The 256,225-nt window shown below is 32.2% G+C and overlaps 15 protein-coding genes and 3 long non-coding RNA genes across 19 annotated transcripts; 9 read left to right on the top strand and 9 right to left on the bottom strand.

Moving 5' to 3' along the window:
* Window positions 1–94,049: 94,049 nt before the first annotated feature.
* LOC122523430 lies at window positions 94,050–97,980 on the top strand. The gene is made up of 3 exons (XR_006305295.1): window positions 94,050–94,094; window positions 94,830–94,908; window positions 97,895–97,980. It is a non-coding gene; the product is annotated as an uncharacterized LOC122523430 (long non-coding RNA).
* Window positions 97,981–98,043: 63 nt separating this feature from the next.
* Window positions 98,044–100,932, top strand: LOC122523323 (coiled-coil domain-containing protein 186-like). Its single transcript, XM_043644997.1, has 10 exons — window positions 98,044–98,120; window positions 98,284–98,328; window positions 98,499–98,603; window positions 98,708–98,906; window positions 98,978–99,327; window positions 99,521–99,689; window positions 99,765–99,839; window positions 100,019–100,168; window positions 100,265–100,429; window positions 100,511–100,932. The coding sequence occupies exons 1-10, from the start codon at window positions 98,044–98,046 to the stop codon at window positions 100,622–100,624; spliced, it is 1,449 nt and encodes a 482-aa protein (XP_043500932.1). The 3' UTR covers window positions 100,625–100,932.
* A 254-nt stretch (window positions 100,933–101,186) lies between these two features.
* On the bottom strand, window positions 101,187–105,153 carry LOC122523216. The gene is made up of 2 exons (XM_043644872.1): window positions 105,069–105,153; window positions 101,187–102,799 (listed from the first exon to the last, which is right to left on the bottom strand). Exon 2 carries the CDS (start codon window positions 102,787–102,789, stop codon window positions 101,215–101,217), a length of 1,575 nt encoding a protein of 524 aa, XP_043500807.1. The 5' UTR covers window positions 102,790–102,799; window positions 105,069–105,153; the 3' UTR covers window positions 101,187–101,214.
* Window positions 105,154–106,324: 1,171 nt separating this feature from the next.
* On the top strand, window positions 106,325–109,379 carry LOC122522868 (transcription initiation factor TFIID subunit 5). Its single transcript, XM_043644205.1, has 11 exons — window positions 106,325–106,477; window positions 106,585–106,770; window positions 106,891–107,093; window positions 107,171–107,367; window positions 107,449–107,653; window positions 107,731–107,850; window positions 107,931–108,076; window positions 108,159–108,296; window positions 108,380–108,573; window positions 108,661–108,952; window positions 109,045–109,379. Exons 1-11 carry the CDS (start codon window positions 106,415–106,417, stop codon window positions 109,257–109,259), a joined length of 1,959 nt encoding a protein of 652 aa, XP_043500140.1. The 5' UTR covers window positions 106,325–106,414; the 3' UTR covers window positions 109,260–109,379.
* A 121-nt stretch (window positions 109,380–109,500) lies between these two features.
* LOC122522869 (NCK-interacting protein with SH3 domain) lies at window positions 109,501–113,639 on the top strand. The gene is made up of 9 exons (XM_043644207.1): window positions 109,501–109,749; window positions 109,864–110,048; window positions 110,111–110,968; window positions 111,061–111,263; window positions 111,334–111,437; window positions 111,531–111,749; window positions 111,827–111,999; window positions 112,074–112,171; window positions 112,240–113,639. Exons 1-9 carry the CDS (start codon window positions 109,725–109,727, stop codon window positions 112,328–112,330), a joined length of 1,956 nt encoding a protein of 651 aa, XP_043500142.1. The 5' UTR covers window positions 109,501–109,724; the 3' UTR covers window positions 112,331–113,639.
* Window positions 113,640–113,648: 9 nt separating this feature from the next.
* Window positions 113,649–120,490, bottom strand: LOC122522870 (troponin C, isoallergen Bla g 6.0301). 2 transcript variants are annotated; one of them, XM_043644208.1, is made up of 6 exons: window positions 119,783–120,490; window positions 118,296–118,326; window positions 115,501–115,644; window positions 114,942–115,061; window positions 114,239–114,370; window positions 113,649–113,941 (listed from the first exon to the last, which is right to left on the bottom strand). In XM_043644208.1, exons 1-6 carry the CDS (start codon window positions 119,804–119,806, stop codon window positions 113,913–113,915), a joined length of 480 nt encoding a protein of 159 aa, XP_043500143.1. In that variant the 5' UTR covers window positions 119,807–120,490; the 3' UTR covers window positions 113,649–113,912. The 2 variants fall into 2 exon arrangements, with proteins under 2 accessions (XP_043500143.1, XP_043500144.1); XM_043644209.1 differs by having other exon boundaries at window positions 119,804–120,487.
* A 2,792-nt stretch (window positions 120,491–123,282) lies between these two features.
* LOC122522867 (translocon-associated protein subunit gamma) lies at window positions 123,283–125,087 on the bottom strand. The gene is made up of 4 exons (XM_043644204.1): window positions 124,319–125,087; window positions 123,979–124,106; window positions 123,809–123,900; window positions 123,283–123,714 (listed from the first exon to the last, which is right to left on the bottom strand). The coding sequence occupies exons 1-4, from the start codon at window positions 124,446–124,448 to the stop codon at window positions 123,516–123,518; spliced, it is 549 nt and encodes a 182-aa protein (XP_043500139.1). The 5' UTR covers window positions 124,449–125,087; the 3' UTR covers window positions 123,283–123,515.
* A 1,368-nt stretch (window positions 125,088–126,455) lies between these two features.
* Window positions 126,456–211,245, bottom strand: LOC122522866. The gene is given in 11 exon segments (XM_043644203.1): window positions 126,456–127,285; window positions 127,389–127,865; window positions 128,373–129,723; window positions 129,913–130,136; window positions 134,300–134,630; window positions 140,208–140,288; window positions 142,853–143,746; window positions 149,231–149,464; window positions 155,415–155,638; window positions 204,779–205,142; window positions 211,013–211,245. Coding segments are annotated over 10 exon segments (4,695 nt in total). The 5' UTR covers window positions 204,932–205,142; window positions 211,013–211,245; the 3' UTR covers window positions 126,456–126,559.
* A 1,186-nt stretch (window positions 211,246–212,431) lies between these two features.
* Window positions 212,432–215,611, top strand: LOC122522858 (ring canal kelch homolog). The gene is made up of 9 exons (XM_043644196.1): window positions 212,432–212,942; window positions 213,010–213,156; window positions 213,240–213,644; window positions 213,745–213,998; window positions 214,073–214,300; window positions 214,376–214,548; window positions 214,624–214,764; window positions 214,848–215,103; window positions 215,173–215,611. Exons 1-9 carry the CDS (start codon window positions 212,869–212,871, stop codon window positions 215,361–215,363), a joined length of 1,869 nt encoding a protein of 622 aa, XP_043500131.1. The 5' UTR covers window positions 212,432–212,868; the 3' UTR covers window positions 215,364–215,611.
* Window positions 215,562–217,548, top strand: LOC122522859. Its single transcript, XM_043644197.1, has one exon. The coding sequence runs from the start codon at window positions 215,568–215,570 to the stop codon at window positions 216,939–216,941; it is 1,374 nt and encodes a 457-aa protein (XP_043500132.1). The 5' UTR covers window positions 215,562–215,567; the 3' UTR covers window positions 216,942–217,548.
* Window positions 217,549–218,202: 654 nt separating this feature from the next.
* LOC122522862 (chymotrypsin inhibitor-like) lies at window positions 218,203–218,929 on the bottom strand. The gene is made up of 3 exons (XM_043644201.1): window positions 218,842–218,929; window positions 218,625–218,734; window positions 218,203–218,528 (listed from the first exon to the last, which is right to left on the bottom strand). The coding sequence occupies exons 1-3, from the start codon at window positions 218,888–218,890 to the stop codon at window positions 218,445–218,447; spliced, it is 243 nt and encodes an 80-aa protein (XP_043500136.1). The 5' UTR covers window positions 218,891–218,929; the 3' UTR covers window positions 218,203–218,444.
* A 1,183-nt stretch (window positions 218,930–220,112) lies between these two features.
* On the top strand, window positions 220,113–221,093 carry LOC122523322. The gene has a single exon (XM_043644996.1). The coding sequence runs from the start codon at window positions 220,113–220,115 to the stop codon at window positions 221,091–221,093; it is 981 nt and encodes a 326-aa protein (XP_043500931.1).
* On the top strand, window positions 220,632–222,053 carry LOC122522861. The gene is made up of 2 exons (XM_043644200.1): window positions 220,632–221,583; window positions 221,665–222,053. The coding sequence occupies exons 1-2, from the start codon at window positions 221,213–221,215 to the stop codon at window positions 221,738–221,740; spliced, it is 447 nt and encodes a 148-aa protein (XP_043500135.1). The 5' UTR covers window positions 220,632–221,212; the 3' UTR covers window positions 221,741–222,053.
* Window positions 222,054–224,290: 2,237 nt separating this feature from the next.
* LOC122522864 lies at window positions 224,291–224,813 on the bottom strand. Its single transcript, XR_006305190.1, has 2 exons — window positions 224,695–224,813; window positions 224,291–224,580 (listed from the first exon to the last, which is right to left on the bottom strand). It is a non-coding gene; the product is annotated as an uncharacterized LOC122522864 (long non-coding RNA).
* Window positions 224,814–226,647: 1,834 nt separating this feature from the next.
* On the bottom strand, window positions 226,648–227,361 carry LOC122522863 (chymotrypsin inhibitor-like). Its single transcript, XM_043644202.1, has 3 exons — window positions 227,301–227,361; window positions 227,071–227,180; window positions 226,648–226,974 (listed from the first exon to the last, which is right to left on the bottom strand). The coding sequence occupies exons 1-3, from the start codon at window positions 227,347–227,349 to the stop codon at window positions 226,891–226,893; spliced, it is 243 nt and encodes an 80-aa protein (XP_043500137.1). The 5' UTR covers window positions 227,350–227,361; the 3' UTR covers window positions 226,648–226,890.
* Window positions 227,362–227,919: 558 nt separating this feature from the next.
* On the top strand, window positions 227,920–228,811 carry LOC122522860 (H/ACA ribonucleoprotein complex subunit 2-like protein). The gene is made up of 3 exons (XM_043644198.1): window positions 227,920–228,319; window positions 228,397–228,469; window positions 228,540–228,811. Exons 1-3 carry the CDS (start codon window positions 228,166–228,168, stop codon window positions 228,769–228,771), a joined length of 459 nt encoding a protein of 152 aa, XP_043500133.1. The 5' UTR covers window positions 227,920–228,165; the 3' UTR covers window positions 228,772–228,811.
* A 7,226-nt stretch (window positions 228,812–236,037) lies between these two features.
* Window positions 236,038–243,497, bottom strand: LOC122523688 (rho-related BTB domain-containing protein 1). Its single transcript, XM_043645603.1, is given in 15 exon segments — window positions 236,038–236,862; window positions 237,254–237,402; window positions 237,512–237,575; window positions 237,577–237,752; window positions 237,872–238,002; window positions 238,353–238,506; window positions 239,900–240,034; window positions 240,152–240,278; window positions 240,425–240,510; window positions 240,792–241,034; window positions 241,136–241,202; window positions 241,346–241,486; window positions 242,580–242,777; window positions 243,045–243,148; window positions 243,291–243,497. Coding segments are annotated over 15 exon segments (2,217 nt in total). The 5' UTR covers window positions 243,471–243,497; the 3' UTR covers window positions 236,038–236,600.
* A 901-nt stretch (window positions 243,498–244,398) lies between these two features.
* LOC122523689 lies at window positions 244,399–253,308 on the bottom strand. The gene is made up of 2 exons (XR_006305354.1): window positions 252,784–253,308; window positions 244,399–244,442 (listed from the first exon to the last, which is right to left on the bottom strand). It is a non-coding gene; the product is annotated as an uncharacterized LOC122523689 (long non-coding RNA).
* Window positions 253,309–256,225: the final 2,917 nt, after the last annotated feature.

Here is a 256,225-nt window from a genome sequence, read left to right as displayed (position 1 = left end):
ATATAGTCGACGAAGGGCAGAAAGAGGAGTAAAAGAAAATTGAAGGAGGGGGGAAGAAGAAGAAGAAGAAGAAGAAGGAGAAGAAGAAGGAAGAAGAGGACGTGTCTGTATCGGTGGAATTCTCGAAACGTTATGCAACTACTTGGAAGGGAGCAATGAGACTTCGGAGAAGGTGCAACGAGTTGGTTTGCTCGTTGCACTGCTGCAACAACGCGGTGTGGCCCCTTGAGCAAGAGCCACGATAAATTTTCATTCCTCCTTGACCACTCCTTCCACACGGAAACTCACAGAACCGAGTATTAATTTTCTAATACGGTTCCAGGTTTCGCGCACCTTCCTATCGGCACGATACTCTCTTTCTCTCTCTCTCTCTCTTTCTATCTTTCTAATCTTTTTACGTCTATTTGTCTATCCTTTCCTCTCATTTTCTATCTCCTTTCAATTCACTTCTTATATTAATTGCACGCACAAGGTTAGATCTTCCACGTATATATTATTAAACTATCAACATATATATATTCACACATACACACGCGCACACACACACACACACGAGTAGATTCCGTCGATTCTCGCTACTTTGTGTCATAGTAGACAGCCCAACGGTTGTCGTTAGCCTAACGACTTCGATAAATATCGAAAAGGGGAACTCGTTAGCGTACGCGCGTCATAGCGAAGAACGCGATTACACCTGCGTAAGTGCGATACGATTATCGCTCTTTAAATGTTCCATCTAGGTATCGTTCTTTCTTCTTCTTCTTCGTCTGCTTCTTATTTTTTTTATTATTATTATTATTATTCTTATAATATCATTTTCTTCTCGAGGCTAAAGTTCTTCTCTCTCTCTCTCTCTCTCTCTCTCTCTTCTCTCTCTCTCTCTCTCTCTCTCTCTCTCTCTCTCTCTACTTGCTTATTGCGATCTCCAGCAAGGAGTAGGTGCAAATACGAGTTTGAACAAATAAGAATATGGCTTATTAGATCCGAACCCGGGTTACATAGATATACTTTTATATTAGTCGTAATTATCTGAAAACCACACACGTATTATACATACACGCGGTTTGTCTTACGATGATGATAATAATAATAATAATAATCCTCTTTTTCTTATTGTAAAGCAACCTCCTCGGATACTTTGAATTTCTCTTTCGATCCTATTATCGTAAACGCTTTTAGTTAGTAATTATCGTATAACTAAGCGATTTTACTCATATACCTTTTAATTCTTAATACAACGGGTGAGATATTTAAAACATGCCACCCGAATGACTCTAATTGCTAATTGTTATTTTGTTCAAAGAAAAATACTATGTGTCAGACGGAAAAAATTAAAATATACAATCTCAATAGCAATTGAATTATCCAGGTGACCTGTTTTCAATGTTTCACCAGGTATAGATACGTATGCTATGACTACGAGTTACAAGTTGGTTTTCTTCAAAAAGATTTTTAACATTGTAATAGGACTGTACCGAGTATATCGCAATAGTTTATACAAAACGGGGTGTAGTCTTACGTAGACTGATAAATGCGACGAACGTCAAGATGAAGAAATCCTGCGTGGGTTATCTATCCTAGGGTAGGATAAATACGAACGTTAGAAATAGAAAGAGAGAAAAAGAAGAAAGATTGAAGCAACGGGAATCGAATGTAGCGGCATATACAAAGTAGAACGATATATGTCTATCTCTATCTTTTTCCCTTCATACCCCTTTACTGCCGTTCCTTTCATGGGAGTAGCCACGTAACAAATGAGCTCGCTTTCAGCCACATATTATACATTGGTCGCGCTGAATTACCTTACGGAAATACCGAGTTACGGTGTCACCAACCAGCAACCGATAGCAGCCGGCAGCAGCAACAGCAGCAGCAGCTCTTTCGATTGAGAAAGACGAAAGAGAGAAAGAGAGATAAAATGAAAGATAGAAAGAGAGAGAGAGAGAGAGAGAAACAGATAGAATGTTCTTGTAGTAGAAGCAACCAAAGATCGTTTCCTCTGCACGTTCGTCGTTCTTTTCTCTCTCATCTTGGGAGGTGAGAGCGTTGCCAATCGTTTGATAAGCACGCTCCTAACCTAGCCCTTATCTCAACTAAACTAAACGTCTACGAGCTGTTATAGGAACATCTAGCTTTACCGGTTACCTTATTTCTTTTTACAATCATCCCTTTTTCTTTTCTAATATAACTATCTTCTTAATCTTAAACGTACGAGAGAAGAGAACATCTTCTTATTCCAACGATTGCCCCCCCTCTCCCCGAACACCATGCTATTTCAAATATACAAAATCTTCCCACCTTTTTTTCATTACAATCCATTATTTATTCTTTACCTTTTCTTTCGTCGATATCAATTTCAATCCTTTCGAGATAGTCGTCTCAAATGGAATAACAAATGAAATGTTTGTTAAGTCCGTTGGGTACGATGATCTTTGTCTTTTTCTAAAGTTATGATCATTGGCGGTTGGTTTCTCTAAAATACGCTTTCCCATGTAGGATTTAACTTGGTTAGCATAGATAAAGTGTTAAATTTAAAGTCGGCTTATTATTGCTTTACGTCTCGGGTGCAAACTCAAGGAATAAAGGTTACGATCGAAAGTAAAGTGACAAGACAAGTGGATCGGATTAACGACGTGACCTGAACTAACTTTGTTTCTGTCTCTCTCTCTCTCTCTCTCTCTCTCTCTCTCTCTGTCTCTCTCTTTCCCTGTACGTTTCTTTATAACCCTTTTCTTATTTTCTTCTCTTTCTCTTTCTCTTTCTCTTTCTCTTCAACGTGTCACAGCACCCACGACGGGTAGAGCGTGAAAACGGCGGATTAACCTTTGTAATTGTAGAATTATGTGGCGATTAATAACTCGACAAGGCGTGCGTGGGACTGCCGTGCTTTGTGGTTCAAACGCGGAGCGCGGAGATAATCATCGGTCGTGCCTGAAGCCAGGACGATACCTACATATTATACCTACGTATACTACACTATACATATATATGTCTCTCTTTCCAAACGTATATACATATACATATACATATATATATATAAATAAATTTGTAAACGTATTCACAGGATAAATGACTGTTAATCACAATATCTAAATTTAAATATGTAAACTGAAAATAAGAAAAAAAAATATAAAAGAAATTATATATAAATTATTCGTAATATATATATTTATATATATATATATATATATATATATATATATATATATGCATGTGCGTATTGAATTAAGCACTGATATAATAAGATTGAAGCTTATATATAAGTGGATATATACACGCATATGTGTAAGTACTCGTAAATAGCTGTTCAGGTACATTCCTTCTCTCCCTCCCCAACCCACTTCCCTTCTCTCTCTCTCTCTCTCTCTCTCTTTCTCTTTCTGTCTCTCCTTTCTCTCAGAGAGCAGAACGGTGGAGACATGGAAGACGAGGATGAATCAATGTCTCGGTAAGAGAGCGGTGTGCAAGCGTGTCCCAGCCGTTCGAAACAAAACCATTACGATGGCACGTAACAGGTCGCGGTGCATCGAGAGCCAATCTGCGTGCTGCTGCTGCTGCTGCTGCACACACTGCAACAGCAAGGAGAGTGAAGAACAGAATCAGGAGACAAGGATGAGAATAGAAGAAGAAGAAAAAGCAAAAGAGGTGGTGGTGGTGGTGGAGGAGGACGTTGTGGACGCGTCGCGTCTCTTCGTTCGAAGAGAAATTGCAAAGAAAAGAAAAGAAACTGTGATTTCTTGAACAGGCGACACGAAGAGGAGCACACGATGCCGACGATTCCTGTTACCTGCTTCCGCGTTGATATCCACTCTCGGCCACGTGCAGAATACGCTCTCTTTTCTTACCTTACATTTTTGTTTCTCTTTATCTTGTTTGTCTTCTTCTTCTTCTTCTTTTTCTTCTTTTTATACTACTTTTTCTTATTTGTATTACTTTTATTTCGTGTCTCTTTCTTTTTTTTTTTTGGTTACATTACTCTTATACTATTTTTTATTATTTTTTAATGTTACACATTTTCATCGTTTTTTTCTTTTTGTAGGAGAATTTTTTCCTCATATTCTTCATTCGATTCAGTGTGTCTATCTTACTCTATTTCCTTTATCTTCATTTATAATTCTTATCATTCACTTTTAAAATAATGTGACATACAATTTATATTAACAAGTCAATATAATATCAGAATGACTATTAAATCTATGTGGAAAGAAATTTATCTTCTCATCTTTGATACTTTTTTTCTTCCTTCTTTTTTCCTTATTCACATTGATGACCGTCATAGAATAATACCGTTAGTAGTGTAATTACATTGATAAGTATGATAAATATTGATAGCCGTCATAGGATTATACCGTTATTGTAATTACGTTTATAAGTATGATAAATACTGGACTGTTCTGAACCAATGACCACACGTAAATGCTCCCATTAAATAGAAATTGTCTCGCTTCTAAATCAAATAGAATACGAGAGAGAGAGAGAGAGAGAGAAGTAAGTATGTGTACCAAGAAATTATTTTCTAGATAAAGACAGATAAATACCTACGTGCTAAGAAATAAACCAGGATACAACACACGTAAAGAGGGAGGAAGAAAAGGAGGAGGAGGAGGTGGAGGAGGAGGAGGAAGAGGTGAGGAGGTTTGTGTACGGTGGATTTAATGGCACGAAGAACAATCGTCATCGACTCGAGTTTCTTCCTATGGCGTAACGACACTCACTTACTCGAACTTAAAATATCACCGCATTAATCTCCGCCTCTCACACTGCGAAAGATATTTTCGATAAAATGGGTCGCGGTCATTTTTCTTTCTAGTGGCCATTTCAACCAGCTAATAAACGTCCAACGAATAATAATGGAATTATCGTTCAACGTAAAATATACATAAGATAATATAAACAAACGAAAAAATTGAGAAATCCATAGATCGTTGAATAAGTTAATTAAAATAATTGATCAGTATCCTGCAGGATACCTATTATCCTTATATATAAAAACAAAGTAAAACAAACGTACCAAAAATGAAGATTTGCAATCGTTGAGTAATCAAAATATAATAAAAGAATCCAACGAAATATTTAAAAAATTGTCATCGTCGAACGTGAAATTGCAAAATAAACAAAAATATTATTTAAAAATAATAAAATTCGTAAGAAAAACTTAGGTGGAAGATCTGACAGAGGTAAGAGAAAGAGAAAAAGAAAACAAGAAAAGAAAATAAAATAAACAGATAAAAGAAGGGGAAACAAAGTAATAGAAGGAAAAGTTAAGAAATAATCCATGAAACAAAGTTTTAACCCCGGACGGTTGTAATTAAAGTCTCGTGAGAGGATATCTTGAATCGGTTAGGGTAGTAAGAATAAGGCCGTAAGATACTCGTAAGAGAGTTTTAAATTCGCTCGTTTTACGAAAGGACGGTATCGGGACGCATCGTCGAAATAGATCGTACGTGGTAAAGGATCCGGTAGGATGCTATTACTCTCTCTCCCCCTCTCTCTCTCTCTCTCTCATTCTCTTTATATCTTTGAAGACAAAGGTGACTCTTATGGCCGAAGTTGGTAAGCCGCTTCTTCTTCGTGGCTCCACGAGACATCGGCGATCTCTAAAAGCGATCGGTATCGGATCGCGTTATTTCTCTAGCCTATCGTCGCTCGGTACTTTCCTCTATATCGTCCTTACTATACTATTAATCGTCGGCGGGTTCTCCTAGTAGACGTTCACCCACGCCGGTTGCTGCTGCTCATTAGAGAAAGAGAGTCAGTGACTAAGAGCTTGACTAAGAGAAACGCGTGGCTCTCTTATTTTCTAACCCACCACCTGAAATCTTAAATTCACTTACACCAGTACCACCAAAAACAATCCTTGCACCATGCTCATCTATGAATGCATCTATGCACTTTAAATGTGCACGTGTATTGTATGGGATGATCATGGTATAGAAAAGTCTGACTGAATTCAACGATAGTTAAAGGCGTTCCGATATTGAGTTACTTGAGTTACTCACTGGCGGTGCTATCAAACGTATACCAGAGTGAATTTATGCTAGCCAAGTTTTACGTAGATTTCTTCTTCTTCTTCTTCTTCTTCTTCTTCTCCTTCTTCTTTATTTCTTTCTCTCGTTTTTTTTTCTTTTTTCTTTAGAACTCTCTTTCGCACGAAATCGGTAACCCAGAAGGAGTCTGACAGAACAGTGGGCAGCAACGATAGGATTCCGATACTCTTTCCTTACTTCTCTTCAATGTATATTGCACAGTGCTGTTTAGTATAAGGACGAAGAGATCGGATCGATTGGGAACCCGCAAATGGTAGTAGCACCCAACACGCTGCGCGACTATTTTTTAGCAAATCCTTTTAAATTATCGATCCGTGGTATCCTGTGTGTATTCGCTTAAAATGAATGAATCGATCGAACACACACACACACACACACACAAATATATATTTATCATTTTTCTATCGTATAATCGAGAGTCTTATTCGAGCTCATTTCGAAATTATTTCAATCAATAAATTAATCACATGCATCATCGTTTTTGTCTTTTTTTTTGTTTTTTTTTTTTTTTCATTATCTACCATAACGATATACAAAAAAGAGAAAGGACGCGTTTCGAAAGTAATTTTATTTCCTTTTATTTTCCACCCGTCATCGACTTCATTATGCTACTCAATGGTTAGTCAAGAGTAACGGCTACGTACAAAACCATTTTTCAAGATCGCGGGAAACAAACCGAGCACATACATCAGAAACAGCATTGTCCAAGAGAGGGGACATGTGGGAAGGGGGGGGAAGGAGGGGGAAGATCCTGACCGTTCGCTGGATGATCGTTCTCTTTGTCGTTTCTTCTTCTTCTTCTTCTTCTTCTTGCAATTGCACCAATCGCTTTTAACGACAATACGACGCAAGACTTGCCATTTCTACCTGTATGTGTGTGTATGTGCGTGCATGTGTGTCTATGTATTTGTAAGTAAGATGCATCGATGGGAAATTAGAACGACGTTGTTACGCGACAACAACGACGACGACGACGACGACAACGAAGACGAAGAGACACGAAGATCTTTCTTTACTCTTGCATTTGAGCAACCAACCAACCAACCAACCAACCAACCAACCAACCAACTAAGCAAGCAAGTGAGCTAGCAAACAGGCAAGCAAGCAAGCAAGCAAGCAAGCAAGTCAGCGAACGAACGAGCGAATTCTTCTGGCGACTACATTTATGGGAGAGCATTACGTAACTACGCGATTGCGTTCTCACACGGAGACGCTTTGTGGGTGTTATGAAATAGATATCGTGTTCCACGTACATTTATTCCGCTTTAAAATTCCGCCGGGTAAGAAAGCGCACTACTCTACGCGCGCGACCCCGTCTTGCGCAACTGTTACCGAAGTAACGCGCGCATATGACTTATTTTTTTATATAAATTTAATAAATAATATCTATCGTTCCGCAATTTTATTCAATTCATTTAATCATCATTCGAACGAACTTGAATTATTTATCGGATTGTTAACAAATCGTTTATATAATATCCCACGTGGCATACTTCCTGCATATTATGTAAATTGAAATAAATTTTTGTTTATATACCACAAATTGAATCAACTATTAATTTTGTTTTCCCTTAGATTTAATAAATAATCCTTTTTCAATACCCATCTAACTGTACAAAGTTTCTTCATGAATATTTCCTGTATACGTTCTTTCTGTATATATATATCCTGTTATATGAAATGAATAAAAAAAAAGAAAAAAAAAGAATCTATGGGAATTGATAAAAAGAAAATTTTCTTCTCGCTTGGACTTATGCAAATACATACGTCCGGTCGTAAGGATTACCTTTCTCACGGGGTGTCCAAAGAAAGAAACAAAGTGAAAGAGAACTTTACGTAGAACCTAGTCGCGATTTCTTCTTCTTCTTTTTCTTCTTCTTCTTCTTTTGCTTCTTCTTCGGTCGGTCACCATTTACATCGTACGCGTCGTGTTATCTTCTCGTTTTACCATAGTAAGAGCACAAACCAAGAGACATTCCGTCGGAATAGATTTTCTCTGGAAATGTCATGAGCACGTTTTACCTGATGATCGTCTTCACTACGATACTAATTTAACGTATTTCAAGATAACATTGTGATACCTCTAATATCAATTATTCGAATTATGTTTCGTTTATTTCATCTTATGTCAAATTTGTATATAAAAATATCGAGCTTCGATTATGGATCGATTAATCCTTAAATTGAAAACAAGAAAATTCAACACTGTAAAAACCCCATAATTTAATGATCAATATTTTGCATAATATTATTAAAATATTTCCATATACCTAAGAGAAATATATTCATTACTTTTTTAAATGAAAAATCTTTCCTTAATTTCAGATAAAATTCTAATCATTGGGGATTCATTAAATAGAAAAGTTTTGTCAATAAAAGAAATGCAAATGACAATTGGCAAAAGATTTGTCAATACTTCGTTTTCTCGTTGTACAAAACCCGGAACTGAGGAATGAAATAAAACGGAAAATTATACTCACGTCCATTACGATAAACGTTTCAGCCAGATAATACTTTCCTCTTTATTCCTTTGACGTACATACATAAATACATTTGCATATATACACACACACACAGACAAATGCGTAAGGATACGTAGGCAACAACGATTTGCTTTGATATCGAGCTCATCGAGTTCGATTCTCGTTATTCTATTGGCGAGTTAGCAAACGTTTTACAACATATGACTCATAAGAAAAAGTGAACACGTACAAATGCATTTATGTAGTCTTACACCTGCATCTTTGTATGCATATCCAACATGTAACTATCGATCCTCGCTCGAGATGCAATTAGAGACTCGTAATATGTATCAATTTATATTAATCGATAGAAGCATTAGTCAGTCACAACAAATCTAAAGAAAATTTCACGCTTGCGCCAACTGGTGTGCCAACTTTTATAAAGTTGCGGTCAACACTGTGCAACGTTAAACATAGAAATCTTTCGTAATAATTATATCGATCAATCCTTCGTACATATTTTTCTTTCACTTTATTTTATTAAAATTAATTTCATTTTCTTCTTTATTCTTTTTTATATCATTCTCATTTCTAAGTTCCGGTCGTTATTTTTTTTCTTTATTTTTTTTTGGGGAGGGGGGAGAAGGTAATTTCATTAATTAGACGCGGTCGGTTAAATTTTTCGCAATCGTTCAGTTTTAATCGTACGATAAAGTTTCCCCTTATAATCTCAACAAATTTCTATCAAACTGTCCGATATTCTCAGAATTTGTAATGCACAAGTAACGTTCTACCTAAACCTGATTCATTCAAATGAGAATTAAATCGTCGAATAAATAAACGCTAATTACGAAAACGTTTGTTATTAATTTTCCCGATAGATCCTACAAATTCATATTATAAACAGCCGATATAATAACGATAATGTGCATCACCTTTCGTGAAACTAATTAAAATATTCGTAGGTGGTTGCCGGGCGTTACGCCGTTAACAGATAATTCATTTTCCTGGGACCGAATGAAATTTATTATCGATGATACGTTACAAATTAACAATTAATAAAGCAAGCGTATAATCATGCGAGCTAAAACACACACGAAATAATATATATATCCGATATCTTTGACTTGTAGTTTCTCGTTACTTTTAATTAACCAATAGAATTCTCTCTCTTTCTCTCTCTTTCTCTCTCTCTCTCTCTCATTCGTATTTTCCTTCCCTCATTTGGTTATAGTATTTGAATGAAAAAAAGGACCAAATAATAATAAGAAGGAGGTTAGATTATAAGAGCAAAGAGTATCGAGCGTGTCGATCATCGTCATCTAGGTTTTCAAGCCAACCGATGGTGGTGAAAGTTTTGACCCCACGGTTTGACCCGCGGAAGCAGAAGGAAAAGGCGCGACGCGTGCGGAACGAATTCGTGGAGGAAGTAAATATGTATGTAAGTAAGTAAGTAAGTAAGTAAGCGGCCTTTATAAATCGTTTCGGTCTTCGTATCTTCGAGCTAAGCTACCTTGCCGAGTACGTTAGACCTCGATACGATCGATCGATGAAATTTCCTCACGGAGGAGAATCGTGCAATCGTGTGCGTGACCGAGTCACGTTAATAACGAAAATAACTTTCTACCTATCTTCTTTCTCTTTCCATCTCTTATACTAATTCTTATTCTATTTCTCTCTTTTACGAAAAGAAACAAAAAATAGAAGATAACACCTTGCGAGGTGTGGTCGATTACAAAGAATTTTTCTTTTCCACATTATATTTGTACTGGATTGAGCAAATCGATCGATTTCATAGAAATTTTGATAAATTATTTCACGATATTATCGATTCGATATAGATTTGATATATAATTTTGTGTGATTATTATTAAACAAATTTTACATCGATTATATTCTTCTTTCTCTTTCTCTTATGATTCGCTCGCAAAAGTATTTTGTTTTCCTTAATTTTTGCTTGTTATACTTTTAAATATTACTCGATTCGAATCAAATCGTACCATTCGATATTGAAATTGATATCTCAAATATTGCATAGAAGTAAGAAATATTTGGCGTGCCTGTGATAAACGAAGCACTCCTTGTACGCGTTTATATCCTTAAATATGTTCCACGTAGTCATACATAAGGTTTATCATAACGGCCGAGTCGTGTTTTCGCGGAATGGCACGGTAGAAATTAGCTTAAATAACGTTACCGAGAGCACGTCTCGAGATAAAAGGCGTACGGTAATAATTAAACTCTCGGTAGGACGTTTGCGGGAAAATCGAAAGATACCGAGTGAAATATGATCAAATTTAACGAGAAACAACAAAAATTGTCTTATAAAAAGAAAAGTGAAAATCATTTATTGAATTATCGTAAGTGTCCCATAATTTTGTCATTCGGTGTGTGTTTCATATTTCTATAATACTTTATATCATTTCGTATATTGGAAGAAAATAAATTCACTAAAATAAAATAAAACAATCTGTATATCCACACACACACACACACTCAGAGAGACAAACAGATATAGATACATGTAAGTGAATTCATATCGATCTCGCGAGCGCATAAAAGAGGGTGCACCGTGTTGCAGCAAGCGGGACTTTATATGCGTTCGCGAGTGCGTGACCGTACGCGACCGAGACGGTAAAGTCCTATCAGCCATCTTTCCCCTTTGGTCTCGTATGCTCGTTTCTCCTTTTGGCACGAGAATTCTACCGAAAAATGTGTTAACAAGAGTCAAGTACGTGCACTACGTGAATTTTCAATTCTAACGGACAAGGCATAACAATATTTCGCTTAAACGCATACACGTGGCTCGAACATGATCTACATTAAATATACACGTACACATCAGTAAAGTATTTTAGAGAATGCAAATTTAATCTAAAAATAAAAGTTTCTAATATCCCAGAACGTTTCAAAGAAATTTCTCGGATATATCCACCTACACGTATTATAATACAACTAAAGATTCTTAAATATGTAAATAGAAAATAAAACACGTAGAAGAAGAAGTTGGACGTTCGAAGGTGTCCAACTCGAATGTTAGAAAAGGGCGTGTAAAGTAAAGCAAATGGCATGAGTTGGACGCGGAAGGAACTAGGAGTGACGTGTCGGTCGATATATATCGAGACTAGCGTCAAGTTTAAAAAGAATGTAAATAAGGTGAAGGATAGAGTAGAAGGAAAGGAGGTAGAGATCGGGGGTATGTGCGGAGGATTGAAAGGATGCAACGCGTGGAGAAAGAGGAGGAAGAAGAAGAAGAAGAAGAAAGTTTGCTATGCCGCGAGGTGTGGTGGCAGGCAGGTGAGCGCAGGCGTGCGCCTTTCGTGTTGGCATTTGCTAATGGTGATCTTCGTTGAACAGAGAAACCGATACTTTACAAAGAGAAAGAGAAAGAGAAAAGGATGCTGAGAAAGGAAGACTCAGATATAAAGGAAAAGAGTTGGTATCGCGTTATACCGGCATCAGCCTTTCTTTCTCTTAGCGCCAGGGGCCTGAGCAAAGGCTTTACCAAAGGCCTGACCAAAGACTTCGTTGGGCCCCATACAGAAGAGCTCGCTCAACCATAAGGGAAGAATACGCATAAGAGAGAGAGAGAGAGAGAAAGAAAGATGAGCACACCCACCTACGATGGGCTGAGCAACGATATATTACTCGCACGCCTCGTGACACCTCACCTGCCGAGTATCTTCTCTCTCTTTCTCTCTCCTTCTTTGTGTAACTATCTCTATCTCCTTCCTTATTTCTTTCTTCCGCTGGTCGTCGCTTCCTCGTGGGTGGATCAGGCCCCGCGGCCCTCATCGTCCAACTATTTCCATTCGCGAAACAACTCGCGAATTCACTCCAACTTAAAGTTCATTGAACTTCTTCTGTCTGCTGCATGCGCGCGCGCGCGCGTCTATGTGTGTGTATGTAATATTTTCGTAATCGTGGATTATGTTACAAATTATTATATTTCATCTAATCGACAATTTCATTAAGTCTCGTTTAACATACGATTTTATACGTTCCAATATTATTTTATTCTACTTTGTTTATTATTTTGATCAGAATGTGTGTTCCTAACGTTTATGAATTAATTTACTCGAACTTATAATGCAATGAACTATTTATGCGTTAGTAATATTTACGTAAGTCGTTTTATCTTAATGCGTTAAGCTTATTTCTAATCGAGCGACAGTAACGAGTTACATGATTTTCTATATCCAAACTATCGAATGTTATATCAAAAAAAACAAATTTGTAGTATATCTGTACGTGTATTTGTGTGTATATATCTATTTCAATTCGTTAAAATCCGTATCGAATGATATTCAATCTATTTCGATAACGGGTATTCTGATATTCATCGACGTTGAATTCTTTTAAATATCAAAGTTATTAGTGAATATGCGTTGAATTCGTTTCAATATCTCTCGTAACCGAAAACTCTGTATGTTAGAACAAACGACATGAATTAGAAATATATTTTGACGGAATTTCACACTAAAAATAAGAATAATATCATTGATAAAACAATTTTTTTTAATCACGTTCGTATTCGAAAAAGAATTATGTTTCAAACAAATAAACGATACTGTCTTAGAATTACTGTACAGTATAAAAGACGATTTAATGTGTACAAAAATAATTTAAAACGAAAAACAAACATTTTTACGTTTGAGGTTTCTCACCTTTAAAAATATTGTGCATGAAAATGTTTAATTAAAATATATTATATACCTTCTGTGCGTCTCCATGCTTGATGATTTGGTAATCGTCATTTATTATACTAAACTACTACCGTTGCGTTATCTTCACAGTTCGACAGTTGGAAGCAAACTGAACTGAGGTAAAATAAGTCACACGTCTTAAGACCAAACGTAAACATTTCGAAAAATCAACAGAAGAAAAGTGTTTTTTTGTTTTTAAATAATTAGAGAAATAGTTCAACGAACCTGTAATTCTAAGTATTTTGATACACGAAGCCTCGAACGAAAAAATGTTACTTTTTAAAACTTATTTAAAAAAGTAAACAAAATAACCAAAAATTATGAGCATTCTCTCGAATCACTTATTATTCAAAAATCTATCGAAAAATGAATATCATTAGAAAATATAAATATGCAAAAAATGAAAGAATCATTTAAAAGTTAGTAATATTTCAACTATTTCTCTAAGCTTGTGTCTCGTTAAAAAATATTGATTATATTAAAAAAAGAAATTTAATCAATTACCTCGTCACTTTAATTTTTAATTAATAGTACGATCAGCATATACATACACATATATATATATATTCTGAATAAAGAAACAAATCGATGATCTCGCAGTTAGATCGTTCGACATTCATCACGTTCATTCTACTTCTCGCCATAGGATTGGAAAAAATGTAAGAAACCGAATGAAATCTCGGAAAGATGCTTTCTCTATCTCCTTCTTCTTCTTCTAAGAGAACTAGAAGAAGACGAAGAAGAAGAAGAAGAAGGAAAGAAAGTGTATTCTCAAAGGAGGAAACGATTTCGAAGTTACGCGAGATCGAATACGCCATCGATCTTATAACGGGTTGATGTCGTAGGTCACGATGAGAGGGTTCCTTTAACAAGGACATTGAAATCTTTCCACGACGACGTGCGTAATGATCAGTGACGGATAGCCGACGTAGTTGTACGTACGATCGCGATCCACGAACGCGAGTGCTACGATCTTGAGAAAAAAAAAAAAAAAAGAAAAAGAAAGAGAGAGAGATAGAGAAAGAAGAGACAGAAAATAAGGGGAAAAGGAGAGAAAGAAAGGAAAAAAAAAAAAGTAAGAAAAATAAAAAGAAAAAGAACAACAAAAAAAAAATACACAACGGATGTGTGCAAGTGCCCCTGGTGCAGATAGTTAGCTGTGAGTCGGATCGATGGATCGAGTTAAAAGATGGAGAGGTAGCGATCTACCTTCGACAGGATTGTGAACGTACGATCGAGATCGCTAGAAGATCGATCCATCGACGCGTACATATGCGTATCATAACTCATCGTTCACGTGAGTGAAAATCTTCAAACGAGTTGAGAAACTAGATCTCCTATCTTTTACTTTCATATACATTTCTCTCTTTTTCATATTATTATTTATATTTTTCATTCCATTGGAATAATCTACAAAATTTGATTGGCATCTATTGTTCTATCGGAAACAAACATTTCCAATTTTCTTCCCCCCCCCTTCTCCTTCTCCTATCCGTTCGATCGTATTTAGAAAATAATGAAAATCTTCGAAACGATTTATGAAACCAAATCTATTATCTTATTCCTTTTCACATTTCTCTTTTATATTATTATTATTATTATTATTATTATTATTTGTATTTTATTCCATTGAAATATTTAAAGAAAAAAATAAGAGTGATTTGGATCTATTATTCTATTGAAAAAACATACATTTCCAATTCTTTTCCCACTCCCCACCCAACCCCCCACCCGTTCGATCGTATTCGTAAAATAATGTTGTTTTTTATATTATTTCTACAATTTATTGAATATATTTATAATTACAATCTATCGATAAGAGAGTTTCCTTATCAAACTTGTAAAGAAAATATTCGTGAAATGTAAAACGACAATTGTGATCTTCGAAGATTCGAAAAACGAACGACAAATTTTTGTCTCTTTTTTCTGTTTTTTTTTTGTTTCGTTTAATATCCACCCCGGGTTGTAAAAGAGCACGCGTATCGGTATTATTAAAAGGGTACTTTCGTAAGAGACGCCTGGAACTCAGATTGTCCGTTCGAGTATGGTAGAAATCAAGATCCAGTGGTTCGGTATCTTCGTCGTCATCTTCCTCGCATTCCGTATAAAGTCGAAATCGCGTATGATACGAGAAAGAGAGAGAGAGAGAGAGAGAGAGGGAGAAAGGGGCAAAGAAAAAAGAAAGGGATAAAGAGAGAATGAGAGAAAGAAAGAAAAAAATAGGCGGGGTATGGGAAGCCGGCGACATTTAACTCGGCAATCGGTAGGACACCTGTGACATTTCATTAAGTGCCGCGAGCTTGGCTGCACAACTGCGAGAAATGCAAGGCGGAAAAGGGACGAGTATAACATCAGATATAAACAGAAAGAGAAAAAGAAATAAAGAGAGAGAGAGAGAGAGAGAGAAATAGCGAGAGAAACGACGCGGAACGAGGAAAGAAACAAAATTAACCGGAAAAAAGAAAAGAAAAATCAAAGAAAGCGAACGGAAAGAGATGCAGGTAGATGGGAGTCGGGCAGGTAAGAGATATGTATAGATGTATAAAAAGAATAAAATACTACGAGAAAGAAGAGAAAAAAAAAAGAAAAATAAAAATAAAAAGAAAGAAGAATGATAAAAAAGAAATGCCGCTCTCCGCGCAAAGTGGATTCATTATGCACCACCGCGTCCCGCGGAATCCCGCATTTGCATCTTCGCGGTAGCAGTCGCAACTATATACGAGGTGGACGCGAGCATTAGTTTGCGTCCTGGGATGCCGTGGGACGCATTTAACATTGGTAACGGTGCGCAAATCGTTGACTGCCTCTCTCAGAGCATAGGGAAAAGGGATTGCTACGGCACCCAATCTATTTCTATAAGACTTTCATACTAAAAGCAAAAATTAATCCTTATCTGTTTCTATCTCTATCTCTCTCTCTGTCTCTCTCTTTCTTTCATTCTTCTTTAAGTGTAGGAACAAGTATGCTACTATCGTAAAACCAACTTACGAAACGTACGTTCAGAAATATTCTATCTTACTCCTGGCGATGACTTTAATTAATTTTGAAATACGCCGCCGTCCTTTTGGGTCACCTGACGTAAAAGCATTTAAATCATATCATTTTATTTAGATTTGAAAACTTGTTTTTTATCATTCTGTTCATGATTTATTATAAGATTTTATAGTTATAAATGTATTTATTATTTTCTAATTAATTTATGAATATATATATAAGAACATTGTGACAATTTCTATTTGAAAGAAACTTTTGTACACGATTGAGAACCATTACTTAATTTAAGTTTTTTTTCTTTTTTTTCGTTTTAAATACTCGTCGAAATGAAAATAAACGAAAAGGTATTGAAAAATGATTTAAGTCTTGGACAGGGAACATTGTAAAATTGAAAATCGAGAAAAAAGGAAAGGGCGGGCTGGAGGGGTGGGGAGGGGGTCTGGAGGAATTAGATGGTAAAACGAACGCGATTTTCTCCTATTAAAGATGCGCGCTCGCGCACAGTCTTGTAAGGAAGCGAAACCTGCTTAGCACAGGGTAAGAGTAACTTCCACGGGAGTAGCCAGTAAATCGTACTATCTAGGAGCATAAATTCCTGCCGGTGGCTATCTAAAAATCGTATTAAGCGTACTTTAGCGATCCATGAGGTGGTTCAGGCGCGGACACGGACGGCATTGCCAAGATTACAGGAAAACGAGAGAAATAGTAAAGAAGATAAAAAGGGTGGGGGGGAGGGGGTGGCATTAGAGTTATACGACATTTCGGTTCACAGTCAAAACAAAGAAGAAATATTTAATATTGATAAGGTGAAAAAGCTATGACGAAATAATGGAAATTGGGAATAGAATGAGTGAGCAAATTTTAAGAATGATATTAATATATTGTAACAGTTATTTGGTATCGAATCGATCGATAAATATTACGAGAATTGTCAATAATTGTAATATAAACAAATAACGACACTGCAGTATTGTATTTTTATTATCTCTCTTAATAATATTTTGTTAACTCCAAAAATATTCGTTATATTTAATATCCTAAAAAACAAGCGCAACACTTCAGAGTGTTATTTGTTTGAAAAGATTGAAATATTTGTATCTTCGAATAAAAAAGCACTAGTATTTTTGTAATATTAAAAATCCCTCGAAATAATTATCGAACAATTCGCGATAATAAAATGAAACAACAATGAATAATAATAAAAATAAGAAAGTAGGGATGTCACGAGTATGTTCGATCGACTAAATTGTCCAATTAACTGTTGTCGAGTCGAAACTGGCCCGAATTATAATCGTCGTAGTTAAGTTTGCGAACTACGCCTTTTATCGATAAGATAAAGAAGGATGGTGAATGGTAGAGAACGAGAGAGTGGCTGTCATTGGTCGAGACGAGTCGGCGAAGAAGCCCCTTCTTGGTCGAGGTGCCGGTAATTAAAGATATTATCAACGGTGCGTGTCGCCCCGTTGCACGTGAGAGGCGACCGCGAGGCAGGTACTACCTACAACCTACAACCTACAACGTACTTACTTTACCTACCTACCTGTGCAAGTTACATATATACATATATATATACATATATACGTACGTACTTAAATATGTACATACGTACGTAAACCTTTCCGAGAGTTTGTACAACTACATGCGTATATCTGCATATACATATACATATACATGTATATATATGTATTATATGTATACCTACAACCATAGTACGTAAGTACGTACCACGAGATCGCTTGGTACGTGCTACCTGACCGTAGAAAACTATAACGAGTACATCGCCGTCTCTGCGTTTCGTTACGAAATCGGTGGTAAGGTGATCATACGTTGAAGAAAGAAAGAGAGAGATAGAGAGAGAGAGATAGATAGATAAAAGTTAGAAATTTTAAATAGAGACTGGAAAAAGAAATCAGAGATTTTCACGAAAGATTTGTTGAACTAATGAATCTCTATTAAAAACGATCGTGTTAGTCAAATTTCTATATAAAAAAAAATATCAATGATAAGGTTATCACGAAAGAAGAAAAAAAGAAAAGAAAAGAAAAGGGAAGATAGTAAGATAAATTATTCTATAATAATAACTTAACAAATATCCTATGAAAACAAAAAAAGTTAATTAAATATCTGCTTCTTCGAAATCCTACAAAACTCGATCGAAATAATTGTAAACCTGAGAAAAAGAAAAAGAAACAACGATATTTCCATCGTAACGAGGACGATGATAACGATCAATGATCATCGTTGGGGGACTCTTTTGACTTAACATGGTGGAATAAAAAACAAAAAAACAAAAAAAGGATGCAAGAAAGAGAAAGTGAGATAAAAGATAAGAAAAAGAAGAAAAAAAATGATAGAAGCTCGATATTAACAGCAGCGAATACTATTTTTCGTCGTAAGATTCGACGTTCGCGCGTCAATCAGTTTGAAAATCGCAGCACGAGCCGCGTATAGTACACATGTAGGTACACGGGAGAGAAGTGCCAAGGGTATTGAGCCATCAGCGCAGATCCGGGAATTGTGCAGGGCGGTCCATAAAACGTGGCCCCGTACCGCGTTAGGCCTCCGTCAGGGTAATTTACAACGCTGGACATCGCTGCCGTTTTATTACCAGGTTGTTTATTTTACGGTTGGTACGCCTTTGCTTCTCTCTCTTTCTCTTTCTTTCTCTTATTCTCTTTCCTCTCTTTCTATACTTTTATCCCACTTGCTCTTTCGCATTGCTTCTGCATCTTCTATCCCTTTTCAAAGGATGCTGCGCACGTTTTCTTCTCTCTCTCTCTTTCTCTCTTTTCTATCTTTCTTACACTGACTCACGTCTACTAGATGCACCTACCGGAACAGTGCAAGAAGAAGACGATGGTTCCCTTAGCTTCGTTCGCAATGACCCGTAGCAGCCTTAGCAGTCTCCTCCCCACCGTTCGAATATCCCTTAGATCGAATATTGGATGTTCTCTCATCCGTGCCACGTATCCTTCTTATGCTTCCTTACTTACTTAATCTCTCTCTCTCTCTCTCTTTTATTCTCTCTCTTTTTGTTTATTTTTCATCGAATTTTTTTCTTACCGCTTTAAGACGACTCACGCAAATGACACTTGCAAATGACTCGAGTACACGCTTGTTGCGTGGGGTGAGAGATTAATCATACCATTCTCGTTTCTGGAATAACTTAAAAGAAAATAAATCGATGGTATATCAAACGATATTATGTCAACGTCCGTTTATTTTATAAGAAAAATTTCGATTAAAGAATTTCATCAGTTTACGAGCAACTCCGTAAACGCACGACGTAAATATCAGGATAATCTCTAATTAAAAGTTACACGCTCGTATTCTTGAAAGTTATTTCCGAGCGTGTCTATCCGAGGAGATAAGAACGAGAGGGTTAAAAAAAAAAAGGAATAAAATCTACTGAATGTTTAAGTATTAGAAAAACACGAATATACATATACGTATAGAAAATAATCCTGTAAACTCTAATATCGTGCACAAATGAGACATCTAAAAATATCAAATTCATTCGATTGTGATATTACATTTTTTTTCTATCGATGATATTACAAATCAAATGAATTCATTGTTAATTAATTAAAAACGAAACAAACAAAAAGTGTATTTTTGTGTCTTACATTTACATGTGTTAATGAGAGAGAGAGAGAGAGAGAGAGAGAAAAATATAGCAATCTGAACAATCCTGTTACCGGTTGAAAGATTAGAAATACTTACAACGAAAGAGAATTAATGAAAGTTCTTCTCTCATTGAGAATCGATACCCCCGATCGTTAAAATAAAATAAATGATGCCTGTTGCCTACCGTAGAATCGTTAAATAACTCGTGGAAGTCTCGAGCAAGGAGTAATTAATATCGAAAGTTTACACTCTATCATCCGAGAGATTCACAATGAGCGATGAGCTATGAACGGCCTTTGTACGACGTAGCTCATGCCGCGATCCTCCTTTAGCTTAGATCCTTTCGTTTGTTGTCCTGTAAAATTCATCGTTATTTGCTTTCACCGAGACTTGAGTAGCTTGCTGTTCGTTTCTTTGAAGTAAAAAGAGAAATAAAGAAAGTAAAAGAGAGAGAGAGAGAACGAGAAAGCAAACACTTCGCGTTTTATTTGTGCATACTTGATTCGTGACACACGTAACATAATTGCAATAGATTCTACCTCTCTCGAATGAATTTTAACAATAAACGCGTTGAATGTAATAACAAGAATAATCATTGTCCAATAACACAGATAACTAACAATACGTTTAATACTTGACGTTGACTAATAAAGACAGCACAATGATCGAATTGATAGAAAATTCGTTAAAACGGGATTAGATTCTATTACGATTATAGTTAAATCATTTCAATGAAAGGGGAGGGGGGTTTATCATTCGATTGTTTTCACATTATCGATTAATATAATATTATTACAAAATAATATACCGACTATTAATTATTTCGAATAATAATCTTTACGTCTCTACCTGACGTTGGTGATATTAAAAGAAAAGAGAAAAAAGAAGATCTCAAAAAAAAAAATAAGAGAAATGACCTTTAATAAAATAATCGAAAAGAATAATTAATTGTTCTTCCCGATGCGATAAATAAGAAAATTGATTAAATTCCAAGGTATGATAAAACACAATATACGATTCTCTTCCGTGTTAGTTATTTCTAGTTGAGGTGCACTTGCTAAGTGCACATTGAGGGGTCACTTAGATAGCCTAGCTACTAGCTTTCCGACTCGGTCACGAGTACAGAAGCTGTACGAGACAACGACGAATATCTAACGAAGAAGAGAAGGACGAAGGAGTCAAACAGGAATCGTGGATTGTATGTAGTAAGCAATACCAACAGTAATACCAACAGTAATACTAACAGCAATACTCAACAGCAATACTCAACAGCAATAGCAACAGTATAACAGTAATAGCAAAACAGCAAAAGACACAGAACTCTCTCTTTCTCTTAAATCCAACAGAGAAAGAGACACACAGAAGAAAGAACACACGTTAAGGTCCGAGTTTACTATCACCATAGAATATAAGACACAACATAGGCGCGGTGGGTGTCGGTGGCACCGGGGCGTGTGAACGCTGTGACATATGCGCCGTGTCGCTTTCTTTAATCGCCTTTAGCAACGCACGCGCTTATATATATACATATATAATACATTCGCTTAATGCGAGATCAAACCGAGAGAGAGAGAGAAAGATTTTCCTATCCTCCTCCTTCTCCTCCTCTTCCTCCTTTGGCGTATCCTTTGCGTACGATTTATGCGAATCGATTGATTTCAAATTAGACGGAACGGGAGCGAGATAAACTTCATAAAGCAATTCATGATTTGATATTTTACACACGGATGGCTGAGGGAGGGGAGGTGGGGGAATTATTTTTCACCTTAAACGTTCTTACAAATAGTTACATTTAATATTACTATTATCTTTATTTCATTCTCAAATGTCATGCGAATTTCATTTAACTTCATTTCCATTTCCATTTCCATTTCCATTTCATTACGTATTTTAAATATCTTTACGATCCTTACGTATTTACCGAAAGGTTAAAACATACTTAATTACGTTATGAGAATAATTGAATAACACTATCTATCTAAACGCGTGTCGAATCATAAGTAATATTAGACGTAACATTTTTAATATCAATTATATAATATTTCTTCAATACGCGGTTCGATTTAAATAAAGATAAGTCATTTTATAATTGTTTTAGATAGTGCTTATGAAAATGTATCAATATTACCAGTCAAGGAATAATAAAACAATGTCCCATCGATTCACGGTGTGCTCTCGCTTGTCAAGTAAAAAGGCTCAATTCTCAAGCAGGAGTAATAGCCAAGGCATTATGTCAACCATTCTTGGACAACCGTTTATTACGGACTTGCAGGCCGATAAAAAACGCATTTTGCATAATGCAAGATAATCAAGCGAGACGGGTTTGGGACAGGTGTGCAGTCCCGAGCACTCCTCGGAACCATGGTAAAGGGCTTTGAGAAGGGCTAAGGGGAAGGGTGGAGGAAACTTCTCTCTCCGAGGGCGCTACCATCATCCTTCCTTACAAAGTCGACGTGTAAATTAATAATCTATTAGGATGTTCTTCCATCTCTCTCTCTCTCTCTCACTCACACTCTTTCTCCCCCCGTCTCTCTCTTTCTTTCTTTCTTTCTTTCTTTCTCATTATTTTTCTCTCTCTCCTTACTCTTTCACTTTCTTTTTCTTTTTGCTTTATCCTTCTGATACTCTTCTCTCTCTTCCACGGGCCGACGAACGAAAGATGCCTCTGGCGACGTTTTAAACCGGCACGAATGCGCGAAGTTATTAGTACGCTCCAAGTACTCGTCATTTATGAAGCAAAATGAAACAAAAATATATATATATATAGATATAGGAATTTTTTTCTTTTTTTTTAGAAACGGAATTATACTCTTCTTTTTCTTTTCCCATTACTACGTGACAAAATAAATTTCTATAATATTATTCAATTTGTTTTAACGTAAAAGTAATGTTCGTTAAAACATCTCAACTGTAGTATAGTAGGTACATATATGTAGATACGTAGTTAAGTATTCAGAAATTTGTATAACATATTGGAACAGATCTAAATCAGATAAGATAAACCATGTATCATTTGTACGATAACAGATAGATACACTTTATCTTATCTGCAATCTACAGTATGTAAATTCTTCGACTATAAATTCATGATAAAGGATATCTTGCCATCAGTTAACTAAAATTCTATTCGCAACCGTGGTTCCCAACGTTAGAAGAGGAGACACAATTTTGATTTTAAACGGAACCTATTTGAAAACGAGTAATAGGAAAAAATATGTTTTTTCTTCGAACTTTCGTTTTATTATTTTTCTATTTCGTAAATCCCATGGATACTTTGAAAACTTGTTCAGACCCAGTTCATAACATTGTAAACTTTCTACGTGAGAAACAAAATTTACTTTTCGAATAATAAAAATTATTTCCCTTACAATGAGTTGTGGTATCAAAAATTGTACAGACGCTTAATTGAAGAACTGTTAGATACAAACAAAATATTGGGAACCACTGATATGCAATATAATATTAACGTAAATAATTGATATGAAAAATCATGCGCGTCATGGTTCTCATTATAATCGTAGGAAAACTAGGCGGTTATTTTATCGATTATCTATCCCGACTGTTGTTAGATCGATAAGGGTATGGGATATATTTCGATCAGACAGAAAGAAAGACACGGGGCGAATTACTTGCGACGTTGTCGATCGTTTCTCCCCTTCCCCCTCCCCTCCCCGCCTCACCCCCTTCTTGATTTACCTCTTCCACCTTGACGTAGGATTAAGCTATCGTTTCCTTAAGGCTAACGTCGAACCAATGGGGGATAAGCGAGAATAGTTTCTCTCGCGAGGATCGTTTTACTCGCGAGGAAGTCTAAACACCACTTCTCTATACAATTTATATGTATATATTTATACATATATATATAGAGACATATGGAAGTTGTTACTATAGACGATTAACGCCGACGGTTAAATGGAGATTTCGATATACTGATCTAAAAGATCTAGGGACATTGGAAGATCATGGTTACGTAATTCGTACAGGTAATTCATGTCTCTGAATCTTCACTGATTCGTGATTTACATATATACTTCTGTTTACGTATATTGGCAAATGTTTATCTATACAGTGTATACGATTTATCTCGACGTAATATCTTTTTTTTCGTTACTATTTTGTTTTTGGAGAAAATATTTTTGTCCTTATTTTATTACTCAAAGTTTGATACGATATTTTTGCTGATAAGTAATTTTGTCTTTTTTTTACAAATTTAACCGAAACTTTTGATCTATGTTAATTATGAAATATGTATTACAAACGTTAATAATCTCAATAAAATCTTATCGATAATATCTATTTACGAATTTATTTATGGGTGACATTGATATAGAGCAAATTTTTTGTTCACGCGACTAATTGTACTTAATCTCCTTTAATTACCGAATATTACAATCACCGATTGGCAACACGAACAATTGGATATTTTACTAACGCCCTCTAATTCATGCAAGCGGTGATAAAAATTTACACTTGTAAATACAAAAAAAAACATAATGTACACCATATTAGCGTAAAAAAAAAAAAATAGTAATATAATAATGTAATATAATAAAAAATAAAAAATAGTAATATAATAATGTAATATAATAAAAAATAAAAAATAGTAATATAATAATGTAATATAATAAAAAATAAAAAATAGTAATATAATAATGTAATATAATAAAAAATAAAAAATAGTAATATAATAATGTAATATAATAAAAAATAAAAAATAGTAATATAATAATGTATACCCGATGATTTCAATCTATCAGGAAATATTTGTAATTTGTTAAGACAAACTAAACACCCTATATATATATATATATCTATATATGTATGAGAATCGATAATCGAGCGGTAACGATCGACTTTCGGAATTTATCGCAAAGTCAATCGTGAGCCTATCGCGGCACGGTTTAAACGATTTGCTTCGAGGGCAACACGGAACGATCCGATCGATTGGATCCGTTCTTCTAATCGACGAGTCGAACGTTAGTTCGACTCTTAATGAGCGTCCAATAAAATGTCGCCAATGCCGGTGAAAGCAGGTACTGAAATTCTTATTACGACATTTCGTATACACTTTGTATATATAGATATATACATATGTGTGTATGTGTGTGTGTGTGTAAAAATCTATGTTTCATACACGTAATACTTCGTTCAACCCCTGGACACACAGAAGTAAAAAAAATATTAATATTTGATTTTATACTCTTTGATCATCCACGTAATAAATCGATTCTATCTATTAAAATGTATTTTAATTAAAACCAGTACTAACTCGTCTCTTGTCGATTTATACGATAATACCAAGATTATCGTGTACAATAACTCTAATTCTCGCGCGAACGAACGAACGAACGATTGTTGTCTCTTTCCCGTTCGATTATATCTAAAGGTTCATAGAAAATAAAACAAAATAAAGTTTTGAAAAAATAAGGTATAAGATATACATATATCACATCTAAGGAAAAGCTATACGAATGGAAGACGTAAATACATAAATATACACACACATTTATATACATACATATGTACATATACATAAATATACGCAATATACGTGCACGAGGTTTAAATCGAAGTATGCGAATGAATCGAAGCGAGCAAATCGTAATCACGATTTTAATGTCGCGTATACAAACACATGGATAGAAAAGTAAAAAAAAATAAAAACAAGAAAATAGAAAAGAAATGAAAAGGTAGGGGTAAAGATTTTTTGAAATTGCAATACTCCAGAGGAACAGGTCCTGTGCAAGAATCTTATCTGCGATTTCTCTAATACCATGTAAATATAAAGCTTAATAGCAGACAGTGGTAAAGGCCTCGACTATTGGCTGTTACCTTAATTACCACGGTATACTAATCCCGAAGGACTCAATTAATAAAGTACGAGAAATATCTTTGTCGGCTTCGATAAACGTTTCTAGAAACGATCGATTCGTAGATTAGTACGATAACGTTTGACCGGTGGGTGTCAACTTCTTTTCCTGATCGTTTTCTCGCTACCACGTTGCCTTTTTTTTTTTTTTTTCATTTTCTTAATATATATTTCCACTTGATCGAACCAGACGCGTAAATCTAACGATTCGATCGATAAAATCGATTAGATGATCGGGAAAATGTTTCGATTAATACTACTCGATTATTATTTCATTATTATTACGAGGATGTTACCATAATTACAACCATTTTAATTACTTTTTATCTACATTTTAATTATTTTACTAATTTGAGTATTTTTATTTAACTTGAATAACTAACATATATATACATATCATATTATATTCATCCATTGATACGTATTTTATTTTGAATAATATGGCGTTGATACATTTTATGCATGGAAAATATTTTTGAAAAAACTCGTTAGCTTCTTAACATTGAAAAATGTACGAGGAACAGATGAAAAATTGTGATTTATCGATCTTTTTTAATCGAACAGAAAACGGTTACGAAACGATTACGTGTACTTTTAACATGATTATCATCACCGTATATTCTCGAGAAAATTTTCAAAGCAAACAAAATCGTCGTTATACCTCGATCCACAGAAATATAACGATCTAATAACGATAATAATAAAATCTAATAATAATGTTAGTCATCGAAAAACGGTAAAACCTATAATATCTAAAGTATTCTTCGGTTCTTGAATCGTTTGCTTGGAAACAACATAAATTTCTCTCCTGTATCTCGGCAACTTTCAATACGCCATTGTCTTCAACTAAACTTAATAATTCCATTGAAAAATATCGATTCGCAGGGACTCGTTGTTGATCGTGGATGGAGGCTATTAAAGATTCGAACTAAAATGAGTGAGATTCGATCTTTGACCAACTCCCACGTAAGTTCACGAGAGATCAAGTCGGATGAAAAATATCTTCAACGAAAAAACATACAAAAAGAAAGAATTAAGGAGTGAGAGAAAGAGAGAAAGAGAAAGATAGATAAATAGATAGAGAAAGAGAGAGAGAGAGAGAGAGAGAGAGTATTGTCTTTCTCACTTGAAATCGAACGGCTTTCATTACGATATAAAACGGTGCTTTCTCACGCCGAATCGTTCGGTGTTGTCCACCTGTCTATCGGTTAGCGTATCTTGCGATAATAGAGAGAAGTAGAAAGGAGGAGGAGTAGGAGGTGGAGAAGGAAAGGTAAAATCGACTTACGCAAGAAGTTTGCATGCGACGTCGTGCCCGAGAACCTTTCCAGGCCGTTATACCTCGCGAGGACGAAGGAATCGGTGAGGTTCGCCGGAATAACCGCGACAAGTGCTCGTACCACTCACCGAGTTGCGAGTGAGTCACTTTACTACGCGGACGAATAAGCCGGGGGGCATTCTCTTTCTCTCTCTGAAGAATTAAAGAGTAAGAGAGAGAGAGAGAGTACGAATGAGAGAAACTCGAAGAGAAGGTAAGATATAGAAAGAGAGGAACGACGAATGCTGCGTACGGTCACACCGGTTGAGATGGGTGATACATTGGCAGGTGAGAGAGAAAGAGAGAGAGATAGAGAGAGTGAGAGAGGGGTGAGAGGCTAAGGGAAAGGAGGAGGAGGAAGAGGAAGGTGAGAGGAGAGGTCCGAGGTACGATGCAATGCAGCGGCAGCAACAACGCGGCAAAGTGCATTCGGTGCATTGCCGTGGCAAAAGATAGTGGTGGCAGCAGCCAGTCAAGGCGGTAGAGAGAGCATAGCACAGCACAGCACAGCATAGCATAGCATAGCATAGCACAACACAGCATGGCATTGCACATAGCCATGGCATGGCATGGGCATAGCGAAGGTGCAGTCCACGCGTACGCGAGAAGGAAAAGGAGGAGGAGGAGGAGGAGGAGGAAGGAAGGAAGAGGAGGAGGAAGAGAGGGGTGTCTGCCTTCTAGTCGAGAGAACAACCAAGGCAGCCAAGCAAGCAGCCAGCCAAGCAGCCAGCGAGGCAGCCAGCCGAAGCAGGCGTGCCCGATGGTTACGGCAATCACCGCACATGCTTCCAAGCTCCTGACCAACGAACACAAACAAACCTCTTGCGCGCGTTCGACTTCTATCCATTTATCCTACCCTCTACAAGAGATAAAGAGAAAGAGAGAGAGAGAGAGAGATAAGATCGGACTCGATGAGCGATCGTTAATTGTCTCCTTCGACGAGCACCACCATCGACCTCTTCCCATTTTCCGGTTTACCGGTATCGCTCTCTGCAAATCGGAATTACACATGTTGGTGTACGCTTGGTAAGATCCTATGTAGATTATGTATGTATATCGTCCTGATCAAAATTGTTCGAGGATATGTGTTCTATCGTACGTCTTCTAACGCAGATATAGATGTATAGGTACACTCATATGATCAACTCGTTATTATCCAACTCCCATTTAATTTCGTTCGAACGAGGAAATAAAAAATGTTAAGGCAACTTTTCACCCCTGTTACCGTCTAATACTCTATTATAATCTTTCTCTTTTTGTATTAACTATCATAGAGAAAAGAGATCCTTACCAACCACGCCGGTCATCCTACGTAAGATCTACGTAATAGCTCGATAAAAAGGATGATTTTAAAAAAAGGAGGAAGAAGAAGAAGAAGAAGAAGGAAAGAAACGAAAAAAAAGGAATCATTCGGCGATTACACGATCGCCATCGGCGGCATGGTATAAGGTATATAAGCTGGTACCATGCTAGATGCATACACCTATAGCTCTCGTATGGCGCGCGACGTTATCACCCTAGGGCATACATCCACCTGCCCAGCCGTTTACATACACGCCCACGCAACGTAGTTACACGATATTCCCTCGCTCACGTTGAATCCAGCCAGTACACACAATGGCAATACGACTTTACGACCAGAGGAAGCGCAACAGTGCACAACATTCTAACGAGAGAGAGTGAGACGGAGAGAAAGAGAGAGAAAGAGAGAGAGAGAGCTAGCCCTGCGGTCCAAACTCCGTTACAATGGGAAGCTGCTCGTGGCATTCCGCGAAACACGCTGAACACGTCATCATCAGAGAGAAGAGAGACCGAACGAACAACGACGACGAGCCAAAAGCAACCGACCGGCATCAGACTAGCTAGCTAGCCACACACCATCATCAAAATGATCCAGACGATTCCCTGTCGGTTTCCTCCTACCTTTCTCTTCCTGCTTGCTCCTGATGTTACTCTACCATCGTCAATAATACACAACCACCACCACCACCACTACCGATTTTACCAAACATGAACGAGAACTACCTATGTAAAAGCGTTAAACCGGTGCGAAACGCGAAACCTAAATTCGTTCGGAGGAATAGAATCGTTGCATTTCGATTAAGAATATCCGATTCCGCGAGTTTAGAAAGGCTTACTACGCAGATACGTAGATACGTATGTACGATGAGTACATTGCGTTTCGGCGATCCTAGCAATCCGTAATATCGGCCGAGTTCGGACATTCGTAATGTGTAAGCCAAGGTTAACACAGAACCTCCCTGCCGCGTTGGAATTCGCACGATTGACTTCTCTCTCTCTCTCTCTCTCTCTCTCTCTCTCTTCCATTCACTCACTCGCTCACGCGTTCGTTGCTATTTAGCTTTCATTTCCTCCTTCTCTCTTTATCTTTCTCTTTTCATGTTTGAAATATCTGATTAATCGATTCTATCTCGATTCAAAGAAAGGTATCGATCAAACGCGTTGGCGTATTTATTATCAATCGCGAATTTAACCGACGATCATCTTCGTTCAAATTTGTACGAATGAAGAAGGATGTTTCGTATGAAACAAAAATTGCTTGAAAAAAGTTTTTAATCTGAATTATCTTTCATCCTATCGCACGTAACAAAAAAAAACTATATCTGTAATACTCTCTCTCTCTCTCTCTTTCTTTCTTTCTTTCACTTCCAAACACACATTTCTGAATGTGAAAAAAAGTGCGAGAGAGATAGATAGAATAACGTATAAATCTTTCGTTCTCCCCTAGCGATTTTCTACGTTACGGTTTCCACCGAACCGAACCAATAACGAATATTTTTCCTGCCAGTTCGCAGTTTCACCGTGGCACGAAAAAATATATCGGTTCTGCAAAGAGCATTCGTCGACAGCACGCGAGAGACGCTAATCCGCTTTTGAAACGCATCGGCATTCTGTTATCGCGTTTTCGAACTTCCCAAAGGGATTTTGGTCCGTCATGCCGCGGGCAACTCGACGTATTCAACGACCACACGAGAGAGAGAGAGAGAGAACACACGATATTCGAGTCACAGCCTGACGAAACCAACTGTGATTTCATGCTAACTCCGATGCATCTTACAACGCTCATATACACACACGTCGAATCCTATTTCACGTTTATAACGCGTGATATTTATAACATCTATTACATTTGGACTATTTCAATTTTGGAGATATGGTAATATGGGGATAATTAATTTTAAATGTTTCGCTTGGAATTTATTTCAAAGAGAGAGAGAATTCAAATTGTTTAAATTTCTGTCAGTAATTAATTTAGAAAAGGGATTGAAATTTTTTGATGTAAATAATATATGAATTTAAAAAAAAAAAAAAAAAAGAAAGAATTGAAATTAACTGATATGTTACTAATTTTAATGATATTTCTATAAATACATCGACGTAATTACAATCCTATTCATTTTTGTGTTACTGCATTGTTAAATAATCTTTATTTATAATATGTAAATTGCAGATGTAAGATTTAAAATTGTTGTTTAAATCGAATAACTTTGCATGTACCTAAAAGAAAAAAAGTATGTTAATTAAACGTTTACTCTCACTCATCGATAAAATATTCCGAAAAAAATATATATGACGAATTTTGATCTCGTGAAAATAATGTTTACATCTATCAAGAAAATATGTCGTTATTAAATATCAATCCTTAATAATTTGAAATTGAGATTATATCAAGAGTTCCTAGATATATTACGTACACTACTTATATCGTTTGATATCAACAGGCGATCAACATTGGATCCTTTTTTATTTCTTTTCGTTCTCTCGTTTCGTCCCACAAATCTCAATAATCGTATCTCATTCTACATGAGCTGGATTTACGCGTCGCCCTGGGGCCCTTACGCGATACCTAAGTACTTACACGTACGTGCACCTTGCGTGCGGAAATCTCGAGGGTGGTCGAACACGCGCAGCCGCCGGAGATTCCCTGATTACAAACTCGAATGCCGACGAATCTTCCCTTATTCCTTATTAATCTCGCTTACACGATACAAAAGTACCAATACTCACTCCCCCGCCCCCGACAAATAAACCAAATTTTAAGCATTTTTTTCTTGATATCGGATAAACCGATTGTACGTATTCCTATCATTTTATATCTGCTAAATATGATCGTATAATTGTCAATTGAATTTTTATTTATTATGTAACTAAACGAATTTTGTATTCTAAAAAAAGGTCGTATGTTATTAGGAGTATAGTGAAATAAATAATTACACGGCTTTGGTAAATGATAAAAACAGTTGCTGTAACATACGCCGATATTTTATTATACGTCACAAATACACAAAATATAATTAATATTAATAAAATGAATTATTAAACGCGACAAGAGTTAAGTATTTAATTAATACTCGATTTTATTAAATAATCTGCGCAAAAATAAATCTAAGAAAGATGTGTTATCATTTAATAGCATCTAACTTAAAAAACAAAAATTAGTCAAATCAATTCAGGTAATACATGCAGTTTGATATAAAATAAGGAAGAAAAAAAAAATTCGAAAAATATCTGAAATAATCGTTTTAACCTCTAAACCGTTCTACGCAACTACACAAAAAGACATACACATGCAAGATGTAAAATCTTTTCAGTAACCTTCTAACCTTAATCTTATCAAATCCTCTTAATAACAATTTAGAAAATCTTTCAAATTGATTAAAACTTTCTTTTTACCGATATCCCAGCTAATTATCGAAAAACTTGTAACGAGTTATATGACTCAGCTTGCATACACATCATCATCAGCCAACGTACATGAAATACACTCGTACGGTTGTAAGTTAGTAAGTTGATATATAAACGTAAAGAAAATGTAGACTCACACTTATACACTCAGACACACACACACACACACACGTTGGAAGTTCGATGAATGATCACCGATACGTTTCGTTCGTCGGGTCAATCTGTGCTAGCGATCGGTACCGTTGTACAGCTACTTTATTACCACCGTTCGTAGATCGTTTATCGTCTCAAGAGACGTTCCATACGAACGAGTACGATACTAACCTTCCCCTCTCTCTCTCTCTTTTTCTCTTACAAACACACAAACACGAGCACAAACATACGCGTATACGAACTAAAAAGCAAAAGCAAAAATAAACAAAAAATTACATATACTCGCTCATAGAAAAATACAAAATCCTGCACGTACGCATAAGGACGTTCCTTACCTATGCGATTTCTGTAATGCTTATCTGTGCGTTAATTCGTCCCCGATAAATCATAATCACGATTATGCGCTTTTTTTTTACCTGACACGCTCCATACGCACGTAAGATACGTCCACGCATATATAGCGTATATACGAACCGAACGATACTAAATCTTGTCTAACGTGTCTTTCGAATCTTCTTCATTGGAGCGCTTGCATACACGTAAACTAATAGACAAATAAACGAACAAACAAAAAATAACTTTGTTAATGAATATACGTTTGAAAGACCACTCCCAAGTACGACGTACCTACCTTCTTATTTGAAAATTCAATCTAAACATATCTCCCCATTTTTTTTCTAATTGTTAAATTCATTATATTCATATTATGAGCACTTATAGACTTATTTGAATGGAAAATAATTTATGATATAACGGGAGTGTTATTAAAAAAAAAAAAAAGAAATAAAAAAACAGAAAAACAAAAAACCAAAAATTCAAAATGATATCGCGAACTAATAAGTCATATATAATTATACGTACACGTGTATTCCTATTTACACACATACGTACGTTTGTGTAACGTCCGATGGCCTTTGGTCTTTACCTTCGTGTAGATTGTAAAATTATATCGACTTTATACGGGACGATACGCTACTCTCCTCGTACCTATACTAAGCACGGCGTATCGCTCGTGCTCGTACGCTTTACATCGCTATCTTAATAAACCGCTGATATACGATAATCCATGAAGTTATGTGCCAGAACGAACCGAAGGAAACGTTAACCCCAACGGGTAGGTCCGGGAAAGTATGTTTCGTGAAACTCCGCCCCGGTTTATTGAATCTGACGTGAAATAAAATTATATAGGCGAGTGTAAGCATGCCCTATAGACACACACGCACTCACACACACACACACACACGCACACACACAGACATAAGCTTATAAAATTTTTGCACGAAATAAATACGCTTTACATATATAAACGAAGATACTCGAGACTATCCTCTCAAAGCTTTTATAAGTATACAAAAAGAAGAAAGAAAGAAAAAAAAAATAGAATATTAAAGCTATTATGATTTACCCCGGTTACGAGCTTCTAGAAAATTTATTTGAGTTTAATTAACAAGCATCTTTTTCTACGATCTCGTTAGCCCGAATGATCAAACGACCGTGTAAACATCGAACGTTACCTATGTAAAATCTTATTATAAAACGAGATGAATTCGATGAGATAAAATAATCTTTAAGAGATAAAACAATCGTTATTATTATCTATTTCAAATGTATCGTTTTCTTTATCAATCCGTTATCGTATTTACGTCGAATTTCAAAGATCGTCAAATTATAATATAAATCATGAATAAAATCTCATTTTTTTTTTTCTATTCGCTAGAATAATCTTTATATAGATGAGAAAATAGAAAAATGAAAAAGAATGAAAAATAGTTAAAATAATATAACACGTGAAAAGTAATAAAAATCGAAGAATCGAAATGACGACTATGATGATGATGATTTTGCAGTGTAACTATGCGAAGAGAGAACACGCATTCGGGTTACTATTTTATTATTTCGATAAAGCATTGCAAAGAGAGCCCCATCGACGTCCTATGACAGACCATAATTACAGCTGGCATTATACTGTGCGCGAAGCAAGGCCGGTTATATTTATAGTCCATGCCACTACACATTTTCGCCCATAATTGACGCGTGGCAACAATATCGCTCTTATTATGACAATTACAAGGCAGCATTGATTTCGAAAGCACGCTGACCATAATTGGCACGAGCGTTTCTTTCCATCCTGCCGATCGTAACATCATTGACGTCGTTTCATACACGGATCTATCTTTCTTTCTTTCTCTATATTTCTATCCTTTTCTCTACGACCTTTTGGACGATCTCTCACACTCTAACCACATAGAACCAAAAAAAAAAATAAGGAACCTCCTTCCTAGCTGATTAGCCACTTATTTCTAAAGTAATTGCCCAAAAAGTAATATTAGATGCTATAAAGATTGACTTTTTTATACCATGGTACTTATATTTTACACGTGTTATCTTTATTATTCATATACTTTTTTTTTCTTCCAATTTAATTATTTATTATTTATATCTTGTTTTATTTCTTTTTAATTTTTATTATTATCATTTCATTAGTATTTAAGAATCTTATGAACTCAGCTAGGTTTCTGCTATAAATATCCTTATTCAATTTTAATTACAATTAACTTATTATTCATTTAAAAAGGATAAAACTTATAATCATTTGATTAACTAATATTGAGAAATAATAGTACAAAGACGTTTAATGAAGTTTTTATATAAGAAGGAGAAACGCTTGACACGTATGTTAATTATCGGTAAACTCGTAATAAGGTAGAAAGCATGAGTGCAGCAGGGTGCACCGACCTGTCCGTATGCTTCTGTCAGACTAATTTATTGGTACGCCTACGTAAGTCAAGATTCCATTAGTAGCTTATTAATAGCGTCTTCGACGAACTAACACGGATACGCACATACACACACGCATACATACATACGAGTACTACTATGTAACCGACGGCTTTGTGCCATATCGTTTAGAACCAATCGAGTGACGTATTTACATGCTACTCCAAAATGTCTATCTTTCTTGAATACAACACGTCGTCGCGTATGATGTTTAGTATTCTTTTGTTCAATCCATTAAGATTTAAGATAGTAATCGGTAGACGTATCCAATCTCTGTGAAATAATCATAGTCAATTCATTACGTTCGTCAGGAATCACGAATTACTTTAGAAAATTTTGAACAATCAAATTTTGATCGACAATATTGTTTCAAGTATAACAAAGGTTTAATCAGGAAATAAATTATGCAACGATCTATTGACTCTCAAAATGATCAAAAAAAAAGAAAAAAGAAATTATTTAAATATTATATACGGATCTTATTATTTTACGACTTTTACTTTTCTTTTTTTTTTTTGTATTTAAATATCAACAGCACGAGAGATAAATAAAAAAAAATTATACGAAATTAATTATTCAAATTCAAGAGGAATAAAAAAAAAAAATACGTGCACGTTATATACAACCGATTAAATACTAATTAATTAAGCAAACACCAATCCTCATCTTCAAATCCATTCAGTATAAAAGAAAAATGATCTAATTAAAATATTTCTCCAACACTCCAGAAGGATTGGATATACTAGTGAGAAATTGATATACGTATCTCAAATATTTATTTGAAAATAAAAATAATAAATAGGAAAGAGAGGATATATAGCATGTCTCGTTGCTCGTCGTAGTTGTCGTTGTCGTCGTCGTTGTGCGAACCCAACGATGTCGTGAAAACGTAAAAGGAGCTTACAAAACCGCTATAATTTACTCGGTGTCCGTAAGGCGCCAATTAACTTCCTACCATACGGACACACTGCAAGCTTCCTTACTTAAGTTTCTTTTTATTTGCAATTTTTTTTCCTTTTTTTTTTTTAGAAGACCGAACCACCACCTTAAATGTGTGCCTACAACACCTTCTGGATTTGCACGCACTTTCTCACTCTCTCTCTTTTTCTCACACACACACAGACACACACATACAAGTTCCTCTCCTCCTTCGAGGAGCGGCCTTTTCTTTGATGTTTACGCCTAGAGAAAGAAAGAAAGGAAAAAAAAAAGAAAGGGATAGGAAGAGAGAAAGAAAGGAAAGAACGAAAATTTCCTTCGCTACCTAATCGCTAACCAAGCGAATCGTGATCACGGTTACACGAATTATCCTGTCTTCCGATGTACGTGACGATTATATCGAAACGTGGTTAACTACTTCGAGAAACTCATGGGTGCTACTACTACTAACCGTGTCTAGTAGATTATTCGATAGAAAATTTTCTAAGTTAACGTTCGTGCACACGCGCGCGCTAGCTAAAACGCATACTGGTGGTGTGTGTACGTACGCATGTGTGTATGCGTGTGTGTACGCGTTTCGTTCTAAAATAGCCAATAATTTGATTTTTTCTTTTTTTCTTCTATCTCTATCTATCCTATTAAGTTTCATGAAAAGAAGAAGAAGAAGAAGAAGAATGAGAAGAAATAAATATTAGCTTAAACAATAGACATATGCATTTAGGTACGTGCATATTACACGTGTGTATGATTTCAAACAATGGACAAACATAATTCGTCGATTTAAAACGATTAGGGTCTGAAGGATATCGAGAAAAACGTGTTTTGTAAAGAGAATCATGGTTCTTACAAAACGTTTTGCTATGAAATGGCATAAGTTATCAGAATATATCGTGGACAGGGAATATGTCAAGTGGCCATTTCTCTAAACGATTGCTAAACTAACCAAGACTGTCTCGGCCGATCGACGATAGCGCAATAAATTGCTACAGATAATCATTGTTCCTCTAAGAGAACTTTTGCGCGTGTTGAAATTGCATTCCAACGGTGCGAAAGTTAGCATAGTCCTATTTTCGTCGTCTTCGAAAGGAAAAGAAAAGAAAAAAAAAGAAAAAGACAGAAAAACACGGAGGAAATTTTTATTCAAAGTTCAATATTTATCTGCATTGACTGACACAAAAGGAGAGAATGGGAAATAGGAGAGAACACAAATTATGATTTACGAACCGTTCCGTGTCCCGAAAAAAAAACGAGAAGCTAAAAATAAAATGCTATGAAGCTAAAAAAAAAATAAAATTCAACGAAATTCTTACGAGTAATCGTTTCATTGCCTAAAAATATTTGTACCGAGTAAAAAAAAAAAGAAAATAATTAAAGGCAACACACTTTTATATGTTTTGACAAATATTGCTAATCCGGTACGATAATTTTTAGGGAACAATCTAATATACATAAATGAAAATAAAAGACAAATAAAAGTATGTTGATATAACCGAATGCAAATGGTTAAAATATTGCCAAATGATTCGCGTAACTCATATAAGATTTACACCCGATGACAAGTAACGTGAGTGTGTCTACCTGAAGAGGCAATTTCATATATAACTAACCCATACATAGATACGTACATTGAAGTCGTGAAGCAGCAGCAATGAACTGGGTCACCAGCCGATGTCCTCTGGATCTCCTCCGAGAGAGAAAGTGTTCCTTTTCATCGCGAAACCAACGACGAACGGGTCGTTTCATGGCTAGCCAATCGTTCATAAGCTCCCACACTCGTATTTTCCTACTTTCCTCGTGAAAACGAGCTCGCCTACTCGAATGGCATCGCGGGTGGTCAGGTTTTCCTAACTTTTAACTTTCTTTTACATTTTTTTATCGTCAATTATCCTTCATGATACTTATGAGCTAATATAAGAAACACGTACCATGTATATACATACACAAACACCATGCATTTAAACCTATACATCGTACATATCACACCATACAAATCACATACATACCACATACACACACATGTACGCAATATGCGTATGACATCACCCTATTTATACCACATAGATACCGTATACACATGACACACACACACACCCAATATTCATACATATTCATAGATTATACATAGACATATAGTATAAACGTATGTAAATGCATAAAAAGATCGAATCGTTGACCCTTGAGAAAGGCGAACGGCAAATTGCGATTTACAATCGTAGATATAATTAAATGATAGGGAGATAGGACGATTAGACTATCGATCTAGCCTGCTGAAAGGAGCTAAGGCTCTGTAAGTTCGAACCTTCCTTTCCTTCTCGTCGATCATTGATTTCACGGCGACGACGCGACTTAGAGAGCCGAGAGAATTTAAAGTGGTTGAAAGAGACCCCGGACAGCCGTGAAAACGAGTGCTCGCACGATCGAGTGAACGTCATCGATAATAGCACCTTGCTGCTTATGCTATCTCCTAAGATCGCGAGATTCTCGGATAGTTTTCATTCGTTGGTTAGTAAAAATATTTTATAACGAGCCTTCTGTTCGAGAAATATTTCCTTTACGAGTATTACAAAAAAAATAATAGAAAAATAATGATCTAATAATAAAAACAACACGTACAATTGAAAATTGATACAAAATTAATCGCGATTATTTTTCTAATATTCATTTCAATGATTAATTGTGTGCTCGTAATTATGAAAATGATCTCAGTCATATATCTCTTGTTTCGAGATATTTAAAAAGGATTAAAATTGAATACTAAATGAATTCTATATAATATTGAAACGTCAAACATTATCTAATGATTCATTTTGGACAATATCGTAAAAATTGCATTGAACTCATTTTTTTTTTTCTTTAATTTTTACTTAAACCTCTTTCATAATAATTGACACAATTACAAAAGAAATATAATTAAATTGATAGGAAAAAGAAAAATATCAATATCAGATTTAACCAAATTGTGATCGTGCAATCTTATTACAATGCAAAAATAACATTTAAAAGAAAATAAAAATTCAAAATAATAATAATAATAATAATAAGAAGAAGAAGAAGAAGAAAAATTGAAATTTGTTATAGCGCACCAATGTGATACGAAGAAATATCCTCGAACGAATAAAGAAAGAAAGAAAATAAAAAAATAAGAGAGAGAGAGAGAGAGAGGAGTAGAGATATCGAGGTACCATGATGGATGATTTCTATCCTCTTTAAAAGACAGCCCGAGCTCGCATATAATCGAGTCGCTCGTTACAAATTCCCATTTCCTTTTCTCCTAGAGCTAGTCAGCTAGCTAGGTAAGTAAGGAACGATTTCTTCCGTCAAACGCTTCGCGAGATTACAACGAGAGTGAGAGAGTGAGAGAGAGAGAGAGACAGGGAAGAACAAAAAAATAAAAGCAAGGAAAAGTAGAAAAAGAAAAAGAAGCAAAAAGGATGACTTCAGATAGACGAAGAAAGAAAATTAAAGAAAGAAAGGATAAAATGAAAAACAACTAACAACTTGAAAAAAAAAAAAAGAAATAAAATGAAGAAAAATAAATAAAGTGAAAGAGAGAGAGAGAAGGTAACACACGGCACACCATAGACCAACCGACGTGGAAACGATCGCGACGTAAGATCTCCTCGGAGGCAATTAACCTTCTACGAGAAGCACAGGACTCCCTTTTCTTCTTCCTGACAGTCTCCGCTGAGTCTGGTACTGCTCGGTGCATAGCTCGTGTGCATTCATCGAAACGACGACGTACGTTCTCTTTCTCCGTTGCACGGTGCCCGAGACGACATCCGATGGTCGGTGGCGTGTGCGAGCCTAGTTAAAACTCAACCCGATCATCCACGCCCCTTTTTTTCTTCTTTTTTTTTTCTTTCTTTTTCTACGATAACCGTTCCACTTGCTAAACCCATTCGATTCCGTATGAATCTCTCTCTCTCTCTCTCTCTCTCTCGACATTGGCGTCGAAATTAAATGAACGTATCATTTTGAAAATTGTCAATGTAATTACTTCAAGAAAATGTTTATACGTGTCGGTAAATTAGTGTGACAACGAATTTTTTTAAATTAATATATTACAGAGATTAATTAAATTTGATGATTTATTTTTGATATATTGCACACAAATATGTTTATTATTTATTTATTGTATTTTTTATTATTAATAATTATTTATATTATTTAGATCATGAAATAAATCGATTTTTCTTTTTATTTAATTAACTTTCATAATTACCGACACGTAGATAATAGGTAAACAAAATCTTGATTATCTGTTATTTCAAAAAAAAAACGTATGTATAAATATAGATGAAAATTAAGTGTAAAAAAACTGGAAAACAAGTTAACGTGATTTTCATTGCACAAAGAGAGTTCGAATATTACTCGATAACAAGTCGAGTTCGTGAGCCTCGGGCAAGCAATCTACTTGTTAACTTGATAGTCGTGAAGGTGTTTGAATCGATAGCGATCGATGATTAGTATGTGAGAATGTCCTTTAGTTGATCTGAAACTAATCTAAGAGAAATAGATTATTCCCACTTGACGACTTGTACCATAAGAAATGATCCTTTCTGATCGTTTCATTGATACGTTGTGCATGAATTTATTTGAAATCAATCGGTATAATAATCTTGATTTTAAAACACTATTATCAATATTTCCAATCGTCAATGTAACACTTAATAATAATTAATGATATTACATTGTAATAATTTATTTAAAATATTAACAATTTTTGTATTAAACAATTAAACATTTGCCGATCGATTATATCCCATTCTAATATTTAGTTAAAAATATGAATCATTTAATTAAAATATTGATCTAATATTTAATCCAATAATTCTGATTAACGATAAATAATATTAAAAATACAAGTGAAAGTAATAGAAACAAAATGATTATTTAAACAATTGGATAATGAACGGTATATACCTTCTTTAATTTAAAAACGAATAAAATGCACAATTTTATGCTATCTCACCGAATTTTTTATAAATTACAGGACGCGATCATTTGGTCGGTCATGATACGTTTACTGTTAAATGATCTAATATATTACATTACGATTATTTTATTATATCAAAAATACAAATGACTTATTTAACGAACTGATCAAAATTCTAAAATAAAACGTACACTTAAAACACTCTTAAACATAGCAAAAGCATAACATAATCAACGAAAAGTCGACGCCAATGAGAAGATTGCTTCAACGTGGCCTCTAAGCGGGCGGTCAGTAGACGATTAATTTGTCATGCCCGGTCGTGTTACATGCGTGTTGTTCGTTCCCGTAGTGCTCTCTCTCTCTCTCTCTCTCTCTCTCTCTCTCTCTCTCTCTCTCTCTTCTCTCTCTTCATAGAAGCAAGTGATATTATACGCGCGCCAACGATTCCTCATATTACGCGGTCAAACCATCCTCTATTAATATCAAGACGCTTCTCTCAGAAAAATAAGAAAGAGAAGGATAAAGATAAAGAGAAAGAAAGAAAGAGAGAGAGAGGGAGAGAGATCGAAGGGGGGTCCAGGACCCCACGTTGGGAAGCGCCATGATTAAATGACCATTTTTTCGGCGATGATAAAGGATGCCTGGCTCGATTACCACGGAGCCGCATTAAAACCGATACATCGAGTTTGCTCACAGCGGTGCACAGGCCTCGTAAGAAGGAAAGAAAAAATAAAGAGAGAGAGAGAGAGAGAAAGAAAGAAATAGGATTCTTACATCGCATCAACTTCCTTTCTCTCTTTATTGTCCTTATTCCTTTTCTCATTCCCTTGAGAACAAACTTTTAAACTTGATCGGCTGATCTACGACCTATACGATCTTCGTTAGTCAATTAAACACACGTTCGGTATGCCCGAGAGAACCTAATCTCTGCTCTCTCTCTCTCTCTTTCTCTCTTACTCACTTTGTAGGTTTTGATAGTGAGTTGGCTTATTCTAATAGGACTTAGGTATACACGAAACGATGTTACGCTGGGACGTTAATGGTTCAACGTATTTCATGATAGCGAATTGCGTTCAGTTGCTTACAGGTGTCTATGCGTTAGCAAATGAGCCTTTAACGTGCTACTCTATAGAAATCATTGAATTTTCATCAATTCTTATCGGATCAATATATTTCTTCTTCTTCTTATTCTTCTTTTCTAACTTTATTCGTTCGACTAAGAAGATCATCAGGAACGTAGGTATCTTGCAACACGATGAATTATCACTGGTTTTGTACCAGCAGCATCGTTTGTTCCGCTCATTTTCAACGTACTCCACTGAGATTTTCTACTTCCGCATTCGATAGGAAGAAACAAAAGGATGTTTAAAGAAACTAATAATATAATGGAATAGATCGCGGTTAAACGAGGAGAATAAATAGGGACAACAAAGTCAAATCCTGCGGATAATCTGCATAGAAGAATAAAAAGGTGTTTAAAATCGTATGTGTGTGTGTGTATGTTCACGCGTGTACGTATTTATTCGTATATATATCTTGTGTTACGTTTCACTCGGCGTTTTTCCGTACGCGTAAAATGCCAAGCGTTCTTACACGCACCAAACGGAATGCTAGTAAACGGGATTCCTATGGTAGACAATTTCCTACGTACAGGGAAAGAACATTCGTAGTGTATGGTGTCGATGTATTTGTGTACCTGTGTGTACGTACAACCGTCGACAAGATCTATACGATCGAAGCCAATGTCCGCTGCTCTCATAACGCTTTACACTAGGATGATTTTTTTACGAAACGTTTCCTATTCCATCAAACTCTCACCTAGAATAATATCTCTTGACTACGACAATCAATATCAATATATGAAAGCTCGTATATCTCAATTTTGTGAAACTCCTTGATCGACACGTTGACTGTCTTGATCAATGATGCATAAAAACGATACTTCGGATGGATTTTGCTGTGATCGAAAATTGTACGCACACGTGTTCACACATATATACACACACATACACACTTTTCTCTCTCTCTCTCTTTCTTTCTTTCTACTTCTATTTCTTTCTTTTTCTATAAATATACATTATATCTATTCTATTGATAGTAGGATCTAAAGATAATTTGAAGTAGTGTGAGAATACCATGCTATTCCAAGATTATCATCCTCGCGCCGGTGGTCCAGAACACGGAAACGTTCAGCTGCCAAGATGATTGCTGCTATGACAAGGATTTCTTAAATAAGAAAATGAGATTCCTATCCTTAGGAATATAAGGTACGGAAAATAAAAGGATTCGTAATAAAGAGAAATAGCGTAAAGTGTCGAAGAGATGTCTCATTACAAGTCGTGAATAGCAAAGAATAAAATGCTACAACCGAAGGACCAAATTACCAACGATAGTAATTCCTAAGGACTATGTTGCTATGTTAGATACGATATGAAACGAGTGTGAGAGAGAGAGAGAGAGAGAGAGATGGAATTGAAGATTCTACCATTAGCATAGCTGAGTTGCGACGCAAAATTATTCAAATTATTCAAATGTAAAGCGATTACGGTCTTGATCATCGCGAGAAAACACGGATTTGGAAAATGTCGACCGTGTGACGTGTTAAGTCGGATGATAACTTCCCGAGTAGGCTGTAATTTCGAATCTTCAGAGGACGAGTTTATGCGTGGGTACTTAGGATACACTACGTAATGGGAGAGCTTCGTTTCTTCTTACCGACAAGTTTGCGCTTTATACCGTCATGTATAAGAGTAACGTACTAAACAGGATATCCTGTTTTTATTTTTATTTTTTATTTTTCTTTTTTTTAAGATTACAACATTTCTCTCGCTATACTTCCTTCTAATTTCTTTTTTTCTATCGCTTCATTTTCTGTCACAATATCTATAAATAATATTATTTATAATTTTATTGCATTCAATATGAATGCAATGAAATATTTAGAAAAATTTCGTATATCAAACGACAATGAATTTTATTTTTTACCAAACTATTATTTCTCATTTTTAATTGATAAATCGTTTAAAAAAAAAACGTTTGTTACTAACCATTTATAAACCAATTTTATATATCGTGTAATTGTATTACATTAAATTACAAATTATTTTACAAAAATGTCCTATAACAAATAACAATGAATACCTTTATTCGCATGTTGTTAGAAGTAATCAAATATTTCTCATAATGTAAAATAAATTACCGTATCGATCGGCCTTTCAACAACATTTAATAAATCCTTTCGGAAAGTAGCAAGGAAAAGAAAAAAAAAACCGATTTCACCCATCATTATTATCATTTCTTACATTCTTCGTAACCGCAGCAAAGGTGATCTTCTTTCCTGTTCGTTTTATTCCCCCATCACTGGTCCCACTACTATGTTAGACACTTGGAAAGGAATTTTTCGATGTAACGACCAATGCTCGTACCCGCCCCTTCAATCAACCCACCTTATACTCTTCCCATTTCTCCTCCTTCGAATGCATTCTCTTGAGATTTATATTCCATTACGTTTCTCTCTCTCTCTCTCTCTCTCTCTCTCTCTTTCTCTCATTCTCTCATTCTCTTTCTTCGTATTTCATTTTATTTTTCATATATCGTTCGAATAGATCGTCAGTTGGTACGTATCGACCGTAAGACTTCATTTATCCCGTCCGCACAGTTGTAACTCCGTACCTGGTCGTAGCTCATTACCGGTTAATTACCGGAGTAAGTCTCCTCTCCAGAGGCTGACAGAAGCGAGGACGGGTGCGTGACTCCCGGCACTACGTTTTACTACGCAGCGTTAACTATAACTGTATAAACCCCCTTTGGCACATTCAAAGATCCACACGCTCTCCTTGCTTTACCAAAGCTATTGAAACACAGTCAGGTGAGTGAGTAAGAGAAAGAAAGAAAAAAAGAAAGAAAGAAAGAAAGAAAGAGAGAGAAAGAGAGAGGAACATTGCGTTAATGCAAGCCTTGGTAGAAGGTGTATGTATGTGTGCATGTGTAGGTATATACGTGTTAAAGGAAGATAGAAGAAGAAGAAGAAGAAGAGAAAAAGAAAAAAAAGGAAAAAGGAAGGCGATGATCGTGCCGGTAAATGCGTTCGCCAGTGGAACCACTTAACCGGTGTAAGATTACACTCTCGCATAGATGCCTGTAAAATCGTCTCTACGTTCGCCACATAGTACTGTCGTGAAAAGAGAGAGGTGAGATGAAAAGAGAGAGAGAGAGAGAGATAGATTTATATTAGTCGGATGCTTGGCTTCTTCCTAAGTCTCTACGAATCTCTAACAGATATTTTTAAAAGAGAGAATACATTTTTCACGAATTTATTGACATTTTCTTTTTTTTAATCTCTTTTTGTTTTAATCTGAATTCTATTAAAAATTTAATATTATATAACAGTAATCGCGTTTCCTAGGTCTATCGAATGAAAAATTTAATTTAGACTCGGGTACTTTATTGGTCGTATATAATTATATCTAATTTCTTAATTAAAATGTGCTCAGATACGAATTTTAAGTGAAGTAATTTGCACCGGTTAAGAGTTCGATATTCACTACCTGATTTCCCGATTAAAATCAAATACACTGATAAATTTTGGAATGATCAAATGTTAACGTATTGTATTATGTTTTAAGGGATTTCAGGGATTCTTTTCCTGTAATATAAGTAGAGTACATTAGATTATTAAAATAATTGTTAATTAATTGAAGGAAATGTCTATTGTGTTGTCTAAAAGCTCGAAATATATGATCTATGTACCGTTCTCTTCGAAATCCACCGTTGAACTGAGTCATTGTCCTCTATGAAAGATTAAAACGTTCTGATTTTTGCATTCCTATCATTTTTATTATACCTCAAACAATAAATATCGTTTATTGAATTCGCATAAAAAAAGGGGAGGACATACAAAAACAAAACATGTAAAATTAATAAAAAATATAAAATATAATACTACTCATACATTTTTGACACATAAATCTATCTCGATTACTTTAAATGTATTAATTTCTCTTTTTTTTTTGTCTAGAATTACATAAAGATTAAATGATAATAATAAATAAAAAAATCAGCTTTCATTTGGAAACCAATTCATATCGGATTAATACGATTATACGAATTCTTTTTTTGTTTAACTATTTCCAAAATTATACTCGCGTATTTTGAAACACCTTTTATGCAAATGTATCTTTAATAATAATTATCTAATATAAAAGATATAAGAAACACGTAAATGAATTTTAACGTAATGAATTTAAATTGCAGAAAGACAGTCAAACAGACAGAAAGTTAGAACATTTCAATCAAGGGACTTACATGTACAACTAACTAAGAGACCCTTAACCAAGAATGAATTGACTTGAAATATAATGGTCCGGGTAATGAATCGCAACATTCAATTACGCATTAATAACAAGGCGGCGGAGACGGTTACTGATTAACTCGCGGCGAACAATGTGCGAAAGCTAGCGGCTTGTTTTATAACAAACAAACTTGACGGTTATGGCCGGCACCATGGACAGGAACCATAAATACTACGAGCACGCGCTTCGGGCGTCTTATTTCCAATACGCAGAGTCCAACCATCCTCGTCATCTTTTTCTTTCTTTTTTGTTATTTTTTCTTTTTTTAACCCCCCCCCCCTATCTCCCCCGATCAAAGTATAGTAAATGATCAACGTGTTCATTCAATTTTTATAATACGCGTTATTGTATTTCTGTGAAGAAGAAATTACATTTGTTAATAAATATTTGTATGGTGAGGAATTTTGAAAGGGGGAATCAGAATGGGAAAGAAATTATTTTATTTTATACAATATCCATAATATTGTTGCATGAAAAATCAAATGTGACGTTAGAGAGTTAAATTATTTTTCTAGATGACACATGCGTGTAATTAAATGATTTTATTCGTTAATTCAAGATTAATAAATTGTATCCATTCGATTCAATTCAAAACTGTTACGTGAAATGAACAAAAAACACACGAAAGAAATCTTGATTTCAATGCACAATCGGTGAGCTCAGAGAAACAAAAATATAAATAAAGTAAGAAAGAAAAGGAAGCACACGAAGTAATCCTATTATCCTTTGGTATAGTACAAAAGCAAAAGCACCTATTACAAGCGTCGTGATCCTCGTATTGCCCTTTACGGTATTTCCACCACGTGGACTTATCGGAACCTCCTTCTCGCGACATCGAATCGTAAAATCCTCGATATTCTTGCGCACGTGGCGCCGATGTATTCTTTTAATTACACGTTGCATTGTATAGTGCATTAGGCGACACATTATGTTCGAGCTGAGGTAAGCATGACCTTTCCAACTTTACGACAACGATCTTTGTCGGTGTTTCATTCGACAAGAAAAATATATAATAGAAGAAGAAAGAAAAAGAGAAAGAAAAAGAAAGAGAGAGAGAGGAAAAGAGAGAAATAGAAATAAAAAAATAGAGTGAGTGTGTGAGTGAGAGAAAGAGAGAGATAGAGAGAGAAAGATAAATAGAGTGAGTGAGTGAGTGAGTGAGTGAGGGAATAAGAGAAAGAGAGACAGAAAAAAATGGAGTGAGTGTGTGAGTGAGAGAATGAAAGAGAAAGATGGAAAGAGTGAGAGAGTGAGAGAGAGAGAGAGAAGGATATAAGAGAGGACAAAGCATCGGCGTCGCCGATGTCGTCGTTATCTTACAAGCTTCGATCGTTTCTCACTGTAATCGCGGTGCAGCTACGTTTACTGGCACGGAACGTCGTTTAAAATCTACGAACACAGGGTCCTATCGTACGTCGCGTCACCGGACCGTAAGAAGAAGACAAGGTATTACTTCGAACGAGTACCCCGTCGTCGTTCCCTGTTACAAAACACTGATCTGTGATACTATATTATATATATATGTATATGTATATATGTATATAGGTATGCGTATATATCTGTTACGTATGTCAAAGAAACGCAACACACTAGAAGATGCATTTACAATTGGTAAGAAATCTTGAACGATTTAACATCTAGACTATTTACCCGTTCGACAATAAAGAATATTAAATTATATATATGCATATAAAAAATAATCGAAAATATTATTAGAGTGTACGATATACCTTATATGATCGATAATCAATCGAAGGAAATGCTTATTGTAGTCTAAAAGCACTGAATATATGTACGGAGTACTATCCTCTTCGAAATCCGACGGTTAACTGAGTCATTGTCCTCTGTTAAAGTGTTTTTATTGAATATTGTTTACGCGACTTTCGGTTAAACGAAATTCTGTTCATTGCGCATGTTGTTATCGTTATACGTGTCTGCCATATAAGGAAAGTCGTATAAACATTGTTTAATGAAAGAACTTTCACAGAGGGCAAAGTAGTTAGTTTATTGTTTGATTTCGAAGAGAACGGTACGTTGAACTCGTACCACGTGCTCAAGACAATAATATACACTTCCTTCGATTAATTAACAATCATTTAAGGTATATTTAATATTCTCATGTATTTTATTAATATTTTAGATTGTTTAAACTAAAATGCATTTTTTTTTATCGATCCTAAACAGTGATTACTTTTTGTTACAAATTTTTATTCGATAAAATATTATTTTAATACTCGAAGTATATTAATAGGTATCTCATTTTTAAACAAATGTATTATGTATAATTCTTACTTTAATGGGTATTTAACTGATTCTGGTACTAAACAAAAACATTTAAATAACAGTAAAAACAAAAGTTGATCAATTGTTACAGGTGAACAAAAATCCGATAGTCCTCTTTAATTTATGAACATATATGATTTTAAAATACAGACATTTTTCGTATATTATTTTATATGCATGTATATATATATTTAATTCACTTGTTATAAAAAATATAGGTTTCAAATTAAACTAATTAAATATGTAATTAAGAAATATCAACGTATTAATTCTAAATTTTCTTCATTCTAAACAGAGAATGTCAATAATTTTCAAAGAAAAAAATCCAGTAAACGTAACGGTGTTACGATTTTAAAGAAAACATATTGTATATATGAATCAATTGATTATTTTTCCATCATAATATAATACAAATTGCAATTCTATTGCACGTGATAACCACGCACACGATCTTGTTTTTTTTCTTTTTCTTATATTCCAAGACACGATTACGTAGAAGAAAATATATCCGCCTATCTAACTAACGAGAGGAAATTGATTTAAATTAACATCATCCATTGATTATATGCATACAATAGAGTACGATGCTTTTCCATGACACTAGTAACTCTCATTGTCAGACATTATACATGGTGACTAGTACTAGTTTACCCATAAAAGAACGTGCGAACTATGAAGTAAATAAGTAAAATGGATGATAGGCCTACTGTGTGCGACGATAACTGAATGAGTTCGCGTAAGCTTACGAGAAATAAGACACCATATAATACCACTCTAACCATGAGAGTCCCACCAACGCACGCTTGCTTCTTATTTTTTTTCTTCTTCTTCCTCTTCTTCTTCTTCTTCTTTTTTTTCTTATTCTTATACACCTGTGTTCTTTTTTCTTTTTCATGAATATGCATTGCCTTTTTCCGGCCACCATGTGCGAGAGCGTGCGTTGCTCCCAATTTGTCACACACCGTGGCATTATCCCATTTTGTTAATAAAGTAATATTACGCTTTCATGAGAGAAAGCGAAAGAAAATGTGTCTATGTGTGTGTGTGTGTGTGTATGTATATGTGTGTTCAATCGAGATGGGTGATTTACTTTTTCACTCCGTTGCCACGGTGCAATTATGCAACTTGGTAATTGCACGGCGCCTTGCCCGCCAGGTAGTTAAGAATCCTCCCCCCCTCTCCTCCTTCTCTTCTTCTCCTTCTTCTCTCTTCTTCTCCTTTTCGTCTCTTCTTCTTCTTCTTCTTTCTTTCTCTCTTATATCATCGTTCTCAGCATATAACGAGACGCGACTTTATTACAAAGTTCCTTTTCATCCCGACGTTACAAGGTGTGTGACGAAGAAAAGAAAATAAACGAAAAGAAAGAGATATACATATGTATATATATCGTTTTATCAAATGAATTAAATATAAACGAGAGAATAGAATTAAAAATAAATTTCTCTTTAAGTTATCATTTGATTCAATGAACCTTGCCACGAACGATATTAATCTAATTTCGTTTTATTAATATGTGTTACAGAAGTACGTACGAGATGATTTCACGTGACGACAACGAAGCGAAAACCTTGCCACGAACGATATTAATCTAATTTCGTTTATTAATATGTGTTAACATAAGTACGTACGAGATGATTTCACGTGACGCCAACGAAGCGAATAACAAAGTCGATTCGATCGAATCAATTCGAGACACGAAGGTAAGAAACCTTGAGAACGTTAATCATTAAAAGTTAAATATATCGAATGATCCGTGCGCAAGAAGCGAATAACAAAGTCGATTCGATCGAATCAATTCGAGACACGAAGGTAAGAAATCATTAGAAACGTTAAACTCATTTAAAAGAAAATTATATCGAATGGATACACGTGCGGCGGAAATGAGAATATTGATTTCTCTACGAGGACATAAAAGTCTTGATTTATAAAGAAAAAAAAGAAAGAAAGAAAGAAAAAATAAACAAAAAAGATATAATTATATTTCAAATAAATTGTCTAGCAAAGTGTTCATATATATCCGTATATAAATTATAGTAAGGACCTAACTATCTATACATTTATATGTATATATATATGTAATTTACATGCATACCTTGAAACACACACCACATACACATAGATTTATTCATACGTTCTCTCATTTTCACGCATGCATTTGATTCAAGCTGATCGAAAAATAAATAACTTGTAACATATTCGCACTCATCGTTACGGTAGCTGTTAATGGATAGGGAATGAGCGTAAATTATCGAAACGACTCGACGACATCGAGAAACCTCGAGAAGAATAATTTCGTGGTACGAAAAGAGAAAGAGAGAGAGAGAGAGAGAGAGGAGAACTCTCGTCAGAGAGAAAGATCCGTACGGTCGATGTCGATCGGCAATACGAAAGCGCGAAAGAGTCTTGTCCCGTAACCGGTATCCCGGGCCCGAAAAAAGTCCCAACAACGTCGAGTGCGTGTCGCGCGATTTCCGAGGACACCGATTTCACTAGAGATACATTAATGCCGAGTCCGAGTCTTGTACGTTATAACGTCGTCGAATAAATTCTCACTCGTAGAGGAACGCATCTCCCCGCATGCGTAAGTTATTCGATAATTCAACCAATCTTTTTTTCTCAAAATTACTCAAATTTAATAATAATAATAATATAAGAAAAATGACAAATATTTAAATATATTTAAATATATATTTAAAAGAAAATGTTACATGTTATATCGGTATTTCATAAATTTTATTATCAATATTTTTTTTTTCTCAATTAAATAAGAAATATTCGATTCTTTCTTTCTCAATTAAAGAAGAAAGATACGAATCAAATATACCATGTATAATATTAAAAATGAATGCTATTATAAAAAGAATACGTATATTAATATTGATTTTATTTATTTCAATTTTTTAATTTGCTTAATATTTTTTGATAAAGATTTAAACAAAAATATATATATAATAGTAACTCGTATCAAATCAACCCATCCATTAAATATGCCAGTAACTAATACTTGTAATAAAATATATAATCTATCCCAAATGATTAATATAATATAAAGTAATATACAAATAATCAGTATCGAGATAATAAAATATCAATACGCGATACAGACTTGCCGATGAATTAAAGCAAATTTACTTTTACAAATAAATATAATTGATTAAAAATGTAAATACTATTACACATACTATATCATATAATGAATTTCTTATTTTCTTTTATCTTTGTTCTTACTCTTTACTCGATACTAACGATGCGATAATTTAACGCGAGCTACGCACACGGCCTTTCACTAAGCCGATGCGATCGCGAACGGTACCTTTCAAAAGAGTTTTTAATGCGTACGAAAGAGAAGAAAATAAAAATAAAGAAAGAGAGAGAGAGAGAGAGAGAGAGAGAGAGTACACCGGACTCATGCTGGATCGCAGATGAGCAATTTTATCATGAATATATCGATTGCTTTTCGTGAGAGTATTTTAACATACAACTTTCTCTCTCTCTCTCTTATTTTCTTTTTATTTTTTGTTCATTTTTCCTTTGAGGCCACATAAACAGAGAATCAAAGAGAGATAGAGGGAGGAGGGGAGGGGTGGTGAGTATTGTTAACGAGCATAAGTATCGTATAAACGTTACTCCCCTGTCGATCGTTTCTCCAACATCCTATTATAGACTATCTTCGAATAGAATACGCTAATGTAAAGGTGTACCTATGTTTGTGCATGTATATGTATGTCTAAGTATCGATATAAATCCATGCACATCTCGTGCCTGTATACTCTAATCCACGTTTGAACGTCGAACGTTTTTCTTAAACGATCTGCGTAAACGAACGTTTTCATGCGAAAACGATCCTTATATGACCTGGCTAATACGTAATTTGTTTCAATGGTGAAACAACATTGCGTTCAATTTCAAATCAAATGTTAAAGAGTCCAATATCGATAACGTTTCAATGTTTTATGTCTATTCGTAAATGAATTAAAAATTATTACTTATTATCGTTTCGACGTACGATTTGAAATACCTGAGGAATAATGATTATTATGTGAACAATTTATTATAGATAATAATCATTAATTTGTTTTAGAATTATTTTATAATACCGAATATGGTTAGTGTTGAAGAAATAATATAAAACTTGACAATATTACTTTTTCTTCTTATTAATAACAATATTTGGATAAATAAGATAACAATATTATTTTGTACTTAAATTATAATAATCTTAAAACGTTGGTTAATAACATTTAGTACGAGCAGATTTTTAATAGACCGGTTAAAATCATCGAAGACTATTCGCGAGCAATCATGCAAATAAAAACTAGCAATGTAAAACCTTTTAATGGGTTATTTGTAAGTAATGTGTTAATATCTGAACAGATGTTCCTATAATGGAAAGATAATGCAACAGGAAAATAATGATTTCACAAATTATCACCATTGTCTTATATATCATATTAATTAATCTAGACATTTTATTGTTCAAATTTATCCAAAATAAATTTTTCTAATTATACAATAAAATAATACTAATAATAATAATAATAACGAAGATAATTAGATTAAAACAATTATTAAGAAATTTTTTTAAAATGGCACGATTATGGTACAGCGATAACCCCAGTGTGCACAAAATTTTAAAATTTTTCTTGGTTTGATAAAAAGACGTCCTTAAGGTACTCCAGTGGGGACGTACTTAATCTAATCTCGAATTAGCTTTCGTCGTTGGGTTGATGCTTTTCTCAAAGCTTTCTTATCGAGTACCACCACATAGTCGAGTATCGGCCACGACCCATTCACTTCCGCTTTACCCACCCTCCTCCTCCTCCTCCTCCTCCTCCTACTTTCTATCGATTCGTTTCTACGTTTTGCCGTGGTACACAGACCGAGAGTAGATAGAAAGAGGAAGAGAAAAAAAAAAGGAAGAAAAGGATAGAATTTAAAGAATAAACAGAAGGAAAGAGAACGTGCGCATGCTCTTAGAGCACAGTAATGATATTCTTAACAATACGATTACTCGCATTTCCGGTCTGCACGACGAACGAAGAACTCTCGCTTATGCAAAAGCCTATAAGAAGAAAGAATTCTTTAAAAGGGATTTCAAATGGTAGGAGAAAATCTACCTCTACGCTACACTTATTTACCTCGTACCTCGAATGCGGAACAACTGAACCTGATTACAAAATTCGAAAATATCTTACGATCATTACTCGACCATAATTTTTCAACGTAAAACCATCCTCAGATTCGTCGTTTATATTACTTAGAATGCAATACGTGTAACGTGCTTAAATAGTTGCAATTAATTTTATACATACACGTAGAATGACGTGTTATAAACATTGATCATGATTTGTAATAAATGCAAAAGCAAAAATTGTGTCAGGATATTTTTATGTTAATTAAATTCTAATATTTTATTAGAAATATTAATCCAATTTCTATAATTTTCTTAATGAAAGTTTTGATTATTAAAAATTAAATTCAAATTATGTGTCGAAAATTATGCAACGATCTAAAATATATATCCACGTATTAACTATATGTAGAAAAATAAACACGCATCTACAATTTAATGTTTACTTAAGAATACAAAAATGCATCCTCGAGAACGAACTTTGAGAGAAACGGATAGTAAAAGAGAAGAAGGAACATCGATCTTTTCGTCGCCACCATTTGTACTCTCTTTCTCTTTCTCATCTTCTTCTTTCCGTAAGAGGTGTACTTGAACGCTCGCTCGTTAAAACCTTTTTCATCGATTTTATCAGAAAGGTCAGCCTCTCCTAGAAGGTTGCCGTTCGCGTTCAACGAGTTGCGATAGCGAGTAAAGGGGGAAACCCTTCTTCGAGTATCACCTATTAACAGAAACGATATAAGGCAGCTCTTATCCCTTACCTTCAAAGACACCCAACCCTTTGTATTTATTTTTTCTTTTCACTTCTTCACCAAACAATCCCCTCCCCTATCTCTCTCTCTCTCTCTCTCTCTCTCTCTCATCGATTCTCTCCATTTCTATCTTTTTCTCTCAATTTAGTTTTAAGTTTCACACACGTTCCTCTTCTTACTTCTGATTTCCCTGATCGGGAATAAGAGTTTCGTGCATTGGCAGATTCGATACGCTCTCTCAGTTTCTCGCACCTTCTTACCTTGCTCGATGCATTACGTAGGGTGATTGCGTCACCGTGATATCGTCATTGGGCAGGGCGAACACGACTTTAGTCTCTTGGTTGCTTGGACAGCACCCAACCTCGGAAGAGTCCAACGTAGTGCGTTTCCCGACACGGCTTGCCCATTAGGTGGACCCGTGCGCGGATCAGATTAGATTCTGTTTCGTTCGAGCAACTTCTTTCTTTCTTACTTATTTCCTTTTTTTTTTTGCTTGCTTGCTTGCTTGCTTACTTGCTTGCTTGCTCTCTTTCCCTTTCCCTTTTCCCCTTGACTTCTTTCTTTCTTTATCTTTCTCTAACCAACGCAACAATGCCGCGTAAAACGCGATGCATCGCCCCCGAACGAACGCGACCCTTTCCCTCCAACTTAAAACACGCTTCCTGGATTCGTGAATCTTACCCGTGAATCCCACCTGGTTTCCATACAGATCTTCTATATATATACGTGTGTATGTGTATGTAGTAGATTACATACCAACCTACGTGCCTAAGAAAATAACTAGATTATATTATATTAAATAAAGTAGTTCCTGAATTGAATGATATTCCAAGGAACAATATTCTAGTTATTGATTTTAATAATAAATTAATAATAAATAATAAAATATAATTGTTCTCTTTTTAAAAGGCTTCTTAAGAAATTAGAAATGTTTTCAATTTGAATTTAACATTTAAACATGTTTATACCGTGTTAGATAAATGAGACAAGAACAATCGTCTTAACTGTTAAAACTAACTTGTAAGATTTAATATGAATCACGTTTAAGATCACGTTTGATCTGATAAACTCTCGAGTTCTTCCGCGTCGTCAGAGAAAAGTCACTTGCGTCTTCTTAGCCTTTAACCATCATCGGAAACAACGTTCCTCCTCGTTCACTTGGCTTTCCACGTCTCGTAACGGAATTCTCTCCTTGTAGCGAGAAGCTAAGTAAGTAAGTAAGTAAGTACCTACCTATCTACCTACATATATGTATATATATATACTCACTTACATACGAGATCCATGACCATTTGTCCCAACCATACGTGGAACAAACAGAGAAACACATCTGTTCGCTTGCTTGCTCGTTCCCTCGTTAGAAACGCGGATTCAATTGGAAACCCAGTGAAATTTTTTTTTCTACCAACTCGTTGGTATCTAACGACTACCACGATACGTCTTGGCGACACCGGGAACTCAGTTACTTACTTATTTAACTTCCTAATGGTACGTCATAGAACAGAAAAGCCGACTTAACTCCTACCATGGACAATCGTTTGTCCCATACCGCAAGAAAAATAATTTTGCTCAACGATGGTTAACACGCTAAAAGTTGTTATATTATAATAATCGATATAATACGTGTTTGTATCTAAAGTTTAAACGTGATCAAAATATTTCATAATTATGTAAACAATTTTTGGGTATATGTGTACGATTTAATCGAATATTTCAAAATTACTTAAACCATTATGGAAAATATATTGACTTGACTGGAAAAAATTCGTGACAATTTATTAACAATTATATGTTAACGTTATAGATAATCTCAATAATTTGTTTTTTCTTTTTCATAGTAATTTGGACATAAGTACAATACTTTTTCATATTATCAATTTTTTTTTAAACTAAAATAACACATAAAAATATATTAAAAATAAAATTTCTACGCAATATTGAATAGTAAAAAGAAAGAAAAACAAAGGAAAATAATAATAATAATAAATATCAACTAAAATATGAAATATCTTTAAATGAACGTAGGTTACGATGCGTGTAGAAATGTTTGGCTCGATCGAAAAGGAATCACGACAGTTCCGGACGTTATCCGAAAACTCGGCATAATCCATTCGAAAGGATAATCTTTTAGTACTCATCTAGATGGTCTTTTAAAGGGCACCACAAAGAACGAGTGAAAGAGAGAAAGAGAAAAGACGATGTTGCACGCGAGGGCTCCTGGTGGCCGCTTGTCAGCGCTATCTTCCCTTTCGACTCACACGTTTTCTCAAGTCCTTTACTATCCTTTACTCTTGGTGCGAACGTACTCCTCTCTTCTCTTCGCGAGAAACTTAAGAAAAAGAAAAAGAGAAAGAAAAAAGATAGAAACTCGCGCATCCGTGTCTTTAGGGTGATGTATATCGAACGCTTTGGCGACAATCATCAGGAAGGGGGATGTGCTGTGCTGTTCTGATCCTCACGAAGCCAATTACAAGGATACGTAGGACCATGAGAGACCGCCGGCTGTTCAGAGATATCATTGCGATTTATTTCGACCCTTTACCAACTTTCTTTATCTCTTTCTTTCTTTCTTTCTTTCTTTCTTACTATTTTTCATCTTTGTCTTCTTATTCTTATTCTTATTCTTCTCCTTCTTCTTCTTCTTCGTATATAATCGTACGCGTGAGTTAAACGTCGTTTCATTCGGATTCCAAAACGAGATAAAAAGCAAAAGGGAAGAGTTAAACGTAATCAATAATTAGATCATTTATTTTTCATCGATCATATCGTTTGATACGATAATCATTTTAAATTGTTTATGATATGTAATTTATAATTAGGCTATTATTTATTTGTTTTATATGATTTTTATCTTATACGTTTTTAATATATTTTTATTTGATATTTTTTTGTACATATCTAATTTTAATTATTATTTATATATTTATTTGATAATGTAATAATATGCGTAAAACGAAAATATTCATACGTATTGATTATTTATTTCGTAAATTATTGACAAACAATTTTTGAAAAATATCAACCGAATAGATAGAATTATACTAAACCAAGATATGGAATTATCTATCAGTTAAAGAATTACCTTCACACCTTTATTGATCATCCCTATCGACCAGAACAAGCAAACTCCATTCCTTAATTAATTAAGCATCCTTTTTATGTACGTACTTCAAATTAAAAAGAAAAATAATAAAAAAACAGTAAACTTTGTGGTATTCGAGAAAAAATTCGAAAAATAAAATAAAATAAAATTACAGAACGCTAATAGTATATGCACGTGTTATTGACGACTGATCATTATTTACAAGAGAGATGCGCTAATGCAAGTTTACGTATAAACACCTATGTAAATACATATATGCTCACAGTCTTGTCTCCAACCTGTCGCAAGAAAGAATGCTTGTTTTAAGCATTTAATGGTAGCCCATCTCCAGTGGCAACGAAACGAGAACAGGATTCTCGTACTATGTCGTTTGGCGGATGCGAATTCTTTCTTTTACCCCCTTTACATCCCTCACATTTCCTCTTCTTCTCACACACACGAACACATACACATACATAAAAAGGAAGCAACAGGGGAAGAGAAACCATCATAACCGAATATATGTATGCACATATAAATGTTCGCGTATGTCGAATGTTCAACATGTATAGATTCACACTTACGCATATAAAAACATATACACATATATCAAATGTGCACATGTACACATATATGCATTTATACTTATACATATTAAAACATATACATACATACATACATACACATACGTACACACATTGTATATGCAACATGGATACATTCAAACTTATACATATAAAAATATACACACGGACGCACACATAGAAAAATATAGAAATAAATATCTGTGTATAATGTGCAAGCACGTCGTCCGGTGTCCCCAGGAATACCACAGACTATCTTTTTCCTCTTATCCTACCAAGAGAAACGTAAACTACGCGATAAGATTTGAAATTACAAGATTGAACTCGGGTCTCGGGAATACGGGAAATGGAAGCGAAAATGTGTGCACTATCTTTGAAACGTTAAGTGGACCGTTTCGTGTTTCGGATCATTTCGAATATAATACGTAAATAAATAAATATACCATACATATATATAAATATGAGAAGAGAACAAGTGTTATATCAAATCGACGTTAATTTACAATCTTCAATCGTAATTTAACCGTTTATTCATTTATAATCACGAAAACATTCAACAACTTCCTTAAATACTTCCGAATCCTAATCGTTGAAAATAACTACACGAACAAAAATCAAGAAGAAGTCCTACTTCGATTGCTTTGTAGTAACTGTTTAATACATATATCCAAGTGTATGTGTGTATCTGTTATATATACGTCTACATAGGGGGTCAATGAAGAATCGTCGGGGAGGTGAAACGAATCCCACCAACCCCACCTCCACCCCAAACCTTTTCCTCTACTTTTGGCAAAAGCACTCGGATACATTCGTGTGTATCCGTACGAGAGAAAGATACAAAGATAGAGATAGAAGAAGAGAGACTCGAAAATTCAACGTGGAAGAGAAGAAGAGAAAGAGGGAGGGAGAAAGACAGAGAGAGGGAGAAAGGAGAGAGAGAGAGAGACACACAGGGAGATAGAGTACGAATCGAGAGATCCACGTTGTTAGATCCTATCGCGAGGGTTGTCTCTACTGCTACCGCCTGTGCTTACTGTGCGCTCAGCCACTCCGTCTAGCTCCGAGGTATTTGATATTGACTTCCCCAGGCTCGACTTTGAACTCTCAGAGTTGGAAGAGAAAGAGAGAGAGAGAGAGATAGAATGAGAGAGAGACAGAGAAGCAACACTCTATCTCTCTCATTCTATCTCTCTCTATCTCTCTCTCTCTATCTATCTCTCTCATTCTCTCTCTCTCTCTCTCTCTATCTCTCTCATTCTATCTCTCAGTTTCTCTCTCTCTGTCTCTCTGTCTCTGTCTCTCTTTCTTTCTTTCTGACGAAGCACCCACCCTCGTCACGTTTAATTAAAAAGCTTCCTATACGGTGTGTGTGTGTGTATGCCCTTATAAATTGGCGATATGCAAGTATATGCCATTTACTACATTTTGATACTAACAATTAAAAACATTCACTTACGCGTCCAAATGTCTCGTGATTCGGTTTGTGTTTTTTATTGGAAAAATTGTAGATTCAATCTTGCACGAATTTGTATTCGATAGAGGTCGAGTAATTTGTGTATTGTAATAATTTCAAGGATTGGTTTATAAGTTTTGTGTATATTAAATTGGAAATAAGGGAATTAATGATGAATTAATTTTTATTTGATCAAATTTATTAATCTCCTTTTCGTATTCGTTTTTTTTTTGTTCTTTTTTTTTAAGTGCATAAAGAATACATAGATCAATAAAAAACTTTTTTTAAATAATCCGAAATAATTAGAGATTTAAAAGAATCAAATTCAAATGTTTGTCATAGATGAATAACGTAATTTTTTTCGTAAATGAAATTATATTAATTATCCGAATTGTGATTTTTGTTAGATGAATCATACTTTAATGTATCAGAATAATATTACAGTATTATTATAGTGTTAATTAATAATCGTTTATCATCAGACCTTCCGTGTGTGTGTGTGTTAAATCTCATGTCTAAAACCTTTGCAATTATATGACGAACGTTCCTTTGTAAATTGTTCGTTTAAACGTGGAAGTCTCTTTCTACTCTTTGTTAAACATACGTTTCCATTTTAAACGCGAGTAATTTGTTTGATTTAAAAAATGTACATTTTACGTGAAGGGTACGTGCCTTCCTGTAAACGATCTTTACGTCGTATCTCGCTTAAATTGAACAGTCAGTCGGAAGAAAATAGGGTGGGATCAAAGAGCGAGAAAATAAATTATTAAGGATAAATTTATTGAATTATTAAACTAAATCACTGACATACTTTTGCAAATTTTTTATGAAAGAAAAACCTAGATCGAAACTTGCGCGATACAAACTTCAACAAATTTTCAGAACACAAGACTCAAATGTTTATTATTCTCTCACCTTTTCTCATATTTCACGTATTTTCGAAACGTGTTCGAGTTTAAGACTAGTTATAAATTAATTTCAATTATCAAGAGGAGGAGGAGGAGGAGGTGGTGGTTGGTAGTAGTGGTAATGGTAGTAGTAGTTAGTTGCCACAGCCCAGTATATTATAATATATTAAATTTATTTTATAATAATTTCTTTATATACATATATATATATTTACGTAAGTACTTTTTTTTTTTAAAAGTAAGAAAGAGAGGTCCTCCGGGGACCTGTAGGTTTTATTAAAGTAACCACACTCACTTAGTTGCCAGCCCAATAATAATTCTGTATACGCGTGCAAACCTTACGTTGGAGAACACATAAAAAAAAAAAAACAACCGGGAAAAGAATAGGAAGGAAGAAAAGCAAGTTTGAAAACAAAACTATAATTAAAAAAAAAAAGAAAAGAAAAAAAAAAGAAAAAAGTAAAAAAAGAGAAAAATAACAAAGGAAAAAGAAAGCGAGGAAAGCAAAGGAAGAGAGAGAAGAGAAAAGTAAAAAAGTAAAAAAAAAAAGGAAAAAAAAGGAAAAAATGGAACGCACTATACGAAACGTTAGCCATCATCGTTGGAGAGCAGGCAACGAGAACCCCGTACATACGTACGTACGTACGTACCCCGGGATAGGTAGAGGAATAAATGGTCTTACTAGTTTATTTGTCCGCGGCTACACACATTGGTTTATCGTGAAAAAAATGCAAGGCTCGCAACGTTTTTCCAACGATAACAATTATCCACGAGAGACTTCATTACCCATTCGCCGCGAGCGAGTCTACTATTCTTTATTTATGGACAAGCTCATTATTTCTGTGCAAGTAAGCATATGAAAAATTCTCTCCCCTTCGCCACCATTCTCTTTTTACCCCCTACCTCAACACCACTACCACCACCATCACCACTACTACCAGTACCACCAGCATCAGCATCAACCATCACCAGTAGTAGTACCAGCACCACCACCACCACCATCTTTAACAGCATCACCACAACTACCCCCACACCCACCCCTCTTTCTGTACTTCCTCACTTCACAGCAGACTTTCCTCAGTCGTCGACCTGTGGCAACGAACAAGTCACGGTTTTATTAAATTAGCTACTCTACGTAACTTACACAGCTAGCTCTAGCTCTAGCTCTTCTCTCTCTCTCTCTTTTCTCTCTATTTTACTCGTAGACTTTAGCCAGCGTGCAATTTTCTTCACCTGTAATCGATCCGAGTCGAACTATAGGTATCGCGTGTCGCATTTTCCCCATCCAAATCGACAACTACGATATAGAACAAACGACGAGTAATATGATAGATCGGTAACAACTTTACATATTAGAACTATTATAACTTTTCATTCAAACTATAATATTTGCAAGCTTCATTTGACTCCTTTGAATAGATAATAACGCGTTCAAACGTTAGAGAAACTATTTGATCTTTGAAAAAGTTTTAAATGAATATCTTACTTTCTATTATATCAAATTAACGAAAGATCTTTGACGTTTTTGTTCCATGTACTACGATAAATTGATTCAAGAAATCGATCTAACGTTTCGTTTCATCCGATCCAACGTTTAATTGAAAATATTTCTTAATATACCGCACAATTCTAATTTATCAAGTTATCAATTCAATATTAAACAACACATATCTAAATATTCTTAATGATTTAACGATAGAAACCAAATAAGTAACGAGCTCGTAGAAAATTGATAAACCTTTCAAACGGAACTTACGAATAATAAGTAATAGAAATAATATCAGAAGAAAATGTAAGTTAAAATGTAATAAAAAAAGTTAATTGTAATATACTTTAAGTTAAATATAAAAAAGGACATAAAACGAAGATTGGAGTTTGTCGAGAGGTATATTTGAAATGCGATATCGTCTCGAACGAAGGACATAGTAATAATGAAAAAAGAAAATCTAAGAAATATCATCAGCTCTGATGATTTTCTATAAGAGATCTTATAATACTTTATTAAATACACGTTAAGTCAAGAACTTCCTGGTTGTTGCATCTTACACGTTAAAGTATACCGAAATGATGATCGGTCAGTATATGTATGTGTGTATATGTGTGTGTGTGAATATCATAGTCGTCGATATCATTCCGAGCATCGTTCAACGATAAAGTTAGAGTGGCAAGAGAGCTTATAAACGAGCGGTAAATATTCATGTCGAGGCTACGTCTACCACGGTGTGTTATGCAGATGAGTCGTGCGTGCATGCATGCGTGCGTGCGTGCGTGCGTGCGTGAATGCGTACGTGAACGAATACACACACACACACACACGTCCATATTATACCTGCCAGCACGTTGTCCTCGGTTCCACGGAAGGTAGTCATCTTTCTATCTAGCATCGAACATCGCGACACACGCGTTCGTCCCTGCCCCGGATAGCGTGAAGAGGCGCCGAGAGGTAGAATTTGCTATCTCCCTCAACCAGAAAGGGGAAGGGAAGGGAAGGGAAAGAGAAAGGAAAGGAAGGTATAGAAAGAGAGAAATATATATATCTATATACAGGGTGTATCTTTTTTAATATTCGATCATACTTTTTAAGATATACATTTGTATATTTTCAATCGTTTTTTTAATTTATATCTATATTGTTTTATAAGAATTTTGTAAAATAATAATCAAAGATATTTGGTAGAATCGAAGTGAAGGTTATAATAATTTGTTTTTAATTAATATCTTATAATGTTGAAATAATATTGAAGGGTTATTGGTAATTATTGTGAAAAGAAAAATAGCTGGGGTGTGAGAATATCGTAATAAGGGTTGTAATTTTTGTTTCAGGATTTGGGCACGATATTAATAGATAATTTTTGATAATATTTTTAATAATAGACGAGAATCTATTATAATTATTTGATATAATATTATCTCTCTATATCTCATAGTTTTGTTTGTTTATAATCGTATTATATTTTTTATCGTATCTTTATTTTCACTTCTCTAACTTCCCGCACTTTCTCGCACCTATCCTCAACGTTAATTATCATATTTCATTCATGTACAATTATTTTATATTTTTATTTTTTCCTTGAATAATATCGAACGCGTTGAAATTGTGAATAATTTCCCTTAAATGATTTATAAATTAAAAAAAAAAAAAATGTATTTGAACGATTTTGAAGGACACCCTGTAGATAAAACGCGTTCTCCTTTCATCTGTTCTCACAAAAAAGACCGCCCACGGTAGCGCAGCACTCTCGACCGCTAGACGATTAGATTAAATCCTGGATATGTCATCCAGGATGCTGCTACCGAGAGCAAGCAAGCAAGAAAGCGAGCTTGGAACCCGAGACCCGAAGCTTGACCCACATTTCTCAGAAAAACTCGTACCTACATCTCTCGACTTTCGGGATACTTTTGCGGAGATCGTAAAAGGATGAGGAGAAGTTAAGATCGGACCAAGATCTTTTCTGTTTTGCCAACTGTAATATGTTAATGTTACGAAAAACGGCCCAATAAAGTTAGACAAAAATATACTTGACTTTTTCGACGTGAGATAAGATCTGACGAAAAACAAAAAAAAGAAATAGAAAAATCAACAACAATTGTCTCCGCACATTTAAAAAAAAAAAAGAAAAAAAAAAGAAAATACCGACCATTTGTTTTACAAAATATTGACCATATAAATAATATAATTTAAAAAACATGAGAAAACTAATCTGAATATTCATATAAATACTGACCATTTATGTTACTAATTGTAAACCCAATAGTATATTTAAAAATATTAATCTCAACCTATATTTATACGGATACGATCTTATCCCCAATTCAACGACAATATTGATCATTTAACTCTTCCAAAAATATCGATCAAGTAAATACAAGCACAAACTAAATTGAAAAATAATAATCAAACCGATACTAGAACTCCAACTTCACTGACCGATTCTCTTCCGACGGTTTTCATTCTTTTTTCTTTCCTCAACGTGAGATTGCATAGTTGGATAACGCGTATCTCGAGACGCATTGAATAAAAAGAGAAAAAGTAAGGAAGGAAGGAAGGAAGGTAGCAAGAAAAAAAAGTAAAAGAAAAGGAAAGGGTATCGAGTGATCGATAACCTCGCGCAAGATCACCGCGAGAGTACGAACGAAACGAGACGAGACGAGACGAGACGAGAATTCGCCAACGAGCCGTGAACAGAAGAGTAGAGAAGGCAACGGTTAGAAGATACTTGGTGCAGGTGTACGAAGGTATTCATTGATCGAGGATCGCTTAATTTTGCAGAAGGTGGAATCTGGTTCTGATGCTACGCGAGCAAAAGGCTTCTTCTCTCCTCAGTTTCCTCAAACCTATCTTTCTCCGTGACTTTGCCAGCTTTACTCTACCTATCTTTCTCTGATATTCTGTCTCTATCTTTATCTATCTAACTGTAGCCTTGTTTCAACCTCCCCCTCAGAACGGCTTCATAATCCGTAAAGAGAGAGAGAGTGAGCTGAACAAGCCCTCCGGCCGGGAAAGTAGTTCGAGACGACAGCTTCAAACAAGATTATCAAACGATTAAAAGAATTTCCACGATATTTCTCTCTCTCTCTTTCTCTTTCTCTTTCTCTCTATCTCAATCTTTTTATCTTTCTATCCATCTTCATCTTCATCTTTATCTTTATCTCGATCTCCTATCTCTTTCTAACCCCACCTCGTGGGCAATTTCGTATTTCGAAAGAAAAGGAGAAGCGAGAAAGATAGGAATGAACGACGAACGCAGATAGAAAACTGGAGATTAGCCCCGGGAGGCTAGCTCCTTTGTATAGCAATGAAAACAGCTTGTCTCAAAGAACCGCGACGGATACATTTTTAATTACCTCAAATATCACTCCGCGTGCTCGCCCAAGTTTCTTAATTAAATGTCATACCTTGTCCTTAGGCTATATACGTTTCTCTCTCTCTTTTTCTTCTTCTTCTTCTTCTTCTTCTTCTTCTTGAGCCGAGGGAAGAAATCACAAAGTGAAGAATCTTCCAAATAAGATGATCTTTTTGAGCTGATATACACCTAGAAACAATGTTGAAATGAAATCTTATTTTCTTCAATTTGAAATATAACATTCGTTGATTCCTGTTAACACCACAGCCCTTTTCTTTCCCATTCCCCCTCTTTTTATATCGCGTTAAAGATTCTGCTCATGCTTATCTCGATTGGGTTATCAAATAATCATATCTCGAAACGATTTAACGGATTCACGTTAGGAAAATAAGAAAACGCGTAGGAAGGGTTTAACCGATTTAATGGAGAATTCTGTTAAACGTTTTCCGGTTCTACTTATGCTGGTCGTGGAATCCTTCGGTAATAGAATTGCAATATGGAGGTTGGTTTGAACGGGAATATTGGAATATTCGCTAACGCACAATCATGGACTAGCTAAGCGACCGAATTTGAATATAACAACACAACGTATACCCGTAGTCATACACACCGAGGATCCGACATAAAGCACAGACGGATACATATCTAGCTGTACCATTCGTTGGGAATATTCCGCGTGACTATGGTTACATACAATTTACAAAACGCGTTCTTGGTTGCTGGGTACTGGGACAAAACGTCGGCAATTCGTGCCGATCTATGCTCCAGAAATTCTTTTCCTTCGCGCTCACCCTTTTACCTTACGAAACTATCAAATTTACGTTTTATCCTAAATCCAGATTTTCTAGGAAGTAACGCTGATATTATTCAACAAAATCGTTACCAATGTAATGCCTATAATCTTACATTGCGTAAATTATTTTTTAATGCTGAATAATCCTAAAAAACAAATATTACGATTTTAAGGTGTTCACATTATTAGCATTATTCTCTCTTTTTATTTTTAATACTAAATGAGAGTAAGGTGTGTTTTAATCATTTTCTTTTACAGATCGTAATTTTAATGGATTTTCTTTAATGAAATATAATATTTTCATTATCTTCTCCGTATAATCATAGTACCTATCTCCATCGTTTTAATTCTTTCACCGAAAGAAACGAAAGTACTTCTTCATATCTTTCTGAACATAACATCAAGGACAATAGATCGGAATGATCGTGGAGAAACATTTCTAGGAAGCTCTTTACATTACCGGAACATCCCATTTTCCTCAAATCCGAGTATAAACGCGTGCGATAAATCCTGGCCTCAAACAAGCCAAGGCAAGGCTTGGCGATGGCCAAGGTGGGAGGGAGAGGAGGTGGTGGACGAGGTGGTGGATGAGGTGGAGGAGGAACACCACCACCACCATCACCACCATAACCACCATCACCAGCAGTAGCAGCAGCAGCAGCATGTTTGCAGGTCGCCGCATACCTAGCGTGCAGGCTGCTGCTTGAAAACGCTAGAACGAGGCGGTGCATGTAAGCCAGTGCAAACGTTGCAGCTAGAACGCCTGGTAACATCAAATATGAAAGCTCGCAATTATATAAAGCTAAGAGTGGCTCCATTTGCCAGAGAAATGCAGTGCGAACTGCAAATAGCACGCGAAGCACGTTTTCCTCTTGCTTTCCGTGCAGCTGCAACTGCTGCTGTTGCTACCGCTACTGCTACTGCTTCTCTTGCACCATCACAGTTTGTTGGATACCACCGAATGAATCCATCGATTTCTAAATATCACGAAATCCTATCTCCTTCCGCGTTCGAACATCATGCGACTAATTCGATCATCGAAATCTCTCATCGAGATAACTAATCGGGTTTGTATTCGTTTTCGTTGTTCCAATTTGATTCCATGTTCTAATACTGAGAAAGTATATATTTTTTTTTTTTAAGAACATATAATCCCGTGAATTCAGATTTAATATCTTATTAAATGCAAATATATAAAACGCTAGTGTCCCATTTAAAAATGAACTTAAACGAATCCTAGTTTTGTGTTCCCGATCATAAAAAATAAACCATTTAAATAAGTATCCTACGAGAATATTATACACTATACTATTTTATATTGTAACTTAACAATAAGAAAAGAGAAAAGCAGCCTCGTAGAATCGTGAGACGACACACACGTGGCGTTCTTATACATAGATACACCATACGGAATGAAACCCGATCGTTCTTTGTCAGTACGACATGTCGCAGTCACACCAGTGAACGTTTGATCGATGCGATCTCTCGAGTCTGCCTTCGGCAAAGGAGACCGTAAGGGAAAGATAATGAAAATAATCTGTTATAAAGGTGTAACCAGTGCCACTAGGTGACAGAAGACATACTACCCTATCTCTTCGTCAGTTGATTTTTAAATTTCTAACCTAAGGCTATTCTCTTGGAATTTTATCTATGTGATTTTTTAATAAAAAATTATTAATAATAATTTTCTTTTTATATGAATTAAATATAAATTAATTACGATAAATATATATAATTATATCGTATAAATCTATTCATAAATTTTATATACATTGTGCTGATAATAATTATAACTGGACTAAATTGTGAGACGAAAAAAGAAAATTGACAAAATTTATTTTACAAGATTTCATCATTCTTTCACGAATTATCAATAATGTGTTATAAATTATTAATATTATAAAATATAATAATGATTTATATTACCGATACAATTAAAAATATATCATATATTAATTTGTAATAATTTTTTATAGAGACATTGATAATTCGATTATAATAAAAAAAAGAAAAAAACAAATTAACCAGATGAAAATTAATATAGTAACATAAGATAAAGTTATTTGACTTATTTCTAAAGAGAATGATATAAATGATAGATACTATTTCCATATGAGGATAATGACGCAAGTGGAAAAGAGCGTCGCCAGGACGTCGTGAGAACTCTTAAGCATACCCACGATAAATACGCACCATCAACAAACGGTGCCTACTTAATCTCTTTCTCTTTCTCTCTCTCTTTACTCCTCTTAACGCAATAACGAATGAATAATCGGACTTTCCACACATTTTCATCGCAATTCGTGCCACGGCGTTTGTATTCGTGAAAAACCTTGTTTAAACCATAGACCACGGTGAAACTCGTTCTTTTTTTTTTTTTCTTTTGCGTAACAACCAAGTATAATATCCGTATTGTTTTCTTGGTGACGATGAGACGAAACTTGCCCTATGTCACAACCGAAAAAAGAAAAAAAAAAAAAAGATAGAAAGAAAGAAACCTAAAACGAACGAAACGAAACGAAACGAAAGAAAATTGTACGCGCGAGAAATTACGTTATACACGCTAAAGAAAATAGAATAGAATAGAATAGAATAGAATAGAATAGAATAGAAGAGTATAGAAGAGAAGAGAAGAGAAAAAGCGTGCGAGAAGTTGCGAAAATTGTTTTCAAGAGTAAAAACAAGAGCGGAACGGCGTTGGGAAAACCTTTGGAAACCGCACGACAAACTTTAATCAAAGTTACAATAAGAGAGAGAGAGAGAGAAATAGAAATTCCTTCGCGTAGAAAACCATCTTTCCCTCCTATAATTTCGTAAGTCCTCGGCACTCTTCCTTCGTATATTATTCGTTTAACAGCCGGGTCCTTAATTTTTCCTTCCGTCCATTGCCGCGAGATATTTGACATATTTGAATTGCGGCCGGTAAGAATGCTCCCTTCACAAATATTTCGGTTTTCGTGGTCGCTTTGAAGCCGGTGTTGTGCCGTATTGGGACGTACTATGCCAAACAGAGTAATAGTGGTAGTAGTAGTAGTAGTAAGCTTCTATCTCTAACAGTATCTCTCTCTTTCTCTCTCTCTTTCTGCGTTTCACGCGCCTGGAATTTTGTCTGACGCAATTTCGACCATTTCGAAAATGCTGTCGATTGCCTCTACGCCAAACGGAAGAAGTTCTGTCTCTGTCTTCCATCTCTTTCTATCTCTCTTTATCATGTTTGTTTCTCTTGTGATTCGCTTGTAGAAAGAGAGAGAGAGAGAGAAGCTTTCTCGTATCTGTGCTATTTTGTATTTTCCGTTGCGTGTATGGCCAACTCATTCTCTGCAAATCGACCATACGAAATTTTAATGCGATGCCTATTCCTACAGCTATTTCGTTTGTCTCGTTCGCATTCTACAAACTCCCTTAACCCCCCCCACACCACCCCACCCCACCCAACCATTCATTTCCCTTTCTATCTACCTCTTTCATCCCTTCTCATCGATCCCTCATTTTCATTTCCCTCTTTGCTCGACAATTTATATTGTGAAACACCACAATTCGTTTTCCCATATACGAGGACGGATTTGTCGTTTTTGTAATTTATACGATGAAACGGAGAATGCGTTTGTAAAAGCTCCGCGAGTACATTCTTTTCACGTACTATAGTATACTTTTGTAAAATTTGTTTCTTTTTTTTTTTAACATCAAATGAATATAATTGATACTTGACTATTTGCGAAAATGTTATCGTAACGAGATGAACGGAATTATTTGAAATAAAACATTTTACGTAAATTTATATACGGTAATACTATGAAACATAATAACTTAATCACTAAAATAAATTAAATAACAATGAGAAGAATGAACGAACAGTGGCGCGCGCGCGTTGAATGAAACGTTTTTACTAAAATATATTTCATTTATTTTATTGAAAGGAAAGAACTATAATTACACGTTGCAACGAAATGATTTGCAATTTTCATTTGATACGATAATTTCGTTAAACATATAAATCTATTATTTAGAAATTAATTAAGCAAAACGATATAATGATCAAACATGCACGCGTTAAATAATACGATTTTCTTTTTGTACAAATTTTCTAAACAACAAAATAACACAATTACTCTACTGCGTTTGGCAGGTTCACCCTTGCGTAAAGAAATAACTAAAATGACACACACACACACATATTTCAAGTATTGTATCAGAAATTATTTAATCAATGCTTTAACCGAATTACGGTAAGCGGAAAGAAAATATTTGCATCGTTACGAAGATGGAAAAAGAGAGAAAGAGAGAGAGATAGGGGTGAAAAGGATAAGAGATATAGAATAAAGAAGGAGATAGGAAAGAGAAATAAAAAAAAAGAGGGAGAAGAAAAAAAAGAAAGAAAGAAAGAAAGAAAGAAAGAAATAGAGAGAAAGAGAGAAAGAGAGAGAGGGAGAAAGAAAAGGGGGTGGCTCGAGGCAGTAATAAGAACGACGGCATAGTTTTAACTTCTCTTTTATGTCGGCATTTTCCACGGTGCTCTCGTGAGAAAGAAAGAAAAAGAGAAAAGTTAAAGAGAGAGAAAGAGAGAGGTGGAAGAGCGAGCAGCTTTGTGCGAATGAAGGCACAAATTGCTAAGGTGCGCCTTCGGGGAGACATTGAGACACGGCCTAGTCTCTTATACACCCCCTCACCCTCCCCTTTACCCCCTACCTTACCCTCAACCTCTTCTACAACCACGCTTTCGAGCTTTATACTCCTCTCTCTCTCTATATATATCTCTCCCTCTCTTTCTGCCTTTATCTGACGACTTCCAACATCTTTCAGCCGCGTTCTTTCTTGCATTAGACTCCGATATCTTCTCGGAAGAATTTTCGTTCACTTCTTCTTTTTTTTTTTCGAATGAAATGATTAAAATGAAATAATAAAAAAGTTTGTTGGAGAAGGTAACATTATACGAAACGATTATTATTCTATCATAAATTTTCTCAACATTCAAAACGAATTGTATTAACGGTTGACATGAATTATTTCTTTTTCCTAGATAGAGACAAAATTATTCATCAAATGAAACAATCAAATTTCGCGATACTACGAATCGTTTCTAAATTTGGTAAATTTATTTAGTTGATTCGTATCTCATATTGATCTTGCTGACGATTAAACATAATTTATGAACGAAGAACGAACGTATAAATCGGTTTAGCTGAAATGGTAGGGGAACTATTTTACGAACGTATTCTTTGATACGTCAGAATTAAAAATCAAATATTTAAAAAGACAATATTTAAATGACAATAAAAAATGTATATAATTGGACGAAATATGCAGTCATTTTCTTAGTAGTACTATCGTTATATGATTTAAAATTTACATTTTAAAAAAATTGCAAGTAATACCGATCCAGATCTTTCACTATACGTGAAGCTTTTATAGAAATAAACGTATTTACATGTTTATATTGTGTGTAAAAAGAGTAGTATAATAAAAAATTCTATGGGTTTTAGTACTCACCTCTGGCTAGTTAAATATAAGGAATTATAATCAAAAAAATAAAACATTTAATCGACATAGAAATGAAGAATAACTATCTTGCAATAATGCTTCGTCTTACAAACACTATATAATAGAAATCGCGTGTTCAATAATCGATTGATATATTGGAATATAGCATACGTTAGAAAATAATAACGTAATTACCTTTAATTAAGCAGAAATGAGTAAGACACCATTGCAAATCACGTCAATCCAATATGGCGTAAGGTCAAGACTGCAAGTGATAGAGGAAACAAGTGGCGCCACCAGTACTTTCCCACGAAAATATATAAATTTCAAAAAAAAAAAGGATTTAAACATACATAAACCTCTCGAAATGGAATAATTCAATGATCCTAACAATAACAAATAAATTAATAATAAATCGTGTCGCAAATAAAATGTAAAAGAAAAATATAAAAGTATCTAGAACACATTGAAATAGAATAAAAAATAAAATTATTACACACGACTATGCTAATTACAGAAAATCCAATTTCCAATGTATTAATCAAAAACTTATCATTCTTAGGATAGATTATTATAAAAACACGGCTCAATTTTTGTACTTAAGCGTTGATCGTTGTTCGTCGCGATCGTGTGGCATTGAATCCGATGTAAAATTTATTTCGCAAGGTAAAAAGACAGGGATAGAGAATAGAAATAAAAAAAAAAGAAAAAAAAGAAACTATAAGAATAAGAAAAAGCGAGGGAATGTCACGAGTGGAACGGAACAGACTCGTAGCAGCGAGTTCTCTTCGCGTAAAAGTATGCGTACGAAAGTACGTACGTACGTAGTTACGTAGTACGTTATGGTTCCAAGATACCTTATCGAATGTTTTATTCATAAGCATAGAACAAAGACTGGCTGTTTTATCCTGAGGACATCTCTCGGTGGTCGCACCGTGTGTACGCAATGCCACCGACGCTTCTTCTTCTTCTTCTTCCCAGCGTTCTGCGAGTTGCACTTACGCATCACCTAAGTACTCACTCCTCTCTGTTTGTGGTGGTATATTCTTTCTCTCTTTTTTTATTTCTTTTTTCTCATCGATGCCATTCCTTGGGATCAAGGTGCTTTTGCTTTCCGATTCAACTTGTTTCTAGTTGGAGATAAAAAATATTACAAAAAAGAAAAAAAAAGGAAAAAGAAAAGAAACATTTAAAAGAGACAGAGAGAAAGAGAGATACGACCTATCGAGGATTAGATTGGCTATAGAAGATAAACCTGGCTTATAGGTGAATACATACCATTCTAGAAACATTGTTTGCGAATATTTCCATCTTTCGAACACCTTCGCGGCGATCGTATATCCTAAATCTTGATAAAATCCACGTTCGAGTTATGATCTACGAATTTTTTTTGACGAAAAACATTTAATATTATTCAACCAAGATATCTTTGAAAGATACCGATCAAAAAAATCATGAAAATGATTCTTATAACATAGAACAAACCAAAATGTTTTCGAAAATACGATCGTTCGTTGAAATTTCCCCGTATAATTGTAATAAAAAATTATTTAACGTTACCCGCGTTTATCTTTTTCTTTTTTCTTTTTTCTTCTTTTTCGCGTGGGTGTAGGTAAACCAACGAGGTGAATAAAAATAAAGGGAGCCCAGGTTCTATCTCTTCTCGACGATGGCATTTGATGATAATCGCAAATGCGGTAGTTCCAACTCACGGGGGTATCTTTGTCATTTCTATCTCAGTTGATGCACCCACCCTTCACTTAATGACGTGGTACCGACTACTCTCCGACCATTTTTTTTTTTATTAATATCATTTAAACGAAATAATGATAATAAGACAACGGGAAGGAAGAAAAAAAAAGAGAAAAATAACTTCATTAGAAAAAATTATATTCAAGTATCTAACGTAAGTACTTAAGAACAATTGCTTTTTTCTTTCTCTCTCTCTCTCTCACTCTCTCTCTCTCTCACTTTCTGAGTTTCTCTTGATAATAACACATAGAATATACGATTAATCAACCGATTCGATCTATTACGCTTTAAATCAGAGCAAAACCGTGATCAGAGAGAAACATTCGATCAACGTTATCGAGCCCGAAGCGGACACGTGTACTTTAAATCAAAGTGTGCAACCTTTCGAGTTCGTTAAAGGTTGTCGACTACGGATCGTAAGAAAAAGCAATATTACCTGATCTTTGAACCGTGGATTATGGTTGCAAGAGCACAAATCATCGCCGGAATTATCCATTGCCGTTTGATCGTTTGTATTATTTACAATAGAGAGAAATAGATATAATAAGAGAAACACGTTGGAAACTTTTTAGAAAAAAAAAAGGAAAATAAAATTCAACGAAACGAAAAAATGTTCTAATACTTAACGCATTGACGAGTGCCACATAACATTTACCTGTCGACATTTATGAGACCACCAGACACGTCCGATAACAAGATACAAATCTAACGTCTACAACTTTAATAACAATTACTTACCTATTTAACATTTGACAAGGAACAAAAAAGTCACATCATTCGATAAAAATGTCCACGATATAAATCATTGTGAACAATTCAATCCTATATATTCCATAAGAATCTTCCAAAAATCAAACGATAACGTGATCAACAAAATTCTATCCATAATCTATACGTTACATTGCAAACACCCACGTACAAATTTATACACATTTAAAATACATTCTTCAGAAAGAAAGAGAAATCAAAAGGTCGATGACTCGAATTCAAGAAGAGGACCGTATTATCTGTCCCGTACGATCACCATGGGATCCTATCTCTTTCTCTCTCTCTCCCTCTCTCTCTTTTGGTATCACGTTTGGCGCATCGAAAAAGCACAGGGACTGGACTGGACTTTTCGTCGCGACGTAGTAAAAAGTCCGTAAGCAAACTCGGTTCCCCCTTTGACCTCGTTAATTGTCATATCGCATCTCTCCTTGGGAAGCTTGGGAGCGGGCGGTACGGTACGGTACGGTACGGGCGTGGGTGGATCGCAATGATTTACGAGGACTGGCGTTCCGGGGCTCAAGCCGGACTCTAGAGACGCTTTTGCTGATAGCGTCAGAGCCACATAAGTCATCGAGACTATACCTAGGGGTTTCTCTCTCTCTCTCTCTCTCTTTTTTTCTCTATCTATATCTATCTCTCTCTTTCTCTTTCTCTTCATTCTGTTCACCCGTCTCATCTCTCACCGTCGTCCCATTCTTAATCTTCTTTTGGACCCCCACATTATCGAGACCTTCGCTCCAATTATAACGCCAAAGATGCACGCGGAATTATAATTGCTTTTCTCTTATGTCTTATGACTTTGCCGATAGATAATAGGAAGTGGAACATCGCGTGTTTCCTCGCGAAACAAAAATAAATATATATTTCTTCATTTTTCTTTTCTTTTCTTTTTCTTTTTCATTTTTTTTTCTTCGATCGTGTCTATACGTAATTGACAATTATTAATGTAACCTTTTACTCTCGATAAGAAATCATCAAATTGTCTGTCATATTTTCTTTTTAATAAAGTAAACGAAAGATATCTTTTTATCTTTTTTTTTTTTGAGAGATAAAAAAAATTTAAATAAAATCAAATAATTAATACCACGTTGAACGCAATACGAATGTTGCTATTATCGATTTGAAGAGAAAAAAAAGTAACTCGAAACATTAAAAATAATTAAAAATTGATAGGACTATTAAATTAAACAATATACTGAAATTTAAACTATACTTAACAAGATATAATATCATTAACGTTATCGAACTTTAGGATCAAAAAAGAAACGGGAATATTTCTTGATAATAGGATGAAACTGTTTCGTGTAAACGCATTGATCCGTTAAAGTAACATGCGATCATGTTATGAAAAGATCATTCTCTCTCATTCTCTCCCTTTCTCTTTTGTGAGTTTATAGAAAAGCACCCCCCGTTGCGTACGACTGTCATATTATCTTAACAACGAACGTAAATGCACTGTAAGTGAATGACATCGTATTAACAATTCCTGGTGTACGAGTACTCGTACGATAGAAACAACTGGACGTTGTAGAACGTGCCCTAGAGCAAAATTCTAATACGAAATTATGAAACTACTTAGAATCCCGGGGTGAACGGGGTTGACTGGCGTGAAAGTACGCGTTCTATATCCATCTATCTATTTTCCCTTTTCGCACACGTACATCCTACGAATATGTTAGAAACAAACACCGTGGTAAATTGCACGATGCTCTACGGTAAACATAGAAAATGAAAGGAAAAGAGAAAAATATCGTTGAAAAAATGATTGGATTCTTACCGGGTTGGATGTTTAGAAGATTATAATCGTCATATGCGATTTTAAAACGTCATAGGCGAAAGCGATTATCGTCATTAAACTTTTATATACACGCGGGTTGTGCGATAGCGTGTGCATGTGTGTTTATGTGTGTGCACGATTATGTAAAAATTAATTACCCCACGCGTGCCACGGAAGTGTAATTTGCTAGTAAATATTCCGCCACCTAGCATATTCCAACTGTTACTACTACTACTACTATTACTAACCGCCTTCCCTACTTCCCCTCCTCCTCCCCTTCACCCCCAATGCCTCCCTCTCACCAAGTCGCGACTCTCTCGCGTCCGTTTAATTTCATCAAAGTAAAATTACGTTGCCGCGCATCAGATGCATAATTCGATCTCCCGTAGAAAGAAAAAAAGAAGAAGAAGAAAAAAAAATAGGAAAAAAAAAGAAAAAGAAAAAAAACGTTGTAACGATTTGCGCTCGAAAGGCGTAATTAGAAAGATACATCTACTTTCCCATATGTTTCCGCAATGGCTCTTGGGTAATCGTCTTTGATGTATCATTTTGTTAATTATCTCACAAGGTAGGATGTGTATTGTATCGTTATTCGGGATCAAGTGTGTATTTACATATCTGTCTCTGTGCGTGTGTATGTGCAATAATAGTAATAGTTGCGTAGTAGTGGTGGTAATTGATGTAGACGAGACGTCGAACTGATTTGTCTTTCCTTAAATCGAAATGGAAAGAGATTTAAATAAAAAACAAAAAAAGGTTGAAAAATGTTAGAATGCAAAAATGAATAATATTATTTGCGTTATCTTTGATATCCATCATAGATTATACATTTCGTCTACAATCGGAATAATAATAATAATAATAATAATAATGATAATGATAATAATCATGATAAGAACAGATCGAGCGAGTCCCAGTTAATAATTTAGAATCGGAGCATCGTCATTTCCAGTGTGTCCCAATTAAAGCTGATTTTCTCCTTTTCCTTTCCGGTATTAGTGTCACGGTGAGCGCGCAATCTCAGAATCTAGAGTATTGTGTGTACCGTCCGTCCGTTCGTACGTACGTTCGTACGTCGTCCACTTACAATCCACGGCATGAATATTACATGCCTTCTTACCCACCGGAAAGATAATTGTCAAGAGCTCTAAATACGGCCTGAAACGGGTGGACAGTAAATGCATAATACATTATGCGACGAGAACGAAAATTTACGACGCGCATAAGCACCGTCTGTCCACCTTCTCGTACTATACACATTTGCAATTTCTGCTAAAATGATATTAAGATTGTTTGAATATCAAATTGAACAAAAAAATCTATGCACGTCACTGCCAGACGAAATTATTTGAACAATTATTTTTCAAAATTTGATTTAAACAAACAGCGTACTCAATTTGTTTTCCATGTATACTTGATTAAATAATTCCGACAGGTAGTGTCAATTTTTTCGTTGAGAAAAATAAAAAACATCTTTTTGTTCTTTTTCGAATTTCCAACCCTTATTTACTAGCACAATACTTTTTAATAAAGATTAACCATTTTGAAGAGAAAAAACAACAACAGTCGGTCTAAGGTTTAGCCCAAAGGCAAAAGCCATTTTCCGAGCATAAATCAAAACCGGCAGGCTTGTCTGTTGTCTTAGAGATTATTTTTCGAAGGTGGCCATTATTGGCGAGACCATCGTCTGTAATTAAGGACAAAATACTACGAAAGGTCTACATAGCATTTTGATGCGAATACAAAATTCAATTCGGTTTTGATCGATCCTAGTCTAAAATCCCGTTCTAGTTTGTATCTTTTTATTTTTCTTTTTCGTGTTTTTCGATAACGAGCATTTAAATGTAGCCTAGAGGAACATCTTCTTACATATCCAATAAAATAACAAACAAACGAAAAAATGCACACCATCAATTCGATTCGTAAATTTTGATACATCGAAATTCGATTATGGGTAAAGTGGTGAATAAAATAAATCGAAATCTCGTACACTCTCTCGTGTGTTTTATTCTTTTCAAAAATAAAATCGCCAAAGGTAGAGAGTAGTTTTAGCTAACCCTGGACGAAACCACGTGCCCATGTAAATTCGGTTGGATAAATTTTTCAATCCTTAGAGCTTCCCCGTTCTAAAGACTGACGAATTGCGAACGCCCTCGCTGTGACAGATGGATCTCAAGAGTTACCTGGCCCTTGTGTTCCGCCCTGTGTTCCATCGGCAAACCGCTAATTTTCTCGGACAACCACAAAACCGCAGGAATAATAACACCCCCGTTCAACTGGCGCATTTAAATGCAATAATAACAATCCTTAAGAGTCTGAACCTACGATTACTTACAGATAAATCTCTAAGCGGTAGCTCAAATATCTCTCTCTCTCTCTCTCTCTCTCTCTCTCTCTCTACGAACCTAAATTTTAAAGTGGATATAGTTTAATCCTAGGAAACTAACCATTCGTAAAAAATCAGCCGACGTTTCAATGTTTCAATTAACAGATTAAATACCAAATATATATATAATTATAATTGGTATTTAATAAATATATAAATAACTTAGGTATATAATAATATATATAAATAATTGGTATATAATAAAAATATATAAAATAATTATATTTTATATAAATTATATAAATAAATTGGTATTAAATATATATAAATAATTATTTTATAATATATATAATAAATTGGTATAATAATATATACAAAACTTATTAATGTGTGTGTGATAATTTATATAATATAATTATATTTGATTTTCTATGATTAGTAGTAATTTTATTTTTTGTTGTTTACAGATAAACAGTTTCTATAAGGTTAAATATGATTTTATAGAGAGAAAAAATAGATTAAGAAATGGCTAAATTTTGGGATTGGAAAATCAATGTTTCGCGATATTAAAATTTGACGTCCTTTTTAATCCTCACACTACCCCTAAAGTGCAATGCGTTTTTCTCCCCCTTCTTGTTCGGTCGTTGGTCGCGTTCGTTTTATATCCTTGGTCGTAAGACAAGCGAGCTAACTCAACGAGGGTTGGCACAGACGTTAACTGCTTTTAAAATTTAAACTTTCTCGCTAAGTTCTCTCTTTCTGATATACCTACAGATAAAACAAAGAAAAAGAAGAAAATAAAAGGATAGGAAAAATCTTACACGAAAAATTTACTTTTTTTTCTTCTTTTTTTTTTTTTTTTACCTCTCCATTCTCTCGAAGACGCTAACAAATTATTGCCGCGAAATGTGTTTCTTTCCCTTTTTCCCTTTATCCCAACCCAAGTTTGTTCCCTCTTTTTAAAATCTTACGCATATTTTTGACGTTTAAATCTCGTCGCCGTTGTTGCTTCGAGCCATTGTAGAGAAAATACGACTTGTTGATCCGACTTGTAATATCCAATTAGATGTTATTAAACTACACAAAAAAAAAATCTAATAAAGTTGAACTCGTTGAAAGATTTTATTCAATATTATTGCGTCGAAATAAATTCTTAATTCGTATCGTAAATTGATTAACTTGAAATATCAAACTACTATCAAACTGAAAATCAAATCAAATAAAAGTTAACTTCTCCGTTTTATTATTATTATTATTATTATTATTACTGAGTTAAACAAAAAATTCGCAATTGAAAATAAGATAAGTAGTAATATTAGTAAAATTAATTAATAATTAATGCACCAAATCAAATTCCACCAATTCGGATCACGCATTGTTATTTGTTCGTAAAATAAATAAAAATAAATAAATATACTGGACGTTGATTATCGTTCATTGGAAAATGAAAGCAAGATGGGTTGTTACATTTGAAAGTCATCAAGTCCGAAGATCGTAAGCCCATCCATCGATCTAAGAAAGAGGAAGTTCAATAACGTCCTGAATTCTAAGCTCGTCCACGTTAGAAGCACAGTGATTCTGACCCTTTCGCGTCTAATAAGATGCATTAGGCATCTTTTTTGTAGAAACTTTAAATTATAGCTCGTTGGACGTTCCTACGTAGAGCTACGTAGTTGGTATCCTTCCGCACGAGCCCAGCTGGACGTCTGTATCTCACGTTTCAATATATCTCAATTATATCGTAAATAAAATATGACTGGCTAGTTGCGTGCGGCCGGTAAATTGGCAGCTGAGGTGTCCGTTAGCGAACCTGTTCTCTTCTCTTTCTTCTTCTTCTTCTTCTTCCTCCTCCTCCTCCTCCTCCTCTTCTTTTCTTGCCCCTTTTTCGTCTTTTTTCTTTCTTTTTTACTTTCTTTCTCTCCCCCTCGTCCTCTTTCTCTTCTTCTTCTCTTTCTTCTTTTTTTTTATATCACAGTAGGTAGTACAGTTTTAAAAAAAAAAAAAGCAAACAATATTCGCAGGAAAATAAAAAATAAAATAAAAGACATACACTTTACGTATATATACCTACTATATAAAAATCATATATATATTTTGTTGAATTATTAAATTTATTATATACGCATAATTTTGGTTATATATCTCTGTCATCGAACCTTTGACCGATAAATTAAACGTAAATAAAACAAATCGTAGCAGATAACTGTTCTTAAAATTGACAAAAAAAGAAAAACTATTAAACCAATGCATAAGTTAGAAAAATTCTATTCCGTATAGGACCGGTGCGACGAGTCAGTCACTCGAGAAAGAGAATGATGATTAGCCGACGAGTTTTTAAGTAGGCTGAATAAGCAAGGAACGGCCGTTAGTACGGGGATCGCGTCTATTACTAGAAGTTTATGCAGCTATTACCGATACCGATGGCAGGTGTTCGTGCGTTCGAGTTGGTCCATACAATTCCTTCCTTGACCCCTCACGTAGATTTTCTTCCACGACTGATTCTTTTTTCTCTTCTTTTTATTTTTCTTCTTCTTCTTCTTCTTTTTCTTTTTATTTTCCTTCGTTTATTATTACTCTATCGGAATATACACTCTCTGCTCACGCATACTACGCGGAACTAAACACCCGATTGCGTTCCGCATCATCGCTAAAGTTATTCTAATGTCCGTGAGTCAATATCGATTCCGCATGGTGATAAAAACCGACAGAAGTGTTCTTTCAACGCTATCAAATTGATTTTCTTTCTCCCTCCCCTCCCCCCTCCACTCCACTCCTCTCCTATCACCCCTCCTTTAGAAAACCTCAGATTTAATTAAACGTTAATAAACTACGACGAAGTTTACTCTTTGTCATTTTGGATAAGAAATTATTATCATTTATTAGAATGACCGGTTTTAATTCAGAGATAATTAAGTAAAGTATAATAAACCTACTTACATGTAGATCTTTTATAATAGGCCTATGTGAGGTCGTGTAAATAACATTTTCTTTAACGTACAACGATCCTAAATTTGTGTTTCGATATGTTTTAAGTTAATTTTTTAATAATAATCATTGTTAGTATATTGACAAAGTTAAGTTCAAGACCGACTATAGTCTCGGTTAGTATCGAAAGGGTTAAAACATACGTGAATAAATATATTTAACATTTCCTGATATTCTATCAATTGTATAAACCATTTGTATGTTTTTCGAATAGAAAAAGTGTTTATAGTTAGAAAAGGGACGTGCCAATCGCAATGAACTGTTTTCGAGAGACGTCCGAAGGTTCGTAAAATTATGAACTCTCTCTCACTCTCTCTCTCTCTCTCGTGGGAACATTAAGCTAGGAAATATCCATCTCTCTTTCTCTAAAGACTCTTTTCGTGACTCGTCAGACGAGAACAAAACATTTTCCAGCATAGAGAATAGGGTTGAATAGTAAGAGAGATGGTGGGGTGGTGGTGTTGGTTGTCTTAGTAGTGGTAGTGGTGGTGATGGTGGTGGTGGTGGTGGGGGGTTTAGGGGGTGAGTTGCTTGGTTTACGGTTATAAATAGTCCGCCTTCAGAAGGCGCAGTAAAGAAACGGCGCGCTCGGAAGAAATTACGAGAGCGTGGGGGGGGAGGAGGAGAGAGTTTGTCAGCAAGAGGCAAATGAAATTGTATTAAAGTTTCACCTCGCGAAACTGTGGGGTGGGTCGTCGGTTGTTCCTCTTCTCTTGGCTTCTTTGCTCCGGGGGTTGAAAGTAACGTCGTCAAAGACCAAAACGACGAGCAGACGGTATTAAAGCTTGTCGCTTTAGGACAAAATGAAGCGGAAGTTCGGTTATAAGAGAAAGAAAGATAGATATATAGAAAGAAATAAAGGAAAGAAGGAAGATAATGAGAGAGAGAGAGAGGTAGCACGAATCTTCATCTTTTTTCACTCGCCAAAACTCTTCGCGATATTATAACGCATCTTGAAGGATTTTTTCTTGAAACTAATTAAAATATATCTCTCGATTTAATCTCTTTATCGGGGTGCCTCAATTGGACAAAATTTATGTTGAAACTTATGAATTTTTTCTATCGTAATTAATTAATTGATTAAATTTAATTTGAAGATTTTAATAATGAAAGTAATTTTTTTGTATTTGCATATATATATATATATTCTAATTCTTCTCGTTGTTTTATATCAATTTGTTTCTTGTTTTGTTTTAACGAACAGCTTGAAATTCGTAAATTACAACGATTTTGTTCTCATTATCAAAATGACAAATAACATTTCGAAGAAGGTAAATAATAATAATATTTGAACGATAAATGAAATAACGTATCTTTAAACATACAATTTAGTAATTAATCACCGACGATAGTATGGGAGAATGTAAGGGAGGTTTATTTTTTTTTTTTTTTAACAGACAGGTAATAAGAAAAAGGTCATTTTTTAGAAGACGACTTTTCAGTTAGTTGAATAATACACTAGGAACTCGAACGTTGCAGTTACGTAGCGACATTACTCGCGCCCGTTTCCCGAAGGAAATTAGAAAAGGCGAAACAAACATGGCTGCATATATACCTCTCAACCTCCTGCTAACTTCCTCTACCTTCTTCTACATTTTCCTCCCCCTTCCCCTTTTCTTCTTCTCCCTTATCGCGTGGCTCTGTTGTATACCTTACCAAGAGCCAAGTCACAAATGTAATATTCAGGGAATAATACAACCCGCCAACGCCCGAACATTCCAAGACTCTCTTTGCCCATTTCTTTTCCTTTTTTTTTTTTCTTTTATTTCATTTTTTTTTCTCTCTCGTCTCTTTTCTCTTTTCATTTCGTTTCCTTTCGTTTCGTTTTGTTTTCGTATCGTTTGGACGTTCAGACGTTTCCCGTTTTAATAGAATTCACCGTCGACCACGTGTTGAAATAAGCTTAAAATTGCACGATGACGGATCGAGCAAGGGGAAAAAAAAGAAACCTTGAAATAATTCTAACAATTGCGATGAAAAAATCATAATCCGGAGAAACGAAGAAAAAAGAAATTGTTCCGTTAATTCGTTCATACGATACCATCATTTTTTGATTCGCGATCTTTTGATTATAGTCAGGGCATATTTTGTTATTACAACAAAATTTTCATCTGCCATCTGACACACGTTGTACATCAAATATTTAATATTAAATTATTCCAAAATGCTTTTCATTGATTTTCTTTCTCTTTTTTTTACATCAAATTGAACTCATTTAATTGAATACACAAATAGAAGTATACATTTTTACTATTGAAATGATTCGAAAACAACGAATCGTTGAAATATTTCTATTTATCGAGATGAAAAGAAAAAAGGGGATAAAATCACGTCATTAGTATGAAAAAAGAAATTCGTAAGTTAATATCATCTCGAAGTAAAGGGCTGGCTGATGTAAGCGAGCCAAGCGATTTGTCGCTTCTCTCGTACGCGATTCAAATCTATAGGCGTGTAGCATCCCATACACCCACTCGAGCGTGCGTGCGTGCACACACGTGGGTCGTTAATGTGAATGAGGGTCTGATTACGCGCGCAAACCTCGACTCCGAGGCCTTTATCTCCCTAGATCGCATGGTATAAAACCTGATACCGCAACGGCAGTTATGTATATCCGTCCAGAAGTTCACAAAGACGCAAACCGACGTCTCAATTTTTTTTCAACGCCAGATAAGATTGTGCACGCGGGGGAAAAGATTTTATTTTTCGGGCTTAGCCAGTGTCGATTTTCTCTTACCTCGAATCAGATAGATAGATAGATAGATAGATAGATACATACCTGGGCTACGTAAGCATACACGCGGAAAGAAACAAATCAAAATGATAAATGTTTTGCAAAAAAAAAAACAAAAAACAAAAATGATACGCTTTCATCGATATTATTTTTTTTTAGTAAATATATTTTCAACATATTATATAGATGAATTTAAAATACAGAAATATATATAATTAATGTGGCTCTTGATTGAAGGAAAAAGGAAAAATTAGAAAATTTATAAGAGTCAGGGGATCGTTCGACGAAGAATCATAAAAAGGAAGGATGGAAGGAAGTAAATAAAAAAAAAAACAAAGGAAAAGGTTAAAAGTGATCGACGAGAGAAAGTCCCACGTTCTTCCGCATATACCTATCGAGCTTCCAGTTTATTAAAGCATGAAAGTCTGTTATATCGAGATCACGTGAAACAATGTAGTACGCGTTTCCGTCATCAGGGGATTCTCGAGCAATTTATTTTTTGCTCGCAAATCATTTTGCCCATTAGCTCGCATAGAACGATATCGAGAATGCGAGAGAGAGAGAGAGAGAGAGAGGGAAAGAAAAGAAAAGAAAAGAAAAGAAAAGAAAATGAGGAAGAAGGCAAAAGGAGAAGATAAATGCATAGTGGTGATAGTGATGGTAGTAGTAATAGTAATAGTAGTAGTAGTAGTAGTAGTAGTAGTAGTAGGAAGGGTAATCCTTTTGCTGATGTGTGTTACGAGGTCCACCCGCCCGCGCACTCATCATCACCGAGATAATGGAGTGGGCGGTTCACGAAGGAGAGATGCTGGATGCTTCGGGACCCAGTCCACAGAGATTCACAACAAAAACCACCACTCAACGACCCTGCCCCGACTTGCACGACCATAAAATCATCCTAGTTCGCTGCCACCCCACCACCATCCGCCTTCTTCTTCTGCTTATTCTTATTCTTCTTTCAAGTCTTCTTCTTCCTCTTTCTTATTCTTCCTATTTTCTTCTCCTTATTCCTCCTCCTCCTCCTCCTCTTCCTCTAGCACCAACGAAACAGACAACTTCAGCGAATTGCTTGCGACCTCGCAATAACAACAACAACAACAGTACACGACGATCGCGTGCAAACTGCATAGGGGTCTGTTGATTGCAGGACAACATCCCAATGATGACAATCGATTTCAACGCGTAGAAATAACATCTACGATCATCTTCCTTATTCCTTTTTATTTTATTTCTTCTTCTTCCTTCCTTCCTTTATTTCCTTTATATTTCCCCGTTCTTTTATTCCCCTTAATGTCTCTCCTTGTTTGCTTCTAACTCTTCTTAACTCTGTAGTTAGACGACAGGAAGAAACAAGCGTGAAATCTCTACTCCGTACCCTCTCATATACCATCTCGATCGTGACGGACAGTTGCTTGATAGAATAACTAATTCGAAAATTGTCAGTTGTTCTTTGATGATCAACGGAAGAACGATGATTTGTCATAGAAAATATGACTCGCGCGTGACAACCTATCAAATTGTCCATGCGCGCATGATAATAATTTATTTTCTTAAAAGAAACAAAAATGAATAATCAAATTAATATGAATTATATTATGTTCTAGGTACTGACCATTTGTCGCGAATTTCCATCCCTCTACCCCACCCCCACCTCAACCTTTCCGTGCATTGTCCCCTGAATCTCGAATCCGGATAGTTGATTGGCTCAGAAAATTTTAATAAGCCGTTCAACGATAGGTCGAGCCAGTACGCATGTCCTTTAGCTGAGTGTCACCAAAGGCAGGCGCGACACACACCCTTGGTGACATAACTTTCCCTCTCTTTCTCCCTCTCGTATCCTCCCAACGTCCCTCGATTAACTCTATCTCTCTTTCGTTTAAAGCCTAGGTCTACCGAGTCCGACCAATGCGTTTTCGGCGCATGCGCCTTCAACCTAAGGAAGGTTAAACGTGCACTCCTCCTCTCTGGCCTCTTTGCCCTTTGAAAAGGGAGGTTGTACCCCTCCTCCTCCTCCTCCTCCTCCTCCTCCTCCTTCTACTACTCCCCTCACCCACACCCTCACCCTCACCCTCACCTTCACCACCCATTCTCGTTCTCTCGTACTTACGTATATATAACAACGACCACGAGAAACTCTGTTCTCCGTTGAGAACAGATCGAGACTATCGCGATATTGAATCTCTTCTTCTTCTTCTTCTTTGAACACGCTCGTTATTCGGCCGACCAATCTGAAACTCTCGGTTCGGATCGTTAAGGACACACTGTCTTACTGATTTCAAAGAGAATTTTCAAGTCTCGTTAAATTTATCAACCTTCAAACATCTTTTCAGATATAATACGTAAATCATTTCTTATAATCATACACGTAGATTCGTATGTATTTTTATTATTTTCACGACGTGCTGATAAAAACATCGGAGAATAATCTCGTAAATGAGTGATTGAAAAGAAAAAGAAAAAGGGGGGGGTACGAGTAACATTTTGTTTTAATTTCAGATAAGTGCATAATTGTATCTTAAATTGTTTTAATAAAGTATCAATTGAATCTTATTTCTTTTTCAGTTGTTCGAACGAGATTAAGTATTCTTAAAATAATTAAATAAACGATCTTTCAGTCCCATTAACATACTTTGCGATACCGAACGACAAAATTACCTGATCAAAAATCTTCATTAAATAGAAGATAAGGTAAAAAGCAGGGAGACAAGAGGAAAATAAATCTTATTTAATAGAATAACGTCATAAACGTATGGTTCGTTAGGTTCCTAGATAAGCTGGAGGATGAAGATTCGCAGAGGATGGATGAGGTGACCCGGGAGAGGAAGCACTCTACGGAATCCAACGTAGAGTCTCTTGGATCGATACGAACGGCGCGCGCTGTGTCCCCGTCTGCCATTGGTCATAGCAAAACCTAGACGTGCCTGCTTTTCCCCTTTCCTCTCCTCCTCGTTCACTCCACCTCCCCACTCCCCTCTTTGTCTCTGGACCCCCCAACTCACCCCGTTGGTACACTCCGTACTGTCTACGTTCACCTCTAGCTGCCAGCTACCAAAAAAGCTCGACCGCACCCCTTCCCTCTTCCCTCCTCTCTCCTCCTCCTTCTCTTGTTCACCCACACACCTCTCCTCTTTTCCGTCCTCTCAGCTACTTTCTCTCTCTCTCTCTTTTTCTTTTCTTTCTCTTCCTCCTTTTTCCTCCACTTTTTACTCCCTTTTTGCGCAACACGTCTCCAGTCGAGACTGCACTATTACTATTCCACGCATCGACTTCCAACCCCATCCGATCATAGATTCAACGTGAAGAGAAGAACCAGCTAGCTAGCTAGCTTGCTAGTTTCTCCTCGAAACTACTTCTACTCTTTATCATTTCATCCGGTATACCTAACTAAGTTCAGAAACGAATAGTACTCTTTATTTCTTAATTCTCAGCAAAATCTATCTTCTGTGTCTTTTATGTGTTTTTTTTTCTCTTCTTTTTTAATTTAATCTTATCCCAAATGAGTAAATAACATAAGCGTACACGTGTACAACGAAGTAATCAAGGAGTCGTAAAAAAGCTTAACTACTGAAATGCATGAAAATTTAATGAATTATTAAAAAGAAAAAAAAAAAAGAAAAAAAAGAAAAAACCATAGCGGATTCTCTCGATAAAGTAAAAAGTCGTAGAAAATATAATTCTTCGGTCGCCGTGAGAAATAAAAATCTAAGGAGATGATTAACACGTCCTCGATCTCTCCCTCTCTCTCTCCCTCTCTCTCTCTCTCATTCTATCTTTGTTTCTAATAGAAGTGAACGGGAATAATCCCACGATGACTGTCAACGTTCAGAAATACATTACCAAAGAAGGTAAACGAAGCTGACTGCTCCCATTAACGTTTATTCGCGTTGGTATTGGTGGTTGGTTGGTAGTTGTAATCGTCGTTCATCGTTTTCGTCGTCATCCTCGTCCTCGTCATCGAGCCAAGGAGTCTCTCATATAACCCCACGCTCGGAAATGGCTGTTGAATATGGATGAGTCGAGCGGAGAACGGACACACTCTCATGCTCAACGCACGGAGACATAATTGCCTTAATTAACGCTAATATGTTAAATCGCTACGGTTTCCCTTTGTCCGTCACCGGTTCTAGGCTAACCCAAGAGACCCAACCAAGACTTTGTCGTGAACGGTCTCGCAAGCGCGCACCAACCAGCGAACACAAACACCTGTGCGACTTGCATACGTTATTAGAAGAAGAAGAAAGAAGAGTTAAAGGAAAGTAGATAACGTTATTTCCTGCCCGCCGATGCATTTCCATCTTTAAGGAAATATCACGCCGAGAATGCTAATCTATTAATACCAACGAACATTCTTATAACTTTTATTACGTTATTTGCAAATCATATTTTATAAATACGGCTAGAAATTTTTTCACGAGTAATTCATTATTATCGTTGTAACGTGTTTAATTTACAATATTTTTTAAACATTGCAAAAAAGATTTCATACAAAACATTATTAATTTGACATATCAATCAATCGAACGATTCAATTATCCATTATACCAATCGATAAAGAAATAAATAATTGCAATATAACGAGTAAATGTTAATGAATTCTATAAAATACTTCATGTAGCATTAAGAACAGGCTGTATTAACACGATGTTAAATCACATTTAAACGAGTCAACTTTAACAGAACAACGTCTATAATATAAAACCGACTACCCATCAACGATTCTATCTCATTAATTAATTCGACAAACCCCAAGTAAACACCATTATTTTAAAGACACCGAAGATCATAAGGCCACGAAGAGTGAGAAGAAAAAAAAGAAGAAAAAACTTCGATGATAAAATAGAAAAAAGAAGGGAGTGGTGGGTGTATGGCGGTGGGACGGTGGCGGGGCTAGGGGGTGGGGGGAGGGGGGAGGTGGGTAAATACAAACCGCCGTCTAGCTCGTCCGGTCCCCATAAGTTCAGGACATCCTTCGAAGGTAGCGAGGCGTGCTAAAGGGTAAGGAACCGCCGACAGAAAAGGACTCCTACTTCTTCCCCTCCCCCAAGTAATTTTTTTCTTCTCCTTTTCCGCCCCGATCACCCTTCCTAACTCTTCTTCTTCTTCTTCTTCTTCTTGCACGTCTTAGTCTTCAACTACTCGAACTTCTTCTTGTTCTTCTACTTCTTCTACTACTTCTACTACTTCTTCGGGGTGCTTCGAACTGCGTTGGAGAATGCAGATACATAAATTCATGAGCGAAGTAACAACCAGTGACGCCACGCTAGCTTCCGTGCCGCGTTGAGCCGCTTGGCAATCGTATTCATGAACCGACACGGTAATTAGGGACACTAGCTCGCCTCGCTAGCGGAAGTCGCCTCGAGAATCCTCCCTCCCGCCCTCCGCGCAGCCTCGGAATATCGCCGGAAATACTTATGCATTCCGTTCGTTCGTTCGTTCGTTCCTTCGTTCGTTCGTTCCTTCGTTCGTTTCGTAAGAAAACGCGAGAATTCCAAATAACCCCACGACTATCCTGTCCGTTTTCTGATGTCTAGTGTCTTCAGGGTTCGATAAACTCTTCAAGCTAAACAATCTATTTGATTTTAGCGAGCAAACGTGTACCTAGTTCAAGTATACCGATACAATAATGCTCTAATTTCATTAAACACGTGATTAAATCGTTCGTTCCTACTGATAATAATTTCATCACGTTTGCGATAGATCGTTAAATTCTGATCGTTGGAATGGTGTATTTAAAAACTTATCGAGAAAAAGAATTCGAATGTTCTGGAATTCATGGTTACGTTTTTATTTTCCTTTTTTTTTTTCTTTTTGAAAATTTTCTTACAAACACATACTGAAAACGTATATTTAACCAATACCTATCGGGAAATAACGTGGATAAAATTAATAACGAATAATAGGATTATACTTTAACACTGTTAGAAGAAAAAGAAGACCTGCGAAAAGAATAAGAAAGAGAGAAAGAGAGAAACAGAGAGAGTGAGAGAAAGAGAAGGAAAGAGATCGTGGGACGTTAGAACTAAGCGTGAAGATGTACAGAGCGTATTATATGGGTGGAAGCCAATTATTCGTACGGCTGACCCTGAAGGCAATGATAACTTCGGGCGGCACATAATTTTGAGCTGCAAGAAGTAAGAGAGAAAAAGGGAGTAAAAAAAAAATATAGAAAGAGAGAAAGAGTGAGAGAGACAGAGAGAAAGAGAGATAGAGAGAGAGAGATAGCAGTACGTAAAGTTTGCCGAGCTTATAATGAAGATATAACCGAGCCGGACTGCCGAGACATCTTTACGTCCGAGACGTTGCTTGGCTTGTTACTCGCTTATGGGTACACATGAGACTACGATACTCTTTCTTTCTCTCTCACTGTCTTTCTTACTCTTATACATACTCTTTGAAAGTCTCCCTTTGCCAGCTGATCCTCTCTTCGTCTTCACTTTCTTCCTTTATTTTTATCTTCTTATTATTCTTCTTCTTCTTCTTGCTCGCTTGCTCGCTTGCTTGCTTGCTTGCTTGCTTGCTTGCTTGCTTGCTTGCTTTCGGTTTCTCTTTCCTCTCGAACGTTCCGCACGAGCGTTGTTGTTAATCAAAGACCACGAGCAATAACGACCGGTACCACCACCGCGGGACCATTTAAATGCTCGGTCCCACACCAACGAGAGAAACTCTGTCTGTCCTCCTAAGGCCCCCTTAAGGTCCCCCGAGATCGACGATACCCGTTAAAGGTGCCTACCTTGCTCTTGCTCTTGCTCTTGCTCTCGCACTCGCCTCTTTAAAACGCGAGAACGCGACGCTCAGACGATTTACGCGAATACTCTCGTACGTATGTATGTATGTCTGTACGTTCGAGTTTAATCGATAAATGGAAAGAGAAAGAATAAGGGTGGGAGAGAGAGAGAGAGATAGGGCTGATCGAGAAAAGGGTTCTTTGATAATGAGCACGCTCGTTCGTGTCTCATCATCTATATCAAACATAATAACTACCCTATATAGTTTTCCAATTTGATTTTTAGTTTTATTATTTGATCTTTTAAACAATGAGAGAGAGAGTCCAGATGTTTTTCTATGTTTTGTTCTATTTTATTTAAATTTTTTTGTTAATTTTGATTATCTGATAATTGGAGAGAGAAGAAAGTATAACAAAATTAGTTTGATTAAAATTGTATTATTACTTTTGTTATTGAATTTGAAATGATGTCTCCGTATACGAATGGGAAAAATGTTTTTAATCTAATCGTAGGGAAAGATTATTTTTCTCCGTTCAAAATTATTATTTTTAAATTTAATAACGTAAATGAAAGATTTTTGTTTGTATTGAAATACGAAACTTTTCAACCAACCCTCAGTATTATGTGTCAGAAATTTGGAAAATATATACTAATATTATTAAAACGATAATATAATAAATAAAAATGAACAATCTCGTATATTTTTATAACGTTGTTCTATCGTTAAATAAAAAAAAAGAAAAAAACTTTATATTACAGTTAAAAACCGTGCTAGAATTTTGAAATGAAATCATTCGAACGAAATGAAAGAAATATGTTAAATATGTTTGAATAATAGTTGTTTAATCTTCGATTAGATTTTTATTAATTACGTACGACAAGATAATTGCATTAGATTAAAAATAATATTGGATAAAGTGATCTAAACGCGAATCAAAGGAATCTAATTGTCGCGATGGAAAGGATTTAACATGAGCGAACAAATATTATGAAACATTGACTGACAGAAATCCATTTATCCGTATCGCGAAACGTAAGCGCAGGGGGGCGTGTGGGGAGGGGGGTGGAGGGGGTCGGATTGAAAATCGGTTCGATATATCGGCTCGGTTTGCAACGAGCAACGTGGCACCAAACTCCGCGAATCATTCTCTCGCGTTGTTCATATCAATGCAATCCTAATTGAACACGATTCGATATTCAACGAGTTAAATAATTGTCTTTCGGGTATAAAGCCGAATTCGCGCGAACGTTAATCACCGTTTTCACTCTTTCTCTCTTAATGGAATATGAAAAAGTACGCAAACGTAAATTTAATATACACGTATAATGGCAATAACATTCGTACGTTATAACATAATATTATATATACAACTTGGAAAATAGAATTTTATCATTCGTTGTGTAGTTATATCATTGATAGATATGAAAAATATATTTGACAGAATGGTATGCGAGAATTCGAAATATATTCGACGATAGAAATGAAATATTTTGGTAGCTCACCCTGCCCCCCTCTTTCGGCCCATCGGTGCTTTTATCGATGAACGTCGTTTCGCAGTTATATTTTTTTCTTTTTTTTTAAATATTTTCACTTCTCAAAATTGTATAGAATAATAGAAAAAAAAAAAAAAATAAAGAAGAAAATTCTGTCCGTTGAAATTTTCGCAAAAACGCAACGGAAGAATTTCATAACCGGCGATCATCAGCAACAGATCTGTCTAGAACGAACCAAATCGTATTCTACTATAAATGGTAGGTAAGATTACTTTGAGGACGTTAAAGGGTTAAACGAACGAACGACCGACCAATTGTGAACGTAAAGAGCTCGATCAAGGAACTCGTGCATGTACACACTCATCAGAAACTTTAGTTGTATATGTTATATGCATAAAACAGTTGGTGCATCTAACCAACACAGAAGAAAACAGAAGAAGAAGGAAGACACAACCAGGAAAGATATACCACGCCTGGCTTGTTCAACCAACGCGAACCAGACGAGATTCGCATTATAATCCTATTACAGATTTACTTTCTTTTGTGGTACATTTAAATCCACCCTCCGACCTCCCCGCCCATCTTCATTCGACGTCGACGTTATATTTTTTTGGTTTTTGGTTTTTCGTTTAATTCTTTTTATTTCTCTTTTTTTTTTTTTCTTTCCTTCGACTCCTTCCTTGGTTCATCTTCGTCTTATATTCTTCATCATCCACTCTTCCTTTCTTTCTTTCTTTCTTTCTTTCTTTCTTTCTTCTTCCATTTCGTTGTTCTTGTTTTACACCGGCACACTACGGCCAACAACCTGCTCTGACGGCCGCGCGTAAAATTGGCCGGAACGCATTTTTCCATTAGGCCGGTACCCAAGCCACGTTACAAATTATAGGTGTACTCTTATTGGAGAGCTCCGATGAAACGAGGGAACCGATATGCGCTCTCGGACGTTTTCCCTTAACCTTAACTTGAGTCGAAACGACGTAAGACGAAGAAGAAGAAGAAGGAGAAGAAGATCAAGAAGAAGAAGAAGAAGAATAAGAAGAATAAAAAGGAGACGACGACTTAAGACGGAGTGATGACGTCTTCGTCGTTCGAACGAGCAAAAACCACCAAGCCGATTCCGTAAACACGCTTGCCCTTTTTGAAACAGGTGCTCTCCTCCATTACCGTCCAACTATTTCTTCTTTCTTCTCTCTCTCCCTCTCTCTCTCATATTTCTTTTCCTTTTTCTTCTCGTATTCTTCATTGAAAAGATTAAAAAGGAAAAACGTTTGGAGTCATCGAGATTACTATACGCGCATACGCGAGGATAATAAAGCGCAGTAAAGTTGTAGTAAGAGAAAATTTGATAAAAATTTCATCAAGGAGTGTCTCCGTACGATTCATTATAACACATCTGTATAGTTATATATACATATATATAGATTCACTATACTTTTGAACTACTGTAATACATCGTGCAAGCATACCATGCGGAAATCAGTATCTCTACGATCCCGTTTCACGAGTAGCCGAACTAATCGATGATCGCAACTTCCATAGGCAACGGAAAAGCGGCAAATGCGATTTTAATGTCGACATTGGCGTAGTAGTGTAGGTATCATCTTAAGGCATATCGAACGAATGAAATCCATTCCCCGTCCGTTCTCGTATCGCTAACGACATCATTCCACCGAAGAGAGAAAATCAAACGTATAGCATCCAGTTAAAAGTTTCAAATCTTTATCTAAATTCCATGAAACTGTAAAATACATTTTTTTTTCAATAAAACTATTTCGTACATTGATCTCTGGTTCGTACTAGAAATTTTAAAAGGAAAAAAATAATTGTCAACACTTCGTAGTGCGAAGAATTAATTGAATATTTTTCCATGTGTTGTTTTTTTTTTTTTTCTAGAGTTCACCAAAGATATTCAAATAGAAAAATATATAGATAGAACGTTCCAAAATTAATCAGTGTATTAGATTTTTTTTTATCAATACAGTACACGATTCTCAAGTTAGCACTCGAATTTGAAGTTTAATTGTAGTGGTAGAAAATAAAACAGGTATTAAAGGAATCATTAAGAAAGAGAGAGTTGGTTATGTCGTTAATGCTATACTACACTTTGCTACTGGAACCACTAACGACCAGTACGCGACCCTACCACCCAACCACCCCTTTATACCCTGCCCTTTTTCCTTCACATCTAAGAAAAGACCCTTTTCTTTTCCGCTTATTATATCGCGCGACGAAGATTTCCCTTTCTCTCGGTCCCTTTCCTTACCCCTACCCACCCCCCTCGTTCTCCTATTCTTCCGAACAACTCATCCCCTTATTCGAAGCTAAAAGGATTTGGCAATAAACAACGGTGAGTCTCAAAATTAGCCGTAGAGGGGTGCTGGCTCTTGCAATCTACGCGAAAACACACACCCCTTACTCTCTAAGTCATCAGTTCGACCTTCCTTTCCTTTCCTTCACCCATCCACCCTTCCTTCTTCAACCCCCATACCCACCCACCTATCCCCCCCTATCCGCTTGGTTAAGCTGCTCGATGGATTAGCGATGTACCGGAAAAAGAAAAGAAAAAAGAAAAAAACAGGATGAGAAAGAAAGAGAGACAATCTTACCCTTGGTAATGGTTGCTCTAAACTTTTTAAAGCACTATCATCTTGCACTTTTAATTTTAATAACGACCAACCGTAAATATCTTCACGAGGACGTTTATTCGTTATTCGAATATGCCTAAGAAACTGAACTCTCGTGTTAATAACATTGTTAAATGTAATTTATCACAGAAGATCTAATGCACCACTCGTTCAAAATTTTGTCAAGAAATGTTTGAGAGATTCGCGCTTTAATATTAAATTAATTTAGAATTAATAAGAATGATTAGATAATGATACGAATTACATTAATACTTGATATGACATTGTCTTGTCGATCAATAAAATATTTATTCATTTTAAATGGTATTCTCAAGAGTATTGACAAATTTAATTACGTTTAATTACTTGTAATTAATTATTCGATGTGTATTTTTTTCTTACATTTTTTTTCTTTTTTTTTTTTCGAATAATAATCGAAGAATCTTTTCACATTTCAGGTTTCCAAGAACGCGGCAGTATTGAATAACAAAAATGAGACTAGAAATGATACCTTAGGAGTGAGGATCACAACTGACAGTAAGTGTATCTAATTACCCGTGGCATTTACGTCAACGTTTACGATGATTTACAGCGTGATTGTGGTTGCGACCTTCGCCGGAATAGCAAGAGAGAGAGAGAGAGATAGAAAAAAAAAGAAATAGATAGAAAGAAGGGGAAAAAAAAGGAAGAGTCACGAATCGTAGAGAAGGAAGGAAGGAACGATTGGAAAAGAGATGAGTGGTGGTCGCGGTGGGGGGAGGAAAGGGGAGGGAAGATGAGATGAACTAAACGGTTCACGGCTAAAAACTTGTAAAGGATTCGGTCATTTATCATGATGTTGCCAAGCCGCGGGGCACTGCGGGAACGAAAAGGGGAGGAATATAATCCACTGGACAGGCTAATCGCGGACTAACTATCCACATATTATCCACAATAATTCCACGTTAGCGGGGTGGGCACTCGTGGTCGAGGGTTCACCGGCTGATCGCTCTTGCGTATCGAAACCGGGATGGAACACACCGGTATAACCTCAAACATCATATCGAACCTAACACTCGGTTCTTAGAAAAAATAATGTACTTTTCTAAATGTCAGCAGTTATTTCATGCTTGTTTCGTTTTTTTTTTATTTTTTGATAATTTTGATCAGGATAAAAAATATACGAAATATACGTTGCTTTTCGTTGAAATTTTTTTCTTATGAATTATATATTTTTGTAGACAAAAGTTATATTTGTAGCAAGACAAATTCATTTTGGTCATAGGGAAAAGAAAACAGAATCGTTAGTATCGACTGTACTTTGATTTTAGTTTTAAATTAAAATGAAGAATTAAATGAAAATTGATTGAAGCAAACTAATCGGATGATTTTCTTTCGAATTTAGATCTGGCAGATCTTTTTGTTTTATTATTCGAACGATGATCGTAACGACGCGTTTGTAAAACAACAATAAATAAAAACGTAGTAACACGCGTATCATCTTTGTGGTAGGATAATCGTATGTAATAACGTGAAGCATAGGATATCGTGATAGTTTAAAGCGGTAGAGTTAGATTTTCGGGAGCCCAGAATGCAAATATAACGTGGGGCGTAACGTTAGAGTATTTTTCTACGGCGCAGTCTGCATTAAACGTGGGCCCCCGTAAATATACCCGACATGTGGGTGCAATTTTGAAGCTTGTCACGCGTAAATAAAGTGAGCTCGACCGTGGAAATTAATTAGTGTACCAAAGGGCAAAACGTAGAGAAAATTGGCAGCATCGGATTGCAAGTATAATTGGCGAACAAATTTAATTAGTTACTCTGTTCAACACGTAGCATTCGCAAAATATTACGTGAGTCCGTGCTAACAAGTATTAATTAATGCAAAATAATGGAACGCGGGCGCTGAGTTATTCGATAACTCCGATTGTAGTCACGATTGATTTCGAAGAATAGGATATAATATATACGTATATATGTGCGCGCGGGTGTGTGTGCGTGTGTGTGCGTGTGTATACATTTAAAACGAAAAAAATACATAAAAAAAGGTGATATTAAGTTTCCACGAGTAAAATACACGGTTACATTTAACGAAACATCCTTGCAATTTTAGCTTCGTTATATATTATTCATTGATTTATTATTTCATTTTACTGAATCTAATAAGAAACAAAATAAATGACATTAAAAAAGAAAAAAAGAAGAAAAAAAAGAAAAGAAGAGGAAATGTTTGATTTTACTTTTACATACCAAAATTTGTTATAATTGTTTACAATACTTCACCGTTGATTCCATTTTTCTCCTGTCTATAACAACAGCTTATAATTAAAATAGAATAGATACAAAGTTTCTTAATAAACGTAATGCACATATATATATATATATAAATATATCAGAAATCTGAGTTATAAAAGTTACCTTCTCCTAGTTTACAAAAAAGAAAAATAAATAAGAATAAATAATAAAATACAACGAAAGAGAGAGAGAGACATATGGAGGGGATGGTTGTTTCGAACAACGTGTTAGAGGTACACATATAACGCCTTCAAATTACAGACTAGTCAAAGTCCATCCATCATAACTGGGTCCTCGGAACTTAGGGTCCCCTTGCAACGCCCAAACGTTTAAGTCGTTAGCAATTTCCTGCACGGGGGATCATTTTAAGGCCCAAATTCCATATGGCCCGATAATATCCAATAATATCATCGACCTCCTCCTCCACAAAAGTTTCACCTTACCCTCCGATCGAATTCACGAATTTATCGTTTCGCGATAAATTATCGGACCTCTTTACGTCGACACGACCAAAGTTAATTAACGGTCGAATTCTTTCCTTCCTTAACGATCCCTTTTAGTAATCGTTTTATAATTTTTTCCCTTCTCTCTTACTCTCTCACTCACTCATGCACACACCACACATACACAAATATACACGCATACACATACACTATTTCTCTCTGCGTTTCTTATCTTATCTATCATTAATTATATCTACCTCCTTTTAATATTTTTTTTTCAACGATCTTTGATTCATGAATATAAAATGAAAATAAAAACAACATTTGTTGTGTCTTTTCTTTATAGAAATTATTTTTTTTTTTTTAAATACTTAACTTTTTTATCGACTTTATTTTAGTTCAAGTTAGTACTTAATTGGTACTGTAGATGGAGACAGCTGACAGTAACATTCGCGTATAACTTAGTAGGTAACGTCGTAAACTGTAATCGCGCGAATTATGAAATCTATCTAAATATATAAAAATGAATCTCTGTTTCTCTCTCTCGCCCTTGGTCACGCCATAATTTGCTAGAATATAGATTCCAGTTCGAATTGAATATTCACAGCTAAGACAGGACAACGTTTGTCGGGTCACTTAGTATTAAAATATAAATTTGATATTGTATATTTTAATTGTTTTTTTTTATTATTTGTTATTTTTAATGTGTAACTATATTGAATTGATATATTTTAATTAAATAATTTTGTTCCTTTTTCTCTTACTCTTATTAATAAAATTATTTATTAAAATTGTTTTGTCAGTTCAGAAAAGCAATGTTGAAACAAAGAATAACTTCACGCAAACTAATGCAATTTGTAACGAGGATAAAGACAAAAGTGTGTACACGGATGAAAATAATTGTCTGAGTCGTTCTACTCCGTCGTTATTTCATAGTGGATACAAAAAATGTATGAATATCGTTGAAGAACCTGCACCTCAATGGTTGATCGAAGAAGCCCTTAATAGAGGGGATGAGGTACGCAAAGAGTATGTATAAAATATATTCCTAACCAATTTTTCATCAAATTTCTCTTAACTACGATTACATTTCAAAAAAAATTTCAAAAATAAATTCTCATTTATTATTTTATTTTATATATATATATTTTATTTTACATTATTATTACAATTAAACTTCTTAATCAATTAGAAAGGAATGGCAAAAAAGCGTGGAACCTATCAACAAAGAAATTGAGTAAGTTTTAATACGAATGTTCAAATATTTTCCATACTTTTCGATAATACAAAAAAATAAGATTAGAAAATTATCTTTCAAATGGAAAAAAAAAGAAAAAAAAAAAAAGGAATTATTTGGCGCTATAAATGAGTATATTTTACGAATAAAAATGAATATTATTCTATCAGATATGAAAATATTATTACCGAGTTGGAGAACAAACTTTCCGAAACTAAAGTAGAACTCGAAGAAGCGATAAGAAAAAAAAGTTTTATTAAAGAGAAGTATAAAAGGTTTATCTCGTTTTTTTCTTTTCTTTTGTGTTTTTTTTTTTTTTTATATTAATATTTAGTCGAAAGTTAAATATTAATTAATGAATAAATATTTGTTATCATAGGATCGTAGAAAATGTGCAAGTGGAAGCCTCTAAAGAGAATGAAGCGTTGCAACAAAAAATCGTACAAATATGTACCTCAGTATTAGACAAATTTGGATCGTACGCGTTGTCGAATAACAAAACAAATGTATCTCGACGAAATAATAATTATAAATCTTCGAGATATTTTGGAAAATTATCTAAACGATTATACAAAAAAGTAAACCTCATTCGAAACGAAATATTAATCGTCAATAATTGATTGTAAATAAACATATTGAATTGTTTTAGTTACGTGATGCTATTACTAAATCGAAAAAATTAAAAAATGAATTAGCAAAAACGCGTAAGGAATTAAAAGATAAATCAAACGAATATGAATCGGTAAACAATTGTTTTACGCGTTTAAAACAAGAAATGGAAACAACCGAAACGAATTTGAACGATCTCATTGCTGAAAACACGTCTCTTCGTAAAAAGTTCGAGGATATGAAAGAATGGATGGAAATGAAGATTGGTAAAGAACAAAATGAAAGGATCAGTGCTACGCAAATTCGTGAATTACCGAAATACAGAGAATTGGCTAAATTGAAGAAAAAATCTGAAGAAGATTGTGCAACTATCAAACAACTTCATAACAAGTTTGCTTTTATGTTATATTTTTTCCTACAAAATAATATTAAATTAAATTTTTATATATAATATAATAATTATAATAGTAATCAAGCGCAACAAATGAAAACAAATTTTGGTAAATTAATTAATTAAAATTAATATTGTATTTATACACATATATTATTATTATATTATTTAATAAAATAATAATTTATATAGATTATTAAGATCTGAATCAGCGAATGCCAATAAAGGATTTTTACTGAACAGTTACAAAGGTCAACTATCGGATCTTACCAAGGAAAAAGATCTATTTACGTTGAAGATCAAAGAATTAGAAAACGAATTGACTGCACTTAGGACCACCAACGCGCAACTCAAAGCCAAAGTATATAAATAATTTCTATCCGTGTACGCGCTCATAAATAACCTTTATAACTTAAATAAATGATTTCTTGCCCAGATTTCTCTAATAAACGAGGAGAAGGAAAACCTTACTTGCAAAGTTGAAAAATCTCAGACCGATTTAAAACAACAGGTAAAAAAATAATCAAGCCACTCCGATTGCAAATATTTTCTTTAATATTGTTTATAAAAATGTACAACTACATACACATATATATATATATATATATATACATAATATATATGTATATTTATATATACTTAAATAACATATAAATTAATGAAAATAATCGTTTATTATCTATACGACAGATCGAATCCGAAATAAATCGAAAGTACGAGGAATCGATGCAGAATGAAATTAATTCTGTTAAAATCAAATGCGAAGACGCTATCAAAGTTTTGAAAGACAAATTAATTACATTTGAGAGTAAAAATTACGAATATTCGAAAGCCATCAAAGTAAACGTTTTTTCTTTATTTTTTAATTAAACTAAATGCTTTCTAATTTACACATATTTTAATTTTGAACGATCGATCGAGTATTTCCATCTATAGGAATTTTTACAAAAAATTCACGATCATTGGGACGAACAAGAAGGTGAAAAAATAAATTTATATGGGAGTGAAGCATGCGAGAGAGAAGCATGTGAAACTGCTTGCAATATTTTGAACATGACACCCGAAGAATTGGCCAAATTTATGAATGGCAAATCCAACACGGTAATCAAACTTAAAAAGAAATATATTTTATGTAGTTATTGATTAAAAAATAATTCATTTTCTCTAAACACACGCCCACAGATCAATACTTGGTTAACAGATTTGAACAAGATCACATCGAAGAACAGTTTCTCGGACGGTTTGGCTAAATTTTTATTCAAAACAACCCTCGACAAAATTCATACGTCGGCATGAACAATTGTCGTAAATAAATAGGAAAAAAAAAAGAAGAAAAAGTAATGAAATATTTTTAAACGTACGAACGAAAAGGAAGCCTCGTACTTTCGTTGATAAAACTAAGAGAAATACTATTCTTTTTCCATAAGATAAAAATGATCTTTCTCGCGAAAATTTAGCGAGTTATTAGACCATTCCCAATCACCATTACCGAGAACCCATTAACCAATAAACCTTTCCATACCCAATTAACAATAGAAAATAAACTATTTTTCCCCGTTTCTCAATGTGAATACAATAAAACCTCCATTATCCAAATAAACTAATAAAACAAACAAATTTAATTGATTATAAAATTCAAAGAAAAAGATTTCAAACTAAACACAAATTACTATTAAACATTTATAAATAATTCAAATGAAAATGTAAATGAGACAAATATTCGAATAATGAAGATTCCATTGTACTCGCTCATTACACAAATCTTTTAACTAAATTAGAATAATATATATTTATATATTTATATAAAATAAAATAAAAAAAAGGGAAGTGATCATTTCACAATTCACGTGAGCTAAAAAATTAATAAAAAAGAAAACTAATAAGTCTTAATTAATATTCTTTTCGGTAGTTTCGTTGTTCGAAGTACGTTCGGGTGAATTCTGTAATCTTTCGAAACCTATTGTATCGCCAAAAATTTTTCTCCCGTGAATCCTGTCGTCGTCCTTGACACTAACTTCGGTACCAATTTGTACAGGCCACGGTAATTTATTCCCATCGTCTCTATTTTGAATTTGATTGACCACGTTCCTGTCGTTACTGGCTTCGAATCCGGAATCATGGTCGTTTAAGTTCTCCTTGATTGATCCTTTTCTACGATCCTCGTCATCCCTGTATCCAACGTAAGGACGATCGTAAAAGCTCGATCTTTTAGAATAAGAATCATAGCCATCGTAGAGATGTCGATAACGATACCTGCTAGGATCAACGTTACCGGGTACACGTTCAAAGGTTCCACCACGTGTCACGGTTGTCCTGGTTAAACCACCATCGTGGTATGGTGTTCTAGGATAATTTCTTAGATCAACAGGCTTCCTTACGATTTCCGGTAATGTAGCATAATAAATAATTCTTTTAGGTTTAGGGGTTGGTCTGCTTCTACCGTAAAGATCAAGATCCTCGTCCCTGTAACGATCGTAATAATAAGAATGCTCGTTGTTTGGTACACGCATGTAATAATCCCTTTCCATTCTATAATTTCTTTCAGGATAATTCCGATAATATTCGGAATAACTGCGACGCGGTATAGGTGATATATCGTAATCCCTCTCTCTGATCATATTCCTGTACCATGGTAGATCAATGTCATCGAAAGTTTTAGATACAAATGTATCGCGAGACTCCCGATTGTCCGGATAACCACGACGATGATAATGACTCGTTACGAAATCGGCACGTGGGCCTTGATAATTTCTTATACCGATCGACGTATCATCCTCGTCATTGTTTGGATCTCGAAGTGGTTGCTCGAAGTTCGAACGATGACGAAATTCAACGGACAACGGTTGTTTCGACCATATTTCCGGTGAAGCTAATCTTGCCTCGCGAAGGGTCAACATTGTACCTATTTTCTCCATGTTAGTATCGTTCTCCGTTTCACGGCGTACACGATGATTATCCATTTCTTTAACTTTGTCTAATTTTTCATCGGTTTTTAATGATTTATCCCAATTGTCGATCGGGAATACCCTCATAGAAACTTTTGTACGAAATATTTTTTGCGGATAGTTAACAGTGTCCTCCACCATCTTCTGATCTAACGACAAATCCTTTCTAACATTTCTACTTTTCTTTGTTAAAACGTCTTGGAACTGTGACATTTCTCTCGAATCGCGTTCGATATTTTCTTGCTCGATCAATGAATTCGGCTCTACGTTGTCGACTTTTTCTATTATTTGATTATTATGAAAGCTTCGTAAATCATTGAAAGGTACAAAACGACCTACACCACTGACAGTGCGTACTTCGAACGCTGATGAATCCAATCGAGGCCAAGATGGATGTTCCAATGAATAATCGGTCTTTGAGTATGGCGATACTCGCCATGCTTGGCCAACACCGATTGCCTCGATCGATGCGAGATGAAAGATTAAAAGGCTTATACACGATCCTAGGATACTCATCTTGATTTACCTAAAAATAAAGAAGACAAAAAATGGGATCAATCACAGTGTAATATTAATTTATTATTAATATCAATATAATTTATAATAAATTAGATTGTAATTTTTAATAATATATATAATTATAGTTGTCTCGTGTAGATAAATTCTTTTCATTCGTCGGAATTCGTCAAAAAAAAAAAGAAATATTTTGTAATTAATTTTATATAACCATGAAAAAAAAGATCAATGCGCCGTTTGTTTCATTCTTTTGTTCAACCCGGAACGAATGTCACGGTTTTCCTTTGATCATTTACATGCCAGTCAAAATGTAATATCCGTGCTCGAACTAATTACAATTCTTTACTAATTATTATATTTAGTATGAGCATGCTACCGTTCAGAAGTAACGCGACGTCTCGGTCTGTGTTTAATTTATTTTATTATCCATATATAATTATTTTTTTTTCTTTTTTATATATAATACCTTATTATATTTATAATTAATAATTAAAAAATTAAAATTATTATTTATAAAATAGGTGAAAATAAATTTATCTGGTGTACAAAATTTGGAAGAAAAGTGTCAATGATTCTAAATGTGTATGTGTGTTTGTGTGTGTGTGAATAATTAGAAAAATAATATAATATGGGAAAAATGGATGATACGAATAAAAAAGTCTTTGAAAAAATGGCGTACCAGGACAAATTGAAATCAACAGACGAGGACACATAGACATTTAAACGAAAGTTCCGTCCGGTCTTTCCAACGCGCTCGGATGAGATCGTTCTCAGGGTCCGTAGAACCGCTGCTCGACACAACTCGCTTCGAATTCCCGATTCTCCATAACAAATATAATTTCCCACTCGTTTCCGCGGCATTATACGCCGAGTTCCGGCCGGATCTACTGCGATTCGCTCGATTGTTCGATTATGTTCGCTCTCCCCGTACGTTTATTTACGGAAGACCACCATTGAACACTTATGCTACGGTTTCTCAACTCAAATTCTCCCAAAATACAGACGTTAGATATCATTCGAGAAAATTAATACAATTCAACTTTATAATTTCATTGTCTTAAAACGTTAAATCAAATTTCTCATTTTTTCGGCATTTTTTTTTTTTTTTTAGACAAAACAAGATATTAAGGAAGAAAGAAAGAAATGTTTTAGTGTTTTACTTAAATTAGATTTGTTGAAAATATTTTTAAACGATTGATCAAATTTTTAATAAAAATTACGAGTAACGAGAAAAAAAAAAATTAAACATTTTGTATTCAAATAACTGTAAACTAATAGTTAATCATTTAAAGTTTTCAAATGGTGGTGCGATTTATCTAAAAATTCTTCGCTGAATTTTACTAAATAATAAATTACAACAAAGCATAAATTCTGTTCTACAACTGTGGCTATAAAAAAAAAGTAAAAGAAAAAAAAAGTAAAAAGGAAGCGAATTGCACGCGTTTAAATAAAACGCAAATGACACGACCGGGGCAAAAGATATGGACACATAGCGGAACAAATCTTTGTCGAGTTTGTAACAGTGTAACCACCGGCAACAAGGTTACGCCTGCAAATTTACAGTTATGTCGGCCCATAAGAACGTTTCATTCCGCGTTTACTCTTTTACTGTTCTTAATTATCATGACGACAACGAGGAACATCTCATGAAGAACGCGAGTCACTTGTCATCAATTCATGAAATTATAAAAAGTATTTAACAATTTTGCATATCACCAGACTTAACGAGATATTCAATTCATTTCTATCTATTTAAATGCATTCAAATCAAATCAAACAAAACAAACAAAATCTATTAAAATTAAATACATTGTTAAGTGTTATATAAAAAGATCTATCCATAAAAATATTTATAAAATATGCAATGATTTAACCTAATGTAACATTATTAATTACGTTATTAAAATTTTTTTGGTCATTAAATATAAATTATATATTTAGATACAAATAAAATTTGAATGCATTGACGAATTTAATAATTTTGTTTAAAAGTGTCTAAGGTAAAAATATATTTTCTATATGTTACTTTAAATTAAATTTATTAAAAATATTTAATGAAAGAACATAATAATAATAATATTTTTATTAAGCTCTATTGCCAAGAATAAAAAATAATTTACAATCTCGTAATAACAATTTTAAATTATCCTATTAATTCATTCTTTTCATTTATTCGTGATTAATAAAAACTCTTAGAAATGTCTTTAAAAAAGAATGTAATGTGAATAAACATAAATAATTTTTTAAATTCAAGTACTTTATACAGTAAAATCACTTACCTTGAACTGTTCTCCGTTACGTTGGTCGTATCAGAATGTCGTTGACTGTTCGGAGTGACTACGATCACTACAGTCTCTGTACGGTACGGCTTCCCGATTTACCCCCAACTTGGTATCTGCATACCGTTCGGTTGTCACGGCTGGAACAGTGCTTTAAACCCTTCTTCCCTCCCCACCCTTTTTCAACAAAGCTTTAAACTTATGGCGTAAAAAAGAAAAAGAAACAAATAAATCTCAATAGAGTTCGTAATTTTTTCGTAAACTCGCAATTGTATCTTTTAAAAAAAAAAAAAGAAAAACTATATATATATTCTAATTATATTTTTAAATTATTGTCAACAAATGAAACTTGTTTTTTTTTTACAACCCTTCGAAATCGATTTATTTCTAACGTTGTTACTTGTCCACTGACAAAATAATAATCGGTTTGATCGAATAAAGTAATTGTTTTTTATATTAAGCTCAAGATTTTCCAACCCACTTACGTATATTGTTATTTTTATTATATATGCATATTTATTAATAATATTATTATTGTTATTATTATTAGTAGTAATAGTATTATTATAAAGTGGATTATTTTTACAAGTGGAACTATTTAAAAAAAATTACGCAAAGATTTCTACCCCATAAATACATGGAAGTGCACTCACACGTGTGCACACACGTACACACATTAGTGCATATTCTATTTTTATTAAAATAATATATAGAATGATAGATTTATTTATTTACAGCTTGTTAGTCCAGTAAATGGACTTAAGTTTACAAAATAGACTAAATATAAACTTTATATAAAGTATTTAACAATTTTTGATTATTTTTGACTAAATTAAAATGTGTTAGTTCAGCCTACTAAACTAATACTTTAGTTCATAGTAATGTAAGTAAACCAGTGATTCTCCATCACTGTGCCGCGAAATGTTTCTAACAATATTATTAATATTACGTATATATTATCAAATTTACGATATTTTTAATTTATTATTTTATATTTGTTTTATAATAATTTAAAAATTTTTAATTATTCAGTGAGAAAATAAAGATTGGAAACACTGTTCTAACAACATGCTTAAGCACCAACTAATCATAAGCACGAATGAAGATAGTTCTTACTTAGCTCACAACTTTTAGTTCATATTTTGTCCATAGTTGGCGCTGAAGTTGCATACTCTTCGCGTAAATGTAGTGTATAACCTTAATATAGTTCACGTTTAAAATCGATCATTTGTCGACTTTCTTGTATCTACACGATCATTGCTATATTTGAATTGAAATAAGTTTTTAGTTGTCTGTGATAATTGTTTATTTTATTAGTAAAGACATATTAAATAATTCAAACAAATATGGAAAACGAAAAGAATACTATGCTTGCTATCCTGCAGTTTCTTAAGAAATATAACTTGAAGGTAAATTAATGATTTATTTGAATAAGTAAATATATAACCTCAATGTCTGTGTAAACATTCATGATAAAATTGATGTCTGGATATATTTCTTTGATTTTCTTATTTAGGGAACCGAAGAATTATTTAGGAAAGAAGCAAATCTAACAGATGTAACTGCAGATGAAACTGAACAAACAGATTCAGAAGTAAGCAGTGTTCTGTCAGCTTACAAAAGCGAAGGTGATCCTGCACTATATGAAAAAGCATACAGTGAATTAAAGAAATTTGTGGAAAGTTCTTTAGATATATACAAGGTAAGATAATAAGTCAAAAAAACTTATAAATGTTAATACTTTCTTTCAAAAATATTCATATTTTCATTGATGATTGAATTTCATGATTTCATTGATTCATATTTTGTCATTGATGTTTAGCACGAGTTGGGTACGATATTGTATCCAGTATTGGTACATATGTATCTAGAACTAGTATATAATAATCATTCGGAAGAAGCTAAACAATTAATAGCAAAGTTTGGAGCAAATTTAGAAGAATATTGTCAAGCTGATTTAAAAAAGCTTTCGAATGTTACTAAACGGGAACAAATGGCAGGCAATGAATTGACTGATACATTCAAGTACGTAGTTTAGTTTGCGATATACATGTCCACATTTTTAAAAATAATTGTTTCATACAATTAATGCATTTTTATAGATCTAATCAATTTATTATAAGAATGTCGAGGGATACTTTATCGATATTAAAACGACATTTGCAAGAAAAAAAGCACAGCGTGTTGTTGAATATTATACAAGAGCATTTGTATTTTGATATGTACGAAGGAGTTGCTCGTAATAAACAACAAATTGAAGCTACTTCAGGTGCTGTTGTGGGTGAAGCGACAAGGCAAGGTATTGTATCTCTTTATGAAAATTAATTAGTATTAATGAGTTTTGTAATGCAGTCATATTTATGAGTTATATTCTTTACAGATAATAAAACGAAAGTTTATTATGGCCTTTTAAAGGAACCAGATATTCAATGTGTTCCACCAGCCGAAGAAGAAGAGGATGATGTAGTTGGTGCAGATGGAGACAAACCAAAAAAGAAAAAAGCTAAAAAAGATCCCCTATTTTCAAAAAAGACCAAATCAGATCCTAATGCACCATCTGTGGGTAGAATGCCATTACCTAATTTGTAAGTTGGATATATTTATATGTTAAGATAAATTTGATTTTTAAAATCATATTACTAATTCTATTATTTTCATTTAGAAAAGATGTAGATAAAATGGAAAAAGTTAAAGCAATGAGAGAAGCATCTAAAAGAGTTGTTCTTGGTCCTGACACATTGCCTTCTATTTGCTTTTACACGTTACTTAATACTGTACATACGTAAGTATAAAACTATATACATTAATAAAACAAATTTGTATGATTTTATAATTAATAAATGTATGTTAAATTTTATATAGCGTAACAGCAGCTGAAATATCAGAAGATTCAAGTTTATTAGCTGTTGGGTTCAGTGATTCTACTATTAAAGTATGGAGTTTAGTTCCACAAAAATTAAGACTTATGAAATCTGGTGAACAATTACAAGATATTGATAGAGAAGCAGGTATTTTAATGAAATATTTTTTTGAAATTTATATCTTTCATTTAGATACATATATACATGATTTTTTGCATTCGCGTTATAGATGATGTATTAGTCAGAATGATGGATGACAGAACAGCAGAAATAACGAGATCGTTGTATGGACATAGCGGACCAATATACAATCTCTCCTTTAGTCCAGATAGAAGTCTTTTACTTTCATGTTCAGAAGATGCTACAGGTAAAAAATATGATTAACTCTTCTATACTTTTTTCTTACAATTAGTATATTATTCTATAAAGATTGTATTTATTAAATTTCAGTGAGATTATGGTCACTCCATACATGGACATGCGTAGTTTGTTACAAAGGCCATTTATTTCCTGTATGGTGTACAAAATTTTCACCTCATGGTTATTATTTTGCAACAGCCTCTCATGATAAAACAGCTAGACTTTGGGCAACCGATTGTCATCAGCCTCTTAGAATATTTGCTGGCCATCACTCCGACGTTGATGTAAGTTACATTAATTTAAAGAAAAAAATTCAAAAGAAATTTTAGCATTTTTTCTTTTTCTTTAAATAGATAATAATGATTTTATAGATCGTGCAATTTCATCCTAATTCAAATTACATTGCAACCGGCTCCAGCGATATGACCGTGAGATTATGGGATTGTGTAAACGGTAGTCAAGTAAGATTAATGACCGGTCATAAAGCTCCAATATATTCTCTTGCTTTTTCGGCCGAAGGTCGATTCTTAGCATCGGCTGGTGCGGATAATCGTGTGCTGGTATGGGATTTAGCACATGGTCATCTTGTGGCTGCTTTATCTAACCACACAGGTTCCATACATTGTTTATCTTTCAGTAGAGATGGAAATATATTAGTTTCGGGTAAGTTGGTATAATTTTCTTTAACGAAACAACTTCTATAGTATTCTTCTTCTTTGAATTAATTAAATTAATATCTTTTTACTTGATAATAGGTTCCTTGGATTGTACTATAATATTATGGGATTTTACAAAGTTAGCAGAAGAAATGAGCTTGGAAGATGTTAACGTCTCACATAATCCTGATGTAAAAACCAATGCTGAAGCTTATTTATTGCGAACATTTCCGACAAAAAATTCTCCAGTTTTAGCTTTACATTTTTCTAGAAGAAATTTACTATTAGGAGTTGGAATGTTCGATTCTACGTGACCCCTTTTTTCATCATCTACTCCTACCCTAGTTCATTCAATGTATTAAATCATCATGCACAACAAATGCCTCATTATTGTAATAGAACAATCATTGTTAATAAAAATTTTGTACTTTTTATGATCTCATGTTTTCGTATTAATAAACACGATGCATCTCGATCGATACTCGAGATATATCTGTATCTATTTATCCTTTGCACCAATTTTATGCTCAAACTGCAGTTTGGTGCAGTTAAAAATTGCGATATAAGTTATTGGTTATAGAGGGGGCTCTATTCTCGAAATCTTTTCGAAAGCATTTACTCTTGTGTGTGTATCCACGAAAAGGAGCAAGAAAACTATTATGTCGAGCAGAATTGAAAGTGAAATGTTCGTAGCCTGCGCCGAGTAGTTTCCTGTCTGTCTAGTTTTTATTTGGGTGTGTCCCTGGCGAAAGTGTGCTGTGCATTTAACAATCTAAACGATGGGGGAGAATAATGCGAGGTTAGGTGAGTTTACGGATCCATTTATTTTCCCTGTATTAAATTATTTTACTCATTTATTTATTTAATTTGTCATGATTTAATTTTAATATTATTAATTTTAATTATATTTATATATAGAAAATTATGAAATGCTTAAGGCGTTGTACGACTTCGAGGCTACTTTCGCCAAAACTCTTAGCTTTCGTGAAGGGGATCATTTTATATTACATCAAACAAATACTAAGCAAAGAAATTGGTGGCAAGTAGTGAATAGTAAAGCTCAGGTTGGATATATTCCATCCAATTATGTCACTACCAAAAAGGTATGTCAAGTCATGCTCGAATGTACTTTCAAATTCTTCTTTAATCACGCGCTGATCATCAGGTACAGCCACAATTTTTAATCGACTTCTTGGACGGATCTATATTGACTCTACAATCAGAAATTAATAAAAGCGGTGATACGCATAAGCAGGATTTGTTATGTAATTTGTTGGCGAGAAGAAAACAAATAGTTTTAAATAAGAAACAACTTGGACCGAGTCACAAGAGACAAGCACCATTGGCTCCTGACTTTGGAAATACTACACCGACCAAAGAAACTATTCCTCCTGCTGTCTGTCCTAATTCAGATGGAGATGTCAGACTTATACAGAGTAATACTTCTTATGTAACTGCGCAAACTACTCTCCATGGTAATTCTGATCAAGGAGAAGTATATAATACCCAGTGTAGACGTCAATCTGCAACTGAACAACGTAGACAATCTTTCCCTCGTCAGTCTAGTTCAGAGACGGTTCAAAAAGCTTATCCTACTACGCCAGAAGTACATAAGAGTCCTTCGCAGACTAGTGCAAGAACGTCTCCTAATGGTTCGCCTGTTAAAAGTAATTCATTGTGTAATATAAATTCCAAAACGGCTTATCAATTACTCGACAAAGTTCGTCGAAATACTCAATTAAGTTATGAAATGTCTAAAGTGGCGGTCATTGTTGTTGTGAACGAGTTACAGCATCTGCTACCTGATAGTGTTAATCATTATTTTGAAGCATTATTGCATCAATTAGAGACACCATTAACGGTATCAAAAATGAATATCGAAGAAACATATGATGCAAGTAGACTAAAAATTATTTTTACCGAACTCACTACTCGCAAAGAAGATTCTCAGCAAAGAAATTGGATGCTTTATGAGGATGAATCTGTTATAGTAGAAAACATCACTGAGCTTACATCCATATTGGTATTATCTTTGTAGATAAAATTTCTTGAAATATTTTCAATTAATATAATTAAATATTTATATATATATATGTAATAATTTTCTTATCATAGACAAATGCAGATGCAAATGTTTCGAGATACATCTTAAAACAAGATCAATACGACGGTGTTAATGTATTAATTCAGTATTATCAAATGGAGCCAAGATGGACTATAAGACAATTATTGTTGCAATCGTTTGGTGTAATGTGTAGTTTAGATTCTATTATTTTAACTATTATGTTAAACAGCATATTACCAATGGAATTAGCAAGGTAACATAGTTTTGCATAGTTTAATGTCACATATGCAAAACCAGAAAGTTTTTTTTCTAAATTTGTTTAGAGATATGAGGAGTAATCCAAGAAATGTACAGAAATTAAATTATTCTTCATTGCTGCTTAGTATGATTTTTTCAATGGGTGAACCAATGCCAGTTACACATTGGGGTGAGTAAAGTAGGTAGTACATTACATTTGCTGAAATACAACATTAATATGTACATTAATTTCATGATTATCACATTATGAAAATGATTGTAGAACAACTAGGATCTGATTTCGTCTCGTTCCTTTTGGATTTAATAGAAAATCCACCGGATTCTGATTTAGAAGATCAGATTCCTGATTTATTCGTCAATTTAATATTATCATATAATCTGCAATTTACGAATTCGGAAAATTCAGTAATAAGTGCATTAAAAGAGAGAACGGTAGCAAAAATTTTTACTGAAAAAATCCTGTTCCTTTTCAACAGAGAAGGTAATTTATTTTTATAAATTTTTATAGATGAAAAAAATATGAAAGTTATTTTTTAATATTATTGCAATATATTACAGAGGATCCAGTAAGAATATTTGATCACGAACCGCAGCCTCCTCATTCTGTATTGAAATTATTTATCGATTTGTTTAATAACGACTATACGGCAGGTCTTTTCTATACTAATGATGTAAAAGTCTTGATTGAAATTATTTTGAGGCAACTTTTTGATATGTATCCTGGCGATAAGGTAAAGATTATTTTAAAGTACATAGTACAATATTTATATTGAAATTTACTAAATTAAAAATTAATGTTATATAGCGAAGACAATATTTAGAATTGTGTCGCAGAGTATTACGTACTTCAAGTTATAATGAACATCGGCATCAATCGGAAGATCTTTTAAAATGTTTTACAAGGTAAATAAGAGGTATATAATATATACCACAAATGGTCTATATTATTTTTGTTACTTTTAAAAACATAGGATATTTTGCGAGGAAACACCTGAGAGTCAAGAGGACCAACAATTGGTACGTGAAATCAGCAACGAGTTTCCACATTTATTTAAAATGTGACCCTTACTTTCATCCTCCGATAATAAAGACTTGGAGGAAGATGATTTACAAACTTTGGTATGAAGCACAAAACTAGAAAGTAGAATTAAGCAGATATATGCTCAACTTTCTGGTGAGAAATCTTCCTTATTTTTTATAACTCGCCTTCTAATATACATATATTATATATTTTTTTTGCTCTTAAAAAAAAAAAGAAACAAAAAAAGAAGAAATCACTATATCTATAACGAGATGCACACTACATGAAATAATCTTGATAAGATATTCTATTTGCCGAGTTAATATCTTTTCTTAGCTCTATATTCTCGATAGGAAAAGTGTTACCTGCTAATAGCGACAGATATGTGATTACATGTTACCAAAATGAAGAAAATTATCATACGCGTGTATCTAACTATACTACGTATATATCATACGTTTAGTGTTATTCGAGAGAAATATCTCATTCCAAATACGAGGACCATGACTATATATTATCGTCCTATTTACCCATTCAGATTTAATATGATTTTAAATCGTTTAAAATAATTAGATATAATAATAATCCTATCGCAAAGGTTTATTTACGAATTTGTTGCATTTTTGGAACTTTTAATGATATTATTATGAAGAAAAGCAAAAAAAGACGAACAATTTAGTCTTTAATATAGTTATATATCTTCGTGTTAAGCATAATCTAGTCGAAGACTATATATATTATATATATATATTATATATATATATTATATATTTATTGGAATAGAACTTTTATCATCACGTTTCTTACCTTTACGTGCTATATTCTTTGGTGAGATCTATTTCGATAGAATTGAACATTTAAAATGCAAGTTTACGTGGATACTTCTCTGTGCCACTTATAGTTATCGAATCTCCTAGTCTATCGCTAGTAACTATATTTTTTTAACAGTATAGTATTATATTATGTTTACACGACTATTAGACAAATTTAAATTAAGCAAAACTATTTGCAACTAAAGAGATGCAGTTAAAATGATATTATAATTAACATGAAAATGTTGAACGAATAAAAAGATTTAGGTGATGTATATTTATCATCTATTATAAAATCCTATCCATTTGTTCTTTTCTATTTTTTTTTTTTTTATTTTAGGAGTAAAAGATTAAGAAAAGAAAAATATTAGACAAATTTTTTCTCAATGTGTTTTTATTAACAACAATAAATACTGTTTATGGAAAATATAGCAGGCATGACGTCAGTAATGTATAATCAAACGCACAAAAATGTATGTAAATCTGTTGCAAATAAACATGCACGCGCGAGTAACGCATGGTGCACGAATAATAGCAATAGAATTCTCCTCCCAACTTTCGTCTCTAAAATATTATTATGATGTAACACGGCTATGTGTTTCACGTATACTCCATCCTAACGTTTAGTTTATACGCGAGTAATCGTTTATAGCTTTTTTTTTTATTTGTGTGATAAACGCGTGACGTTATTTCTTTTTTTTTTTTTAATTTATTTTCATTTAATTATATTTTTTTATTTTTTTTTTTTGTAAAGAAAAAGAAAACAAAAAAATTCACGGCAGTTAACGCTACCGGACACTTTGAGTCGTGATTATTCTCCTGTCATCATTTCCATAAATTCTGAAACAAAAGTAACATTTGTTAAGGATAATAATGTTTATTTAAACAAAAGTATATATATATGTTATATTGTGAAAACTTTCTAGCAAGATAATAAATAACTTTATGCAGCTGTTACTGCGTATCAGAAAATATAAAAAAAAAGAACATGAATGCCAAGTCTTTGATACTGAAATTGAAATAGTTATATATGTGTACCGATTTTTCTTATAATCGATACATGCCAAATGTATATTATAGTAAACTAAACTTCTCGTTAATTAAGCAATATATATAATATATCATGATCATACGTACCATCGAAATCTACGGTTCCGGAACCATCAGAATCAATTTCTTCGATCATGATATCCAATTCCTCGTCCGTTAATTGATCATCAAGTTCTCTTAAGATTTCACGCAAGCAGGTTGTTGGGATGTATCCGTTACCTGTTACCAAAAATTAAAAAATCACTCATTCATTCAATAAATATATATTATATTAAAAATTATTTTAAATTATAATTTTAATGAATATTTTCATCCCCGAATTCGATCGGTGATATTTTCTTTAAAAAGCTGACTATAAAACGATCTCAACGGCGTTATTGTAGATTTTCTAATATTGCAGTTAGCTATTCCTGTAACGTGTTCCATTTCGTTTCTAGTTAAATTCCCGCGAATTTCTTCTTTCCTATCTCTCTAACGTCTCTCTATCTATTTATCTAACTCTACGTTCTTCTTCTTCTATCACCCCTCAGCCATCCTCCCCCCAGCCACCCCCTCGACCCCTTAAACCTCCTCTTATCTCATTTTACTTCTTATGACTTGGCCGATCTCCAAGGAAAAACGAAAACCATCGGGATCATCCGAGGTATTACGACGTCATAGATCTTTTTACGATATGGAACGTAAATCATTCTGATATGATCGTCTCGTCATCGCTAATTCATGATGAACAAATATTGGTAATAAAAAAAATGGATAAAAAGAAAAAACGAGATTCGTTTTTGGTTCCTACCTTCTTTGTCGTAAAGCCTAAAAGCTTCTCGAAGTTCTTTCTCGAGTGCTTCGGCATCTTCCTCAACGATGAATTTCGCGGCCAAGGTGACGAACTCTTCGAATTCCAAACGTCCCGATTCTAAATACAAAATAGAAAAAAAGAAAAAGAAAAAATCAATAGATCGGATTACTTATTTTCTATTACTTTATTTTATCTTTTATTTTTTTCTCAATTATATAAAAAACAATCCCTTAGGAAGGATCATTGTTAAAATTTGAATTAAATTATTCCCTCTTATGCGCGTGTGTGCATTTTGGTGTTGCATTAATAAGTATAATAGGATATATAGAATAAAAAAGAAAATTGTTTAATACAAAATACACAATTATTTTTAGATAAAAAAAAAATACTAGTATTATTAATATAAATATAAATTAATCCAAATTTCGATATCATATACTTATTGGCCAACGCGTAAGATGTACATCGAAATAATAATAAAATAAAATTCAATTAAAAAAAAAATGTATATATATATATAAATATATAAATTAATTATCTTCAATATATTACTCACTGTCAGCATCAACTTCATCTATAAGTTCATCGAGAGTTTTCTTGTTGAAAGGTTGTCCCATAAGTCGAAGTATATCAGCCACCATGTCGGTGGGAATGCTGCCACTTTTTTCTCTATCGAAGCTGTCGAAAGCTTTGCGAAGGACTATTTTAAAAACAAATAATGAAACACGATTTAGATTTAAAGAAATTTTCGTTGAAAAATTGGATTTGTTAGAAATGTATTTTATTTCCACCATCCCCCCCTCCCTCCCTCCATCTCTCTTTCTCTCTCGTTTTCGTTTTTCGTTTTTCGTTTCTCGTCTTCGGGTTAAAAGCTCGCAGCATCTAAATGTTGACGCAGTGCGCCATCGTTTCTTGCGATTCAAATTTAGATCCGATGTTAATGCCCTTCCTTACCCTCGCGATTTTGGCTCGGAGCTTATTTGGCTTTCTATATCATCGCTCATAGTCGTTTACATCGTTTATTTACTACTGTCTCGAGTAAGAGAGAGAAGATTGAGAGAGAGAGAGAGAGAGAGAGAGAGAGAGAAAAGAAGAACTTTAGCCCTTTTACTTTCTTTCTTTTTCTTTTTTATTTTTTCTTTCTTTTTCTTTACCAACTTAAATCAACGATTTCTTATTTTATTTTTAGATTTGCAAAACCAAAATTACGCGGCGGTCCCATTTTACGAATCGATAAAATAATAATCGATATTAAAAACGAGAACATAAATCTGTATCTATATTTACGAAGAACATAAATCATATTTTACATAGAAAATTTCGAATTCAAACGACGAACGCAATTCTATAGCAACGGGCAGTGACTACGTAACGCGTTATTTAATTTATATCGTTCGTAAACAAACGAATGTGTAACTACTGTCCTTATTTCTAAAAACAAACTGATTACAGAATTGCGAAGCTTTCATAAGTACCGTTTTTAACTTGGTTTTACAGTTGTTGTTTACGATTTTGGCGACGACAAGTGTAGAAAATTTCGAATTCAAACGACGAACGCAATTCTATAGCAACGGGCAGTGACTACGTAACGCGTTATTTAATTTATATCGTTCGTAAACAAGCGAATGTGTAACTACTGTCCTTATTTCTAAAAACAAACTGATTACATATTGGCGAAGCTTTCATAAGTACCGTTTGTCTCTATCATCCAAATTTTCTTTCTACAAGATATCATCAAAAGAAGAAAAAAAGAGAAAAACAAAAATCGAAGTGGGGTTTTAACACAGAAAAAGAAACAATTTGAATTAGAATATAGTGCAGAGAACAATCTTCAGCGAGAGATGAATCGTTTGCTTCAGGATCCAAAGTTATGAGATTCTGCGTATTCTTTTTTTGTTTTTTTCTTTTGGTTTTCAAAAAAAAATTTTCTTTCTTTTTTACTTTTATTTCACACGAGAGGAGGTTGGAAAAAAGAATATTGTTGTGCGGAGTTTATTTTTATCAATACGATAGGATTCGAACGCGAGCAAGGACGACGGGGGACTCTGATCGATCGTCATGCGATATCGTTCAAACGAATGAGAGAGAAAAAGAGAAAGAGAGATATAGAGAGAGAGAGAGAATAGCACCATGCAAGCTAAACTTAGGGACACCCAGCAGCTGCTCCCAATCGAATCGAAGCTCAAATAAACTCCGAGTACCTTTGTCGAGGCACGTTTTAGCAGCGTTAACAGGATGAACTTCGAACGATGGGAAGGAAGGAAGGAAGGAAGGAAGAAGGGATTTTACAAGTACGATTTAGAAATCCTCTAGTTTCTTAAACGTTACTGCCCGGCTTTACCAACTTCTTAAGAGTCACGTGCGTTCATTTTTAGCCTTTGAAATGATGCTGCTAAAGTAAGACGAACGAAATCGGGGTGGGGTGGGACCGAACGTTCAACCCAAAAACGTTTTTAACTGTACGAGACAAAGATATGAAATGTATTACGTTACTCAAGATTTTATCTTACGAAAGTTTATCCCTCTTGTGTCGTGATTATTTTTAATACTTATTTTTTTTACTTTTTTAATCTTTTTTCTTTTCATATTCGAATATAAGAACGCGACAATTAAAATATAAAACGATGACGGAGCTCTGGAATGTTTTTGATATTGTTAATACTGTATTAACAAATGCATAGTTAATTTTTTTCTTTTTTATTTTTTTCCTCAATAAAATTAATATAAATGATTTACGGTATAACTAGGGATCTGGATTTCGTCTCGTTTCCTTTTTTTTTCTTTTTTTTTTGAATTAGAGAAGAAAATCTTCCATCGGATTAAGAGATTTGTTACTGAAAGTTATTTATTTATTTTTAACGTTTCAACTATTCACGATAATTCGAAGTGGGGGAATGTTTTTTCTTCCCCCTCAAATATCCAATTCATTTGTTTCGCATTACGATTGATATGTAAAATGCAAAAATAAAAATTCAATTACGGATATCAATATTTTACATCAATTACATCGCGGCAAACGAAACACAATGAAAAAGTATTTACAGTTAGTTAGAGAGAGTTAGGCTGAACACTAGCGTGAGGGAGAAAAGGGTGACTACGAGACACGAAAGGGGGAGAGGTAAGAGAAGCAACTCTAAATTTAGTCAGGCCACACTGAAAATAAGATGATACATTTTCCGGAACTTTGTCATCCGAGACTCGATCCGTAAAACGTATCTCATGCTTTTATTCAACGAACTAACGAAAGATCTTTTCTCATCTTTTATCAATGTAAAAGATATTTATTAGAAATGAAAAATTGATGTATATATATATATATATGAAACAAGATAATTAATTTGATTAACTTACCAGCAATTTGTTCCGCTGGCAACTCGTCGGCCTGTAAAATAAGAAGAAAAAAAACCATATCGAACGATCAGAAATGTAATCGATTTATTGATCATCGTCGTCGTCTCGCCACGATATGCAACAAAAATTATGCGAGCTGCCAACAACGATGTTTTCTAATTAAATTACGACGACGATATTGAATTTACTTTTAATTCTTTTTTATTTTTTCTATTATTATTATTATTATTATTATTATTATTAATACTATTATTAATATTAATATTAATATTGTGTGCAATCAATCACAATTTTTATTACGTTCAATACAATAATTTGTTATGTTCGTTACGTGCATTGTTACAAAATACGGTATAATTTTTCTGTTTCTTGTTTTTTTCTCCTTTTTGTTTGGTTTATTTTTCTTTTTTGCCAAAAATTCGTGCAAAATTTTTATAACGACACTCGTAAACTTCTTTTTTAAATTTATCAAAATGTTTTTCCGAGTTGTTTTTTCTTTTTTTTGTTTTTCTATTCAAAAATCACGATAACGGATCAAATTTAATTAATAACACTTTGGATAGAGTCGAATAATGAAGAATTTGTTGCGTCGTGGGATTATTCGGACGATTAATCGATTTAAAATTGACGAAAATAATCGATTATTCGATGTCGTTTCCCCGTTCGTACGATTTATTACATTTATTTTTTTTTATCTATTTTTTTTATATATATATTTATTTATGTAGGGCAAATATATTTATAGAAAATCCTAAATTTGTTATTCGGCACAATCGTGATCGGAGAAACGTCTTCGAAAAAAATTCGCCTAAGAAACAATCACGTTTCCAAGACCTCGCACCTCCCGAACATGCTTCATCATATTTTTTCTTTTTTCTTATTTTTTTTTACTCCCGAACAAATTCCCGCGTTTTTTTTCTATTCTTTAACGAAATACGTCTTCTTCGTTTTTCTTTTTCGCGACGCACATTTTCCACTATATTTCTCTCGCGGTAGATAATAAAAATTATTATTTTTTATTTTTTATTTTTCATTTTGTTACAAAATTTCGTGCACTAGAAAGAAAGATAGATAGATAGAAATAGAAAGAAAATATTAAAAAGTAAATAACACTTACACGAAACCAATAGAATAGATAAAACACGTAATTACAAATTGTTCGAACAAACATGCCAATAGTATAATGAAAAGAAGAAATTAGAAATAATGTGTTATACGAAAAAGTGTTTTTATTTTTCTTTTTTTTTCTTGCATGTGATACGTAAAAAAAAGAAAAAAAAAAAATAGAACAAAATTACATACGAATAACGAAGAGAGTAAAAATACAAAAAGTAAAAGAGAAATAAAGAGTTAAAGAAAGTGAGAGAGAGAAAGAATGTGAGAGAGAGAGAGAGAGAGAGGTAGTACAATTAAAAAATATAATAAATAAAAGATAGAATATAGATAGACAATAGGAAAACGTGTATGTTACCAGGGCGACGACTTACGATATCATCGATTGAACATACCATGATGGCGACGCGGATTTTTTCGTTCTTTTTATTTTTTATATATATATATCTTTTATATATATATATGCAGTGTTATATATTATATATACGTTTGTACGTATATATCAGGCTCGATATTATTATAATAATGATCGACACAATCAGTGATATTGATCGAACGCTTGGATTTACGGTCACTCGATTATAATATATGGAACGTTTGAAGAATAATTATTATTATTATTATTGTTAATATACGATTTAAAAAAAAATCGATATTAAAATAATCAGTGAGAAAGTGATTCTTATATTTGTTATCTTTTTCTGTTTCTTTTTTGTTTCGTGTTACGAACAACGAGAGAAAATCTCGTTAACGAGAGTAAACGGTCGGATAGATTAGAAGACGAAGTCAAATAGTTTACGATGGAACCACAATGGATGTAATGATAATTAATTAGAAAAAAAAAATAAAATAAAAGAGAGAGATAAAATGAAAATACAAAAAAAAAAAGAAAAAGAAGAAAACTGTGTAATCCCAAAAAGTCGATGTACGATTGTTATTTATCTACTTTTTATTATTATTATTTTTCGTTTGATAAGTTATTATTTTATTTTTATATATATATATATTTTTATTTTTTCGACTCGAGCCTAACGGACGAGCTTAAAGCTTAACGAACACTGTCAAGAGAAGCGAGAACTGCCGCGGTAATATTCGAATGATCCGATATAGCGGTTGCGTACCGGTTCCGGACCGCGCCCCGCAACTTCCAACCAATCAAAAGCTTTTATCTTTTGTAGGGGGGCCTTAGGAGCTTTCGGAAGGGCGCTTGCGCTATTTCGGGGATCTGATACGACCACTTGGCATTTTCCTCCTCGTTTCCAGGACTCTCTCCCCCACCCACTCCCCTCTCATACTCTCTCTCTCTCTCTCTCTTTTTTTCTTTTTCTTTCTTATTTTTATTATATATATATTTTTTTTTCGTTCTTATTTCTTTCTTTTTTAATCCTCGTTCGAGGAAAAATTGTTGTTTCTTCTTCTTCTTGCGTGTGTGTGTTCTTTTTTTTTTTTAGTTGCTTTCGTCAACTCGGTTTTATCGTTCTTTTTGTCTTTTCTTTTTATATTTCGAAAGTCGAATTGCATTTGAATCCTTTTTTTTAAAAAGAATCAATGAACGGTAGTACGAATAAATGAATGGAACGGTTATGATCGGAATTTTTGATTTCTCCGTTAGTTATTTTATGTTTTACGCGTGACCGTGATCTTTCGAGGAAGTAAATTGGTTTTTTTTTTTTTTTTATCGGAAATCAAATGAATATTCTTCGTTACGAAAATAGATAATCAGAATTTCTCTAATTCAGAGTGTAAGCGACAGTAAAATGTAGAAATTGTGTATGGTGCCCGATGATGCACTCAAGTTCGAGAGTTTGTTGCTTGGAGAGAAGACAAACATTTTTCTTTTACGACGATACGCTATTATCTTTATTGGAATGATTCTTTTTTTTCCGTTTTATTTATTTTTTTATAACTTAATGTCGCAATTCGAAGACGTGATCTTATTGTTGCATCGGTTTAATTCGAGTAAGAAATATTTGTAAAAATAGATAAGACGACCGTTGTTTTTCGACATTGCTCAAGTACGCATTATGCCTGAACGTAGAACAAACCACACAACATCAGGCGCCGTGATGTTTTCAAATATAGCTATTATTTTCCTATTTAACTTGTTTTGCCAGGATTTTCTTTAGGATTCCTTGCCAGGTAGTCGTCAGTCTTTTTCTGAATCATTTTCACAATGTCGACGTTGTAATGATGCGAAGAAGTAAATTGATTATAATGTTTACTAGTGTTAGAATAAGATATTGCATTGGATTTTATCTATGGCATCGTGGATGTTTAAATCGTTAATAGTACACGAACTCTATTTTTAAATAATTTTAATCTAATTCAGTTGAATTTCTATTTTCTCATTGACTAAATCGAACAGCATGTAAGTTTTGACCGTTACTTAAATGTATCCGAAACGTGGGCAAGTAAATTCTTGAGATGTTTACGTACACCGTTGTTGATTTGAAATGGTCCATTGATTTATGAATGTGTGATAAACAACAAAGCAAACAAGTTGCTCACTCGTAAATCCTGCATTTAACTAAGTTGAATCAATGTATTTGGACAATATCCAAGGTATATACTTCTTAATGATATTACGAGTAGTCTTACGGGTATCCTAAAAAAATGATTCATCAGTATGGTGAAAAGATTCGTTTAATGTTATAATAATGAAATGAAATCGACTACAATGGGAGTATGAAAATTTTATATTGAAAAATATCCTTGATACGTCACGTGCCAACTTTGAAACTGATACCTGGCCAAGTGTTTCAAGTTACCATTTTATCGTCCATCCATCTTATAATAAGCTATAGTCTTTGGAAAGTTTATGCAAATGGATTTCCCAAGATTGCGTGAGAAGACTTGACATGGCAATATAGTCAAACCAACTAACTGAGATTTATTCCTGTCAGATTCGTAAGCAATGCGAATACTTTACTCGAAAGACGGGGAATTTCTTGATTTATAATCTTTAATTTACACTAATGATGGACACTTCGTACTCTTAAATTACTCATTTAAATTAATATAATTATTATATTCTTTCCTTTCTTTTTTAGGTATAATTGAAATTAATTTTTAAATGAGAGTAAAAAAAAGTGTTTCAGACGCATATTGTCGCGCGTTTAAAATAAATTTGTAATATTTTTATTAGAAAAAAAAAATACTAATTTAAATTAAATATCATATTTTCTCATTTTTCAAGACATAATTGTAGCCAATTGTTATAAATAAATGTTTAATAGTATTGTACTTTTACAGTTTAGGCGTTATAAAAATTATCACGTACGAGAGATACTAATTTAAATGAAACATTATTATTTTTTCTTTTTATTTTTATTTCTTTTTTTTTTTTTTAAAAACAATCTAGGCCAATTATTAAACCGACGAACACGTTGCTACAGAGAAATTTTTATTTTGTTTTTTCTTTTTCTTTTTGTTTTCTCGTAGAAGAAGTAGAGTACTGTTGCGCGTCAAACATTTTTAGTATTTTTATCACAAACGGGTAAACATTGGGCTTACGATTTAAACGAAAGCATACGTGTCCAGACTTTAGTTCGTTGGTGGATAACTTATTGGCCATTTGCCCATTTTAAACGGGAGACGTATAAAACTTCAGACAGGTCTACGTTGGTCCATGTGTATGTATACATATAAACCGGGTACGATATCTTCTCGTTTTTCTACGACTCGTAAAATACATTACGTTTTGTGCTAAGCACAGCACGAAGAAGGCTTGCTTGCTGCTTCGTCATTTTGAATTATTTCAACGATTATGGATAATCGTTCCGTACGAATACGTAAGTTGTTAAAGTTCTAATAATTCTCAGGCAAGATGAAATCTCTTACATATATGTATATATACGAGAGAATTTTATCACGATTATGAAATATTTCCATATATTATTTAAATCTAATTCGTCAATGTATCCCATTTTAATCCTAATTTTAATTCATTCATTTCTATGATTTAATTATAGATAATAACACGTTTATTACCTATGTACAATAGTTTTTTTATATAACAAAGATTTTATAAAATGGGTGACATATTTTTACAAAACAAATGAACGTGGTGGAATTATTAAATTATTATTATTATTATTATTATTATTATTATTGAGAACCTGTAGATAACAATGCTAACAATGCACTAGTTGCACCAACGGAAAGTATATAATTTACTGCTGGAGAAAATGCTCTTAAGATGTAAAATGAAGACACTATGACAAAGGCGAGGAATAAAGCGTTATTGTAGAAAATAGAAAAGGTTGTTGCTTCGTAATCAGCGACTTCATTTTTCTTCCACAAAATTCTAAAAAGAAAAAAAAACAATATAAATAATAATGTGTATTCATTTTATTAGAAATAATAATATTTAGTATTAGAATTATAAACCAATTTAATACCTTTCATCTTTTTCCTTTTTACTCATTTTCTTATCTTCTGCAAGCTTGCGATTCATTTCCTTGGTAACTGCATCTTCTCTTTTTACTGCAATCTTTATCGTAAAATATGATTTTAGTACACAAGGGAATTTAAAATTAATTAAAAAATATAATATGTAATTTTAACATACTTTATGTTTGAGAATGAATTTGGTATTCTTATAAGCAAGTGCAAGAGTATAAGTGCTTATTAAAGTAACAAATACGAAAGAAACCAAATTGGCATATAGATCAATCATATGAATCCTCCAGAATAGCCCTGTAATAAATAAATAATCGATTAGATCAAATGATTAACAAACAAAATAAAATTGGAGGTTAATTTCCAAAACGTTTCAACCATAATAAATACCTTTGATAAAACGTAAAACCATGAAATAAGATCAACTTAAAATAAAAAGTAAAGTTTCAATCCGTTGAAACATAACACTTAAAAATAATAAATATTGTAGAAAATGATTGTGTACTTACAAATTGGTATCGCAGATACTATAAGTGCATTACCATAAAATAATGCCGAAGATTTGGTAGAAACATTTCGAGAAAAATCCTGAAGTAATAGTTCTTCCTCTTTGGTAAATGCTTTTGATTTTCCTGACATTTTGAATGATTTTTTAATAGAAAACAACTGAATTGACACACGAAAGCTGTTCGTAAGAAAACGAAGTAACCTTCTGTTAAAAGTCTAATTCGGCGCATGCGCAGTAACGTTATAAGTGTGGCGCGTGTGACGACGTGTCAAACGAAACGTCACTTCAGTTGGATATGCAAGCGGTGCACTCTGGCGGAGTTTGTTAAAACTTAGCCGTCACGTGAGCATCAATGGAGGCAAGATTCAATTTTTTTTCTTACGACTAAACAAGCAACTAAAAAACTTTTTCTTTTTTGATTTATGCACATATCTACAAACATATTGTCTAATTATTAATTTTATCGTATAGTTATTATAAAGTTTTATTTATTACTTTTTAATTATCAATTAAATATAATTATTTTTGTAGGTAATGTAAAAATTGGCAAGACTTTGAAAACGTTGTTTGCTTTATTGTATATTCCTTTTGTCCTCGTAGTAGGTACATTTTAGCATCTAAAATGCTCATTCACAATCCACTAAATTTCTCGCACAGAGTTGCTCTTATCCTTTGTATTTTTCTCCCTTCTATTTCTGTGAATTTTTTTCTTTTTATATTCTTATTATTCGTGTTTTATTTTTTTATTTTCTTTTTTATTTATTTATTTATTTATTCTATCCTACTCGTACATTCGCTCTTCTTCTCTCATTCATAGATAAATAAATTATAGGCTAATATTTACAATATCTTAATAATTTCTTTCTCTTACTTAATAGTCCTTTGTCACTTAATAGAGATGTATCTTGTAAAGAATCTAGAAATATTGAGCTTGGTCTGGTTGATATACTTAATGTATTTGTCATTTTGCTTGTGAATCGCGTACAATGTGTAGATATTATGTATTACACATAAACGTGTACTTTTTTTTGTTTATTCTTTTTGTTTCTTTTAAATTATTTCAAACTTTTACGTCGTAATTATCGAATACGTCTATTCATTTTTGGTGCAGCTTTTAAAATGTTTCATCGTGAACTAGAACGAAAAATCTGAACAAATCATTTTGGCATCATATAAACGTAAAAATTGATGAAAGTATTCACAACGCTATTTAATTTTTTATTATTTTTTCTTTTGTTGTTTTTTTTTGTTTAATACGAGATTCGAGCGATTAATAATTATTAATTATTTATTTTTTCTTTACCATAAATCGATGAATAAAATCGCGACTATAGTACGATTAAAATAAAGATACTAGAAAAATATTTGAACGCATTATAATTGTAAATTTCCGATAGAATATTTCATAGAATATTTCGTTCCATAAATATATATATATATATATATATAAAACTTTATCGAGTATTTTTTTGTTTTTCTTTTTTCTTTCAAATAAAATTAACAACAACGTGAATTATTATTTTTATGATGAATTATTAATTAATATGAGACCGACGAGTATCTTAAAGACTTATCGTAATGACTAACAACCACTTGAAGTAAATCCTTGGCCGAGAATAATATAATTATTATTGATATTCGACAATCGTTACGTGTAATTTCTTCGAAAGTGACAATTTGAATTTGCAAGAGAAGGATTTTCAAATGAATTTCCAATGAAATTAGAAAGAAGAAGAAGAAGAAGAAGAGACGTGTAATGATCACTTGTAAAAAAAAAAAAAGAAAAGAAAAGGGAAAAAAAACCTAAAAGAAGAAAAACCACGCGTACAAGTAAAAAGATTGAAATTCATAATTCAAGGATAGAAAATAAAGAGGCATTGTGTGTTCACGAAAGTTGTACGTACTTTTGGATTCGCATTTGAAATTAGAATCCTTTCTGTAGAAAACGAGCGACTATCCTGCAATTCTCCCCCCCCCCTCTCTCTCTCCTCTCTCTCTCTCTCTCCGTTTCTTTTTTCTTCCTCTCCTCACAGATACACGTTAATTCTTAACCTTGAACTCGAATCAAGGAGAACTACATCATAGTCTCGCTACGACTAGTCAAACTATCAAAGTCTAACTGCAAGTAAGGGCAATCGTTTTCACAAAAAGCTGCACTACCGGCCGCTGCTGCACTTCTCCAATTGTGGGTGCGCATCGTATTCGTTAAATAACAGAATACTTCTAGGAGCTCGTTAATGCGCTAGGAACCAGGGCTAGCATTTTCGCTACTTCTCTGTCTTGCCTCGAGCTCTTTGGCAAGCATCGTAGCTTCCCAATCGTTGGCACATTCACTTTTGGTATCATCATCGTCGGTATCGCTAGCAGCTCGAGCAACACCATTACCACCATCACCACCACGTGCACCACCATCACCATCACCACCTTCGTCATTTTCTGATTTGCTACTTTCGCTATTGGATTCCAAATCTATTACTACTTCGTCTCTCCACAAACTTTGCGGAACTATCGATCTCGGTAATTCCTGTAATTCTAAAGTTTCTTCCTCGGAATGTTCTTCCCAAGATTTTCTATTGTGCATGGATTCCCCGGTCGGCGAAGGTCGTCCATAAGCTCGAGAACGAGTCGTTAAAACTGTATCCACCGAACCATCTCTCATAAATGGATGATCCTCCCCGTCATCGTCGTCATCATCGTCGTTTTCGTCGTCGTCGTCTTCATCGTCATCGTCATCGTTGTTGTCATCGTCATCGTCGTCATCCTTATTCTCATTATCGTCATCCAAATCTTCCTCGAACGAGGTATCGTGAGCCGTACTGTCATCCCCAATACCCATACCCATTGCCTCGTCATTTTTTCTTCTTTCATTTTCTTCCAATTCTTGTATCCTAGATTGAAGTTGGGATATTATTTCGTCCCGCTTGTGAATCTCTAATTCCAGGGAGACGAATTTACTTTGTATGTCTTCCTAAAAATATTAAACACAATTTTTTTGTTTTTTTTTTTAAATTTAATTTAATTCGTTACAATTTATTTCGAGAGAAAAAAAAACGTATATACGATATACTTACCAAACGTGTTTGTATAACTTCTCTAATACCGGACACGAATTCTCCAAGATATTCGTCCTCCCGTTTTCTAGTTGCCATTTGCAGAAGATCCCTACTGCCAAGAGGACGGAAAGTTATTTTATTGGGCGGTGACAGCGAGGCCTGTTCCCGAGTTTCGGACAACTGATCCCCGAGAGGATAACTTCCTGGGGGGCTTTGCTCGGACGGCGGACTTTGTAAAGTATATTTATTAAAGGTTACACTTTTAGATAATTTCGTATGTCTAGCGGCATAACCCTCGATCGTTTGTGCTCTCATTAATCGTCTTAATTCAGCAGTAGCAGCTTCGCGATCTGGTATACTCGTTGCCGAAGTATCCGAACTACCCGTTCTACTACTCGCTGAGAGTTTCTTTAAGATGCTCTTTAAATCTCGCCTCTCTAGTGTCTCGTTTTCTGGGGACAATTGTTCCGCCGGCGTTGATGGACTCTTTTGACCCTGTTTTCATTTTTAAAATATCTCACTTCGTTTATGTAACTTTAGACAAGAATATTGTCTTCTTATTCAACACTAGAACTTTTAAAGTAGTTCAAATAACGAATTATTCATTTTTTCATTTGTGAACTATTGAAATTTTTAACAGTTACTTTTTTTTTATTTTAAATTAACCCTTCGACTGATAACGACGCATATACCTACGCGTTTGTCGATATAAATATAAAATAATAGTAATGTTGTTTTGCGTATTGATTATTCAAATTATATATAAGAAATAAAAACTTTAATTATTAAATATAATTTATTATTAGAATCTGATTAATGATATCAATCAACTGAAACTGTCGTATTAACAATAAAATATTCCATCCCTAGAAAAACATTTCAATTAAAAGTATTGAACACTCAAAGGGTTAAGAAAAATTTCATCGATAGTTCTAGCGTTAAATATTTTTCCGACAAAAAATATTTGATCCATATAATAAAATTCATTCAAATATTACGTACCCTTACTTGATTGAGTTTGGCCAGTTTTCTCACGTATTCGATAGCACAGGCTTCGGAATGGCTACGAGTTAGATTTCCATCGAAAGTAGTGTAATCGGAATTTTCGCCGCAATCCAAGCTAGAACTTCTCACTGCCTTTTCGAGTTCGGCAAGTTTTTGCCTTTCGTTTAATATTTTGAGCTTTTTAACGAACGGTAGGCCACAATATTCAGGGGACAGATCGTCGACGGAAGCGTACATCTTAGTTTGTTGTCTTAGATGTGCAAGACTATGTTGTTGTTTGGTTCGCGGTCTTTTAATCGGTGAACTTCTTTGAGGGGAGTTATCCTTTAACGTAGAAGATGACATCAAAGAAGTTGCGGTGGTTGCAGTAGTAGCAGTCAAGGAAGCATCTTTTAGCATTGCCCAAGGTTTTTTAACGTTGGTAGTACCATTTGACATAACAATGTTATTAGTTGTTGATAAATTGTCTATCGATGTAACGGCTGTTGGAATTTTGGGCATCGCCATAACGTTATTAGAAGATTGGGTTGGTTGTCGTTTATCCAACAAGGATGATACTTTTGGTTATGACATTTTTCTGACGATCTTTTGCTGCTGTTGTTGTTGTTGCTGTTGCGTTTCTTTCGTAACGTCATCCGAAAGATTTTCCGTAACAATCGAATTCTTCGATATTAATAAAGGTTGCTCCTTAATCGTGGATTCCTTTTCCGCTTGAGCTTGTGCCTCTTGTTCGTTTCTAGCTTTTAACAGGAGTACCCTTTGCGTAAACGACAAATTAGGATTGGTCGGGACAAGTGCTTCAGTCGGCGGCGGTTGTTGTTCAGACGCGTGCACTTGTGTCTCCATTAGATTACGTCTCTCCTCTCGTTCTTCTTTCTCTTTGAGTAATTTCAGTCTTGATAGAAGAGGTAATCCAGCACCCAATGGTGATACAGGTGGTTCTTGCATAGTATTTGTTATCATTGGTTCTTGCACGTCTTCCGTCGTCTTATGTCGTTGTCTCTTCATTGAACAATACGGTGTTTTAGATGTCAATGGTTGCAATTCTAGACTCTCTTCCGGTCTAGTATTACGTCTACTTTTTCTTAAAACGTTTTTCCAAACTTTGACGTCGCTCTTCAACTTGTCGACAATTCTTTTACCGGTACTATTGTCAGACGAATCGTGCCCAGGTGACGTTGGTTGTCTAGATGCTCGAGCAACCCTTTGTGCTTCCATCAAACGTTTCCTACCGAGATTTTGTAAAATTTCTTGTGCTTCTGGATAATCTTTCATCGCCGCTAATACGTCCTCGCGCGACAAACTGAATAATTCCGAATAACCAACCGAACGGACGTCAGCTGTTCGCCTGTAATTAAAATATCCCCGTATTTATTTTACATTTAAAAGAGAAAAAAAACGTAACAGTGTAAAATTCTATAATCATTTCGGATAAAAAGAAAAAGAAATCAATATCTTTCATTTTGTTTTGATATTCCAATCGTAGATAATTGTTATTTGAGAAAAAATTAACGTATATTTATTATTTATAACTCACTTATTTAATCCGTCGAGATTGAGTATGCCTATTTCACCAAAAAAGTCACCAGCTTTCATCGTAGTAAGAACTCTTCCAGTTTCGCTGATTACCTCGAGTATACCGTCCGCTATTATGAACATTTCTCTTGCTACTTCACCCTTACGGCATATAGAATCACCGGGTGTGAAGATGTAGGCTTTCATTTTTAACACGAGGTCGTGCAAAAATTCTGGTTGACATTCCTGAAACAGTAGCGTGTGTTTTTTTCTCTTTTTTTCTTTCTTTTCTTCTCTATCTCTTTCTCTTTCTCTTTTTCTTTTGTTTTTTCTTTTCGTCGAACGATAAAATACATCAACAACCAAATATCACGATATAAGAGAGAATAATGATAATTTTATTTCAATCATAATATAATAAAAAAAGTAAATTTAAAACGTTGCATTTATTTGAACATAAGTCAAGTTTTTTACATTTCATACGTTCGTGTAAATATTTTAGCAGGAGTTGTTAATTAAAGGTCATTACGAAATGTGAGAAGACCTCATTGAAATATTCATAGTCGTAATTAAAAGTGACACGCAAATCTGCCAATTACGGTTTAATAATTTCTTTTGCCATTTTTTTGTTCGTTTTCATTTTTTTTTTTTTTTTTTAATATGTAATATTTTTCTCTTTGAACGGTACGAATGAACGCATATATGTGTCAGGCGAATATTATTATTCGAAGATAAATGTATTCGGTAAAAATAATTATCAACGTAATAATCATCAACTGACTCAACTGTACGCATTAGACGAACTTTTTACTTTTAACCTTAAACTATAATGCAAGAGAGAAATTGTATTTATACGCGTATAACAAATAGATCTACATATTACTTACGTGAATTTAATTGAAAACAATTCAAATCGAATTTTATCGAAACGCGTAAATAATATTCTTTTTTCTTTCCAACGAATTGACTTTTATTTGCAAAGAAAATTCGACGTTTCTTTTTTGTTCCCCTGCAGAAATAAACAATTTTTCATGCCAACCCTCGTGTTTTACGTGGGATTATTAATGGTACTCGTAATATGGAAAAAGTATAGCGTACTTCATTCGCGGAGCGTTTCTTTTTTAAATCTAAATTCTTTTTATCATAGCTCTCTCTCTCTCAAAAGAATAAATGAAACGTTCAAATATCATTTTTAAATAAGATAGATTAATAAGATAATTAAAAAGCAAAATATAAACGGAGTGAGAAATAGAAAGAAAAGCATCGAATACGGTGAAATCTATATGTCCATTATAAACTCACGTGGGATAAGAGTAGAAAGAAAAAAAAAAAAGTCAGTTAAGTTACGTTCTTTGAAACGATAGTTTACGAGCCATCTCACGTAGCTTTTTACAATTTCTGGTAGCGTGGTAGCTTTATGAAATTTGCCATAGAACGGAGTTAGAATTTTTAACTCGTATATCCTAGTTGTCAGACATTTCGTCCAGTGCTATCGGAAAAATCGGCAATAAAAGAATTTGCATACCTTTTAAGAGTAAAACGTACGGTGATATTTATAAAGAAAAAGTTGACATTTTGCGGATAATTTTTTTTCTTCATCAAATATATTATCACTCTCTTTCGTAATTTACCTTTAGATCGATACTTTATTATTTTCAGATCGTAAATAAATCATTTTGAAAAGCTTCTAACCGATCCTGTACAATACTCGTTTAAATGTGTAATATATATTTTATTCAATTATATTTATTTTGTAACAAGTATTTCTCAATTGAATGAATGAATGACAAAAAAAAGAAAAATTAAGGAAAAATGAATGAAAACGAAAAAATTCCAACTTTAAATAAAACCACTATGATTTTATACAGACTGCTGGTGGGTTAAAAATGTCTACATGATTTTTTTCAAATCTTTCAACATTATATTCGTTCCTTTTATTTTTTTTCTAAATCATCAAACAAATTTATTAGGAATTCTTAGCTTGTCTTGTTCCTTGCATTATTTTAATTACCATTTTGCTCTTCGATTTTATTTGTGTTACGTAGTAGGGTATTAAAAAATGCACGACGCGTTTGAATGAAAAATGGAAAAGAAAAATAATTAAAAAAAAAAAAAAAAAGAAAAAGAAAAAGAAAGAAAGAAAGAAATAATAAAATAAAACGAGGTTAAACTTTTAAAAGGAAAAAAGGTGATAGGGGATCGTATCGGTGACTCCTTCTTTTTCTTCTTCTTCTTCTTCTTCTTCTTCTTCTCAGTCGATAAAAACGATTTAATTTTTTATTCTTCCCTTCTTTTCTTTTCCTTTTTATTTTTCTTTTTTTCTTTTATCCTTTTCTTTTTCTATTTCGTTGTAGGTTGTCTATATGAGAGAAAGAGGCGTCGTTGGAAGTGGGTGGCACTCTCGGTGTAATGGAAATTCTTCGGATATTATTTTCACGATGACGGCCGCGTTGCCAATAGTCCTCTCGATCTAACGTTTTCCTTTTTCCTTCCTTCCTTCCTTCCTTCTTTTCTTCCTTCTTTTCTCCTCTTTTTTTTTACAATTTTTTTTTTTCTTTTCTCTTATATTCTCCGCCTTTTTCTTCCACCCCTCACCTCCCTTCTTTCAAATCTTTTCTTCCTACCAAGTGTCAACGAAGTTTTTGTGACGAATCGATCTACATACTTTCTTTGCAAAGAAAAGTATAACAATTCATTTCTATTCTACTTTTTTAAACTTTTTTTCTTCTTATTTTATATATTGCTATATATTTTTTATATATTCTTATATTATATATATATAAATACTTTTCCACGCTATACCATTTCAAAGTATTTTAATTTTTCTCATTCGTTTTTAATATTAATAAAATATATTCATATTTTATATCAAGTGTAATTTAAAAGATATTGAAATAATTTTTTGTTACTTTTATCAAATATTAAATATATATTTTAAAGAATCTTTTTTTTCTTTCTCCTCTTCGATAAATTTAATAACAAACAGAATCGTAAGATCTTTCTGGGAGGTTGTTGGGTTTAGGGCGGGGGAGGGGGATGGTAGGAGGGCAAAACTATTTTGAGAAAACTTTTCTGAAAGAAGATTTCTTTCGTTCTCCCTTCGACGATTGTTTGTTTTACTTTTTCCTTGCGTGTATCTAAAACGTTTGTGGGGGAGAAAAAAAGAAAAGGAAAAGAAAGAACCTCATCCTTATCTTTCCTTCTTCGAAATTTTTTACAAAGCGGATAAAGTTGGAAGTTTACGTACGTTGTACAATAAAAAATACGATCGTTCGCAGATCGATTGTTCTTTTCTACAATACGACGAACGATGCTTCGAAAATCCTCGAAAATATATATAGGAACCATAGCTTTTTCTCTCTTTCTCTCTCTTTCTTTCTTGTTTTATTTTTCCCCTTCTCGTATTTCGTACGAATATAAAAACTCCTCTATCGACGTTTGAAACGTCGATATTCCCTCCTCTTCCCGTTTCTTCCCCGCAACGATAAAAATAACAAGCAAAAATTGCAAAAGATCGTAGAAAATTTCGAATTGCTCGTTGAATGGGCTGGTGGTGTTGCTGGTGGTGGTGGAGGAGGAGGAAAAGGAGGGAGTCAGCTTTCTTGGGTTAGAACGAATTCTAAAGGAGAATCTTCTTTTGAGTTATTCTAACATAAATGTGTGTTCTCTCTCTGGCCTTTTACAAAAACTGTATCGATCGTAGAGGTTGCCGAGTGGTGGACCATTAAGTAAATTTCACCTCGTTCCGGGTCACGTGGAATAAAACGAGAACAACGACCAAAATATTCTATCATTAATTGACTACGCGTGAACGTGGTAATTATTATTATTTTTTCTTTAAAAAAACTCAAAGATAAATGATCGCAATGATTGCAAGAACGATTAAGTATTGATAACTCTTTCTTTAATCAATTTACACAACAATAACAACAACAACAACAACGTGATATTTCTGTTTGTTTTTCTCAAAATATCTTTATCATTATTTCACACATTTTATTCTCGCAAATGTCTTACTTTTTCAAACACTAATATAATTTATTCGTGAAAGGATCCAGAAAGTATTGTACTTGAGTATGCCAGAAGCAAAGCATTACTGTAACAAGCTAGGTCAATCGTATATGTAAGAACGGAAGCATGGAACTGGAATCAAAAAAGGGGGAAATCGAAATAATGAGTCCAGATATATAAAGATCTACAAAATGTACGATAAGAAATGTATGAAAAAAATTAAAGGGAATGTACTAAAAGAAAAGAAAAAAAAAGAAAAAAATATAACATACACACAGATGATATAAAAAGAAAGTATATACTCGGCAACTTCTTCTTCTTCTTGATAATTACATAAAAAAAAAAAAAAAAAAAAAAGAAGAAAAAGAAGAAGAAGAAGAGATCGAATATGATCTCACCTGAAAAATGGTAACCTTCTTGAGTACGGCAAGATTGACGTGTAAAGCGAGTTCTGTCTTGAGTTTATCAGGAAGTAGACCCAAAGCGGTGTTGATATCACCGCCACCTTGTATTCTACCACGTGACCAGCTGTAGTCGTACCACCTTAGAACCCTCCTTTTCATTCCCCCAGGTACTTTGTGATGTCTCATATAGGTTTTCGCGCCGTCTAGCAGTCTCTCGAACTCCAAACGATTAGCGTTCCTGTTGGTGATCACGTTTCCGACCTGTCCGACGATCGTTGCGAATATGAAGACTCCGATCAGGTAGCTGACTATCGTGAAGACATACCTGCGAATCATGAACCGAGAAAAAGAGCCAATCAGTCCAAGAGGGATGTGATCAGTGTCCTCGATGATTTTTGACGAGCGGCCCCCGCCGGAGCCTTTCTCATTTTCTTTATTCATCATAATCCATCCCTTTCTTCCTTCCTTCCTTCCTTCCTTCCTTTTTTTATTTCTTTTTTATTTTTCTTTTTTTTATTATTATTATTATATAGATTCCTGCAATCTTCATTCTTCCCTCTCTCATTCTGTTTCACTCACTCGCTCGCTCACTCACTCACTGACTCGCTCGCTCGCACTTTTTTACACGTATACATAATAGTCATACACACGTGCACGTACAAATATACGCTTATACACGCACACACCAACACACTTTCCTGATTTCTTTCAAACGCATTGATGCACCAGCAGCTTCTCGTTTTACTTTTTATCTCGGTCATATACATACACACGTTTCCTTTTTCTATGTACTTGTTCTTCCTCTTCTTCTTCATCTTCTTACTCTTTTATACATACACACATACACGTACCACATATGTAAACTTCTCTCTCTCTCCCTCTCTCTCTCTTTCTCTCTCTTTCTCACTGTTTTGTTCCACGTTCCTTCCATACCAAAAATTCTCTTCCGTCTCGTTTCCTTTCCACCCTTCCGGCACGAAATTCTTCCTCCTTTGATGACCTCGGACTCTCTTTTACCATTCTCTTTCTCTTTTCTTTCTCAGTCACGTCCTCTCTCTCTCTCTCTCTCTTTTATACACTGACACACACTCACACGCATACGAAAACACATTCTCGCATCTACATTCACCTTTCCCCCCCTCCCTCTTTTTCTTTCGAACCCGTTTATTTTCCTTTTCTCTCATTCTCCTTGGCTTACTCGTTGCTTTCTCGAGAATTTTCTTACGTTTTCAACCCTCTACGCGGTATTATTTCAGTCAATACGCCTATTTCCTCTTTCTCAGCCTCTCTCTTTCTCTCTTATTATTATTAATTTTTTTTTTCTTCTTCTGCTTTTTTTAACCCAAAGGAATATCGTAGATCGTCCTATCTTGTTCTCTCACCGTTTGCCCTTTACCCTATTCATCCAACTAATTCGATCATCGTATTTTCCGACTTAATGAAACTTTCCGATGCGATGCGATAAGATACGATACGATACGATATTGTCGAACGTTTGCGTCATTCACATACGTAGGGAAAAACCATCGTTAGAAGAAAATTCGTTCGTCCAAGCGAATATATATTTATAATATTCTCTTTCCCTTGATCGATGACGTGCCTTTTACGTCATAACCCAAGATCGATGATGATGCTTCTTTGACCCTTTGACGCGGTATTACGGTGCACCTTTTATTTTTTTTCTCTCCATAAGGAAATAATTAAAATTTTAATTCTCTATGGATTTTATAATATTTCATTCTTTTTTTTTTTATAATTTTGTCCTCATATCGAACAGAGAGGATCGTTTTTCTCTTTCGTAAAGGGGTAAAAAATTAAAATAAAAAATTCAGGTAAATCTTGTATCTGATTTGTTTGAAAAATTAATTCGAATTTAATGTAAAACGTGAAAGAGTAGTAGTGGTGCATAATGGGTTCGAATAAATTATCAGATTAAAAGGAAAGAACGTTTTGATTTGATATTACAGAGAAGTATAATTTTTCTTTTTTTTCTTTTTCCTTTATAAAATGTATCTACGTTTTCTCGGATTTAATAACTTAACAAATGGAAAATATATTAACGAATAATAATTATTATATAAGAAAAATATTTTCTATATTATTATTTTAATAATCGAAAAAAGAAAGATCATTTTATACGCTTGTTATATTATATTTCGACTAGGAGATAGTTATTGACCCTACCGATCGTATAAACGTATCGAGTTTATCGAAGAAATTGAGAAGGAATCAGAAGCCCGAGGCTAAAGGTCCATGGAACTGAGAAATTAGGTTTACGATTTGACCTCAGGTGAAGTTATGCTAGTGTGGATATCGCGAGGATTTGCACTGACGTGAGATAGTTTTCAATGTGTTAGAATGAAATGATCTTGGATCCGGTTTCACGTCTAGCGAAGCCTTCTTATCTTTGATATATCGATTTTAATTAGAAAATAATCAATTATCCCAATTGAAATTAATTAACCTAAGAGTAAACGTCGGTATTCGCTTTCGATTTATCGATCAATCGAATTAATTACTGATCCAAACCCGTCCGGTAAGATTTATTTCTTATTTATCAAACGTTCAATAAATTTCAACGTCATACAGTTGAGAGTGTTCATTTGAATTTCACGAAGAAGGGAATAGTTTTCTCTCTTATATTTCTCGTCAAATACGTTTACCTGATACGATACGTTAAACACATTTTTAAATTGATCGATATAGCAAATTTCATTAGAACTGATTTAGAAATACGTTCTATATGATAACCGAATATCTATAAAATGCATAAATCGTTAAAGAGAGAGAGAGAGAAAGAGAGAATAGAAAGATTAGCATGAGATGATCGCGTATACATTTATGTAGAATGTATCTGAAATATTCGTATTAGGAATATTGCTGTGATCTCGGAAATTCTAAGGAATCGTTCGATAGTATCCATTCGTATAAAATATTTCTAAAGATCCTTTGAGAAATATTGAGAATATTGCATTTAAATCTATCGTAAAATGTTGTCAATCGTCGAACTAATAAATATTTTTATTATTTTTCCTTTCTTTAAATAATAAAATTATTCTCGATTATATAAAGTTATCGAAAAATAGATTTGAATGTATCTATATATATAAATTTGGAATTTTTTATTATGATTGCAATGAACAATTTCTTTTTCTAACGTGGAGTAAGAAAAAAGAATCTTGATAGAAATTTTCTTTCATTTCACGAAGGAACGAACACAAATAGTTTAATCGAAGTAATTCCCTCTCTTACGGCGGAAATCATTTACCTTAGTGTAATCTGTCTCTCATATTTTTTTTTTTCCTTTTTCTCTCTCTTAAGTAAGAAATTCATCGGGTTGGTGGTCATTACATCTTTCGATATCCTACTCTCTGGTCCGAAGGAATCAGGATTTTAATTCCAAGAGGATTAGCGTTCTCTCTACTTCCCGACGAAATCTACTTGTCACTGGTTTTTCCGAAGTTACTTTTTTTCTTTCTTTTTTTTTTCAAATTGCACGAATCCTAGATCCTTCAAAACGAGCAGCTCTTCTCGACAATATTCGTTCGATGTTACGAAATTTAATCTATTCGAATAAAAAATGAGAGAAGAAAAGAAAAGAAAGAAAAAATCTGATCGAATTATAATAATTCATATAATTGAAATGGATTTATAACAAATATATATATACACTTTCTTGACTGTAGAAACAAGTATGAAGACTAAGCAAACGTTCGTAATTAAATTAGTTTATCACATCCCTATGCGAATGTGCCATCGAATCTGCATTTAGTATTGGCAAACTAGCATTCGTCCTGTTGAACATGAAATTGACGACTAATTACTTGGACAACGTGAATATCACTTGGATTATTCGTACAGGATAATGGACGTGATTGAAGCACGGTTTATTCGATGAAACGTCGAACAGGACAACTCGTTTATAAGTGGAATAATAATGATCTCTATCGTATCGTATAACCACGGATGAAAACTAACATACACACACGCATACAGATACACATATATACGAAAAAAAAACACTTAGGTACGTATAATGTGTGTATATTAAGAAAAAAAAGAAAGAAATGAATGAACGATTTTACAATCGTAGCTTTTCGATGTTCTATCAGATTTTTTGTTTAACGTAATAATTTGTTTTGTTTATTTTTGTCACAGCTATCGAATTCGAAATTAAAAAAACAACAAAATAATTATTATCATTGATATTATAGTTGAAACGCTATATAATTTTATCCATTACGTTAAATCGTTTTTATCTTATTCGGACGGTGGGTGGATTATCGATTGGTTGTTACAAAACGAAATCTGCTTCTAGAGTGTCTGCACTTTATCCTTTCGATTAATCGATCGGCGATGAAAAGGGGTTTGCGGGAATGCGGGATTCGCGAAAGAGCCCATGGCTTAGCGTAGTTATATAGCTTTCCATAGAGAGTACATCGACTAAATGACGATTTCTCTCTAGGGTGGGATTATACTTGTTACTAGAAAATCGAGAAATTCGTTCGTTGAAAAATTATACTTACTAAAGTCGAATTTACGCGAAAAGAGATTCCGTTCTAACTTTTATTAATATGAGATCAATATATGAATTTATTATCGAATTAACGATCAAAAATAATATCATTGAAGTATTATTATTATTATTTTTTTTTAGTTTCATTTACTCGAGAATGATTTGTTTATTTTTAATAGAAAAATTTCCGTGCGCGAAGTTGAACGATAACAACAACAACAAAAAGAGGAAATAAGAATAAACCAAGCTCGTGATTTATTCGTTATAAATATGTATAATACTTTTTAATTAAAACGAAAAAATATAGTCGTGAATAAAATCGAATTGAAATGAAGCCCTTTAAATTTAAGGATATAATGGCAAACACTTGGAACGATCGTTTAACGCCCCACGTATTTCCTTGTGGGTAATTAAGGAATACATCGGAATAGAATTGTCTAATCGCGTGTTTACTAGTAATAGCCAAACATAGATTAATTAACTAGACCCTTGTCTTCTCCTACCGCAACGACCACGAACCATTGTCTAATCGTATTGCTCGATTTGTCGTTATGTACATCCTATTAAATACAAGAACAACTTCCTATCTTCTCATTCGTCGTTATTCACATGATTATTCTAACTAATCTTTATTAATTCAATTTTAAACTTGTAATATATTGTATAGAAATTAATGCGATTCTTACCTGTCATTTTTCTTTTTTCTATCTTTCTTTCTTTCTTTACACATTCTCAATCAATTTTTCATTCACCTATTTGTTCATTCGTTCTCTCTTATCATTCTTACTCCATTATCACAACATCATCATTGATTCATTATTAAAATACTAAGCGTTACATCATAAATGCGAAAGAAAGAAATAATTTTATATTTTTGTCTATTCAAAACGAAATGAATATCTACGATAATTGTATTGCAAGTTAAAAATTTATCTCATCTCGATTTTTAATATAAACCGAGAATACGCGTGCACAAATATATGATCATTTTCCTATCATATCGTTATCTTATTAACAATTATTAATTATTCAATTATATTTATAATAAATAAATCAATTATTTAATAAATTTTAATATATACATACGTATACACATACACACGAGTTTATAATATATATATATATGATATTAATTTGAATAATAATAAGAAAAATTCAATCATAAATATCTTTAGCATTTATGATTAACGATTTGGTATAAATTTCTTTCACACCCTTGACAATCTTTCACACCCCTTTCTTACGTTCGTTCGATTATATCTTTCTCTTTCTTTCCCTCTAACAACCCGTTCCCACCCGACCCGGTTTCTTTCGTTCGATTTTTCTTTTTTGTTTTTTTTTCTTTCTTGTTTCTATTTTTTTTTGTTCAAGGAACGATACAAATACCCTCCGTTATGCTTGAACTGCAGTAGCCGGGACAGTCGGCCGCGACGAGCGAGGCTCCGGGGATTGCTGCCCGCAATGGCTCTGCCAACACAACAACAACAAAGCCGCTTTCACGAGTCTAATTTCTAAGATACTAATTCGCTAAACAAAAAAAAAAAAGAAGAAAAGAAAATAAACTACTTAAAAAAAAAATTATCACACACGCGCGCACACTTCAAAGTGACAATTGGTGAGGGTGGGGTGGTGGTTGGGAAAAATAATAAACTACTTTGAAAAAACAACCACACACGCGCGCACACTTCAAAGAGACAATTGGTGAGGGGGTAAGTGTGGGGGGTTTGGAACCCTCGATGTTGTTTGTCCCTTTGTTTCATTTTGTTTCTCTTCAAAAATTTGAGATTTTAACGTTAGACCCTTTTTTAGCATCAAATTATTTGATCACGAACCTCGTGTCTTCCTTTTTTAAATTAGGACTAGGAAAGTGGGAGGAGGAGGAGGAAGGGGAAGAGAAAAAGGTTTGTTTTTATACATTTGAAAAAATTTACTATCAATCTCACGATCTCATGAAAATCATTTACGATCAAGTAATTTTCGTGCGATTTTATCATTCGATTTGATCGAAACTTAGTCGAAATTATTTGATTATCATGATTAACGAAAGTATAGTTAACTGTTAGCGTGTTTTATTCGTGAGTAAATTATTATATTTTTCTCGATAATTTCAAAATTGATTTATATTTATATTTTGATTAAACTTACAATTAGATTGCAATATAATCCAACTCACATTTTATTAACGATAACTTATCCCTCTAAATAGTAAATTTTATTCTTTTTCTTTTTCTTTTTCTTATTCTTATCCTTCTCCTCAAAATACTTTCTCTCTCTCTTCCATCGTCGTACTAATAAATCAAACGAGAAATATTCTTTCCTATTGTTCGATATCATAAAACACAATATATATATATATATATATATCGAAAGAAAATATTTACGTTCGGTTTATCTTTTGGAAAATGCAGGGAAAACTTTTCTCGTACGTTATTATAGATCTTATTCGTCACGTTCTCCGTAATAATATCGAGCACTGAGAAGAAGAAGAAGAAGAAGAAGAAGAAGAAGAAGAAGAAGAAGAAGAAGAAAAAACTCGTTGAATGTTATCGCGTAAAAAGCAAATATATTCTCTGCGTGTAACATTTTTCACATGTCACTACGATGTCCTAACGTTACCATAGTGAAATATTATCACCTACCGCTTCTTATCGCCACGGAGCATAGAATATTTTGCAGAAATAACTATGACGATGCTCTTATAGTCGTACATATTTTATTACTAGAGAGAGAGAGAGAGAGAGAGAGAGAGAAGCGAGGAGGATTTTGCTCGAGAAAGCTTTGTACCATATTAAAGCTTTTTATCTTATCTAGATTTTAATCTTTTATATATATATATATGATAAATATTGTTTTCTATAAGTATACGTGCAATACAGGATGAGCCTAAAAGAAAAAAATGTCTATTACTTTAAATGATTTTGTAAAGTATCATTTAAGAAAATTCTTTCCAAATTTCGTTCAACCTATCATCGTATTTTATTTTTTTAAATTTGTACAATTACTAACCAATGAACTTTCGATGCACCCTGTATACTAATTTTCGTAAATTTATTTTGTTTTTTACTTTAATCTCGTATTTTTTTTTTCTATTTTTTTTACATATTAGTTTTTTCTGGGTATTTTTGTCAATTTTCGAGATAATCGTAAAAAATATATGAAAGTAACGTAACGGGAACGTGAATTTGGGACAAACGAAAAGGAAAAGGAAAAGAAAGAATGAAAGAAAGAAAAAGAAAAGAAGAAAATTATTTTTGTATTTAGATAAATCCGTGTCACGTCAATAAATCACCCAAGGTATGGATGGTGTACATTTAATAAAATGCATTTCGTGCTCCAAAACTAAAAACAGTTCGTACCGTTGCCAACGCTTTTCGAGATTACGTTCGTTATTTCGTATTTTTAATTATATTTTTTAAGGCTCAAAAAAAAAACACGCGGATACCGTGATATATCTGTCAGGGAATTAAAAAAAAAAAAAAAAAAACAATATAACGCGAATCGATAATTATATTTCTGTTTTTTTTTTCTGATCGTAAGTTCGAATTTTAAAAAATAGCTAAAACTTCATTTTCGTGTGAAAAAAATGATTTTAAAACAGAGAGAGAAATATTTTTGCAAATCTTCTAATCGAAATCATCGATTACGAATTTTTCACTGGCACGATTTATCCCAAATTTATTATCTCTCTCTAAAAAAAGAAAAAAAAAAAATAAATTCACCTAGATTCTAAGTAATCAGAATTGAACGAGGTGGATTAAAATAAAGATGAAAAAGAGAAAAGGTACTGCATTTGCAAGGGATCTCAAGGAATGACCCCATAAAAAGGTACTTTAAAGAAAATGAACCCCTCGCTTTCACGCTATCTTTCTGTTTTACTTCAACCCTCTCCCTTCCTCCCTCCACCCAGTCTCTCTTTGTCCATTTTTCGCTTCATTTCTTTGGAGAAGGAGAAAGAAGACACGAGAGAGTTAAGAAAAATAGGTTTGGAGATAATAAAAAGGAATCGTCGAAGTAGATGATATGTCACTCACTCGGCGTTGGTTTCCGGGGTGGGTAGGTCGCCGATCGTCGTCAGAGTTAGGGTAGACCAGTAGAGTGATCCAAGATATTTCCTGGTCAAGGTCGCATATTCACCGGGCCTGTACGGATAGACCCAATCACCTTGGAATCCTTCGGCTTCGCTTAGGAGATAGTAGAAACAGCCGAACCAATGTGCGAGTATTAATAATATATGGATGAGATTGAGTACACGCCATAAATTAGGATAAACCGTACGGGATTCTACCATGTAATAATAATTATAAACACGATAGATCTTGAGGAACCTTGGAAACCTTAGCATTGGATTACTACCAAGATTGAATTGTAACAAATCGAGGGGTAACAGTGCTAACAAATCTAATATGAAACATTTCGATTTCAAATAATGTCCGGCCAATTTTTTACTGTTGTAAACCATCAGCCCTTGCTCGAGATAACCCGTACGAAATTGTACGGCTACGTCTAAGAAAAATACCAAATCCGTGAATCCGTCGCAGGCAAGCCAGGCGGCAGGTGCCAACGCTTGCAATTCCGGTAAACTTTGTCTGACTATCAGTGTCCAAAGATTGTATAGGACACAGGAGGACAGTAACATTAGCAATTAGCAATAAAAATTTTCGTCAGGATTGACAACAGTTCTTGGTGCTTTTTGCGTCCTTCTGGCTCGTCTTCTTCGTCTTCCGCTTGAATCCTTTTCGTCGTTCGCGTCACCCTCACCTTCACCCGTGTCAACGGTTTCTTGACTCTCCGGTATTTGACGGGTTGAAAATCTTTTTAAAAACGAATCTTCACGTTTCAACGGTGGCTTCTTTTGTATCGTCGAAATGGCCGATGACAATTGTACGGTCGTACGTAATTTCATCCAACGTTGATTGCTTTTAGTTCTGCGAACAGAAAAAATAAATAACGGATCGCCGATGAAGAACTTTTTTATACGCAGCGACGATCTTTCTAATATTCGTATCAGTTATTTCAAACAAAATACAAATAACTAAACTTTTCTTCAACAAACGACGGAAATAATACGTTTTTTCTTTGTTTCTTTCTAGAAAAATAACAATCTCGATCTACGACAGTGTTTTTTCAAAAAGAAAAATCGTTGTTCGTTTTAATATTTTTGTTAAAATATATACTGTCCGAAAAGCACTGTAGTTTTTTAAAGATCGGGCCGGTACTACAGAATATTAATAAAATAAAACAATAAAATAAAACAATAAAATCAAACGTAATTTTTGTTCGGATAGATTAGAACGTAATTATCGCTTCTCTATTACTTTCATTTTCAAAAACACGAAATTTAATGACACGGTATCTAAATTGTGTCCGTACCGTGACGCCATAAACGCGATTTAAACGTTTTCAAATCTTTGATCAAAGTTACGGGAAAAAGAAAACTAAAAGAAAGAGAACTGGTTAGCAAAAAATATTTGATGGACCGTAAAAGATACGTACGACACGTATCGTAAAAAGGCGGAAGCTAAGTTCACGAGTGAGTGTTCTCAGACTGAAGCAATTTCATGTTCTATTGTCTTGGAAAAGAGTCGTAAAAGTAACAACAAACTAAAATATATCCCGTTTATTTCTTTAAAAGACATAGTGTCGTTGATATCATATAATAAAATACATAATAACTTGTTTACATATATATAAATCAAATCATAAATTTATTATATTTAAATCAAACGTGTAATTGTTATTTTTTCTTTTTTTTTTCCAAAAAATTTGATCGTACGATTTGCATAATTACTTGTATTTGATTTCCTTGTATTTTTTATTTTTCGTTTTTGTTTCGTATTTCGATAACGACTCCATAAATGATAATATTCAAAACAAATAAATAAATAAATAACAATAAAATTGCTGAAAAAATTTGTTTTAAATAAATTTGATCAAGCATCATCTTCGGCCCATACTATTTGTAAGAAAAGAAAAGCTCGTTAAAGGTATACGTTAGATCGTAAGGAACGCATGCATTATTTGTTCAATATAAATTAAGATGCGATAGAACGTGGACGTTCCAACAATCAAAAAATAAACAAAAGAAAACAAATGCATCATCGCAATCCTTGTGCCTAATATTTCTGTTTTTTTTTTTTCTTTTTAAAATTATACATACACAATATATTATTAATTCATTAACTTGTGTTTACCTTAAAAAACATTCTTATTTTTCTTTTTTTTTTTTTTAAAAATAACGAAACCATAAAAAAAAGAAGAACACGTTCGTCGCATACACACACGCACAACCTAACACACGATTAATGTAAATGTATATAATCATTAAATATTGTTGCATACAACAAAAGACAATTTTACCTACGGTCTATCACCGTTTTAAATGATCAATACCTAATGATAGATATAATAATAATAATAATAACGTACGTTCATGTGGAAAATAAACACAACATTTGCTTTTTCCAGACAAAATTCAGACAAATCATCCGGCGAATAAATTTCTAATTCTAATAGTGATGCAGAGAGTCAAGTCAATATAGAGTATAGTATTTCATATTTTTTTTTTTTTTTTATTTAAATGGATAGATATAAAGTAAGAAGAGAGTGAGCGAGAATCAGGTAGATCGTTTAGCCAGAGCATCAGATGAATAAGAGGCAGACAGACAGACAGACAGACAGACAGACTGGCAGAGAGCGAACAGACAGTCATACAGACAAACGGACAGACAGACAGACAGACAGACAGACAGACAGATAGTTAGGCAACACAAACAGAGATGGAAACATCAAGAATTCAAGTAAATTAGACAAAGATATAGAATGTAACTAAAGATTGTATTTTTTTTTTTTTTCAATCGAATATGCTACTACTTTTTTTTTTGCATTCTTCAATGCACGAACACGCACGCACACGCATGTAAAGTGTTTATTCTTGTTCGTGTTTGTTGGATGCTTGTTAATTGTTGTTTGCTGTTGTTGAAATTAAATTTTTCACGACGAATATTGTAAGAGATTAAAAAGAATTTTTTTTTTTAGTATTAAAAAGAAAGAAAAAAATTGAAATAAAAAATTTGAAGTAATGCAATGCGAGAAAAAAGAGATCGTTTTTTTTTTAATGCATAAGAAAGTATATTTTTGTTATTAGAAAAAATGGTAGAAAAATTGATCGTTTAATTTAAAAAGAATAGAAAATTTTTGTTCGTTTGAATTAAAAATATTGTTAATAATAAAATATATTAATCGTGTTTCTAGTGTACACGTGTATATGTACGTCTTACAGGGTTGTAGCTTTGATATTAATTTGTTATACTTACTTTGATAATTAATAATAATAATTCCAAAATTCTTGCAATTATACTATTTAATCATAACCGTTAGTATGCATCGACTGTCGAGAAAATAAATGTATCTGTCGATTAAAAATTATCAATAAAAAAAATGTCAATTAAATAAATTGTATTAACGTTGTAAAAAGAATTTGTTTTTTTCGAGACAATCGATGCAACGTGTTCATCTAATAATTTGGATGCATCAAAACACAGGTAAGCATTATTAAATGCAAACTAGCAACAATCTCGTGAGTTTTTCGTTTGTAACAATAATAATAATAATAATAATAATAGTAATAATAATAATATATTTTTGAATGTAACGCAAGTTAATTAACTAATTAATTAATGAATTTCGAGATAGAAAGAAAACATTTGTGTTGCGTGCAAAGTAGATACGAAAAACAGACAAAATAAAAAGGAAAAGAATAAAAGATTATTAAAACACAAAATAAATACTACAAATAAATAAATTCAATGTAATATGAATAACCCACGATGCACTTTTATGACGCAAGATGAAAGAGAGAGAGAGAGAAATTCATGAACATTCGAGAAAATAGAAAAAGTAGGGTGAAGTAGTAGAGGAAGGGGGTGAAATCATGCTCTTTCTTATTTAAAGATGATAAAATTATTTTATGTTAATCATTCTAACGAATCTGTACGAACGGATGCAAAACACCAAAAGACTATTTATTTCATTCACAATTGTTATTTCGACGTAATTATAATATAAAACCTATATACGCATAGTTTTTCTCCTAATATTCCTTTTAACAAAAACAACAACGAACGTTCTTATTCCATCGTCCATTTTCGATCTGCTCGCTAGGAGAGAAAATCGTGCGAAAGCTACGACCCTGTACGATGAAAGGTGTTGAGATTATTTTATGTTCTCTCAATGTGTAAGTATATATATATGTATGTATATATATATTTACTCGGATCATACGATACTACTATAATAAACTCCCATGCATTTGGTATCATATAAAAGCATATTCCGAAAGAAACTTACTCGCACGAAGCGAGTACTATGCAATAACCATGAATGAGATTGCTACATATATATATGTATATATATGTGTGTTTATATATTTTCTTTTCTCTTTCTTGTTTCATTTATTTGATCATTACATTGCATTTCTTCTCTTTTTTTTCTTTTTTTTTTTTCTTTCCTATAATTACGAAGATTTATTTCTATAGTTTCGTATTGTTTAATTAACGTAAGTATTATTATAATGCAGATTTAATTGTAAAACAACTTGTCGTTTAACGCGCGATCGTGTAAAATTAAAACGAAATTTTCTAACTCGTTAGGAAAAACAAAGGGGGGAGAATAAATGAAGACAATAATTATACGGGGGTGTCGCGAATGTTTCATATAAAATCTTTCGTAAAAATGTTTATGTTAGCGTCGATATTTTTTGATCCCATAAAATTGACATAAACTACACTTTTTTTTTACATTTTATATCGTAAGAATTGATTAATTCGAGCTCGTAAATCTGAAGAAAATATATATTAAAAAAAGGAAGTATCGAAAAAAGAAAGAAAAAAAAATATAAAATAATAAAACCAAGGGGAAAACATTAAATAACCATTACGTTGTTAAAAGCATTATTATTCCTTATCGGACTCGGTATCGAACTTTTTTTTTCTTTTTTCTTTTTTCTAAACATCACTTCTCATAAAATAAAAGATAAAAGTTAGAGAGGAAGCTTTTTAATCCTGCCAAAGCAAAAGTGATTGATTTTTACGAATTGAACCACGTTGGATACACCGTTGTCTATCACTATACTCCAGATATCAAATAGATTACAGGGCTTGTCTATTTTCCGCTAGTGCTTTCTTGAGAATAATGAGTCTACGTCATGATCAAACATAGTTACCAAGATATATATATATATATTTATATACCACCCTTTCCTTCCTTCCTATCTTCGATTCTGTACGATTCGAATTTATGCTTTTTCAATATTCCAAGAAGTATTGAATGCAACTGTTCAATTTGATATTATGATATTTTTCTTAAAGAAATATTACATACAGGTGTGTTTAATATCAAAGAAAATTTTATAAACATCTAACGAACGAAATTTACGAACTCGTATATTTTCTTTTCTATCGTAAAAAAAATAATTTTCTTACGACATAATGGTTAATTAAAACTTTTATCTGGATTTTTATTAATATTAATAAAGTTGGGTGAAGAAAATACGATAAAATAAAAAGTAAAAGAATAAAACATAAAAAAAAATAAAATAAACGAATCGCGATACGTATTACGTTCGAGTTCAAATATCCATTTAGATTAACATTATTTTTTTCCTTCTTTTTCTTATTATCATTATGATATACCCGACTAACATTGTTTTTTTAATTAACAAGTTTAATATGATTTTGTGCAGGAATATCTAGTAGAAAAAACGAATTAGATAAGACCGATTATTTTTAATATCAGAAATCCTCTAACAAATTTCCTAATTAACGAATTTAATTTGATTTTATAAAGAGAAGTTACAGTACACAAACTATATTATTACACACAAAATTATACGATTACGCGTAGAAAATTCTAAAAAGTAGAATAGTAATCAATTCGTAATAAATATTTTTAAAGAAAGAGTATAGTTAGTAACAAATTCTAAGAAGTAAAACAGTGATAAATTTATGAAAAGGCACAATTATTTCTCAATTCAAATAAACAATAATTAAAAGAATATGAAGTGTAGTAAATTGTAAAAAGTAGAATAGTTGTCAATTCGTAATAAATATTTTTATCAACAATGTGTAACGATTGTTTTTCAATTCCAATAAAAGATAATTAAAAGAGTATAACAGTTCATAGTAAATTCCAAGAAGTAGAATAGTGATTAGCTTGCAATGAATATTTTTACCAAAAAGAGGAACAATTATTTTCGATTTCAACAGAAGATAATTGAAAGATTATCGAACGTGTTATTGTCGAACGAATGAATGAAAGTCATACTAAATACATATATATATATATAATAAGAAGATAGAGTGTGCCGATAGTAGAGGTTACCGTCCATATCTATCAATGGCGGCGGGAAATACCTCTTGATTTTGCGGAGGGAAGAATATAGCGCCATGACGGCGCGTACGTTACTCCACTTTTGTGAACCCCTCGTACTACGGGGTCTTCTCGCAGCAGCTGGTATTTCCGTATCGAGGCCAGTGCTGTCCAAAGATTCCGAGGTCGTTGATGTACCACGTAGGCTCGTTATCTCTTTCTCAAAGGATCCAACACGTTCATTGGCTGACGAATCTCGTTCGAAGAATCCCAATGATCTGCGAAAGAAGACAAAACCCGGACGGGTTGCCCCTCTCTCTCACACGCACGCACATTTTCTCACACATTCACACATTCGTACGTTTCTCTCTCTTTGTCTTTCTTTCTTTGTCTCTTCTCACTCTCTCTCTTTCTCTCTCTCTCTCTCTTTCTTTCTTTCTTTCTCTCTCTCTCTCTAGCTTTTGTTTTCTATCAAAAATTTGGGACACAAATAAATGTCAATGTTGTCCGTATGTATGCCTTTAATTAATTATTTTAATAAAAAAACAAAACAAAAAATGGCAACGTTTCAATCGTTTCTAACACATCTAACATAATCCCTAAAATATTTCATTTCAATTCATTCTAACTCGCTCGCTCTCGATACTACTTTCTATCTCTAAACCCTTCACGAATTTATTACTATTTATTCTTCTTATTTTTCATGTCATCGTTCAACGTTGCATTTGATTTTTTTTTTGTATCATTTTTTATTGGTTTTTTTTTGGGATATATTACCGTTAAAACGTGAAATCTTTTAATTCGTGCGATTACGTGAATTTACGAAAGACACGAATTTGTTAAAGTACGAAAAATTGAATTTTGAATTCGTAAATTAGTTTTGATAAAACGTCACGATTAACAGAACATTAGTTTTCCATTATTATAGAAAGAGATAAGAAAGGATAATTATGATCATTGTGGTCGAATGAAAAGTATACTTTAAAATACGAGAATCAAATTTCAATTCACTTTAAATTAAACTCGCCTCTTGCTAATTCGTATTTTACTTAATTACTTTTTTAAAACAACACAGTTTAAAGTGTACAATTAAATTCGTTTTATATGTTAATTATTTCGTGTAAAATATAAATTTATCATTAATCGAATGAATTATTACACACTTTAACGGTAACATACACATATGCATGTACGTATTATTGCCAAGAGGAAAGAAAACTATGTAATAGTTGATAGAAAGTTACTCGGTATCCTGTATATCCAATAACAGAAGGGTGAATTCACTAGAAGCCCCTATAATCCGGTAAAACAATTGACCATAACCCTGCTAAAAGCACACATAGAAAAGCTTTATTTCTTTTCTTCTATATAAAGATACCACCATCGAAGAAATCTCGTTTGATACCTTTCAATACTTTTTCAAGATAACTACCGATTCAAGAAACTATCATAATCGATCGTACGAACGACTATCTATAATTTCTTTTTTTTATCTATCGAAATATCATCGTTCGTGTTCAACCAAGAGTGACTACTAACGTTTACGCTAATCTGATTGCGAATTATTACAAGTCAAACAAATTTTTAATGGAAAAATAAAATAGAAAAAGTATGCTACTATTTATACTTATTGTTTATAAAATAATTGCTAGTAAATTTAAAAATGTAATTTTCTTGGGGGGTGGGTGAGAGAAAAAGTAAAATGTGATTAGTCGTCACTTTTGGTTTAAACATTTGATGTAAATTGATATTTTTTTGGTTATATTAATTGTAACGACGACATAATCACACATCTCGATAAATGTTATATATTTAATTTCCTATTTTTTTCATTTATATTGAAACTCATTGTATCTCGATCTCACGTTGTCCTTGACCACATTTTTTCTAGTATACCATTTTTACGTTATTGCTTCTTAATCGGTCCAATTAGCTTTTACGTTTCTTATCCTACTTTAGTTGAAAACACGCGATAACGTCATTCTCCAACATCTTAGCTTTTCTACCAAAAGATTTCCTCTTTCCCCAAGGACGAATTTGAAGTTTTTTTTTTTTTTTAAAAGAATCCTCTTAAGTAGAAAGTACCATGTTGTTCGTTCGTTTAAACACGACAAATACTATCATTGCTAGAACTATACGTTTTATACTTTTTAAACGCATTTTGCATTCTGTTTATGTGAGAGTGCAGTGCGTTAACGCGAAATAATATTTAGAATGAATGAAATTTTTAACGTTCCAATAATTATTTAAACGACTGTTATGAAATATCTTTAATCAATTAATTTTGTATTACTTTTTATCTTCAGAAAATGGAAACAATTTTATGCTGGATAAAAAGAAAATCGAATTTTCGCTCAAGTATTGTATTTTTCCTCCTTGTATACGATATTTCGCACGAAGTTTTATTCCCAAAATATCGGATACTCATTGTTCTTTTTTTCTTTTTCGATCAAATTTTATCCATAGATAAACGAAAAGGATTCTCGGTCGATGCTAAAAACGGATAAAAAAAAAAATTGCAGAAATTAAAGGAGAATTTCGCGTATGGATGAATTCATTCGACAGCTCTCATCGTGAATTAAACAAAATCCGAGTGCAACAAATTTTTGAAAATAAATAGTGAAATATATTTAATATCCGTGTAGATTAATAAAATACCATCGCGATCAAAATTCATTCCGATGCTCGTGTCTTGTCAATATCATTTGTTCATTATCGTTGAATCCGACTAAATGTTTACACAATTAGATGGCATAGGTTTGTAATAAAAAGAATTCAAAAATAATCAAATAAAATATCAAAGAGAAATAAAATAACACGAACGTACCTGCGGGAGATGAGGGGATATTACCTTTTGTTCTTTTTCTTTTTTTTTTCAAACAGATATTTTACATCATAGTTAGACGAGGAAAGAAAAAAAAGAAAACAAGTTGGATATAAAAGAAATAAGGTCTGACTATGATTCCAAAGATAACAACTAAAGTGAGTAGGCGTTCGTTCGTTCGTTCGTTCGTTCGATCGATACACGGAAATATTGGAATACTAGTAAGAGACAATTGAAAAGGCTAAAGCGTAGGTGTTATTAAGCTTTTGTAATTTAAATAGCTTCACCTGTAACTTACTTAACTTACTTCACGTGGAGCAAAGGGTGTAGAAGATGGGCGTGGGTGGGGAGGAGGGGAGGGGCGTATTGATAGAATGAATATTTCTATGACAAATTGGCATGCTCGTGAAGACAATTGTTTTTAGTTTGACGTTTTAATGAAATGAAACAATTTCAAATCTATTTCAAATTTTTCGATAAAAATAATTAAGAAGAAGAAAATATATACTTTTAAAGTACATTCAAATTTTAGAAGTTGATATTTTTAAACGTTGCAACACTTAACGTAAGATTATTCAATAAAATGTAACCACAATTAATAAATTATATTTTTTCTATAAAAAAAAAAAAAAAAAAGAAAGGAAAAAGAGTTCAAGATCGTTCTAATAGAAGTTATAACGCTCAAAGAGAAGGTCGTGTATCTAATCTTGTTTTACGCTTCAAATCGATAAGATCACGGTTGTTTAACAAAAAAGAAGCTTTTCCTCTCTGTGTGCTTTTATTATTAATTTATCAATATTGGCAACGAAACGGAGGGATGTTTAGTTGAACGATTTTTTCCTCCTTTTATATATATATATATATATTTACAAACCGGTACCGATCAAATCAATCGTGACGTTTCTTTTTTCATTCTTTTAATAAAATCACAATGACGGGTTTTAAACAATTCAGAAAGATGTTCAAGAATAAATGGCTTTCTATCGTAAAAAGTATTAAAGCTTAACAGACACACCAGACTTTGCACTCTGTTTTTCTTCTAATTTGGTCAGTCCATGTATTACATAACTACTTCTTTCGGTTATATACTTTAAAATACATATATATATACATATATGTAATACTGCTAGAAGAAGGTAAATGTTCAAGGATTACATGAGAAAACAGTTCTATTAAGGGACTACTTTAAAAAAGCAAGAAAAAAACAAAAAAAACTGTCTTAATGAGTATCTTCGTTGCTCGTACTAAAAAATAACGTTACGGCAATAAGTACTCTCTATTTTTCTTTTTCTCTCTCTTTCTCTCTCTCTCTCTATCTCTCTTTCTCGCACTTCATTTCATTCATTTCAAAATACGAGATCGTATTGGACGATAAATTACTATGTTGCAATTAAAGCGAAAATTCGATTAGATTTTCATCAACGTCATAGTCTTCAATTATGGAATATGAAAAAGAAAAAGATGAACGAACAACGAATAACTATATTTATAAATATATATATATATATAAATTATTTATTATATTAAAATTAATTAATTTCTCATTTATTATATTCTTCTTCTTCTTTTTATTAGGACTTCGTCCTGTTATAATAGCTTTTTTATTGCTATTTCCTGGAGAGCTTTATTGTTTTTAACCGAGAGTAGGTTGCTAGCCTCACCCTCGATTTATTATATAATTATTATTATTATTATTATATGAAGTTGTATAACTGTGATCAATTAAACTAACGAATATTAAATATCATTGTTATCTTTAAAACTTAAGATCATAATAAATTCCAACGAAAAGTAATGTTCTAATATTTTTTGTTTGTCTTATAAAAATAGGATGAAAAATTGCGATCGAGAGAAAACAAAAAAATTAAGAAAATATATATTCGTGGGAAGAGGAATTTTCTTTTACGATCGATTTAATTCGAATAGCACGCTTTTAATCGTATTATCAACCTGTGCAATCGCGCGAATGGTAAATATAATCACCTACGTAACGAATTCGTTAATCTTATCGCGATGCTGGTAGTAGGGGTGGGGGTGGGAAAGTGGGAGGGGCTTAGGGAAAAGCTCAAAAGAGTTTCCGATTCAAAATCAAACGAAGCGAAAGAGATCTTCGATGTTATGTACGAGATAAGGGTCTTCTTCTTCTTCACTATCTTCTACTTCTGTGTGTCTCATTTTCTCTTTTCTTTTTCTACTTGGAAGATATCGTTAAGGGTCTAGAAATAAAGTTTATTCTATGGTATACTCGGGTTACTTCGATTTCCCAACGATTTAAAAGTACCCGCAAATCGAACCAGAGTTGAAACGTGTATCCCCCTCGGTTGAAAAACTCGTTATGGCCTTTTGAGAAAAAGTTATCGTAAAATGTAACCCCCGGATAAAAAGGAAATACTTTCGACGTAAAGATCAACGACGTCATACGTCGTTCGATAAACGGATCTCGGACCCTTTCTTTTTATTTTTTTTCCCTCACCTTTTACAATCTTTTATCAAAAAATCTTCGTGCGAATTATCGTCTCTCTCTTTCTCTCTCTCTCTCTCTCTATATACATTTTTATTATTATGGATTATCATTATTATATTTATTCAAAATTGCATTTTCTTTTTGTTTTTAAAAAAAGAATTAAAACATCTATCCTTTAATTTCTGAACAAGATAATAATAAAGTCTTGCAGCAAATGATGAATAATAACATTCATCCCTTAGATACTTCTTTATCTGCCGAATATCGTTAGATTATTTTAATTAAAGCGACAATTATACTCAAAAGATCTATTCGATAAACTGATCGCATAAATTTAACCATTAAATGGGAAATAGAATTTTTCGGAGAATATCGTCAGTATCACTTTCTGCCTGTGATATTTTTTTTACGAAGAAAAGAAATAAAACCGAGGATGGAAGATTAACTACCGTTTAGTCCTTGTCACTTGGAATGATTAATGAAACGGTCTCATCTTCTCTTTTTTATTGTCAGGTTAAACGATTTGGAAGAGGAGTAAAGAACTTTTCTTTCTTTTTTTTTTTTTACTGCTAGAATAGAAAAGGAACAAAAAGTCACACACACACAACCACGTTGTGGACGTTCAACGAGATCGACAATAAATAACATTCTCGATGAATAATGATAAAGTTTGACAATAATTTATGATAATTATTGTCAATTGGAAAAAAAGGAGTAGTGGGGAGGCGGGGGGCGGGGAAAAAGAATAAACCACACCCCCGACCGCCTCCCTTGTCCAATACGCGACGCAGCCGTAAATTTTTCGTGCAAATATTACTATAGACGAGTGGTAGGGGAGAAAGGGAGGTCGGACAAAGAAATAAAAAGAAAGAAAACTGAAAGGGAGGAGGAAGAGTTGCGATGATTATGATAAACGATCTTATAATAATAATAAACTCACCGCGATCCAACGTGACTATTATTTGTTCGGCTACCACTACTCTCCTTATCCTCGTCGTCTTCCTCGTCACGTGACGTAGCCAGAGATTGGGGAACCGAAGAAGGAGCACTGCTACCGGAATCGGGCCCTGGGCCCATCCTCGAACCGGAAGCACCGCTGCAACCAGCCGAAGATGCTGCCGGATCTCCCACTCCCTGGCCCTCCTTCTTCTCCGCACGATCCACCTATTATTTAAACAATACGTAACGAATTTATTAGAAAAGTATTTATTTTTTTCTTGATCTAACAACAATTAATATTCTTATCGTATCAGTGCATTCGCCTTTTGTTTTGTTGCCTTTACTTTTCTTTTTTTTCTTTTCTTTCCGATCCTCTCGAATTTTGTTATTGTATTCGTATTGCAAGACGTCTTTATCAATTTTGCAATTTTTGTTGTTTTCTTTTTTTAATGGAAAATACGTTCAGAAGTATTTATTAAGGAAGTATAACGAAGGAATAAAAATAAAATTATAAAGAAAAAGAAATAACAAAGATAAACGACGAAGACGACGACAACGATATAAAAATCAAAATCAAATTCAAAATCAAAATAAATATTCTATTAGTGGTTCGATTTTAAAAAAAGAAAAAAGGTAGGATTAGTGAAAAAACAAATTGTAAAATGTAAAAGACCAGGCGTATTGACAGGTTTGTAAAGAACGCGAATCGGAAGTTGTCGCTCGATTTGTGAAGAAAAGTATTGTTGAAAAAAATATCGGGTCCTTTATCTCGTTATTCGTCCGCCCTATTCTATACTTTTTATTACGATATACCCTCCTAGGATTTATTCCCTGTGGCAAGTATTATCAAACGAATCCATTTATTCGAACAAAACAACATTCAATAACTTCCGGTCATGAAATTCTGATCCGATTTACTGTATCTTATCGATTTCTCGCAAATGTTTCACACATCTCTCTCTCTCTCTCTCTCTCTCTCTCTCCCTTTACTTTCTTACTTAATATATTAACGCATAATTAATCCCATAAATATATTTCTTCTTTCTTTATTAATTTAATATCAATAATTTTTCTTCTTTCACACTCATTTCGTTTTTTATACAATATAGTTTTATCTCTCTCTCTCTCTCTCTAGTAAAGTTATTTGACGATATTCGATTTTACGAACGATAATAAAACTACAAGATAAAATTGATAAAACAAGTCGTAATATAAATAACTAAAATATATTGCTTTTAAAACTTACTCGAAATTATTCGTATATACTTTGCGTGTAACACTTTATATACGTGCATTTGAATAAACCCCTCCCCCTTCCTTTTCCGACCCCTACTCCCTTATAAAAAAGTAAGCAAGTACATTATTTCGACATTAATGCGTTTCGACATTTTATTTGCATTTTGTGTTAATATTAATGAATCGGAATATATTTAAAATCTCAATGAGAAAATGCAGAAATTCGTTAACGCGTTTCGATGAGATAAAACGGGACTCGATATGAACGGTATTTCAAATCAAATTGCTTGTGGTTATTTTTTTAACCCTACTTTTCCCCTCCTCCTCCCCGTAATTTCTATCAGTCGTTGTTGAAACGTTAATAATTAATAATTTTACAAACAAAATAAGAAGTAAAAATGGAGGAGAAAAGAAGAAAATCTTTTTAATGTAACAAAATTGAAATAATAATATTAATAATAATGATAATAATTGAAAAAAAAAATGTAAATTGCACCGATTACAGAAAATTACGCTTTTCGTTTCTCAAAAGAGCGGAAACTTGGCGAGAGAATTTTAAAAAGGATAAAACGACGTGTGCGTTAATTCGTATTTTATTCAAACGAACGTCGAATGAGAGGGATGGACAAAGAGAAGGGGGCGGGGCTGGGGGCGGGGTATGCTTAATGCATTGAAAAAAGGAAAGCACGCATTTCGGATGAATTGTTTCGACGTGTTATAACAAACGTTGACCGTTAGAAAATGAATCAACGTTTAAATGGTCATTGTTTTTTACGCGTTATTTAAATATATAATTATATATAAATAATATATGACAGATAAATTTGTCCTGAGAATAAATTTGTTATTATACAAGAAGAATACGATAATAATTGTACATTTTAAATCGACCTAATTACAAAATATATCATATTCGTTGTGTAATATAGAAAATGTTTGCTGTATATTTTTGTCGTATTTCTTACTTATGTAAGAACATTTATTTGCGAAGCTATCGTATTGGTCACTTGTAGATCTTAAATACATATATATATAGAATTTCTATTTACTTTAACGCCATTTTTCGCTCGAAGAAAGTTGTTCTACGTGACTCGAAATTCGACGACTCGTTTGGTGATTTATTCGATAATCTCTCGAAGTATCTGTAGAAACCAAGATAGATAGAAATAGTACAAGAGAGAGAGAGAGAGAGAGAGAGAACTAGACAAACCACAAGAGGAATACCACTAGTATAAGTTCCATGAATTCGTTTTCAAGGAAATCGTTTAACGTTAGGGTTCAGATCGTTTGCGTTAAAATTTTACGGTCTGTCGGAGCCGAGTTATAATTAAACTATTAAATTACGAGCTGGAACTTTGCCACTCGAACACTCGATAGTCGTTCGAGGGAATATAGTCGAGTTGCACGAGTTCCCTATATGCAATCCAAAATAACAAGAGAGAGAGAGAGAGAGAAAGAGAGAACAAGATATTTCAAACTATAAGCTGATGTGTGTTTTTATCAAAAATCGATTCGATACTTTATAGAAATATCTTTATCGAAATAATTTGTGGACAAGAAAAAATGATTATCAAAAGATAGATATTATTCAAATACATATTCATAGAATACTCATAAAATACTCTAAACTATGCAAACGCTTCTAATATTATTTTGATTATTATATTATGCATATCTCTATCGATTCTCGATAAGACTTGGTTCAAACTTGATATTAAAAAAAAAAAAAAAGAAAGAAAATAGGACACGTTGATATATATTTTGTCATACGTATTGCGAGGTTTTTGAAAAGAAGACTGATGTCTCCTTTTTTCTTCCTTTTTTTTCCCTCCCCCAAAAATAGAAGAGTAACCATAATGAGTTTTGAAATTCGAGATACATTGTGTCAGGGTATCAACTCACTCAGTTAACAACTTGCACCTAACACCAAATTGAGAGAAGATATATACTGAAAGTGCTTAGTCGGCCAATGAGAAGATGTTAAAGCCCTTAGTCCTGCTCCTATTGTTCTTGTTACCCCTTTCAATGCAATATAGGAAGGGCTTGCTAGACCTCTGATAATAACTGCATTATATCTATTCGAGTAGTTTTCAGTTTATTAAATGAATTCGACGAAAAAGATTTTGTCATATTTAATGTTAACATATAATATTAACAAATTAACAATATTCTTCGGACTTTATTCATACTATTTTATTATTTTTTCTTGCGAATTAAAGTTACTGAAAAATAAAAAAGAAAAATATGAAAAGTTTAAAAGTATATTTTTATATTGTTAATCACTACGAAATTAATTAACAAAGTGTCCACCTAGTGATATTTTTTTCTTTTCTATTTTCTTACGTGTCGATCATTCACAACCATTTACGGGGAACGACTTTTTATAAACAATAAAAAAAACATACGGACCTTTTTCTCTTTCAATTTTTTGATCACCATTACATAGGGATTTTTGATTATTATTGATAAAGAAACAAAAAGATATATTATTATAAAAAAAAAGATAACACAATTAGTTAATTGCTTTTCCTCAAAAAAAAAAAAGAAAAAAATAATTCATTCGATATTAATAAAATGTTCTTTGCCATTTTACATCCCATCGTGATTTTTTAATTATTTCGATAGAATTAATTTCAGTTAGTTTTTTTGTTGTAAATTGAACGAACGTAATCGAACGACGATACGCGAGCACTGATTGTTAATCGTTCGAAAACAAATGAAATAAAACAAACGTTCGGCAAATATCATGGAACATGTCAATCTATTTCGAATACGAAACGAGCCTGTCAATATTTTCTCTTATGGGTTTTTGCGTAAACGAAACAAGCAAAAAGATAAAACGAAGAAAATCCGAGAGAAAAATAGGAGACAAACGGAAAGAAGGCTTCAATAAAATTGTTGAAATTTTGCTTTTGAAGGAAAATTTTTCAATCTTTATGTCTCACCGTTCTATCCTCGTACGAACAAAATTAAAAAATTTCTATGCGAGATGTAATAACGAACAGAGAAAAAAAAAAGGAAAAAGTTGAGGAAAAAATTCATTTTTTTGAAAAGAATATTCGTAAAATTAATGTCAAATATCTCAATACTAAAAAACTATTATTTGAAATATAATAATAATAATAATAATAAAAAGAAGAAGAAAAAACACACATAGATACACATAAGGAAAGGAAAGGAAAGGAAACAAAAAATGAAACTTAAAGTGACCATCTTAAAACGTCAAGATAATGATAGCGACTTTGATCTTTTCTAAAGTTAGTAGAAAAGAAGCTACGAGATAGGAAAGAGATAAATCGTAGTATGGGGAAACAATAGCCTTAAGGGAAAATCGTTTTTCACCATAGCTATTGGCAATGTCGTATAGATGTTAACATCGTATCCAAGGACGAGCTTTAAAGTCCAACGATTTTTCATCCCTCGTAAATGGCAATAAGCTGGATTCGCATCGAGGGATAGATACTATTCTCTTGATACCACTATTTTCCAATTGCTATACTAAAAAGATACGTTTCTTTTTCAAAAATTTCATCTTAAGTTGTCCGATTTAGTTTATTTTTTGTTTTTTTTTTTTTTTAATCAAAATTCACGCTTCATAAATTTTTTCGCGAACGTGCTAGGATATCTCGAATGAAATTTATTTGATAAAATATAATTTCTAAAATAATTGAATTTATTAAATAATATTTAATAATAATAATAATAATAAAATAATAATTATTTGACGAGTCTCATTGCAAGTGTATATTTTAAAGAGTTAACATTTCATCGATAAAATAGATTAGTTTATAATAAAGTTACGTAGTAAGGGGCTGGTTAATTTCACGACCGTAAAGGATTTTAAATAAAATTTTATAAAATGAAGTAGCTAACTCAATAATATACCTATTATTATTATTATTATTATTATTATTATTATAGTATCATTAAAGGAGTTATGATTTTATCGAAGAAATGGATTTATGGAGAGATAAAAAAAAAGAGTATAAGTGAGATGATGACTCGAGTGTGAGATTTTAGACAGATCGAGGTCGACCTTATATCTTGGCTACCGTGTACTCAAGAAATGTTACAAGAAAAGGAGAAATTGAGAGAGAGAGAGAGAGAGAACTTTCAAGTTACGTTCGTAAACTCGTTAGATAGTTTCGACGTAAAACGAAACGAAACGAAACGAAAGGATGAAATCAACGTCGTTAGAAAGTCGGAAGGAGGAATATGCTTAAAATCATTTGACTAGAACGAAGTAATTTAGTATAAGAGTTATTTGGTAACGTTCAATGGAAATGAGTATTTTTTTTGTATTTTTCGCATATATTAGTAATGTTACATATATTATCATGTAAAAGTTTGAAAATTCATAAAAATTAAATATAACGAATGAATCATATTGTTATATCAAATGTTAGAACAAATTTGATCATATTTTAAATGATTTTAAGTGAATATTTTTGTATAGTTTATGTATATCTAGTTTTTACTCTTGTATTAATTTATTACAAATTTCATATTTCATAAATATGATGATTTTAAGCTTTTATCAAATAGGAAAGAAGGTATACACGTAGTATAAAATTATAACGTAAGCATATGCGTAACCTACATATACTATATTCTCGAGTGATAATTTCTAATTCTCGGAATACATACTATACGTTCTATATTTCCAAGAAATCCTTCATTTCGAAAATCCTATTTTCCACTTGAAAACAATTCAGAGGCGTTTCCTGTTTGTCGTTCTTCACTTCCAGTTGGTTCCAACACTTGAGTCCAAGGTAACTCGTGTGCAACGAATCACGTGCCATGAGTACCAACTAAATCCTTTTCCTATGATCTCACTAGGATCTTAACTGAACCACAATAATCATGCCGGAAATTCAAACCTACAATATTATACCTAACGATACTGCCAACATTAGTGATGCTAATATTACGTGAACGTAATTTATACGTTAAATGTTATTATTAGGTGAGAATTGCACGAATTTGTTGTTATACGTAAAATGAATTTTATCATTTTATTTGAAATTCGAAAATGAGAATGATTGATTGTACGAAAATTTATAAAATTATGATTGAAATATCGAATTATATACACTCGTTTTAAAATATTAACGTATAATAATTCTATGATAAATTTTTCACATTTGACTTATATATTATTTATTAATTCTTATTATTAGTACACCTATCGATGATTAATTAATTTTCAACCCTTGAACCGAATTGAAAGAAAAATTGAGAAAATATAAAACCCGTTAATATACAAATTTATTATATTATAATATTTTGATCGTAAATATCCTAATATTTATCATTGTCTAACGTTCTAATTAATATTTATTAATATAATCGATTTAATCGTTCAATTATTAGCTGATCATTTTCCATTAATAATTAATATATAATCGTACGACAATCCAATGGAATCGATCATAATTCGTATAAATGATTAATTGGTATTTAAAGTGTACATTAATATTTAAATGAATGTTTGTAACATTATAGTGAACACGTCTACTATCACACATGTGACCATTGTACATATTGATACAAAGATCTTCTCACGATACGTGAGTAACATGTTAAGAAACTATTATCGGAATAACTATTATAGCACGAACCCTTCAGAGATATATCGATCCACGCATGGTTCATATATAGTAGTAGTATAATAGTATAATATAGTAGTAGTAGTATAATTAAAGGCATATCACTATGATCCATCCCATGTAGAATGTAATTTGATCGGCAGATGAGATTGAACTTTGATTATTTTTATTCAAATATAATAATAATAATAATATTTATAAATAATTCTACAAAATGACGTTGTGAAAAAATTGAACTAAATTGTTTTAAATATTAAAAAAAAAAAAAACGAAGGTCACTAATAATTGTCAATTTCGTAACAACGTAATGATACAATAATTGTAACATTTTTAATGCTAGAAAAATAATTGCAACAAAAAAAATATATATTGGTCGTTAGATTGACATATTATAATATTCAAAATATTTTTTTATAAAATAATTACGCGTTTGTGCAAAAAATAATTTAATATAATTTAATATAATAATAATAATAATAATAACACTTATGTAGAAAATAATTATTAGATTGAAATAATATTCTAAATATTTTCCCATGGTTATACGTAAAAATATTTTAATATTTCTGTTTTTTCGAAATATATGAGTGACATTAGAAAAGCTCTCTCTCTCTCTCTCTCTCTCTCTCTCTCTCTCTCTCTGCAGATTCATATTAATGAGATATATTGAAGATGACAGTGAAATATAACAGGTTCATGATATTCAATGTCTCGTGATGTGAATATTTGGAGGACAATATGCTTCACGATTATTTCGCTTGCCGCGTTTAATAATTCGTTTCTTGTACTGACACATTTGCATATATTCTCTCTAGGTGAGATCAATGCAAATTTCTTATATTAAATTGTTCAAAAATTTATTTAGTTTTATTCAATATAAATTATAACAAAATTTAAATAATCGTGAATCGTCGAATTTTTGATAAATTCAACTATCCAACTATACCTCGTATTATTATGCAACGATTAGTACCAATTAGTGCATTCATTATACTCTAATATCGTTTAACTGGACAATTTAAATATTGTACATATTTCAAATCAAAATTAATATAACGAAATTTCAAAAAGTAATTATTTTAACACTGGCGTTTAATTTGAGATATCTTCTTCGTAAAATGTCAGGTAATTTTGTTCTCGCTTACACTGCATTATTACCTTTAGAATAATAATAAAGCAAAATATGACGAAAATGCTGACTTTGAAATTATGAATTTTTGATACGATGCCAAAAATACATTTACTTTGTAGATTGAAATATGAGAAGGTTTCTAAATCGAGTACGAAGTGTTTGTTGTTAGAATGTAAAATAATATTGCAGTTTTAAAAGTCAAGAAAATTGCTTTACGAACAAACAGATATATATATCTTTATGAAACATAATTTATCAAATAATACTTCAATTGAAATTATAATGTAATAACAAAAAATTTGATTCAAGTACATCGAATTTAAAATAAAAAAGAAAAAGAATTAAAAAAAGTAAAATTGGATTATATACGTAAACGAAATTTTGATTTAAACGTCTGTATTGGTAGCAACGAAGAAAGTGCAAGTAAAATCTATGATGCACCCTGGTGTTTATTACATGAGAGAGGGAAAGGACAAAAAAAAAAAAAGAAAAAACCAGAGCTATTTGTCTAACCACCGATATACCTAACCATCGTTGGTATACTTTATACCTCAATAACCAGCTTTCTCGTAAATTTCTACTCCTCGTAAAGTATAGTCCCCGAATTCTGTCCCAGAGAGAGGAAAAAAAAAGAAAAGAATTTCGTCTCCGCCTATAAAAATTCTTCGTGTTACTTAGACGAACGTTTCCTTTTTCTTTTTTTTCTTTTTTTTTCTTGGTTTAAATAAATTTCGTCCCCTGGTCAAAATCATCTACTCGATTTATACGTGAGCTATTCGTGAAAAAGAAAAAAAAAAAGAAGAAGTAAAAAATAATCAACACTTAAGAAAATAAAACGTAATGAGAAGTACATTTAATTATAGTCCACTTCATTCGTAGCAGAAATTTTGTCGCGAAATACGAATATCAACTTTCAACGCGTTTCTTTTTCTTTTTATTTCTCTAGAAAAAAAAAAAAGAAAAAAAGAAAGAAAGAAATTAATTCTCACGAGACAAATTAGGTATATTAAATGTTAACGAATTTTTTCTTTCTTTTTTCTTCTCTTTTTTTTTTTTTCGTTATCCATCGTCTTGCGTAAAAATCGGTACTCGAATGGAAATTCGTTAACGAAATGCAAACACGCGTCTAACTTTCATTTTGCGCGAACTTTTTTCCTCCTACTCCACGCCCACGCCACTCACCCCCCCAATCCCCAATTAAATATTCGAATATATAATTAAGTTCGAAAAGAAATTTTTATTCTTTGGGAGAAACATAACGAGGGTAAATCTTCAATAAATATCTTTTAGAAAGATTTTGTCTCGTTTACATAATACGTAAGGTCGAATGGCATACTTTTGAATTTGAAAAGTTTTCTATATATACAAGTTTGTTATAATAAGTAATAGTAATAGTAATAGTATTAGTAGTAGTAGTAGATGAGAACAATAAGAAGAAGAAAATTGAGAAAGCATGGAGAAAGATAAAATATTAAAAGGAGAGAAAAGGTCTTTTATAATTTCGTGCAATTGAAGAACACGATGAGTACAATAATAATAATAATAACAATAATAATAATAATAATGATAATAATAATAGTAGTCACGTTTTTCAGCAAGCATTAAAGAGAAATAATCGTGCTGGCGTCAAATTCTACGAGATGGGTTTACTCCAAATTCATTTTCTTTTTCTCCCTTGATACTCTTTTTCCCTCCTCCCTCCACCCCCACCCCGCTGCCACCTGCTTTATTTACTATAAAAACCAACGAACGGGGTTGATAAAAAAAAAGATATCTTTCCAGAAGATTATTTTCTTTCTTTTTTGTTTTTGTTTTATTAAATACGACTTTAAACGTTGCTTCAAACGAATCCTTCTAAAAAAAAAAAGAAAATAAATGTTTCCATTTTTTTTAAATACAAAAATAGCTTTGCTATTTCTTTTTTTTTATTGGACGATAATAAATATCGTCCGATGACAAATAATTCGTATTCGAAATATTTCGGGACAAGTGGGTTCTTCCAAATTATTTTTGTTATTTCCCTTTTTTTTTAATTTTTTGTTTCTTTTCCATATCATTTTCATACGAATCGATGGATAAAGATAAACGACGAGAAATGAAGTTTTCCATTGGAAATTACTGCAATCGGGATGAACACAAAAGTTTTTGAATTTATTCGACAAATCAAGTATTATTCGAGGTAGGAACAATGCATGCAATTAGACATTGTCGTGAACGTTTGTTTAAAAACCACCATTCGCTTAACTAACGATCTATATATATATACGTTCTCTAATACGTTTATACGATATTACACAGGATAAATTGAACATTCTGGCGACGAATTTGTTCGAGATAAACCGATCGATTGACTATCATGTTTTTATTCATTTTTATCGTAAGATAAAATATATATTCTCTATATTTTTTCCTTTTTCTTTTTTCTTTTTTTTTTTTTTCATTTTACGAGTAGTATACCTGAATTATACGAGACCTGTCAAAGTTATTAAATGTATATATATATATATATAGAAAAAGAGAGACTGCAATTGGTAGATTAAAGATCCACGGTTAATTTGCTGCGAATATTGAAGGGAATTTAAAAAGAAAAGAAAAATGAGATGAGTAGTTTGAATAATGAATAAGCTCTTGCCGTTCGACATTTTCCTTTTTTTTTTTCTCTTCCAATTATCGAATCTTTGATACACCTATACGATTAAAATTAACATAACTGATTGATATAACGATTATGATAATTAAACCGATATAAGATCAAAGTACAGAATAGGAAAAGATGATACTGTAATATAATAATTGAAATTCTATAAAATAGAAAGAGATATATATATATTTTCATACATATAATTTTTTTTTACTTTGTTTGTATATGTAATAAGACTTCGATTAAAATCGAGATTTTATTGTTAGTTATCTATTGTCTCGTTTATTTTATTAAACAAATTTCGAGTCAATTGTCTTTTTTTTTCTACTTTCCTTTTTTTACTTTATTTCATTTTCAATATGCAATATAACTTTTCATCGAATAAACGAAATATCGTAACTTTGTTTTATAAATTATTTGCACGATATATCAATTTTCAAACTCTCACCCGAATATATATTCTCAAATTCAATTAATTATTATCAAAGTTATATCTATATATACGATCCACAAAAAAAGTTTATCTGAAAGAAAATTTGTTAATTATTTCAAATCATATTTATCAAAATTAATTTTTATTAATAATATATTAGATCATTTTGATAATTATATTTAATTATTATATGAAAAAAATTTATCAAAATTAAGATTGATCGTAGATGAAGATAGATATATAAATATCTTAAATTATTTTTTATAAAAAAATATTGAAGTATGGCAAAACATGTAAGATGGTTCTTGATTTTTGTTAAATATTCCAACATAAGCCAATAAAATTCTTATTTGACCTTTGTTCAACCTCGTTGGCTCGAACACGCACATCACTAAAGCTCGTAATCGCAATATGGAAATTCAATTATTCGTTACGTTAATCATATAATCCTATAAAGTATTTCTCTCTCTCTCTCTCTTTCTCTTTCTTTTTCTTTCTCTTTCTCTTTCTTTCTCTTTCTCTCTCTTTTTCCTATTTTTTTCTTTCACTCCCTCCCCTTTCGATATTAATTCACCCCTCACTCTTCGATATATATTTTTTTGAAAATCCACTGATTCATAGGCACCCTGTTTAACTGGACAACACAGTTAAATGATAACCTTTTTTTATTTACAAACTCAAATAAAAGTTATACCTAATCGTATTTATGATGTTTTTCTATCGTTCCTAAAAAAGAAATAAATTCAAATTATACTAACAAGAATAATCTAACATATTTACGATCTAAACGTATTTCAACAATTTATTCGTTCATTTATAACATATATTACATTATTATGTTGATGAATTATTATGGATAATCAATCTCAGTGATCATATAAATAATAAATTAATTTTATAATTTACCGTTGATATACAGATATCAGTGTGAAATTTGTTCGTGTTAATTTAATTAATATTTATTTTTATTCAATATGTTAGATCAATTATTATTAATCCAACATATATATATATACATATGTGTACATATTTAGATAGAGAAAAATATACATTTTTTATTGTTTATCGAAACGCGTATTCAGACTGTGACAATATTCTAGAAAATTATAATCAAGAATACTGTGTTTGCATAAATATTTCGTATGCAAAGAGAAAATGAATGAGAGAGAGAGAGAGAGAGAGAGAGAGAGAGATAGAAATAGAAATGGAGAGAAATAGAACAGTATTTGCTATGCAACGAGAGTCAACAATTTGTTGTACGAACAGCTACACTTAATATGAAATGTTACGTTTGCTCATCGATTCGGCTTATCAGCGTGAGCTTTGTTCCTACTTATTTTTTTTTTTTATTTTTTTTTTAAAACAACGTCCGTCCTACTTCTTGACAAAAATAAAATTTAATAAAAAATTTTTCTATAAGAATTGAGATACGCACATTCGTTTTTCTTCAATATTTTGTTCTTTGCTCAACAAAATAAAAAAATATATCTAAATTAAAATTAATTGTCACGGAGTATTTATTTATTCGTTTTTTCTCATTATTCAATTCGAAGTGGTTGAAATGTTTGGTTTAAATTTTTTCTTTCTTTTTATTTTTTTTTTTTTTTTTTTTTTTTTATAGAAAAACATATCACCGATCTCTCTCTCTCTTTCTCTCTCTCTCTCTCTCTATCTTTTCTAGTGTTTCTTTTATATTACACTTGTCTTGTTTTCGACGAAATGGAAGTTCAGCGAGTGGGAAGGTACCAAGTAAAAAAGAAATGGGATTGCCTTTGATGTAGGAAAAGAATGAAACGACCTGATAACGAGGGTGTAAGAGTACGTATCATTGTACGGACTTAAACTTTACTAGTTCTTCCTTTTTCGTACTATTTTTATTTCCTTTTTTTCTTTTTCTTCTTCTTCTTACCCTTTCACCTTACTTTTTCTTTAATTATTTTCTATTCGTATTATAAATGACAACTTAAATAATCCGTCCATTCTTATTTTAGAAAATTTTTCTCTTCATTGTCGTAATATATAAACATTACTTGTATAATTATATTATAAAAGTAATTTCATTTTTAATTTTTTTTTTAACCCTTTGAGTACTATGGACGCATATATGCGTTTGGTAAAAGTTCCCTCATATACGTGTTTCTTGATATAAATGCAAATAATGTAATGTTGTTTTTTACATTGATCGTTAATTAACGTCCCGAAGTGTCTGTTGTTACAAGAATGTTAAATAATTTCGAGTTTTGTAATAAATTTAAGTATAGATAAACGTAATTAAACGAAAAGATAAAAATTACTTTCAGTACGATCTAATATAATAAATGTAAGAAACATATATTATACTATAATGTATGCGAGCATAACTTATGAAAACTATTAATTAAGCTTTTAATGATGTAACTTTCAAGTATTATTATATATATACATATCATTACAGAATATTTACTTACAACTCTCAATAATGCTATAGAACTTTGCATTTACTCAACCACGAAGTCAATTATTAGTTTACATATAAGTTATATTTAAATATAGTATAATATAAACTTATAAATAGAATATATATTATAAATTTGATATTACACCTACGTATAAAACAGGTTTTTGTCGTAATGAAAGATAATTTTTTTTCGTAAAAAAAGAAAAAGCAATATTCGATCCTTAATTTTACAAATTATCATTTTAATTAATTATTGACGATCCTAAAAGGACTAATCTTATCTTCTTTTTTTTTAATCCTGCGTATAAAAGTTCTAACACTTGTGCATTGTAACTTTTTTAATTAATAGTCTTCAGATAGAATTAAATTCTGTTTCCTTTCTCTCTTTTTGTCAGTAGGAGGTCTTGACAAATAGTTACGAATCTTTAGGATAAAAAAACAAAAACTGAAACAAGAATTCACAAGTTGCTGAGTTCGAGAAGGAACAATAGTTTAATTCGAAGAATTTAACAAAGAGAAACTTAATAAAAATGGAAAACAATAGCACGATTTTATACAAATGGCATTAATACAATTTTATATAAAACTAATGAAAGTGCAAATGTGTGTTAACTTTAATCTTGATAATGATTTGTCGTAAAAGAAAAGAAAAAAACACTAACTACTACTACTATTACTGCTATTTCTAATACTACAGGGTGATCCAAAAGTTGTTAGGTCATTTTACAAATTTAGATCACTCATTTAGCAAAAACTTTTTTGTTAAATCTAACTTTAGTCTAGAACGTAAAACAATCTTGATTGCATAAATGCAAGCCTAATTACCTGTTACGAAAGTTTAAAAAAGCCTTTTTTTTTTTTTTACCAAATAACAAATTTTTCGATTAATCCGATAGTAAGTTTTACGTAAACTACGGATAAACAAATGAAAAAATAGAAACGTTTCCATACGATCTTGTTAAGAATGTTGACCAATCCAAGCTTAAACCATTTAGTACTTTGTACGAAAATCGAATTACGATTCGTTTTTCCGTAGTAGTCAGCTTTTAATCCATTATCACTACACTCTTCGAATTTTTCTTTTTATTGTCAGAAAAAGCTAATTATCGGAAAGAACCATTCCGTATCCGGTGTATCCGCATTTCGACGAAATTGTATTTCTTCCTTCGTTCATCAGAAACAATGTTTTTAGTTAGTTAAAAAAAGAAAAAAATTAACAACAAAAGAAAACACGAAAAGTTACCGGCCTCATTCAATTCTCCTGACAATGACAAACTTTTTACTTTGAATGTTGTCTGATAAAATAAAATAAAATAAAACAAAATAAAATATAAAAGGGAAAACAGAATGGTAGAGAAAGAAAGGAAGATAAGAAAAGTTCTTTCTCCTTGTCTTTTTAGATCTGAAAAACTATACAATTGTAAATGTCATTGTTATAAAGCTTGCGGTCTAATTCAAGGCATGTCTCTTTCTCTTTTTTAAAGTGAACAAGAAAGAACGGCTCTACCCTTTGATCGTGCAATATGTTACTCAAGGGGATATTAAAGTATCAACCTACTCGAGCCGAGTATCTTGCTTTTGTATTTGTATGACGTACTTAAAAATTAAATTGGAAAATGGAATTGAACATGTAGACGAGAATCTTTTTCAAAGAAGAGGACTAAAAGAAAAAGAAAGAAAGGAAGAAGATATTAATTGCAAGTTTATATGATTTTTGTTGTTGTTTGATTCAATTTGGTGTTACACGTTTCGTGTTATATTTCTATTGTAACTCGATAATTTTTGATATTCATATATGTGTTAATAATCGAATCATTCATTTTAATTAATTTAAATGAAATTAAAAAGAAAATTAATCTTATGATTTATCATATAATATAAATAATTAGAAATAAAATAGATAGGTAAAGTGTTTTCCACCTCTCCCACGGATAAAATGACTATGCAAGATTGAAACTTTGTGAAGAAAATTGCAAACTCATTTGAATTCATTTTCAAGTTTTACAAGATTTTACGAAAGTACAAAATACAATTGCCCATTCTCGCGAAATAAGAAGGAAAAGATTTGAAGGGGGTAGATAAGTAAAAAGTTCAAAAGAAAAGTCGCATTTGTGTAGACTACATTTACGTTTTTTATCGAAGTTTTATTTACGTATATACAGTGGATGTTTTTTTTTGTTACGCAAAAAAATTCACGAATAAATATTAATCACTATCATTATATCATACGAATTATTATTTATCTTGTTTTCAATATTGATATTCGATAGAAATTAGAAAATTACTCAAATTTCGTGACAAAAAAAGAAAAAAAAAAAGAAAGAAATGCAGTCGTAAAAAAATGTTTTATCTTTTCAATTATTTCTTTTCCTTTTTTTGTCTAACTCAAAAACATTGGATTGGTATTATTAACTTGATTTTACTTGATCAAAAGAAGAAAGAAGAAAAAGGTAAAATAGAAAAGTAACAAAGACCATCCACGTGTTAGAATATTCGTTACTTTTACCGAGCTTAATTACCATAGTAATTAACCGAACTAGACGGTAAGATTGCAAGGTAGCCGATTTATTAAGAGACCTGTAAAGCACGTAATTAAGTATCACCCGTTTAAGGTAGTCATTATTTTTCAAGAAGATTTCTACCAAAACTATTGCACCGAGGTATTCCTGCAATAGTAACTACCGTATCTGTTGATAAATTGTTACTTAATTATTTCTCATTGTTTAACACATATGATAGTACTCCTATAAACCCAAGACAATATATATATATATAAGTTTCGATTGACCCTTTACCCTTTGGGAAGAACCCTTATCGGAAAGTTCGAACCCGAGTGAAAAGTGTTTTGTCGATAAAGCAAGTGCCGATTGTTTTCAATACTATCAATCAAGATTCTTCTTTTCTTTTCTCTTTTTTTTTTTTTTTAACATTTTATCTTCTCCCCATCTTTCGTTGTTTTTTTTTTTTCTTTTTTCTATTATTTTATTACATTTATTTACAAGCTCATACCCAAGCTTATACTTATCTCACGAAACCTGTTTTATTTATATGTTATTTTAGTTCATTCAAAGTAAATAAGAAATAAATAAAGAAAGAAAGAAACATATAATGTATCTCGTTAAAAATGATTTTCTTTTCTTCTTACAATTACAAGGAATAAAGAGAAGACGTTTGGAAAAGTGAGGAAAAATCGATGGTGAACAAATAGGATAGATTTCAATGGTGGGTAGGGGGTGAGGGGGAGTAAAAAGATTTATATATTACATTTTCCAAGTCAGTAGTATGGTGTTGGGGATTGGTAAACGATTGAACGAAGAAGATTTTCCAGAAGTATTGGAATATATGCTACGTGAGACAAAATGTAACTGCGACCACAATTGCACGCTAATTCTATTTCCACGGGTTGATTAATCCATTACCAGTCTGCTGTGTCTTTGCAGTTAGTGAGTTTGGAATTAATGTCGAATGACATTCGCATTTACGTTCGCTGCAAGAAAATAACAGTATTATAAGCTTACACGTTTCTTATTCACATTTTAATTTCCAAATTTCTGTCACATTGAGAAAAAAAGATAACCCATTTTGTGTTTTACTTAATAATATTCAAAATGTTAATCACACGCGCGAATATTTCATTTCTTAATCCACTACTACGACACTTTTCTACATTTTTGCACACTACCGATTCGTTTCAATTTATTTAGTTCATTTTTTAATAATTATAATATTTAAATAAACAATAAATGTGAATTCTCTCTCTCTCTCTCTCTCATTAAAAGAATATTTATTTAATTCAAATATTATCTTGCGTAATTATATGATAATTATTTTAAATCATTGTAATTACGAACGTGCGCACAATAAATATCAATTAAATATTGAAATATTATTTCGTATTTTATGACGAATAAATAAAAAAAAAGGAAAAGAAAAATAAATTAGAATAATAATATAATAACAGTAACACGCTATATATTTCAAATAATTTTATGCAAATTATTCGATATAAAATTACGATAATTAAAATAATAATAATTTAAAAAACAAAGAATAGTATAATATTATTCGAAAATTATAAAAAAGAAAAAAAAGGAAAAAAAATAGGTGAAAGATAATTAAGAATGCTTCTAGCAAAATCGTTAATTAAGATCCAAAGACAAAGATTCTACGTTAGCAACTTTGCAAGCACGTTCTTTATCAGCAGAACGTCATTTTACTTCGAAATACGGATAAAAAGAGAAAGAAAAAGAGAGAGAGAGAGAGAGAGAGCTTTTTAAGGATTTTTGGATGGCACGGATCTCGCTCAGCGTAGTTTGCATTTGGATGAAATCCAAAAATTAGTTTGCACGAATGACCGCGAATGAATTCTTCTTAGGTCGTTTATTTACCGAATGCCTGTTGGCTCGTGAAATAACGTCTAGGAAATATTGCATAATCGTTGGGGAAAAGAAGAAAAAAAAAAAGAAAGAAAAAAAATAATTCCACTTCACAGTGGATATCGTTCGCAAGGAAACAAAAAAAAAACAAAGCTCACTTAAGTAAAAGTATACCTAACGATCTTTTTAATTTTGTTTTGTGTTTTTTTTGTCAAAAGTAATGATCAATTTATATACACGCCAGGTAATTACGACAGATGAACCAACCTAGGAAAAGAAAATTCCAGCATATTATATAAAATAAATCTTTGTATTAAAATTTATATATCATTGATAAAAATGAATGAAATGTTTAATAATAAAAAAAAGAAAAAACTCAACGAATTTGATTTTAAAATCGTTCGTAAAGTTAATCACGCATCCAGATATCTTCGAAGATAATCAAAATTCTGTGGTATAACTACGTGTATATATATAGTAATAGCCAATCTGTTAGGGTATAGAGAAAATCGATATTCCAAGCTATCTTTGAAAACATACGAGAGTTCACAAGGTTATCAAACGTTCCATAACGTTCACATGTCTCTCTCTCTCTCTCTCTCTCTCTCTCACACTCTGTGATTTCGAAGTGTCTACCTGTTGAATTTGTTGAAGAAATAATGTTTAAAAAGACATTTATTTTACTTTATATATATATATTGACGATAATACCTTGGAAAGTTTCAAATTGTGCTATTAAAAAAGAAAGAAAAAAAAAGAGGGTTAATAGACGAAGATGAAAGATGAGAGAACAATCTGAAGATTGAATGAAATAAAGAAAAGTAATTTGAACTTGTAATTAAAGATGATAGTATCTAAAATCGTGATAATTAACGAAGATGAAAGATGAGAGAACAATCTGAAGATTGAATAAATAAAGAAAAAGTAATTTGAACTTGTAATTAAAGATGATAGTATCTAAAATCGTGATAATTATCTTTATGTGTCATACATAGTTCTCTCGTAAGATTTAATTGTAACAGTGTATATTTTAATGTATTTATGTGGAAAGTTAAAACTAAAAAGTTTTGATTCTCTCATTAAGAAGATATCCATTCTTATCTATCAGTGAAATGTTGAATACAACCCAACGTCCAATGTTTTACTCGTTATCATCCAACCTTCATCTTTTATATCTCGTAAAGGTACACCAATTAAAAAGAAACTTCGACTATTAGCAACGTTACTTTCTCGCACGACCCAAGTTTTTCACCGTAAAATGTTTCAACACTTCTTACGTATCTTACTTAGAACTATTATCTGTTGCACCCCGCGAAAGAAGTTCTTTTATAAAAAAGAACGAAAGTTAAAATACTACAACTCATTTACCCCCTTCCCCATTCCCCAGTCTTTTCCGTAGGGATGAAAAACTTACAAGGAAAATAAAATATATATATATATATATATATAATATAATAAATTTAATCCTATAACATTTGACAATAATTTTCATGTATAAAAGAAATTTATTATTTATTATTAATATATAATAATAATATAATAATAATATCATAATATATAATATAATAATAATATAATAAATATAATAATATAATAATATAATTATTAAGTTGTATAGTAATAAATGTTTGTTTTTATGATAAAAAATAAAACGAATCGAGATATCTCTTCGAGGAAGGAATGAAAAAATAATAAAAACAAAAAAAAAATTCAACGAAAAATTGTAATAATTCAATTAAATAAATTCAATCATATAAAAATAAAACTCTCCGATATCGTTTGTTAAGGAAGAAACTTTTCATCTTGCTAGGTTAGAACTTTGGTTGATCGTGTAACATTTGTTAGATTCGAGCTTTGGCCTCGTTACCGAGTATGCACTTTGAAGTCGAGTGTATCAAAGTTCGAGTTAAAGAGAAGCCTAAAGCCTTTGAACGAGGTGTTTCATTTGGACATAAAAGATCATGCTCTCTCTCTCTCTCTCTCTCATACCTATCCGTACCTGTTTTCTTTTTATTTCTGCAAGAATAATCAAATAGATTTTATCGTTTACTTTATTTCAAAAACAAACTCATCCCTTTCTTTTATTATTTTACCAACTAAAAGAAAAACGTTCTTCTTCTTCTTCTTCTCGTAAATAAATAAAAAAAAAAAGAACAAAAAATACGATCGAGTAAATTCATTAAATAATTTTAATTTTGCAACAAAATTATTATATATATATTATATCGAAACGAAAATGTGTTTCGATTGATAATTATCAAATACGTCGGTTATTCGAAACGATGGAAGAGTCGTTGCGGTGGGTGGGGGGGGTGGAGGGTTGGGACGAAAAAAAGTCGAGCGAAATTTGAGGGAATCGGTTCATGATTGAACACGATACACTATAACGGAACCAGTAGATTTAAAGAAAATAATAAGAATAAGAAAAAGGGATGAAGCAATGACGAGAGAAACAGGCGCCGAGAACGGCAATTTTCGAGAAGACTGACGCCGTACCGAAGGCCAGATTGCACCACCCTGTTCGAATCGATACGTCGATTGTCTCTCTCTCTCTCTCTCTCCTTCTCTTCCCTCTCTTCCTCCCCCCTCTCTCTGTGTCTCTGTATCACTCTCCCCACTTCCTGAGAATTCAATTTTATAGTCAAAAAAAAAGTACATTTTCTCAGTACCCCGCGATGTAATGTTGCACGATTAATTTGATTTTTGTATTATGGATTACAAATTTATATCTTTTGGGTAATCGTTCGTTCGTTCTTATTCACGTTTACTTAAACGTTAATATCAACGATTAGATCATAGATGATTCTTTTTTGATTTGATTTTATTTCTATTATATATGTTATTTTGATATATCATTTTAAAATAATTTAATTTTTCGAATTATTTTGATAGAAGTAAAATCGTAGGAACATATATGTTAGTTAGTAAATAATTGTTATATTATTTAATATTTTATATTTATATTAGATTTATATAAATGTTAATTCATTGTAAAAGTATATTGTATATATTATGGTATACGTTAAGTGTATCAAACGAATTACAAAAATTCTTCAATGTATGTTACCTATCATTTTTCCTATTTAACAAAACAATATTACGAGCTAATCAGCACTAAGAAACACAACGACGTCGTTCAAAGTAACACCAGTTTCATCGTGAAAATTCGTAGATCAAAAAGGGATCGTTGGATAATGATTGAGATGAAAAGTAACCCCCGAAGAAAATAAGAAAAAGAAAAAAGAAAAAAATGTTGGTTGTCTTGTGAACTAAAAAGAACTAAAAGTTAATGCTCGTATACCACGGTATTAAGCTGCTCATGCTCTTTCGTAAGCTAAAACTAACTCTTCGTATTAAGCTGTGACTTGATCGGATTATATATAGCTGATATTCAGAAAGGGAGATCAGAGAACCAAAGATTGTGTGAGGGAGAGAGTGTCAGAGAAGGAGAGAAAGAGAGAGAGAGAGAAGGAAGATAAGATGAAGAGAGTCATGTCCTATGGGAATCTTACGATTACTACGCATTAAGCTTTGGCTCTTGCGGTCTGTCGGCAACTGATTCCTCAGCAGTATAGCACTTAGAATTTGTCGGATATTTGCCACAAACGAAACATACTATCGATCGATCCAACCTCCTCCTTCTACCTCTCGTCCCTCAATTTCCCTTTTACTTAATGATCATTAACTTTTTTGTTGCTTCGTCTACTTTACTCCTGGTATAATATTAATTGTTACGTTAATTATTATTTTTATTATTAGATTTAATTTTGTTGTTGGATTATATATTTATTAGTATTAAAAGTGTCGTGCCAAACACACATATATGTAACTGTATGTAATACAGTATATACGCAACACGTATGTAAAAAGACATACATATAATATGTTACTTTCGGTATAGTCGTATAAAAAAAATAACAATCGATAGAATACATTTAAATGATTTTCATAGATGACAATGAATCAGTTTATTATTAGATTTTGTAGAGAACGGTGCACGTCAATAGCTTTCCACTAGCGACATAATAGCGTTTGCGAATGCTAAATGTAAGTAGAGTACATTAGAGTATTCAAATAATTGTTAATTAATCGAAAAAAAATGTGTATTGTAATTTAGAAGCACTGAGTATATGTCCGGAGCACCGTCTTCCTCGAAATTCACCTTCAAACTGGTACATTATCTTCTATCAAAGTACTTTTATTAAATGTTGTTTGTATGATCTTTCGAACGTTGCGCATGTATATAAAGGGAATAATGCACCTAATTAATAAAATTTAAAATTATAACGTTCTGATTTTAATATTTCAATCTATTTTATGTAATTATTTTAATGCTCCTGCGCAGTGATGACTCCGAGGGTAAAATTTTCATCTAATAAAATATATAATTAAAATTATTTAATATTCAAAATGTACGTTAATAGGTATGTAATATTTAAACCAATGTATATATGTTTAAACAAATACACAAGTATTAGTAGTGAAGGATACTATATTCGATATATCTTAAATAATTGTTAATTAATCGAAAAAAATGTGTATTGTTTAGAAGCACTGAGTATGTCCGGAGCACCGTCTTCCTTGAAATTCACCTTCAAACTGGTACGTTGTCTTCTATCAAGTACTTTTATTAAATGTTGTTTATATGATCTTTCGAACGTTGCGCATGTATAAAGGGTATAATGCACCTAATTAACAAAATTTAAAATTATAACGTTCTGATTTTAATATTTCAATTTATTTTATGTAATTATTTTAATGCTCCTGCGCAGTGATGACTCCGAGGGTAAAATTTTCATCTAATAAAATATATAATTAAAATTATTTAATATTCTAAATGTAAGTTAATAGGTATGTAATATTTAAACCAATGTATATATGTTTAAACAATTACGAGTATTAGTAGTGAAGGATACTGTATTCGATATATCTTAAATAATTGTTAATTAATCGGAAAAAATGTGTATTGTAATTTAGAAACACTGAGTATATGTCCGGAGCACCGTCTTCCTCGAAATTCACCTTCAAACTGGTACATTGTCTTCTATCAAAGTACTTTTATTAAATGTTGTTTATATGATCTTTCGAACGTTGCGCATGTATATAAAGGGTATAATGCACCTAATTAACAAAATTTAAAATTTTAACGTTCTGATTTTAATATTTCAATCTATTTTATGTAATTATTTTAATGCTCCTGCGCAGTGATGACTCCGAGGGTAAAATTTTCATCTAATAAAATATATAATCAAAATTATTTAATATTCAAAATGTACGTTAATAGGTATGTAATATTTAAACCAATGTATATATGTTTAAACAATTACGAGTATTAGTAGTGAAGGATACTGTACTCGATATATCTTAAATAATTGTTAATTAATCGAAAAAAATGTATATTATATTCTAAAAGCATTGAATATATGTTCAGAGTACTATCCTTTTCGAAATCCGAAGGTTAACTGAGTCATTGTCCTCAGTGAAAGTGTTTTTATTGAATATTGTTTACACGACTTTCCGTAACAGAAAATTCTGTTCATTGCGCATGTTATTATCGTTATACGTGCCTACCATATAAGGAAAGTCATATAAACATTGTTTAATAAAAGAACTTTCACAGAGAACTAACGAGTCAGTTTATTGTTTGATTTCGAAGAGGACAGTACGTTGAACTTATTCTCAGTGCTTCTGGACTACAAACATACATTTTCTTCGATTAATTATTAATCAAAGGTATGCCGAATACTGTAATATACTCTATTAATATTTTAGATTATGTGTATGTGTGTGTGTGTGTGTGTGTGTGCTGCGTGAACCATTAATAAAAGAATCTTTCATAAACTCGTTCAACTGTCGATTGATTATGGATTTTATGAGTTTTATCATTTTTTCTTTTTTCATGTCGTTTAATAAAACTTTATTATTATCGTGGCATAATATTAAGGTGAATCAAAAATCCGTGCTTTTTTTTTAATTAATATTTCCGAAGTAAATTTTACAAGAACAATCTATTATGCAATTTATAACACAATGTATAACACAATAAACGAACGAACATTGGTTAACTCTAATAAATATCATTTCAAAAATTATAAGTAAAGAAAAGAAAAAACAGAAAATAACAATATTCGTGTTTCAAAGATTAATTTAATAGATTACTATCAAGAATGGATGTGATAAATCACTATCAACTTTAATCTCGTCTACCTACCTACCTATTACTAATAAACGAGAAAAGGGAATAAATAAGAGGGAAACATAAGTTTAGGAAGGATTTCGTGTCAAAGTAGTAGAATGAAGTATAGGAAACACGTGTGGGTGTAACGAAACACTTATTACCTTTAGTTTCTAAGTAAAATGCTATAATTCATCGGATATCACGCGGCCCGTTAATTCTCTGATGAATTAGGGTTCTCATCCGTTGCACGTATTTATGTCATCGATGCTTTACGTTTCGACGTTTTCGATGATGTCCGAGATGACATACTTGACAATAAAGGGTTGTAATCGGAATTCCTCGTTTACAATCAACCCCTCATTCCGTTTCCATCTTCTACATTAAGTGTCTCATCAATTATACTACGCATAAGAGCCTTTAACAACATTAGGATGTTGAATACACGTTATACGACAGTATATATGTATATATACATCTTTACACGATTATTTCGAATTAGCTTTGACCATAAAAGATCATCGAGATTTTTGGATAACGAAGAAATTCAACTTTGATTTTAATAATGAAACGCGTAATTTAATTTTTAAATCGATAAATTTGTTAACGAGTAATTATGTGGATAATGATAACAAATTTTAATGTATAATATTTTTTTAAAATTTGTTTTGTATACATATTTCAATATTCTGTGTAAGACAAATTAAATTTAATTATTCTAGATATATGTATCAAGAGGCTTTTTTTAAAATATATTTAATAAGATATAATATATATATAATATAAAATATATATATTATATAATTTAAAATTATTTTGTGTATTTTAATATTCTCTGTAAGACAAATTAAATTTAATTATCCTACATGTATCAAGATCTTTTTTAAAAAAAGATAAAGATATTAAATTGATATCAGTATATAATAAATAACATATTTATACAATAGTATTTTAATTAAATTATCTCAAATTACATTTTTGACTTTATTATATTTAATAGAGATAATCAGATATTATATTTACACATTAATACGATTTTCATTATTCTGAATAAAATTGAAATTAATCTACTAGAGCGCATTATGTCGAGAAAAATGATGTTGATCCAAGCATTAGAAAGGAAATACATCAGATTATCTCGAATTACGTTAGACTCATTATTATCAATAAGATACCAATTACGACCGTATTATATTGAAATTTATTATATTGAATTTTTCTCAGACAAATGTAAGATAACGCGCGTATCCTTTTTTCCTATTTTTTTAAATAAAATCATGATACTATACGATACGAATAAGAAAGAGAATAATAATAATAATAATAATAATAATAATAACATCGTAAAATTTCATGGTAATTTAAGATTTTATTGCATGTATCATTCCTTTTACTTCATCTTTAGATTTTCCGTTTGTTCATCGAATAATACGAGAAACAGCTAAGATAACGTCGAATTTCGTGTTCCTCGTAACAAAATTATTTCACCTAAATGGAAATCATATTACACACAATTTTCAAAAGATTGCAAATATTATGATTCTATTCCTATCATTTAATCAAGATTAACTAATACATACATAGATATACATATACATGTATATACATGTATATACATGCAATACAAAATATATTCTTAAATGCATCGATGCATAAGACGAAAGACGCGCGTTTTAATTTCAATTACGTTAATTTGTTATACGTACACGTTAAATCGATCGATTACTATTTTTGTAACAACGTTTATAATTTTATTGAAAAAACAAAAAAAAAATAATCAATATCTCATTTGTATTATATTTAAAGATCTATTCAAATTAAACAAAACAGCATAATCACATTAATCATTCACTTGTTTTAATACTTTATACGACACTTTTTTTTAGTCGCGGGTTGTGTGGGGGTGGGGGGAGGGTCACGTTCGTATTGACGTTTCCGAGGGGGTGACGAGAAAGTACTTTTCTCCCTTTCAAATTCGTTCCATTCAAAAGAAATGCATTGTCCGCCTTTTTTTTTCTTTTTTTCTGTTCACAAGCCTGACTATCCTAAAGCATTTCAACGGAGTACAGTTAGCACGAAACTGAAGAAAGAATTCTTTCATTTAGAAATGTAAGTAGACTGCTCGAATTTCGTGTTTCGTGAATAGAAAAATAAAAAAGATTACACTAGCCCGAATGGTTTTCTATTTTTTTTTCTTTTTGAAAAACAAAGAATTTTTCTATCGTACGTCAAATAAATCGAACTTTTCTTTGCAAAATTTTTTTATCGATATAGAAATTCATCGTTGAAAATTGTTGTAAACTTTATAAATTCTTCTTCTTCTTCTTCTTCTTTACTTTATAAACTTTATAAATTGTTTAATAAAATTCATAAAGAGAAAAAAAAATAATAAAATTCACTTCTATGTAATTACCAATAAGAAGTTTGATTCCAACGAATTACGCTTTCGAAAGGTTCGAAAGAATCATTATAGAAAATTTGCTCGAGAATTAATAAAGCGATCATTTTTTTGATTTTCGAATAAAATTGAAGATGAAGAAAAAGTTTTGTGATTAACTATGGTCAAATAATAATGGGGAAGGAAATTGACAAAACCCCCGACGAGGAAAAAGAGAAAAACAGTTTTATATCTCGTCGAACGATCGTTGATCTTTTTTTTCTATTTTTTGTTTGTTTCCTTTTTTCCTTTCTTACTTCCTATTATAATATGTTAGTTATAAATAACATTGAGACAAATTTTGTCATTTTTTTTTCCTTCTCGGTGGATGAACTAACGGTAGACTCTCGTGGAAGCATGAAAACCGCTTCAATTTCGTCGTAGTTGTTCGTGATAGGCATATTAAGTGCCGTTTCCATAGTACCGACAATTTTATTACGAACGTTCGTCGTCTAGTCGATCGTTCTATGAGATATACTTACATATATATATATATATCACATGCCTCTATTTATGGACGAATGCTTACTATCGTCTAAGCAACGATAATGCCTCTTCTAAACTTTATTTATAATATTTTGTTTACTAGATAGCTCTTTTATTTATACGCCTAGAGATATTTATAATTATCTATTATTTTTATAGAATCATTTTCTTTTCTTATTTTTATTTTAAATCCTAAACTATATAAATGTATCTTACTTTAATTCATTTAATCTATTTTATCGAAAATATATGCATCTAGAATATGCAAATAGAATAGTCATAATTATATATATTTTTTAATAACTAAATAATATCGTTATATATTATATTAACATTTATTTTCTCGAAGTATAAATAAAATGTTAAAAATGTAACTACGCGTTTTCTCGAGAGATGTTCGATAATAATTCAATATATTCGGCTTTTCCATTAACTAACATTCCTAGCGTTAAGAAATTTCTCACACACACACACATACATACATACATACATAGTGAGTTAAGAATCAATTTCAAGTTTCGAATTGCATATCCATATTTAATAATAATCGTGATAGAATAGTTGAACTATATAGAAAGAAATAGTCGGCTTTTCCCAAACTGTAATACCGTTTACAACTGTTCGTAGCTAATACACGGTAAAAGCTGACTCATCTTTTACGTGAGTCAGCTAGAATGCAGCTCCGAATGCAGTTCGTAGTAGTCTAGGTGCGTCACGTGCCAGCCTTGTGTAATATTTCGACAAAGCAAGGCTTTAAATGAAAATATCCAGTTGTCCTTAGTGTTAATCTCGACGATATGAGAAATCATTTCTTCATCATTTCTCGTGATGTGTTAATTTCAAATATTGAAAATTTCATTCTTAAATATATCGACACAACGTAGATGTCACAACATAGATGATAGTATTAGTATAAATAAAATTGTTATATATAATATATTATAATAATATAAATATAATAATATAATATATATCTGGTAACAAAATAAACGATAAAAGATGAAAATCAGTATGGAATATTATATCAAGAAGTCAAATTACTATTAACAGAACCAAAAGAAAATCTTATGTTTGTTTTCTAGAACATGTAGAAGTTGTATTATCCGATAGAACGTCAACGTTTTATCTATACCTATATTTCTCTTTTGTTAATATGATAACGACGTTAAGTTTCATCTTAGCATTCTAATTAAATGGATGTCAGCTTAGGATACACCTTGACGGAGAACGATAAGCTAAACTGTGCGCATCCCTCTTAGCGACGAAATTAATTAATGTTTATTCTCTTCTCTAAACTTTGGTAGTTGTTTCTTCTTACGTATATCACAATGTGACACACGTTAGAAAATATTCGACGAAACTTTTCTTAATATACCAGATAATAAATTTCGCAAATTTTGTTTTTTTTTTTTTTCGATTATTACGAATATCATTTATACGTGCTCTTTATTTGTGTGAAACGTGTGTGCGTATTTTTTTTTTCTTTCTTTTTTTCAAAAAGTGATCAACAATCGTGTAAAGCAAATTTTGTGATTTGTTTCGTAAGCTATGGAAAACATAAAACATTAATTTTTTTTTTCATTTTTTTAAAAGCCACTCGTCAACGTTCGACATATATATATATATATATGTATGTAATTACATATGTATGTAATTACATATGTTGAACATTTTTAAAATTAGTTAGTGGGTGTGCAAAATTTATAGCATTCTGTGACTTGTCGTGCTTATTATACGTATGTGTATATAATATAATCATACGATTTATTTTTTCAACACTATGATACTTACACGTGCGAAACATTTGAAGAACAGCATGTCGAAGGACGTTCCTGAAATTTGTTTTACATTTAAATCAAATCTTCGCTTTTAACCTATTTATTATTCAAATTTGTTTAAATTTTCATACTCGTGGATAGGATAAATTAGTTTTTCTTATCATATAGAACAATTTTATAGATCATGGATTTTTTTTTTCATTAATTATTTCATTATGTGGCCGATATAGTTCGTATATATATATTAAAAAATTTTTTAATAATATAAAACTGATATAAAAATGTTCGTTTCACTTTGCCGATAATTATTAGATTCTCGGCACAAAGAAAAAGAAAAAAAGAAAATACATTAATATAATATTCCTCAATTTTAATTAAATTTAAAATAGAAATTGTATATAAAAATATTCTTCAAATATATATTATGTATGTATAATATAATACATATAAATTTAGATACGAGAGAGAGAGAAAGAGAGAGAGAGAAACGTTAGTTCATCGATTGATACTTTAACCTTTCGTAATGAAAATTAATTTTTAACGAAGTCGCACGAAACGTCATAGAAAAGAAAAATCAAAGTGTTAGTTGATGGGAAAATGATTACTAACAAGCCCGTAAGAACGTTGAATGAAATAACTTTTCGTGTAATTGTATAACAAATTTTCTCCCTCTCCCTCTCTCTCTTTCTTTCTCGAAAAAAAAGAAGAATAATAATTTTCCATTTGCAGTTATTCCGTAGAAAAAAAAAATAATACCCTAGCGAGCAAGAATGAAAAAAAAAAAAACCCCAAGAAGAACCCGCAAAAAAGCAAAAGAAAGAAAGAAAGAAAGAGAACAAAAATTGTACGTTTATTCTTTCTACCTCTCTTCAAATACATTCCTTCTTCTTCTACGCATCAGTAGTAGAACATTTAATCAAGCAAATGTTTTCCTTACTGTATGAGAAAGTTTTCTTCTCATAAATTACTGTCAAGGTCCGTCTAATAATCCGGCCGACAAGATATATGTATATCGGTACCATCCAATGGGCAACGTCCTAATTTGCGGTAGCACATTTACACTCGACCATCGTCTCATTGTATCTACCTATACGTGTATCTATATATATATGTATATGTTTAACTGTGTATATATATATATATATATATGTAGCTGCATAACTCTTACTTCTCGAGAACGCTTGACGATGACATTAAGGATCTTCCTAATCCCCCTTACACGAACCATGAACGTTTCAAATGACGCTCGTAACGTAACTGTAAACATTGGCTTTTATAACAAGAAACACTTCCTACTAAGAAATGGACGTATTCATAATGAAATTGTTAGTGAATAAACGTTTCTATGTATCCTTTATGTATGTAAATTACCATCTGCGTATAAATTGTTTTTTCGTTATAAATTATAAAAATTATATTGAATTATATTATATGAATTATATACCTACGTAATTTCAAAATTTGCAGTTTAATGTTGTTAACGTAATCCCATATACGGTAAATTTTGATTGTTCATTTGATTCGTTTGATCGTTAAATATTTGTTTATATTTTAGTATAAAATTTCTTCGTTTAAAATAATACACGTTTTATATTATAAAAATTCATATATACGTTGTATCCAATTAAACGTCTCGCGAAAACCCTGTACTACAACAACGTATTTTCTCGTTCAAAATTACGAAATGCAATATGAGCTTAGTTTTTAAACATTTAAATTTCATTTTCTTATTCGTTGTTTCAGTTTTCTCTTCTCTAGGAGGAAACTAATCTTCGAGTACGAAAATAACGATAACGATAAAATAATAATAAAATAAAATACCAAAGGTTGATTATATTGGTTATAATTAATTCTAACGTTTTATTTCGTAATAATAACGGTATTAAGTTGTTGTTATAAAATCTAACCTAAGGGGTAACTTTCTGAGCATCTATGAAAATAGATACACATTCTAATACTTTACGGTCAGAGTAAGCATAATCCGTACAAGTATTCCACACAGTAATGAGATAGAAACCACTTAACCCCATGTACACGCGTGCCCAAGGACCTGCTTGGCTTCGTACCAATGTGTAACTACTACAGTTTAGATGTTAAACTTTGCCCTCTTCTCTTCTTCTTCTTCTTTTTCTTCATCCCTTCATCGATGAGTTTCGATGAAGAAACATATCTTATATCGTGTGTTAAAAAATAAACTATGCGCGTTGTATCAGTTTTATCGAATGTCTTCGAACAAAGGGAAACAAAAAAAAATATAATCAAAATGATTGCTTCTTTATAATTGGATGGTCGGAAGTAAAAAAGTGATACAAGTAATGATCGTCTTTTTTTTTTTTAAATTTGAGATATCAAAAATTATAACGTTTGATTCGTAATTATCACAAAGTTAAAACAAAATAATGTTACTCATACCTTATTTTTGTTTTGTTCGTTTAATCAACTAACAAATTTACATTTATTTATTATTTTATATTAATTAATGATTTATTTCAATTCATTTAATCGTATTTATATATATTCGTATAATGTTAATTCGATTGTCGTAACAAAATGTTTACGTATTGTAATCATCGTATATAATCAAAAGTGAATACACTTAAATACGTATTCGATAAGAAAAATTGTTGGAATAAACGAGGTCGCGCATTATTCAAAGAACTTATTTCCCTTAGGATAGGGAAAGGGGTTTACTTTAATCGCCATAAATACATAAATTACATCATCCTAGAAATTCGAGATGTCATCCAAACTTGACGTACAATTTTAATGACATGCGCATTTACTTATTTCAAGACGACCAAGATTCGAAAGTGCAATTATCGAATGGAAACTTTCTTTTTTATGTATACCTTATGAAAATATTAATATTTCTATTTCTATTGTAATTCTTTTTTTTGAGCTTTTTTTCATCTTATTACTTATTCACATAAAGTAATACGATTTCTTTATTCTCCGTATTCGCGTAGAGTCTTACGTTAGTGACATAAGTTAAATTTTTCTTTTCTATTCTTTTATTTTCTTTTCTTTTCTTTACCAACCAAACTCCCCGTAACACGATGGAAAATAATTTATCTTTCAACGTAACTCGAATTTCCTGTTTAGTAATCTGTATATTATAGTTGGCAAAAGTTTAATGAAATTATGATTGTATCTACCTAAAAATAAAAAATAACAAAAAGAAAAAAACAAAAATACCAAAGAAAAAAGAAACAAACGTCGAGCACGTAAAATCGATTTTAAAGAGACTATCTTTTTATCAAACCTATTTAATTAAAAGTTAACGTCAGTTACAGTAAATAATTCTAATATTCGAACGTCGCATGGAATTTAAAATAAATATTATTACCATATACACTTATTTGAAACTGATTTTGAGTTAAGAAATTTAGATTGGTTAACTAAAGGTATAAACTTATTCGAATTGGTCAGGGTAATTTCACGAACAGTCTCCTATTCTCGTTTTCTCGAATCGAAAACTACAATAGCTGAGAAGTTAACAATAGTTTCTAGCATGTTTCTAGATATCGATTAGGTTAGATAAATAACAATTTGATCATAGTAAACGTTCAATGGTTAACCATATCGTTTCACATTATGTTATAAAATATTTAAAATTCGTATCGATTTTCTCAGGATTAATATTCTATATCCTCGTGGATTATCTTTAATACGATAAATTAAATCTGCGTTTAAACGATCAAATTTCTAACGATAAACATTTATTTCAATCGAAAAGAAACTTATCTAATTCGTTCCGAGAAAAATATTATTAAATTTTAACGTATCCAATGAATTAATTTGTAATAATAACAAACCCACGTTTTATTTACAATCACGATTTATTTGATATAGTTAATTAATTGTAAGCGGTTTAATCGTTTGTTATTGAATTTTACGATGGGTTTATAGTCATTTGTGATTCAGATCACGATTAGTACCTGCCATTAATTAATTAACGCATAGTTCAAAACAATTATCAAATACGCATTACAATTCATTAAGTCTAATAATTCACACCCATTCTGAAGATACTTTTAATACGATTAAAAGCATCAGGTGCAACGGTATAGTATTTTGCTTGCATAACTCTCTCTCTCTTTTTCATGACAAAGAGAGAAATAATGTATTTTCGAGAAATATGACTAACGTATAGGTATAAGTTTATTCCTCTTTGTTATTTGTTACAATTTTTTATTATTATTTTTTTGTAAACAATTTAGAAATTAATTTCTAATTATTGTCTAATTATTATATTATATATTATCTAATTATTTTAATTAATTAACATATGGGAATATTAATATAAAAATATTATTATTCCATAGAATATATGTTTAATCTATATATTTTAAGAAAATATATTTAATGGATATTAAAAATATTTATATATTTATATATTTAATATCCATAGAATTTATATTTATTCCATAGAATATATATTTATATATTAAATATATATTTTCATATTTTCCATTAGAAATAAAATAAATTTCTTTTTTTATCCCTCAAAGGAACGCACCCACCCACACTAGAAAATATGGATTTCGTTCGCTTTCGGCATCATTAATTGCTGACGTCAATACCGTCTATAATTGTAACGCGTTACGAGAAATAGAATATATGTTTTCTCCGCATGGATACATCGTACCAAGCAAAAGTGGTTTTCCTTGACACCGTGTAATGGGTAGCAATAATGAGAACGAATAATAATCGTTGCTACCTGGAATAAAATTTTTATTTTCATATGTCTATTGACAATCTTGAAAAATAATGACAACGTTTTATTAAAAATAAACATATAAATAAATAAAAGATCAACGGTTCTACTTTATTTTTTATCATTTTTAAACTGTCGATCAAATCGATCCAGTAATAATTTTATCAACACGTTCAATTTATTTCTTTTCAATTAAATATCTTCAAATAAGGTTTCAAAGAAATATAATTAATTTGTAAAATCGTTTAAAAACTTTTTGATCCTTCTTTTTTTCCCCAGTCAAAATCGTAAAAAAGATTAGAATTATTTAAAAGAACAACAACAACAACAACAACAAAAGAAAAATAATATTAAGATATAAAGTATCACTTACTTAACGTATTACGATATACAACGTGAATCGCATTCAATAAATTTGACGCTTAATTATTCGATCCTATTATTTAGATAACATTAACACGATCGTGATTATAGTTTGATATAATTCCCGAATAAATTAATTCATACGAGTATATGAGAGAATAAATGCATCTACGTCATAATATCATAAACCACGCGCATTCATTTCAACGAATTTCACGGTACCAATATTTGCCAAAATTTCATTTTCCTATCCGTCATCATATATTTCCGAGTACCATCAAGAGTAACTATATACTTATTTATATACGAATTACTATATCCTTTCTATCGGTACCGATATCAACAGAGAAAGTATCTCGAAGTAGTTCGAGATAGCATTAAAGTGCAGCTGGTAAAATATTCGATATGATAAATGACAAGAAAAAAAAAAAAAGACTTTTCCATTCAAAGATTTTTTTCTAAATATAAATATTTACCGTGAAATATTATTCTTTCCTGAGTACGTATTCAATCAAATATTAATCATTATAATATAATGTATCGTTTATAAGATTTACTTTTTCTTTATTACTCATGTTTATTCAAAAACAAAAAAAAACAAAAACAATTGCAGCTTTTTTCTTCCGTCGAAGCTCCAAACCTTTTCAACTCCTCTTTTCGTATATTATTATTATTATTATTATTATTATTATTATCATCATATTGATAATGATTTATCTCATTATAATTGCATTATACTTTCATTTCTTTTTTCTCTTTTCATTTATTTTTTTTTCCTCTCCTGTTTATTTTTTTGTTCATTTCCGCTTTTTGAAATTTAAAACTGAAAGCATCTTCGAGTAAAAGATCAACGTTGTAATACAAGTATACGTAAAGTATTATTGGTAGATGAAAACATCAAACACCGTCTTTTGTACGTGACCTTTTTTTTTTCTTCTTTTTCTTCTTCTTATTTTTCTCTCTCTTTCTTTTCTTACATTTTTCCGACGGCATCTTTTCCCTTAGAGAATCAAGGGGAAGTTATACGAAGAAATACCAAGCTACGTTTATTAACCGAGGAAAACCTAATATTTCTTCGGCTAAATTAAATTGCAACTATGTAATAAAGAATAACACGAAATATGTATTATACATTAACCGATTGTCATCTTTTTCTCTCGATAAAAATAATAAGAAGGAGATTTATAAAAAGGAAAAAACAAATTTACTTATATCTCGCGAATAATTACTTTTTTTTTTTCTTCCAACCCACGCACGTCTTTCTCTTTTTATTTTATTTTTAATTTGACAAAACTGAGTGAGGTGGATCGATCTCGAAATAGAAAAAAAAAGAAAAAATAGAAAATAAGTAAATAAAAAAACCTACGAATGACCTAAATATGAAATTAATGTAAAAAATGAAAAATCAAACTGTACGAAACGAAGTAAAGAATTTTATAATCACCGAACGAACGAACGAACAAACGAACGAACAAACGAAAGAAAGAAAGAAAGAAAGAATGAAATTTGTCGTACGTTCTCGTGGTAATGGTAAATATCGCAGGGCCGTGATTAAAATAAATAAAATTTCATGAGAATAATATAGGAAAATCCTCGTAAGTTTCGTCTTTCCGATTTGCATAGTACATTTATGCCGTTAGGTGTTTTTTCCTTTTTTTTTCTTTTTTTTTTTTTTTTTTCCTTTCGAAGCTCTCAACTCGGAGCAAGAGAGAGAGAGAGAGAAAGAGAGAGAGATGCTTTGGAATTATAACCGGGTAAATGCTCACGGTAAATTTTTCTCGGGAAAGGCTTTTAAAAACTGGCTAGAACCACCCGTCAGTCTCATCAGCCTAGTTCCTATTGCAAAAATTCTTCTTACCTTGGCCATTTACTTTAGTTTCTATCATAACGCAACTTCGTACAAAAGATACCAACGTTTCCGAATTGTCTTTATGAATATTCTCTCTAGCGAATTGACATAAAACAAAAAAATTATCAAAGGATAAAATGTCAACTACGATTTCACATTGTAGAATTTAAAATGAAACGTAAAAAAAACGTGCTCTGATTTTTGATTAATATATATATAGAATTTGATTAATATATAATAGAAAGTTTCAATTGTAATCGTACAATAACGTATAAACTCAAGAATTTCTTCTTCAATCTTTCGTGTCTTCGAATAATCTTTGAAATCTTATGAAAATCTTAACGTCAGATGCGTAAAATAGATGTTCATACTGCTAAATTAACAATGCTACGAGCCGTGTTATATATGCTTGAAACTGAAAAGTAGGTGAGATGGAAGTCCTCCTAGTCGTAAATTATTACGATTTTCAGTACAATTCTCCCACCCTGTGTATATAGTCACGAATACGAGTCAAATAAGAGAGAAGAAAACGGTGCCATTGTAGCATGAATTATATAACTTCATGGAAGTATCATACTAATCTATATTTTCAAAGCACTAAATTATCTATTATTTATCTTTACAAATTTATCTTTTAATTTACTACATATACGATAAATTAATAAATTATTCAAATGGTAGCGAATGTAATTTCGTATATATGTTATATCAGATCGTGTAGGAATAGTGACGCAACCTTGACAAAAAAATCCTAACGAAATGACATCAAATTAAAACTTCTTCAACTCGACGACCATGGTTTCGACACACCCATACATACGCACGCACACACGCACAGATTTTTTTTATTAATTTTCTTTCGTTTCGCGACAAAACAAAAAACGTTTTTGTTGAATAAAAATGAGTTAAAACGAAAAAAAAAAAAAGCAATGATTTCTATATTAGATTCCAAACTTTTATAATCCAACCACATAATAATACTTATGCGCATACCATATGTATGTAACTTGCAAGTTACCCACACGAATAACACAATTAAATAAGTTTTGCTCTTGGTAAGCAAAAGCATGACTCATAATAAGCGATATTTTAAAAATAATAAAAAATGGGGCACGTTAAAGTTACTTTACCGGTATAACAATATTTCCAGCTCATTAAATAAGATCTATGAAGTATACCATAACCTTTATTGTCACACCCGTTTTAAGACAAAGTATCGCATAAGCAAACAAATCGTTCGACTATCAACTGATAGATTGAAACTATTTTCTAAGCTTTTAAACTGAAACACAAGACAATTAACCTATTTCAATCCTCGATTAATTCAAAACTCGATCTATTTTAATAGTAAAGATCTTTACTATTTAAATAAATAAATTAACACGATTTTTTAAAACTCTTAATTATGCTAATTACGATATTTGACTGTATAAACATTTTCGTAAACGTAAATAATTGCATTTGTAATTATACAAATAACTATGTATTTATTAAAAAGAAAAAAAAAACGTGCAAAATAATACGAGCATTTTCTATAATATTTAATAAATAAAAGAAATTAATTGGCATATAATTTGTAACTTTTAATTAGATTGATATTAATACTTTTCATTTGTAAAACAATTCTCGTTAAAATAAATAATTGTATAATATTTGTAATATTTATATAAAAACGTATTTTTCTATACAGACTAATTGTAAAAGAAATATCGACAAATAACAGGTATTATAATAATTAGCAAATAAAAATTAATTAATTTACATAATTTTAAAGTTTCAAATTAGATTGATCAAAATAACAGGGATTATAATAATTAATAAAACAAAAATTCATTAATTGATTATAGACAATTTAAAAATATTTGTCAAGTATAATCATTATCTTCAAATAAATATAAATAGTTATATAATTGTATTGTGTATATATGCAACATTCACATGTATTTCCTTATAAATAATATATTTTGTTTGTTTCCATGTAAACTAAGAGAAGATGCAAATAATAGTAGACACCCTACAGTATTTATCGTCAATCGTTAAGAATTACGAGTTTCTCTACGGTACAGTCAAGGCACATGGTAACAAGAGAATCCAACGAGCTTATATCCCAGCAATTTATATTCCCAGCCATCGTTTTCGCAGTTGGATACACCAAGATTTTTCAGAACGAACGAATGAACGAACGAACGAACTTAATTTCACAGCTGCCACGTTTTGTGACACCACCTCGGTTGTTGGTAGCTTTTAACTAATTCGTTTTCTTTCTAAGTAAATTCTTCGTCCTTTTAACAACTTTTATATCACCCTATATAGTTTAGATTTTCTATTTCTTTTTGCATTTTAATTTTTTTTTTTTTATCTTTTTCATTACTTTTACTTTTATTTTCGTTACTTCAAAACGTTTATATTATTCAATTAATTATTTAATTGAATTTTTCCCAACATTTATAATAATAATAATAATAATATTTGAGGAGATTTTTTTTTGTATTTTAATTCTTTTTTACGCCCACACGATTTCGATAAAAGCAAAAAGATTCGTCCCCTTCGATATTCTTCTTCTTCTTCTTCTTCTTCTTTTTTCTTTCCTTTTTTTTTATTCAAGCCTTCGTGTATCCCTGTTGGTGTCATACCAGGGATAGATTCAAGGGGGTGGGGAGAGAAAAAGAAAAAAATAGGAAAGTAAAGTAGGGAAAAGAGAGCAACGTAAAGAAGACAAGAGGTGTAGGGGTTGATAATTGAAAGAGCAAGGTCATCAGACTTGGAGCGCACCACTGATAATTAGGTCAATATGCATCGACGAAATCTTCAATCGTTCGTGTTAATGATAAAGAATATTGAAGTATATAGTTTTAGCGTTAAACCTTAATCATCAGAAAAAAAGAAAGAAAAAGAAAGAAAATATAAAACGTGACAATTAATTTTCATCGTTCGAAACAATCATAATTATTTAACGTTTAAAATAAAACAACGCATTTAATGTAAATCATTTAAATTCAATTTGCGCTGATATATATAAAATCTCGACAATTTTATTTAATACGTTTAATCGATGATAATTATTTATTAACTTAATTGATCAAAAGTTACGATATCTAATTAATTAAATTGGTATACGTTTACAGTACAGTTTGAAAAATATAACAGAAGTGAACCATAAACAAATTTCAATATGATATAAATACATCTATTGTATAGATGATATACGAGGCTACAATTTTGAAACGTCCGTTGCAAGAATTCACGAGAGTATATCAAATTGTCAGATAATTCAATGAGAAAGATCGTTTAGAAAATATGATATCCATTGTTTTTGTCTAAAAATGTTTCGTTTTTTGTTTTTATATTAACAATTTTAATGACTAACATAAAACAGAATTTTGCTAAAATAAAACTTTTGGAAATAATGCGTGGTATATTAATAATACTTTGGAAAAACGTTAAAAGAATGTATAATAAAAAAAAAATAAGTACAAAGAGAGAAAGAGAGAGAGAGACAGAGACAGAAAAAGAACAAAATAATACCTACATAAATATATTTTATATAAGTATGAATGGAACACATATCAAAAGAAAAGTCGGATTATTTCTCAGAAATTTTTTTTTCTCCTAACTTTCATCCTTTAGTTTCGTACAAAAATTCAAAGACCAACCATGCGTGAATAGGTAGTACGTGGTATTACGTATATGTGACACATACGTTGCCCATGGATACGTGCATATATGTGTGTATATATATATATAAAATACTTATAAGATACACATAACAGTTTGCTGAAAATCACTGATCTGCAATGAAGCAGATAACGTTACTAACGTTCGCTATATCTGCAAATCCTTGTGCACAAGAAATTCCAATATAGAAAAGAATGGAAAAAAACTTATCGTTTGAAGGAAATAACACATTAAAATTTCTTCACACATACACACACACAACACCCACCCACAAACGATCAGATAATGAATTAAATAGAATAATAGTAAAATATCTGTTTCTATCTCCTTTAATACCTCAAATTGATTTCAAACAAAAGTAAAAAAAGAAACAAATAAAAGTTCGATGGTTATGTGAATAAAAAATTTAATAGTTTCTTCGATATAAAAAAAATTAGATTCGAAAATTTCGTAATAAATATTACAACCTAATAAGTAAGAACAAAACGCGATTGCAATCGTTAATAATTTTGTTTTCTCGATCAACGATTTTCCTTTATAATTTTCTGTTTCTTTTATTTTTTTTTCCTTTTATATAATATTTATTGAATTATTTGAAAATAAAGAATAATTTGTAATCGTTAGGTTGATTTTCATTGAACACGATGAAATCATCGATGCAATTTAGATTTACAAAATGCATTTTCCTTATTCTTGTAATAGAACCGTTACTAGATAGCTTTTATCGATAAAATCAAAGTATAACTACGCTTGTTCGTTTATAATCGCGTCGATTAAACGATAAATAGAATCCTCTTTTTTTCTCACACTCTCTCTCTTTTTCTTTTCATAACAAAATCACCTCTTTATAAAAACCTCTTTATAAAATACTTACAATTAACACGGTAGTTGGAGCTTACCGAACGAAAATTTCGAATAATTCATTTTCAAAGAAGCTAATAACCCGTAACACGAAATTAAAACGACTGAAAAATGAAATTATTCATTAGAAGGAATCAAACAAGAAAAAAAGAAACATTACAATATAATATAATCTATCTTTAAATAAAAGATATCAATTGTGTTCCCCCGCACCGAGCAATTGTTACGTAAAATTATGCACACTGTGAAAAAAAACGAACGAATTTTAATAATTATGAGAATAAAGGGGTCGAAGGTTAGGGGTGGGGTAAGATTCAAAAAAAGGTACAAATGAAAAGGAAAGAAGGTAAAAGGGTGAAAGGTGGGGGGTGGGAGTGGGGGGAAAACTAACTGACGTTAGATTAGAAGTGTCGAGGAAGAACCTGCGTGTCGTGGAATCGACAGCCATGGTAAGAAAGAAATAAAAAGAGAGGGGAAGAGAGATAGAGTAAGAGAGAGTAAGGGAAAGAGAGAGAGAGAGAGAGTATGCTGTAGTCAGGAGAGTAGTACGATTGGTAGGGGATATTGATCTTCTCTGGGAGTTGCCGTGTGCAGCGTCGCGGTGATCCGCTCCAACGACTTCACGATTCTTCTTTCGAGAACTATCAACGTTTACTATACCACCCGTTGTTGTTTTCCTTCATTTCTCTTACTTTCTCCCCTTTTTTCCCTATTTTTTCCTTTCCCCCTATCTGTTTCCCCTCTATCACTCGTTTTATTTTGACGAGTAACTTACTACGTGAAAGACAATTAGTCGTGTAATTAACACAGAAAAGTAAACTAACGATCAACGGTGCTTATTATTATTATATCAGATAGTTTTTACTTATTACTTATTCAATCGACATATTTGTCATTAATTAATCTACAATTTAAAGATTCTCTTCTTAGGAATGTGGTTTTTGTTTTTGTTTTTCTTTTTTTTTTTGAAATCATCCTTCTCTCGCTTTGTAATGCCAGTTATTTTTTGTTCTTTATTTAATTTTGTTGTTTTGTTTATTTTTATACGATTGTTTTCATTGCTTTAATAAAGTATTGTTGTTATATTTATTACGTACTTCGTTGGTAATTTTAATCGTACTTTATTTTTGTTTGTAATTTTGTAAATTTTTGAATTATTGTTAGTAAGACGATGTAATTCGATAAATTAAACTTTCTTAATTGTAAAATGAGATTTTGTTCTCTTTTAAATCAATCGTATTCGTCGATATTAATTCAAAATTTGTTAGATTTGATATCAATATTATCAAATTAATCGCACATTACGTTTTTATACATTTGAATTAATTATTATCGTCAATTTCATTGAACAATTTTTGTTTTATTCCTTCCTTCCTTCCTTCCTTTCTTTCTTTCGTTTGTTATTTTATTTTCCACGTTTCCACTTAGCACACATATCTATAACATAAACGTAAGGTTGAGCTATTTAACAAACGCTTAGAAAGTAAAGAGAGGAACGAGTTACGTCGCTGGAGACCAATAATCCAGCCAGTCAATATTTCCTCTACGTGAGAACGACACATCTCCCTAAGATGTATAATTCCCTGATGCATTTTCTAGGCTCGTTTATAGACCAATACATATGCTTTTCATCATATATGTGGACAGTCGTGACAATGATCGAACCGATTCCAAAGAAACGTGCTAGAACTTTTATATGTAATAATGTGCACGCATATTATGAACACTAACACCAACACTAATACCACCATCATCGTCACCACTACTACTACTACTACTACTACTACTACTACTAACAATTTACTAGCAACTACTATATCACCACTCATCGAGTTGGAACGAAACTTTCCAGGACTATCTGAGAACACCATATCGTATACCAATATAACCGAAGAAAAGAAATTTTCCAGAACTGTTCTTCTCTATACTCATATTAGAAAGGCACCCATATTAGAAAGAATTCTATCCTACTGAAATTACTTTGACCCTAATATACATTTTTTTCGATCGAAATATCAAAGGATATTTCAAATTGAAATAAACACTTTCAACGATGAAATCCTTTGTTTAAAACCGATCGTCTGTAAAACATAACAAAACAAAATATTGCATTATCCGAATCGTACGCATATCGCGAACCAGAGATATCGCATCATTACGATATAATAATAATATTCGTATAATATTTTCGATTTTTAATATCGTAGAAACCTTTTCTTTTTCTTCACCCCCTCCCTCCCCACCCCTTCAAGATTCGTTCGATATTTAAAAATGATTTACATTTCTTTAGTATTTATTTAAAAAAAAAAAAGTAAACTAGATTAATTATTATTACTGAGGAAAAGAAAAAAAAAGAAAGTGTGCACAAGCTTTGCTAAACTTTATTCGAAACTTTGATCGTGATTTTGTTTATAAGTAAAAAAAAAAAGAAGAATAAAACCATCCGATAAATAGTTGCCAAATTTCTTATCTAAAAACGAACAAAATATAAAGAAAAAGAAAAAAATAAATAAATAAAATTACAAACTTATCAATTTGTACGAAAAATTATTTCTTGTAGGTAACAACGTTGTACGTATATTTGTTAAATAATTATAGGATATTGCAGTGTTCATATTTGCATATATCAAACCATATTATATATATATATATATATATTCTACAACGTATATACCATATTGTAGTATCGTTAGATCTTCATAATAAATTCAGTTTCTGGAACAATGCCCTTTTCTAGCCAACGAAACTGACGCACAAGTTTTCCAGAAAATAGAAACTTTCCGTCATACCTCTCTCTCTCTCTCTCTCTCTCTCTCTCTACTTTTCAATAGAATCATCCTCCCATCCTCTCCTCTCCCTATACAAATCAGTAGGACTTGATTACTAACGTAATCCTAACGTAATCTTTATTACGACACTATGATTTGAAAAAGAAAAAAAAACAAACCCTTTCATCTTTCCTCGAATGTTGAAAAATTCGACATTACAAACATTCGTCATTACGGTTTTTTTTATTTACTTTCTTTTTTTTTTATTACATTCGATTTGATTTAGATATAGATAAAACAAAATGATCCCATAAACTCGTTACGAACTTTAATCACACGTTCAATATTGTCCAATAAAGTTCGATTTCCCATGAGAGAAACAGAAATCTCTCTTTCTCTCTCTCTCTATTTAAAATTTTTTTGATTTTATTATCTTTTTTTTATTATTAAATGTATCTTATATGAGATAAAGAAATATCGAAATTGGATTCGTTCGTAGGAAAGGAAAGCTTTTATTAATAAAAGATTAATATCTATCGTGAAAAATTTCACTTTAAAGAGAAAAAAAGAAAGAGAAAGAGAAAGAGAAAGAGAAAGAGAGAGAGAAAGAGAGAGAGAGAGAGAAATTTGTATACGCTTTCGTAGATTAGAAAACGAGATAGAAATATGTATAGTTGGATAGTTTAAACAAACGAAATTGAAGTATCTAAATACGGATAGATATTAACTAAAGATAGTTTGGAATGTTCCTATCTTGTTTATAACTTTCTAAACGTTACTATTAAAGTTGTTATAACATTTGCAAAATAATATTAAACTCTTGCACAAATGTGAACGAGAGAAGAAACATTAATGTCTCATGAAGCACTATAGATACCCCTACGCTTGGAATAGGATCTACTCTGCACAGATTCTGACAGAATGTTTGACATAGCAACCTAATCCATATACTATCTCTCTCTCTCTCTCTCTCTCTATCTCTATCTCTGACACAAACACACAGAGACACATACAAACGAATTATGTCACTTCCAGTTACGACTCCAAGAGAGAGTTTCTCTCTTCCGATAATCTATTTCGTATATATATATATATGTGTATGTGTGTGTTGTATTAAGAGGACGAAATTATAGGAGTATCCTTCAATTGAATTTCTACGAATAATTCTCGATAAAATTAATTATCGAATTAATTAAATGAAAATATTTATATCACGTTCGTATGTTACATATACATATATATATGTGTGTGTACCTTTGTTATGAGAAATATTGGATGTGATAAGAAGTAAGAACAAAAATTACTCGTTTATTTTTTTCATTAATTTATACGACACAAATATATGTACATATATATTTATATATTATTGATGGAAAACGATCAATTTGAAATATTATCTATATCAACCTTTTTTTACATCATTTTAAAACGCGAACTATAATACAACTTTGTTTTGTCTTCACGTATCTCGATTAAACAAACTTAAGGAAAAAAAGAAAATGAATATTTCCCCATGTTTAATATTTTTTTTTTTTATATACTCGAGAGTTTTGCTATAAATACATGTCGGCCATGAAAAATCTAACGCAATCGATAAATCATCCAACCTTGACACGCTATTTTTTGTTCTCCTTCTTCTTGTTTCCTTTCTGTTTTTCTTTTTTTCCTTTTTTTCTTTTTTATTTTTTTTTATTTTATCGTCACGTGCGAGGGAAAACTTTTATTTTATTTCATTTTTTTTTTGTTTCCTCAAAATGCAATTATAAGTTTCCGAGTACGTGAGGGTTGAATGCGAAAAGGAATGATCGAAATACGAAAACAACAACAGGAAAAAATAGATGTGTTATCGGATCAACGTTAAAAGAGTAACACGGATCAACATGACAAAAATGTCAATAAAAATAATTGACGAATAATTGGGGCTAAATTGTTACATCGTAAATTAAAAAGAAGTTATTAGATAACAAGAAACAAAAATAATACTTCCCGGGGTTTTACGATAATCGATTAGAAAAACTTGCTGTTCGATATTCAAAGAAGGGAAGAACACTTTTCAATAATAAACGTGACTATTCAAATGAATCAGCCACGAAGGATCCTTTTAATAACGACTTAATCCCGAAAATTATGCATTTAATCTTATTCTATCTCTTTTCCTCTGATTTAACATTATTATTATTATTACTATTATTATTATTATTATTATTATTATTATGCACTCATAATAATCTAAACTACAAAGATTTTTAATGAATGTAATTGGATACTTTTTAGCGTTCATTAATAAAAAACAAAATAGTCGTGATTGTATTTTTATAACAACGTTGTTGTTATTCTGTTTGAAATGAACTATTGAAATTTGCATTAATTAATGAAATTTATATATATTAATAATATAATAAATGAAAAAATATGTTTAATAAATATTTTATACATGTATGCATACATGTTACAGGATAAATTTACATCTAATATATTTAGATCAAGATTAATTATCATTGAATATATTATAAATTAAAATTTCTAATGTGACAACGTAAGAAAAAGGGGAAATTATAATAAAGAAAAAGCTACTCTCTCTCCTTCGTGAGAATGAATATCTTAATTAATGAAGGTGTCATATACGTCGTCTTCAACGTGGTAACATAGATGCCTAATTAAAGTAGTATCGATCATGTCATCCGAAGTATAATAACTTGTTCCAAAGGAACACTGTTCGTAGCAATCAAAAATAATTGAGGGTCACTAAACAGGTCATTTAATGGCCTTAGTTTCTATATGTTCATCTTTCAACACTTTTTTTCCTCGCAATATTTGAAGAACTTTTTGAACGGCATTTTATTATTTTAAAGGACCCTTTCAAGAAGTATTAAACGTTTTTTCTTTCTATTAAATGAAATTAAATTTATCTGCTATCAATGAAAATCGATTTCGAGAAGTGTGATGACAAAACTTGGGGAAATAAATATCATTGTTAGAATTTTATTATATAATTGGATGTTTCGTTAAATCGAAAAAAAAAGAAGAAAAAAAAATAATAAACAAATAATAATTGACGAATTTGACAAAGATATTTATCGTCAAATATTTCAGTGACAATTTTTTCTTAGATAAAACCGAACGTCGTTAAAATCGATCCTACGACAATTTCGTATAAGCCGATAATGTTTGTTTAACCGCGTGTCACGTGTTTGTCACTAATGGTAGCAGGGCAGAACCAATTTATTCGATATTTTTGAAATATTTAAACAATCATAAGTATAGGTATACCTTGAAGAAAGATATACAAGCAAGCAAGCAATCTTATTGTAAAGTTTATTTGGACGTCATGACTGAGTTTTAAAAGTATATCTTATCTTTCAGGTCAAAAATACAAATTTTTGAGTTTAGCAACAGGAATGATATGAAAGTTTTACCCCAATGGTAATGGATCGTATCATGAAACTTTCTTCCCTTTGTCGAGAATAGAATAGAAGAAGAAGAAGAAGAAGAAGAAAAAGAAAAAGAAAAAGAAAAAGAAGAATAGGACGAAGAAAGAAAGTTGGTAGAAAAGAGTTCTACAAAATTTTCAAACAAAACTTTTTTCCGAAATAACCAAGCATATTCCTCCTATGTTCATCATTTTTCTATTTCGAATGAGGAAACCATTGGTTTGACATACTAAATATATATCAACGTACGAAATTTGATCGATAGATCAACCTACACGGCGAATAGGTATATCCATTAATATCATTTCATGGAATGAAATTATAGATGCCATTACCTTAAAACATTTTCGGATTAAACGTTGATCGAGACACGTTAAGTGTCGCAATTAATCGAAATGTCCGATGTTGCGATATTTCGGATTTAATATTTTCCAATTCAATATTTTTTTAATAGATTACGAACCTTTATAAACATATAGATAAAATATTTATAAATCAGTACGCCATAGAAGCAATCGTAAATGTTTTCACTCTTAATTTTAAACAATTAATATTTATATGTAATATCGTAATGCAAAGTTTTACAATTGTTATATACATAAATATATTTTAAAATTAATACATTTTCAAACACACAAGCTTATATATATATATATATATATATATGTGTGTGTGTGTGATTGCAAAATGAAATATTTTATTGTTAGAGAAATATTATTTGTCATAAATGATAACAAAATTGATGATACACGAGTATTTGTATTTAATAAAAATATAATTAACCCGTTTCGCGCGTTAAAATATGCTTTTATGCGAATATCATTACCATATATTGTAAACTCGTTTCTATGCACGTATTGTAGCATGGTATGACCCCGTATATGGATCAATCGTTCATACGGGGTATTTGCATGGTTGATGGCTGGTATATGGGTCGCTAGTAACGAACGGATTAATATTTTTGCAAGTAGTACTTGCTTGGTTTTTATTTGCATTTTATATAATGTTTTTTAGACGATTCAATAATATATTTATGCTAGACCATTTTTATCTCATTTTAGTCAAATTATATTATTCTTACCATAAAAAATATTATTTTTATAATAGAATTTATGTCGATTTCAAAATCACGAATAATTCTAAATAATGTTTTTTCTTTTTCTTTCTTTTTTTTATAAAAATTCGGAAATATTGCATTATATAAGCAAATATCAATTGTTTAAAATATAATAATGATTGTACAAATACACTTCTGTAACTCACTATACACGTTTATATTGAATTGAAAAGTTTCTTAGTATTTTCGTTGCAAATAACTTTAAAATCGCGTAACATTGTTTATATTAGAGGGATCATGCCTTCTGGCATGTGTGTTTGAAAGCTGACATTTAATATAAATAAAAAGATTGAAAAAAAAAAATGAGAAAGTTTTTATATTCTTCGTTTATTCGGTCGAAAGTTATTGCGTCTTGGAAATGAGTAAAAATAAAGAAGAATTTTTCGATGCGTTTGAAAATTTTATTAGAAAAAAAAAAAAAAAGAAGACAGAAAAAACAAGAATATGAACATTCAGGTTGGCAAAAATTTTTTAATATTTCTAGACATGGTTTTTTTTATATCAAAGATACACTATGTTCTGGTCAAAAAAATTGAGCAAAATTAGAACATTATAACAGTCATGATATCGTAAAGTAAGGGAAACTAAACATCGATTGGAAAAACAGTTGGAAATAGTTTGAAAAAGATTACATTAAAAATATGAAAATAATTTGTTACACATTTTCGTCATTAAAATACGAAAAACAAACTTTAGACGCACACATGTATATTATACGTATAATATATTATATAAACGTGCCATGAATCTTATTAACAAATGAAATATATTTTAAATCGTCGAGTAAAGATCAAAAGATAAGAATATAATAATTCAAAAGGAAAAAACGAACCAACTATGATATTATATCCATTGAGATTTTTCATTCGAACGAAACAGATCAATATAAATATTATGTGTTATAATAAAAGGAAAAAAAAGAAAAAAGAGAAAAATAAGAAAAAGGAAAAATACGAATTAAACGTCGATGAAGAAATCATACCACATTCTCGTAATAATATTTATATAAAATAAAATACAATTATAAAAAGGATATTTATTAGTATATAAATAATACATCGATCGGGTCTGTTGCATATATCATCGAGCCATTCGAGAATAAATACAAGAAAAAGAAGAAAAAAAATATAGAGAAAGAGAAAAATTGTAACAATACGTGCTATTAAATCGTAACTATTGATATAACCATAAGAAATAAATAAATTATATTAATTCTTTTGTAATAATATAAAAAAAATCCAACTAATTTGTAAATAACGATGGGGAGGGGGGGAAAGAAGAGTGGGGGATGCGATAATAAAGAAAAAATGAAAGATTTCTAATTTATCAAAGCTTGCACCGTAATATTGATAGATTGACACAGAAAAAAAAAAAAAAAAAAAAAGAAAAAGGAAAATGAAAAACGTTAAACAAACTTTTTGGACACTTCGAAATTGGGCATTTTTGACACTTACGGGGAGCGATATACGAACCACTGGCTGTCTTTGTGACATTTTCTAAGATCGCGCGCACTCCTAATTGGTACATTCAGAGCTGCATCCATAGAAAAAAGAAAGAAACGTTTTGAATCAATTAAATTTAAACGTGTCGTCGTTTGAAACGTATTCTCTTTTCGATTATAACAATTGTATAATCGAGACAATTGCGAGATGAACGTGTCCAAGGGAATTGTGTGCGATCGAACACGTATTATTATGTTTTTTTATTTTTTTTATAAATATAATGATTTTAAATCGTTGCACATTTTTAATAGTTATATTCAATGAACGTTTTGCGAGAACGTAATATCGTAACAAAGTAGAAGAAGTAGAAGAAGAAGAAGAAATTTTGTAAAAGAAGCTTACCTTGAGGCCAGACAGGACCGCAGCGGGGTCCGAGGGGGTCCGGTTCGAGGATGCCTGATTTGTAGCACCGTAACTAAGTTGTTGTTGATAATTGCAAAGGATTTTTTTATGAGCACTGGCCTGAGCTCTGTAAGCCGACACTGATAACTTCATTTCTTTCTGTTCCTGATAAAGAGTCTCTTCCTTACGGCAACGCTCGTGTCAGGATAACTCATCATTCTTCGATTCACATTGTTTTATTTTTCCTTCCTTCCTTCCTTTCTTCCTTCCTTCCTTTCTTGATTTCTTTCTTTCTTTTTTTCTTTTATTTTTCCTTATCAAAAGGGTATGTAATCGTAACGATAGTAGGACGAGTGAAAATCACCTTTTTGCGTTTTTAAACGGAAAAATTCAACGAAAAAGTTTCTCAACGGAAGAAAATAAACGTCGATGTGCGAAGAAAAGGATGAATTGATGGATGGATAGGAAAAAAAGAAAAAGAGATAGAGGAAGATATATAGTTGAAATAAAAAAAAGAAAATGAGAAAGAAAAGAAAAGAAAAGAAAAATCGAAGTCTTGAGTCCTTGAAATATTCTTCTCTTTTCTCGAGTTATCTTTCTTCGTTCTTATACATATATGTATATATAGATATATGTGATACGTGCGTTACATATGTTTCTATATATACATACATACATATTATATATTACATATATAAATATATAAATATATATATGTACGTGTGAATCTTTTCGTCTCGTTCTCGCTTACTTTTTTATATCCTTCGTTGGTTGTTCACAAACAGAATGTAAAGGACTACTTGATATCATTTCATCTTAAACCCGTTCATCCACACCACTCTCTTGTTCCTTGATTTCCACGTTTTTTTAAGTTTCTCCAAGATTCCAAGATTTTCTTTTTTCTTATTATCAAACGCACGATAACACTTACACACACGCGCACACCCACACAATTCGCATAATTCTTCTTCTCTTGCGACGCGTGATTCCAATCTCTTGAATATCTTCTTTTAAAAAACCATATTATTCGTGAAATTCGCGAAATAAAATTTTGTCTACCGTATCGTTGTCTTTTAATTAAAACGACAGACGTTTTCGTTTCACACTTAACTTTCTTTCACGTCTGACGACTGATGATTTCATTGATATCCAAAAGAAAAAAAAGAAACAGAAAATATTTTTTGGAGCGTTCGTTAACCTCCTCCTCCTCCTCCTCCTCCTTCCTCCCTCCCAGCCCCCCTCCAAGAAGAAAAACGACGAATATCAATTAAACAATTGTTCGTCTTATTTTCTTTTGCTTTTCGAAGATTCTTTTTTTTTAATTTTTCATTTATTTTATATTTTTGTTTTTTTTTTTTTTTGAGGAATCGGAGGCACCTGTAATTTTTCGTTTACGTCTTTTAACAGAAGTTTATAATGTCACGAGAAATTCTAACGAATATAACATTATATTATATATTTTCTTGTTTTTTCAAGGAAGACATCTTCTCGAGGATTTTCGTGCCTCGTCGTCCCCTTCGCGTGCCTTTCGTTTCTTCTCTCGATTTCTTTCCATCACTCTTCTCTTATCACTCTGTCAGAATTGTTCCAATACACGTTTTACAATGATCAAAGACAATTTAAAAACACCTTTCTTGTTTTCTCTCTCTCGATGATTAATTAATAATACCTTTGAATTTGATTGAAATGTTCGATGTATAGATTGATCACTGATTCACACATAGTTTTATGATCAACAATTTTTCATTGAATTATAATACACTTATTATATTTTAATAATACATTCACTGAACTCTCGAATTTGATGTCCTTCTTCTCCTTCTTCTTCTCGTTCTTGCTTGGATATTTTTCAATTTATTAGGGGGCGAGAGAGGAATGAACGAGTGGGATGGGGGTTAGGTGGGGTAGGGTGGGGTGGGGGGGATGAGAGAAAAGAAGGAAAAAAGAAATCCTTTTCCCTCGTCCTATAGTCCGTAACCTCGAAATCTTCCTCGATGACTATCCATCCACTCGGGGAATAATTAAATTCTAGAACGACCACGAGTCGTGATATAATCGAAGACGAAGGTCAATTCTCTTGGAAAATCAAATATCTCGAATACCGAAAGATCACAAATATGGGAGCGAAAGAAAGGGAAGTTTTCCAGGACTTGCGCCCTAATAAAGAGATAGAAAACTTAAGTGCCAAATTCAATGGTGGTGTACTAAGACTTCCAATGAAAAAGAAAAGAAAAAAGAAGCAAGTAAAAGAAGAAAATAAAGGGAAGATAAAAAGATAGAAAAATGATAGAGAGAAACGGACAGAGAAAAAGGTTAGGAGGGGGGTTTGGAGGGGATGGTGTTATCGAGAAATAGCAAAAAGAAATTTCTTGCCGAGAGTATTGCGCCAAGTTGGAAACCAAACCCGAGCCAATATTAATGCGTGTCTCAAACTTTTGCGAAAGTATCTCTTTAAAGAAAAAAAAATTATTTCGTTGAAAATATATTCTTTTTCTTATTCGTCGTACGCTAAAAAAAAAAAAAAAAAGAAAAAGGAAATCGCTTCTTTTCCGTCCTCTTTTTTTATTTTTATTTTTTTTGGCCACTCATACGACTCGTTATTACGTTCTCGTAAATGAAAGTAACGAGAAACAAGATAAAGGATTCCTCTTCTTTTCTTTTCCTTTTTTTTTTCTTTTCGCATTTCTCATTAAAAGGAATTTAATAAGAGAGGGAGGGGGGAGAAAAAAGAAAAGAAAATAATAGAAAAGAATAGAAAAGAAAAGAAGAGGAAGGAAGGAAAGGTGAACTTTTTAGAGAGAGAAAGAAAAAAGGATATGGTACTACTCGAAAAGAGATGTTAGGTAAAGAATTTCTTAGCGGTTTGCCAAGAACGTCACAAAAGAGTCTGTCGGAGTTGAACTGTGTCGAGTGATATACGAGTATCCTAGTAAGTACTTGCTACGTGCCAAGGCTCGTGATAAGCGTTACGAGAAATCTCACATGGAAAACTCTCTCAACATGGTCACAGTAATCTTTCCTAAGTTAATCCTTCCTGTTATAAAGTTTGGAAGAAAAATAAACACCTATCCTACTGTTTCAGAATAAGAAAAGAATAATAAGAATAAAAAGAAGACATTTTTCTCACGGGTTGATCATTGAACACATAGAAAACAAATAAGAAGATAAATCAACAATAACATTCGCGACACATTTTAATTATCGTTATGAAAAAGTAACTGTATGAAAAAAAGATGATAAAATAGAATAAAAGTAAATAAATAAAAATAGATAGAGTCGAATACTTCTTCTGTCCGGAATAAGTCGGTCGAAACGATTATCGGACTAAAACATAGCTACCTAGGCTAACTAACTAACTATGCAGCTAGCAAGCAAACTGTGGTAGCTCGAGCATAACTGGATTACCAGTAGAAACGAACGAAGACGGGGCATCGTAGAAACGCATCGACTTCTAAACGAGAACAACGAAACACACCGAACAGCTCCGAGGTGTTGTGTTCGTTCTATATTCCCCTTTCATTTTCCATCCCCCATATTTTCCTTTATCTTCCTTTTACTTCATCTTATTCTTATTCTTATTCTTCGAGGTTTTCTTCTCTTTCCTCTTATTCTCCTTGATTTTTTATTTCTTTTTCTTTTTCTTTTTTTTTTTTTTTTCTTTTTCTTTTTCTTTTTTTCCACCCTCTAACTGGATTAAATATTGCCATAAACTACAGACTTCAAGGAACGGACGTGTTACTCTTTGCAAGCACGTCTCTTTTATGCGAATTTACTTTCCTTCCTTTCTATATTTGCTATTCTATTTCTCTCTCTCTCTCTCTCTTTTTCTCTCTCTCTTTCTTTCATATTGGTCACTTTTCCTACATTATTTTATACGTAGGTATCCCCTGGGTTTGATGCAGACACCTATCTATAATTTGATATACCATTCTTTATGTACCTTTTTATATTATACTGATTTTTCTTCCTGTTCTACACTTTTTTTCAACGTGTCTTCTAGTATCTTGATTTTTCTAATTTTTCTATTTTTATATATATATATATATTTTTTATCATCATCATTTTTTATCATGTAAAACAATTGTGATGTTTGTCTACTTTCTTTTTTCTTATCTTTAATTTTTAGATTCGAAAATTTCGTATATCTTTTCTTTTTTTCTTGCCTGTTAATCGAGCAAGAAAAAAGATATGTGTAAGCAACTATATATTTTATCTATGAAAATGTCATCAATCGTCGAGAAAATAATGGAATCGTAGAAATTCGTTGAATTGTCAAATCTCAAACGAATAAATCTCAATATATATATATATACTTTGTTTCTTTTAATGAAACGTTTAAATGCAACAACGACATTCATGATTAACTCGTGTAAGATCGAATTTTATAAAGTGCAAACGTGTGTTAACTCGATTATGCGACACGCGATTTAAGGTCTCGATGTAAAAGGAATGAATACGATAAATGTTACAAAAGAAAGTACTTTCTTTCTTTCTTACTTTCTTTCTTTCTTTCTTCTTCTTTTTTTGTGTTTTTTTCCCTTCAAAATAATGTGCTCCGAATTCGACTGACAGATATATCGTCCATAAATTCTTCTTCCTTGATCAAACGATATAAGCCTTTTGGAAAATAAATCGAATTCCGTAGGGCTCGTGGATGGATTGCATAGTTTCTTGAAACGATCTCCTTCGATTATCTCGATTTAATTCAATTGGCAATTTAGTTTGATAAATCAATCGGAAAGTATTTTATCGTTTGTTACTTAAATGAAAATTTGTTATTAGATCGTATGTTAAATTTAATAAGAATTAATTGCGTCCATTTCGTTTGCATAATCTTTTTCTTTCGTTCTCCTTTTTCTTTATCTTTTTTTTTCCTTTTTTATTTTTTTTTCTTTCGGGGAGCAACGAAACTTTTTCAAATAATTCGCGTTATTATCTCATACTATTTTTTGTTGTTAAATTTGTTATTACATTCTCGTTTCATTTTTATTCCATATATGCGTCAATTTCTTTTTCTTTTTCTTTTTTTTCTTTTTCGTCACACTTTAACGAAGAGAGATTTGATGCTTGAAAAATTGTTCAAAAATGTTCAAGATCAATGTACCCAAATACCGATTGATAGAACGACATTCTATCCGTCATAGTAGAACATTTTCAAACAATCCGTTTACCTAAACGCATCGACTAACATTTTTGAGAGAAACGTAACGCGATGCGTCAAAGCGTCGCTAGAAAATTTACGATCGTTTAGATGGACAAAAAAAAAGGAAAAAAACCCGAGAGAAGTTTCATCCGAGAATTGAAAAAGAACCAAAGACCGATAGATCGGCAATATAGGTAGATTGCAACGAACTTTGGAACCGAGCCATTGGAAACTATGAAAAGTGATTAGACTAATTCGCCTATCTATCCGTTAGGAGAACGTTGAATGTCAATCCAATTTTCTTTTTCTTTCGATCCACTAGAGGATTTAACAATCTCCGAATTAGAAAGAGAAACGAAGGATACTCTCGATATGTTTGTGTCTGTATATGTACCTATATGTATGTGTGTGTGATGTTAAATTTGAAATAATTTTCGATATGGACGATCCTCGGATAGAAGGATCCTCAGATACAAAAACGATTGTGGAGATTCGAGGATTCATGAGAGGGAATAAAAGAATAGGTGGGGAGGCAAAAAAGGTAGTTTCTCTCTCTCTATCTATCTATCTATCTCTATCTCACTCTTTCTCGTTTTAAGAAATCGATTGGATGATCAAAAGATAAAGTTGAACGTTTCGAAATAAAAGAGACAAACACCGAGTGTATTCTATAGACATACATATATTTATATATATATATATATATACATACATACATACATATATATATGTATATATGATGTCTCCCACACGTAATAAGACGAATCTCTTCGGTAGAAGAAGAAGGCAGGATCGATCGATCGACGTTGTCCTTTAATTTTTCCTCATTTTCTTTTTTTTTGCCTTTCGTGCGTGCGTGCGCGTCTGTCCGTCTGTCTTTCTGTTTCTGATCTTTCTCGTCGCAAAATAGAATAAGAAGAAGAAAAAGAAAAAGAAAAAGAAAAAGAAAAAACAGAAAGGGGGGTAACGCACGTTCGTCGACGAAGGGCAAAAGAAAAAAAAAACGGAATACACGATAGTGCGGGGGGGGGCGGTGAGGGGGTCAACGGCGTAAGCGGGGGTGTGTTAACGAGAGTCGTCGAATTTTTCACCACTAAACACAAAACCGAGCTTGTCTTTTCCTTCACGCACGTGTCACGCGAGCACACGAGAGCCACTAGAGGAAACGAACAGTTTCGAGCCTCCTCCTCGTGCGCCTGGCTGCCGCCACCCCGCCGACACCGACGCAACTCGACGCGTCGACAGGAAGGGGCATCTCACTTCGAGGAAGGGATGAACGTTCAACGACGACGACGACTACGACGACGACGGCAACAACCACGACGACGACGACGACGACGACGACAACGACGATGTGGGAGGAACCATCGACGGGAGCGCCGCACCCTAGACGCTTTAACGCGCAGAACTCGTCAAACTCATACTACTACTATTACTATTACTACTACTACTATCATAACCACCAACACCACCACCACCATCACCATCACCACCCCTATCCACACCTATGGATTAAAAACCAAATTCCCTACCCCTATCATCTTCTATTCCATCCTGCGCAATATCTTCTCGTTAAATCTACTTTGACATACATTATTATTATTATTATTATTATTATTATTATTATTATTAATATTATTATTATTATTATTATCATTATTATTATTATTGTTATTGTTATTGTTATTATTATTATTTGACAAATTTTCTTTATTGTCTATTACTCGTATAGATAATTCATTTTTAAATTCAACAATATATAATTTTATTTTTATTTTTTCTTGATTTTATGTTGTATCTTAATATTATGTTACTGATATTATTCTTTTTTTTTTCTTCGTTAAAGGAGAAGTATTAATTTTTTGTTTTTTTATAGAGAACATATTTTATTCGTTTTTTTTTTTTTAATATTATATTATCTATTTTGCGTCAAGATTAGGAATCTGTAGTATATTTGATCTTATCGATTGATACACAGTTGCCTATCGTCGAAATCAACGATTTCGATGCGACATTATCGACGGATTGTATCATTTTGAGATTTCACAGAAAGAGGTATTTCATAAAGAATATTGTATTCTGTATTCTTTGATAGTATTGTACCGTCATTGCGTTAAGTATCTACTATCGCTAACTGGTGGTCGCGGTAATAACTAGGATGAATCTGGGTTGATAATAGGTAGGTAATTGCAGTTTTGTAATTTATTTTACTCTACGTAGTTAATACTTTATATTAAGGTTACCGATGGTCAATATTATTAAAGTAGAAACTGCCATTAACAACGGTTGATATTTTTAAAATAAGAACCTACTATTACCGAGGTTGATATTTTAATGGTAGAAACTGCAGTTATCGACTATCGGTATTTTTTAAAGTAAGAAAACTACCGTTACCGACGGTAGATAAGCATTTTTATTACCGATATGGTGCTTAGCCGGCTTGCCACTAAAGTGGCTTTAGTGAATATTTTTTCCAGGTCGATGCGCCACTATAGTGGCTCACTCGAGTAGCTTACTTCGGTATACACATAGCAACACACAAAATGGAAGTTCATTGTTGTATAGTGGTGTATAGCATTTACAATGTTTTGATAATAACAACGATGAATTAAAATCAATTTTAACTAAAGCAATAAGTTGTTTAGTCGATATTATAATTATTTGAACAATGCTAAATATTATTTATTTTATATTTATATGTGTGAAAATTATTATTGTTTAACGTTGTTCCTAAGCGACAATAATCAAACCGAATTTTTATTATGAACTAAGTGATATCATCGAGTTTTTTTTCTATATTGTTCAAAGGGCGATAAAATGTGGTAACGATTAACAGATTAAATGATAAATCGTATTACAAAGGCGATCATCACCTCGATGGTTATCTCTTCGGTTTAAATTAATATTTAGTTAAGAGCAATTAGGTTTATTTAAAATTATTTTTGATATGGAATCTGCAGGCCAAAATCAAGCACAAAATGCTGGCAATAGTTCTAACGATGGTTTTGAAAATAAGGGCAGGTAATAATTAATAGTTTAAGTAATAGTTCCTTTTTTAGATAAACACACTTATTAGTTTATCTTTCAGCTGTCTGTTATTACGATATGCTAGTCAAAATTCTTTGGATGAAAGTTCCCAAAAACATGTTCCTCGGGAAGGCTGTAGGGACAAACCACCGTATAGAAATCATCATCATACCAACCGTGCATTTGAAGTAATCAATGAAATGCGCAAGTAAATATTATAACTTGACTATCTAATAATGATGTAATTTTATATATACTACTTGAAATGTTAAATACAATTTTTATTTTTAGAAAAAACCTATTATGTGATGTAATCTTGGTAGCGGATGGAGGAATGGAAGTTCCAGCGCACAAAATGGTCCTTGCTGCTTGTAGTCCTTACTTCTATGCTATGTTTACGAGTTTTGAAGAACGAGATCAGGAAAGAATTACATTGCAAGGAGTTGATTTCTCTGCGTTAGAATTATTAGTCGACTATGTATATTCTGCCGAAGTTCATGTCACGGAGGACATTGTACAAGTATTACTTCCAGCAGCTAATCTTCTACAATTAACTGATGTACGGGATGCTTGTTGTGACTTTTTACAAGCACAATTACATCCATCCAATTGTCTTGGAATTCGTGCATTCGCAGATCTTCACGGATGTCTAGAATTATTGGCACACGCTGATAGTTACATAGAACAACATTTCTCGTAAGAATAAATATCTTTAAATTGTGTACATTTCAATAATTACTTATATTAAATATTAATAATATTTTCATTGTTTCATTAATTGAAATATTTTTAACAGAGAGGTCGTTGATGGAGATGAATTTTTAACCTTGTCTCCGCAACAAGTTGCAAAACTAATCTGCAGTGATCGTTTAATGGTTCCATCCGAAGAAAAGGTCTTTGAATGTGTAATTTCGTGGGTCCATAATGACTTGGATACACGACAAGCACATTTAGCTCAGTTAATGGAACATGTTCGTTTACCATTACTTTCTCAAGAGTATCTTGTACAACGTGTTGAAGAAGAACCCCTCCTTAAAGCTAATTTACAATGTAAGTCAAAAATATAAAATTATCCTTTATATTATACACACTAAAACATTTTATTAAATAATATACTTTTTTAGGTAAAGATTTTCTAATAGAAGCTTTGAAATATCATTTATTGAAGGGTGAACAAAAATCATTATTTAAAACACCACGTACAAAACCAAGACAACCACGTGGCTTACCAAAGGTATTACTGGTAGTTGGTGGTCAAGCTCCCAAAGCTATTAGAAGTGTCGAATGTTATGATTTTAAAGAAGAAAGATGGTACCAGGTGTCTGAATTACCAACAAGACGTTGCAGAGCTGGTAATTATCATCATAAAAATAAAAAATCAATTATATTTGATTTGATTCAAAATATATTCTATTTATTTGTAATAGGATTATCTGTGCTCGGTGATCGAGTTTATGCTGTAGGAGGTTTTAATGGTTCTTTAAGAGTACGTACTGTAGATATTTATGATGCAGCTACTGATCAGTGGTCACCTTGTCCAGAAATGTCTGCGAGAAGATCAACTCTTGGTGTTGCAGTTCTTGGTAATTGCATTTATGCTGTAAGTAGTTTTTTCTTTTTTTAAATAAAAATTTACAAATACAAATGCAAAAGAAAAATTTCTTAATATTTATAGGTTGGTGGTTTTGATGGTTCTACCGGATTAAGTTCTGCCGAAGTATACGATCCAAACAGTCACGAATGGAGAATAATAGCACCAATGTCAACACGTAGAAGTAGTGTTGGTGTTGGTGTTGTGAAAGGTCTTCTTTATGCTGTGAGTTATTAATTTTTATTCATGCGTAAAAGTTTATGAAATAGAATACTTTTCAATTACATGATATATACAAATGATGCCAGGTTGGTGGATACGATGGAGCATCACGGCAATGTTTATCTAGCGTAGAGTGTTATAATCCAGATAAAGATCAATGGAAACCAGTACCTGAAATGTCTGCTCGACGTAGTGGAGCCGGTGTAGGTGTGTTGGAAGGAATTTTATATGCAGTTGGTGGACACGATGGTCCACTAATAAGAAAAAGCGTAGAAGCTTTTAATCCAGAAACCAATCAATGGTCTCCAATAAGCGACATGGCACATTGCAGACGAAACGCTGGTGAGTAATATCATAAATAAATTCTATTGGAATGATAGAATAAATATTAACTTGGATAATTTATTCAAGGTGTGGTAGCTTTGAATGGCCTATTGTACGTAGTTGGTGGTGACGATGGTTTATCAAGTTTAGCATCCGTTGAAGTTTATTCACCAAGAACTGATAGTTGGACAACTTTACCAACATGTATGGGAATTGGTCGTAGTTACGCCGGTGTTGCAATAATTGATAAACCAATGGCACCCGCTACGACAATGTGAGGTCTGCAATCCGCTGGGCACGTGACAGAACAAAATGCAGACTCGATTGCCGACGTGTCTGAACCATCACGAGAAGCCGAGCCCAGCGGTGTGCAAAATGCAGATCAGAATCTTCCTCAGCAATATCGTGCTGGTAGTCACGCTTGTCAAGGAGCTCGTTGTGTTTGTCAAAGATACGAGAACGGTGAATTGGCTGTAGTAGTTATGAACTTGAATAGAAATCAAGAAAGAGATGAGGCTTATCAGAATGCTGCTCGCGTTGGTCGTAATTTTCAAAATCGGGCAGCTGCTGGTGTGGCTCAAGTACATCCTAATCTTAATCCCAATTATCAAAATCCTGTTGATCTTGTTAGGAATTATAACAGAGCACGGCAACATCAAGAACCAGAAGAGAATATTTACGAAAGATTGGACAACGACGACGACGAAGAAGAAAACGAAGGTGAAAATAACATTGAAGTTGGCCGTAACGATCTTGTCAATAATCCAAATAATCAGAATCCTACGGACGATCATATCTACGAGAGAATCGACGATCGATCTTCCTGTCGTAATCGAACTTATTCTCGTTTTAAATATCAAATGTTGAATCTGATCTCTGGTGGTAATTTCTTAAACGAGATCGATTCGAGGAATTTCAATCAATACGATCAACCTCGACACGTTTACTTAGATTCCTCTAGGATAGGTAATCAATTTTGTCAAAGTCGTTTGGGAAGACTCGGTAGAAATTGTTTTTCTAGCGAAAATCTCGCATATGCATCTAGCAGACGATCAGCTTATCCTTTGGGTTATCACTGTTCTTGTCCTTACTGTAGACACATGGATTCGAGATATGTCTGCCATCACTGTCAGAGTTTACATAATAAACTTCGTTATCAAGATCCTGCCAATTCTGCAAGACAGTACATATATCAGTTATCACGAAACTGCAGATGTCCCTTTTGTCGTGGTGATTACGCGAAACTATCTGTTAGTGGTAGCAACCGTTCCACTGAATCATCTTCCAGGTGTAAGGATTCTCATCACAGAAATCCTGCCAGTTGTGTTTGCCGAAACAAGACAATGCCTAGCTCGAGTTCATCGATGCAAGTTGGAAGATACGTCGATTGGATCAATAGAATTGGTTCGTCCGTAAATAATCCACTTTATGCGACAATTCACATTGGTAGAATTGATCGGTCATGTTCTGGATCAGCACCCAATGGTAATTCTGCTGACGGTAACGCTGCTTCAACATCATCGGGAGGATCTACAGAAGCTGGAACTTCAGCGAATATCAGATCGATCTTTGCCTCCACCTCTTACAATCCTTCTACTTCATCAGCTTCCGTTTGTCCCGTTAATCGTTCAACTGAACGCCAACACACGTGTGATGATTCTTGCATAAGAAATCAAAACCTAGCTAGGATTTGTCAATTTCTTGGCAGATGTGAAAGAGCCGAATGCAATCACAGTAGATTGTCGGTTCATTGGTGGTTCGTTAACAGATGGTTCAATCCTGAAAGAAACGTTGACAATCCTCCTGTAGAAGAGGAACCACGTGAACGTCCAGAAAGTGATAGCGATGATTCTTAAATATTTTTTTTTATCTATGTCTTATTTTATTTTCATTTGTTTTATATTTCTTTTTACATTTCATTGACGAATCTCTTTTTTCTATTAAATGATCTATTAGTTCACTAATACTAATATATCTATCATTTTTCATTGTGAATAATGACAATAGTTGTAGTTTCAGGTTGTGATATTTACTAGGATATAATGTTTAAACAAGTCTTTTTCTAGGATGTCAGTGGAGAGGTCGTTCGATTGTAGAATTCTAGTTTATTATATATATATATATATATTTCTTTTTTTCTTTTTTACATAGAAATATTTTTTAAAATACTGTAGTTTCGTAGTAACAATTTGTGTTATATAAAAAAGTTGCGCCGTGTGTTCTATATTAATATAATAATGATGATAGTAATGATAACGATACTGATAACGATAATGATAATGGTAACGATAATGGTAATTGATAATGTTCTCCGTTCGATGTATAGATCATAATTTACTGTAGATTAGAATTTAATAACGATCGATATTGGTGAACGTATGAATTTTCAGCCGTTCAGAATTATTAATAGCCATTTTCTAAGCTTGATCGTAGAATTAAACGACCTACTCGCTACTTCCAAAATTTAATAAAAAATAAAAAAGTAAAAAGAAAAAAAATATACATTTACAAATGATGACTTGATGTTATACTCGTATATATTTAGAAAAAAGATTAATCAGTATTTTTAAAAATCGCCTTTGCATTGCTCAATAAAAAGATATAATTCGATAGAAAGTTTTCATATTATCTACAAATATAGAATTATAATTTATGTTTCTATTTGAAGGTAAATTAAAAGGGTGTAAATAATTTTTTGTAATTGAATAAAAAAAAAAAGAATAATAAATAAATAAAATAAATATTTAGGGTGAAGAAAACAGAGCATTGTAAAGAATACTTTTGAAACTTGTCGATAATTGGATGAATAATTCTTATACGCTATATTAATATAGATTTAAAAAACTAAAGATCTCACGCTTAAGAAATTAGAAGAAGAAGGAAAAAGTAAAAAAGTAAAAAAGTAAAAAGTATAAATCGAACAGAATAATTGAGTACAATTAACTAGATTCTCTTAAAGGAATCTAATTATTTTGAACTCCGATGGTACAAGTTAAATTCTTAAACGTATTATATTTATTTTTTGTATTTCGAGAAAGAAGCAGATATTAGATATACATATATATATAAACGTTGTGATCAACGTCTAATTAATAAAGGATATTAAAGTAGATAATATAGTGTAATATGAATTTATTATTGATTATGTGGATTGTTTACTTCGAAAGTGAAATTTGAACAACCCAAAATGTCACAAGAACGGTCCATGTTAGAATAAAAATATTGACATTGTTTTTTTTTTAATTTTAAACGTAAATCTATATTATTTCAGGCTAATCATATCAGCCTAATTAAACGTTTACACGGAATATTTCATGAATATTTCATGAAACATAATAATGAATTATTATCCTCAAAAATTAACAACAATCGGGTAAGACGCACTTATTATTAACAGTGTCTAATACATATCCTTCCACGCAATCACATCCTGCTATGCAAATCTACAATTAAAAATAATCGAATAAATTAAATAACAAAAAATAATTAAATTCGCATGAAAAACATTTATAATTGAATTAAAATAAAAATTTATTTACATGAGGACAGATTATTGTGCGATTGGGGTAAGTTGCGCAAGTTACTGGGCAGGTGTTTTTACATTTGACACTAATCTGATTTGGTCCACAAGTGGGTGAACAGATGACAACTGTATTATTATAAAAATTAGTCTAATAATATAAATATAAATATAAATAATATAAATAAAAAATTAGTCTAAATAAATATCATTAATCTATCTATTTTAAAACTTACTTGCTACGCAAATTGCGAGGACAAAAAGAAATGTTGTGACACGAGACATGATAATATAGAATTATTTCAAATTCAAAACAAACTAATCGGAATAACGTTCATGCATGACAAAATATAGTCGCCAATTTCTGTGTTATCTCTACTAATTTATTATATTTATTTTTTCCGTACTCCATAAATAACGTAATAGAATTTAATCGTTATTAGTCATTAGTTACCTCTTACGTGATAAAAATACTTTTGCAAGATATTTATATAACGCTTACAATTCATACATACATAAATATTAGGTGTCAGTTTTTATCTGTAAGTATCAAGAAATAGAAATACGTTATATTGCTAATTTCTAGAATATTTTTATTTTTTTCGTTTCATTTCTGTTTGTGTTCTCACCGATTAATGGATTAATTAAATTCTTAACGAATTAATATGATTAATGAAATCCATTTTATGGTCCTATATATCTTATAATTTTACTTCTAAAAGAGGTATAAATAATGAAGCCTAAGAAGTATTATCAAGAATTAATTAAAACATTTATATTTTATTATAACAAATCTTAAATCTCTCTTACATTTTGCGAAATCCGTAAGAAATTATTAAATTGTTTAGAATCTTTACTTTATATAATTTGAGGTGATTTTATTTCTTACAAGAAAAGATTTTTTTTTAATTTTGAAATAAATATTTTTGTATTTACCGCCGTAGAGTGTGTTTAATCACAGATGTCTCTTCGGTCAATTTATGCGTTAGTTTTCATTTTCTACACTAGAGTACACTAGTATAAACGCACATGTGGCCGTCACGCCAAAGCTTGGCGCCACCGGCACTCTTACCGTCACGCCGCTAGTGACGAAACCAAAGAATTAGGAAAGCACCAAGTATATGAACAGCCGCTACTATTCGCTCTCTTCCGTTACAACCACCGGGCGAGACACACGTGTTTTAACTAGCAGCGTTCAAAGACTGAACTCTAGTCTTACTTCCGTTTTCTCATTATTACATTTTGTTAAGTTTAAAATATATATTTTGTAAAATCCTTTTTGATACGTTTAAAATATAAAAATATTCTAATAATATTCTTCCCTAGTGAATTAATTATTATTGCATATCGACGAACACGCTACAATTGGTGACCCCGACGTGATCAAAAAGGATTGTTCAACCACGTGCTAACTTACGTGATCCAAAATCTTCAAGGCCACGTGCAACCACGTGCATTCTTAGTATAAAAGAGGACCATTATCAAAGAAAAGAAAATCTACAAAAACATGTCGTTCGATTTGACCCGCTCACCACCAGTCACAAGAGCCGCAGGACGGAACGAAGACGCGGCCAACATGGCGGAGAACACGAGACGAATGCCACAAGAGGCATCCACTTCCCAACAGGCGACCTTTGGAGCGGAAACAGCCAGCAATCTCACAACCACAACTACAGCTGATTTAGTAAACGAGGTTACAGTCAGATTACCAACATTCTTGAGCAGTATGCCGGACATTTGGTTCCAACAAATCGAGTATATCTTTAAGAACAGACGTATCACTTCGGACGCCAGGAAGTTCGAACTTCTCTTCGAGGCATTGACTCCTGATGTCATGGACAAAACATCAGACTTTCTTCGAAAACCACCGGAAGGAGATAAGTATAATGCTGTTAAAAGACTCATATTACAAAGATTGACAGATTCGAAACAGAAACAAATTTTAAGATTCCTCAATGAACTACAATTGGGCGATAGACAACCGTCACAATTCCTACGGGAAATGCGCAATCTGACCGGTGATTTGGTCCATGAAGAATTTCTTCGTACCAAATTCCTCCAAAGCATGCCCACAAATATCCGAACATACTTAGTTGGTTGTACAGAAGTTCCTCTAGGAAAGTTGGCGGACGTGGCGGATGCGATGCTGGAAAGTTGCGCGGAATCGGGTGTGATGGCCGTCTCGCACCGTAACGCCGCCTTTGGGAACCAAAGCGTTAGGGATGCAAGAATGGATATTTTAGAAGAAAAATTAAATAGCCTCATTTTGAGATTCGACAGCCCAAGCAATGAGCTCAGACTCGCTCAATCTAATAACAACAACTACAGACGCAGTCGCAGCCGTTCGGTGTACCAAGGTCAACGATCTCCCAGCCGATCACGCTCTCAGGAGGGGATCTGCTATTATCATCGCCGTTTCGGCATAAATGCACAACGCTGCACACTACCTTGTAGCTTCTCACAGACAAAGGACAAACAGGGAAACTAGAAGTGCTGTCCGCGGCACAGACGGACCAGGGCAGCACCATTTCATCACAAAAGACAGAAACCCGTCTCCACGTCTACGACAGACGCACTCATGTAAAATATCTGGTCCACACAGGCTCCATGGTCACTATCTTTCCTCGCAGGCTTTGCAAAGAGAAACTAACAGCACAACATCTAAGCTTATACGCTGCAAACGGATCAAACATCAAAACATATAGCACCAAATCTATTACTCTGGATCTAGGTCTTAGACGTCCTTTCAAATGGACTTTCATTATCGCTGAGGTCATCACAGCCATACTTGGTGCGGACTTTTTAGCACACTATGGCCTATTAATAGATATACGACACGGAAAGTTAATAGACAGAAACACCATGCTCTCAATCCCAGGCACAGCTACTAAGACAACAATCCACAGCATATCAACCGTTAGCCACGACATGCCATTTGCAGGTTTGCTACTAGCAAAAATGGCAAGAAGTTCTCTGTCGTAAGTGCTGTATCTTTATTCAGTATCTGTCAGTTTCCGTGAGAAAAAACTAATCAGTCTCCATTCGTTGTCATGTTCTAGCTGTTCAAGCGTTGAGCCGATTGCTGTGGTTGAAGCGTCTGTCGTGAGTCGTAGTTTTGCGGTTGGAATTGGGTAATTGCTAAGAGCTCCAGCATCGCATCCGCCACGTCCGCCAACTTTCCTAGAGGAACTTCTGTACAACCAACTAAGTATGTTCGGATATCTGTGGGCATGCTTTGGAGGAATTTGGTACGAAGAAATTCTTCATGGACCAAATCATCACCGGTCAGATTGCGCATTTCCCGTAGGAATTGTGACGGTTGTCTATCGCCCAATTGTAGTTCATTGAGGAATCTTAAAATTTGTTTCTGTTTCGAATCTGTCAATCTTTGTAATATGAGTCTTTTAACAGCATTATACTTATCTCCTTCCGGTGGTTTTCGAAGAAAGTCTGATATTTTGTCCATGACATCAGGAGCCAATGCCTCGAAGAGAAGTTCGAACTTCCTGGCGTCCGAAGTGATACGTCTGTTCTTAAAGATATACTCGATTTGTTGGAACCAAATGTCCGGCATACTGCTCAAGAATGTTGGTAATCTGACTGTAACCTCGTTTACTAAATCAGCTGTAGTTGTGGTTGTGAGATTGCTGGCTGTTTCCGCTCCAAAGGTCGCCTGTTGGGAAGTGGATGCCTCTTGTGGCATTCGTCTCGTGTTCTCCGCCATGTTGGCCGCGTCTTCGTTCCGTCCTGCGGCTCTTGTGACTGGTGGTGAGCGGGTCAAATCGAACGACATGTTTTTGTAGATTTTCTTTTCTTTGATAATGGTCCTCTTTTATACTAAGAATGCACGTGGTTGCACGTGGTCTTGAAGATTTTGGATCACGTAAGTTAGCACGTGGTTGAACAATCCTTTTTGATCACGTCGGGATCACCAATTGTAGCGTGTTCGTCGATATGCAATAATAATTAATTCACTAGGGAAGAATATTATTAGAATATTTTTATATTTTAAACGTATCAAAAAGGATTTTACAAAATATATATTTTAAACTTAACAAAATGTAATAATGAGAAAACGGAAGTAAGACTAGAGTTCAGTCTTTGAACGCTGCTAGTTAAAACACGTGTGTCTCGCTCGGTGGTTGTAACGGAAGTGAGCGAATAGTAGCGGCTGTTCATATACTTGGTGCTTTCCTAATTCTTTGGTTTCGTCACTAGCGGCGTGACGGTAAGAGTGCCGGTGGCGCCAAGCTTTGGCGTGACGGCCACACCCATGATAATATAAACACGTGCTTATAGGAAAATATAAATTCTTATATAAAAACTCTGATGTTTTATTGTAATCGACATGATGATTAACGGTAATAGAAATATATGACTCGTACTGATTTAAAAAATGATAAATAGAAATAGTTATAGTGAACATATATGATTTATTACGAAATTCATATCTGACATAAATGACAAATCTTTCTTAACTTTCAACCGTAACTTCGCTTAATCGCATTCACAATTATAATATGATACATATGATCGTACAAGATTATATTTAACGCAAATGATATATTTAGCTCTTCGAATAATTTTCAAAGAAATATTGGACACCTTTTTATTCTTTCGTGGATAAATAATCTGTCCATTCGAAAATAATTTAAATCTTGCCAAGAAATGAAAATATATATGCCTAATAACAAGCATCCATTTATCGTTGTTAAGTACTATTTACCCTATTTATTTCTTTTTATTATATATATATATATGTATGTATATTATTCGTGTTTAATTAATAATATGTGCATCGAAATAATGGAGAAAGTGAAAGACGTGTATATTCAAAATGGTAGAAAAGACTTTCTGCGACAATTTATGGCGCTTTTATTTACAAGGATTTTATAGTCAAGGAAAGAGGAGGAGGAAGAGGAAGACAGGAAGGAAAGGAAAAAGTATTCGGAACCTAATTGTAAATGTAATTAATGAATGGATATGTCTTTCTATCTTTATTTTTCTCGCATCGTTATATCGTATCAGCTTTCTAGCATTGATTTTATTGTTAAGAAAAAAGAAAAGTATTTTTTACGACATAACATATTTTTCTTTAGCCACTTCTATTGCTTGCGATCTATTCGCGAATATTCGAATGCGTGATATTGATCAATTTAAACAACAAAGAAAACGAAATATCAATGCGAACGATAAAATTTTTAAAATTATTTTTTGTTCAAATTTAAATATGGTTCTCCAAAGATTCGCGAAATGATCGGCAGATGTCGCCCCTTGTACTCTTTCTTCACTTTTCTTTTTTTTCTTTCTTATTTCTTCTTTTCTTGATTTCGTTTTTTGCGCGCAGCTATGTATTTATTTATATTACATAATATATATAAATATATATATATAAACGTTGTGATCAACGTCTAATTAATAAAGGATATTAAAGTAGATAATATAGTGTAATATGAATTTATTATTGATTATGTGGATTGTTTACTTCGAAAGTGAAATTTGAACAACCCAAAATGTCACAAGTACGGTCCATGTTAGAATAAAAATATTGACATTGTTTTTTTTTTAATTTTAAACGTAAATCTATATTATTTCAGGCTAATCATATCAGCCTAATTAAACGTTTACACGGAATATTTCATGAATATTTCATGAAACATAATAATGAATTATTATCCCCAAAAATTAACAACAATCGGGTAAGACGCACTTATTATTAACAGTGTCTAATACATATCCTTCCACGCAATCACATCCTGCTATGCAAATCTACAATTAAAAATAATCGAATAAATTAAATAACAAAAAATAATTAAATTCGCATGAAAAACATTTATAATTGAATTAAAATAAAAATTTATTTACACGAGGACAGAGTTTTGTGCGATTGGGGTAAGTTGCACAAGTTACAGGACAGGTGTTTTTACATTTGACACTAATCTGATTTGGACCACAAGTGGGTGAGCAGATGACAACTGTATTATTATAAAAATTAGTCTAATAATATAAATATAAATAATATAAATGAAAAATTAGTCTATAAAATTAGTCTAAATAAATATCATTAATCTATCTATTTTAAAACTTACTTGCTACGCAAATTGCGAGGACAAAAAGAAATGTCGTGACACGAGACATGATAATATAGAATTATTTCAAATTCAAAACAAACTAATCGGAATACCGTTCATGCATGACAATATATAGTCGCCAATTTCTGTGTTATCTCTACTAATTTATTATATTTATTTTTTCCGCAATCCAAAAATAACGCAATAGTAATTGATTGTTATTAGTCATTAGTTACCTCTTACGTGATAACAATACTTTAGCAAGATATTTATATAACGCTTACAATTCATACATACATAAATATTAGGTGTCAGTTTTTATCTGTAAGTATCAAAAAATAGAAATACGTTATATTGCTAATTTCTAGAATATTTTTATTTTTTTCGTTTCATTTCTGTTTGTGTTCTCACCGATTAATGGATTAATTAAATTCTTAACGAATTAATATGATTAATGAAATCCATTTTATGGTCCTATATCTTATAATTTTACTTCTAAAAGAGGTAAAAATAATGAAGTCTAAGAAGTATTATCAAGAATTAATTAAAATATTTATATTTTATTATAACAAATCTTAAATCTCTCTTACATTTTGCGAAATCCGTAAGAAATTATTAAATTGTTTAGAATCTTTACTTTATATAATTTGAGGTGATTTTATTTCTTACAAGAAAAGATTTTTTTTTTAATTTTGAAATAAATATTTTTGTATTTACCGCCGTAGAGTGTGTTTAATCACAGATGTCTCTTCGGTCAATTTATGCGTTAGTTTTCATTTTCTACACTAGAGTACACTAGTATAAATGCACATGATAATATAAACACGTGCTTATAGGAAGATATAAATTCTTATATAAAAACTCTGATGTTTTATTGTAATCGACATGATGATTAACGGTAATAGAAATATATGACTCGTACTGATTTAAAAATGATAAATAGAAATAGTTATAGTGAACATATATGATTTATTACGAAATTCATATCTGACATAAATGACAAATCTTTCTCAACTTTCAACCGTAACTTCGCTTAATCGCATTCACAATTATAATATGATACATATGATCGTACAAGATTATATTTAACGCAAATGATATATTTAGCTCTTCGAATAATTTTCAAAGAAATATTGGACACCTTTTTTTTCTTTTATGGATAAATAATCTGTCCATTCGAAAATAATTTAAATCTTGCCAAGAAATGAAAATATATATGCCTAATAACAAGCATCCATTTATCGTTGTTAAGTACTATTTATCCTATTTATTTCTTTTTATTATATATATATATGTATGTATATTATTCGTGTTTAATTAATAATATGTGCATCGAAATAATGGAGAAAGTGAAAGACGTGTGTTTTCAAAATGGTAGAAAATACTTTCTGCGACAATTTATGGCGCTTTCATTTACAAGGATTTAATAGTCAAGGAAAGAGGTGGTGGAAGAGGAAGACGGGAAGGAAAGGAAAAGTATTCGGAACCTAATTGTAAATGTAATTAATGAATGGATATGTCTTTCTATCTTTATTTTTCTCGCATCGTTATATCGTATCAGCTTTCTAGCATTGATTTTATTGTTAAGAAAAAAGAAAAGTATTTTTTCCGACATAACATATTTTTCTTTAGCCACTTCTATTGCTTGCGATCTATTCGCGAATATTCGAATGCGTGATATTGATCAATTTAAACAAAAAAGAAAACGAAATATCATTGCGAATGATATTATTTTTCAAATTATTTTTTGTTCAAATTTAAATATGGTTCTCCAAAGATTCGCGAAATGATCGGAAAATGTCGCTTGTACTCTTTCTTCACTTTTCTTTTTTTTCTTTTTTATTTCTTCTTTTCTTGATTTCGTTTTTTGCGCGCAGTTATGTATTTATTTATATTACATAATATATATAAATATATATATAAACGTTGTGATCAACGTCTAATTAATAAAGGATATTAAAGTAGATAATATAGTGTAATATGAATTTATTATTGATTATGTGGATTGTTTACTTCGAAAGTGAAATTTGAACAACCCAAAATGTCACAAGAACGGTCCATGTTAGAATAAAAATATTGACATTGTTTTTTTTTTTAATTTTAAACATAAATCTATATTATTTCAGGCTAATCATATCAGCCTAATTAAACGTTTTCACGGAATATTTCATGAATATTTCATGAAACATAATAATGAATTATTATCCTCAAAAATTAACAACATTCGGGTAAGACACACCTATTATTAACAGTGTCTAATACATATCCTTCCACGCAATCACATCCTGCTCCGCAAATCTACAATTAAAAATAATCGAATAAATTAAATGACAAAAAATAATTATATTCGCATGAAAAACATTTATAATTGAATTAAAATAAAAATTTATTTACATCAGGACAGATTTTTCTGCGATTAGGGTAAGTTTCGCAAGTTACTGGACAGGGGTCTTGACATTGGACACTAATCTGATTTGGTCCACAAGTGGTTGAGCAGATGACAACTGTATTATTATAAATATTAGTCTAATAATATAAATTTAAATATAAATAATATAAATAAAAAATTAGTCTATAAAATTAGTCTAAATAAATATCATTAATCTATCTATTTTAAAACTTACTTGTTACGCAAATTGCGAGGACAAAAAGAAATGTCGTGACACGAGACATGATAATATAGAATTATTTCAAATTTAAAACAAACTAATCGGAATAACGTTCATGCATGACAATATATAGTCGCCAATTTCTGTGTTATCTCTACTAATTTATTATATTTATTTTTTTCGTAATCCATAAATAACGCAATAGTAATTAATCGTTATTAGTCGTTAGTTACCTTTTACGTGATAACAATACTTTAGCAAGATATTTATATAACGATTACAATTCATACATACATAAATATTAGGTGTCAGTTTTTATCTGTAAGTATCAAGAAATAGAAATACGTTATATTGCTAATTTCTAGAATATTTTTATTTTTTTCGTTTCATTTCTGTTTGTGTTCTCACCGATTAATGGATTAATTAAATTCTTAACGAATTAATATGATTAATGAAATCCATTTTATGGTCCTATATATCTTATAATTTTACTTCTAAAAGAGGTAAAAATAATGAAGTCTAAGAAGTATTATCAAGAATTAATTAAAATATTTATATTTTATTATAACAAATCTTAAATCTCTCTTACATTTTGCGAAATCCGTAAGAAATTATTAAATTGTTTAGAATCTTTACTTTATATAATTTGAGGTGATTTTATTTCTTACGAGAAAAGATTTTACTTTTAATTTTGAAATAAATATTTTTGTATTTACCGCCATAGAGTGTGTTTCATCACAGATGTCTCTTCGGTCAATTTATGCGTTAGTTTTTATTTTCTACACTAGAGTACACTAGTATAAACGCACATGATAATATAAACACGTGCTTATAGGAAGATATAAATTATTATTGTGAAACAACTAATTTTTGTGAAAATATGAATGAAACAATTGTTAAAATGGAAGTAGACGAAAGTTTACAAGAAGGAGGAGAATTAACTTACGAAGATAAGTTGAAATACGTTAATACTATTGCTAAACCAATGGCATCAAAAAAACTGGCCAAAAAAATTTACAAACTTATAAAAAAAGGTAATTTCAATGTTTCTTTCTATCATCATTAACTATTTCAATAATACAATTTTTATTTGTGACATATTTTATTATAGCATCCAAACATAAAACATATCTGCGGAATGGATTAAAAGATGTGCAGAAACACATACGTAAAGGAGAAAAAGGGTAAACAAAACAATAAGCTATATATTATGAATTACTATAATTGCATAATATTTGTGTTTCAATTTTGTAGAATAGTTATTTTTGCTGGAGACGTGTTTCCTATAGAAATAATGTGCCATTTACCAATTGTGTGCGAGGATAAAGATATTCCGTACTGTTATACTCCTTCGAGACAGGATATTGGTATCGCTATGGGTGTAAAGCGTGGTAGCCTTATGGTACTTATTAAAGAACATCCAGAATATAAAGAATTATACAATGAATTAGTAACTGCTATAAAACCATTAGCCGTACCTTTATAAGTATTGAATTTTATGCAATAAATAAGTTGTTTAACTACAATGTAAATATAGTACATAGATTATTCTTCTTATGTTATGAATAATTCTAATTTTTAAAAGAATATTTTTAATATAATAAAAACTCTGATATTTTATTGTAATCGACATGATGATTAATGGTAATAGAAATATATGACTCGTACTGATATACAAAATGATAAATAGAAAAAGTTATAGTGAACATATATGATTTATTACGAAATTCTTATTTGACATAAATGACAAATCTTTCTCAACTTTCAACCGTAACTTCGCTTTATCGCATTCACAATTATAATATGATACATATGATCGTACAAGATTATATCTAACGCAAATGATATATTTAGCTCTTCGAATAATTTTTAAAGAAATGTTGGACACCTTTTTATTCTTTCGTGGATAATTAATCTGTCCATTCGAAATTAATTTAAATCTTGCCAAGAAATGAAAATATATATGCCTAATAACAAGCTTCCATTTATCATTGTTAAGTACTATTTATCCTTTTTATTTCTTTTTTATTATGACGCATTAATTTAGGATAATCCAGAAGAATCTTTGGGATACGCTTAAATGTATTTCAGGATATCACAGGCCAGTCCTGTAGATTATTTATACATATATTTATGTATGTGTGTATGTAAATAGAACGTTATATTAGCCAGGACACATTTTGATAATGCGTATGTATAATAAAGTGAATTAGGCACAAAGTGGAGTATGAAAAAAATGTTTAATATATTCAAAAAATGATAGAACGTTTAATATAATTATAATATTATTGTACCATATTTTAAAAGGGATTAGATTCTTGCGAAACTAAGTTTTTTTTTTCTCTATTTCATTTAGCGCCTTGTGTGTGTTGTTTGAAAGAACATAGATAGAGACGACCAGCATCTCAATTAGATAAAGTCAGAACTGATTTTAAGGATATTGCATTTCTCTCATTTTTTGTTTGTTTGCTTACAAATTTTCAATTGCATTATTAACGAGTAGTTTTTTCACTTTGTTTTCGTTTAACTAAGTAAAAGATTAATTATCTTTGTACACGATTATTTCATCCTTGTGGTTAGAACATGAAGCTGAATTGATATAACATGCGTGCGGTTTTTTAAATGTACCGTCATCATTGGTACCAATTTGAAATTTCGCGCTCATTTTTTAAAATCCTATCGTCACGATCGTCGCTTTTTCGCGCGCTTTTGTTCATTGTTTTTCTTATTTTAAGTTTGCAATCGTGAAATTTAAATTTCCGTTTTAATCGATTTCGAAGGAAAGCTTTCGATTTTGGTTTATCTTTTTTTTTTCTTTTAAATAAAACAGTGATTTTGAAGATACTTAAAAGGTAAATACATTATAGATTGTCGTTATCGGTTATCTAAAACGTTTCTCAACACTGCGTATATTAATATCTTTCATACTTTGCTAGTGATGTTTCTTTTTCTTTCTGACTGCAACGATTCTTTTATATCTTATTTTTGTTGTCTTTACTTCTAATTATAATAATGATCGATTGTAAAAACGACAATAGTTTTGTCTCTTTCTCAACAAATTTCATTTTATCGTGTTCGTAACTACAAAACGTAAGATTATTATTTATGTAATCTCTTGTATATAATTTATTAATATATATATATATATACACAGGATTTTCTGATGTATGTTAAGTGCTGCGTATGTATGTGCACGTGTGTGTATATATACGTATATATATATATATATATATGTATATTATCCGTGTTTAATTAATAATATGTGCATCGAAATAATGGAGAAAGTGAAAGACGTGTGTTTTCAAAATGGTAGAAAAGACTTTCTGCGACAATTTATGGCGCTTTCATTTACAAGGATTTAATAGTCAAGGAAAGAGGAGGAGGAAGAGGAAGACAGGAAGAGGAAGACAGGAAGGAAAGGAAAAAGTATTCGGAACCTAATAGTAAATGTAAGTAATGAATGGATATGTCTTTCTATCCTTATTTTTCTCGCATCGTTATATCGTATCAGCTTTCTAGCATTGATCTTATTGTTAAGAAAAAAGAAAAGTATTTTTTACGGTATAACATATTTTTCTTTAGCCACTTCTATTGCTTGCGATCTATTCGCGAATATTCGAATGCGTGATATTGATTAATTTAAACAACAAAGAAAACAAAATATCAATGCGAACGATATTATTTTTTAAATTATTTTTTGTTCAAATTTAAATATGGTTCTCCAAAGATTCGCGAAATGATCGGCAGATGTCGCCCCTTGTACTCTTTCTTCACTTTTCTTTTTTTTCTTTTTTATTTCTTCTTTTCTTGATTTCGTTTTTTGCGCGCAGCTATGTATTTATTTATATTACATAATATATATACATATATATATATATATATATATATATATATATATATATGTATGTGTGTGTATGTATGCATTATATTAATTAAACCATATTTAAAATCTTATTAATTACCAATTTTGTCAGTATAAAATATTATACGCTTTTTATATACGTATGTATATGAGCGACGAAGGACGACATTGACATCAAAATTGACGTGACGTACAACAAATATAGGACGTTATTCTCTCCTTATTTTACCCAACAAACTAACGTGAATTATTCTTCAATTTTATTTTTTTTTTTCAATCGTCATCGTTCTCATTATTTTTCATCCTCATCTTTATCTTATTCGATTCAGGCAGTTATCTATTTTTCCCTTTTTTTTTTCTCACGATGTGTGCGTGTAACGCGATACAATTATTATTGCGACCATGAGAATTTACAAATTTCGGTCAAGTTATGCAAAAAATTTGTCACAACCCTTTATAATGATTTTTAAATTAATTAAACATATTGTAAATCATACGAATCTGTAATCTTTATTTCCTTTTTCTTCATCACAAAATTATCAACCATAAAAACGAATCTTACATTGTAGGATTATTAATAACAGTAATTTCATTTTAGCTTGAAAATATTATATAGACAAATTTTTAACAATAATTAATTATATTAATCATTGTCGAACTTAAACATTTACCAAATTATTTTTCAAGACAAGAAAAAGAAGAAGAAGAAAAAAAAAGAAGAAATAACATTTAATTAAATATTGTATAATAAAAATGAAGCTAACTCTCATATTGTTTTAATTAAAAATCTTCAAAACTAAATTTATTCAATTTCAGATGATCAAAGGGTTGTTGTTAGGTTTATGCATAACTTGGCTCAATTAATTAATTGAAGATCTGCAAGCGCGGAACGCGATGAAAAATCCGTCAAGAGTAAAACAATTTTACCGATATGATAATATAATATAATATATTTAATTAAAATAGTTTTCATTAAAAAAAAAATATATAATATAATATATTATATTATATTATTATATTTCCTTATATCTCTCTCGACGAAAAATGAATTTTCGCCACGCCCGCCGATTTTATAAACAGCGACTTTCATTATCATAGAAAAATTCATTACATTCAAACGTGATTACGATTTTATGATTTCAAGATCGTTGATAATAATAATAATGTTCAAAAATACGATTAGCGGTAGACAAAATTTATTGTTTTTTCTTCCATTCTATTTTTTTGTTATTTTTTTGTTTTTATCACTTCAATTTCTTTTTTCTTTTATTTTTCTCTCTTTTTTTTTTTTTTAATTTCCCCATTTATTACTTTCGTCTTATCTATTTCTTTTTTTTTTTTTTAAATGTATGCACGAATTGTAACACCTTTTAAACGTTCCTACCATAATATTACGTACGTCGAACGTCCTTCACAAATAAATTATTAATGTGTTACGAGCTACGAATCTTCTTTTTTTTTCTTTTTTTTTTCTTTTTTATTTTTTATTTGTTTAGCGATTACATACGAATCTTTTTTCCTTCCTTCCTTCCTTCCTTCCTTTCTTTCTTTTTAAATCTTATTTTGCGCGCGTGAATATAATTTGGTATCCGTAAGAATATAAACGTAAGCATTTTTATTTTTTTTTTCGATAAAACGTTTTCTCAACGTTTCCCTTATTTTTTTTCTCTTTACGCGTGATTATATTCAAGATTATTATTATTATTATTATTATTATTATTATTATTATTATTATTATTATTATTATTATTATTATTATTATTATTGTTATTAATATTAATATATTTACTTCGACGTTTTGAATTTCGTTAGAATTAAATGAATCCGAATATGATTTAATGATGATCTGATTCGATGTGTGTGCCCATGACGAATAATGAGTATCCAAAATGAACTATTATTATTATTATTTTTACTATTATTATTAGTATTAATTCATCAATTAATTGATTAACGATCGATCTTCTTAAGTTCTTTGTTTTTTACTGCGTACGAAAAGAAAAGAAAAAACAAAGAATTAAACTCGTATTATTATTTAATAAACGGCCCCCTTTCTTTTCTTTTTGTTTATTAAAAACCTCATCTCATCACGTTTAACACGTTTCTTTTCTTGTGCAAGGATCATAATACGCGTATTGGCGATTAAAAAGGGCGCGAATTTTCAAGCTTAGTTTATAATATTACCATTTTAATTACTAAAAATCCTATGTGCGAACTTTTACAAACGTGATATCCCTTTTTCTTTCTTTTATCATACATTTATTCTATTTCTCTCTCTCTCATTCTTTTTTGTTTGTTTTGGTTTCTGTTTTTTTTTTATCACTATCATTTTAAGCTTAGTTAATCGTTAATCGTGACCGATAGATACCCATAATCGATATGTTACAATTGTCGTCGTTTCGTCTCTCTTTATGTGAAAATATCATTCCAAATATCATTTACTATTATAAGATTTTTCAATATCTTTTTTATTAAATCTCGATCTTTAAAACCTTCTTTTTAAAATTCTAATTTCAAGACGTTTAGAATCTCACTGAACTTTCTTCTGTGATTTTTTTTTCTTTTTCTATTTTTTTTTTTTTATTAATATGATTCTACATTCCTTAAGCAAGAAATTGAGATTAGTATAATCGTGCTAAAAATGTGTGGTTTATTTTGTTCTTTCTTCTTCTTCTTTTTCTATAATGATATTTCATTATTCGGATGGATGGATATTTCAATCGATAACATCTTGAAATTAGAAAATAAAATCGACGATTCCTTGCACTCGAAAGAACCGTGCTCACGTTTACGCGATTACGTTATTTATTTATTTATTTATTTCAATATATATATTTATTTATTTCAATATATATATATTTATATATATTATTAATGAATATGGTTTGGGCCCAAGGAAAGTGGAGGAAGGGGGGGAGAATAGGTAATTAGGATGAACGAGATGGTAGAATTTTGTGATGGTGGATGATGGAACGATTGAAGTGTGGGTGGGTGATTGGTTGGTAAAATATGCAGGGCTCCACGTATTTTAATTATTCGTTAAAATTCGAATGAAAAATTCGCACAAACTTAAGTGGTAAAACGGCTTTCTTACTCACTTATACGATACACTTCGTTTTTCTTTTTTTTCTTTCTTTTCTTTCTCTTACATTTCTAATTTATGTATATCATCCTTTTATCGTACGTACGTAATTATGTATTTAAGTGTACAAGTATGCATGTATTGTATGTACGTATGTATGTATGTATATATGTTTGTATGTATGTATTTATGTATATATTATTATAATAATAATCTATAACTATTGCTCGTTTACTTCAGTCTGACGCGCATATTTAACGAAAATCAAACGATTTCGCATAATCGTAAGTCAAGATATACGTATTAATTATAATATACCTTTTTTCAAACGTCCGTTGAGCTCACCAGCCATGATTTCTTTTACTCATATATTTTTCTATATTAATTTTCTTACATTATTATATTCACACACACATTTAAACTTTACTCTCGTCCATTTGTTTTTCCACGTTTCATTTGTTAATTCTACATTTTAAAAGATACTATTACTCGCATTGAACGTCCTTACGATCGTAAGGGTTTCAATTCTTCGTAAGACAATAAAACGGGTTCATAACTATCTAATAAAAAGATAATAATAACAACAACAATAATAATAATAATAATAATAATAAGAAAAAAAAGATATTTATTTGATTAATATTTCGAAGAATTCTTGATCAGTTATTTTGTTAAATTAATGGTCAGTATATGTAGAAATATTTTATTTATTATAAATCATAAATTTATTTGTCAATATTTTAATTGTTGATCAATGCTTATAACAGAAATAGGGTTGCGTTTCGTGGTATCGTCAAGGTTGAGTTAGGATTAATTATTTATACAAAATGGATACTGATATTTTATTATAAATACTGACCATTTATTTAAATTACTGAATAAGAATATGTCGATATAAAATATTGAACCAATAAATAGCAAAATAATAATAATAATAATAATAGTAATAATAAAGAGCCCGTCGCGATTAATTTTCTAAATCCTCGTTGGACGATGTTGCCAGTCTCGATTTCTCCAAAACGAACGGCAGGATTCGCAGTTTATTTTGTTTGTTTGTTTGTTTGTTTATTTTTTTGTTTATGGTTTCGATTTTTCCTCCATTCTTTCATTTAATTCGTTTCATCTATCTCTCTCTTTCCCTCTCTCTCTCTCTCTCTGTCTCTCTTTCTCTTTCTTTTTTTTACTTTCTTTCTTTTTTTCCTATCTAAATATTTCTTTCTTATATCTTTTTCTTTCCCCCACAAAAATATATCATCATCAATCGTCATTTTGCAAAAGGAAATCTTTCTTACAGACAAATAACGCACTCTAGCGAATTTTATCGTTTTACAATTTCGATCGAGGCGTTTAACAAACAGGAACTTTTTCTTTTTCCTTTTTACGGATTATTATTAGCACATCTTTTTAATTGACGCGCTCAAAACATTTCAAATTTATTACACCAGTTTGTTATCTGTGTTTCTCACGTGGGAATCGCGCAACCAACAAAACAAGGCGCGAACGTTTTCAGAAAAACGAATAGGTGTATGCGAGTCAAACGTATGTATATGTGTGTCTGTATGTGTGTGTGTGTGTGTTTAATAAGTATGCATGCATGCATACTCATTAACATTTCTTTGAAAAACATTTATCAATATTATTGTTTTTGTTGTTATATTTGTTTAATTCTTTTCACTTGTCAAAGTCATCGTTATCATCATCATCATCATCATCATAATCATAATCATAATCATCTATTAAAAATCACGTTAATTACTTTCTGTGTCGACTATAAACATTTTCTTCTTCTGTTCTTCTGTTTTTTTTCCTTTTTAATTTCTTCTTCATCTTCTATTTTTCGAAACGTCACTCACAAAGGGGTCGGCGTGGGGGGTGGTGGGGTCGGGGGTCAGAAAAAAGTAGAGACGCTTCGAAATGTTCATCGAAAAGAAAAGCGATCGATAATAATTAAATCTTGCCAAAAAATTTGCGATTCTTTTCTCATCTTATCTTATCTTTTCTTTTCTTTTCTTTTCATTTTCATCTTCGTGAATATTCGCAAACGCACGCGCACGCGCACGTCGCGTTTGCTTTTGTTCCTTTTTTTGTATTTTCTCTCTTTCGTTATTTTTCTTCATAGCTTTTATTGTTTTGTTTTAAATTCTCCTTCGCGCGTGGATAACGCGTGACGTTTTATATTCGACATTTTTCGTTAATTTTTTTTCTTTTTCTTCATTTTTTTTTAATTTAATCGATTTGTATACTTTTTTTTCGTACCTTAAGTATAAATCTGTAGGAGTATCAAAATGGTAAAAATGGTGCAAATGAAGACCAAGAGCACAGGTAGAATCAAAACGAATCTGACGGAGCGGCTTAAGCCGCTTGGCTCTTGTCATACGGCCTGTTGTTGTTCACCGGATTCCGTTGAAGCATCGAAAAGGGGACGTTCGACTGCTTGCTGTTCGGTGGATGATGCGGATGCACCGCCGCCATTATTACCGGCGCCATTGTTCGTACTTTCGCGTCTTGTTTTACTCGAGCCGCCTGAGAAACACAAGCAAACCGATTGATTCCGATTTCTTTTCAACGTTGGTTTGTTCTCCCGAACCTGTTCCGCCAAACATTTTTGATAATAATCGTAATCCTTCAGATACCTGTTGGGAACAAAAAAAAACACACTGCATTTAATATTTTGTCTTAGAAACAATTAAATTAAACCTGTTAATTGTACACAATCAATATATACATTACAATACAGTATAACACATCTATAATAATTATTATTAATTTAATTTTAAATGTGTGTACTTATTTGTTATATAATTATACAGGGTGGTCTTCCAATTGTTAACATATCAAATATTTCCGTTATTTGTTATATTATAATATAAAAAAAGGTTACATACAAAACTTATATGGTATGAAGAGGTACATAAGTTAGTGCAAATATTTTTTTCGTGGGTGTATGACGTACGTATGATTCAAGATCATACAAGGTTGGTGGATCACCCTGTATACAAAATTAAAATAATAAAAATGACGTACCACACTGGGGGCCATCGATGTTCGTTCAAATATTCCTGATTTTCTGGATGAAGTAAACGCACGCTACGCGGTGACATCTTACAAAGTTTATTATAATTAACGCATAGATGATTCATACACCAATCCGCTAATTGATCCGCGTTGTGTAACTATTGATTTCAACAACAACAACAAAAATAAGTTTAGAAAAAATTGTCATTTATAGGAGAGGAGGAAAGAACAAAATCAAAATCATATCTCTGAATTTATTTGACTTACCTTGCACGGTTCCAAAAGTCTTAAACAATTTTCAACGGCCTCGTTTCCTTCGTTCTGCGAAAGTCTTAAGATCCTCGATAACTCTGCTTTCAACTAGATTAACCAATCTCGGCAAACACAATCTATTCGCTAATTCCAAAAGATTCAAACACCGGGCCGAAGAAATAGCTGGTACCTCGTCCGTGTACAAATAACATAGTAGCTTGTGAAACGTGTATTCTCTTACACCGGGAAATACTATCTGCGATTTCAAATAAAAATTACAATTATTATTAGAAATCGTTCCATTCCCAAAACCCTCCACTTCCCTGCCCCCCTCCCTTCCCCTCGTATTATGATTTAAATTAAATAATAACATACGATTTTGGCGCTGCTTTCGCGAAAATCACCGGGAAACATTGCTTTCATGACGTCGCATCGAGCAGTTAGTATAGCACGATGAGCTGGCATACTACCGTCGTCCAATTCGAATACAACATCGGCAAACAATCCTATTTTTTTGTTTAGATCAACAGAAAAAGAACGATTCAAATAATATCTTATTAAATTTGGATAGTAATGTTAATTATTAATCTTAACACTAAATTTACGGACTGAACTGATTTGACTCATTTCAAATTTTTTTGCTACATATATAATATAAAACCTAAATATTATTTTTTTTTTAAATATATATATGTTGATTTTTAATGCAATAATGAAGTATACGTAAATATTAATTCCTTCTTACTACCCTTTTTTATTTTTCATTCAAACAATGTTTGTAAGTTATTAAAAAATAGTGAATAAAAAACATCCGTAAATCTAATGTTAAATATATAATTAAATGACATAATTGTACCTTGTTCAAGACAAATATCCTCGAGTCGTTGTCTAACCACTTGTTTGTAACGATTATTTAGGTCACTGTTAGCAAATTGTTCACGAGTTTGTATGGTGCCAAGTACCATAAGTAATTGCGGTAGTTCGAGAAATTCGGCTGCTTGTCTGATCTCCTGAAGTTAATAAACATCCCATGTTTTAATAATTAAATCTCTCTCTCTCTCTCTCTCTTTCTTTCTCTCTCTCTCTCTTTTTCTTTTTCCATAAATATTAATTTCGTAATGATGAATAAACGATGATGATCGGTATGAATTTTATCCAAGACCTCATCCACGATAGTTCGACGATGCTAACATAATCAATGACTATGATAGAAAATAGTCCATGCAATTATGATCCAGGTCTGTTATTTTTATTACTAATTTTTTAGTTATTAAATTAACCGTTAATTCATGCTGATCTAACAATGATCATGATCGGGTATCCAACGATTGTTCATTTTTTTTTTCCTACGGTAAAAATACGTTTGACCTTTGTTTCTATGGGTAATTTTTGATATTAACGAAAACCTAATATAATCGAGTATTAATCCGGGAAGATGTTTTTGATATTTAAAAATGGGAAAGAAAAGAAACATGCCTTAGATGATATTAATTTTCTTTCGAATGGGTATTACATTATTCTCACACTCGATGAAATGATTCTATCATAATATATGCGTGCGTGCTCTCGTGCTTATTCGTGTGTGCTCGTACGTGTAACGTATATATATGTATGAGTGTGTTTAAAATGTCACGTGTGTTTGTCAAACGAATTTGTTCTTAGTACTAACCAGTAATAGCCCAATAGGAGCTGTCTGAAAGAATACAGCCGCGTTAGTTTCGTGTTGTTTTTTCTTTTTTTGTTTAAATATTTTTCACTAATAAAAAAGCTTCATCTTTTTCCTATTTTTTTTTTCTTTTTCTTTTTTTTTTCTTTAGATTCGATCCTACATTTGATTGACGTTGTCGTTCGTTATTATCGTTTAAATCGTGTCGAAATAAATAGATAAACGAATACCAATTGAAAATATCTCGTAATTGTGTGTATATAAAAGAGTATAGTGAAAGTAATCCCCTAGTGTTATTTAAATATCATCGTTAGATCGAAATTAAATTAATGCAATTAGAATTTATTACAGGTCGAACCAAAAGTCTTGTTTGGATTTTTTAGAGAAAAATTTTTCTCTAAATTATTATTCGAAATCAATTATTTCATATTCGTGTTCAATTTTAGGGCTAATTTTTAATCTCATTGTAATATCTGCAGATAACTACTACTACTACTACTATTACGAGTTAAGTAGAAAGATAAATCTCGAAAAGGTTTTGGCAAAAAAACAAAGGAAATAATTAATTAATTAATTAATTGTTCAAATAGTTTGGAAAACATTTTAGATCAGAATTAGAAATTTTAGTTGAACCTTCGTTAGAGTATAATAAAGAGTGTTTCCTTGTTTCTCTTTTCTTTCAATCATTCGCATTGGATGTACCTTTTCTGATAAAATATTCTACCGACCCAACGTACTTGTAGATCGTGATACCGTTTATCCAAGCTTCCTGTGTAGATGAACTGCAAGCATTGCTGCATTGCTTGTGGCGTAATTAGCTTCGAAAGTGTCACCACTGTAGTTGGTTGTTGTACACCGTTAGAATTTTCACTCTATATGATGTTTCGTATAACAGAAATAGAAAAAAAAAGGGTGTATAAATATTTCAAGTTTCAAAGGTAATCGCGAATAAATGTTTTTCTTTTTCCAAAAAATGAAAAACCAATTACCATGGACACCCGTATATTTTGAAAAGCAGGATGATTTAATTCCCTCGTAGCACCGTTGGCTTTTCTTTGATTATCCATCGTTGGTAAAACTTGGAAACTCGATCTTCTTTTCAATTGTTCCCATACTCTAAAAAGATATATAAATATATATATATATATTTCCAGGGTATATAACATATATAAAGAATATCTTGTAAATCAAATATCACGAATAGTATAGGAATATATAAGAATACATGTGTGTGTGGTCATGGATTCGAAAGATTAACTCACTTTGAGGGTTTGCTTTGATCAATGCGAATGAGGCATTCGGTATCGTCGTTAAAATCACCGACAGTTGCCTCGCCGAAAGTACTGACCTAATTGCATCGAACAATATAGAACACAAATATTTATTTATTATTCTAATTAGAAATTTCTTTTATTTATGTTTTTACCTACAAAAGTTACATATATGTATAATAATCGTAGAAAAAACCAGGCTATTAGTTTTATCGGGTCGGTATTTTTATATACGATATTATTTTTTTTTTAAATATATCTATTGTAATCTGTATAAAATAATTTATTATTTAATACTTGTGATCATTTATTTAACAAAATACTGGCAAAAGAAAATACGTTAATAACGTTATCTTACCATACTGGACTCGCTGGAACTTCTCGGTGTATGTTCGTGAGCAAGTTCAGTTGAAAATAGTCGATGAAATGCAGGCGAAGCTGCAGCTAATAAACATCGATGCGCCGGAAATGTGCAATTGCCTGTTATTAATGTGACATCGGTGTGAACTGGCTTTGTCCATAATGTTTTCATGTTTTCCTCATATGTACTGGCTGTTAGGTAAACTTCCGGTGGTACTGGTTTAGGCGGACAAAATGGTGCCTACAATATAACAAATAATAATAATAATAATAATAATAATAATTAATTATTTTCAATTTAGCCCTATTATTTTTCAATATTAATTAATAATCATTATTTACCTGAAGCAAGGGCCTTTGTACCCTTTTTAAATTAGTCATCCAAAAACGTTGTTGTCTTCTAGCAATTGGGCAGCACGTATAGAATTTTCGAAAACTTCGTTTGACACCATAATAATTTTTCAATATTAAATAATAATCATTATTTACCTGAAGCAAGGGCCTTGTACCCTTTTAAATTAGTCATCCAAAACGTTGTTGTCTTCTAGCATTAGGGCAGCACGTATAGAATTTTCGAAAACTTCGTTGACACCATAATAAGTGAATACACTTGTCTCGTAATAACACACGCCTAATTCACGTGCTACTGCTCTTGCTTGATCAGGCATGACCAAATCACTTTTTCTCGTAGCCCTACAATTCATTAGAAAAACAAAATCAAATAATAATCATCAGTTGATTAATAAATTACTATATTTATATAAAAGTGGAGAAATAATTATGAAAAAAGAAAAAAAAAAGAAAAAGAAAAGAAAAGGAAAAGAACAAACATCCAGAATATGATTTTCTCATTTCCTTTCTTTCTTCTTTTCTTTTTTTCTTTTTTTGCTTTTCTAAAGTTCATCATCGTTAAAGTGAATGTACGTGTATTCGCAAGAGAATAGCTAAAAGTCGGTATGAACTTTGGACAAATTCTCGTGGGAGAGGAAAAGTATGGTGATATACAATGACGTCTAACAAAAGATTTGATAGTAATTTAGTCTCAAACACGCTCGTTCTCGATTTATCCGATGTCAATGGAAATTCTTTTTCTCTCTTTCTCTCTTCTCGACGTCATTGGTGCGAAGAGGAAAGTGATAAACCAACGAAGACTCCCCAGGAATCAATACTTTGACATACTTTACTATTAAAGTGTTCAATATTCGAAGTTACATCGAATAGTCTATGTATATATATATTCGAATGAATCTTCTATGATATTCCGTAAATTATTTTTCAAACACTAGGGAAATATGTCCAAATATCAGATGGTTTTTCTTAATATCGATTAAATATGTTTCTTAAAATACTACATATTGATGATATTAGAATACTAACGAACATTAACAAGTATAGCGATTGGTTGTATCTATCAAACAAATTTCATTGTTATTATTATGATTTTCTTTTCGTTGAGAATACAATAAATTTTTCTTGAATATTTTTTATTTAAATGGATCGTATGAAATGTTCTTTTTTCAATAATAAGTTCTTATGTGTGAATTGTTCATAGACATTTTAATGATAAAAATAACTAGATCCGATATGTAGATGCTCGATTCGTATTGGTTCGTTTTCGTTATTTTTCTTTACTTGTCAGAGAAAAAGAGATAGATATGTAGTAACGGAAATCGAATAGCAGGTAAGGAAATCACATTATTTCATAGTAATCGATTGAAAGTGGGTAGTAGGTAATAGTTCTATATATGTATATATACACAGAGAAATATGTTAACTTGTAACTTACCTTACGAAAGGACTACGATCGCGGAAGTAATTCAAATAGGTCTCATCTCGAGACATATATCGTAAATCGTTTTTGCATCCAACCAATAGGACCGGTGTTTGGGGACAAAATCGACGTATTTCTGGATACCACATTGCTTTGCAGTTTCGTAAAGAAACGGGATTTGTTATGGAGAAACATAATAACACCACGTCGGATCTGTACGTAAAGATTAATGCACAAATTTAATATCAAATATCAATCATTTATTCGAGTTGTACTTTTTTTTTATTTTTTTAAAAAGAATTTTAAACAATCGTTAATCCTTTTGCCGTAACTTTGACAAATCTTACTCGCTATGACAATTATGAATGAATGCAAGTCAAACGTAAATGTCACAGGATTTCGTCGGAATTCAAATGATATACGGCAAAGGGTTTAATATTCTATTTTTGAGTTAATCAAAATTATTTGTAAAAGACTAACCTGCCGTAGGCAAATCGACGATCCTTTTCGTGATCCCCAAATGTATCCCAAAGGCGTAATGAAACGTTTACGTTGTCTACGACTTCCCACGATCGTTCCAATACCTAACAATAATAATTATGATAATAGATAATCAAACGAATTATAATATTATAAAATATATATTCATCATATTTTATAACTATATATACAAAATAAATAAATCAATCATATATATTATAATTAATAATAATATATAAGACTTACGTCCTTATAAATCCGATACTGATCAATTGCCCAAACGGTTGGTACATGAGTAGTCAACAATTGGGAAAGGGAAACGTGTTTGTTGCAAGCTCTAGCACATATCAATCTGGTCTTTCCGACTGCTGTGTCACCCACGACCACGCACTTGACCAGTTCCTGGTGCGGCTGCTCATTGTCCATCACCGGCAATCTCCCTTTTTCATCCAATATCCTTTTTCACGTGCCAGATCGTCCGAATACGGAGCTACCGTAACCTTAGGTGTCACCGATACTTCTCTGGTTAACCAACACGAACACCACATTCGATTTTCGACCTACTGTCGATCCAAATCTTCCTCCCCTTTTGTAAGATTATTTCTTAATAATCTACGTAAAATATAACAAAAATCAAATACATATATTATATGTTACCGTTAAAGTGTTGAAAATTGTTTCATTTCTTAAATTAACTTATGTTAGATAACTTGCACATTATTTATTAACCACTCGTTTAAGTGAAAATAAGATTTTCGATGGAACAACAATAAATTAATTTTTTAATTATCTAAGTAATTATTAAAACAATATTTAAACAAAATATACGGACACAATGAATACAATATATATGATTAGAATTGATTAATAATTATGATATTCATTTATTTTAATATAATATACTCACGATAATAATAATAATAATATATGAATACACTATTATACATATACGCGAAATAATTGAAATCTAACGTAAGAAAATTGTCGTGCTTCTAATCACCAAGAATCTGAACTCTCTATTAAAATCTTAATACAAGAGCTTTTGGAAAATATTTTGGGATCTGAAATTCGAGTATTAGCCAGTTTTGATAACCGGTACAATCCGATTCACGTGCACGTGAAAGAGACAAATTCTAACATAAAATTCGTCAACGGAAAATAACCATCCAACGTGATATTAGGTGACGCGGATATTTTAGGCACGATTCAACGGATTTACATTTAACATAAGACTGTGTAGTAGTGCACATAAACTCGGTATGCCTATTGATTTCGTTACCTCCTTCTTTACGCCCCTTATTCCCCTCCTCCTCCTCCCCCCGTCCCCCGCCTTTTAATGTGTGTCTCTGTTTCCTTATATTTAGAATCGAACCCTTCGCAACTTAAATCACCTTAACCCTGAAAGAAAACACTCGCACCGGTGTACGGCCTATTCGATTTTTTTTTTATATATAGATAGTACACTCACGTGTGCGTGTGTGTGTTGTGTATGTATGTGTGTGAATACGTGTACGTGCAGAAAAACTAATTACGATTAAAAAACAAAAATGAAAGATATCTCGATTGTTCGAATATTTAGATGTTTTATTTTCCTTTGTCAATTTTTTTATAATAATATATGCATTAGTGTGCGTATACGTTTATATATATTTGTGTTTAAGATAATTCATCTTTGTATTATAAATTTACTCGGGAATGGGATCACACGGGATGCCTAACATTCATGTCGAACTTATCGATTATGAAAAGTTAGAAAATAAATTTCCGGTGTCTATTAATACCGAGAGTACTTCGTTTATTTCCTACGATCATATAATATCTTAAAAGAAAGAAATAAAAAGATAGTTAGTTAGATAGATAGATAGATAAATAAATAAAAAGGGAAAAAGAAAAAAATGAAAAGAGAGAAAGAGAGAGAGAGAGAGATAGAAAACGTTAATGTATCGTCAAAGATAAAAAACAGATTATGACTAACCCTCGTCTAATTTTCTTTTTTTTGTATCGACAAACAGATCTCGTACACCTATCATGTAATCTCGTATTTTTCATTATCAAACTGTAAATAATCAAAGTAATAATATCGTAGAAAAGTTTCGTGAATCAGGCCAGGCTTAGAACGAGGACGAAACTAGACGATAAATGAAAAAAAAAAAAAGATAATCAGACTCGCGTGTTTTAATGTTCACCGATTAGACGCGTTATGATTTATATTAATAATAAAGATAGTAATAATACAAAAAAAGAAAAAAAAGTAAGGTAAAAGTAACGTCGTTTAATGTGCAATCTTTCGTTATCATTTTTTAACACATATCACGCGTATGTAAAAAAAAAAAGAAAAAAAATTAAAAAAAAGATCCCCGACCCAGGATAAGAGTGAATTATTATTTTTTTTTATTTATTATTATTTATTTTATCTTTATTTCTATTGATAGACAAGTTAATAGACAATGTGCCAGGTGACGTCAATCAATGCATACACAGACAGACATACCTGTAAATGTATTACACACACATATATATATATAAATTACGTCAGATAGTTTATACGAAAAAAAAAAACGAAAGTTTATTCGTCCGTTTAATATTCATTTGACGATAAGTTATTTTTAACAAGGACGCCAGGAGTAATATGATTCGAGCTGCAAATCGATCGAAATTCATTATCCAAACGAGAGATATGAACGAGATAACAAATTTTTTAATATCTTCATTTCCTCTAATGGATTATTCGAAAAATACGAAATTAAAAATAACAATCGTATAGAGAAAAATCTCGTTGATCGTATAAAATACTGTTATCGTGTTTAATTTTTCTTTGCCGGTCGGATCAATGACTATTCTAAAAGTGTAAAGTTATTGTGTATGCATTTATATCAAAGCTGTCGAACATCGTGAAAAGGGAAAGATAATTAACGAACTAGTGGCCTACTTTTCCTAATTAAATCTTTCGTTTTAGTCTTACGGCATAATTGAATCCTGAATTCGTTTCATTTTACGTAAACGAGTCTCTTTCTTTCTCTCACTCTCTCTCTCTCTTTCTCTCTCTCTCTCTCTTATTTTAGTGTCAAAGGGACGAAATTATAATTTATTATGCTTTCAAATGAAGGGTCCTTAAGTTAATGCATCTATCTTTCTTTCTCATTCTCTCTCTCTCTCTCTCTCTTTCTTTCTGTTTCGCTATGCATCGGATTGGACCATAACTAATATCGAAATTTGTAATTGTTTATTAATAATTGTACTCGAGATACGATTCTTAATTATTTTATATCCAAATAAAAATTTTAATGTGGTTTTTTTTTTTTAAATTGAAAAATCTAACATCGTTTGTTAATCAATTCGAGTTATGCAGAAAGGTACTCGGAACTACTTCGATGAGTAAATTAAGTTGAAACATTTAAATTAACAAAAAATAAAAGAAGACAATGAGTATTTTTTCTATTCATTTTTATTAACTATTTGGTTTAGATTTTACGTTTGATTTTTTACATCGTCAATGTTTCATCGAACAGTTGGTAACAGTACAACAAATATTCTTTGTAATTTAATGCTTAAATTCAATGTATCTTTTTAAAATAGAACACAATGATTTCAAAATTATGAGATACGTGCGATTAAAGTTGAACAATATTTTCGTCATATTAAATGTTGATACGTTTCACAATACAACTTGATTCATATATTCTATTTAACGATAAAGATGAAAATTCGTTTTTAATCGGTGTTCGGTGGAAAATAAAATTCCTAAAAAGGAAGTAACAAAAAAAAAAGAAAGAAAAAAAAGAAAAAAAAAGCAAAAGTAAAAATAAAGAAGAAAAAGAAAAAAGAAGAAGAAGAATAATAATTAATAATTTTCCGAATGTATTCGAAATACAAATATTTGTCGGATAACCGTAAAAGCAAGCTTTCCATCCGCGTTTATCAAGCAGCCCTATCGATTTTCAACCACGTCAGGATTACGTGGCAAACTGCGTTTTTCGTCCTTGTCGTTGTTATACATATTGCGGAAACTTCACGGTCGAAAAGTGCGACACGTATCCGCGACATTTATACGCTAACACTGTGACACGTGTGTTTTTTGTGTTTTCCTATCGGTTCGTTTATAAGGAAAACGTCAAAACAAAAAAAAAAGAAAAAGAAAAAACAAACGTCAATTACAACTTGACTTGAGTATTGTTGCTATTACTATTACTATTATTACCATACAATTTCGTTACTAATCATTCTCTTCTTGGATTCTATAAAGAATGGGTTGCTGTTACTGCTGCTACTGCTGCTGGTTGCTTGTTGTGGATATGCTCCGATTTGACCTACTTTCTACGCACACGTTTTCAATTTCCGTATATACTATTTACACACACATACATACACTTATACATACTGATACACTGGTCGAATCCTTTCAACATTAATTGAAGGTTATAGGACCTACAGAAGGAATTGTACAAAAACAATATCTTTTTATTAACTATTTGATTATCTTTTTCTTTTTTTTTTTTTTAAATCTATAGTATTCACTTATGAAACGTATTTGATTGTTGGTTAAATGCACATACCTTACAGAGAATATTAAATATTACATTTGTAAACGATTATTTTAAATATATGATATTAAGAATAGTTATTATGTTCAATTCATTTTTTTTCTTTTTTCTTTTTTTATAAATTGAAGATAACATTTCTTGTTTTGTTTTAGAAAATCTTAAATAAAATATCATTATATACGTTTCATTTTCTATTTCCATAAAGATATACAATTGGTAACAATATTTTCTGTACATTTTTATTACGAAATTCAATAAAAAGAATAATCGATTGTATAGAATATGGTTGTTGTCATTGATAACGCGTTGGCGAGTAAACAAACATGTCCGATGCAGAAGAAAATGCACGCATGATTGTCTTTTTCTATCCTTTCTTCAGACAAATTAAAAATTCAAATACAATTAAATTCGACATTTAACAAGTTACGGTTAATTTCTATTCTAATTTTTTTAATCTATCTCGGGCGTTCAATTTCTTACAAAAATAATCCAAAGAATGATACAAAACTTGACAAGCGTGATTTCGATTCAAATCGAATATTTACGATTAAAATGAACGAATAGAATTAAAGAAAAAAAAAAGAGAAAGGGTTAAAACGATTTGTTCGTAGCTTGTCGAATAAGCTCGTCTTTCGAAATTCGTACTGTCAAAAAATAAAAATGAAAAAAAAAATAAAAGTAACAACACAAGAAAAAGAGATAGAAGTAATTGTATCGGGGAAATTCGCGAAAGATATCGGAAATTGTGCAAACCTTTGAAAAAAGAATAACTTGCCAATAAAGAGAGAAAAAGATAGATAGAGATAAACACACACACACACATACACAGAAAGAGAAAAAGAAAGCGATCAAAGTATTGAAACGAGCTTTCCTGTTTCGATCAAACCTATGATCGATGTTACTTGTGAGTCTATATTGAATGTATTGCTTGTGACACGAGAATGGCCTGCGGAAACGTTTCCCGAAAGTTCTTAACAAACGATGATTAACCGAATGGAAAAAAGAAAATAAGAAGCATAGTCAAAGTCACTTAAATCGGGCAAAATTTCAGCAATATATTTTCTTGATAATATTATAATCTACATATTTATTTTTTTTTCGAACGGTATGCACACGATAAAATAAAACTTGTTATTGATTCGAAGAAATATGAAAGGAGTGAAAGAAAATTGTATTTTTTTTTTTTTTACAAGTTAACAAAGTGACATAAGTTTTTCAGGGAAGTTAGAAAAATCTCTGATAAGGTTGCGAAGGAAATAAAAAAATAAAATGAGAGAATGAGAGAGAAAAAGAGAGAGAGAGAGAGAGAGAGAACATGAAAGCTCGAACTGGCGCATTGCAGAACGCGACTCACGGAGAGGTCAGCATATAAGTAAAGTAAAGTAAAGTATCGGTTTGGCACAATAAATTCAATTATTTACATATAAAACGTTCAAAAAGTCACTCGATAAATCTAGATATTTAAAAATGTATCATTCATTTAAATATAAGATATATTACGAAAAATTGTCAAATACGTGATAAAATAGCGTCATTCGTTTATTTGAATGTAAGAATTTAAAACAATCCCAAGAAAAAGAATAATACTACTTTTTATTAAAATTATAAGAAAAAAAGAAAGACTGATATTAATTATTCAATACAGAAGATATTCACGGTATCGATCGTTTATTTAAAAATATAAAACACTAAAAGTATTTATTAATTTAAAATTATATTCTCTATCATTATATTATTTATTGAACAATTCTCGATACTAGTATAAAAGAGGGATGGTAAACTTTGTGAAAAAGATAAAAAAATAGAAATAATACGTCAAGTAAATTGAAAGTTTTCTAATCTTATTCTTCTTCTCCTTCTTCTACTTCTACTACTACTACTGTTTAATCTTATTCACTTTGAAATCAATTTTCTCTGAAGGACGATCCAAATATTGCGAATCTCGAGATCAACGGCGGGGTCCGGGGTCAACGAGCCAGCCTGCCAGCCAGATTAATTAAGTAAACGTTCCTCTTATTGTCGACCTCTTTCATCCGTTAATCACGAGTTGACGTTCTGTTCTGTTCTATTCTGTTCTATTCTGTTCTGTTCTGTTCTGTTCAGTTTTGTTCTGTAATGCGGAACGGGAAGAGTTACAAGCGGACATTTTTAAACGTTCGTCGCAACATTCCTATATGTATGTAGTTGAGGGACGATTAACTGCACCAACAACGCCATTACCAACACAATATAATCTAACAACTACAATCTAACTGTCTATTTTTCTATTTCTAGACTCCTTAGTATTTATTCTTCTTCAATTTATTCTTTTCTTTTTCTTTTTTTTTTTTACTATCAATTTACTACATAACACATATATATATAAGTATCGTGGAAGATAGAAATTGGAGAATGTCAAGATTCGCATGGTGAAATGTCAACACGTATCAAACACGTCGAATATTTGAGTTTATTCTCATAAGTTAATATTTTCAGACATATACCAAAACGACCATGCAAATCTTGACATTATCCAATTTCGTTCTTTTACGATAACATATACTATAGGTACTCTACCCGTTTTTTAAACATCAATTCCGAGTACTCGGAAAAATACGATAAAATAAAAGTTCTCCTATAAAGCGTAATATTATTTAAAAATAATAATAATCGTACGGGCGCGATAGGATAATATCTTTTGAGTTACGGTTAACAAGGTTTTGATACTAACATAAAACAAATTAAATCGTACGTATATATCTTACAACAACGTGATCGATCGATCATCTTCTTTAGAGAGAGAGAGAAAAAGAGAGAGAGAGAGAAACGCTTATATTTTCATCTTTTATTCACACTCGTTTAAGAAATTCATTCAGGAATGTTGTTCATCGTAAAAAGTGATGATATAAATGCAATTGGCTGATGCACAAACACACTAACACACACAGCTACACATACAAACATATTATATGTATAGTTTTATTTAAAGATAATTCAAGTGAAGTTTGACGTCAGGAATTTTTTTGTTGTTATCTTCCTAAATCTATTTCCTAATGTTCGCGTATATAGAATAAGTACACATATATATATATTATATATATATATTTTATATATATATATCGGTAGACGTATAGTTGATAGAATCCAAGAGAGTTAGAACGATGCCACGTGACGTTTCAATTGCTACTCGTCCGATCCGAGTTCGTGCCGTTAAAAGGATCGATCCGAGACGATGATGATGCGGCAACAATCGAGCCTCGAACTTTTGCAAGCTTAGAATCCTTCTGATAAAGATCATACTATCTCTCTCTTTCTTTTTAATCGATTCATAGATGTATATTCGTGCTAACAAGAATCCTCGAAAGATATCGATATACGTGTAGTATCATAATGTATATATCGTTCCCATGATAAGGAGAACATACGATAAAACAAAGTACGATCAATTTTAATCAAGATTATTATAATATATATTTTTTAATTAGAAAAAAAGAAAGGAAAACAAAGGGGAAGGAAAAAAAAATCAAGAGAAATCAATTAGTAAGGAAAGCAAAGTAAGTACTACATGGTACAGCTGATTCGAGGTTCGGTGCTGCATTGAAACCAGGGACGCTCTTATTCGTTGTGAACTCTCTTATATAAGCTAAAGAGAGAGAGAGAGAGAGAGAGAGAGAAAGGGAAAGAGAAAGATAGATATATCTATAGATGGATAGATAAAAGGAAAGAAAGAGAAGGGAAGAAGATATGAAAGATACTAAACGACGATGGGATGCGGATGAATGAGAAAACGGTGTAAGAAAGAAACAGAAGATTAATGTTCCTGAATCATTTACATACTCCAATCGATCGTGTTTTGAAAATAATTTTCAGAAAAAGAAAATATAAGAAAGATATGTGTATATACCGAGATAGTTTTAACGTAGATTGATTGTGAACGAATCGATTGAAAACACAAATGGAAAATAAACGATGATCATCATTCGCATATTGTGCGATTATAAATTTTATCAAAGAGAGAAAGAGAGAGAGAGAGAGAGAAATATTAAATTAGACAGAATAAGACTGACAAGTTAGTTAAAACTGACATTGTCGTATAATTCTTCAACTGTGCTTTCAAACTACACACGTGAATTAAACTTCAGTTCTTTCTTACACATATATATATATATGTATACTCGTTCATACACTTATTTACATCATTGACCACCGTTGTTACACGCGGTTTTTAACGTACGTTTCAACGTACAAAACGTTTCACTTGTACACATGTTTTCTTTTTCTCTTTCTTACACTAATTCTCATCTTCATTCTTTATGAATATTAATCTGATTAAAAGGAAAACAAAATGATGTTTTACATTTTTTAATATCAAAGTTATTCAATATTTATCTCGACATTATTCATTCACTTTTTTATATTATGGTTTTTTGTTTTAAGTATGTATAGACACACGTAAATAAAATTGGTGTGTCTCGAACGGATGTAAGTAAGGGTGGAAAGAAGGGGAGAAAAGCAATGAAACGATCGGAGTCTCGTCAACGACCGGGTCGACGTTCGTCCGTTCGACCTCGAAATATATACATATACACACACATATATACATAAATTATATAGATGTATATGTACATTAGTTCCAGACGTCCTACCCCAACTACAAACGAAATGGTTTCTTCACTTTTTCATCGTTAATCTTTGGAAATGCGAGATGTTAGTAAAAGAAGTAGATCTAGTAGTTTCGATTAAAAGAAAAAATTACGTACACACGTTCACGTACACGTACACGTACACGTAGAGGAGTTTTTAACCAGCTTGCGTGTTCTTATCGTATTATCAATCTATCAGTCACTTTCAAATGCGCGACTTGTATTAACCTCGTTGGTTTATTTCTTTTCTTTTCTTTTCTTTTTTTTTCTTATTTTTTATTTTTTTTTTATTTTTCATCATTTTAATATCGTAATATTATTATGTGTTTGTGTAGAGATTAAAATCGATCTCGCGCAGAACGAAAGTTTGATAAGATCGATCCCCTTGGTGCCAAACAAGGATGATTGCAAATTTTTGCGAAACAAGAAAGAAATAAAAATAATAAACGATGTTTAAAAAGTGTATAACGGTTATAATAATATAATATGCATACGTATTGCATATGTATCTCTACCTATCGTAAAAATTTCAAAGGATCATGCTCAAGGTATAAATTATTTATTCAAGAAGCTTACCCCTATTGTTCGATGAAAAATGTCCCCGATAAATGAAACTTCCAACTTTCTTCAAATAAATTCTCTTCCTTCTATTTCTTCTTCTCGGGTCTCTTCTGATGTTTCCTTCTTCTCAAATATAATAATAATAATAATAATGAAAAATCGTCTGTGTCTCACTAAGAAAAAAGATAGAAATAAAATAAATCCTGTCAAACGTGAATTCTGTTAACAAAATAATGAATCGTCCGTCCGAGTACGTCAGTCACCGTTTGTCTCGTGTCAAGGACACAAATGATGAAGGAAACCCACGGTGGTGTGTGCTCAGTAAAAAGTCGAGTACGTTCAGGCACCTTTTTATTATATTTTTTTTTTTTATATCAGCGGGCCACCTTTTTTCCCTTCTTTCGTTAAATAGCAATAGCCAATGGTATTCGCGCACTATGATCGTTGCGAATAGTAGCAGAAGTGGTGGTGTAGTGGTAGTAGTGGTGATGATGATAATAATGGTGGTAGTGGTGGTGGTGTGGTGGTGGTGGTGGTGGAGGTGGTGGTGGTGGATAACACTGCTGCTGCTGCTGCTGCTGCTGCTACTGTTGCTGCTGCTGCTGTTGTTGCTGCTGTTGTTACTGCTTCTGTTGCTGATCGAAGAAGAATAAGAAGAATAATAAGAAGAAGATGAGGATGAATAAGTGTCCCAACGCGTCATATCGACGCACGTGTGCGTCGTCGTTCGGAGAATGCACTGTCGCTCTCTGGGAGAGAGAACGAAACGACGACGTTCGCGTTGTGTTGTGTTGTGTCGGTGGAGACTCAACGAAGAGATAGAAAGAAAAAGAGAGAGAGAGAGAGAGGGATACAGGCGTGTGTGCGCGCGCGCACGAGTCTGTCTCCCTACGTGCACGTATGTATCAAGAAGGTGGGAAATATAGGGGTGGGAAGAAAATGGAATGAGGTTTTATTAACTCGTTATTTCGTTTTATGTCGTTTAAAGATTTAAAGAAAATAAAATAAAAACAAAAAATGACGCAGAGAGATGGAGAGAAAAACTGAGAAGAATAGAAGGACGAAAAGAAGAAATAAAAGAGAGAGAGAGAGAGAGATGGATAGATACAAATGGACGTCACTTGTGTATAACGTGTCTCACTTAACAATAAGTGAGAAAGAGTGACAGTGAGAGAAAGAGAGAGGGAGAGTGAGAGAGGGGAAGAACCAATAAGATTGCTCTCTCAGATCCGCGAGTACCCGGCAAACTGAACTGCCACTGAATGAACCCGATGTGACCCCTACGTCCCTCTTTACTACCCCCGAACCGCAACCAAATTGTCTTGTCTCTCTTTCTTAAACGCCCCTCTTCTTCCTCCTCCTTCTCCTTCTCTTCTTCTATCTCTCCATCCCTTCTTTTTCTTCTTCTTCTTCTTCTTCTTCTTCTTCTTCTTTCTATTATCTTCTATTCTATTCTATTCTCCTCCCTGTTTTACCCTCAAGTTCTACTACCACCGTACGATATTTAAAACGAACACACTGGGTTATCTCTCTCTCTCTCTCTCTCTTTCTCTCTATCTCTTTCTCTGTGTCTCTTTTATTCTCACGTATGGATAATGGAAATTGGCCGATAGCCAGGTACATACAACAAGCACGATCCTAAGAATTGTCACAGGTATAATTCCGTGTTGTTGAATTTGTAGCAGTCTGATCTCTCCTTAAAAACGAAATATTTCGTCTTTTCTTTTTTTTATTTTTCACGTGTCTTTGCTTTTTTTTTTTCTTTCCCGACGATACAAATTCCGTTATTGTATTACGATTAGATACTTGAAATGATCTCAATTAAACTCGAAATTGTTATATGGAGAAATATATCAGAGAAAACATCTTTTTCTATCTGTCTGTCTCTCTCTTTCTCTTTTATTTTCTTTCTTTCTTTATTTCACGACGAGTTGCTTGAACGTTCTCCTCGTCGTCGACGTCGACGTCGACGACGAACGTTCTCTTCTCTCCTCGTTTTCGAGCATGTCGCGCATGCTGAATTCACTGTGACGTCAGCAAAGGAAAAATCAATCCACCCTGTGTGCCGGCACTGCCGCCACACGGTGCACCAGTACTCTCTCTTTCTCTCTCTCTCTCTCTCTCCTTCTTTCTCTTTCCTTCTCTTGCTTGCTTGCTTGCTTTCTTTCTTTATCTACGTTTGCACCCCACCAATACTAACAAATCTTCAACGAAGATGCGACTAGTTCTCACCGTTATATTAACTTGACACACGAATGAAAGGTATGACCAATCGGGCAACTCTAATACAGTGTTCTCCTTCTTTTTCTATCTTCTTCTTGATCTGTGTATGTATCTGTATGTGTGTGTGTGTGAGTATACGTGCGCGTGCGTCTTTCTCTATAGGATCGAGCATGTATTTACTTTTATCGGGTACAACGATTTAACTTGATTTTCTTCGAATTCGTGTGTATGTGTGAACAACTTTTTTATATATATTAAATTTATTTCGACATGTTTACGTATACCTAATCAATTAAATTACGATTGATTCTACAAATAATTAGATAATTTCTTTTTTTTCTTTTTAAATTATGTAATGCAAATCATTTTTAGATTTTAATCTAATGTAAAATATTAATTTTGATTACTTTCTTTTTTTCTTTTTTAAATGATTTTTTTCAACTGTTACGATACGTTTTCGTACGTACTCATAAATACTGTAACGATCATTTTTTATTTGCATTTATTTATTATTTCATTCGATCAAATCGAATGAATATTTTTAAATAGATATCATGATAATAATACAATCGCATAATTGTTTCACGTGTTTTTATGCAATAAACGTTGTAACATATATTTTTATATTACCAGACAATTTTATTATGATATAGAACGATACTTTGTTTAATCGATTAATTAACGCTCGTTTGACGAGCCGTGTATACAATTGACATAATATGTAATGTTACGAAGAGAGGGAGAGAGAGAAAAATATAGAAAAAAATAGGGATGACCTTCGGACATCGTTTGTTGAGTCATTTTAAAATGTTTAATAATGATGATCGCGTGTTTGAAGTGAATACATGTTTTATGTGTTTACGTGAATTCCGATCGACTTATTCAATTATTACGAGTACCATTAACAAATTTGTACTTTGTTTCTAATATTTATAATAATTATATAATTACAATTTGTTGAAATAAAAAAGTTTATTTTATATCAGAAAGTTTTATTAATAAGATGGTATGATGTATTCTTTCATATTTTCTTTTTGTTTTAATATGTTGAGAAAATTTATGATCGAATTAAAGTTTTAACGAAACGCGAGAATAATTACATAAAATTAGATAAAAACCGAATTCCAGAAAATCACAAATATCGGTCTCGCGTGACACAAGCTATTAAAGATAAATTTGTCCGATTGGATGCGTTGTCATAGTTCTATTACGAGTATCGTAGAGAAACATGATC

Source organism: Polistes fuscatus, unplaced genomic scaffold (assembly GCF_010416935.1).
Source record: "Polistes fuscatus isolate 324 unplaced genomic scaffold, CU_Pfus_HIC Scaffold6, whole genome shotgun sequence".
Classification (NCBI taxonomy): Eukaryota; Metazoa; Arthropoda; class Insecta; order Hymenoptera; family Vespidae; genus Polistes; species Polistes fuscatus.
The sequence above is the reverse complement of the archived record's forward strand: the minus strand, read 5'-3'. Positions and strand labels throughout refer to the sequence as shown.

Coding starts and splice junctions, on each gene's coding strand:
- LOC122522860 (XM_043644198.1), top strand. CDS start 228,166: ATGAATGAAACAATTGTTAAAATGGAAGTAGACGAAAGTTTACAAGAA. Junction 228,320..228,396: donor TTACAAACTTATAAAAAAAG/GTAATTTCAATG, acceptor ATTTTATTATAG/CATCCAAACATAAAACATAT. Junction 228,470..228,539: donor ATACGTAAAGGAGAAAAAGG/GTAAACAAAACA, acceptor TCAATTTTGTAG/AATAGTTATTTTTGCTGGAG.
- LOC122523323 (XM_043644997.1), top strand. CDS start 98,044: ATGAATATCGTTGAAGAACCTGCACCTCAATGGTTGATCGAAGAAGCC. Junction 99,840..100,018: donor AGACCGATTTAAAACAACAG/GTAAAAAAATAA, acceptor TCTATACGACAG/ATCGAATCCGAAATAAATCG. Junction 100,430..100,510: donor TGAATGGCAAATCCAACACG/GTAATCAAACTT, acceptor ACACGCCCACAG/ATCAATACTTGGTTAACAGA.
- LOC122522869 (XM_043644207.1), top strand. CDS start 109,725: ATGGGGGAGAATAATGCGAGGTTAG. Junction 111,264..111,333: donor TTACCAATGGAATTAGCAAG/GTAACATAGTTT, acceptor AAATTTGTTTAG/AGATATGAGGAGTAATCCAA. Junction 111,438..111,530: donor AATGCCAGTTACACATTGGG/GTGAGTAAAGTA, acceptor AAATGATTGTAG/AACAACTAGGATCTGATTTC.
- LOC122523216 (XM_043644872.1), bottom strand. CDS start 102,789: ATGAGTATCCTAGGATCGTGTATAAGCCTTTTAATCTTTCATCTCGCA.
- LOC122522868 (XM_043644205.1), top strand. CDS start 106,415: ATGGAAAACGAAAAGAATACTATGCTTGCTATCCTGCAGTTTCTTAAG. Junction 108,077..108,158: donor AGATATTGATAGAGAAGCAG/GTATTTTAATGA, acceptor TTCGCGTTATAG/ATGATGTATTAGTCAGAATG. Junction 108,953..109,044: donor TGGAAATATATTAGTTTCGG/GTAAGTTGGTAT, acceptor ACTTGATAATAG/GTTCCTTGGATTGTACTATA.
- LOC122522861 (XM_043644200.1), top strand. CDS start 221,213: ATGGTCACTATCTTTCCTCGCAGGCTTTGCAAAGAGAAACTAACAGCA. Junction 221,584..221,664: donor ATGGCAAGAAGTTCTCTGTC/GTAAGTGCTGTA, acceptor GTCATGTTCTAG/CTGTTCAAGCGTTGAGCCGA.
- LOC122523322 (XM_043644996.1), top strand. CDS start 220,113: ATGTCGTTCGATTTGACCCGCTCACCACCAGTCACAAGAGCCGCAGGA.
- LOC122522859 (XM_043644197.1), top strand. CDS start 215,568: ATGAACTTGAATAGAAATCAAGAAAGAGATGAGGCTTATCAGAATGCT.
- LOC122522862 (XM_043644201.1), bottom strand. CDS start 218,890: ATGTCTCGTGTCACAACATTTCTTTTTGTCCTCGCAATTTGCGTAGCA. Junction 218,735..218,841: donor CCTCGCAATTTGCGTAGCAA/GTAAGTTTTAAA, acceptor ATAATAATACAG/TTGTCATCTGTTCACCCACT. Junction 218,529..218,624: donor GCACAATAATCTGTCCTCAT/GTAAATAAATTT, acceptor TTTTAATTGTAG/ATTTGCATAGCAGGATGTGA.
- LOC122522867 (XM_043644204.1), bottom strand. CDS start 124,448: ATGTCAGGAAAATCAAAAGCATTTACCAAAGAGGAAGAACTATTACTT. Junction 124,107..124,318: donor AGTATCTGCGATACCAATTT/GTAAGTACACAA, acceptor TATTTATTACAG/GGCTATTCTGGAGGATTCAT. Junction 123,715..123,808: donor AAAAAGGAAAAAGATGAAAG/GTATTAAATTGG, acceptor TTTTCTTTTTAG/AATTTTGTGGAAGAAAAATG.
- LOC122522870 (XM_043644208.1), bottom strand. CDS start 119,806: ATGGTATGTTCAATCGATGATATC. Junction 115,062..115,500: donor AGATGAAGTTGATGCTGACA/GTGAGTAATATA, acceptor TTTTGTATTTAG/AATCGGGACGTTTGGAATTC. Junction 114,371..114,941: donor TAGGCTTTACGACAAAGAAG/GTAGGAACCAAA, acceptor TTTTGGTAACAG/GTAACGGATACATCCCAACA.
- LOC122522858 (XM_043644196.1), top strand. CDS start 212,869: ATGGAATCTGCAGGCCAAAATCAAGCACAAAATGCTGGCAATAGTTCT. Junction 213,999..214,072: donor CCTTAAAGCTAATTTACAAT/GTAAGTCAAAAA, acceptor ATACTTTTTTAG/GTAAAGATTTTCTAATAGAA. Junction 214,301..214,375: donor AACAAGACGTTGCAGAGCTG/GTAATTATCATC, acceptor TATTTGTAATAG/GATTATCTGTGCTCGGTGAT.
- LOC122522863 (XM_043644202.1), bottom strand. CDS start 227,349: ATGTCTCGTGTCACGACATTTCTTTTTGTCCTCGCAATTTGCGTAACA. Junction 227,181..227,300: donor CCTCGCAATTTGCGTAACAA/GTAAGTTTTAAA, acceptor ATAATAATACAG/TTGTCATCTGCTCAACCACT. Junction 226,975..227,070: donor GCAGAAAAATCTGTCCTGAT/GTAAATAAATTT, acceptor TTTTAATTGTAG/ATTTGCGGAGCAGGATGTGA.